The sequence below is a fragment of the Biomphalaria glabrata genome, chromosome 12 (assembly GCF_947242115.1).
Source record: "Biomphalaria glabrata chromosome 12, xgBioGlab47.1, whole genome shotgun sequence".
NCBI classification, from domain to species: domain Eukaryota; kingdom Metazoa; phylum Mollusca; class Gastropoda; family Planorbidae; genus Biomphalaria; species Biomphalaria glabrata.
In genome coordinates this window covers 1,293,475-1,498,694 of record NC_074722.1, presented here as the reverse complement: position 1 = coordinate 1,498,694, position 205,220 = coordinate 1,293,475, and the positions used below count along the sequence as shown (strand labels likewise).

Sequence of the window (205,220 nt, the reverse complement as noted above, 5' to 3'; positions counted from 1 at the left end):
ATTGGTTGGGATGGAGCAGTGTTATAATGTTGGCCGTTTTATTGATGGGTTTAAGAGTGTATATTACCAACTATTTCAACCGTAGTGTAGCGCGGGTAATCAGCTAGTATTAATCTAATTAACTCTTTTTCTCCATAATTATTTATCACATTCTAGTGGAATCAACGTTGGTCTCGTTAGTTAGGAGAGAAAGAGTTAAAATATGAAGTGTTTGTAACGTAATGTATCACTTTGATACCAGACAATAAGCTCTAATTCAATTGAGACTAGTTGCAGGGGCGTAGCTAGGAATTGTTCATCATTTGGGGACCCAGGGGGCTTTACCTCTTTGGGGGCCCCTTCGTTTTGCGTAATATTTAATATTTAATGTGAAAACACTCATTTGGGGGCCCCACCGGGGGGGGGATTTTCAAATTCTCCCCCCACCCTAGCTACGCCACTGACTAGTTACTTTTGGCTTTCACAATTAGAGATAAATAAATAAACACTAATGTTCTTGTTGCAAAGTTAATTAACCCCTTTTGAATTTCTACAAAGCGAATGCCATTTTAGTTTTGATTATTACAAAGCAAATGACGGGCCGCATGAAACTTTTCAGTGGTATAGGCTATATGTTCATGTGGCCAGCACAACGACCAACCGCCTTTACTTTTCCCCAACTAATATCAGGTATCCATTAGAGCTGGGTGGACTCAGGGACGCGATAAAAATCCGGAGTGCTAGAACTCCGAAGCTATAGTGCCCAATCCATCGATCCTTGACTTTGTAAGTACAAATACTCCTTCTTCCCTATTGCTATTAAAGCATGGAATGGGTTGCCTGAGCTAGCCAGGAAAACCAGTGACTTGGCAGAATTTAAGTCATTGGTTAATATGCATGACTGAATGCATGACGCGTAGGATGTAATCATCTTATTTTTTGAAGTAACGTCTATATTATATAAGATAAGAAGATAAGATAAGCGAAGCGCTTTATTAGTAGCCTACTCGGCCACCAAGCCTCAACTTCAATGACGAGTAGTAGTGAAAATAACAATATTGACAGCGTGTTCTTTTACCCTTTCTTGTTTACATTTCAAACTGACCACAAAACTAATTATAGTCAATTTTAATGTAACACACATTTCAACGATATGCGTGTTCTGAGTCAGGGAGTTATTTGCGTACACACACACACAGACACACACAAATACACAGATGAATCACGTGAAGTCCATTATTGTTTTGTTTGAGCCTGAATGGTCATCACGGACGTTCTTATAAAAAGTCACAATTTTATACCACTTTTCAAACGTCCACTTGACCAGACGGTCCAAAATGCCCAACTTCGACTATCGTTCACCGGCTGTAAGTACTCAAGTTTTCACAAATGTAGCCTAGCCTATATACTTTAGTCTTAACGTTAATCTATATTTTGAGACTCAACACGCCCGTAGGCCATAAGTGTACTAAATATCAATGAGTAACGTTACCCTTTCAGACCTTGCAATCTGTAAGGTAGATGATGTAAAGGTCATCTGTTTTTATGGCCTGGGCCCACAGCCTCGCTGACCGTCGGCTCATAGAAAAGATTTGCTCCTTGGATTTAGAAATTAGTAGTGTAGTAATGTACCAATGGACCCGGGTTTAACAACAGGAAGATGGGCCTCCTTCCGTAGACCGAATGTATAAAAACCAAATCGATTCATGTAGGCCTATTGGTAAATCTATTAAAAGTATTAGTAACCTACTAGCCTAGATCTAGTAGATCCACTAAATAATCATATCAATTAGTGAATTTTTGTAGCATAATAGATCTATAGATCTAGACTAGATGTATACTATTTTCATATTCAAATTACAATTAAATCAATGAAATCATAAATGTTAACCTAACACTATCACGTCACATGGAAGAAGTTCATATTACACTTCTAATTAGTAATAGATGATATAAATTTTAGACAACGATTTGATAATTTAAAAAAAAAATTGTTTTTAATATTCGAAACATCGGCATATTTTAGGCCATGTCGTTTAAATTATGACAAAGATTTTATTTTACGGGCTCCTTTGGGTCCCTAATAATCATGGGACATACCCTCATTGATTGCCCCAGATACCAGGATGTCAGGGAGAAAGTTTTTTTAGAACAGACACCTTGAAAACACTATTCGACAATGTCGACCCTGGGAAGGTACTGGGCTTAGTCCGGGAGGTGGGTTGTCTACGAAGATTTGATTTTTGAACTGTGAACATATAATATTTACATAAGATTTTTACCAAATTATTAAATTTTTACTACCTTTACTATTTTAACTGTGAATAGACCTTGTTTTTAATGATTTAACTGTATAGAATTTAGCCCTTGTTATGTAAAGGGAGAGTGATCCTTAAAGGATTACGGGCACGACATGGCCTAAATTGTGCCGATGTGCCTAAACTCAAACTCAATCATGGGACCAGACTCGATGAGCCGCATTGATGATTGCGCCCAAAGTTGCTAAGCTGCTGGTCTGAAAAGGGGAAGCTTTAGTAACGTGATAAGATGGATGCTTCGATTCTCTGGTGATAGGCATATGTGGTCAGTTCTTGGCGATCACGCACTTCCAAACAAAAAGGGAAAATTAACTCTGAACCCTTTTTGTCTGCTAAAACAAAGGGCATAATTATCATAACTTAATAATCTAGTTCTATTTATAGCACGGACGTCGCAACGCTCACGTCTCAAGTTCATCTTATCTTATAAATTAATCCTACACGTAGCAATGTAATGTCATCGAGTTTTAAGTCTTCAACTGCTTGATTAGTTTTCCTAATGGCACTATGGAAGATCGAACTCTTTTATGAATTTGCCATATCGTAAGAGATGCTCATTTATATAAATACAGTGAATGTGATAATTCTAAACACCAAATTTGAAATGGGTCAATTATTGAGGACGTCTATTAATAGGGACAGGGTCAGGGTCATTCTTCAGAGTAGAAGTTAAAAAGTTTACTCGGAACATTTTCGTCTGCTAAAGGGAGTGATCATTAACTAGTTCTCATAACGAATACGGACTTCGCAGATTAATCTAAATACTAGACACATGTGTATAATTCAGTATACATTGATTTATTTTCAAGCCAAACTAGGCTTCATCCCTAATGCTAACCCATAATAAAAGTAGATAGATAATCATAAAAAAAAACAACTCCCAGATATATTCAAATTCAAGTCAACGATCTATTTCTATATCCCAATAGTTGATCAGGACAAAATCAAAAACTGGTGTCATATAAAGGAAAAAAAAACTTGATAGTTTTAGATCTTCGACCTTGTAATGAACGTGAAAGACTGATATATTTTTTTGGCCACTCGCTGGTGCTCCTATATATATATCTGCGACCACTTCTGTGTGTGTATGTGTCCTAGAACTGTTGGACTTTACCAATAAATAAAGACACTGACCTTCAAAACTCTGAAGATCATGCTTTTCGTTTGACATGAAAGCAAAGGAACCGAGGACTATGAACCATTGTGATCAAAGTTCTTACATTTGTTGTTGTGATACCATAAAATTAGTTGTTTTTTTTAATGCAATGTACCTTTTGGAAAGTATATATATTTTTTAAAGATTTATACCAACACACGTTAAACTAAGTATTAGTTAGATTGAAAAGTTACCGGAGATAACTCGTGTTTAAAACGTAATTATCTGTTTGCTTCCCTTAGTTACATTTCTTGATAAGTAAAATCATAGAATGCAAATGTACGCTTTTTCGATTGCAACATATTTAATCATTTAGAGCAAGACTTGTTTTGAGAACAATATTAATTTATTCATCTCACTGGTTTCTACACATTTTTTTACTATATATGATGACAGGAGATAGTTATCAAATGTACCACCTTTCAGCCTGTATATAAAAAATAAATAAAAAGCCCATAGAGGCAAAGAAAAGAGGCCTAAGGCCCAAGGATTTCTATGATGATAAAGCTAAAATTGAATAGGTTTCCTTTAGGAAAAAAAAAACATGGCGTTAGGACTGAGTGATGTATAAGAACATTTTATTGCGTATAGCCCACTTTGTGGTACATAAAAACAGTTACAATAAGAATTCAAGCTTGTCGACTGGTAAACACACCAACAAAACTTGTTTCTTGTGACCTTTGAGCTTCCATAGGAAATAAAGATCCTTCCAAAAGAATCCCAATGTCAAGGACTTCGTTGACGTACATGTCACCAACAGAGGACAATGGACAGTGATCAAGTTCGGACAGTTTTGGAACAATGTTAACCTTTAACCTTAATTGTGTAAACTGGGAACTTGCGTTTTTGTCTTATGTGTTGTTGGCAGTGTAATTGCTTCTAGTGGTTAAAAAAAAGTAGGCCTACCATAAATTTAGCCTGTAATTTTTAATTACGAGACTGATATTCACATACGCTAGATGTTTTTTCCTCATCCAGTTAGGCCACAAGCGAGACGGGTTCTAAGCACTCGTAATAGATAAATAGATCCGTATCTTTTTTCATCCCTATTACACATTATTACAATTTTTTTGAGCAGCTGAAAATATTTTGAGTTATTTTTAAACTGCTAGCACTTTTTTTTTCTGTCCAACAGGCTGCCCCAATTTTGGAGAGGACTCGCAGCATCTCCAGGAGCATGGCTGAGGCGAATGCGATCTTGACCCAACTGGTCAATGACACGAACGAGGCAGACGATGAGCTCAACGACCTCATCAACATCATCGCTAGACAGCAGATGATGTGGTCCATATTGATCAAGGTGACTTGCGGTAAGTGATCCTTCACCCTTAAAACGCGTGTGGTAGTTTAGCCTCTAAACATCAGAATACTAATTCTATTTTGTATGCACTCACTGTAAAAACCCCTCAGCACTTTAAGAGTTAAAGGATGACGGGCATGGCATGGCCTAAATTGTGCCGATGTGCCTAAACTCAAAACTCAAACTCTGACTTGCGGTAAGTTGGAACGAAACGCATTCATCCGCTCTAACATGGCAACGCAAACCCAGTGGCGACCTGCATATTTTTTCCACTTACGATGCAGACAAAGCCGTTGTTAGTCGGGTCTATTTAGGTTTTCTGTACGTTTTGTAAAATGTTTTACATGCTTCGGATGTTCCTTCAGAGATGAAGATAATTTACTTCCTAGTCCAAGCCTCCCACAGGACGACGGGGGATGGGAGTGGGCAGGGTTTGAACCCGGGGCCACCGATAAGTCCGAACGATAGTCCAGCGCGCAAACCGCACAAACAGGCAGCCATGTCTCCTGCGCATGTCCTCTACAAGGAAAAAAAAAGGGGGGGGGGCCGCAACCTTCAGGAAAGCCAGTCTGAGACTGCTGTGGACTATAGTTGGCAGTAGGGAGTTTTCATCTCCTAGACTGGCTGCTGGAGCCTACTCGAGGGGTGCCATGTTTTCCACGAATCAATGTCTCAGATTTATATATTCGCTTAACCAGGATTTTCTTTTTCGGGGACAGTGGAGGGGTGGGGGGTCGGGGCGGTGTAAGTAAAATTTTTTTTGTTTTTTTTGTAATCTTTCATTTTTAATCTTTCATTACTTACAAGTTTGGCCAGCTGAGTAAAAACGGAATTTAATGTTTAAAAAAAAACATTGTTAAAACATATCTAAATGTAATATCAGCCTCTTGCAAGTTTGGCTTACCATACTTGGCTTCTCGGGCCGTCTCGGTATCAATTTAGTTCTCTTCCAGGTTTGTCTCAAGGAAAGTCATGCGTTTCCGATCTGTGTGCAGTATAAACTGTTTTATCTTTATGAAAAACAAGTGCAAAGCAGATGTGCAAGAATCACAAAGCGGCGGTTCTTGACGTGGGAAGCTGTGCTGGAAAGTGCTGGATTAACTACAAAGTCCTTTTGACATTATCGCTGTAAACTTTGGCTGTAACCGCTAAATCTGGGCTACTAAAAATTACATTAGATCGCCTTTTCGTCGTATTTATGATGTCCGTTTCAAAAGAAAAACTGGGAAAAAGTAAATGAAATAAAAAAATATTTTAAACTAAATACTCAAGTACTAGAATTATATATTTTTTTTAAACATTGGCTGATGTTGATTTATATTATTATTATTTATTTTTTTTTTTTTTGCTGACAGACTTCTGCGAGGTTGGAGTATTCGCCGAATCTTTCTGTAAGTTAAAATATCAGTTGTTTGTAAAGTTAGGCTAATATACAAAGTCTGTTAACATACAATAAAGTTAGTTTATAATATAGAAAGGGTGCAGGTCTGTTAAAGCAACCATAAAGCTGTCAAGTTAGTCTAGAACCACTAACATGCATGTAGTACCTAAATATAACAAAGCCGTGTTGACATCTTAAGCTTTATCACTCTAAATGACGAAACGAACTACACACATAGTAAAGGTCAAGACACGGAAGATAGTACACAGTCTCTCAGTTGACACATGTAAACAAACTCTTAAGGGAGACAATCGATATTAGCAAATTCACAATGTCGCGGGTTTAGAACCGCTCACATACCGCGGGTTTAGAACCGCTGACATACCGCGGGTTTAGACCCGCTAGTTACCTCTAGAAAATGTAAAATACTTAAGTACCAACGTTTCAAAATTATTTTTTTTACTAATTATATTAAAAAATCTATGCATACATTTGTTTACCTCTTTCTTTCCAGTGTTTCCCCCTCCCGAATGAGTGAGTACTTTTGTTGCCTTCTAATAGTCATTCTCAGATATGTTTACATTTTATACTTAAAAAAAAAAATTAACTTTCATCTGCCTCGGTTTTTGTTTGTAGTTAAAAAATTTTTTTCAGAAAGGATTTCCTAGCCAAAACGCCCTGCGTAACTGCAGGGAATGGCGACGAGCAGGATTTGAACCCGGGACCACCGTGATAGGGGCGCTGTGGCTGAGTGCTTCCGAACCTGGGGTCCTGGGTTCGAATCTCTGAAGACTGGGATTTTGAATTTCGTGATTTTTTAGGGCGCCCCTGAGTTCCAACTCTAGAGGGTACCTGAATTAAGTTGGAAAGTAAGGGCGGTTGGTCGTTGTGCTGGCCACATGGCACCCTCGTTAACCGCTGGCCAAAGAAACAGATGACCTTAACATCATGTACCATATAGATTGCAAGGCCTGAAAGGGACATAACTTTTTTTTTTGCCTAACCATCGTGATGCCAATCAGAGCGTTTATCTTAAGCATTGCAGACTTTAACTCAAAGTAATTGTTTTTTCTTGTCTGATTCAGGCAACCCGTCTTCTCCTCTCTAATTTTTTGAGATCTTTGGGGCGCTTGAGTCCACCCAGCTGGGTGCCTAACATGAGTTGGGATAAGGTTAAGGCAGTTGGTCGTTGTGCTGGCCACACGACACCCTCGTTAACCGTGGGCTATAGAAACAGATAATTATATCATCTGCCCTAGAGACCTCACGGTCTGCTACTTTCCCACTATTCGTTTTGTAAAAGAAATTTGAAACATAAATATTCGTTTTTTATTAATCTGTTGGAAGGTGTGGTTGTATGAGAATATTAGATATTATTTATTTATTACGTACTCTTAGAGTTATCTCCCCAACATAAAAAGGACTGGATGTAGCAGCACCAGGTCTCAGTATTCCCATTTTCATTCGGTCGCACTTCCGGCTGGCCCTCATAAACCGAAGAGGCGTCACCAGGATTGGTGTCACCCAGTGGGGCTTCCTGAAGGGAGTCATCATCCCCAATCAATCAAAACATTTTCCATAATATTTTGAAAGCCTGCATTACTGAATGCATGACGCGTAGGACGTAATCATCTTCTTTTTTGAAGTAACGTCTGTATTGTATAAGATAAAATATCGCTTCGTCCTGCCATGGTAGCATCGCACTGAAATTGCTTAAACACTCAACAAGTATTTATTTTTTAAAAATTCAAACTGAAATTCTGTCAGAGCATTTTTTTTTCATGCACATGTTTCGGATGTCCCCCATCAACGATGTATGGCGTCGGGCAGGGTTCCTCGAGACGACAGCCCAGAGCGCGTTTCACACGACCAGGCAGCGTTACCCGTGTTTATCCTTATAACTAGCCTCTAAGCCAGGGGTTCTCAACCTGTGGGTCGCGACCCCTTTAGGGGTCGATTGACGATTTGCCAGGGGTTGCCTAAGACCATCGAAAATATGGATTGTTTTTGTCTATTCTTCTATTGCTGTATGGATGGGGGTCGCCGAAGAGTGAAATTGTAAAAAGGTGGTCGCCGAGCTTAAAAGGTTGAGAACCGCTGCTCTAAGCATACGACTGAGAGAACTATAAAATTAAGATAAAATTATTACACATGTATAAAATTGCATAATTTTAGACCATGTTTTATTTCTCAGTAACATCACATAAAAACTCAGTAAATTTTCCAACTTTTGTCCACAGTTTAATATCAAGTCAACATCACTTGTCACATGAGTCTACGTCACTTCGGTGATAGGTCAATGTGTCTGTAATATTGAATAAAGATTTTTATCCCTAGATACGAGTTTTTTTTTTGTTTTTTTTTTTAAATATGTCTTGTTTTACGTCATTGTTGTGGTTAAACCTAAACCTTGTGTTTTTAAAACTTAAATGTGCACCTAATGAAACACTACAATAAGACATGTCTTGATCCTAGGCTTTATTGAAAAAGAAAGCCAAAACAGTTCACAACACAGTACACACACACAAGCTGACCTGGACACCAAGACATTTTGACACATAAGAACAGATCATTTCACAACACGCAACAAGAACATTAGTACACAACATGGACGATTCCAGAAAGCATTTTTAAGAACGCCAAAGATTAAAACAAATCTTTTTTTGGCTTCGAATTTAACATACAAGACAAACCTATTACTAAAACACAAGAGCTCAAGAATGATTTCATCTTGAAATCAAATCTGATGTACATTTACCATGTCGAGGCTAAAAGTTTTGAGTTCAACTGGTTTGAACATTTCGTGGCCTATCGCTGTTTCATTTTCCTCACAAATTGCAAGACAAACCAATGAATCTGTCTTGAATTGAATATTTTTATTCTCGGAGTATATTTATGAAACCATCTTTTTTTTTTTTATAGGAAACCTCAGAATTTGCGCTATTCAATTTTAGCTTTATCATCATAGGAATCCTTGGGCTTTAGGTCTCTTTTCTTTGCCTCTTTTTTTGGGCTTTATATGCCTCTTTTATGGGCCCTCTTGCCTCTTTTGTGGGCTTTTTTTTAATATAGTTTTTTATTTGTAAGTTCTCATAATTCACAAGTATTAAATCATAAACAATTGAAAAGTGATTAACCTAAAAATATAATAGTAATAGAAATACTATTTAATATCAAAGACATACTATCTAACTATTGCAACCACTAAAATTGATACAATGATCCTCTACCCCAGAACAATCAACACAATATCAAATATCCGTGACCCCCCAACACCCCAAACTAGATAATTCTCTACTTTAAAATCAATAATTTTCCTAAATGTCAATTCTAAGTAATTAGGATCACACTTTTTTTTTTAAAGGAAACCTCAGAATTTGCGCTATTCAATTTTAGCTTTATCATCATAGGAATCCTCGGGCTTTAGACCTCTTTTCTTTGTCTCTTTTTTTGGGCTTTATATGCCTCTTTTATGGGCCCTCTTGCCTCTTTTGTGGGCTTTTTTTTAATATAGTTTTTTATTTGTAAGTTCTCATAATTCACAAGTAGGCCTATTAAATCATTAACAATTGAAAAGTGATTAACCTGAAAATATAATAGTAATAGAAATACTATTTAATATGAAAGACATACTATCTAACTATTGCAACCACTAAAATTGATACAATGATCCTCTACCCCAGAACAATCAACACAATATCAAATATCCGTGACACCCCAAACTAGATAATTCTCTACTTTAAAATCAATAATTTTCCTAAATGTCAATTCTAAGTAATTAGGATCACACTTTTTTTTTTAAAGGAAACCTCAGAATTTGCGCTATTCAGTTTTAGCTTTATCATCATAGGAATCCTTGGGCCTTAGGCCTCTTTTCTTTGCCTCTTTTTGGGGCTTTATGTGCCTCTTTTGTGGGCTTTTTTAAAAAAATTGTTTTAATGTTTTTATTAGTAAGTTCTCATAATTCACAAGTATTAAATCATAAACAATTGAAAAGTGATTAACCTAAAAATATTATTATGTAGAGTTTTTTTAGATTTCTTTGAAGACATTGTTAAAATAAAGATTTAAGTCGGCTTTCAAGAAAAACTTTCAAAGGAAGTATGACAGAGAGTTTTCAAAAAATACATAAAATTATACAAAAATACTTTTTAAAAAAATTGGGATGTTGACATAAATTTAAACACAAATCTTCATTTTCTTTTCATGTGCACATTACACTCTTAAACAATAACTAGAGAATAACAAAGAAAATACATTAGAAGAAATAGTGTGTGGGGGGGGGGAGGGGCGTTGTAAGGGAACCTAAAAAAAAAACAAATTCCGAAAGAAAAAACAAAAAAACAAAGAAGGCACATTCCTCGTCCCATATGCTAGGACAAATTTGTACAAATACGTTACTTCAAAAAAGAAGATGATTACGTCCTACGCGTCATGCATTTAGTCATGCATATTAACCATATTAAATTCTGCCAAGTCACTGGTTTTCCTGGCTAGTTCAGGCAACCCATTCCATGCTCTAATAGCACTAGGGAAGAAGGAGTATTTGAATATCTATACAACTATTTCTAAGTCATTTCTAAGTCATATCGTCTGTATCAACAGTCAACCCGACCCCCTCCAGTCATGCATGAACCGCATTTAATCAGTTCATTCATCCAAATAAATCACCTAATTTGTCAATACATATACGCACACTAGTCACTCCAAACATGTACACCTACTAGCACATAAATAATAAAAATAAAATACTCAGAAAGACACAAAGACAGAGGTACATTTCTTATTCCATACTCTAGGACACATTCGTACAAGTGCTCCTTCTTCCCCAGAATGGAATGGGTTGCCTGAATCAGCCAGGAAAGCCAACGACTTAGAGTTTAGATCATTGATTAACACGCACGACTAGGTTGATTCATAAAATGCGTATGACGTAATTATCTTCTTTTTTTTAAAATTAATGTGTGTAATTAATATAAGAACTAGGCTTTGGGCTTGACATTTAATTGTGCAGTTGCTAAGAAACTGAGAACATGAGAAGTTTGAAAATGGAGTTGCAGCATCCTCCCCAAACTCCGTGCGGGCCTGAGTGACCCAAATCATCTTAGAAAAGTTTTGGACAGATACCGACTGTTGTGCATTATGTAGGTATGTCACCATACAGGTCAAGAACTTGTGACTACCCAGAATAATATCGTTCTCCCCCCCCCCCTTTTTTTTTTTCCTCGACGGAGGGAAAGGGGGGGGGGGCAGTCACTAAAAGTTTGGCCTGAGCCGTGCGAAATAAGAACCAACGGGTCAATGACCACTCTGTACTATGCTAATAATAGCTTGATAACTAGTCCGAGCCGTCCCCACCTCGGAGAGGCGCGGTCAGGGTGATTTATAACATAAGATTATTTTTATTGGTCCAAACAAACAAAAATTCATTTTGCCTACAGTTGTCCACCCCAGTGTTACAACTATAACAATATAACTATAACCATAACATTCTAGTTGTAAAACACGAACACCGTTCACATACGCACACATACACACAACCTTTGCTTTATGAATTAGGCTTGTATATACTTCTCTGACACATACACACAACCTTTGCTTTATGAATGAAGCTTGCATGTACTTCTCTGACACATACACACAACCTTTGCTTTATGAATGAAGCTTGCATGTACTTCTCTGACACATACACACAGCCTTTGCTTTATGAATGAAGCTTGCATGTACTTCTCTGACACATACACACAGCCTTTGCTTTATGAATGAAGCTTGTATGTACTTCTCTGACACATACACACAGCCTTTGCTTTATGAATGAAGCTTGCATGTACTTCTCTGACACATACACACAGCCTTTGCTTTATGAATGAAGCTTGTATGTACTTCTCTGACACATACACTCAACCTTTGCTTTATGAATGAAGCTTGCATGTACTTCTCTGACACATACACTCAACCTTTGCTTTATGAATGAAGCTTGTATGTACTTCTCTGACGACAACAAACTTTGAAACGCCCTGACGGAAAGTGAGAAAGTGGATTTCTTAAAACTTTCTGGTTTAGCCTTAATGGAGGGGAGACGACCACTTGGCCAGGGGTTCTCAACCTGTGGTGCAGAGACAACCGATTGACGATTTGCCAGGGGTCGCCTAAGACCATCGAAAATATGGATTGTTATTGTCTGCTCTTCTATTTGCTGCATGTGTGTGTGTGTGTGTGTGGGGGGGGGTCGCGTCAGAGTGGGGGATTGTAAAAAAAGGGGTCGCCGAGCTTAAACGGTTGAGAACCGCTGATCTAGGCGCTTTGTAGGCTTGCATACTTGGGTCCGTCTAAGTGGTTTGATGTATATTTTCAGCTTACGATAAGATTAGGCGATGATCAGTCCAACAGTCCTGTCCGCATAATGCTTTAGTGACTTTGACGTCTTGTCTGTCAACGGACAACGATGAAGTCCATTTGATGCCAGTGCTTGGGTCAGGGATGCATCCAATGATACATCGTGAACCAACTATAAGCTGAGAGAAGTTGCAACTGACCAAAGCTACACATGCCACTTATGCGGCCAACCTTTTAAAGCAAGGATTGGACCAGTCCAGTCATTTTAGCGTTCATAGGAAATGAAAAATGTGCTCATCTTCGACCACAAAAGGGGGGCTATATTTATAACTAGTCGACCCGCGGATTAGCATACGCCGCTATTTGCCGGAAGTATTCATGTAGGCAGACGTATTGTCGAGCAGAGTGTATGACTGTGCTTCCGTGAAATAGAAAAACGAACAGGGCGTCGCCATAGTTATCCCAATGTTCGCAAACAAAGCTTACAACCATTTTGCGAAGTTCGAGAGCAACAGTTTTGTCGATGACATTTTTTTCCCAGAAATATGCGACTGATAGAAATAAACAGTTACCCGATGCAGGAATTTCGACTACATTGAAAGAAATATCTGTGAAGCGGTGGCCATGGTTAGAAAACGAAAGGCAATACGAAGGGGCAAAATCAAAACAAAGCTACAGGAAAAACAAGCGACTAGTTTAATGACACCAGATATTGACGTGTGTAAAAAAATACACACATAAATATTGAATGTAGTCAAGTATAGAATGTATAAAAAGAAAGAATACTTGTTCTCCCCCCTCCCTTTTTTTTTCTTGCTCACTTACGTGGGGTAACTCTAGTCCGACTTGCATAAAGAAAAGAGTTATCTTTCCATGGCTTTATCGTGGTCCAGATCTGATGTAATTATAGTTTACCAGCATCTAGGCCAGGGGTTCTCAAGCTGTGGGTTGCGACCCCCTTGAGGGTCGATTGACGATTTGTCAGGGGTCGCCTAAGACCATCGAAAATAAGGATTGTTATTGTCTACTCTTCTTTTGCTGCATGTGTGTGTGTGTGTGGGGGGGGTCGCGTCAGAGTGGCTTTATCGTGGTCTGCCGCATGGCTGGGCCATATCTAGAGTATGCAGTTGAATGTGTGCAGATTGTCTTTAATTAGACTGCTGATGATTGCTGTATAAAGATTGATGATTGTTATTTCGATTTTAATTTTTGCCTAGCTTCCTGAGATAGAAAAGTCTTTGATGTATTTTGGTGTAAAAGTTTTGTCATTTCTAATTCCATTTCAGCTTGTTGTTGATTGTACCTAAATATTCATATTCTTGCACTTGGTTCTACGGTTTGGTTGTTGATCTGAATTTTCCCCAAATCTACAATCATTTCTTTATTTTTCTGAACATTCAAAACTAGAAAGTTGTCTCTGCACCATTGGTAGAAAGTGCACACAGACTTCGCGGGCTTTTTTTTGAACTTGTTCTCCCCCCCCCTTTTCTGCATTCAAGCCATTTTTTTTCTTTTTTTTTTCGTTTGGACTCCAATGACTGTGCTGAATTCAAAAGAACCAATAATCACGGGAGACTATATTTAGAACATTGACACCAAAAACAGCTGACGTAACAAAGGTCAAGATAACACACGCCAGTGCGAGGCCGTGATGAAGTAGGCCTAATGTCAGTGGCCTGGGCCCGGGTTCAAGATTATGATTGTGCATGGGCGTAGCCAGAATTTGTTTTCGGGGATACCCCCCCCCCCGCAAAAATATATATGTGTGCGTGTGTGTCATCATGACTCTTATTATGCTTAATTCATTTTGTCGGAGAACATGTCCCGCAAACCTCATGCGACACTCTGTCACAACCTTACTAAAGGGTCGACTCCTAGTTCGGCATAGGATTTCCTTGATTTGAGACCCGATCTCAATAACTGACTCCTAAAATCCGTCTAAGCCATTTTTGTTGAGCTACATTTAGTGTTTTTCAATTTTGGCAGATGACTATTCACTGCACTTTATTAATAGAGCCCAGCCACTGGTAGAAATTCGTAACCTCTCTTGGCTACGCTCTTGGGATAGGTGATTGTAGTTTGTTTTAGATTTTATTTCGAAAAGGGAAGTTTTAATGTCAAAATCATCTTTTGGAGGGTTTTAAATTAAAAAAATCACTGGAGTTTTTTTTAAACAGATTCAAAACCCCCTTGGCTTGGCTACGCTCATAGAATTTTGAGTGTGTAATTTGCTTTTTTTTTATATTGAAGAGGTATTTTTTAGCATCAAACCCCGATGAAGGGGGTTTGAACTAAAAACCTCCTTTGACTACGATCATACAATTTTGAGTGTGTTTTTTTATATTGAAAAGGTGGTTTTTAGCTGCAAACCCCGCTGGATGGGGGTTTTAAAGACAAAGCCCCTCTTGGCTACGCTCATAAAATCTGGTGACTGATGTTCCGGAGGATTTCCAGCTACCAGTCGCCTCAGCGTGGCCCTCCGGTGGAAACATCCAGAGGTGGATCTGGACAGGCTAAGAACGAGTAGCGAACCAGGCCTTCTAGCAGGTCTCCCTGGGTGAGCTTTTGTTTTTTTTTATCTCACTCGGGGTGGGGATGGAACAAGTAACCTGCAACCCAGTCCAAAAAGTCCGCCACGCCGTTCCACAAAGGGGGTCGTCATCAGTTCGGGATTGCTGGATTGGCGGCCCTTGCACGGAACAGTGGCGGTTACAGTATAGGAATATGAGACAAGCTCCCCGCAGTTAGCGCTGTCCCTGACACTTATAGCGGGTGACTTAAGACTCGGGGACGGTGCGCTGTGTACGCGGCACGGCCCGGTCTGGCCCAGTCAATCGATATGGCCGTCTACCGCTGGGTACCCTCAGACAGGACAGGGGTGAAGAGCCCCATGTCCAGGCCTGGTGGTTGGATAAAAGCCTTTCTAACCATCAACGGGATAATGGCGCCTCCGGCGCCGATTCCCTACTGGACTTCATCGAAGGTGACTGATGTTTGAATAGTCTTATTTTGAAGAGGGGGTTTATCGTAAATTTTGGAGGGGGTTTTAAAATCAAAATTTTCCTTAGCTATGCTCTTGGAATGTGGGAATTGTCGTTTGCATTTTTTTGGGTTGTTTTATATGCAAAAAATCCTGGTAGGGGCTTTTAAACTTAAAAATCCCCTTGGCTGCGCAGGGGCAAATGTTTAGTATTAAAATATCGCCTAAAATAAACAAAATCAAAACAAAAAATTAGTCACTAAATTTCATTTCGGGGGGGGGGGTGAACCCCAAACCCCCCTCCTGGCTACGCCCATGTGATAGTGGGCCCCAACCCTCTAAGAAACATCATCCTGTATTAGTACACTTACAAAAAGATCTTTCAATGTTCGTGGCATGGTTGCCTCAGGACTTGATTTAGACTTGATAAGGCCCTAGGCTATTCGAGATTGGCTTATTTGAGGAAATATAGTGTCAAGCTCCTTTGTATCTATATCCGACGGTTAACATCGGGTGTCAGCCTAACGCCAAACTACTTTTACTTTCCCCAACTTAAGACAGGTACCTATTTGAATTGTGGGAACTGTTGTCTAAAAATGCCGAATCATATCCAAGTCTTCACTGGGATCGGAACTAGAAACTCCGTGGTTTGAAAACAAAGAGCTTCATCACTCGGCCACCAAGACCCGAGACTTATTAACGCAGAAATTATAAATAGATTCCTGGTCTCAGAAGATCGAGAGACTATCCATGACTATTCCTAATGCTTTGCTGCGTTGACAATATGGTCTTAATACAGAGTAAAAGATCTAGATCTACGCCGTGGATATGTGTGTGTAGTTTACCCTCTTGTTATTTATTCTCTTTGTAACCTACTTAATTTTACACACCTACTGCGTGTCTATATCAGACATGTGTTGATAACTTGATGGCATTTAATGTACTAAAAGATATAGACCTTTGAACCCAACTTATTTATAGAAGAGTGGTTTGTTTTGGTTTGAAGGAATATTTTTATTCAAAGATTCTTCACTCGATTTTAGGACATTTGGAGGTACTGGCCAAAATGGTGTAAGTAGGCTACTATTATGTGTATACAATATAAATGTTACTCTATCATCCCTCGCTTGGGGTTCTGGGTTTAAATACTGCTGGAAACTTTGGTCTTTAATCAGAATATGAAGACCTACATGAATTCATCCTTCTCTGTAGAATAAGTAAAGTTGTTTTTTTCCCGCACTAAAGGTAGGCCTACTTTTTATTTACACGTAGAATATAGTTAAAAGCTTGGTATCTTTCAATCATGGCAGCCTGGACTGTTGTCTCGATGGCCCACGGTTCGAGCCCCAACTGCCGTCATCCTCCGACGTCCTCTGAGAGTTTGAAGTAATTCCTGGTTGACTTTTTCACTACAAAATATGTAAAACACAAGATATAGCCTACATTTACAAACAGGTTATAAAATTGGGTTATATTCACATGAATATAATCTTTAGAAATAGGATATTGGCTATTTACTAATAGGTAAAACTAACAAATGGGTTGTATCTACAAGTAATAAGCATGATATTCTTATAACATTTTTTCTGCTCCTAAAGTAGAATTAACTTATCACTTGTTTTATGGATTTATGCAAAGCGATCTTCACTTGAAATAATATTATTACAGCAATGCTTCCAGAGGCGTATCTTTCTTTTTTCTATACAAGGACACAAAAATAAAGTAACATTTTTCGCTCTATATATGCTGTTCATCTGTCTAAATATTTTATTTGCAACCATAAAAGTTTATTCTCACAACCAGGGGTTGGGAGGGACAGGAGTGCCACTCAGTTACGCCCCTGTATATAAGCCAATAGATATTTTGTTACAATCTAAATATGAACATTTCGCGTATTAAAAACATGTTATCCAATAGGTCCTATGGGTCGCAGAATGTCATGTCTCATGGAAAGTTCACCATCCTGTGAGAGCCAGTAGGAGAGAGAGAGAGAGAGGACCATGTCTCAACGGAATGGGCTCAGCTTGGCCCACAGTGGTCCTCACAAAAGCTACCACTCGGTAGATTCCGAGACGAGCCTGCTTCAAGGACACGCGAAAGAAGCGTCTAGAAGTAAGACGATCATTCCATAAAATTTTATGCTTGGAATTTCAACGTTCAAATAATAATTTTAACACTAGATTATAAAAAAAAGAGTAATCTTCTAACAATAAAAATAAGAAAAGAGTAATGGTCATGTTCCTTTGGTTGAAATGGTGAATCATTTAACCATATCTGACTTTCGAGGCGACGGCTCCTAGAGCCAGCGCCTCTCTCCTTCCTGCCTTGGGCGTGGCGAGGCATGAAGCCGAGCCCCACGAATTATTTTTTCCTTCTTCTACATGGTAGGCCTATAGCCACTAACTGTGAGATTAATTGTGGCAGTGATTTATTTTAGTTTAAGTCGGACCCTTAAGGAGATACATTGGGAGCCGCCTTTGAGTTTGTGTGAAAAATAAACTCTTTTTATAATCTTGTTTTTGTGAACACGTTGTGCGTGTATGTGTGTGTTTGGTGGTTTCACCGCTATTAATTAGTTTAAATATTTCACCGCTATTAATTAGTTTAAATATTTCACCGCTATTAGTTAGTTTAAATATTTCACCACTATTAATTAGTTTAAATATTTCACGCTTTTAATTAGTTTAAATATTTCACCGCTATTAATTAGTTTAAATATTTCACCGCTATTAATTAGTTTAAATATTTCACCGCTATTAATTAGTTTAAATATTTCCTCGCTATTAATTAATTTAAATGTTTCACCGCTATAAATTAGTTTAAATGTTTCAGCGCTATTAATTAGTTTAAATTTTTCACCGCTATTAATTAGTTTAAATATTTCACCGCTATTAATTAGTTTAAATATTTCACCACTATTAATTAGTTTAAATATTTCACCGCTATTAATTAGTTTAAATATTTCACCGCTATTAAATAGTTTAAATATTTCACCGCTATTAATTAGTTTTAATGTTTAACGGTGGTTGTACTGATATTAAACACTATCTAGATGTGTAAATGTAGATTTTATCAATTTACAGTCAATGCTGAATACCCATAGGACTAGTAAGGATAAGATTTCCAACGTGGCAGCAGTGCGTCTCGAAGTATAGATTGCAGCCTAGGTTACCAGGCAAAACAGCAGGGTTTCTTTCCAGGGCTTTGGCATGAGAGGATTTGAACCTCTCGTGCCCTTACTCAAATAGAGTCTTGTGACAATGATGAGGAGGAGGAACTTAGGATGTTAACATGCGAGCATTAAGCCCTTCCTTAAGGCCTTCACGGCCCAACAAATCGTGTAAAATCCTTGCAAAAACTGTACAATGGCTGGATAGCACTGATGTCCAAATTTCGGACAGCGGCCTTTATCCGGATCGAAACTTTTGCCTACACTCCCATTTAAGCCGCAATGACCACTACTGAGAAATGTGTGATGTAAAATGTGTCAGGGTGACATAAAGAGGAACAGAGGCGTAGCTTCGGTGGGGGAGGGAGGAGAAGAATTTTAAAATCCCCCCGGGCCCCAACTTAAAAAAGGGGGGGGGGGCCAAATGAGTAGTTTTTTTTTTTACATAAAATATTAAATATTAAGCAAAATACAGGGGCCCCCAAAGAGGTGAAGCCCCCCCGGCCCCTCAAAATGATGGCAAATTCCTAGCTACGCCACTGATGAGAAATTAGGCTCCACTGAATCTCAAAACATTTCAAATGGTTCGTCACTGGGCACAAAAAAAAAGTCAGTTTAAACGAACAAGTTAAGAGTCATTTTTGTTTTACACGCTCGGTAGTATTATTCACCCACGTCAACAGAGAAGTTATATCTGGCACAGTAGCACTGGCCTAAACAGCCGGTCACTAGGTTAATAGGTCAGTGTATACGCATGTCCTTTATGGATCCAGGTTGAAAAGTCCAGACTGTAAGACTCCATTAATAAATTAGGATAACATTCAAAGATAAATAATGATTGGCTGACAATGTATCCTGTTTGTATGTTGTCTCCAATGTATCCTGTTTGTATGCTGTCTCCAATGTATCCTGTTTGTATGCTGTCTCCAATGTATCCTGTTTGTATGCTGTTTGTATGCTGTTTGTATGATGTCTCCAATGTATCCTGTTTGTATGCTGTGTCCAATGTATCCTGTTTGTATGCTGTCTCCAGTGTATCCTGTTTGTATGCTGTCTCCAATGTATCCTGTTTGCATTGCTGTCTCAAGTGTATCCTGTTTGCATGTTGTCTCCAATGTATCCTGTTTGTATGCTGTCTCCAATGTATCCTGTTTGTATGCTGTCTCTAATGTATCCTGTTTGTATGCTGTCTCCAATGTATCCTGTTTGTATGCTGTCTCCAATGTATCCTGTTTGTATGCTGTCTCCAATGTATCCTGGTTGTATGCTGTCTCCAGTGTATCCTGTTTGTATGTCGTCTCCAATGTATCCTGTTTGTATGCTGTCTCCAATGTATCCTGTTTGCATTGCTGTCTCCAGTGTATTCTGTTTGTATGATGTCTCCAATGTATCCTGTTTGTATGCTGTCTTCAATGTATCCTGTTTGTATGCTGTCTTCCATGTATCCTGTTTGTATGCTGTCTCCAATGTATCCTGTTTGCATGTTGTCTTCAATGTATCCTGTTTGCATGCTGTCTCCAATGTATCCTGTTTGTATGCTGTCTCCAATGTATCCTGTTTGTATGCTGTCTCCAATGTATCCTGTTTGCATTCTGTCTCCAATGTATCCTGTTTGTATGCTGTCTCTAATGTATCCTGTTTGTATGCTGTCTCCAATGTATCCTGTTTGCATTGCTGTCTCCAATGTATCCTGTTTGTATGCTGTTTGTATGCTGTCTCTAATGTATCCTGTTTGCATTGCTGTCTCCAGTGTATCCTGTTTGTATGCTGTCTTCAATGTATCCTGTATGTATGCTGTCTCCAATGTATCAAAACCGAAAGTTCAAGAGTATCCTCAGTCTGGAAATTAATTATCCCCCTTTCATTAGTTTACTCTTCTGTGTAGAGACTGGAACCTACTAGAACGTAAGCTGTCTTTTATTCACGCTTCTCTATAGGCGTAAAACCACGTGACGCTGCTATACATTTCTGTTGGAGTCAAATTATAAATGTGTGAGCTGACCAGGAAAGTGAGAATCTATACGCAAGAAACAACAGTGACCATAATATTTAGACACCGACTTGAACAAGACAGTAAACTGTAATACAATGTTCAATTCATAATGACACTGACCTGTAAACCTTACACTGACCTTCGACTTCCACAAAATGTGTGACGCTGGGAGGTTAGTACATTCAGAAATCGAGCTTGATAGTGGGATAATCAAGCGTAGCAGACGATATTTGAATTGATGAAGAACCGACAAAAATCTTTATTTTAAATATTGAATAATTTATATGTGTGTGGTATAGTGTAAAAAAAAATTCATCCCATATTACAATTAAGAAAACACAACAGAAGCTAAGCCTGCTAGGGTAGAGTAATTTCAATAGCACAGCCTCTAACAATTGATTATTTAAAATTATAGATTGACAGCTGTTAATAAATTATGTAACCCATATTTCTACTTATTGTAACGAAGTTTGTACTAGAAAAGGTTTTTGAAAAAAAAACTCTAGCAACGGAAGCACAATTAAAGTTTGAAATTTAATTATCTCCCCCTAAACTTTTCAGCCCGTGTAAAATCAAATGGTAAAGTAAAGTACCCCTTTTAGACTTTAAGACTTACACGGAAGATGATGGTCATCTGTTTCAATGGCCGATGGTCAACGAGATAGTCAGGAGGCCAGCACAACGACCAACAGCGTTTACTTTACCCAATAATATTAGGTACCCACTAGAGCTGGTTTAGGGGTGCCATAAAAATCCCGAAATTAAAAGTTCCACCGAAATTCCAACACGGAAACCCCCTCAGCTCGGAAGTCAAGGCTTTATCACTCAGCCACCTCATCCCCAGAATCAAATGTGCAGAAAACGAATTGCTGTGAATCTTGACACGTTTTGTCACGTGACACTGGTGCATTGACTAGAACTACTGACAAACTTGTAAATTCACGTCTAAACATTCGAGGCGAGGGAGGGGCGTGATGAGCTCCAGTTCGAATCTCGGTGAAGAAATGGGATTTTGAATTTCGGGGGAAATTTTTACGGCGCCCCTCGGGTCACCCAACTATAATGGGTACCTTACTTTAGTAGGAAAGTAAAGGTGGTTGGTCGTTGTGCTGGCCACTTGACCTTTTCGTTAACCATTGGCCATAGCAACAGATGACCTTCATCTACCCTATATATCGCAAGGTCTGAAAAGAATACTTTATTTATTTATATATTTTCTCTCGTGCAGGCATCAAACCCTACTCAGTGCAGACTGCTCTAGACGCTTTGGGTTTCGGAATATTTCAACTAAAAATATCAGCTCTGGCTGGACTCTGTTACGTAAGTCCTAATTTTTTTTTAAATGGCTTTGGAGTTAAAGACAGAAAAACAGCTATAATTGTGAAGTTATTTCCCTTAGATAAGCTTTGTTTTTTAAGATATATTTTTTACTATTATCTTGTTTGTTTTTGTTTTTAAGTTGGCAACAGTGAACTTTCCATATGACGTCCTTCACATTTTGTATTTTGTCTATTTAGCCTTTTTTTTAAATCTCTCACAATTTTCCACTTTGTATTTTGTTTCATTGTCACCACATTTCCACATATTGCTTTCTTTAATTTGTTTTCTCTCTTATTGAATGTTATAACTTTAAAAAAAACGAAACCGGATCTTTAGCAAAACAAAAATCAAAGTGTAAACAGAGATCTGATTACTCTGATTATCTTTTAATGTGAACATTCCCAACAGCATACATAGTACGATTTGGTTTGGTTTAATCTCTCTTGTGGACCGGGGGGGGGGGAGTATCTAGAAGAAGATTTCGGGGCTGCCTTTAGGCAGTGGCTGAGCGGTAAAGCGGGATCCCGGGTTCGAATCCTGGTGAAGACTGGGATTTTTCGGGCGCCTGAGTCCACAGCTCATTTGGGTACCTGACATTAGTTGGAGAAAGGTAAAGGCCACAGAAACATCTGCCCGATACACCGCAAGGGATTCGATCTCGAACCTTTTCAGGTAGCCAAGTGGCTTATGGTACTCAACCACACACCACACGAGAAAACAGGAAATCAAAATCAAAGTATAGCAAAAACTGAATGCCCAACAGGGGTGACTGATGAAGTGTAATTAGGTTAAAAACATAAATTATGAAAAGAAACAAAATATAAAGTTATTTATGTTGAGCGCTAATGTTTTTTTTTGTAAGAACTTTGAACTTTTATCTTTAAATATCAAATATGATTTCTTTTCCATTTTAAAACCGTATGGTCATCAGATGACCGATGCCATGGAGTTGATGCTGATGTCCATCTTGGCGCCCATCCTGAAGTGTAGTTTTCAGCTGACCAGCGTCCAGGAAGCATTGCTAACCACGGTAGTGTTGTCCATTCAATTCTATGTCCGTTGTTAGACTGAATAGAAGCTAGTGACAGACAATAAGATTAAAGACAATACAACCGGTGTAGATAAACGGACTCACAAAACCGATATAGACAACTTATTGATTGATCAGTTAGATAAATAAATAGATCTAGATCAGGGGTTCTCAATCTGTAGGTCGCGACCCCCTTTGGGATCGACTGACAATTTCTCAGGGGTCGCTTATGTCCATCGAAATTATGGATTGTTTTGTCCATTCCCACATTGTCACATACTACGTATTTTGTTTCAATTGGAATGAAATAACTCTACTGTTATTCGAGGATAGATGCTGCAGACAACTGAATCAGAATTGATTTCGAATATTTCAATTGTCCAGCAGATATATTTGCATACGTTTAAATTAATGAAGATTAATGCATACCGACTCCTTCTTCTGAACTAGCGTCTATTATGTTAGTACTTTTTTTTTTTGTTTTTTGTTTTTTCGAAAGGAAACCTCAGAATTTGCGCTATTCAGTTTTAGCTTTATCATCATAGGAATCCTTGGGCCTTGGGCCTCTTTTCTTTGCCTCTTTTTTTGGGCTTTATGTGCCTCTTTTATGGGCCATCTTGCCTCTTTTGTGGGCTTTTTTTTTTTTTAATATGTTTTTATTTGTAAGTTATCATAATTTACAAGTATTAAATCATAAACAATTGAAAAGTGATTAACCTAAAAATATAATAACAGTCATAGAAATATTATTTAATATCAAAGACATACTACCTAACCAATGAACCCCCTAAAGACAGAAAAATGATACAAGTATACTCTACTCCAGAACAATCAACACAATATCAGATATCCCTGACGCCCAACACCCTATTTCTAAAAAATACATGAGCATTGTACAGGTATATGAAATCAAACCAGATAATTCTCTACCCTAAAGTCCATTATTTTCCTAAATGTTAATTCCAAGTGATTAGGATCAAACACCTTATTATTATGTAGACATTTGAGCCAGCTAGCCCAAACAAGATTCCTGTATTCGGAAACAATAATCAAGTTAAAGTTATGTATCATTTTATTTTTTAGTTTTGGCAGCTTGTTTAAAATAATAGACCAGTTAACATTTACATAATTGCCACTGTTTGCTTCCAATAGGTCCATTACAGTACTTCTAACTTGAAGGAATAATGGACATTCCAAATACATGTGTTTCTCGTTATCCGCATTTTCAAGGTGGCATAATATACATTCACGGTCATTTGCCCGTCTTCTAACCATAGGGGTCATCCCAAAGATATGTCTATAACTAATCTCTCTAGCTTTTGGTGGGATATGTTTACTGTGTAGGTTTATGAATGTGTCCTTGAATTCTGTCACCCCAAGAACTCTCCCCCACTTAATCCTATTCACTAGGCTTTCCTGTAACAGCTTTTTAAGTGTTGTGTATGATTCTTAGGTTTTGTTGTGTATTAAATGTTCATTATGTTAGTATGATATAGAGGCTAATAATTGCATACATAATTTTTAATTATGCTATTAGTTACAAACGCCAGATTCCGTAATATATGAACTAAACAATGTACGTTTTAAAAAAGGTTGAATAAGGCATCCATAAATTTGAATTTTAATAGATAAACTTTGTTTACAAATCAACAACGCATTGGACACCATGAACATTGGATGAACAAATGGTAGTCGGGGAGGAGAGTATGGGCTTCTCGTGGTTCTCTGGAGAGAAACTCTTGCTGAACGAAGTGTCTCATAGCTCCCCCATTGCAGTTCAAGTGACACTTCAGTTGTCTCCCCGCTGCTCTTGTACACTTTTGTCAGACATGCACCACTGTTTTCTGTGCTTTCCCCATTAGTTTGATTTGTAATAGGAGAAGTGGATAGTTCAAGAATATAATGACATTTTGTACTGTGATTCAACATTAAAGCGTTGGCAATGCAAATCAGATATTTACATTAGGCCTCCACTTATAATTCTGTAACAATATACTTAAAACCAAAAATAATTTACTGTTGGGGGGTCACGAATACGTGAGGAATTGTAAAAAAAAAAGGGGGGGGGATGTCGCCGAGCTAAAAAAGGTTGGGAACCGCTGATCTAGATTGATTTCTAGAAAATCTTATCTACAACAGACGTTACTTCAAAATAATAATCATGACAACGTCCTACGTATTCCATGTGTCAATCAAGTCATGCACGTTAATCAGTGACTTAAACCCAGCCAAGTCTTTGGTTTTCCTGGTTGATTCAGGCAGCCACCAATGCCATTCTCTAACAGCACTAGGGAAAAAATTAGCACTTGTATGAATTTGTTCTAGCGTATGGAACAAGAAATGTGCCTTTATCTCTGTGTCTTTCTGAGTATTTTATTAAGTTCTTTTCTTGCTGTTGTTGTTGAATATAGAGCTGTAGAATAGATTTATCTTTTAGATAATTACACAGAGATATATTTATACACTTTGTTTTACTTTATTCGGATGTTCCTTCAGAGTTGAAGATAGTTTACTTCCTAGTCCAAACCTCCCGCAGGACGACGGGGGATGGGAGCGGGCAGGGTTTGAACCCTCGACCGTCGATAAATCCGAACGGCAGTCCAGCGCGCAAACCGCACGACCAGGCAGCCAATGTCATTGTTAATACTAAAATGTTTTATATTTCAGTCAGTATTCGTAGGCATGTGCATTACTTCAAATTTTTGGGGAATTGTTGCGGATAAATATGGACGAAAGCCGGTAAGGGAAATCAAATTTGACTCATAAAACATTTATCATGCCTGTATCATACGACTATAAAACAAAGCCAGTTCTCTTACATTCAGACTTTTGTTTTTACAAAACACACACGCGTTGCTTAGTAGGTCACATCGGCCCTGGTTGTCACTCAGGGGCGTAGCTAGAAATTTCCCATCGTCTGGGGACCCGGGGGGGGGGGGGCTTGACCTGAATTTTTCATAATATTTAATTTTTAATATAAAAATACTCATTTGGGGGCCCCCTTAAAGCGGGGGCCCGGGAAATTTTCAAAATCTTCCCCCTCCTCCCCCCACCCTAGCTACGCCACTGTTGTCACTCGTGAAAGTTTAAAAAACACAGAGATTAAACTTTGCTTTTTAGGTCATTTACTTCGTCCACTGAAAACTTACAAGAGAACTGGTAACAGATCTAGATCTAAATATAGTAACTTTAAACTTGTAATGTTCTCGGATAGAAACATATTGTAATAACTGTAATAATAAGTGGTCGAGAGGCTAAGTTGAACTTGGCTTGGCTTGGCTACCTAGAAGGGGGCTCGAGGTTCGACACCCGACTCGGGCAGAGTTGTGTTTACTGAGCGCCTTAAGGCAGCATGGAAAACCAACTCCTAGATACCCCCTCCCCCCCACTGGTCCACAAATGAGATTGGACCAAAAAGCGCTCTGAGCATGCTATAAGCATGAAAGTAGCGCTATATAAAAGCTATAATATAATATAAGTGAGGCAACTCAACGAGACACAGACGCTTATTTACACGACATATCTATCTCAGGCACAATCTCTCCATATTGGCTCTCGACTTGGGAGGAAATCGTTCTCCTCTTCTAATGTTGACATCCTTTCCAGGGCGCACCTCTGTACTAGCCTGGATGGCAGTGCGCATGGCAGAGTTATAACACTATTTTATCTAGTACATTTCAGGTCCTTCTGATGTTCGCTGCCCTATCTGGCTACTTCGGTATTCTATGCTCTCTGTCTCCGAACTTCTGGTGGATTCTGGGATTGCGTTTTATTGTCGGATGTGGCCTGGGAGCGACACCGCAATCGTAAGTCTTGTTTACATTTGAACTGAAAAGCCAAGTCTCAATTGTTTGGTTGTTACATTCTGTATTACTGCAACGAGAGGCTAGACCAGCGGTTCTCAACTTTTTAAGCTCGGCGACCCCTTTTTACAATTCCTCACTTTGCCGCGACCCCTCCCCCCTCACACACACACAGCAATAGAAGAGTAGACAATAACAATCCATGTTTTCGATGGTCTTAGGCGACCCCTGGCAAATCGTCAATCGCCCTCCAAAGGGGTCGCGACCCACAGGTTGAGAACCCCTGGGCTAGACCAATCAAAACATTTGCCTGGTGTATCGAAGTCTCAATTGTTTGGTTCTTACATTCTGTATTATTGTAACGAGAGGCTAGACCAATCAAAACATTTGCCTAGTATATCGTGTGGTATGAGCTTTAGACTGACATCGCTGAGGTTTTGGGTTCAAATCCTGTCTTGCAGGAAGTTTCGACTAAGACGCAAAGACACCTTTCTTATTCTCAAGCTGGGACAGATTCGTACAAGTTCTTCTTCTTCCTTCGTGTGATTAGAGTATGGAATGGGTTGCGTGAATCAGCCTACGACTTGGCATAGTTGAAGTCTCTCATTAACATGCATGACTAGATTGACTAATTGGCACGCGTAGGACGAAATGATCATATCGTCACTTTTGATATAATCTCTAATCTATAAGATAAGTCATCTTATATTTCTCAAAGCATAATCTAATTCAAGCATAAAGTTGGGCATGTTTCTCAAAGATATATATATTGAATACAATGATGACAGCTGGTCGCTGGTCCTCAAAATCGACTGTATTGTTCAAACTGTGGTGGCGACGTTAGGTAGGGGGTCATGCTGTGTGTTGGTATAATCATCTGACACAGACAACGCTGGCCAGAGGTAGGCGATCGGTCATCCGTGACAAGTATTAGGGACAGAAGATTACGTAGACAAGCCTGTCATCTTTAGTAAAATCACTAAATTTAGAAAGCCTTCAGGACAGAAGACTCAAAAGTAAAGTAGCAATCATACATAAAACACTGAACCATAATCTTCGAATACAAAAACAAAATTTAATAAAATACTTTGAAAGACACAAAGATAAAGGCACATTCCTCGTCCCATATGCTAGGACAAATTTGTACAAATACTCCTTCTTCCCTAGTGCTATTAGAGCATGGAATGGGTTGCCTGAGCTAGCCAGGAAAACCAGTGACTTGGCAGAATTTAAGTCATTGGTTAATATGCATGACTAAATGCATGACGCGTAGGACGTAATCATCTTCTTTTTTTGAAGTAACGTCTGTATTATATAAGATAAGATAAGATCTCTTGGGGACAGACACTTGTTATTGTCTTAGTGTTGGCGTCATTTCATTCGTTTTTGTGCACGATTTCTTTTTAATCGTTAAAACTGTATTTAAAAAAAAATAATTAGAAGATATGACGTCATTCATTTTAATTGTTCTGTTGTTTTAGGATGACGTACTACTCGGAGTTCCTGCCCACCAAGTCACGTGGTACATGCATGATGGCTATAGCGGTAAGATTAAATGTTTTATGTAATTAGGCCTACACCTGAATACATGCTCTCAATTATACCTACATTAGACACATGTCAGATCAATATCTATAAACCAACAATGATGTAGTAGGTTGGTTTTTCAGCGACATCTGTTAGGCCTAGGTCAACTCATAGTGTGAGCAGCTAGGCGAGTTAAGCATGCATGATGGCTATAGCTGTAAGATTAAATATTTATGTATATAGGCCTACACCTGAATACATGCTCTCAATTATATCTACATTAGACACATGTCAGATCAATATCTACAATTGTTTACAATTTTGATAGTAATAATAGGTTCGGTTTTCTGCGACATCTGTTAGGCCTAGGTCGACTCATGGTGTGAGTAGCTAGGCGAGAGTTAAGCTGTCAATGGTACAGGGAGACCACCTCCATTATGTATTTAACAGTAGTTGGGGTGAGCCTGGTTACCTCCTCTCGACCCTCCCGTCCCCAAGCATATCTACCACAAACTAGACAATCCATCTATCTATCTATATATATACAATTCTCTTCTTCCCTCTACAGTTTAAACGAGTAGTAAGGAGTGAAGGAAAGATCACTCTCTTATTTCTGCGGATAGTGCACAAGAAAACAAGAGTAGTATTCAAACTACGGATGACTGGCTGCTCGATGGAGTGTCGTTTAAATGTATCAAACTGTGCTCGCTCCCATCCCCCTTTGTCCAGCGGGAGGTTTGGACTAGGAATTAATCTAAGTAATCTACTATGTATATATATATATGTAAATGGCAGGGCCGGACTTTCCCATTGTGGGGCGCTTTGCGAAACGGATTTCGCGGGGCCAAGTTTGAGTAGGGAAGCGGATAATAAGTGAAATTTAAGAGTTTGTAATAGAAAATAAATTCGTCTTTGCATTTTATTCATTCTTTACTACGTACAGAAATACTTTACGAGCTTTGCGTGTAGCGAAGTCATACAGTATATCATAATAGTTCTGTTTCCTACATAGATCACGCTCAATAGCAAGAATTACCAAATGTTTCAATCTATCTTTGAGAATTGTTAACCTCAAGTAATTCTTCATTAGTTTGAGGCGCGAGAAGTTTCACCAGATTACACAATAACGGCTGATGCATAATGTCGCGCGTAAGATTGGCGTTTTCCATATTGAATGACACCCCAAAATGACAATTTTCGTGTATATATTTCCGTATATTTTAAGAACTTTTTCGTATATTTTGCGATATCGGGAGATTTCCAGGAGTTCCTGGTAAATCACCAGGAGGGCGCGGGAAATCTGTTTTAAGTTATAAAATGGTTTAATTTAATAATTTATACACCTAAAATTAGCGCGGGTGCTATAAAAGTGCTGGGCCCACTGCGGTCGCATAGGTTGCAGTGGCCTAAGGTTGGCCCTGCAAAATAGCGGCGTATGCTACGCCGCCGGTCGACTAGTTTAATTTATAACTACAAGTAACATCATTTTTTTTTTTGCGATAACATGGAAGCCAAAAACGAGGAAAGCGCAAACAGGGACGTCCTCGTATTACTTGGCGACACACCTTCATGGAGGACCTCAGAACAGTGGACACCAGGTGGGAGGAGGCTTCAGACATTGCCAGTGACAGATCATTATGGAGACAGCTTGCCGCCCAATGCGCCGAACGGCGCGGGAGGACCTAAGTCTAAGTCTAATGTAATATTTAGAAAGATAATCATCGCATTATTAATCTACAACCTATTTACCACAAACGAGACAATTTAATTTGGAACTACATGTAGGCCCAACATCGTTATTCTTCGTAGTGAAGTAGCTATAAAATAATTTTAAAAACAATCGCATTGTTAGTCATCTATAGAACAGAACATGTAAAGGTCAACTGTTTCTATGGTGGCCTATTGATAAGATACAATAAGATAAGATAATTTTTATTGGTCCAATCAAATGGAAATTTAGTTTGACTACAACTAACCACCTCAGCGTAACTACTGTAACAATAACAATATAGATGCAAATACGAACAGCATTCACACACGCAACATATACACACTCACAACCAGCGCTTTATAAATTAGACTTCTATGTACTTCTCGACGGCGACAGCAGTGGCGTAGCAAGGTATCGTGGGCCCGGGTTCAAGAATATCTTGGTGGGGCCCCCTTCTCCTTCGACCGTATGTTCATAGAGTCACTCGCCCGTATGCAAATTACTACCCCAGTGGTCAATGGTCATATGCCCCAGCTAGCACTGTAGTGTACACGTAGCCTTTTTTTTTAACAAGTAGACCCAATTATGTCGTTACGTTTGATTCAGTTAAGACTCCAACAAGTTATAGTGTCTTTAAAATCATGTTTGTAACAAGTTATAGTCTCTTTAAAATAATGTTTCTAACAAGTTATAGTGTCTTTAAAATCATGCTTGTAACAAGTTATAGTGTCTTTAAAATTATGCTTGTAACAAGTTATAGTGTCTTTAAAATCATGTTTGTAACAAGTTATAGTGTCTTTAAAATCATGTTTGTAACAAGTTATAGTGTCTTTAAAATAATGTTTCTAACAAGTTATAGTGTCTTTAAAATCATGTTTGTAACAAGTTATAGTGTCTTTAAAATAATGTTTCTAACAAGTTATAGTGTCTTTAAAATCATGCTTGTAACAAGTTATAGTGTCTTTAAAATCATGCTTGTAACAAGTTATAGTGTCTTTAAAATTATGCTTGTAACAAGTTATAGTGTCTTTAAAATCATGTTTGTAACAAGTTATAGTGTCTTTAAAATAATGTTTGTAACAAGTTATAGTGTCTTTAAAATCATGTTTGTAACAAGTTATAGTGTCTTTAAAATAATGTTTCTAACAAGTTATAGTGTCTTTAAAATCATGTTTGTAACAAGTTATAGTGTCTTTAAAATCATGTTGGTAACAAGTTATAGTGTCTTTAAAATCATGTTGGTAACAAGTTATAGTGTCTTTAAAATCATGTTTGTAACAAGTTATAGTGTCTTTAAAATAATGTTTGTAACAAGTTATAGTGTCTTTAAAATCATGTTTGTAACAAGTTATAGTGTCTTTAAAATCATGTTTGTAACAAGTTATAGTGTCTTTAAAATCATGTTGGTAACAAGTTATAGTGTCTTTAAAATCATGTTGGTAACAAGTTATAGTGTCTTTAAAATCATGTTGGTACAATTTCTTAACAATATTAAACGACCTCAAGGCGTTTCGAATGACAAAAGAATTTTTTTTATGAGTTCTATTTCCCATTATACACATTTACATTCCGAAAACATTTCTAGGTGTAAATCTATTAAACATTGATACAAACTATTACCTGATTCTACGTCCATTATTGAACAGTAAATAGATCTAGCATTTATTTACTAACATTTTTTTGTGGCCTTCTAAGTCAGTGGTTCTCAACCTTTTATGCTTGGCGACCCCTTTTTACAATATCCCACTCTGCCGCGACTCCCCTCCCCCGCAAATACACACAGCAATAGAAGAATAGACAAAAACAATCCATTTTTTCGATGATCTTTGGCGACCCCTGGCAAATCGTCAATCGACCCACAAGGGGGTCGCGACCCACAGGCTGGGAACCCCTGTTTTAAGTAGAAAAGTCAGTAACAAGTGCCATCTGTTTCTAAACATGTGCCTTTTTCTCAATGAGAGAACACAAAGTGAAGCCAACTTGCTCTGTATCATAGAAAATTTTAAATAATTTTTGATCAATCGAAATTTCGAAAATGACGTGAACAAACTGATACAAAGTGAGAACTGACATGCATGCTGTGAAACTCTTTAGAAAACTTGATAAAATGCAGTTGAATATGGAAAACAAATTATCCCATGTAGTTGTGTACAAAAAATAAACAGCCACATTTCGTATTAAACACAGACTTGAAATGTCGTTATGAAAGTCTTCCTTTAAGGATTGCATCGCTGAACACTATCCTATAGAGATAACATCTGGCTCAGATGAAACTAGAAGCATGTTGACATCATTTAACTCTTTACCGTCTGCACTTGAAATGAAATCTACAAAACTAGGCTTCAACATGTTGACAATGTTTTTATGCCCATGAAATCTTTCATGTAGGCCTACTTGAGAAACAATGGCATCCATAGTTCGGTCAATTTACGTTGAGTTGAAAAGTCTTCTCTTGAATTTTCTTTTCTTAGTAGGCTCATGGAATTGCCTTTTAACTTTCTGTAATTGTATAGAGCAAACACAAGCAAACAAATAAAGTTGTATCAAGACAAAGGGCGGAGTGGCTATATGGGCATTCGGGAAAATGCCCGGTGGGGCCGGTACCCTTATGGGCCGTTAGGACCACCTGCAGGGTCTCACGAATGCCACTATATAATGCATTAAATTGTAAAAAAAATTTATAATATTCTCCCACTGAGCGTCATGTTTACAAAAGAAACCTTTTACAGACTCTACGGTGTAACGCTAACTTAATCTAACACATTTCCGAAATAATGCAATAGTCTACATCCGTAGACAGTGCTACTAGTAGGCTTCATCCTTTCAGGGCCCACACTTTAAGCGATTAAAAAGCAACATAAGGCCTACAATATTTCTTTTGAAAATTAAAAATATCATTGTATCATGCGTTCAGTTATCAATACATTATCAAACTTAACAGAATGATTTTTGAGGACAGGTAGACCTAGAAATGGATGTCAATCATACGATATACGATTTGTGGGCCGAATGTATAGAAATGGCTGGGCCGATTTTAACACCTAGTCCGCCCCTGATCAAGACCCTGCTACTTCAGCAGCCTCTATTTTTACACTAGGAAAGTCATTCTCGAGTGATTTACTTCATTCTAAATCTTCAGTGCCACGTTCGTAGAATGCCAGTAGGTCTACTTCCACAGGACATCCTGTATGGCGGTCTAATAGAAGGCAGGAGAGCCGCTGGTCACCCACTTCTACGTTATACGGATGTATGCAAACGCGACATGAAGCTCTTCAAAATCGACACTTGGCAACTGAGAAGAGGTGGCACTGGACAGATCCACATGGAGAGAGAGCATAAAGGAAAGGTCACAGATTGCAGATGTCATACACAACAGAAGCAGAAAGAAGGGTGAAAATGTAACGGCGCCTGGTGATTAAATATGCCCAACCTGTGATCGCAGCTGTGTATCAAGGATTGGTCTCTTTAGTCACACAAGAAGTTGCAAAGGGAAAAGATCGTCTCTCGAGACGCAAAATGCCACAGATCTTCAGTTGACTTTCTGCTTGATGTAGATCTGGCTGCTCACATTCCAACATGACAACAATTTAGTACTGGACAATAAGCAGAACAATATTCCCGAATGTTTCTTAGTGTCTCTGTAAGTGTAGCAGCTCGATGAGTAATTACCGCAACATCAAAGTCAGTTCAATCCCCAATTTGTTTTTTCATCGTCTCAAAGAGTATAGGGATTTTATTACTTTGTTTTTTAATATGTAGGATGATGTAGGAGCAGCACATTCACCGACTTTATTTATTTTTTGAATTATTCAGAGAATAAATCCTCCTCCATTTTTTGTTTATTCAGTAGCTCAAAAAGTTTTTATATCGTCAAAAACAAAATTCCAAGTCTCTCACGAAAAAGTAATATTCTACCCCAGACATTGTTCATAGTTCATTTGAGTGTCCTATTTTCCGGCTGCAGACATCTTTTTTTTTTTAAAAAGGAAACCTCAGACTTTGTGCTATTCAATTTTAGCTTTATCATCAGGCCTTAGGCCTCTTTTCTTCGCCTCTTTTTTGAGCTTTATGTGCATCTTTTGTGGGCATTTTATTTTTTTTTTATATATGTTTTTATTTGTAAGTTATCATAATTCACAAGTATTAAATCATAAACAATTGAAAAGTGATTAACCTAAAAATATAATAATGGTAATAGAAATATTATTTAATATCAAAGACATACTACCTAACCATCCTAACCATTGAACCCCCTAAAGACAGAAAAATGATACAAGTATCCTCTACTCCAGAACAATCAACACATTTGAACACAATATCAGATATCCCTGACCCCCAGCACCCTATTTCTGAAAAACTACATGAGCATTGTGCAGGTATATGAAAATCAAACTAGATAATTCTCTACCCTAAAATCCATTATTTTTCTAAATGTCAATACTAAGTGATTAGGATCAAACACCTTATTATTATGTAGACATTTGAGCCAGGTAGCCCAAACAAGATTCCTGTATTCGGAAACAATAATCAAGTTCAAATTATGATTCATTTTATTTTTTAGTTTTGGCAGCTTGTTTAAAACAATAGACAAGTTAACATTTACATAGTTCCCACAGTTGGCTTCTAATAAGTCCCTTACAGTACTTCTAACTTGAAGGAATAATGGGCATTCCGAATACATATGTTTCTCATTATCAGCATTTTCAAGATGACATAATTTACATTTACGGTCATTTGCCCGTTTTCTAACCATAGGGATCATCCCAAAGATAAGTCTATAACTTATCTCTCTAGCTTTTGGTGGGATATGTTTGCTGTGTAGGTTTATGAATGTGTCCTTGAATTCTGTCACCCCAAGAATTCTCCCCCACTTAATCCTATTCACTAGGCTTTCATGTCTATTGCTTTTTTTTTTTAATTATAAACCATTCTAGTAATGAACAACAATGACTTAATTATAATTTTATTTTAAAGAAAAAAAGATACAAAATTTTAAGCTTTGAGAAAATTGAATAAATAGCAGTTGTGTCGAATTTTTTATTCGTGACCATCAGGATTATCCCAGTAGACTTAATTGTTACTAGTCAACCGGCGGCATAGCATACGCCGCTATTTTGCAGTGCCGGTCCTAGGCCACTGCAACCTATGTGACCGAAGGATCTGCACTTTCACTGAACCCGCGCTAATTCAAGGTGTATAAATTATTAAATTAAACCATTTTATAACTTAAAACAGATTTCCCGCGCAATCCTGTAGATTTACCAGGAGCTCCTGGAAATCTCCCGAGATTGCAAAATATACGAAAAAGTGCTTAAAATATACGGAAATACATAGAAAAAAATTGTCATTTTGGGGTGTCATTCAATATGGAAAACGCCGATCCTACGCGCTATTAATAAAAACGGCATTATGCGTTAGCCGTAATTGTGTAATCAGGTGAAAGAAGCTTCTCGCGCCTCAAACTAATGAAGAATTACTTCAGGTAAACTATTCTCAAAGATAGATTGAAACATTTGGTAATTCTTGCTATTGAGCGGGATCTATGTGGGAAACAGAATTATTATGATATACTGTATGACTTTGCTACACGCAAGGCTCGTAAAGTAATTCTGTACGTAGTAAAGAATGAATAAAATGCAAAGACAAATTTATTTTCTAAAACAAACTCTTAAATTTCACTTATTGTCCGCTTCCCTACCCAAACTTGGCCCCGCGAATTCCGTTTCGAATAGGGCCCCACAATGCTTAAGTGCGGCCCTGCTATTTAGTGTTTGTAAAATGTTTTACATGTTTCGGATGTTCCTTCAGAGTTGACGATAGTTTACTTCCTAGTCCAAACCTCCCGCATGGGATGGGAGCGGGCAGGGTTTGACAGTCCAGCGCGCAGCCATCCGTAGCGAGCTGTGAAAACGTGTTCTCCCCCCCCCCCCCCCCCCAACCCCTTGTTTTTTTTTACGTGGGGTGACTATCCGCAGAAATAAGAGAATGATCTTTCCTTTACTTCTTGTTTGACCTGTTTAGGGAAGAAGAGAATTATATATATAGATTGTCACTCCCTCCCCGGTCCCTTTTGTTCTGTTAACCAAACTACCACTTCCTCTCCCACCCCAATTTCTGTAATGCTGTTTAAAAAAAAAAAGAATGGTGCGATCTGGCAACAGTTTTCCGGAGGATTTCCAGCTACCCGTCGCCTCAGCGTGGCCCTCCGGTGGAAACATCCAGAGGTGGATCTGGACAGGCTAAGAACGAGTAGCGAACCAGGCCTTCTAGCAGGTCTCCCTGGGTGAGCTTTTGTTTTTTTTATCTCACTCGGGGTGGGGATGGAACAAGTAACCTGCAACCCAGTCCAAAAAGTCCGCCACGCCGTTCCACAAAGGGGGTCGTCATCAGTTCCGGATTGCTGGATTGGCGGCCCTTGCACGGAACAGTGGCGGTTACAGTATAGGAATATGAGACAAGCTCCCCGCAGTTAGCGCCGTCCCTGACACTTATAGCGGGTGACTTAAGACTCGGGGACGGTGCGCTGTGTACACGGCACGGCCCGGTTTTACCAGTCAGTCAACCAATATGGCCGCCTACCGTTGGGTGCCCTCAGACAGGACAGGGGTGAAGAACCCCATGTCCAGGCCTGGTGGTTGGATAAAAGCCTTTCTAACCATCAACGGGATAATGGCGCCTCCGGCGCCGATTCCCTACTGGACTTCATCGAAGGTAACAGTTTTCAACTTGAATGCACGATCAGTGCTCGTCTGCTAGACACCTTTACCATAAACCCGAAAGTAATCCAATACTGACTCTAGCTTTAAACACGGATAAATGCTTTAACTCTTTCTCTCCGTAATTATTTTCTGCGTTCGAAAGGAAGTATTCATATTTCCAATTAGTATTTCAATAGAATGTTAGGGTTAGGCTTCAATTACGTTTTTGTTTTAACCCTTAAAACGCGTGTGGTACTTTAGCCTCTAATCATTAGAATTGTTATTCCATTTTGTATACACTCATTGTATAACTGCTCAGCACTTTAAGGGTTAACTAGAAAATATTTTAAGCGGTGTAGATAAACGCATGCCCTTTTTATACAGCACAAATGAAAGTTTAGAAACGCAAATATTAAGTTGATTTAATGGGGTCTAATCAACGGCGGTATCGTCACTCAGGAAGTGAAAGAGTTAAAACGAATACAAAGTTTTGGTATAAAGTTTATGACATTTTGAGGGAGTTTATTGGATTCTATATTTTTTTAATCGCTTCTTACACACTTGTTATTATTCTGTTCACCTTGGTATCATACGTTCCTAAGTTATCATGTGGGCCCCAATGGCCATGAGTAATGGGCCCAAGGGAAATGAACCCCGTTGCAGGGCGTTGCACCATTGTTGCTACGCTACAGGCTCTGGGCCCCTAATGGTCGTGGGCCCCGGTTCATTGAACCCCTTCGCGCCATGGATGCTACGCCGCTGGACGACAGCTGATCTTGTAACACTCTGACCGAAAGTGGGATAAAGGAGTTTTTTAAATCTTTCTGTTTTAGTCCCCAATGGAAAGGAGACGACCACTTCGTTCAGATCTGTGTAGGGTTCGAATCCCAATGCATACTTAGATTTTCAATTTTTAGGGCACCTCTAAGTCCACCCAGCTCTAACGGGTACCTGACATTAGTGGGGAAAAGCAATGGCGGTTGGTCGTTGTGCTAGTCACGTGATACCCTCGTTAGCTGTGGATAACATAGACCATGATAGACATCTGCCGCTTAGATAGCAAATTATCAAAAGGCGATTATACTTTCTACACTTAGACTATTGGTTCACAAGCCAATACAAACACAACTAAAAGTCAACTATGATAATCTCACAAAGTCAACTATGATAATCTCACAAAGTCAACTATGATAGTCTTATAAAGTCAACTATGATAGTATTATAAAGTCAACTATGATAGTCTTATAAAGTCAACTATGACAGTGTTATAAAGTCAACTATGATAGCATTATAAAGTCAACTATGACAGTCTTGAAAAGTCAAATATGATAGTCTTGTAAAGTCAACTATGATAGTCTTATAAAGTCAACTATGATAGTATTATAAAGTCAACTATGATAGTCTTATAAAGTCAACTATGACAGTGTTATAAAGTCAAATATGATAGCATTATAAAGTCAACTATGACAGTCTTGTAAAGTCAACTATGATAGTGTTATAAAGTCAACTATCATTGGATGGCTGCCTGATCGTGTGGTTTGCGCGCTGGACTGTCGTTCAGATTTATCGATGGACCCGGGTTCAAGCCCTGCCGCTCCCATCCCCCGTCGTCCTGCGGGAGGTTTGGACTAGGAGGTAATTATCTTCAACTCTGAAGGAACATCCGAAACATGTAAAACATTTTACAAAACATTTTTACAAGATATTTTAACCTGTTTGAACATTGAAGCTATATATATATTGAATATACTTTAAAAGTTTTGATTCGATAAACTCTTGTCCAGGTTATGTGGGCAGTAGGCGCTTCTCTTCAAGCGGCCCTTGCTCTGGTTGTCATGCCAACCCTCGGATGGCGATGGTTGCTAGGGTTGTCCTCCATTCCTCTGTTCTTGTTTATTCTGACGTTTAAGGTAAGGTTGCTCAAAAGCTGCTTCCAACATTTTTTGTTGTTTCAGTTTGTAATTGCTACATATATATTTAAATATATTCAACATAAATAAACAGCAGCCACCAGGGACCAAGTTTTTAAATGAAAGTAGGGAGTTAAAGGCACGAAAATAAGGGACTGCGCCGACCGAGGCTCGAACAGCAGCACTCTGGAAACGACAACACCGTTTAGCGATGATGCACTAAGCGAACTTAACCACTAGACAGGGTTGGACTGGGTATTAAAACCGGCCCTGGCATTTCTAAACCATCCGGCCCATAAATTGTATATTATATGATGGACATCCAGTTCTAGGTCTACCTGTCCTCCAAATCATTCTGTTAAATTTGATAATGTATCGATAGCTGTACACATGCTTACAGTGAACACTAAGTCCTTATAAGAAATAAAGGCTTTATGTTGCTTTTTAATCGCAAAGAGTATAGGCCCTATAAGGATGAAGCTCTACCGATGCAGGCTATTACATTATTTCGGAAAATGTGTTCGATTAAATTAGTAGGCCTTAGTAGAGTCTGTAAAAGATTTCCCCTGAAAAAGGAATACTATGAAAAATTTAACAATTTAATAGTGGCATCCCTGCAACCCTTATCTTATAAAAAATACAGACGTAATTTCAAAAAAAAAGATAGCCTACATACTGTGGTCCTACCGGCCCATTTGAATACCGGCCCACTCGGCATTTGCCCGAATGCCCATATAGCCAGTTCGCCCCTGCCTCTAGACCATCGGAATGTCAAAAAAAAAAATTATTATTCTGGTCCAAAGTCGTTTCGCTCACACCCACTGAAGCTTCTATATGTAATGTATTTTTGTTGTCCACTTGTCATTATGATAGATAGACAATTAGATAGAGCCATTGTTTTGTCTAATACATGCCTAGCGGCCGTCTGTGTCGGCTCTGTTGAAGTTGTTGGTGAGTGGATGTGGCGAGGTGAGGGGGGGGGGCTAGCTGGGACATGTGACCATTGACCACTGGGGTGGTAATTTGCATACGGGCGAAACGACATAGTTTAGTTGCAAAACTTAAACGTTTTGTTTTAAAAGGAAACCTCAGAATTTGCGCTATTCAATTTTAGCTTTATCATCATAGGAATCTTTGGGCCTTAGGCCTCTTTTCTTTGCCTCTTTTTTGGGCTTTATGTGCCTCTTTTTTGGGCCATCTTGCCTCTTTTGTGGGCTTTTTTTGTTTTTATAGTTTTTTATTTGTAAGTTCTCATAATTCACAAGTATTAAATCATAAACAATTGAAAAGTGATTAACCTAAATTATAATAATAGTAATAGAAATACTATTTAATGTCAAAGACATACTACCTAACTATTGAAACCACCAGAGACAGAAGAATGATATAAGGATCCTAGGATCACAGTTACTAACTATTTAACGGACAAATTCTAGAGCAATAACGTGTCGACTTATCAGTCTTCTATATTACCACTAGTTAGTTTTAAAAAAGGTATTTTGTCATAGAATAATTCTTTTATTTTGTACAACGGATGCACCAGAAAGCTTGCCATTTTTTAGTTTTTCCGCCATGTCTGAAAATCTCCAACAGAAATGCATTCAAAGATGAGCGCCAAATGCTGGCTAAGTGTATAAATCTACTCAAGAGTCAAGAGTATATAGAATTATAATGATAATCTTATAGATCTAGACTTAGATTTATTTACTTATTTGTTGATTTCATTCATGAATCGGGACTAGATGCAGAAATACTCAAAGACGTAGCCTCTCCAAGATAAAATTGGTCTAGACCTCTAGCTAAATTTAAAATTTAAAAAATGTACTTTGAAAATTTATGAAAGTCAAACTAGATTGTGACCAAAAAGCTAATAATTCTTTCTCTCGAAGATAAACATCAATTGTCAAATTCCTAGGAAGATCTTTAGAGCCATTTTCAAGAACAGCGTTCCCCACTCCCCCCAGGATTTTGAGCCCATAAATTCTAAGGCTGAATAGAGGAATTTTAAAAAATACTTGTGGCTAAGGTTTGGGCAGTGTATATTAACACATCTTTTCTCAGACATCTAACAAAAAAAAGAAGGGAAACAACTTATATTAAATACATAAAATATTCATCATTGGTTAATGTTCTTGTTACATTATAACTCTTCTACTTTAGTAAGATTAGAAGAAGAACAATAACCCTAATCTATCATTGAGACTCATTGTATTTTCATGGACTTCAGGTGCTCCCAGAGAGTCCCAGGTATTACCTCTTTCGTGGATACCATTCAGAAGCTGAGAAAGTTCTGGCAAAGATTTCGAAAGAAAATGGACGGTCTTTACCTGAAGGTATTTTACAGAGCTCCTCAGAGCAGGTGAGACACGGTGTTGTGTTTATTAAACGCATATTTGTGTTTAGATGACTAATAAATATGTCTGCGTTACGTTAGCGAGTTGCACGAAGAGTTATGGGACTTTTATGTTACTGGAAAAAGTTAACCGAGCGTTGAAGGCTGTTCTAAAATGGAGACATTATTGAGACCAGTGGTTCCCACATTGTTTTGATTGATGGAACCTTTTTATAGTCAAAACTTGCTAACGGAAAAGGGAAAAAAGTTACACAAAAAGTGTAGTATAAAGGTAGCATTAACAAAAGAGAGTTGTTAAAATGTCAATACCGTAACTTTAAAATGTTTATACCGTAACTTTAAAATGTCAATACCGTAACTTTAAAATGTCAATACTGTAACTTTAAAATGTAAATGCCGTAACTTTGAACTGCCAATACCGTAACTTTAAAATGTCAATACCGTAACTTTAAAATGCCAATACCGTAACTTTAAAATGTCAATACCGTAACTTTAAAATGTCAATACTGTAACTTTAAAATGTAAATGCCGTAACTTTGAACTGCCAATACCGTAACTTTAAAATGTTAATACCGTAACTTTAAAATGTAAATGCCGTAACTTTAAAATGTTAATACCGTAACTTTAAAATGTCAATACCGTAACTTTAAAATATCAATACCGTAACTTTAAAATGTTAATACCGTAACTTTAAAATGTAAATGCCGTAACTTTAAAATGTTAATACCGTAACTTTAAAATGTTAATACCGTAACTTTAAAATGTCAATACCGTAACTTCAAAATGTCAATACTGTAACTTTAAAATGTCAATACCGTAACTTTAAAATGTAAATGCCGTAACTTTGAACTGCCAATACCGTAACTTTAAAATGTCAATACCGTAACTTTAAAATGCCAATACCGTAACTTTAAAATGTCAATACCGTAACTTTAAAATGTTAATACCGTAACTTTAAAATGTAAATGCCGTAACTTTAAAATGTTAATACCGTAACTTTAAAATGTCAATACCGTAACTTTAAAATATCAATACCCGTAACTTTAAAATGTCAATACCGTAACTTTAAAATGTAAATGCCGTAACTTTGAACTGCCAATACCGTAACTTTAAAATGTCAATACCGTAACTTTAAAATGCCAATACCGTAACTTTAAAATGTCAATACCGTAACTTTAAAATGTTAATACCGTAACTTTAAAATGTAAATGCCGTAACTTTAAAATGTTAATACCGTAACTTTAAAATGTTAATACCGTAACTTTAAAATGTTAATACCGTAACTTTAAAATGTTAATACCGTAACTTTAAAATATCAATACCGTAACTTTAAAATGTCAATACCGTAACTTTAAAATGTCAATACCGTAACTTTAAAATGTCAATACTGTAACTTTAAAATGTTAATACCGTAACTTTAAAATGTAAATGCCGTAACTTTGAACTGCCAATACCGTAACTTTAAAATGTCAATACCGTAACTTTAAAATGTTAATACCGTAACTTTAAAATGTCAATACCATAACTTTAAACTGTCAATACCGTAACTTTAAACTGTCAATAACGTAACTTTAAACTGTCGATACCGTAACTTTAAACTGTCGATACCTTAACTTTAAAATGCCAATACCGTAACTTTAAAAAAATATTTATAAAAAAGGATTTGGACATTTTATGAGTACGTCATGCTAACATTTTGAGAGAAGAAACTGCAAATTCCCTAAAAAAAACAAATTTCTAGTTGAGTGTGATGGCGTTCACTGAATCCTGGTCCTACCAATGAGGAAGAAAAGAGGAGTGAACATCTTCTGTACAATGCAGGCTATACAATTTGGATCTTTTTTGTAAACACAATTGTGGTCTCCTTGTTTAAACCTTGGTTTTAGATTCTCGTTTGTGGATATTCATCATCATCATCATCACTCCTTTGAGTTCCTCATGGAACATAGGGCCTCGACAAAAACACGCCACTCTTCACGGTCTCTTGCTAGTTTTTTGATGGTGTCCCAGCTCTTCCCGGTCTTCTCTGCTTCTTCAAGTACACAGCGTCGCCATGTTCTTTTTGGTCTTCCTCTGCGTCTTGTTCCCTGGGGGTTCCACTCTAAGACCTGCCTAGCTCTGTTGCTGGTATCTTTTCTAAGGGTGTGACCAATCCATCTCCACTTCCTCTCTAAGATCTGCACTTCTATATTTTTCTGTCCACTCATCTCCCACAGTTTGGTGTTTTCTACTTTGTCACACCAGTGTATTTTTTAGGATATTTCTCAGGCATCTGTTGATGAAGGTCTGTATTTTTTTTTTGTCGCTTCAGTTGTTCTTCATGTTTGTGGAATTGCAATATATAAATAGTTCGTCCATCGTGGTTCGATGATGACCACTTTTGTCATCCAGGGGGCTGAGGGCCTTGCACTGGGGTTTCGTGGCTCCTCATGTGGCTGGTGAGACGTATGTGAGCCCGAAATGTCTTGCTGCACGCTAGGCAGGTTATTCCAGATGGTGCTAGTATCATTAACCTCGGATATTGCAATAAGCTGCTCCTGTAGTAGCACAGATTTATCTGTGTTTTAGGATCTGAGTTTGTCTACGCGCAAAAAGAGTTAAAAGGAAACTCTGATGCTTTTTCAAATTTGAGTTATGGACTTATTTAAATTCTGCGTAAAAAGTTATAGTGGTAAACATTTTACCATTTTTATTTCAATGGTTAGAAACATTTATATTTAATAAAATTAGTCAGTAATTCTTGACAAAAAATAAATACGGGGTTCTTTGAGATTTGTTTTAGGTTCAGAATACGTCACTTCCCTCAACAATACTGAAAGCGAATCTAGATCTAACCAATTGTATCATTTCATTCTTATTGTGTCTGTTAACCTTAGTGACGGCTTAGTCCATAGCTATGTTAATCACTGGTACAGTTATATATATAGATTTAAAAGCATAAGGATAACCAACTCTAGGAAAAAAGTATTTTCATCCACACCTCTCCCTGTCCGAAACTGTAAATTGATTGTATGTCCGACTGATTCTAACAAACTGGTCAGTGTAGGGTTAGCCTAGAACTTGAGTAGGGTACGTGTAGTAGGTCGGTCATGTCAAGACGACCACGTGACAGCGTATGTTGCGTGGTCAGAGTTAATTAACACTGTCAGGGTTAGTCAAGCATTAAGATCTACTCATAAGACGTATTTGTTATCTTGGCTTACAAGATCTACATCTAACTGTATAGACCTAAATCTATTTCTTTTTGCGAGGATGTAAACTTAACTGAATGGGTTTCCGTTATAAAGTAAGTCAATAAAATAAAATACAATAAAATAAAAGGTAGACACTTTTCTGAACATTTTAATTGAAGAGGGCAAAATTAGTAAACAAATGGATAAGTTATATAATTACGTTTAAATCTAAAAATCCATTTTTTAAAGTTTAAAATAACTTATTTTCAAAGGTAATTCTCCCCTTGAATTGTGGTGCATGCATTTGGATGTCATACTGATACAGACATGGATGGCTGCCTGGTCGTGAGGTTTGCGCGCTGGACTGTCGTTCGGATTTATCGATGGTCGAGGGTTCAAATCCTGCCCGCTCCCATCCCCCGTCGTCCTGCGGGAGGTTTGGACTAGGAAGTAAACTATCTTCAACTCTGAAGGAACATCCGAAACATGTAAAACATTTTACAAACCAACATTTTACAGACAGGAGGGCTTTCTTTTTCTTTTTCCGTAACACTCAACATTCTAGTTTTTTAGGGGAAGGGAGGTGTTTTTGAACCCGATTCCACAGCTACCTTGCTACGCTACTGACTAAAGAATGCTAATGTCTTCTCTAAATATATGCTCTGTTTCAAAGTGACTATATTTTCTAAAAGCATGCTCCATATTTTGTTCTAGAACACTGCGTAATTGAATTGTGTCTCTTTTTTGCTTTCTTTCTAGGAATCTGTGGATGGTGCTGCTTGGAATGCTTTGTTCCGCTCTGAATATTTGAGAATCACATTGCTAGCTACCATCATGAGGTAACTGTATTGTCTCCAAGGAGATATATATTTTTATTCAGAGATATCACTTTAATTGATTACCTGTCTAGAACATCTGATAGGAGAGAATCTCTCTGAGTGATTTTAAACCCTGCAGTATTAAGACTCAACGACATAAATTGTCCCTTTTTTAATAGATAATATTAAATCTTATATTATAAATTACAGACGTTCCTTCAAAATATAAGATACTTAAACCCTTCGCGTATCCATGTCAATCCACTCATGTTAATCAGTGACTTAAACTCTGCCAAGTCTTTGGATTTCCTGGCTGATTCAGGCAACCAATTCCATTCTCTAATGGTGAAGAAGGAGCACCTGTATTAATTTGTCCTAGCGTATGAAGTAAGAAATGACAGACACCTCATTTAAAACTATGACGGACTTTATAATAAAGATTTCACACACAGCTTCATACATTGTACTACTTAATGTAGAGCTATTTCAAGAAAGATGCCTTTCCAAAACACTCACGATTCTTAAGGACAACCTGCACCAATTAAACCTCTGTTACAACAGATCTGAACGAATTGGTCGTCTCCTTTCCATTAGGACTAAAACAGAAAGGTTTAAAAACTCCTTTATCCCACTTTCGGTCAGTTACAAGATCAGCTGTCGTCATCGAGAAGTACATAGAAGTCCAATTTACAAAGCGCTGGTTGTGAATGTGTATGTGTTTCGCGTGTGAATGTTGTTCGAATTTTTCATCCATATTGTTTTTGTACAGTAGTTACGCTGATGTTGTCAACTGTAGTCAAACTGAATTTCCATTTGATTGGATCAATAAAATTATCTTATCTTATCTTATATGTGTTTTGACATTTATCCACTGGCCATCACTAACGAGAAACAATGGCAAAGAACAAAGCAGCGGCTCATACATAAGCTACGCCGCCGATGGATTGACCATACTCTTCACAAGCCTGCATGCAACATTAGAAGACGCCCCCAACACCCTCATCTGGAACACCCAGTGAAAGATGAAGAGGCCTGAATTACAGGGCGCCAAAATCGGGAAGCAGACGGACAAGATCTGGGGACAGATGAATTCATCCAGAACCGAGACGCCTGGAGGAAGCTGGTTGGTGTTCTTTGCGGGACCACAGTGTTATGACATGATTAGGAATTAGTTATTTGTTTCGGGAATAGGGTAAAGTTTTACTTAGCGACGATGACGTAAAGTGGGTTAAAAAACAAGAACGCTCTAAGTGACGCTAAAAGAAGACGCATTGTGTAGAGCAGTAGAATAGATATACGGATTTACGGACATAGCTGACATCGGACGATTCCCTTCTTGATTATCAAATATATTTGTAAAACAACATCAGCAATTTGATTGTTTCGGCCTTTCGCCGGTGTTACTGAAGTAGTTCGAGTTCAGTGTTACTTCCAGTCAGACGTAGATCTACACTAGTTATATTTCAAAGAATCAACACCGCGCGGAAGCCTTAACACTGACGAGATGAGATGAATTTTAAAACTAAATTTCAGCATTTTTTAAAATATAACGCACGCTGAAGAGGAGGGCAGAGAAAGCAACAGGAATGGAGAAAAAAGTTCGACAGATCATGTGTGGTGCCCCGACGGTTCAAATAGATTTAAGATATACGTAGTGGTGAAAGTAAAACTCTGCTTTAGTACTTTAAAAAAATATTATGGACAGCAAAAATTTGCCTTACAAGTTTTAGATCCGCTTTTTAAAATGTTTGCTAATTACTGGTGTATACATTGAAGACTTAGTCTGCAATCAAGCCATTTCCTTCAATTAATTTACATCTTTCAGATACTTCTCTAGAGCGTACTTAGGGGACATTACTACGTTCAACTTTACTCAAAGATTTATTTGAATTGTCTAACTTGTCGTTTAAGCGTACCACTCACTTGACCTAATTTAGAGGGTCCACTAATTGTCTGCTTCCATTCTGTCCACTCTCCAGTGTCAGTGGCAACACGGCGTACTACGGTTCCTCCATCTTGACCACAAGTCTGTTTGAGAATGACGACAGTTGCCATGGTGAGTTGCTAAACAAAAACATTGGAGTTGTCCCAAAGTAACATCGTCTGACCTATATATCGTAAGGTCTGAAGGTGGACCTTTACTGTTTTAAATACATGTATTGCAAATAGAAATAGATATAGATCTATCAAATTTTGATACTATTTTCTTTATTTAAAACGCAAATTAAGTGCTACATTTGTCTTTCTTTGTTTCATTCTTATGTTTATATTACAAAGATAATGTTTTAAGACTAAGACTAAGACTGCTTTATTGATCCTTACGGAAATTTGTTGTGATTACAAGGACTCGTTTCTCATATAAAGACAACACAACAGAAACACACACATAAATACAACAGACAACACAAAGAGTTCATTCAGCGAATACACACAGGTATCTTGGTGCATTTCATGTTCCCTGATCAATGAGTGGCGGTGATAGAGTCTGACCGAGAGAGGTACGAACGAGATTTTGTAACGCTCCGTTCTTGTTTTGATTGACAGCAGTCGCCCACTTCGCGACGACCTGGCGTAGTTCTGATGGAGCGGGTGGCCGTTGTCTTCCAAGATTTTTTCGATTTTTCTTAGGTACGTTTGTTCAAAAAGTTCCTTTAAATGTGGTGTAATTACAGTATCTTGGTGCATTTCATGTTCCCTGATCAATGAGTGGCGGTGATAGAGTCTGACCGAGTGAGGTACGAACGAGTTTTTGTACCGCTCCGTTCTTGTTTTGATTGACAGCAGTCGCCCACTTCGCGACGACCTGGCGTAGTTCTAATTTTTGATACTTTTTTAATGATGTTTTCTAGACGTTGCAACAGTTTAGATGAGACGTTGCCTTGCCAACAACTTATTCCGTATGTTAGCAGATTTTGTACAATTGCGCAGTAAAATGTCTCATTTCTGCTTGAAATATTTTAATTACAGACTTAACAGTATAGTAGAGGCTTTCCTCTTTGTAGGTAAAAAAAAAACTATAAATAGCTAGCTTATTTTTGGGCTGTTTTCGGTATACAGAATAGAAATCTTGTTGATAAACTCAATGCTTTTTTGCATTTGCTTGCCAACATTTAGAGTCCTTGACATTGTTCAGTTTGTCGTGAAGATCTTTATAAGGCATACATATTTGCATGCGTAGTTTATTTTGTATCGGAATTTTAGACCTAATAGCAACCATTTAGATCTATGTCAAAGTTACAAAGTTACTTCCCATGCAAGATATTCTATATGATTTGATTGAACTATTGTACGAAGTACCTCTAGTAAAGTTCCCCTTTCAGACCATGTGGTCTATCGGGAAGATGATATAAAGTTCATCTGATTCTGTGGCCTACGGTTTACGAGGGTGTCATGTGGCCAGCACAACGACCAACCGCCTTTACTTTTCCCCAACTAAAGTCAGGTACCAATTAGAGCTGGGTGGACTCAGAGGCGACAAAAGATCCCGAAATAAAAAAAATCCCAGTCTTCTCCAGGATTCGAACCCGGGGTCCCCGGTTCAGAAGCCAAGCGCTTTACCGCTCGTCCACCGCGCGTACCACGAAGTACCTCTAATTAGGATAAAATAAGAGTATAAATATTTTTTTTAAATTAAATTCACATTAAACCGAACCTATAAAGATAACATAAAAAAAGGAAATAAGTTATCGACGACATAGGAGACCAACAACATATACCACACAATGGAAGAAGATCTTCAGAACTCGCAGAGACCTTCCTTCATAGAACAATACCAGGATAAAGAAAATGGGGGAGAGAGAGAAAGCCTTTGGGGAAAACAGCATCAAGGACGGGACTGCCATTGAAAGAGGTTCTATTCAAGGCTAAAGACAGAGTGAATGGACACGGCCGATAAATCTTGTGTGATGCCCCGACAGACTAAAGGCTAGGTGAAGGTGAAGGTGACAGACTCGATTTGGTTTGTTTGAATTTTCTCAAGAAAAGATTCTCACGTCCAAGCCGGAACCTCATGTACGGTAGGCGTTGCAAGAGGGAAGTGTCCGCTAGGCGTTGCAAGAGGGAAGTGTCCGCTAGGCGTTGGAAGAGGGAAGTGTCCGCTAGGTGTTGGAAGAGGGAAGTGTCCGCTAGGCGTTGGAAGAGGGGAGTGTCCGCTAGGCGTTGGAAGAGGGAAGTGTCCGCTAGGCGTTGGAAGAGGGAAGTGTACTCTAGAGGTTGGAAGAGGGAAGTGTCCGCTAGGCGTTGGAAGAGGGAAGTGTCCGCTAGGCGTTGGAAGAGGGAAGTGTCCGCTAGATGTTGGAAGAGGGAAGTGTCCGCTAGGCCTTAAAAGAGGGAAGTGTCCGAACTCAATGCCACCATGATGACTGTTCCAAGAGCAGACCACATGATGACGATGTCGATTTTCGTATAACACCATTTTATCTCGCATCTTTTCAGGGTACACTGACGGTGGCGGCACAAAGGGGGGTGAAACTTGTGAAGCATATTGTCAGACCTTATCCACCAGCGACTATGTCGACTTCATGATTACCTCCTTCAGTGAGTTGCCAGGTAAGCAAGCTAAGCGCTTACCAGTCACCGGGTACGCAAGGTACAAAGCTGAACAGTAATAATTAATTTTTCTGACCAGAAGAATCGACCTAACATTAGATGACAGAGTCTGACAGTGATCAGTCCAACCTAATTTATATCCCGTGTAGCCCGTGTATCAATGATACAAGATAAGTCTCAATTTGTTAAGGCTGTGGTGCCCAAATCTATCTCCACTTTTCGCCCCTAGATTTTTTTTTATAGTCTATTTATTTAAGACACCTAACTCACGGGCGTTAGCACTGAGAGGAACTATCGCTGATTCCAATCGGACAGATCCTTTCTGCCTTAATCAATGAGATTGCAGAAATAACATCACGTGACTTGAATGATCCTGTCAGATATTATTATAAGTAATGGCTTTTAACTCTCTAAGTTAGCGGCATTTTGCGTTGCTCCATAGACCCGACTGAGACCTACATATTTTGCTAGGTATAATGCAGACAAAGCTGTTGTCTGCTAATAAAAAAAGGTTTATGTTCTGTTAGTCGTATTTTGATACATTTTTTAACAGTGAACTTTCTTTGCTTCTCAAGGATATGTGAAACTAACCATTATTTGCAATGACCTCTGTCAATATAATATAGTAATCTCATCATCTTATATCTTATCTTATATCTTATAACATACTCTCTTAAGCGCTTCCTTGAAACACTTAAGCGGCACTTCCTAACTATTCATGCTTACTAAATAAGATTTTTTTTAATCTTATTATCTTTGCCCCTACAAGAAACATTCCTGTGGGTTAAATGTCGGTTGGAGTGTGGGGGATGGGTGGGCGCTCGGCTTCCGAACCTGGGCTTTTTAATTTCGTGATTTTTGGGGCCACCCCTGAGTCCACCCAACTCTAATGGGCTGCCTGAACTTTAGTTGGGTGAAGTAAAGGCGGTTGGTCGTTGTGCTGCCCACGTGACACACTACTCGTTACCGTTGGCCAAAGAAACTGATGACCTTAATATCGTCTGCCCTTTAAATCGCTAGGTCTAAAAGGGGAACTTTTTTTTTTATATAACTTTACTTAAAGTCCGATTACTCCAGCTTTTAAAAACATAACTTTTTGATTTTTCTGCTTCATTCATTTTTGTTAAGGGACATAACTCTCATGAAGATATGACATCTAGATTTATTCCCCCCTTCCTAGGTGTGTTCATCTCAATGTTCCTAATGAAATGTTATGGTAGAAAGTTCGTCCAGACGATCATGCACTTTTCCTTCAGTGTCGCCATACTTCTGTGTAATATCTGTCTGCCCAGGTAAGGTTTGAACATTTGGGTCATCTGGCGCCATCGTAGGACTTTGTAAAAACATAATTACATTGATATGACCATAGACTTGTATATTATATCTGGACTGGAAACCGGAAATAAATTCTTATCCGCGACTGATCGATACACGGACCAATCTATATTTAGATTTTTATGTACGTAAACTTTTTTCAGGCTCTAGGGGGCGTCGCCCCAATCAATCTTTTCTGTCTTAGAAAAGTAATGATCTTTAGTTTTCAAAGTTTAGAAATAATGCAAAATCATTTCTCGGATATTTAGGCAAATATATGAAACAAAGTCATTTCCTGTTTGTTTCCATTGAGATAATGTTTCAAAAATTCTAGATCGAAATAATTCATGTTGATTTAAATCATCTTTATGTACATTTAAATATATTAATTACCTAGATCTTTCTAGATTATGTATTTAAAAAATGCAAAATAATAATTATGAGACGAGAGTACTCTTAATTTTAATCTTCAGTTACTAGATCTAGATCTAAAAATTAAATTATATGTTACATTGGTTAGGGTTGAAAACAATAACAATCATATTTCTTATAACTACTTTACAAAACAACGCCTTGATCCAACTTTCTAGAAAATTTTCACGACATTTTTTGTAGTGTTAAAAAGTTTCTAAGTCCAGTCTAGATAGTATATATGTCTATGGTTATGACCCTCTAATACAGCGGTTCTCAACCTTTTTTGCTCGGCGACCTTAAAAAAATCACCCACTTTGCCGCGACCCCCACCCACACAGCAATAGAAGAAAAGACAATAACAATCCATATTTTCGATGGTCTTAGGCGACCCCTGGCAAATCGTCAATCAACCCTCAAGTGGGTCGCAACCCACAGGTTGAGAACCCCTGATCTAATAACTCTAATGTCTAATTTAAAAAAAAAATGAAGTTGTCTCCCTTGATCATGTACAGTCACCAAACTGTTTCTGATAATATTCATACCGATATAAAAACGAAAGGTGCCCAATACAACAATTGGAAACATCTTGTAAACACCGGAATTAAAAATAATTATCCAAGGCAATTTTTCATCTCAAAATCAAAACTTTTTAACAACCCAATAAATAAATGATCAAGAGACTACGACTGTTAGCTTGTTGTTAAAATAAAAATGAAAAAAAAAGTTAATTCTTTATTTTTCCAGCGACATTAATATCTTATACACAAAACAAAGGGCAATAAAACAATGCGACGAAGACTTCCGAGGTCGCTGTCGTTCTGACTGAATGTCCATAATCTCCACTTCAACGGGGACAAGGGTTGCTTGGTCGAAAATGTCGACATTTCGTTGCCTATTTTTATGTGTGTATATTTTATGATCATTTACACTTCATTGTAATCTACCCGCCGCAGATCATCGGTTATAAGTTCATCGTCGCAAATACAGGCGCATCAGCGAGTAGTGAGAACGAGATCAGTTTTTGCAGTTTATCACCAGGAAATAGGAATCGAGATCTTAGATTTCTGGACTTACATAAATACGAAACTGTGAAAGTTAATAGCTGCACTTGAAATTATTTGGTTACTCTCAAAACCAAAGCTCGGGACCACGCTCCAAGAGTTATTTAGTTTCGAAGATTAATTCTTTGACGTAGAATAATGTGTTCGTAATAACGTGTACTTAATTTATTGCACATGGTCACCATCAAAGTAGTATCTTATCTTATCTTATCTTATATTATATTATATTATATGTATGTATTTGGTAATTTTTGGACTAAGGCTAATGAGAATGTTACATCGTTTGCCTTTACAGGGGCGGACTTGTCGCTTTGCTGTTTATTGCTAGGGCCCTGGGCAATGCAGCAGCTCAGGGCGGATACTTGTACATCGCTGAGGTAGGTAACAACATTATCATGACCTGCACAACACAAAGACCTAGACTACACAAACACCTACACAACAGAATGACACAAACAACAGAAACATATGAAAGATCTAACGCAACACAAAGACCTACAACACATAGACCTACCACACATAGACCTACCACACATAGACGTACAAGACAATGACCTACAACACAAAGACCTACAACACAAAGTCTTACAACACATAGACCTACCACACATAGACCTACAACACATAGACCTACCACACAAAGACCTACAACACAAAGTCTTACAACACATAGACCTACCACACATAGACCTACAACACATAGACCTACAACACAAAGTCCTACAAGACACATAGACCTACCACACATAAACCTACCACACATAGACCTACCACACATAGACGTACAAGACAATGACCTACAACACAAAGACCTACAACACAAAGTCTTACAACACATAGACCTACCACACATAGACCTACCACACATAGACCTACCACACATAGACCTACACGACATAGACTTACAAGACATAGACCTACAACACAAAGACGTACTAGACAAAGACCTACCACACATAGACCTACAAGACATAGACCTACAACACAAAGACCTACAACACATAGACCTACCACACATAGACCTTACATTGTTACGTATGACAGTAATAAGTCACTTTGGGAACGTATGGATATTACGTAACGGCTAAAGGGGTGGAGGGGGTATACACATTTGTTACGATTTGTTACAGGGAGGGGGGGGGTTCGGAAAGACTTGTTACGTAACAACAAATATTCCATCGAAATAACAAATTTTTAAAATCATTTTGTCATCTTAACTCTCGTGTTTAGGTCTGTCATGCCACAACGCCTTCAGCCTACAATATGTCTGTTAACGCGCTTTATAAATTAAATTATACTTTTTTAACAGCTACACTGGTCCCTTGACTTTCGCGGGCCCGACTTTCACTTACCATGGTGTTGTGAACGAATGTCGGTGTGCGTGTGTCTGTAGTGTGCCATTCACAAGTTACGCCCCTGTCCTGTAATTGCACAATGGTTGAATGGGTCAGCCTAGCGTGGGTAACGCCAGCACTGTAGAAAGACAGTGGATCGTCCAGGCCTGTTGGTGTAGTCGTACGATACAAACTGAGCAGTGAATAAGCTGCGGCAGACTGATACTGTATACAGCTAGACACGTGCAGTACTGGGAGGGGACCTACATGTGCAGTACTGGGAGGGGGTCTACATGTGCAGTACTGGGAGGGGGCCTACACGTGCAGTACTGGGAGGGGGCCTACATGTGCAGTACTGGGAGGGGGTCTACATGTGCAGTACTGGGTGGGGGCCTACACGTGCAGTACTTGGAGGGGGCCTACTTGTGCAGTACTGGTAGGGGGCCTACACGTGCAGTACTGGGAGGGGGCCTACACTTGCAGTACTGGGAGGGGGCCTACACGTGCAGTACTGGGAGGGGGCCTACACGTGCAGTACTGGGAGGTGGCCTACACGTGCAGTACTGGGAGGGGGCTTACACGTGCATTACTGGGAGGGGTCCTACATGTGCATTTCTGGGAGGGGGCCTACACGTGCAGTACTGGGAGGGGGCCTACACGTGCAGTACTGGGAGGGGGCCTACACTTGCAGTACTAGGAAGGGGCCTACATGTGCAGTACTTGGAAGGGGCCTACATGTGCAGTACTGGGAGGGGGCCTACATGTGCAGTACTGGGAGGGGGCCTACACGTGCAGTACTGAGAGGGGGCCTACACGTGCAGTACTGGGAGGGGGCCTACATGTGCATTACTGGGAGGGGGCCTACATGTGCAGTACTGGGAGGGGGCCTACACGTGCAGTACTGAGAGGGGACCTACACGTGCAGTACTGGGAGGGGACCTACACGTGCAGTACTGGGAGGGGACCTACACGTGCAGTACTGGGAGGGGACCTACACGTGCAGTACTGAGAGGGGACCTACACGTGCAGTACTGGGAGGGGACCTACACGTGCAGTACTGGGAGGGGACCTACACGTGCAGTACTGGGAGGGGACCTACACGTGCAGTACTGGGAGGGGGCCTACACGTGCAGTACTGGGAGGGGACCTTCATGTGCAGTACTGGGAGGGGACCTACACGTGCAGTACTGGGAGGGGACCTACACGTGCAGTACTGAGAGGGGACCTACACGTGCAGTACTGGGAGGGGACCTACACTGTACTGGGAGGGAAAAAAAAGAATACGTCATCGAAGCGCCGATAGAAGTCCATAATTCTCCCGTCATTGCTATGGATACCATGATGAAAAATGTAATTTGGGAGAAATGTTAATTATAATTAACACATAGTTTTTTTTGTTAAATTTAAATTTTCTTGTTATGTTACTCTACGCCGCAGCGGTTCTCAACCTTGTAAACTCGGCGACCCCTTTTTACAAGCCCCCTCTCTGCCGCGACCCCCCCCCCACGACACACACATACAGCAATAGAATAGTAGACAATAACAATCCATATTTTCGATGGTCTTAAGCGACCCCTGGCAAGAGGGTCGCGACCCACAGGTTGAGAACCCCTGCTCTACGGGGTTTGAGAGGTTTGAGTTTTGTTACGATTTGTTATAAGGAGGTGGGGGGGGGGTAAAAATGTAAATTTATTTTGGTGTTACCTCTGACCCGAACGCTACTTTTGCTTTCCAGCTCTTCCCAACGTCACTTCGAGCTAAAGGCTTGGGATGGTGCAGCGGCGTGTCTCGGGTTGGAATCATTGCAGCCCCATTTATCGCTCAGGTAAACTTTGCTGAACCTTAACTCTTTCTCTCCGTAATTATTTACCACATTCTGGTGGAATCAACGTTTATATTACTAGTTATAGAGTTACGGGTTAAAAACAAGACAACAAAAATACAACTCACGTTTTTTTGAAACAACTCAATATAGGTCTACATAAATTTAATTAAAAAAAAAAACAATAATGTAGATTTTTAATAACCCAAACAGCTGAATGGTCTTCAGTTCTTCAAAACGTAAATCAATTCTCCTGGTACAAAGTTTGTACACGTTTTTTTTCCAACACCCAATCTTGGAGGAAGTTGAAATTTCGCGCTATTATTTCTTGTACCTGACGACACAAAAATCAGTAAAAAAAAAAAGTTACCAATTAGTTAATTACCTAATGGTAATTAATACTTTTGTTTGGTATCGAACAAGGCAAAGAAATTGCACTTGTGGTGGTATAAGATGAATTAGTTCCCTTTGTGCTTTGTGTCGAGAGGCGTCGCTTAACGAAACTAATAATAGATAACTATAAAAGCTTCTAACTTCATGAGCACTTCGGTGGCACAGTGGTTAGTTTATTGGCTTGAAGAAGGTTGAGCTCGCGAGTTCAAATTCAAGTCAAATGCATTTAAAAAGCGATCACGCCAGCATTTACTCATTCTTACCCCCCCCCCCTTTTTTTTTTTTTACTTAGCTCAGCGGTTCTCTACCTTTTGTTCTCGGCGACCCCTTTTTACAATCCTCCAGTCTGCCGCGAGGGGGGTCGCGATCCACAGGTTGAGAACCCCTGTCTAGCTAGTCTAGACAAGTGATAAGATGATAGCGCATTGAGAAAGCTAAAAGCATGATATTGGGCTAAACAAAAACAATTAGTAGAAATGATTTCTAATCACACAGATTTATTATTGTTAGTCTAGATCTATTACAAATTTAGTGACATGACATCCAAACTAATTTATACAATAAATAATGACACCTTCTTAGCTTTATTTTTTTAAAAAAGTATTTTGTAATATTTATCTTGTTAGTTGAAATGTTTAACTGTGTTTCGCCAGGTTCTCATTAAAGAATCCGCCTACTGGTCGATCTCTTGCTTTGGTGTGCTAGGACTTCTGGGAGGTCTGGCGGCCATGTTGATGCCCATAGAAACAGCCAACAGAGAAATGAAATGAAGAAACACACAAAAAAAAAAAACGAAACGAAAACTTGAATTAAAGAGACTTTTTCGTTTTCTTATCTTATCCTATACAATCCAGACGTTACTTAAAAAAAAAAGAAGATGATTACGTCCTACGCGTCATGCATTTAGTCATGCATATTAATGAGTTAAACATGTTCTACGGATCTGTTTTCATTTTTTCATAAAGACTTAACGCAGTACACATTACAGAACAGTTGCCTGCTACTCACTTCACTTTAAAGGACTAACCCACTGCTGACACCATGTAATGGAATGGATTAATCAAATAAAATATAAGCCTTTAAGTGTCTGGAGGACCAACTGAATTTGTGTCACCACTGTTGGTGAAGAGGCAACACTAATACTGTTTAGATTATCAGTACCTGATGGTAACAATAACATATCTATTATACACTTTGACATCTGCTATATGCTAGTAAAGGTGTTTTGTTCATCTGTTACTCTAGTCACAAGTTCTAGTTCAAATTTATACCATCCAGTAAACAACCTTACTCTAGTCACAAGTTCTAGTTCAAATTTATACCATCCAGTAAACAACCCTGAGACCTACAACACTGGTCATTAGCAGAAAGGAGGGCTTCCAAGTCTATCATCGTATAAACTAGAGCTGTGTCAGAGAGTGTTATTTGCTAGAGCTGTGTCAGAGAGTGTTATTTGCTAGAGCTGTGTCAGAGAGTGTTATTTGCTAGAGCTGTGTCAGAGAGTGTTATTTGCTAGAGCTGTGTCAGAGAGTGTTATGTGCTTGTTTCCAATGTAGGGCGGATGTTTTCGGTTGTATAGACTGAACAAAAAAAAGCCGATGACGTAATGGAGGGATCTGTCAGAGGTCAATGGAATAAATAGAAGTGTAAAGGTTTAAAAAGGGGAAGACAAGCCGTGTATTTTTAATGTCATAACTTGTTTAAATTATTATTTCCCTTGTATTTCTACACATATCTTCGCTACAGTTGAATCGATATATATGTAATAAAAATTTTATTGACATTTTTTTTAAAACTAGAGTCTTGTTTCAAGTTTATTTAAATGTTCTACAGCAAAACTATAAAACGCCTGCACCGGTTGGAGTTTACCAAATGTTTGGGGCTACAAGCCAACGACCGGGCAACAATATAGCTGCTACAATACTAGTCAACGGATTCATTCCTAGTCTATGCGTGTCTCCAGGGCCGGCCTTAGATAATTGCAGGCCCTAGGCGAAATGCATTTGGTGGCCCTTAAAAAAAAATAAAAAAGAAACACCCGAAAAAAAGTTTATTTAAAACCTGTCCATCTATATCTAAATCGACTAATAACTGAAATTCATATACCGCAATATCCATAGTAGAGACAGAGTTTGTTTGTTTTGTAAAATGTTTGACATGTTTCGGATGTTCCTTCAGAGTTGAAGATAGTTTACTTCCTAGTCCAAACCTCCCACAGGACGACGGGGGATGGCAGTGGGCAGATTATGAGCTAGGGACCATAGAGAATTCTGAACGACAGTCCCGAGCGCATATCGCACTAGTCAGCCAGCCATCCTTGCCTTGTACTTACACGAATGACAGACCAGCGTGAATACAACCCAACCAGGCCGTAGGACGACGGGGGATGGGAGTGGGCAGGGTTTGAACCCTCGACCGTCGATAAATCCGAACGACAGCCCAGCGCGCAAACCGCACGACCAAACTAGTAAACATCAAGTCATAATGCTCTACTCGGATTGAGAATTGATCCCAAAATTTAGCCATTTATTTTTTCTCTAATTTTTCTTTGAGGTCCCCCCCCTCATCAAATTGGATACTCTAGCCATCAGCGGGTGCCTCTTTTGCCCGTGCCTAAGTCTGGCCCTGGTGTTCCTTATTTCTAGTCCCATATCTATGTCCTCTTGTCCTAGCTGCAAGTGTGTAACCAAATCACGTGGCTATTCCATAACAACTAAAACCTTCGCTCAGTTCCCTTCTAAATTTAGATTCAAATTCTAGCAAGTTTTTTTTTTTTTTTTACCTGATCCGGAACTATCCTGAATGCGAAATATTTTTAGAACAACTTTTCAGTCTACACCGGTGCCAGATTTACCAATAGGCAACGTAAACTATAGCTTAATGTACTTGTGATATCCTCGTGAATAAACATCGTTGCCTCGTTGAGTTGCCTCCCTTAAGTTATTACAATAAATACAAGTTACTAAATATAGATTATACATTCGTCTTGCCCTGTCTATTGCAATATATCTACGGGAGGCAACTCATCGAGAGTAAAACAGCAAAAGATCACGGGTGTATGTTTAGTAACAACGCCAGACACAGTCAAGTTGGTAGGCAAGGGGGAACTCTTTAATTCCAGGAATTCACATTCACTGCCCTACTTCTTTCCTGACGAACAACACCCCCCCCCTCCCGTTTCCTCTCTCACAAAGCCAGCAAAGTGGTCTGGTCGAGTAGCGTCAATAGCTCTCTCCATGCTTTTTCTATCCTATTGCTATAACAGCAGTGCTTCTCAAAACTTTCCCTTAAAGGAGGGGTTCTCAACCTGTGGATCGCGACCCCCTTGGGGGTCGATTGACGATTTGCCAGGGAGTCGCCTAAGACCATTGAAAATATGGATTGTTTTTTGTCTATTCTTCTATTGCTGTCTGGGGGGTGGGGGGGGGTGGGGGGGGGGGGGTCGCAGCAGAGTGGGAGGGAGGGGGGGGGGTTAAAAGGGGTCGTCGAGCTTAAAAGGTTGAGAACCGCTGCCTTAAAGGAACACTTCGCACATTCTGACTATTTATCTGAACACTTCGATTTTTGTTTCTATTGAGGTGAGTTCACGTGGTGGCCTACTAGTTAATTATCCCAGTAGTTCGTGGAACACAGTTTGCAGAACACTGTACTAGAGCGTGGAATGGGTTGCCTGAATCAGCCAGGAAAGACAACAACTTGGCAGAGTTTAACGTCACTAATTAGTATGCATGACTATATTGCAGGGGCGGACTGGCTATATGGGCATTCGGGCCATTGTCAGGTGCAGCGTCCGAGCAAATCTGGTAATTGAGCTTTACAAAACCATTATCTTATCTTATATAATACAGACGTTACTTCAAAAAAGAAGATGATTACGTCCTACGCGTCATGCATTTAGTCATGCATATTAACCAAATCACTGGTTTTCCTGGCTAGCTCAGGTAACACTCCTTTTAAAGCTACCACAAATTACACTAGATGCAATTCTTAACCAATCTTTGTTAATTAGTCAGTCGAGAAGAGACGATGAATCTCATGAGGCTTCCTTTTTCCTGGTACTGTTCCCTGAATGAAGGTCTTTGCGAGCTCTGAGAATCAAAGCGAAAGCCACCATAGCTTGTACTATATGTGGACTGGAGTGTATCTCTAAAATAGGGCTCCATAACCATATGAAAAAGTGCTCTACGAGAAAAAGCCTAATATAGCTGTTTTACGAGGGAAGAAGGCCTGATATTTTAGTGTAGACATTTATTTTAAAAAAGGCAACTCTTTGTTCTTGAGTTAGATGTGTTGAGTTGGTCAGTGGTTACAGAAGGCCTTGTCAGGAGAGAGAATCGTAACAGTATGTTTATGTGTGTGTGTGTGTGTGTGTGTGTGTGTGTGTGAGGCTTACAAAAAGGGGGCATCCCATTCAAACATGCATGACTGGATGCATGACGAGTAGGTCGTAATCTTCCTTTTTTAAAGTAACGTCTGTATTGTATAAGATGAGATAAGATGTATACAAAATGTATATCGGAAAGCCTTTAGATGCGCAGGGGGCATTAAAAAAAAAAGGAAAGAGAGAGAGAGAGAGGGAGAGAAATAGAGAATTATAGAGAAAAAGAGAAAGAGAGAGCGAGAGAAAGAGAGAGCGAGAGAAAAAGAGAGCGAGAGAAAGAGAGATAGAAAGAGAAAGAGAGAGAGAGAAAGAGAGAAAGAGAAATAGAGAGAGAAAGAGAAATAGAGAGAGAGAGAAAGAGAGATAGAGAGAGAAAGAGAGATAGAGAGAGAAAGAGAGAGAGCACGAGAAAGAGAGAGAGAAAGAGAGAGAGAAAGAGAGAGCGAGAGAAAGAGAGATAGATAGAGAAAGAGATATAGAAAGAGAGATAGAAAGAGAGATAGAAAGAGAGAGAGAAAGAGAGAGAGAGAGAAAGAGAGTGAGAAAGAGAGAGAGAAAGAGAGAGAGAGAGAGAGAAAGAGAGAAAGAGAGAGAGAGAAAGAGAGATAGATAGCGAAAGAGATATAGAAAGAGAGAGAAAGAGAGATAGAAAGAGAAAGAGAGAAAGAGAGAGATAGATAGAGAAAGAGAGATAGAGAGAGAAAGAGAGAGAGAGAAAGAAAGATAGAGAAAGGGAAAGAGAGAGAGAGAAAGAGAGAGAGAGAAAGAGAGATAGAGAGAGAAAAAGAAAGAGAGAGAGAAAGAGAGAGAGAGAAAGAGAGATAGAGAGAGAAAAAGAGAGACAAAGAGAGAGAAAAAAAAGAGAGAAAGAGAGAAAAAGAAAGAGAGAAAAAAAGAGAGAGAAAGAGAGAGAAAAAAAGAGAGAAAGAGAGAAAAAGAAAGAGAGAAAAAAAGAGAGAGAAAGAGAGAAAAAGAGGGAGAAAGAGAGAGAAAAAAAAGAGAGAGAGAGAGAGAAAAAGAGAGAGAGAAAAAAAGAGAGAGAGAAAAAGAGAGAGAGAGAGAGAAAAAGAGAGAGAGAGATAAAGAGAGAAAGAGAGAGAGAGAGAAAGGAGAAGGATGGAAGAGAGCACGAAGAAGCCATTTCAATTCAACAGATGCTTCAATTCACGGGGCCAAGAAGTATGCCAGAGTTGGCGACAGATAGCAGGCCGTTAAAAAAAAAAAAAAAGCAATACGTAGCCAAGGAACAAGCCAACGGTTCATGTCAAATGGTATTTCTTTCATTCTAGAAAATAGCATTACAATGTCTTTCTTAGACTTTCAACACGGGGGATTCCCCACATTCCCGTATTGATCCGTTATACTGGCGCATGCGCGGTAATTTTGTGATTCGACAAATCCGGCAGGCGAGACAGTGTTTCTAATCTAACCTTTTTATTCAAACCTAGATCGAGTATTTACAGTTGTGTTTCATTTGCAATCTGCTCGTTGGCGTTATGTAGGAATGTCCGTCTGTCCGTTTTGAAGTCACACTTCAGTTAACTTCATTTTATGCAAGTCCGTATGTACCCTAATTATCGCTAGAATTTGTTGTACATTAATTTTTTTTTTTATTTCATGTATCCTTCACAATAATAATTACCCGCGGCCTGCGGGTCTAAGTTTGTGCTTACTAATCTAGTGGATTGGATTTAGATGTATGTTAAACTTAGCTAATGATCCTTTCACGTTATTTTTCTTTCGCTACGAAAATAAAATTAGTTTTGCGAAAATGGGTTTACCCGAAGCCGATACATTCATATCTATTAAAAACGAAAAGAGCGATAGATTAATAGTACAATTAAATCGGGTTTACCTGATGTATTAAATGAATGGGATTATAAAGTAAACAATTCTGTCTCCCAGGTGGCTGGGTCTATGCTGAACGCCTTCAGAGAAGCTTTGAGAGTGTCCCTGAAGCGCTTTCTTTGACCACCTTGCGAGCGCTTTCTTTCGCTTGGTTGGCCATAGAAGAGTCATTTAGGGATGCGGCAGTCTTCCATTCTGCTGACGTGACCTGCCCATCGCATCTGAGACTGCATCAGGGTTGTGTGAATGCTTTGCAGACCCGCTCTTCGAAGGACTTCAATATCTGGTAAGATACAGTGTTATGTCAACCTAAAAGGTACTGTTACATTTTGAGAAATTTAAAATAGATCCGTAACACATGATTATTCAAATTTGATCAGAGTAACACCATTTAGTAAAATTACTAAATTTAAAGACACTTCAGAACAGAAGACTAAAAAAGTAAACAAACAATGATACATAAATTATTGGGTCATAAAACACTGAACCATAATTTACAAATAGAAAAAACATATACTTATACTTAGGAAAATACTTAGAATGGCACTAAGATAAAGGCACATTTCTTATTCCATATGCAAGGACGAACTTGTACCATATCTTATATAATAGTTAATACAGACGCGACTTAAAAAAGAAGATGATTACGTCCTACGCGTCATACATCTAGTCATGTACAGGTGTTCCTTCTTCCCTAGTGCCTTTAGAGCAGGGATTCTCAGTCTAGTCAGGCTAGTCAGTCTTACTTGTGAACAGGTGACGTCTTCGGGTATTTCCGCATGAAGGCCCTCTTCATTAAAAAAAAAACGTTTAATATAGTTTATGTCAGTGATGCCCAAACCTGTGTGTCGCGACCCCTTTGGGGGGGGGGGGTCGAATGACCATTTGCCGGGGGTCGCCTCCTAATGAAAAATTTGTATTTGGGGTCGCGAGCTAAAAAGGTTGAGAACCGTTGCTTTAGTACATGGAATGGGTTGTCTGAATCAGCCAAGAATAACCAACAACTTAGCAGCGTTTAAGTCACTAGGCTTGTGTGTAATGACTCCCATTGTGCCATGGTTGTTATGCCATTGATAAAAACGTGAATCTCCTTTGGGCTGTACATTGCATATACATTTAAAAAAAAAAAGTTTTACATTCTTATTTTTACTTTTCCAGATAATGCTACAGGCTAGACAACTCTCTCAACATGGCCACAGCAAATCCTCCAGGTACTGGCGTACTGTTTGACATTAGTGAAAAGCTGCAGAAATCACAGCCAGGGCCGAAGTGTGATTATGGCAGGCTTCAGCCCGTGGAACACGACTGCTCCTATTGCGGCAGGAGCGCCTTTGGCATGAAATTCTGCACCAACTGCTTGGTGGCCAAGTACTGTGATACAGAGTGCCAGGTGGGCCACTGGCCAGAACACAAGCATCATTGCCACAAGGAGACCAACATAAATCAGCTGTACAAAGGTATGAATACAAGGAAAACTTAAATAAAATGCATCTACTTTTATAATTCCTCTATTCAGCTTGCACATTCAAAGGCAAAAACAAAATGGAAGCTGGAAACAAAAGGAACCTGAACACAGATCTCGAAAAATTATTATTTATAGCTTTTATATTATTTATAGCTTTTATATAGCGCTACTTTCATGCTTTTAGCATGCTTAGAGCGCTTTGGTCCAATATCATTTGTGGACCAGTGGGAGGGGTAGGGGGTATCTAGGAGTTGGTTTCCGTGCTGCCTTTAGGCAGCTCAGTAAACACAACTCTGCCCAAGTCGGGTGTCGAACCTCGACAGGTAGCCAAGCCAAGCCAAGTTCAAGCGCACTTAGCTTCTAGACCACGCTTCCCACCGGCTCTAACGACTAGGCAGTTGATGTATATCTTTGGGAAAAGAATTGCTAGCTAATTGGCCACACTTGGAAAATTTTAGTTTGACCGTTCTAATAGTACGAAGTATTTAAAAAAAAAGTTTGGCTAGAAGGCTAGTCAGTCTTACTTGTAAACAGGTGACGTCTTCGGGTATTTCCGCATGAAGGCCCTCTTCATTAAAAAAAAAACGTTTAATATAGTTTATGTCAGTGATGCCCAAAATACGGCCCGCGGGCCAGATCCGGCCCGCGACGTGGTTCCATCCGGCCCGCCGAAATGTCGGCACAAAGTGTAGACAATCCCATCGAAAAAAAAAAACAAAGCTGACTTATGTATCTTTACCTACGTTAGGGCCCTCAATTTTTCTTTAATTGATTGGTACCATGACCTTTAACAATTAGTGTGTTTATGACATGAGAATCTACCAGAAAAAAGAGAACGGATCTTTACTTTTTTTTTTTGTGGATCATGATAATAAGCCAACATATGTGATCTATTAAAAAAGTGTGGCTGTTTCCAAAAAAGAACAACATATAAACGTCAGTATGAAACGAATATGACGTCATTCTTGGTTTGAGCCGCGAATAAAAAGATTGTCAGACTAAGCCTAGAGATTGGAGGATTGTTGGAAATATTTACCAAAAAGCGACAAGAAAATGAGTCGACGTCAAAGCTAGCTACAATGTTGTTCTTTTTTTAAGTACAGAAATTAAGCCATTTTCTGAAACAAAAATCACTTCAGATATCCAATTTCTTAATGTAAGTACTAGCTCCACTGGTTTCTAATCTAATAGTTTTAAATTCAGGTAAATGTCATTTCGTTTGTGTGTGTGTGTACATTTTCGTTCATGTGACCCGCGACTCGAGTGTCAGAAATTAAAATGACCCGCAGGTCAAATTAGGTTGAGCATCACTGGTTTATGTCGATGGCTAAGGCAGCACGGGAAGGAAAATCTTTTTCCCAAAATGTATTGCATATTAGTTTGTGCAGTGGCGTGACTTACCAGTTCACAGGGAGCTGTGTTAGATTCCTCACCACCCATCCCACCCATTAGCGTTGTTTTGTTTGTCTGTCACGTATCACGTCACCTTCACATATCCCTTAGTCTGTTGGACCTTTGGGGGCACCTCATAAGATCGGTCGACGGTCTATCTCCATCCCTGTCTCTTGCCTTAGTTAGATCCTCTGTCAAAGGCAGGCCGGTCCATTCCTTGATGTTGTCTTCCCATCGCTTTCTCTGTCCTCCACTTCTTCTTTTTTTCCCTGGTACTGTACCTTGAAGGAATGTCTTTGCAAGTCCTGACCTTGTAGTATAGCCATAGAGTCAGCTTGCTTAGCAGGTCATCGTGGGGTTCAATCGCTATACAACCTTTACTCTCGTCTCTTGTTTTGTGATACGGTCTTTGAATTTGATACCTAGGATCCTTCTGTAGCATCTCAATTCCATTGCTAGGATCCTCCTCTCGAGCTCTGCAGTCAGCGTACAAGACTCGCAAGCATATAACTTTTAGATTTTTAAAAATATTAACAGATATTGAAAAGCTGATTTCTCTTTTTACGAAACAAATAAATGAATTTACTTTTTTTTTCAATAATGCTATCCTTTTATCGACTCTGTTGCGACCAGACATTTTGTGGGCTACGTATATATTGTTTTGTTTGATATAAAAAAAAGGGGACTGACTTCTACATTCTTGAGAGATATAGTTGTACGTGCAGAGTTCTTCCCCGTAGATAAGAATTAAAAAAAAAAATTAAATTGTTTCCTTTCTGTTTCAATGAAATATTTAATTACATATTTTCTGTTGGCTTGAGTTATGCCATTAAAAATGGATCACGTTGCCAAGCGGCCAAGTCAGGGGTTCTCGACCTTGGGGGTCGATTGACGATTTGCCAGGGGTCGCCTAAGACCATCAAAAAATTAGGATTTTTTTTTGTCTATTCTTCTATTGCTGTGTGTTTCTATTGGATTGGCGGGGGGGGGGGGGGTCGCGGTAGAGTGGTATATTGTAAAAAGGGGTCGCCGAGCTTAAAAGGTTGAGAACCGCTGGGACTCTATACACAACTTTCATTTCACTATTCACATTGTTACATACTTAAGTAACTGAAGAAATTTAAATTTAAATTATTTCCACGAAACAATGACTCTGTCCAGATGGTCGTATGGTGGAGATGGAGATAGTCCCAGACACCCAGCTACCGGAAGCGTCTGCCAATGGGGATGCTACTCGATGTACCAAGAATGGTGACCACGACAACTTCATTGCGGTGAAAGACTTCACCCTGGAGCACCTCCCAAAGGAGATCAGGCACAAGTGTGTGGCTGATTACGTACTGGCTGAATCCAAGATAACTGTAAGCATTGGCTTCTCCTCTCTAGAGATTTTACTTCTTAATCGAAGATAATGAAGATAATTATTAAGTCTTACACATATTCATGTGTTGATCTAGTCTTGCGTGTTAATAGAGACTTAAACTCTGCTAAGTCACTGGTTTTCCATGCTGTTTCAGGCAACCCATTCCATTATCATATTTTATAACTAGAAAGGGGGAAATACACATTTACAGTATAGAAAGAGGGTATGAACATTGGTGAAACGAACCCACCCCTGTTTCTTTTAGTAGATTATTTCCCTTCTTTATGCTCTAGTAGTTGGTTATCTCCCATTTCTCATATCTTGCTATGTATCCTGTATCTAAAACTATTCTTTCTTCTGCTGCACATGTCTCGGATGATCCTTTACGAATTGCATCCAGGGGCGGACTGGCTATATGGGTATTAAATTAAATTGTTAAAGGTTTTTATAATATTCTCGTGTAAAGGGGGCCTTCTCAGCGTCGTGTTTAATATAAAAAAATCAACACCTGAACTGGACACCTTACGATCAGGCAGCCACCTTAATTTAAGATTGATTCGTCGTTTTTTAGGTGGGCTTCTAGATGTTTTGGATTCAGGGGTAAGTCAAGTCCCTTTTTGTTTTAGTGTCATTCCACAAACACATCTCAGAATGCCATCGTTCATGGTGTGTTATCGCATTGTACTGTGTACTGTGTTGTTTAGCCCTTTTACTTTTGTTTCTAATGTGTATTCAATCTCAAAATGATTTAACAAAATAATCTAATTATAGAGCAAAGGAAAAGCAACTCTGCAAAATGGAGAGAGAGAGATTTGTACAAGACCATCACTGACCTGTGACGTAGCAACCTATGTTGCTTTGTTGGTGTACATGTTTCAGATGTTTTACATGTTTCAGATGTTTTACATGTTTCAGATGTTTTTACATGTTTCGTGTGTTTTACATGTTTCAGATGTTTTTACATGTTTCAGATGTTTTTACATGTTTCAGATGTTTTTACATGTTTCGTGTGTTTTACATGTTTCAGATGTTTTTACATGTTTCAGATGTTTTTACATGTTTCAGATGTTTTACATGTTTCGGATGTTTTTTACATGTTTCAGATGTTTTCACATGTTTCAGATGTTTTCACATGTTTCAGATGTTTTCACATGTTTCGGATGTTTTCACATGTTTCGGATGTTCCTTCAGAACTGAAGATAATCTACTTCCTACTCCAAACCTCCAGCAGCACGACGGGGGATGGCAGCGGGCAGGGTTTGAACCCCAGGACCATCGAAACGACCGAAAAAGAGTCCAGCGTGCATACCGCACTATCAGGCAGCCACTAGCTTTTAGCCATCCGGGACGTGGCATTAACAAGCTAATGGTCTAAACTTTGCACAGGTTGCGACGTCTCGATTTGTAGAACATTATGCAAATAAATGGCTTCACAGCCATATGAAAAAGTGTTCGAGATGAACCACACAGTCGTTCTACGACTGAAGGAGGCCAATATGCAAATACTTCTTTTCAATTGTTATTTAATGCTGAATAAGTATTTTACTGTCTAAATCTTTAACGACTAGACCTGCATGATTCATTTATAAAAACTGAACTATTTTTTTTAAATTAAAGAGTTAAATAGATAAATTAAAGTTCTAAAACAAAGTCAGTCAGATGCTTAGTTTCGTATATAAATTAAAATTCTAAAACAAAGTCAGTCAGATGCTTAGTTTCGTATATAAATTAAAGTTCTAAAACAAAGTCAGTCAGATGCTTAGTTTCGTATATAAATTAAAGTTCTAAAACAAAGTCAGTCAGATGCTTAGTTTCGTATATAAATTAAAATTCTAAAACAAAGTCAGTCAGATGCTTAGTTTCGTATATAAATTAAAGTTCTAAAACAAAGTCAGTCAGTTGCTTAGTTTCGTATATAAATTAAAGTTCTAAAACAAAGTCAGTCAGATGCTTAGTTTCGTATGTTTGTTCTCACAGGTCAAGGTCTTAGTCAAATGGATTAGCAAGAATCGTCCGGACACAAGTACCTGGGCCGGACTAAGGGGAAAGACAAGTTTAAGGAACGCTTCTGGGAAGTTTGTGCTGGACAATCCTCACTCTTTCCAGGTCAAGGACTGCCCCATACCCCACTGTCACCGCAAAGATGACCTTGGCCCCAATCACAAAATCATCGAAGCAGACTTGAAAATCTTCACCAACAAGCATGTCCTGTACGACGAGGATGAACTTAATCGCACTGAGGTCGACTTCTTCTATGACAGCAAGGACAAAGTTGGGCTGGTCAAAGAATATGCCACACAGCTGTTTTACACTAAACCGTCTTCAGATAAAACATTTTTCAAGGTGACCATACATGATGAAGAACTGCTGCACAGACTAGAGCAGATTGACAATGATAAGAGCGCAGCTTTCTGGAACTTGCCATCCCAGGTTCTTAGAAAAATGTCTGCTTTCGCTATCGTGATTTCCCATCCTCATGGCATGCCCAAGAAAATAAGCATTGGCCATGTTATTCGTGTCAGCGAAGAAAATCTCACAGATGAAACAATAGCCAACGCGAAAGAGGCTGCACTCCTGGAACGGACATGGTTTGAATCCCACAGTGAGGAGGACTATCTTAAGTTTATGGCTGGCCTCGGGCGCCTTAATCTGCCAGTTTATAAAATCTGGTATGACACCCCGACTTGCAAGGGAAGCTCAGGGTCCCCTGTTATCTTTGGTGGAAGAAAATGTAAAGACACATGGGGGCCATACATGGCCTTACATTCTGCCTGCGACATTGACTCCAAGTTAAATTATTTCAAGATAGTCAGATTTATTGATTGAGTCAATTGTGCTTCCATTAGTTACTAATACTCTTAATGTTTTTTGATTTTGAAGAAAAAATGTGCCATACATAAGTCATAAGGTATTTCAGTATTTAGTATACTTTAGTAGAATTGTATTTATAGATTTATTTCTAAAGCATTGCTAACAGACATGTAGAGCCAAACGGCTGTTCGAGAACATGTATACTGGTTGATGTATTTGTTTTTGTCTTTTTTTTCAGTTGACCTCCTTCACCAATCGTAAACAAACAACATTTAGTCACGTGATTCTCTATCTCTTCTATACAAATTACGATCTAATTTTAATACACAGTGGCTGTCACGTGACAGTTTTTTTTTCTCTTTGTTTTATCACTATTATCACGTGACTAAATGTTGTTTGTTTACGAATCGTGAATGAGGTCCATTGGTTTTTGTATAGCCCCTCTTTCACGCATGGGGGAGGGGTTGTATCAGGGAGAGGGTTATGTGCTGCTTTTAGGCGCTCAGCAAACAGAACTCAGCTCGAGTTGGGATTTGAACCTGATTGGGCTGAGGGGGGGGGGGCAATAAGTTTTGCCACTCAGCCATACATCCTACGTGTGACGTATAATGCTGACTCCTTGATGTACCTGTGTGTTTCACAAATCCTAAGTCCGTCACCTTTCTCCAGATCTGTTCCTTGTCAATAATCTCTTGTGCTTGGCGGTGCTAAGATGATATTTTCCTTCCAATACTCAAGGTCTTCTTTTACAAATGTTATCAATGATTGCGCCAACGAGGAATAATGATACGGGTGCACTTTGAATATAATGGTACTGGTGAAATCAGGTTATAATGATACTGGCGCACCTAGACTATAATGGTACTGGTGCACCTAGACTATAATGGTACTGGTGCACCTAGACTATAATGATACTGGTGCACCTAGACTATAATGGTGCACCTAGACTATAATGGTACTGGCGCACATAGGCTATAATGATGCACCTAGACTATAATGGTGCACCTAGACTATAATGATACTGGTGCTGTGAATGTGATTATGTTGTAAACGTGTGTCTTGAGATCACCCATAAGTTATTCCCCCCCCCCCTTTTGAGTACATGTCCAGTGGTATAGCTTAGTGAGTTGGTGTGTTTGTGGATGAGGGTTAGAGACTTAGAAGGAGAGCGAGAGAGACAGGCCGGTTTTGTTATTGCTGCATAGAAACATAATGTGCAATAAAGAAATCCATGTTCAAAGATATTGAGCCTTGTTGTTATTGTTTAGACTCTGAATATCACCATTTTTTTTTGTTGTGGAGCATCATGTTATTGGTGCACATAGAGTGTAATGATACTGGTGCACCTAGACTGTAATGGTACTGGTGCATGTAGAGTGTAATGATACTGGTGCACGTAGAGTGTAATGGTACTGGTGCACGTAGACTGTAATGATACTGGTGCATGTAGAGTGTAATGATACTGGTGCACGTAGAGTGTAATGATACTGGTGCACATAGAGTGTAATGATACTGGTGCACGTAAAGTGTAATGGTACTGGTGCACGTAGAGTGTAATGGTACTGGTGCACGTAGAGTGTAATGGTACTGGTGCATGTAGACTGTAATGGTACTGGTGCATGTAGAGTGTAATGATACTGGTGCACGTAGAGTGTAATGGTACTGGTGCATGTAGACTGTAATGGTACTGGTGCATGTAGAGTATAATGATACTGGTGCACGTAGAGTGTAATGGTACTGGTGCACCTAGACTGTAATGGTACTGGTGAACGTAGAGTGTAATGGTACTGGTGAACGTAGACTGTAATGGTACTGGTGCACGTAGAGTGTAATGGTACTGGTGCATGTAGACTGTAATGGTACTGGTGCATGTAGAGTATAATGATACTGGTGCACGTAGAGTGTAATGATACTGGTGCACGTAGAGTGTAATGATACTGGTGCACATAGAGTGTAATGATACTGGTGCACGTAGTGTAATGATATTGGTGCACGTAGAGTGTAATGGTACTGGTGCACATAGAGTGTAATGATACTGGTGCACGTAGAGTGTAATGATACTGATGCACTTATGATATAACAATACTAGTGCACTTAAGATATATATGATACTGCCGTCCTGCAGCATGTCTGGACTAGGACAAAATAATCTTCATTTCTGCAGGAATGTCCAAAAACAAACAAGCCAAGTCCAAGCCTCCAACACTAGCTTACCCAGCTTCACAGCCCTCTTGTAGTTTTCTGGTGTCTTCTCATCAGTTTCCAGGTTCTGTCTTCTAGGACAGAATTTCCAAATAGAAAACAAAAAAAAAAAGTTCCCCTTTCAGACCTCGGGATCTATGGGTCAGATGATGTTAAGGTCATCTATTTCTATGGCCAACAGTTAACGAGCAGGGTGTCATGTGACCTGCACAACGACCAACCCCCTTTACTTCACCCCAGCTACAGTCAGATAACCATTAGAGTTGGGTGGACTCAGGTACCCTGAAAAATCCCCAAAATTATAAATACCAGTCTTCACAGACATTCGAATCCAGGACACAAGGTTCCGAAGGCAAGCACTTAACCACCCAGCCACCGTGCCCCCTAAATATCAGAATATGTACTAGTCATGTCAGACATTATTAAGTTGTATTTCATAACTCACTAAAAAATGTATTACATTCAGACAGTAAAAAAACAACAACTTTCAGTCATTAGTTAGTAGCGAGTATTTTAATCTTTTTAAAATTCTTTTTCACATTTTATTAAGATAAACAAAAAATTGTGACTTTTTTTCAACATTGAAGGCAAAAACAAATTCCAAATGTTGCACCCACAAACTGTAGGCATAAACAAAAATTGATCAATATTTTAAAAATTTTGATTTACAGTGGAGTAAAGTTGAGTGTGCATTTCATAAGTAATATCAAATACATATATAGTGAAAAAAAACAACCCAAGCATTAGAAATTAAGAAATACCCATGTTAGGAAAAAAACACTAAATGATGTACATTTTGTTTTACACATGGCTTTTAACTGAAGCAGAACATTCAAATAACACAAGTCTCTAGAATCTCTTAAGTCAGTGATGCTCAACCATATTAGGCCGGCGGGCCATTTTAATTTCCGACACTCGTGTCGCGGGCCACATGAATAAAGAGGTTAAAAAAACAATACACAATGAACCATTTTTATTAGAAACCAGTGAATCTCATGCTTCAATCAATTCATCTTTTTCATTAGCCGAACATAGGGGAAAGATTTTTTTTTTCAAACTTTTTTTTGTGTGGAAAGGTGATTTTCTACACTTTATGCCGACGTTTCAGAGGGCCAGATTGAATCACATCGCTGCCCCCCCCCATCACGGGCCGGATGTGGCAGGCTGTATTTTGGGCATCACTGTCTTAGGTTAAAAGACATTAAAACAGAAAAGATACATTGTAACATTAAATATACACCGGTATATCAATATATATAGATATAAGACCAAGAACAGCATTAATAAAAAAAACTGATCTTCCAGAGTTTCCTTTGTTGATCAGCGTGTGCTTCAATAAACGTTGAATAGCACACTGGACTTGTTCATGTGACTAGACAAACATCAAGATGCACAAAGTAGGTCATCATGATAGAAAGACATTCAAGGCATACTGGTCAAAATCATTGGTGGTTACATTTCATGAAGGTGGACCAAAGCAGATGATTTTAAGGTACACGGAAGCATGACAACAGTAGGACATTGTTTCTACGTAACGTCAAGTCAAATATCAAGTCAAATATCAAACGTCAAGTCAAATGTCAAGTCAAATATCAAACGTCAAGTCAAATATCAAATGTCAAGTTAAATATCAAATGTCAAGTCAAATATCAAGTCAAATATCAAATGTCAAGTCAAATATCAAATCAAATGTCAAGTAAAATGTGAAACATCAAGTCAAATATCAAATGTCAAGTCAAATATCAAGTCAAATAGCAAATGTCAAGTCAAATATCAAATCAAATATCAAGTCAAATATCAAATATCCGACTGCTCTTTTTTGTTTTGTTCTACAGTAAGGTCTTGCTGATGTGCAACTTATTCAACTTTCCTTCTTGATCTTAGTATAATCTAGCAATACCGCCATATGACTTTTATGTACATTGTTAGTGAAATGGACAATTTATATATTCCCCATTCAGACAGACCCTGTTCCCACTAAATCCTGATAATTGAGTTTGCACTATAGATGGTTCCAATTATTAGACAATGGCAAAAAGACTAATACTGTTTATCTTTTGTGGTGCCTTATCATTTTTCTGATTATTTCCCTTTCTGAACAGCTGTATTCAATGTTTATGTCAAATTATGGTCCAGTATGTAGAATTTGATTTGCGAGATTGGTAAAACAATAACATAGTTGCATTTAAAAGAGTCTGACCAACTACAAATGTATACAGTCCAAGCTGTGGAACAGTGAAAATATTATTACTTATAATTTACACAATTCAATGCAAGACAAATGGCCAAGGAGGTCAAGTGTTAAGGGAGTGATTTGCAAAAGAATTTCTCCATCTACTTTCAAAATCCAGTCCAATTTATTGGACTAATACAGCGCAAGGCTAAAATCTCAGCGATTCTCAACTCATTTTGGTGTGGGGGGCCATATACTGAAATTTGAGTTTGCTGGGGAGGTGTGGTTGGCAGCCACTTGCTGCCCCGGGGGTTTACAAGAATATGTTCCCTGAAGGGGCATCAGCACAAAGAAATGTTGGGGCCAATGGAAAACAAGCCTCTGTGACTTTCCTATGCACAGTGAGTTCAAGTTTGGACGTGCTGGATATGGCCCCCGTGGGTTGTAGTTTGGTCATCACTGCTCAAGCTGAAAGAGTATTATTGAACTGAAACAATTTCATCTTAATGCTAATTTTTTGTGCATTAACTCTTTCAGTGCGAATTATTTTGATTGAAACAATGGAGTTTTTCTAAATGAACAAAAACCTGCAGGGGGGTTAGAGTTACTAAGACTAACGTAACTTTAACAAATTTTTATTATATAATCTAACATATTTGATTTAATTTAAAAAAAAAATAGGTCACCACCAACAGGGCTAGAGAAGTAACTCACATAGAGTAACCCTGCACTGAAAGAGTTAACAAAGTCTGACCAACTGTTTGAGTTTTCAACGAAGAAATGATTGCCAGAGATGTTTACAGCTGAAGTTTAGTCTTTATCTACTGACATCATAATGTCTTGTGATGTCAAATGGGACATTCCAGCTGTGTGAAAGCTTGTATGAACTTGTCAAGAAACCAAAAACTATCAGAGATCTTATCTTATATAATACAGACGTTACTTCAAAAAAGAAGATGTCAAAAGAGAAGATGAGATTAGAAGAATTGGTAACTGGCAATATGTGAAATGATGACATAGAAGTTGGCAACTGCAAAAAATACTGATAAAAACCCCAAAATGAAAGACTACAATGGTTAACATAAAGAAAAAAAAAATATGGAAATGTAATGACCAGTTCCAGAATGACCAGATCTAGGAAATCATAATTATTTGTAATCTCAAAAAAAAATATATTTACAATACACATTTCTTTCTTCTTTATATTAAAAAAAGACAAGTTGCATCCCTTTAAGCATAGAAATATTTTAGATGGACAGTTGTTTCGACAAAGCCAGCCAATATAAATAACACACAATGATATAATTAATGTAATGGTTAATAATAAAATAAAGTTTGAATAAAGATTAAAGTCTAACAATATATAGATAGAAATTAAAATGGTGAAATAATCTCAAAATGCTTTTGGTAATAACAGTATAAAGTAAAAGAAAATTAACTCTTTAAATTCACATTCGTACATTCTGTGTGCATTAAATACTATCTTATACAGGACAAAGCTACTTTGCCTAAAATGCAATACAAAAACGTAATAATCTCATAAGCATATTGCTTTATTATGTCAAGATAGATACCTGTGCATGTGTGTTGATATGGTGTTTGAAGGTACGGGGCATTCAGCGTAATAAATGTTCAGTCTAGCAACAATAGCAATATTGCAATAGTTCATTTATTGTATTACTCTGATTTTATATCATTAAAGTGGTGGCAGCGAGCAGAATACATAAACAGAGGTAACCATAATAGATAGGAATCAATTTTTTATTGCCATGGCTGCTAGAAATTTCTTATCTAGGTAGAAGAAAAAATGGCGTCCAACATGCCAGATCTGGTGTAGCTATAAGCTGGCCATTATCATTATAGCCAACCTTCAGAAGTAAAATTCCCCTTTCAGACCTTGCGGTCTACAGGGCAGATGATGTAAAGGTCATCTGTTTCTGTGGCCTACGGTTAACAAGGGTGTCATGTGGCCAGCACAACGACAATTGTCTTTACTTTTCCCCAACTAATGTCACGTACCCATTAGAGCTGGGTGGACTCGGAGGTGCCCAAAGATCCCAAAATTAAAAATCACAGTCTTCACCAAGGTTTCAAACATAATTTTTTGACTGAGAACCGGACAAGACAGAATGAGAAAAACTTATGTTCCAGAAGCTTAAAGTCGGGGCAAGCGAATCCTGCCCTTGTGGAGCATCACCAGAGAAAGCTGCACACTATATCAGGAGGCTCGAACAAAACCTTCCTATAGAACAAAAAACTATAATGAGAACTGCCTGACCTGGAAACCACTGCGCAGTTCAACTCAGATATAGGATTACTGATCTGAACCTTCCCACATGTAAAATGAGAACGAAGCTTGAACCCCACTGTCAAGTTTAAATTTCATATGGAACTAAATTGGGATAGCTGTGCAGCAAGGAAACGTTCTCCCACATACCCCCCTCCCCATGCTATTACATGAAAGATGGGCTAAACAAAAACAATTAAAAAAAATATAATAAATACATCAGCCTGTATAAAATGTTCTCCAATAACATTTTGATTCTACAAGTTTGTAAACACCTATAAATACAATTATTATAATGTACTAAATACTGAAACATCTTATGTAGGCCTACTATATAAGGCACATTTTTTCTTCTCCCTCAAAAAACATTTTGGTTGGAGAGTATTTGTAACTAATGGAAGCACAATGACTCAATCAATAAATCTGACTATCTTGAAATAATTTAACTTGGAGTCAATGTCGTAGGCAGAATGAAAGGCCATGTATGGCCCCCATGTGTCTTTACATTTTCTTCCACCAAAGATAACAGGGGACCCTGAGCTTCCCTGGCAAGTCGGGGTGTCATACCAGATTTTATAAACTGGCAGATTAAGGCGCCCGAGGCCAGCCATAAACTTAAGATAGTCCTCCTCACTGTGGGATTCAAACCATGTCCGTTCCAGAAGTGCAGCCTCTTTTGCGTTGGCTATTGTTTCATCTGTAAGATTCTCTTCGGTGACTCGAACAACGTGGCCAATGCTGATTTTCTTGGGCATGCCATGAGGGTGGGAAATCACGATTGCGAAAGCAGACATTTTTCTAAGAACCTGGGATGGCAAGTTCCAGAAAGCTGCGCTTTTATCATTGTCAATCTGCTCTAGTCTGTGCAGCAGTTCTTCATCATGTATGGTCACCTTGAAAAATGTTTTATCCGAAGACGGTTTAGTGTAAAACAGCTGTGTGGCATATTCTTTGACCAGCCCAACTTTGTCCTTGCTGTCATAGAAGAAGTCGACCTCAGTGCGATTAAGTTCATCCTCGTCGTACAGGACATGCTTGTTGGTGAAGATTTTCAAGTCTGCTTCGATGATTTTGTGATTGGGGCCAAGGTTTTTTATGCGGTGACAGTGCGGTATGGGGCAGTCCTTGACCTGGAAAGAGTCAGGATTGTCCAGCACAAACTTCCCTGATGCTGTCCTTGTATTTCTGGTGCCCCGACACCTGGCACAAGCATCTGTGTCTGGACGATTCTTACTAGTCCATTTGACCAGCACCCGGACCTTTGAGACAAATATACAAAAATAAACATATAAAATGATTTTAAATGTTTTTCTGAAGAAATAATTCACTTATGCACATTTCTACAAATTTGTTTATAAAACAAAGTCACTGCAAAATTAAACACATCTTTGGATCAGAAATAGAACACTGAGTTAGCATTGAACAAAACTAATTTGCATAAATGTCTCAAAGCCATTACTTCTTGGTTTTCTATTACTCTATAATGACATTATTTTTTTATCATATATATAAAGAAATAAAATCTTACAAGACACACATTACCAATGATAAAAAAAAAACTGGACAATAGACCTTGGACACCATGGGACAGCAACAAGGAATGCTGATCATATTTCTAAAGACTGGATAATTTATGTAGGAGTGTGGCCCCAACGAAATACTTCTCAAACTCTATAGAGAGCTCTTAATGGCTATAAAAAGAACTGTACACTTCAGATTATTTTGAGAGCCCCTCCATAAAAAGACACACATAAAGATGAGTAATACTAGACTTTCCAACCTGAGACGTGTAATGCTTTTTGAATCATGGGATGCATAGCGTAAACCACTTGGCTTCCTAACATGTCAAATCATGAATTTTTAATTGGTAGAAAAAAATATTAGAAGGCTTCTATATCATCCTTATCCCCTGTCCTTTGTGTTTCTCAGAGAACATAGGGCCTCAGTAAAAACACGCCACTCTCCACAGCTCTTTCCTGTCCTCTCACGGAACATAGGACCTCGGTAAAATCATGTCACTCCCTACGGTATCTTGCTAGTTTTTACATGGCTTCCCAGCTCTTTCCTGTCCTCTCATGGAACATAGGACCTCGGTAAAATCATGTCACTCTCTATGGTATCTTGCTAGTTTTTACATGGCTTCCCAGCTCTTTCCTGTCCTCTCAGCTTCATCTAGTTTGTCCCCATGTTATTTAGTAAGGAAATGTTTCTTTTTTTATCAGTTTAAGTAGAGTGGCTGGCCTTACAAGATTTACTTGACTTTCCCTGCAAAGTTTCATGAGTCTGCTTTGTGTATTTTACTCTCGCATTAGACTCTGTTTGTGTTTGTATTTCGCTATAGTTTCTGTAAAAGCAAGCAATCTTCTGGGAAATATCTGTGGATGAATTCTGGATGATGCCTGCAACCATTTCCCTAGTATTTGGCTGAAGGTTAGGGCTAGGATGTAATCATCTTTATTTCTGAAGAAACATCAGAAATGTATCAAACAAACATCAATCCTGGGCACAAGATTATCCTTACAGATACAACAATAAAAGCAAGCAGTCAGGTGACCAGATAACTGGACAACATGAAGCAGATCTGGCCTGTCGAATGATATGAAATGCTTTTAACTGGAGTGAATGCTGAACTTTTATTTTTTTCCTAACCCTAACCACTATCCTAGCACCCAACTACACAAGTAACCCAACCATTCTTCCCTATTGCCCTTAAATGGCTGAGACAGATTTTTGGAGTCAGTTACACAGGTCGGGTCTCAAACAAGGAAATCCTATGCCGAACTGGGAGTTGAACACTTAGTGAGGTTGTGACAGAGCGTCACATGAGGTTTGCGGAACATGTTCTCTGACAAAATGAACTACGCATAGCATGAGTTGCGATGACAAGGAGGCCAATACGAGGAAAGCGCAAACAGGGATGCCATTGTATAACTTGGCGCCATACCTTCATGGAGGACCTCAGAACAGTGGACACCAGAAGGGATGAGACTTCAGACATTGCCAGTGATGTTTCTTCTGTATGGAGATAGCTTGCTGCCCAATGCGCCGAACGACACGGGAGGCCCTAAGTCTAAGTAAGTCTAAGTGCCCTTAGAGCATGGCAAAGGTTGCCAAATCAGCCAGGAAAACCAGTGACTTAAACCTTTGGTTAATATGTATGACAAGATTAACGAATGCCTAGGACGTACACATCTTCTTTATCTTCTGTTCAGAAGGAACATCTGATGTTTATAAGGTAATCTAAGCTGATACTTACAGTTGTCTTAGATTCAGCCAGTATGTAGTCCGCCACACACTTGTGCCTGATCTCTTTCGGAAGATGCTGCAAAGTAAACTCTTTCACGGCAATAAAGTTGGCGTGGTCGTTGTAGCCGTTCTTGGGACATTTGTCCAGGTCTAAGAACAAAAAGTCCTCGTTGACCGATGCTTCTAGAAACTCAGTGTCTGGCACCATCTCCATCTCCACCATGCGACCACCTGGAAAAGGATTAGAATTCCTTTAGGATTAACTGGAATGAAAAGGCTTTATTCTTAATTCTGTGACTAAATGACTGGTCAAAAAACCTACTTGCCACAGATTAGGGCCCAGAGGCTTATGGTACACAAGCCAGGCACCATCTTGCCCTCACTGGAATAGAGGACAGTAAATGGCAGCAGATGGCCTCTGAAAGAGAAAGTTGGAGAGCTGTTGCAAAGGCTGCGGGACACACTTTTGAGGCCCAAAGAAAAGCCTTTGTAAAAGACAGGCTCACAAGATGTAAAGAAACCTTAAATAGACCCATGGAGGATAACAGCTTTGTCGGCATCAGATGTGCAAGTATGTAGGTCGCAACTGTGTTTGCGTAGTCATGTAAAACAATGTACTCATCTTTTGGAATCAAAGAAATTGCCATTATTTTTTAGTAGGTTTCGTCAAAAAATGTTGTCTTATTTGTAAAAAGAAAGTCTGCCACTATAATGTGTTATCTAAGGGTAGGCAACTCTTTCTTTTTTTGTGAACAAAAGTATGTTGCACATTTATCTCCCTTTGTTCCAGAAATTATTTTTTATAAACAAGATTCAGCTCCCTAGTCAGATGATCTTCTATTCAGCTACCTATTTGAGAGGATCTTCTAGAACTGTTAATATCTAAAATAAAGATCAGATTCTATGCTTTTAATTAAACTTTTTTTTATTCTTCATAAATAAATCAAGAAACAAGCATGGCTAAGATGAACTTCTGTTCCACAAAGGGAGATTGCGCGTTAGTTATGTAAAACCACCAAATGTTTTCTTTCTAGGAAAAACATCATGACCATGCGAGCAAGGTAAATTGTAAGTTTTTATGGAGCAAGGTCAATTGTAAGGTCTTGTATTGTAAGGTGGATTAACAATAGTTTCAGTTGAAACTAAATAAGCACTTCTGATACAGATTAGGAAAAAAAAAAGGAGGATTTGAACCCTGCATACAAATTTACAAGCTAATTGCTCCCCCGCACCCCCTGTTACTAGTTACAGATCACTTTTTTATTTATTAAGCCCATTCAGAAACCTTTACTTAGATGTAAAGGGGGAATTCACTTCCTCTTATGTATTTTTTTACAACCAAATTAAAATCACATTTTGTTTTCTTAAATCTTTTTATTACAGCACAATTTGAACACCCAAATATTCATAAAACTCAGTTGCATCAGACAAAGAATATTGCTGGAAGCTGAATGCAATGTAAGCAGCATGCAATAATGAGCTGACTCCTGAATCTAAAAACAGTTCAAAGGTCAACTGATATGGCAATATGCAATAAATGCATGTCTATTTCCTAGTGTGTGGCCTACTTTTAACCTGTTTGCAGTGCAGTTTCTCTCACAGCAATGGACCCAAAGAATATCAGGTTATCTGCACTAGTGAAAAAACTTAGGCCCAAATAACTGGTGACCTCCTTTTCAAATAATTTAGCCTTGAGAGAATAGGGAGCTATTGAGCTGATCTCAACTATATCTTTACATTGTGTAAATGTAATGATTATTGCACCTGGCTACCCACCACCTTACAAAAATGAACCAACTCTTATGTGAAGTATAAATATGATAGCAAATCATCAAGAGGAAAAACAAAATAAAACCAAATCCAAATTCTTTAACTTAACATATTTAACTATGGGAAGAATGACTAAATGAAAGATAAATCAGTAATTTGATGCCAAGTTTCAAAATTTCTGTCTAAATAAAATTTTATTTAAAAAGATTTATGTTGAGAATAAGAAAAATAGTATAGTTGGCAACATAAATCCCTAGCTAGCATTCAAATATTGCCTCTAGAAGAGGGTTTAAAATTAACTCTTTCTCTCCCTAATTATTTACCACATTCTGGTGGAGTCAACGTTGGGATCGTCAGTTAGGAGAGAAAGAGTTAAAGAATGGATTGATGACACACTTACAACTAGGAAATTTCCAATTTAGTTAACATTCTTGAAACTAAATACAAATAATTTTTGTTTTTGGTGTAATTCTTTCTGGAAGAACAATGACTCAGGTGGATTTAATTTTTTACACTTTTAAACTAATTCTCAATTCTTAAAAATACTTGTATTTAAAACTGACTTAGACGTTATTAACTGAAAACTAACAGAATAATCTTTAAGAAAATATCTCAAAAACTTTCACACATCAGGAAATAAGGCAGAATGTTATAGAACTTGGCTGCAATAATTAAAAAATCTTGAAGATTATGATTTTAAATTTCTGATTTCAAGATGTCCTACGTCCACCCAGCTAACTGTTACTTGTGTTTGTAAAAAGAAAATAAAGTTCCCCTTTCAGACCTTTTGATCTATGGGCAGATGATGTTAAGGTCATCTGTTTTGTGGAAAATGGCTAACAAGGGTGTCGTGTGATCAGCACAACGACTAACCGCCTTTACTTTTCTCAAACTTAAGTCACGTAGATCTGGGTACACTCGGAGGCGCCTTAAAGATCCCAAAAGTACAAATCCCAATCTTCACCAGGACTGGAACCCGGGAGCCCCGGTTCAGAAGCCAAGACCTTAACCACCCAGCCACCGTACCTCTTACTTGACTTTGTGCTGGCAACATAATATTCTCATTAACATCAACAAAAATAAGTGGACCTGACCTTGACATTAGACCACAAGTTAAGAAGGTAAAGTTTCTCAACAAAGTCTCCCTTGGCTAACACATTTTTTGCTGTACAACTTTACAAATATTAATCAGACGTGTTCGTACCTTTGTATAGCTGACGTATGTCGGTCTCCTTGTGGCAATGATGCCTGTGTTCTGGCCAGTGGCTCTTCTGGCACTCTCTGTCGCAGTACTTGGCCACCCAGCAGTTGGTGCAGAACTTCATGCTGAAGGAGCTCTTCCCACAGTAAGAGCAGTCGTGTTCCATCGGCAGAAACCTTTTAGATTCACACTTCAGTCCAGGCTGAGGTGTCTGCCGTTGTTCACTCATATTGAAGAGTACACCAGAGCCAGAATGATTTGTTGATGCTGCAGCCATGCTGAGAGAGTTCTAGGCTGTAGCATCATCTAAAGAAGTCTAGTAGAGGAAATAAGAAACCAATTTAAAACTATTCGTATTTTAGTTTCAATGTCACAATGTAAAGTTGAAGGTACAAGCTGTAAGCAAAAGTATAGTTTCCCTTTTCAGACCTTCCGATCTATGGGGCAGATGATGTTAAGGTCATCTGATTCTTTGGCCAACATTTAATGAGCAGGGTGTAAGGTGGCCTGCACAATGACCAAATGCCTTTACTTTCCCCAATTCATTCATTCATTCAGTCAGGTATTCATTAGAGAAATTCAAAATCACTGTCTTCACCGAGCTTTGAACCCAGGATCTCAGGTTCGGAAGCCAAGCGCTTAACCATTTGACCACCACATACATCTTTATTGTAATTGTTTATGAAATGGTGTATCTGCTTTGTTGGTTGTTTATTATTGAGATGTGCTGAGCTACTCAACTCTAAAGCTCAATCAGAAGCACATAATAAACTCAAGATTAAACAGTTGCTTTCAGTGAGCCTGATTAATTAAAAGATTAGGGGGGGGGGGGTGAATGTTATGGAGTGTGTGAGTGGGAAAATTTATTATTAATTTTGCAGAGAGAGCGCATCAATTGAATGTAAGTCTCGTAGACTGATGCAAGATAAGCGGCGATGTCGTAAGCTGTGTTAAGTAGGTCAGACGACTCCAGAATGCCAGAGTGTAAAGACGCGATTTTATTTTGAGTTAGATCTGTTTGAATATCAGTTTATTTCATTACATCTCAAGTTGATATATATTGAAATAAAACTTATATTTAGTTTTGTTTACAAAGAAGTTTTTCAAGTTTTATAAGTCAAATATAATACGCCTACAGCGGTCTAGTTGTCTATCAGCAGTTTGGTGCAACAAGTTAACAACAACGAAGCTTCAATGTCCTTAAATAATTAGATGTGGCTTATACAACACTAAGCAGTCAACTTATTCCTAGGTAGAATCTACAATGTCTCACCATCAGTAACCCAGTTATGTCATTATTCTAAAACAATGTTTCTCACTATTCCTTTGTAACTCTTGCCCTGCAGTGTAAACAATGGATATGAATAGTGCTAGTTCAGTCCTTTTCTTGGCTATTTTCCTCAAGACAAACTTTCCATTGGTCTGATAAGCGTTTGTATACTGGCAAAGTAAAGTGCAGCAAGGATGATACAAAGGTGGGAGGGGAGAGAATGGTGGATTTTTCTGAAGCTCTAGCATGTATTTATTCAAATGAAGCAGGATAGTACACTCCAACCCAAAATGATTAAACACAAATATCTGCTTATTATAGGGGGTGTGGTGGCTGAGTGGTTAAGCGCTTGCCTTCCAGACGGGGTCCTGGGTTCGAATCTGGGATTTTGAATTTAGCGATTTTTAGGGAGCCCCTGCGTCCAGCCAACTCTAACGGGTACGGTACCTGACTTAAATTGAGGAAAGTAAAAGCGCCCGGTCCTTGTCATTTGGCCACATGACACCCTGCTCGTTCAACGCTGGTCAAAGAAACAGATGGCCTTAACATCATCTGCCCGCCCAATAGATCACAAGGTCTGAAATGAGAACTTTACTTTCCTTTTTTGTTTCATTTGCTAATGTTAGTGGGATTATGGGAACTCTTACATAGGGGAGAAAGCATGAAACTGCTTTGAGTTTATTTAAAGTGCATAAATAAGGTCTATAGTCTTTTTTTTAAATGTAAATTTAGCATTTTGCATGTACTTTTGAATATAAATATAATACTTTCATTATCAGTGTGTTCTACCACAAACAAATTTTAAAAAATTAAAGCATAAATAAAATAATAAAAACAAGAATTAAGAAAAACTCTGAACTGTAATTAAATCATCAATGATGCAATATGTCAGGAGCAAGAAGCCAACATTGATTTCTCTCTATTGTTCATTTACTGCCACAGGTTTTACTTCCATGACATCACAAGTTTTACTTTAATGACATCACAAGTTTTACTTTAATGACATCACAAGTTTTACTTTAATGACATCAAAAGTTTTACTTCCATGACATCACAAGTTTTACTTCCATGACATCACAAGTTTTACTTCCATGACATCACAAGTTTTACGTTCATGACAACACAAGTTTTACTTTCCAAGGAAATATAATAATCTTGAACAATTCACTTACTTAAGTGGTTTAAAAAGATAAGATTTACGAACTTCTAAATTACTAACTGGTTGTAGACATAAAGTCATCTTTAGTCACTGAGTCATAGGTCCTTACATTTTTTTTTGTTGAAAATAGCCTCTTCTGGATACTACTGTACACTTCAATTCAGATATTAGAACTCTTCAATTTGGCAAAACAAAAATGATCTGTCTAAGACACCAAGTGTTCATTCATAGCCGCTAAGTCATCATTACTAGCCATTGAGTTGTCAGTCTTAATTAATATCTCAAGAGTTTTAAACTAAGTTTTATGTAATCAAGTATTGTTTCTTGTTGGCAATATCAGTACTAAAGTAGCTCTAAGAAGCCATCACTTACTAGTAAAGAGTAGGCCGCTGTAAGAATGTGTCCAACTAATATTATTAAATGACGCCAACTTTATTATGCTTTAAGTATTATTTGTGAAGTGGTGACATGATTAACCTACTTCTATGATATGATTGTCAAGGTTACTCGAAGTCATGTGATTCTTAGTTCAATAAATGAATTTTAACAATCAGACCAAAACAGGTCTACACACACTCGCATGACAAGTTTTTAAAAGTCAAACTCAGAAAATTATAGGATATTTGTGTGTGTGTGTTATCCTATTGGTCAATGTGTTTGCTAGATAACATCCTTGGTACCTAAGGCCAAAGATAGAAAAAAATTTTTAGCACTTATTTTATGAATCTTAGAAGCAAGTAATGATATACTAAATTAGAATAAAGTAAATCGTAATCCAAACTGAGGTTGTTTCGAGACCAATCGTCATAAGAGGCCTGAACACTGAACTGCAACATCACAGGTCTGTACGACGTGGTAATGAGCTACTGGTTTCCACTGCCCACCTATTGCTATGCTGGAGGTCAGTGTTAAGGTCTACAAAAACTAAAGACTTTGATTAATTAGTAACTAAATTTGTCCTTCTACTGCCAAGGAAAGACAAAAGACGAAGAACAGAGAACTTAAATCAATGTATGTAATAAGTAGCAAAATAAGTAGGTGACAGCAAGGTCTCTGTACCCACATAAATACTATTAAAAAATGTCAACATGAAATTAAACTGAAAAATATTGTTTAAAAAGATTTTTACAACCATATATATAAAAAAAAAAGTAAAGTTCCTCTTTCAGATGTTGTGATCTATAGGGCAGACAATGTTAAGGTCGTCTGTTTCTGTGGTCCACAGTTAATTAGGGTGTCATGCCCAACAACCTACCGCCTTTACTTTTCCCCAACTAATGTCAGGTACCCATTAGAGCTTGGGTGGACTCAGAGGTGCCCTCAACATCCAGAAATAAATTTAAAAAATCCCAGTCTTCACCATGGATTCGGACAAGGGACCCCCTCGGTTTGGAAGACAAGCTATTTACCACTCAGCCTCTGTGCCCCTTTTACAACTAAAGCTATTGAATAAAATATTTAGAAATAGACAAACCAATAATATAACTCAAACTAACAAGATAAACAAGAGGGTGAAGTAGATCAAATTAGTTACTACCTTTGAAATACAATATTATAACTATTACTCCAGACTACCCTTGGCATTAGAATTAGAACCTTGGATGGCTGCCTGGTCGTGCGGTTTGCGTGCTGGACTGTCATTCAGATTTATCGATGGTCCAGGGTTCAAACCCTGCCCGCTCCCATCCCCCGTCATCCTCCGGGAGGTTTGGACTAGGAAGTAATTATCTTTAACTCTGAAGGAACATCCGAAACATGTAAAACATTTTACAAACAGGCATACTACAAAAACATATCAAATAACATGCCATTGCTTTATTCTACCAGTTAATTCATTTTTTTTAATTCATTTTTTTTTACTGTCTTATCTACATATGATTATGTTTATACCTCCAATGTAGTTCCTGGTTCAGAGGTCAGATTACTATTATCATTAAACTCACTGAAGATCTAATCAGCAATAATCTAGATCAGATTTCGTCTACTTTAGTCTATTTTTTGAGAGAGCATGATTAGAAATTGAAGTCTTCAGAAAAGTTAGGAATTAAGAGACTGACATTTAGATTGTAAAGATTTATTTTTTTAATTGCCCAATAAAACTTGTTGTTCTATTATTTTGGTTTTACAAACACATCTATTTTTTTTTTGTCAATCAATTTAATATTCTCAAAAAATAAAGGAGCATTGTAAAAATTTCTGATGCTACTTTAGATTTGAAGATTATAACAACCTTTCCAAAACCTCCTGCAGGACAATGGGGGATGGAAGCAGGCAGGTTTTATATATGTGGTTGTCTGGCTATGGGATGCAAAGGAATATTATTCTAGATCTATATTCTAGACTAGATCTAAATACAACACTAAGCTTGACTAAACTAAAATTCACAAAAATACAAAAACATGACCTAGTAAGAACTGCTAATAAAGTAATCCGCAAGACACAAAGATATGCTAGGACTAATTCTTACAAGTTCTCATCATTTCCCTCGGTTGATCATCATTCCAGACTAACACGCGTAGGACGTATATATGAATCATCTTTTTTGAAATAACATCTGTAAGGTTAGATAATTAGAGCATGGACTGAATCAGGAACACCAACGACTTAGATCTAGGTATCTTTTCTGAGCATTTAAATAAAAAATGATATAAGTGTTTACAATTGCAACTTTTTATGCAGAATTTAAATATGTCAATAACTAAATAACTAAAATTGTCAAAACCATATAAGTCTCTAACATGGTTGCCTAATTTTGCAGTATGCCCAGTGGATTGACTTCAGTCTCAATTGTCCTGGGCTCATAGTCATACCCTACCCACTAAACCACTGCCATCCCCTATCGTCCTTCGGGAGGTTTGGGCTAGGAAGTAAGTTATCTTCAATTCTTAAGGGAACATCCAAAACATGTTGTTGTTTTTTTTATTAAAAAAAAAAACTATTAACATGCAGACTAAACTGACACAAAATACTTGACATAGCATATATAGTAAAGGTAAAGTGTAGGAAAATAGTCAGTTGAGTCGAGTAGATCAAGATTTATGATTATAATTTTCTATTAATTGATAACCAAAGAAGGAGCATCTGTATTTATAAGTTTATAGTTAATAAGACAAGATATATCCTAGTCTAGATCTAGAGAATTACATTTTTTCCTACTATTTCTAGATTTAGATTCTGACAATGGCCCTGAATGGCTGGACTTAAAATTAATCTATATAATAGTTATAGGGCCTACTTAAAGATTAGAAGTAGTAGAGTCTATAGACTGTATAGACTCTACTAGGACTCTAGAGTTAGAGTCTAGATCTATTGTAAATATAGATCTAGATTCTAGATCTATCACTATAGAGACTATACCTCTAAACTCTAGTAGTAAGTAGTCTCACTCTAGTGACTAGATGAGTAGATCTAGTCAACTCTACTAGTCTAGAAACTGGTAGATCTAGATCTAATTCTAACTAATTTAAACTAAAACTAGACTACTAGATCTAGATCTACTCTACTATTCTTGTATCTACTAATCTAGATCTAGATCTATCTAGTAACCTAGTTAATCTAGTCCTAGATATCTAGATCTACAGTAGTACAATCTAGTAACTGCTAGTAACTCTAGTCTAGACTCAATTCGGACTATTCACTATTCCATTAAGTCACTAAGTCTAAGACACTCAGACTGTGACTGTGACTAAGTAACTTAGTAATAGTAAAAGTTAGTAAGACTCACTAAGAAGTGTGACTAAGACTAAGTCTAGTCTAAGACTAAGACTACTAACTAAGAGTGAGACTAAGTGAGTAAGTCTAGATCTAGATCTAGATCTAGTACAGTAGTACTAGTCTAGATTAGTTTCATCATAAAATTAAAAAGATCTAGATTATTCTAGATCTAGATCTAGTCCTACTCTGGCTACTCCTAGTCAATCTTCACTAGACTAGATCTAAGAAACAAACAAAATTTACATTGAGATTGCTTCTTCAACTTGTTTGTCACAAGGGGAGAGTATCATCTAGATCTATATTCTAATTAACAGCAGTGGATTCCCCGTAACTATTTATAGCCTTGACTCATTTCATCATTTGGTACGCTTAGGTCATAACGGATTTGTGGATCTGTTATAGAAAGTGACTATCTACCCACAAGAAATTGAAGCGTTTTGAGAACTAAATTTTGATCTGCTCCAATACATTCTACAAATCTGTTTTGAATATCCATGTTAGGTAGGTGGGAAGCAGGTGGAATGTTATCTATATCAGTCCTCCTTCAGTAGTAGAATTACTATGATTAATCTCGAACACTTTTTCATATGACTATGACTGCAGTGGCGTAGCTAGTGTGTGTGTGTGTGTGGGGGGGGAGAATCAGTAAATCCCCCCGGGCCCTCACTTGAGTGCCCCCCCCTAAGTGTTTTTTTAAATTTAAAATTAAATATTACGCAAAATGCAGGGTACCCCAAAGAGGTCAATCCCCCCCCCCCGGGGTCCCCAAACGATGGAAAATCCCTAGCTATGCCCCTGTATGACCGGGCAGCCCTATATCTATATTCATCTATATTCTATACTACTCAGGTGAATGCAGGACCAACCTTACAAATTGCGGGGCCCAAGTTAATGGATGCTTGATGGGCCCCTGCTAGGCACATCCCATTAAGTTCGAGCAATCGGTCAAATCGGCCTAAGACCGGACCTGGGCAAGTGGGTATGACGCTAACATCTTACCCAAACTTATGGTCTTTGGAAATCTGGTAAAATGTGTACGAATCTTAAGAAAGGTGTCAACTTCGAGTGAGTGTGTTTCTCGATCAGTATAAGTTGTGCGTAATTTGCGGTGTGTGTTAATATATCCTAGCATAAGTATAAATAATCAAAAAGTGATTGACCTACAATAAACTTAACAAGAAAAACATTAAAAAAAATACATGAAAAAAAAATCAACAATACCTCCATTTTACAACTTATAATAATATAATAAAATATTTAAAAAAAAAATATTTGGTTCAAACCGGGTATCGAACCATGACCTCTATACCGAAGGTGTCGATCGAACCCGTGACTTTGACACCTTCAGATGCGAGAAATTATAAATTGATCAATTTAACAAGCGGGAATTCATACTTCTGTGGTTGTTTATTGATATAAATCATTATATGGACATCTAGACCTAATGCTAGACCTAGACTTCTGATTTACAACTCTTAATATATGGCCTAGATCTAGAATCTAGATGTAATCTTATCTTATCTTATATAATACAGACGTTACTTCAAAAAAAGAAGATGATTACGTTCTACGCCTTATGCATTTAGTCATGCATATTAACCAATGACTTAAATTCTGCCAAGTCACTGGTTTTCCTGGCTAGCTCAGGCAACCCATTCCATGCTCTAATAGCACTAGGGAAGAAGGAGTATTTGTACAAATTTGTCCTAGCATATGGGACGAGGAATGTGCCTTTATCTTTGTGTCTTTCAGAGTATTTTTTTAAATTGTGTTTTTGTATTTGAAGATTATGGTTCAGTGTTTTATGTATAATTGCTACTTTACTTTTGAGTCTTCTGTCTTGAAGGCTTTCTAAATTTAGTGATTTTACTAAATGTGTTACTCTGGTTAAGTGTGAATATTCGTTTGCTATGAATCTCACTGCTCTATTTTGTGTCTGTTCCAGTTTCTTAATTAGATTTACGTAAAAAAAAACTATCAATAAAGCTTAGATGTTCTTTCAATAAAATTGAAGAAATTTAAATTTACTCTGTTATCCCATAATTTCGGAACACTATGGCTGACTGCCACGTTCTTTTCTCTAAGTCAAGCCAAGTTTACATTTTACTTTGAAAACTTGTAACGGTCAAACGATAGAGTTTTCCCCGTGTGGCCAACGAGCTAGTGACTCTTTTCTCAGCGGTATACAACGACTTTTAAATTTCTAGGAAAATCGTTAGAGCCGTTTTTGAGATCAGCTGTGCGCCAACCATCCAGGTTCCCCCATGACTTAAGTAGAGGAATTATAAAAATGGAATTGGGCGACTGAAGTTTGCTTTAGTTTTTCTCAGGATGTGGAATGACTTCTTGCAGGTTTAATGTACTAATGGAGCCCAGCGACTGATTGGAAAAAAGATCGATATGTGAAAGTAGTGGCCGAGTAGAATAAATCACCCGGCAGACTATCATGGGGGCGACTCGGGTTCAAATCTTGACCCGAGCCGAGTTGTTTGCTGAGCGCTTAAATGCAGCACTGAAGCCTTCTCCCAGATTACCCCCCCCCACACACACACACAAAAGAGACTGAACCTAGACCATTCGTTACAGAAAGCCTCGCCGCTGACCTATGACGTTGCAACCTGTGGGCTGTGGAGACCGATAGCTCGTTGCCACGTCATGCAGGCCTGCGACAATGGCAACAAGCATTTGGTCTAAACTACTAACAGGTAGAAACGTTGCAGGTCAGTGTAAAGGCCCTTCTATAAGGAATGGTCTCGGTTGGACCACAGCAGTTTAAGCATTATGACAGCATGAAAGTTGTGCTATACGAAAGTAATCATAACAATTACTTTTGTAAAAAATGATATACCTTTTTTAAAACCAATATCTTGAATCTATAAAGCCAAAGATATATTGATCATGACGATATATATACAAAAAAAAGCCTTGATATTTAAAGTCGTGACACACTTGCACTGCGAATGTTTTTCAATCAAGATAAAAAAAACAAGTCTTATACAAACTTTGATCAATGCAATGACGGGGATTATACAAACCCAATCTAGTCGCATGGTTCTGATACGTTATCTGTGTGCTTCTTTCTCAATAAATCTTTTGTCTTTCTGTAAAACCAGTTTTCAATGACAATATTTAGTGTCTCCGCCTTCCCCCCACTCCCCTATAGATCGCAAGGTCTGAGAAATCTATATTACCCCCCCCCCAAACCAAACATTTGTTTCTTGTTTGGGTTAGATTTATTTGATCTAGTGTCAAGGCGCAGTAATTTAAAAAAGAGTCTTTTGATCCAATCCACATTTTTTTTATTTATTTAGTGACCACGTGACCAAGCTAGCCCTTTTAGGGGTCGTTCGTAAATGACGTCACGCTCTAGAGGGGAAAGGGGGGGGGGGAGAAAATGTGACACTTTTTGACAAGGGAGAAAGGGGGGGGGGTGTAAGCGATTTTGTGACGTCACAAATTTAAAATTCATTCATTAATACTCATTCCAACATGAACCTCTCAGGTAGTTTTATTCTCAAATAAAAAAGCATTGAAACTATAGAGATATTTCAGTCCTGTTTGAGGAGTTCAACTGAAAACATCCTGTTGGCACTGCCGACTGAGAATTTCCACGTTGTTCTTCTCAGAAATACTAAATCTTCAATTTCCGGAAAACTAACGACGTCAGCGTGTTTATTTGACAATTCAAATCTCTAACCTGAAGACATCAAATGGAGAAAAAAGTTCAATTCAATGTATTTATCGAAAGATCAGCCGTGACATCGCGTAAAGGACTTGAATTCACCAACGAACATTCCATCCACACACAGAGGTTAACGAGTGAAACATCCGTAGGAACTTTCAATTAGTTCTCGCGACATTTTCCGATTTGAATTAGTCTGCTCATTTCGCTTCATGTTTGCTGAGATTTTGCTATCGATGAGCATATGAAACCTCTTTGGGGAACAAAAAATGATGAGAAATAAATAATTTGAAATAAATATTTATTTTTTTAAAATTTTGTGGAGTCTGAGAATTTTTTATACTTTGTGACAAGGGGGGGGGGGAGGGGGGGTCATTTTTTGCGTGACGTCATTTACGAACGACCCCTTATATGTTGTGTTATATGGAAACACAAAATGAGCGTGTTTCTCTGTGTGTGTGTGTGTATGTGTGTGTGCTGAATGTGAACAGGATGGCTGCCTGGTCGTGCGGTTTGCTCGCTGGACTGTCGTTCGGATTTATCGATGGTCGAGGGTTCAAATCCTGCCCGCTCCCATCCCCCGTCGTCCTGCGGGAGGTTTGGACTAGGAAGTAAACTATCTTCAACTCTGAAGGAACATCCGAAACATGTCAAACATTTTACAAAACAAACAGAAAAGGGAAGAGAGAATGAAGTGAATCATTTCAGCTTGGATCGATTCGTTACTCGGTAGAATATCAGTAAATGTAGAGCAAAAACAAAAAAAAAAAAGCCTATATTTTATCTTATCTTATATAATACAGACGTTACTTCAAAAAAGAAGATGATTACGTCCTACGCGTCATGACTTAAATTCTGCCAAGTCACTGGTTTTCCTGGCTAGCTCAGGCAACCCATTCCATGCTCTAATAGCACTAGGGAAGAAGGAGTATTTGTACAAATTTGTCCTAGCATATGGGATGAGGAATGTGCCTTTATCTTTGTGTCTTTCAGAGTATTTTATTAAATTTTTTATATTGGCAGCACGTTTATAGATAAATAGACCAAGGTTGGCGAGCACTTTTACTCATATGAAAAGTTGGATTTGTATTTCCCTGTTTTTTTCATAGGCATACGCTTTTTGTGTTTGCTTGCTGGATTAATTCAAAGACAAATTGTGTCAAAGCTATTGGGTTATGTCGAGCCGCCATATCTCCATAGCCCCCACCCCCCCTCTTTTTTTTTTTTTCACTCAGGACACGTTGACACCTCTCTCTTATACTAAACTAGGTCACGATTTTTGTTCTACCCCCCCTCCCCGTTATTTCTCCTTTTTCGTTTTTTTTTTTTGTTATTTTAAGTGCACCGTCTCAATAACATTTCTTGGAGTTGGTCTGGTGTCAGGGTACAACAAGTTTTATCGATCTACGCAATTTTTTTTATTTTTTTTTTGAAAGAAATTTTTTTTTTTTAATGAAATTTTTTTTATTTTTACGAAAGAAAATTTTTTATATTTTGAAAGAAATTTTTTATTATTTTTTTTTATTTTTTTGAAAGAAATTTTTTTTTTAGAAATTTTTTTTTTTTTGAAAGAAATTTTTTTTTGAAAGAAGTTTTTTATTTTTTTGAAATAAATTTTTTTTAATGAAATTTTTTTATTTTTTTGAAATAAATTTTTTTTTTTTTTGAAAGAAATTTTTTTTTGAAAGAAATTTTTTTTTTGAAAGAATTTTTTTTTTTTTTTTTTTAAAGAAAAATTTATTTTTTTTTTTTAATTTTTAAATATTTTTTTGAAAGAATTTTTTTTTTGAAAGAAATTTTTTTTTTTTTTTTTAAAGAAATTTTTTTTTTTTTGAAAGAAATTTTTTTTTTTTTTTTTAAGAATTTTTTTTTTGAAAGAAAAATATTTTTTTTGAAAGAATTTTTTTTTTCTTTAAAGAAATTTTTTTTTTGAAAGAAATTTTTTTTTTGAAAGAATTTTTTTTTTTTTTTTTAAAGAAAATTTTTTTTTTTTTTTTTATTTTTTTATATTTTTTGAAAGAAATTTTTTTTTTTTTTTTTGAAAGAAATATTTTTTTTTTAGAAATTTTTTATATTTTTTTGAAAGAAATTTTTTTTAAATTTTTTTGAAAGAATTTTTTTTTTTTGAAAGAAATTTTTTTTTTTGAAAGAAATTTTTTTTTTTTTGAAAGAAATTTTTTTTTTGGAACATTTTCGAAGCAAACATGTCAAATCTAGAATCTAGAAATTTCCAGAACTTCACGTTTTTCTCTTTTCCCACGCATACACACAGGCACACACACAGAGAGAGAGAGAGAGAGAGAGAGAGAGAGAGAGAGAGAGAGGCGTTCTTGCTTGTTTTATTTGACATGTTTCGGATGTTCCTTCAGAGTTGTAGATAATCTACTTCCTAGTCCAAACCTCCCACAGGACGACAGGGGATGTTAACCCCTCCCCCCCCCCCAGTCCAATTTAGATATCTGTACGAAGAGAAGGTCTACGAGAAACGATCTTTTCCCTTTGCAACTTCTTGTGTGCCGAAAGAGGCCGAACCTTGATACACAGCTGCGTTGGGCATCTGTAATCACCAGGGGGCGGTTGCACTTTCACCCTTCATTCTACTGCTATTGTGTATGGCATCTGCGATCCGGGACACTTCCTTTATGCTCGCTCTCCAGTGCCACTATTTCCCAGCTGTTAGTCTCGATGTTGAAGAGCTTCATGTCGCGTCTGTATACATCAATAAACTTAACAAAAATCTAAATATGCTGCTAGTAAGATCAAACATACTCCACTTGAGCACCTATTCGAGATAAACATTATCAAGAAACTTATACGAATATTCACATTTGACTAGAGTAACACCTTTAGCAAAATCATTAAATTTAGAAAGCTTTCAGGACAGAAGACTCAAAAGTAAAGTAGCAATTATACATAAAACACTGAACCATAATCTTCAAATACAAAAACAAAATGTAATAAAATACTCTGAAAGACACAAAGATAAAGACACATATGCTAGGACAAAATTTGTACAAAAGCTCCTTCTTCGCTAGTGCTATTAAAGCATGGAATGGGTTGCCTGAGCTAGCCAGGAAAACCAGTGACTTGGCAGAATTTAAGTCATTGGTTAATATGCATGACTAAATGCATGACGCGTAGGACGTAATCATCTTCTTTTTTGAAGTAACGTCTGTATTATATAAGATAAGAAGATAAGATAAAGAAACTTAAAAAGATTTATGCATGAAATACAAACACTATTTGGGGTACGATGTTAACACTTTATCATCACATAAGATACAAGACAACGGTTACAAAAAAAAAAAAACAGACAAAAAAACTCATTTATTATAGTCAATTGAATCAATGAATACATTCCATCGTATATATATATATATATATATATATATATATATATATATATATATATATATATATATATATATATATACAATCCCATTTTTTTTTGTCAACTTCATATGAAATTTTTGAGTGAAACTGTGGTATAAAAGTAGATTTCATTTCAAAATTGCAAGCTGTCTTTCCAGTGAGTTAGCACTATAAGGTTACAGTTCAGCTCATGTCAACATAGACCTAGCACAACCTGTTCGTGAACATCTATCTAGTCAACTCTTTCCTGAATACATTGAAACATTTGAGCGGAGTGCGGGAATACCCGAAGAATACCCGTGTTCAAAACAGCCACATTTAATTTCATGATGATTATATATTTACACACAAAAAAAAATAAATTAACCGTCAAACCAGAGTTTTCGATGTGTGATCAATAACGTATTACTTTTTTTTTTTCAAAAGATAAGATAAACCTAAACTGTCGAATTTCTAGCCTTTCTCCTAATACCCATCCATTGTCTAATTTCAGTTCTTTCCGTCCATGAAGAGTCTGCAAGCTAATAAGAGTATTTGTAATGATAAATCCGACTATTCACAATAGCAGATGAAAGAAGATAAAAGACGGGTATAAGGTGTCTTGGATCAAGACCAATCGTAACAGAAGGCCTGAAAACTGACCTGCAACGTCGAAACCTGTGGGCAGTTAGACCAATAGTTAGTTGCCGCGTCACATGTCTGTTCGACGTTGTAGGTCAGTGTTTAGGCCTTCCATTAACGAATGGTCTCGCTTGGACTCAACCGACATAGAATGGACCTCATTCACCAATCGTAAACAAAACAACATTTAGCCACGTGATGATATTGATAAAGCAATGAAAATTACGTATCACGTGACAGCCTTTATGGATTGCGTAATTTGACTATAGTAACACCATTAGTAAAATCACTAAATTTAGAAAGCCTTCAAGACAGAAGACTCAAAAGTAAAGTAGCCATTATACATAAAACACTGAACCATAATCTTCAAATACAAAAACAAAGTTTAATAAAATACTCAGAAAGACACAAAGATAAAGGCACATTCCTCGTCCCATATGCTAGGACAAATTTGTACAAATACTCCTTCTTCCCTAGTGCTATTAGAGCATGGAATGGGTTGCCTGAGCCAGCCAGGAAAACCAGTGACTTGGCAGAATTTAAGTCATTGGTTAATATGCATGACTAAATGCATGACGCGTAGGACGTAATCATCTTCTTTTTTGAAGTAACGTCTGTATTATATAAGATAAGATAAGAATCACGTGGCAAAATGTTGTTTGTTTACGATTGGTGAATGAGGTCCATTACGAAGACTTATTTGGAACAGATGGGTCTGAGTCATGTGGGGGCGAAGTTGTCAAAGAGTCAACAGTGATATCTCCCCCATCACTAATGACCTACACAAGGTTTTACGACTATATAGGTCATGGCTATAAGAACATTTTAATTGGTCTTCTGCATGTCAGTGAATATTTAAATATACATTTTGATATTAATTAACTTTTTTTAAAAAATTATACCTGTATAATAATACTAATATAACATGGCTCTTTAAGTCTTAATCAAGTGGTGTGCACTCTGGACTGTCGCACGGTGGACTCGAAGGTCCCAGGTTCGAATCCTGCAGAATGGACTAGACGTATATCTTCAGAATCTGAATGAAGAGCCGAAACATGTGAAACATTTTACAAACAAAACACAAACATCAAACACACACAAACACATACACTTGATTGAAAGAGTGCTGACGAATTCATGTCATTAGTTACACAGTGAGTCCCAAACAAGTGCCCGCGGGACACATCCAACTTGTAATGGGGTAGGGGCTACCCGGACCCCCGCCCCGAGAATGACGCCCCCCCCCACGCGCGAAACGAGGCGAAGATTCTTGGTTTCAATGTACTCGACGAATTCGGTGTGGGACCAGTGACACGCATATTTGCCCCTGGGATCGAAACAAGTTGGGAACCACTGCATCAGTGCATAACTTTTCACGCACCAATGCCAGACGTAAGCTCCCGAAATAGAGATATCATCAGCAGGCTAGTTCTTGAATTTCTCGCAGTGGTTCTAAGCCTACGGGTCACCACCCCATGTGAAAATAGAAATGGAAAAAAAAAAAAAAGGTTACAAAGATAGTTTGTGTGGAAACTCAAAATCGGCCCCCGGCAGGTTTCAATATTGTCATCATAAATATATGAAGCTATGAACTAGAAAATATCAAGAACCACAACCCTATCTCCTAGACGTGTGGGTTGTCGAACGTGTTGCCTATACTATTGTAATGTTAGGCCTACCCCAGGATTCAGAGATTTATTAATTTTGTTACCATTACATTGTTAATTTTCATATGTATTCAATGAACTGATAGTTATGAAGATATGGTTTAATGTGAACCTGGCCTAACCGATGTTATTGAATGATTATCTAATTGTTTTAATTATTTTGTAAAGTCCCAATGTCTAATTCAAGGCCTCAAAGGAGAAACTTTTCCCTTTGGTTACATGTTTTAGAGCAGTGATGCCCAAAATACGTGGTTCTTTCCGGCCCGCCAAAACGTCGGTGTATAAATTAAGTGGTTGAAAAATGTATCTTTACCTACGCTGGTATAATTACCAATCCTTTTTTTTTTTCTTTTTATTTTAAACTATCAATAGTGAATAGATATAAAAATTGTGTGTTTGTGTTTTTTTTTTAATAAAAAAAACTGCTTGCATAGTTAATATTAAAAATTAAACTTCTCGTCTGCAGAAAAGAAAAAAAATTGCCGTTGCATCTGTACTTTAAAAGATCTAAAATTTTCTAGTTTTTGAGTCCTAAATGGGACGGACGGACGGACAGACAGACAAAACTAATTGTTACGTGCGCATCTTAGTGTGAATGTGAAATGGTGCGATTGCGTGTTGAAAGGAGAGAAGAACCAAAATGGAGGAATATGAACAAGAAAGTGTTTTCAGTATTAATAAAGATTAAAGTATTTATAAACTGTGATTTGTCGTTTTCATGTCTAAAGAGTCTCATCCAACATGAAAACGTAACAAGTGGCGCCCATCGCAAAGGTAAAACCTACGTAGTCCTTGATACACAGTTGATCTCCTGTCAACAGACAGTAGAGATATCATATTATATAGTCTAGATCTAGTGACAGGATACTATTCAATTTGATTAATATTAATAGAAAATGGCGGACAAGGCTGAGGTAGCAGCATTGAAAAGGAGAAGAAAAACGAATTAGTCGCCATTGAAAGAAAAAGATTAGCGTTTGAAAAAGAGACAGCAGAGAAAAAGTTAAAAACAGACCAAGGAAAAGAGAATGATAAAAGAAAGAGTGACTCTACAGGGAATAAACTGGCAAAGTATAAAGGTTTGATATTCAACGAAGACAAAATGGACATAGACATTTTTTTGAAGAAGTTCGAAATAGAAATGAGAGAATTGGAGTACCCTGAAGACAAATGGACATTCTTATTGTCGAGATCATTTACAGCGGAGGTGCCTTCAAAAATATGTATGAACCAGAGTAACTACAGCATTGTGAAAGAACAACTACTTCGAACTTTCGGGAAAACAGAAGCTTTCTATCGCCAACAGTTTGTTAATTGTGAGATAGAACCAGAGGATGACCCGCAGACCTTCTTGGACAAAATGAGCAGCCATTTCGATAACTGGATAGAAACTGCTGAGGTAGAAAAAACCTTTGACAGTCTTAAGACATTTCTCATGCTGGACAAAGTGATGTACGAGTGTCAGGAGGAATTAAAAATATTTCTGTTGGAGAGGAAACCGAAATCCATAGAAGACATAGTAAGACTGATAAGGGCTTATAAAGTGGCTCATCCCGAGAAGAAATTATCTAGAGGCAGTGATATAGAAGAAATAGTTGCCTTTAACAGAACATGTGAGACACAGAATAACTCTCACAGAACAAGGGAAACACAGGATAGACAGTATAGAAGTGGTACATATGAAAGACAAAATGATAGCCGCAACGGAAGATATCAAGGAAACAGACAGGAAAGAAAGGACTGGGAGAAAGGTAGAATAGAGCAAGGCTTATCATTGTCATCTGATACTGGAACATTGGAGATTTTTCAGACATTCGTAGGGAACAAGGCAGCCAAGACAATCAGGGATACTGGGAGCACTATTATTGGAGTGAATAAGAATTTAGTGGAAGACCATGAATATACAGGCGAATCTAGGAAGTGTGTTATGTTTAATGGGAATATTGTACAATTACCGATTGCTAAAGTTAGTATAGACACACCGTATGTTAAGGGGACAGTGGAAGCTTGTGTTGTAGATCAGGGTGAGATAGATTTAATTATTGGGAATATCCATGGGGTGAAAATATGTTCAGTAAGGGAGATTGAGAATTGGAAGAAATATTATGGGATAAAGTCTACGCGAGGTAGAAATGGGGATGTGGAAGAAGACATAAGATCTCATACATCAGATGACATGGGTAGCAGAGAGCACGAGAAGAAAGAATTAACAGATAAGGTAGAAAACAATGCAATAGGAATGGGTCCAAATCAAAGTAAAGTAAGGCAATCAGGGGTACAGGGAAAGCGATTTAAACCCACATATAGACGTACAAATCCATATATCTTATGCTTTAATTGTGGGAGAAGGGGGCATATTAGAAGACAGTGTCAACAGTTAATTAGAATTAAGGAATCAAGGTACAATAGTGGAGAGGCGTATACGAGAAAAGAGAGGGATATTAGCAGCCTAGAAAACAGTACAGCTAGATCATTCGGTAGTAGGATCACAATGGGACATCATTGCAAAGGAGGGAAGCGGAAAGGATGGCATGTCAATAATGTTAGAATTATATAGATATGATTAGAAAAGGTAGGACTGATGGACACTAATTATTGTTCTATTTTACAATGAATAAATATATGTGTAATGAAGTAAATATTGTTGTTACATATACATATAGGTTAAGGATACTACATTATAGAAGTTTGTAAAGGCTACATAGGAAATGTAAAAGAGTATAAATACTGGAAAGTAGATACGTAGATGTTGCACAATGTATTTAATTATGTGTGGTTCTGTTGGATTATAATTATTCTATTAAAATTACATTTGTAAGAAAATTATCGAAATGATGTGGTAGAAATACATAAAAAGAAACGTCAAGACTGGAATTATTATATAGGCCTGATGATACTAAGACGTAAATAGCATTGGATTAAAGCTATGGTAGCCTATGAGGAGTGTTGTTAGTTATAAACTGGGTCATGTTGTTGAGGCTACAATATACATGGAGCAAGATAGACCTTGTTTGTTAACCATTCGATTGCGACTGGAATGATTGTGTTTGTACAGGCATAAAATTATGAGTGGGGAGTTGTATTAATAGAAATATGATTACTTATAGATATATGTTAACAGAAGTGTTTTCAATTGCTCATAATAACAGTTATTATTGCGATGAATATAATTGTTATTCCCATGTTGGAATTGTATTGGTATTAACATGACATTGTGTTTGATTTTGTGTAATTATTACATTATGGTTTTATATGTTACCGATTTGTTTTAACTTGGAATAGTCTGATAATATATTCAGTGATTTGTATTTTAGACGTTCGATGTGCATCGAACTTGTTAAACAGGGGGGGTGTTACGTGCGCATCTTAGTGTGAATGTGAAATGGTGCGATTGCGTGTTGAAAGGAGAGAAGAACCAAAATGGAGGAATATGAACAAGAAAGTGTTTTCAGTATTAATAAAGATTAAAGTATTTATAAACTGTGATTTGTCGTTTTCATGTCTAAAGAGTCTCATCCAACATGAAAACGTAACACTAATAGTGCCTATTCCCCTTTCAGGGGCAGCTAAAATTACTTTTTTTTTTTTTTTTTTAAAGTAAAGTGCTTTGCCGTCTTATTCTACTTTGCTGAAAGTGCACAAACATTATTGTATGGCTATTTAAAATATTTTCGCTTAGCAATATTTCCATATTTTGCAGAAATTTGTTCGTAAAATGTTTTACATGTTTCCAATGTTCCTTCAGAGTGGAAGATAACCTTCTGTCTTGTACTAACCTCCCGCAGGACGACGGGGGATGGCAGCGGACAGGGTATGAACCCGGGACTATTTAGAGAACGACAGTTCAGCGAGCGCTCCGCACGACCAGGCACTGAATGAGAGAAAGAAAATTGTTTGGAAGAAATTTTGACTCAGAAGCGTTAGCAGACGTCAATCTTCTGAAAACATCTACTGTCGTGAATAAGATGGCGGATACTTCTGCTGGTGACGTCTTTAGTAAAAATGGTTCTTCCAAACAAGGGATATCACTCTGATTACCTAGCTTGTTTTATGTAGGTCAAATAGCAGACGGATTAGGATTGAAATCAAAACAGACATACATTCAATATTTCAACTAAATGGAGTGTTCATGTGGAGTACATTTAAATCTATTACATGATTATAAAAAGTGGATGTCTCTCACTCTCTCTCTATATATATTTATATATTGTTACGAATCTCCCTATCCAGGCTCGCTGCAAATGGCACCAAACGACACCACCGACTTAAAGAACTTGACAACTCTGGGCTTCAAAGTAACGTAATAGTTTAATGTCAATAAATAACAGCCAACACTGTACAATTGGCAGCACGTAACACAAGACTGTACAAATATCTCTCCGCCGTATCAACTCTTGCACTGGTCTCTCTCTGTCTCGTCTCGGACTTGTACTGAGCCGTTGTAACGAACAGTAGATCGGGAAGTTGTGACTGACTCGTCTCTGATACCCTCGCTCTTTATATAGGGTCCCTGCTGGCCTTCTAGAACCGGACAGAACGTCGCTCGACCATTCTGGGTGGTCAGATGACTACAATTCTCGTGACGCTCCTGAGCTGTGTTCACGACGCCGATCCTTCCCGAACCGTCATGTTGAAACTCGTCTCGGCTGACCGTCGTTACTCGTCACGCTCGACCGCTCATCTAGCGCTGGCCTGGGGCGATTGGCGTTGGCTGACTACACACACACACACCACCCCCATCTGTGCCACCACCAGGTTTATAACAATATGTATGTCATAGTTGGGGCTGCGTAGCACGGGAAATTCTGCATTCCTCATTATCTTCGGACTCGAAGACAAGCCTTATATATCTCTCTGTTTTGGACCCCTCAACTCTAGAAAACATTAAGAAACTGGAACAGACACAAAATAGAGCAGTGAGATTCATAACAAACGAATATTCACATTTGACTAGAGTAACACCTTTAGTAAAATCACTAAATTTAGAAAGCCTTCAGGATAGAAGACTTAAAAGTAAAGTAACAATTATACATAAAACACTGAACCATAATCTTCAAATACAGAAACAAAATACTCAGAAAGACACAAAGATAAAGGCACATTCCTCATCCCATATGCTAGGACAAATTTGTACAAATACTCCTTCTTCCCTAGTGCTATTAGAGCATGGAATGGGTTGCCTGAGTCAGCCAGGAAAACCAGTGACATGGCAGAATTTAAGTCATTGGTTAATATGCATGACTGAATGCATGACGCGTAGGATGTAATCATCTTCTTTTTTGAAGTAACGTCTGTATCATATAAGATTAGATATATATAGGCATTTTCTTGGATTCATAAGATTAAAGACGAATGTATTATGGAAACAATAAGAGGATTAAGACAAATATATCATAATAACAAAAGACACGCAAGGGAAAACCCAGATAAACACAGCTGTGAACAATATTTGTAGTGACTGTATAAATCCCACACGCTGTTTTTCAGAAATCAATATTGCATGTTGAGGGAAAGGTTTAGAATGACTGATTGAAGTTCATCAAATAGAAGACCCCCCAAAAAAGTTTTGTTCACCCACTTCAGAAGTCCTTCACGACAAAACAATAATGTTATTATTATTACAAGATGAAAGATTACTGTAGGCGTGTCTTGATCGATTTACGTTGACACGTCAGTATTTTAAGATACTATAGTCCGGGACACAAAAAAGTCTACCATCAAAGAGAACTAGAAATATGTTCATACCATAGACATAAATGAAGTGCAGATCTTAGAGAGGAAGTGAAGATGGATTGGTCACACCCTTAGAAAAGATACCAGCAACAGAGCTAGGCAGGCCTTAGAGTGGAACCCCCAGGGAACAAGACGAAGAGGAAGACCAAAAAGAACATGGCGACGCAGTGTACTTGAAGAAGCAGAGAAGACCGGGAAGAGCTGGGACACCATCAAAAAGCTAGCAAGAGACCGTGGAGAGTGGCGTGTTTTTGGTCGAGGCCCTATGTTCCATGAGGAACTCAAAGGAGTGATGATGATGATGATGATGATGATGATGATGATAGACATAAATAAATATAGACTGGCCGATTAATGAGTTTTATGAAACGAAAATGTGTAACTTGCAATATTGTGTACTTCATTATTCAGCATTTATGAGCAGTATAAAAGTTAAGTATTCATATCTATTTCAGCCACACACCTATATATATATTGTAAATAAGGAGGCAGTGTAGTTTTGTCATAGACATAAATAGATATAGACTGGCCGAAGGAAGTAACTTCATGTAACTTGAAAACATGTATATCTATTGTATTCGGATTTCCGAATTATGGAAAATTGTATGATCTTCATTCTTAGAGATTAAACAAAACTACACTGCCTCCTTATTTACAATTTATATAGGTGTGTGGCTGAAATAGATATGAATACTTAACTTTTATACTGCTCATAAATTCTGTATAATAAAGTACACAAAATTGCAAGTCACACATTTTCGTTTCATAAAACTCTTTAATCGGCCAGTCTATATTTATTTTATGTCTATGAGTTTTGTTTAATCTCCAAGAATGAAAATCATGCAATTTTTCATAATTCGGAAATCCGAATACAATCGATATACATGTTTTCAAGTTACATGAAGTTACTTCCTTCGGCCAGTGAATATTTATTTATGTCTATGGCTCATACTTATGAAATGTAGGCTATTTTTCTAAAATGTGTTTCATGTTTCGAATGCCTCTTGTAATGCACTAGTTTAGAGAGTAGGTTAGTTTTGTTAGACAAATGTATTGTGTATAGTTTTAGCGACAATGTAATGTACTAGTTTAGAGAGTAGGTTAGTTTTGTTAGACAAATGTATTGTGTATAGTTTTAGCGACAATGTAATGTACTAGTTTAGAGAGTAGGTTAGTTTTGTTAGACAAATGTATTGTGTATAGTTTTAGCGACAATGTCATGTACTAGTTTAGAGAGTAGGTTAGTTTTGTTAGACAAATGTATTGTGTATAGTTTTAGCGACAATGTAATGCACTAGTTTATAGAGTAGGTTAGTTTTGTTAGACAAATGTATTGTGTATAGTTTTAGCGACAATGTAATGCACTAGTTTAGAGAGTAGGTTAGTTTTGTTAGACAAATGTATTGTGTATAGTTTTAGCGACAATGTAATGTACTAGTTTATAGAGTAGGTTAGTTTTGTTAGACAAATGTATTGTGTATAGTTTTAGCGACAATGTAATGTACTAGTTTAGAGAGTAGGTTAGTTTTGTTAGACAAATATATTGACGTAGAAAGACAGACTAATGACGTAGTAGACTTGGACGACAAGAGACCCCCAACATGGCGTTATGTTAGAAGTAGGTTGTGTTTTAAATAGTAGTTGAATAGTAATTATAAATAGCGACGTTTTAGGAAGACTGGACGGATTTCCAAGTGGTTGATAAAGTCTCATTTTATAGAACTGAATGTTGTTATCAACTATATTCAATTAGTAATGTTCTGTGGCTAATGTTAAGCAATAATTGATACATAGTCGAAGTCAGATTAGATTAGCCCATAACACCCTTCAGAGTTGAAGACAATCTACTCCCTAGGCCAAACCCCCCGCAGGACGACGGGGGATGCCAGCGGGCAGGGTATGAACCAGGGACCACCGAGACACCCGATCGACAGTCCAGAGCGCATACCGCACGGCCAAGCAGCCATCAGATAAAAAGCTACGGCTTACAAAAGTTTGACAAGTAACAACAGATAATTACAAATTAAACATTTTTATAACTTGAAAAATAACAAAACTTTTCCCCCCTCAAGTACCACCAACATTTTAAATTGTTCATTACATGATTGTGGTTGCGACCCAAAGAAAGTTGAGATCCACCGAGTTATTGATTATCAGCTCAGGTCGAGTATTTCTGCCTAGATGTAATGGGGATAGTTTAGCTGTTCTCAGAACCCAATCTATTTATAGACGTGGAAAAATCCTTATATCGACCTTGGCAGCACACTTAACGAGGGATCAGAGTTAATCAGAGCATGGCGGGTTCGCTCAAGGACACCGCAGACTAACACTAACACTATGCTTTTTTTCTTTTCCAGTGAATAGATCAACAAGTTTGATTTAAATTGTCAGGCGAAGTGAAAGGTCATATTATGTTCCTCCCACCGTCACACCCAAAAGTTTTCAGAGCACACTTGGTGCCACATGAAATATTTATACTTCCTAGGGCGCTCCCCCCCTAGGGCTACCCAATTGATGTTTCGGTCAGTAACAAAAAAACTAAAACAAATAAATTCCAGTTATCTTATTCATGGCAAACCAGTAACACAGACTAAAAACACAAAATACCTAGGTGTTATAATAAATGAAAAACTGTCATGGAACCCACATATCGCTGAAACCATAAAAAAAAAAATCATACAAAGCATTAGGGTTTATTAAAAGAAATTTCTATAAATCAAATAAGAAAATAAAACTAAAATATTTATTTAACCTTGCTTAGGCCAATAATAGAATATGTATCCTCCGTTTGTGAACCCTCAACTCAAGAAAACATTAAGAAACTGGAACAGACACAAAATAGAGCAGTGAGATTCATAACAAACGAATATTCACTTTTGACTAGAGTAACACCTTTAGTAAAATCACTAAATTTAGAAAGCCTTCAGGACAGAAGGCTCAAAAGTAAAGTAGCAATCATACATAAAACACTGAACCATAATCTTCAAATACAAAAACAAAATTTAATAAAATACTCTGAAAGACACAAAATATAAGGCACATTCCTCGTCCCATATGCTAGGACAAATTTGTACAAATACTCCTTCTTCCCTAGTGCTATTAGGAGCATGGAATGGGTTGCCTGAGCTAGCCAGGAAAACCAGTGACTTGGCAGAATTTAAGTCATTGGTTAATATGCATGACTGAATGCATGACGCGTAGGACGTAATCATCTTCTTTTTTGAAGTAACATCTCTATCATATACGATAAGATATATATATATATAGGCATTGTCTTGGCAGTAACTTGGCAGAATTGAAGTCATTGGTTAATATGCATGACTAAATGCATGACGCGTAGGACGTAATCATATTCTTTTTTGAAGTAACGTCTGTATTATATAAGAGAAGATAAATCAGGCTTTGTTTGAACTGTGTTATTAAAACTTAATGTCTGCCTGTTACTGCTGTAAATATTACACTTTGACAACAAGTGCTAGGGGAAAAGCTCAACAAGAATGATACGCCACACTCTGTAGTGCCGTACCCTGTTGGATTTGCTGGTTTATGGCACATCTTCTATCCAAGGGAAGCCATTAAAACAGGTGTGGGCAAACTGCGTACCGCATTATGTGTGGCTCGCGTACATTTTGTGTATTTACGTCCAAGTTAATGTTGGTCGTTTAAAATTGTTTTTCCAGATTTGATTAAAATATCAAGTTCCTACACTTTTTTTTTTCACATTTTAAAAACATTTCATGGAGTTTTTCTTGGTTATTTATCTTTGCTTCGTCTATGTTTTTTTTTTTTAAATTGTGAACAACTTTTTAAGGTTCAATAGACTTGAAGTCATTATATGACTTCACATGCATCCGTGAACCTGGATGGCTTCCTGGTTGTGTGGTTTGCGCTCTGAACTGTCGTTAGAACCCTGCCCATCGTACATCCGGAGGTTTGGTCTAGGATGTAATATTCTTTCCAATCAGAAGGAACATACGAAACATGTCAAACTAGCAAGTAACATAAAAAAGTTTTTTTTTTTTAAAGACAGTACAGCTCCTTTACGAAGCTGGTGAGAGAGTGAAGCTGGTGAGAGAGTGAAACTGGTGAGAGAGTGCGATAAAAAAAATAGACATTCAGGAACCTTTTGCGCACCATCTTCTAAGTCTGGATCTCTAGGCCTTTTGCGCACCATCTTCTAAGTCTGGATCTCTAGGCCTTTTGCGCACCATCTTCTAAGTCTGGATCTCTAGGCCTTTTGCGCACCATCTTTTAAGTCTGGATCTCTAGGCCTTTTGCGCACCATCTTCTAAGTCTGGATCTCTAGGCTTTTTGCGCACCATCTTCTAAGTCTGGATCTCTAGGCTTTTTGCGCACCATCTTCTAAGTCTGGATCTCTAGGCCTTTTGCGCACCATCTTCTAAGTCTGGATCTCTAGGCCTATCACCAAACTAGAATCTGTCTTTGAATGCTGGCTTGTTAAGGCTCCACAGTCACATGAAAAAGGGCCAACTATTTAGAGCGAAGTAATCACTCTTACAAAAAGTCATCAGACTGATGCACTCCCTGGTCATGGCCACATTCTTATATGTTTGCGAGTCTTGGACGCTGACTTCAGAGCTAGAGAGGAGGATCCTAGACATGGAATTGAGATGCTACAGAAAGATCCAATGTGTCACGTTCAAAGACCGCATCACAAACGAAGACATTAGAGACAGGGTTACTGCAGCGATTGGACGATGACCTGCTAACTATAGTAAACAAAAAATGCAAGCTTAAAATCTGTGGCCATATTACAAGATCTTCGGGGCTCGCAAAGACCTTCCTTCAGGGAGACAGGGTTACTGCAGCGATTGGACCCCACGATGACCTGCTAACTATCATTAAAAAAACGGAACTAAAATTCTTTGACAAGGTCTTCGGGGCTCGCAAAGACCTTCCTTCAGGGGACAGAGAAAGCGATGGTTCCATCCAAGGCAAAAGACAGAAAGGAATGAAGAAAGACAGTCGACACATCCCCAACAGACTAAAGGAAAGGTAAAGATAAAGACAAGTTATTAAAGTAGTATTATGTAATGCCCACGACAGCTATAACCTTTTTCAATGTGGGCCGCGAGAAAAAAAAGTTTTGACGACCCTCTCTTAAAACACACATCTTGAGCTTGCTATGTACAAACATATTGTCAGCGTAAAAAATTGTTCATACCCTGCCCCGCTCCCACCCCTCGTCTTCCTACGGGAGGTTTGGACTAGGAAGGTATGCAATAAAGCATAGTTCTCTGATCCCTGGGGGAAATGCAGGGAGTCACGTGAACACCAGATCGACTAACTAGCCGTTCTGTTCCACCCGCAGGAACTAAATGCAGTCATCCATGTCCCCCCAAAAAATATTTAAAAACTCAACAAACTTTAAGAATTCATATGCTGTAAACAATTTCTTACAGCTACTTTCTCACTGAACCAGAAATTTAAAAAAAAAAATTATGATTTTTATAGAGAACGAAGAAGAAGATGATTTTATATATTATTAATCTCTAGACGTCTCTCGAGACGTGAAATGCCACAGACCAGACGTTTTCCATAAAGAAATATTTACCACCACTGGATTCTCTCAATATTTTGAATGGCTTCAGCATCAAATGATCTGTGTAGTCTTCGCGCTTTCACTCCCCTCTATCTCAATCTCTCTCTCTCTCTCTCTCACTTCACCCCTCTCCAGCTCCCTTTCTATCCCTTCCTATCTCCCCCTCACGTGTTTCAAACATCTCAGAAATATGCCCTCCCTTGAAAAAACAAGATATTGTAACACCGAGACTTCAAAGTGATAAATATTTATTATAAATTAAACGTACGATGATTAAGGATGGTGACAATCATTCAACACTTTGATCAGTGAATCAATCATGGTGACAATCATTCAACACTTTGATCAGTGAATCAATCATGGTGACAATCATTCAACACTTTGACCAGCGAATCAATCATGGTGACAATCATTCAACACTTTGACCAGCGAATCAATCATGGTGACAATCATTCAACACCTTGACCAGTGAATCAATCATGGTGACAATCATTCAACACTTTGACCAGTGAATCAATCATGGTGACAATCATTCAACACTTTGACCAGTGAATCAATCATGGAGACAAAAAATAAATATTTAATATGAATAGCACTTTATATTAACAATTAATTATAATATATTGCACTTCATTAATACATACATTAAAAACATGATGCTAATATTGATTTCTAATAATCACAATATGTACTCAATTACGAAGCTTACAATATCTAGTAACAACACTACAGCAGCAATATTCCAGTCCGAAGATTATGGATGATTGCAATATTATACGTGACAACGCAGACCCAGCTGCGACCTGTATATTATTACATATCTAACGCAAACAAAGCCGTTGTCCACAAAAAAAGGCGTGTGTGTGTGTGTGTGTGGGGGTATTGATATCCAGTTCAACACCGAAGTAGGAAGACTTTGTCAACCGTATAGCCTCTAGGTCAAGCTACAAAGCGAGGTACTTTGAAATAATTTAGCTTCGCATCGATGTCGTAGGATGCATGCTGCGCCTCGTAGGGCCCCCAGATACCGGACGTCTGCCTGGCCCCGAAGTACACTGGGGCGCCGGCGCTCCCTAAGCAAGTGGCAGCGTCGTACCAGACTTTATAAACAGGGAGAGACAGCTGCCCCATGGCTGCGATCATCTGGGAGTGAGCCAGCTGGCTGCGCGTCTCGAACCACATCTTCTCCATCTCCGACAGCATCTTGGCGTTGGCCTGCGAGTCCGGGGTCAGGTTCTCCTCCGTGATCCGGACGACATTGCCCACGGTGATCTTCTTTTGCGTGCCGTGCGGGTGTGAGATGACTATAGCGTGCGCCGACATGGCTCTCAACGCCTCGTGCGGGATGCTCTTGAAGCAGGCGGACCTGCACCCGTCAGCGCGCTCCAGTCTCTGCAAGAGTTTCAGGTCGTGCACCCCGATGGAGAAGTACCTGACGTCAGAGGTGGACCTGGAAGGGAACAACTGGTAGCCGTACTCTCTCACCAAACCGACGCCGTTTCCAGAGTCGTAAAAGAAGTCTACCGTCGTCCTCCGTAGCTCCTCCTCGTCGAAGATAACTCGACCGTTGGTCGAGACCTTCACATCCACAACGTAGACCGTGTGGTCGGGCCCGAGGTCCCGGTGGCGATGGCAATGGGCTACAGGGCAACGCCTCACTTTGATGTCCTTCGGGTTGCTAAGCAGCACCTTCCCAGACGCCGCGCGGGGATTCTGGGTGCCCCTGAATCTGGCACACACATCGTCGTCTGGTCTTTGTTTGCTTGTCCAGTAAACCATTACACGGACCTGCAGATGACAGAATGAGAACCGTTTATTGGAAATTACATAAGTGTGAAATCAACGTAAAGACATCTATAGAACTCCAGTTCAATGGATTCAAATATAGTGGTTTACCTATTAACATAATGCACGCATCGATCTAAGTAAATTGATATTAAGTCTTATTCTCACTATACCTAACTGGCGATTTTATTTATGCATAAAATGATAAATAAGAATTTTAGTGGTCCAAACAAATGGAAATTCTGTTTGACTCTAATGGACCTCATTCACCAATCGTAAACAAACAACATTTAGCCACGTGATTCTATATATCTTGTCTACAAATTATGTAATTCATAGTGGTTGTCACGCGATACGTATTTTTCATTGTTTTATCAATATTATGACGTGGCTAAATGTGTATATTTACGATTGGTGAATGAGGTCCATTGTCCTACACAGCATTACGACTATAACAATACCGAATAACAGCCCGCACACATGCAGTGTGAAATGTAATGCATTTTTTCTTTTTACAAGTTTCAAACATTTCTATAAAGTGTTAAGCGCTTTCGCGGTTCCCCTTGAAAACGAACTCAAAGGGAGGTAACACTGAACGAAACCGATAGCACCGGCGAAAGGCCGAACAATCAATAGAGGTAGTCGACTCTGGTGTTGAACATCAAACACGTTTAATAATCATGAAGGGAACTGTCGAATGTGACCTACTTCTAGCCGTTGATAAAATGCTTCTTATTGCTACGTCGTTATGAAAGCGTCTCGTTTATGTCGACTACTATTCCGTTCTTACTTTTTAAAAAACTATCGCGTCATCGTTACTAAGTAAAAACTTCCCCCTAATTTCCGAAACAAATAACTAATTCCTAATCGTGCCATAACAAAAGCAGTAACCCCCAAAAACCCTTTCAGGATGTCATCTGACGACGGCAGTGTTGTTACCGGTCGTTGACATGTAGCGCCAAACTTCTGGTAGACAACTAAACCGTTGCTGGCGTAAAATATCTTAACTAATAAACTTAAAAAAAAAAAGAATCAAATAACTCCCTTTTCTGAACAAAACTAAATAGAACTTTAAATATAATATAGACAAAATCCAACTTGTAATAAAATGAAATAAATATAAAAGAATTTCGTAACACTATCTCTTAACAAAATCTAACTCACTAGAATAAACACAACCTTTCAGTCTCACGTTCTGGAGTCGTCTTCTCCTAACTAAAATCAAATGACGACATTGCCACCAGTGTTGCATCATTCACAACCAATCGCTAACCTCTTCTCACCGTCACACACACATAATCCATAACAAGCGGACTAAAAAGTTGGAACTCGGAACGTACTAATCCTATTGTCTGAGGGAACGAACGAATCAAATCAAACAAAAACAAAAGCTTGATCTCTAAATGATGCCAAAACTCAGGTCCGTGGGGCATGTTCGGCCCGTGAAACGGTGCTATGCAGCCATTTGAAACCAGGGGCGGACTGGCTATATGGGCATTTGGGCAAATGCCCGGTGGGCCGGTACCCTAATGGGCCGGTGGGGGCCACCGAAATGGCCGCATCAATGCCACTATGGCACAAATAGTATTGTTACAGTTTGTATAATATTCTCTTATAAAAATGATCTATGTGTGTCGTGTTTAAAAAAAGTATCAGACTCTACAAGTGTAGGCTAATAGGCCTACTATTTTAATCTAACACATTTTCCGAAATAATGTAATAGTCTACTAGTAGACTTCATCCTTTTAGGGCCCACATACTCAGTGATTAAAAGCAACTAAAGGCCTATATTTCTTATAAAGATAGATGTCACCGTATGCATGATTCTAGATACATTATCAAAGTTAACATAATGATTCTGAGGACAGGTAGACTTAGAACTGGATGTCCATCATATGATAGAGAATTTGTAGAGAAATGCCCGGGACGATTTTGATACCCAGTCCGCCCCCTGTTTGAAACATCTTACAAGCACATAGTGAAGTTACAGAGGCTGGGTTCCATATGGACTCTCTCTTTCTCTCTATCCATCAATGCTTTATTACTCTCTATTAGGGAAACTCCGACGGCTTGGACAATGTTTTTCAATATGTGTTTTGATTTACAGAAAATGATTATAGTATTCTTTTTATTTCATTTTCAATAATAACTTAGTGATTGCTGTTTTTCTGACGTAATATTCCTGCGCATCCAAAACGGTCAGATTTTCACCGGGTTTCTATGTGACGTCACACAAACCTATTTATTTAATATATTGACCTACTGTCTAACGAAAACTATACTGTATAAAGTTTACAATCTCGTAAAAGAAATAGATCTAGGTCTGTGCAGTTAGATCAAGATCTTGTTAGCAAAGAAAAAAATACGTGTCATGAGTAGATTTACATGCTTGACTAACCATGGCAGGGTGTCTCACCTGATTACTCAACATACAACAAACACAATCGCTTGGCTGTCTTGTCATAACCGACCACACGTAGTCTCGACTAGCCTTACACTGACCAGTTTGTTCGAATCAGTCAGACACACGATCTATTTACTTTTTGGGACAGGAGGGGTGTAGATAAAAATGTTATTGTATTTTCTGGAGTAGTTATCCTAAAGCTTTTAGATCTATATCTAAAACATCTATATAACTGTATCATAGCTATGGACTAGATTGGTTAGGTCTAGATTCGATTTCAGTATTGTTGAACAAACCTACAAACAAAATCTTAAACCCGTTTTTTTTTTTAGATGTCAAGAATTTACTGTCTAATTTATTAAATATAAATGTTTCTAAGGATTTAACTTTTAAAAATATGTCAAAAACTCAAAGTCATTTCAAGTTTTATAAGTTCAAATATAATACACGAATACGCCTAAAGCAGTTTGGTTGTCTACCTTCAGTGAAGTCCAGTAGGGCGTCGGCGACGTAGGCGCCATTATCCCGTTGGAGGTTAGAAAGGCTTTTATCCAACCACCAGGCCTGGACATGGGGCTCTTCATCCCTGTCCTGTCTGAGGGCTCCCAGCGGTAGGCGGCCATATCGGTTGACTGGGCCGGACCGGACCGTGACGTGTACACAGCGCGCCGTCCCCGTTCCTGGGTCCCACTCGCTATAAGTGGCCGAGAACAGTGCTAACTGCGGGGAGCTTGTCTCATATTCCTATACTGTAACCGCCACTGTTCCGTGCGAGGATCGCCACTCCAGCTAACGGGACACTGGTGTCGGCCCCTTTTGTGGAACGGCGTGGCGGACTTTTTTGGACTGGGTTCCGGGCGTTCTTTCCACCCAAACCCCGAGTGAGAAAAAAAAAAAAAAAGCTCACCCAGGGAAGCCCGGCCGGGCCTGGTTCGCTACTCGTACTTAGCCTATCTAGTTTCCACCCACTAGACGTTTCCACCGGAGGCGCCACGCTGAGGCGACGGGTAGCTGGAATTCCTCCGGGGTTGTCTACCAGCAGTTTGGTGCTCTAAGTCAATGTTACTTCAGATGTTACTTCAGATGTTACTTCTGATTTGAAGGCAATTACTTCTTAACCCAAATTTCCCGCAAACGACGAGGCATCGGGCAAGGTTTGAACCCTGGACCACCGATCGACAGCACACGACCAGGTAGCCATGAAACCTTTGACCATCGAAACCACCCAACGACAGCCCAGAGCGCGTACCACATGGCAAATCTATAACAATCTCTCTCTCCTTACCGTGAACTGTGCTTCTGCCAGGATGTAGTTGACCACTTCGTCCATCCTTAGCTTCAAAGGCAGATGCGACTTGTTAAAATCGTGGATGGCTATGAAGGCCGAGTGGTTATTGTGGCCATGTTTCGGACACTTCATCGTCCCAAGAGACGAAGGATGACTGTCTAAATATGTTCCTTGCTGCTCTAGCGGTGTCATCATGTCAAGCTCTAATATATGACCACCTGTAAAAGATGTGTGATGCTTGATTGGCGCATTCATTTCATATTTAGATAAGAGTGATACCATATTTAAAGTATTTGTTCTCTCGTGCAAAATTATGTGGGTTTTTTTAAATAAATAAACTTAAACAAAGATCAGTACCAAACTAAAAGCCGGAATAATAATCTCTTATATAGATGATACACATACAAAATAGAACATCACCTCCCTTGGTAAGGGGAGTAACTTAAACTTTTGACAACATTTAATATAAACTCAAATAAAATCATTTCACTAAAAAAAATATGGGATTACATAGTAAAAAAAACAACAACAACAACATATAAATAGACTTTTAAAGTCATTAGTTCAACGAGAATATATTCTGTTTATCTATATTATAAAGTAGAATGTGCGGCGTATGTATGTATGTATGTATGTTACTTATAGACATCAAAACCGCTAGACCAATCTTGATAAAACTAGGCAGGAATGTTCCTTGGGTACCAACTTAGACCGTAGTGTATGTATTGTAGCCCTAAAACAAACTTAAGACCCTCAAAAAAAAAATAAAGTTGTCCGACTCTATTACAGCTATAGTATTTTATGGATCTAGGCCATGTCTACAATGTTGACATGAGAAAAGATAGAAAGGATTTAGACCTAGATCTAATTTTAAGAAATACACTTTGCGCATATAGTTTTTTACTTTGACACATGAAAAGACAAAAGAAGATCCATTAATTTCATTATATAATAAAATTAACCTTCAATTTTGTGTTTCAAAAGCATTTTTTACATTAATTAGTTCCTTATATTACAGATTTCCTGACGAACATTCTTTCATTAGACAATTCCGTAATGAATCGCGTACTAAATATTAATTCGTTTAATTGTTTACTTTATAATCCCATCCCTAGATCTAAAACTCTAATTCAACTCTAAGATGATAAAACTTCTCTTCGCACGGATAGTTTTATACTTTAACACATAAACATATTAATTAAAGTCCATTCATTTCATATTTTGATCAAATAAACATTCAAATTTGGTTTTCTAAAGTTACATTCGTCTACGACAGCTGCGAAGCCGAGTTGAGATAGGCCTAGATCTATATTCATTCATGAATCGCGTACTAAAAATTATTTCGTTTAATTGTTCACTTTATAATCCCATTCATTTAACAAAGCTATCGCTCTTTTCGTTTTTAATAGATAAGAATGTATCGACTTCGGGTAAACCCATTTTCGCAAAACTAATTTTATTTTCGTAGCGAAAGAGAAATAACGTGAAAGGATCATTAGCTACGTTTAACATACATCTAAATCCAATCCACTAGATTATTCAAAAGCAAATGTTTTAATTTAAAAAAAAAAAGGATTTTCCCCTATTAGCTATTTTGATCTGATAGCTTCATTCACACTATTTTTACATTGACACATTCGCTTTACTTATTACATTATTATTTCGTTTAATTGTTTACAAACACTCTCAGTGACTATATCGACAGTAATGCGCAAATAAAGACCCGCGGGTCGCGGGTAACATATGTCTAGTATCGTATAATTTTTAAAAATTCATAAATTATATTAGTTTCCAATGTACCTAGATATAAGCTTACAAGGGAATAAGAAAAGAAAGAAGAGGTCAATGTTATATAGTGACACGACATTGTTCTGCCACGGAGAATGACAGGAAACAGTCGATCGTGTATAATCTAGTTCCTTAATTCTATCTAAATGGGGAAATCACATGACTGGAAATATACTATCGATCTCTGATTTAAATATTAGATTTTCAAGGTTAACTAGATTAGCCCCACCCCTCCTCCCTAGGCGTTGACAGTTAACTCTTTCTCTCCTAACTGACGATACCAACGTCGATTCCACCAGAATGTGGTAAACAATTACGGAGAGAAAGAGTTAAGTTTGCTTCATACAGAAGATGGATTTTGATTATAATTCAATCAACTTATGGCAGTAACATCCACTGTAGTACTAAAGGATAAAACTAATTTCGTGTCATATTTTTTTTTTTGAAAGGCATTGTCTTCGATTCCAAAGATTAAGGACGATTGCAGCAAGCCCCAGTTGCGACCAGCTTCTGATGCAGATAAAGCGAGGCCAATCGTCCTAGAAGGCCTGAATACTGACCTGCAGCGTCGCAGCCTGTGGGAAGAAAAGACCAATAGCACGTCGCAGATGTGAATGACGTCGCAACGAGCTATTGGTCTTTTCTTCCCACAGGTGGCGACGTCGAAAGTCAGTGTTGAGTCCTTCTTATAACGATAGGCCTCGGATAAAGCCGTTGTCCGCTTGAGGGGGGGGGGGGTATTTAAGTTTGCTTTCCGTCGTCTCCCCCCCCCCCCTTTCGACAAGGGCTTTTCTTTGGGCCTCGATCGTAAGTCCTGCGACATTTCGCGACAGCTCTCCAACTTGACCACTGCTTACCACTCAGCAGCTGCGCTGGATCGGACACAACTCTCGGCATGACCTCATGACAAAGGCAATTAAAGGAAAATGCATGCTCTTTTTATAAAACACAAAGTCAAGTTTTAAAAAAATTAAACATTAATTTAATTTAATGAGGTCAAAATCAACGATGGTATCGTCGATTAGGAGAATAAGAGTTAACCATTAACTATGCACCATTCAGCCCTCACTGGCATAGAGAAAACTTTGGCTTTAGTTTAATCGAGATCAACTAAGTCTTTAAAACTCCCCTATTCATTACAAGTCAGAAGTGATCATGCTGAATCAAGTGACTCGCCCTCCTGCTCATAATTAGATCCGGCTTTTTTTTGGTTCTAAGAAACTGCGTACTTTTAGTCACCAAGCTTGAAAATAATTTACGCGTTACAGCCTTGACCTGCAAAACTGAATACTTCTGTTGCTTCGCCATCTTGGCTGTTATCCATTCGAACGCTCACTGGTTGAAAATACTACAAGCAGCAGGTAAAAAATAATATTTACCCCCTCACCCCCCACCACACAAACAATTAACCAGTAAAGAGTTACTTCTCTTGATATAAGAACGCTATGGAGTGATCGTCCTTGAAAAAGCTTTCTCTTACAGACCAGGAAGTAGGTCTAGATAGATAGGGAGACGATGGAGACTTGTATTCCAGATGACAATCGAGAAAGTGGAATACAATCGAGTGTCACAAGTGGCAGACGTGACATTCCAATGTCCCACGTGACAAATGACCTAATTAAATAGGCTACGGTCAATGTTAATATTGACACAACGCATGACACGTCTTTATAGACCACGAAAATGTCCTTGACATTCTTGTTTTGGTGGCACTTGGCTTCCGGACCATAGGGTGCCGGGTTCGAATCCTGCTGAAGACTTGATTTTTTTTATTTGTTTAATATCGAGATCTTTAGGGACCTCTGAGTCCACCCAGCTCTAATGGGTATCTGACGTTATGTTTTGTTTGTAAAATGTTTTACACGTTTCGGATGTTCCTTCAGAGTTGAAGATAGTTTACTTCCTAGTCCAAACCTCCCGCAGGACGACGGGGGATGGGAGCGGGCAGGGTTTGAAACCTCGACCGTCGATAAATCCGAACGACAGTCCAGCGCGCAAACCGCACGACCACGCAGTTATCAACTTTACCCCCCCCTTTTTTTTTTTACACACCTTTTCTTTCTCTCTCTCTCTCACACGCACACTTAAGCTAGATCTAGAGGAAATAAGACTTAGACAAGTTTGCTCGAGATTAAAAGAGTAAAGAATTGATAACAGGATAGCGCCGTTTCTTAGTTCCTAATTAATTCTTTCTTCTCGTGCACTAGTTTCTCATACAGTGTATTTATGATTAGATTTAGTTTGAACAGTGCGTCACGTGACTATGCTAACCACTAGCGGATCCAGAACTTTGGACTGGGGGGGGGCGATTTTTTTCCAAACCCTAACCCTAACGCCCAGTAAACCCTAACCCTACGCATAAACGTGCGTACAGCACATACACACACACACACACACACACACACATATATATATATATAAAAAAAGCAGCATTTCTCAACCTTCGGCGAAAAACAAAACAACTGGGGCAGCGCTTTAAGGTTCTCTTGTGGAGTTCGGGGCGAAGACCCGACGCCAAAAGCGTTTTTTTGCATTCTTCACTGCAGAAAAGCATTCTCCTGACCTAAAGCTCATTATTCATACTATTAAAAAAGGACCTTTCGAATAATGTTGTACTTGAAAAATATTCTAATATGAATTTATAGGCCCATAATACATTGCAAATAAAACCGATTTGTTCCTTGAAAAGATAGGATACCCCACGTATTTAGATTTTTGCTTTGAGGATCGCCGCCGAAAAAAAAACTTATTTGATAAATAGTATTCAAGAAAACTGTAGTATGAATTGTGAGTTATAGTTCCAAAATTTTTAGCTAGAAAAATATCTGATTGAGTAAAGGTTGGGAAAAGGCGACTATACAAACATTATTTGAGTTTAGAACTCATCTCAATCATGACTCTTATACTGAAAAATTTCATTTGAATTCTAACTTTTCCAATGCAAATTCTTTCTTAAAAATAATTATGATAAATTCATGTGAAATTACAAAAAACTCTGTCTGGAAATGGGAATGGCGGTAGAGTGAAAACGATTAATCCTCGCTCCTTTAATAATTTCTGCTAAAGATTGCATTTGGCATTAAAGAATAGGGGTGGGGCGACTCGATATAAGAATTTAATTTATAGTATATATAAATTATATTAATGACAGATTTTTTTTAAATTTGTAATTTCTTAACTATAATACAAAAAGAAAAAGTATAGATTTGTTCAATGGGGGAAATGCAATTGCATATATCGCCCCTCCCACCTGGTACAACCCTTTTTCATTTAAATTTACTAATGATACAATTTGAGATTAGAGTGTGGTACGACATAATATACAATGGGTCACATATCAATACGTAGTTTATATTATATAATAATAATAATAATAATAATAATAATCTTTATTATCCGTAGATATTCAATTAATTTTATTCACAAACTTTGATTCTGCACAAAAATAGGACCGCCCCCCCAGCACTCAAAGGGCTAGAGTGGGGAGGGCAGTACATGCAATCGCCCCCCCCCCCCTCCCTCTCACCCCACCGAATCGGCCAAAATACCAGAAAGGGAGCGACATAATATAAAATTTATATATTAATTCAAGTTCAACTAATTTTGTTCACAAACTATGATTTCTCCATAAAAACGGACCGCCCCCCCCCCACTCAAAGGGTTTAGGTGGGAAGGGCAGTAGAGGTATTCGTCCCCCTTCCCCCCCCCCTCCCCCAAATCGGCAAACAGGGAACGACATAATAAAAAGATCGGTTAAAATATCAATAACAAGTTTTAATGATATAGATATTTAATTGATTTTGTTAGCAAGCTGTGATTTCTACAAATAAATTTGACCGCCCCCCCCCACTCGTAAGTGTAAGGGGGGGGCGGGATTGATACCATCGCCCCTCCCGACCCCACCAAATCAGCCAACATACTAGAGGGGGGGGCGAAATAATTTAAAAATAGGTTGAAATATAAATAATTAATATATATTTTTAACATAATTAATAAATTCGTATACAAATCGTGTGAATTTTATACTAAAGTTCGTCCGCCCCCGGGGGGGTCGGCCGAGTGGGGGGGGGGCGATCGCCCCTACCGCCCCCCCCCCTGGATCCGCCAGTGATGCTAACCCAGTCGCGACCTGCATGTTTTTTTCCCCTGCACTTGAGTCTCAATCTTGAAATGTAAGACATTGCCTCTTTGAATAGTAAGACGATTATTTTGATTTCGTGTCTTTTTATAGGCTTCCATTTCTGAAAACCTGTTCTAAGTTGTTAATTTCGTCAGTAAATAAAGTAAAAGATTTATACATCATTCTTTTGATGCTACATCTTCTGTATTTTACTTGGCAATTTTTATAGCATTATTACTTTCGTAATTTTTTTTTCAATTATAAAAAAAAATGATAGTACCTGGATATTTCGTGGCTACCTATGATTCTATCAAGAAGAAGGTAGCAACAGTTACTATTGAATGGAACTACTAAAATTGAGAAGGACTAATTGTGGCTCAGCAAAAATGGCTAAGACGTTTTTTAGGAGTCAGTTATCTGAAAATTAATGAGGAATGCAGTGTTTCACATGGCTATGCAGACCCAGCTGCGACCTACATATTTTGCCACATCCAGCGCAGACCAAAACAAATAACATGGTATTTTTTAATTCTATGGGGGAAAAAAAAAGTAGCTACCTTTTAAAAATTGTCTTCCTTTGGGGTCCTCCACGCAGACCTGAGAATGCTTGTCCCAGTGACGGGTCTGGCAGATGTTGTCGCAGTACTTGGCGCCCCAGCACCTGGAGCACGTCTTGAGGTTGAAGGCCCGCTTCCCGCACGCCTCGCAGCGAAACTCAATGGGCAGGAACATGTCGCCGCTGGAGTCCTTGGAGCTGCCAGAGGAGGAGCTCTCTGGGGGCTGCTTCAGATCGTATATGATGACAGGCTCACTGGTGGGCGCCGGAGCCGCAGATATGTCCGGCGGCGCCTTGTTTTTCATCATAAGGTCGCTACACAGAAGTGGTGAAAGATACTTGAAGGGTTTTCAGAATAAAAAGAAAGTAATTGCAATCATGGCCGCAGCCTACTCTGTGTGTCACGTTTATCTATATATGGCAATCACATGATTAATTGGTTTATCGTTACTACAGCCCTGACGGCAGTAAGGACCGAGCCTCTAAATTTTAAATCCGTCGGGTAGCCACGCCATTGATTGCAATTATATATATATATATAAAAGAAACGACTATGTAACAATCTTTCACACAATAGAAAATACCAAAGATGGATGGGATCTCAGCTCTTTCTCTACCTCTCTCTTCTCTCTGACTTCTCTGCCTCTCTCTTCTCTCTGACTTCTCTACCTCTCTCTTCTCTCTGACTTCTCTACCTCTCTCTCTTCTCTCTGACTTCTCTACCTCTCTCTTCTCTCTGACTTCTCTACCTCTCTTCTCTCTGACTTCTCTACCTGTCTCTTCTCTCTGACTTCTCTACCTGTCTCTTCTTTCTGACTTCTCTACCTGTCTCTTCTCTCTGACTTCTCTACCTCTCTCTTCTCTCTGACTTCTCTACCTCTCTCTTCTCTCTGACTTCTCTACCTCTCTCTTCTCTCTTTCTCTACCTCTCTCTTCTCTCTGACTTCTCTACCTCTCTCTTCTCTCTGACTTCTATACCTCTCTCTTCTCTCTGACTTCTCTACCTCTCTCTTCTCTCTGACTTCTCTACCTCTCTCTTCTCTCTGATTTCTCTACCTCTCTCTTCTCTCTGACTTCTCTACCTCTCTCTTTTCTCTGACTTCTCTACCTCTCTCTTCACTCTGACTTCTCTTATGTCACACACAATCTGGGCACGATCTATCACACACACACACTACATTTTCACAAATTTGACAAACACAGACCAGACTTATTATACACATAAACCAGGCATGTCACTCACACACACAGACTAGATAGTACACACACACAAACCAAGGATGTCATACAAACATACAAACTTGGCATATCACAAAGAATACCACATACACACTAGGCGTGTCACAAACTACACATGTAATTCACATACACACTAGGCGTGTCACAAACTACACATGTAATTCACATACACACTAGGCGTGTCACAAACTACACATGTAATTCACATACACACTAGGCGTGTCACAAACTACACATGTAATTCACATACACACTAGGCGTGTCACAAACTACACATGTGATTCACATACACACTAGGCGTGTCACAAACTACACATGTAATTCACATACACACTAGGCGTGTCACAAACTACACATGTAATACACATACACACTAGGCATGTAATACACATACACACTAGGCATGTAATACACATACACACTAGGCATGTAATACACATACACACTAGGCATGTAATACACATACACACTAGGCATGTAATACACATACACACTAGGCATGTAATACACATACACACTAGGCATGTAATACACATACACACTAGGCATGTAATACACATACACACTAGGCATGTAATACACATACACGCTAGGCATGTAATACACATACACGCTAGGCATGTAATACACATACACACTAGGCACGTAATACACATACACACTAGGCATGTAATACACATACACACTAGGCGTGTCACAAACTACACATGTAATACACATACACACTAGGCATGTAATACACATACACACTAGGCATGTAATACACATACACACTAGGCATGTAATACACATACACACTAGGCATGTAATACACATACACACCAGGCGTGTCCCAAACTACACATGTAATACACATACACACTAGGCACGTAATACACATACACACTAGGCACGTAATACATATACACGCTAGGCATGTAATACACATACACACTAGGCACGTAATACACATACACACTAGGCACGTAATACATATACACGCTAGGCATGTAATACACATACACACTAGGCATGTAATACACATACACACTAGGCATGTAATACACAAACACACTAGGCATGTAATACACATACACACTAGGCATGTAATACACAAACACACTAGGCATGTAATACACATACACACTAGGCATGTAATACACATACCCACTAGGCATGTAATACACATACACACTAGGCATGTAATACACATACACACTAGGCATGTAATACATATACTCACTAGGCATGTAATACCGACCAAAGCGACTAATAAAAACCAAATCAGACTTACTTAACTTTAAATATTCTTGCGTCAGCTCGGTATCCTGCATAAATTACTTCTGGTACATTGTATCTCATAGGTATCTGACAGCAACTTTACTAAGCACTGAACTACAAAACAACGTCTTACTTCTATACAAAGAACTTAGACCAGCCTGTGACACTGTTAATTTCCCACAGAACAACAGATCACATTCAAATGTCCGAGTTAAACAAACCACATTTCATTGTACCGACGCGTAATGACCCAAAGCATAGATTAACAACATTCTGATTATACTTTCAAACAAAATCTTGAGTACATTTCTCAGATCTGACATGACCTCTTTGTTACTGGACATCTAACCCGGCGAAATCCGGATTGATAAACCACTTAGCAGGCGATAACTTGTTGAATAGGAAACGGATTTTAAATGCGAACTTGCCCTGGGGGTTAACCCGCTTGGGTGATAACCAGTTGAATTTTCGACAGGATTAACGAGTTCAGCTAAACAATGTTTCATACTTTACCAAAAATAGTTGGGATGACGTCATAAATTATAAAACATACTCTCGGAACCAGACTGTCAATAAATAATTTTCATCCGTTTTGTCGTTGCGAGTATTTTCAGTTTGTTAGGACGTCATCGCCAAAATGGCAGATTAAATAGCCTCGATGCCAGATTTTTCTATACTCAGAATAAAGGAAAATTCTGTCAAATTTTATTATATTTTTGTATCTTAAATTAAGTTAAAACAATCTTCATAGAAATGTCACCTAAAAGGCAGTTTGTTTTCCTTTTTGTGTAACAATACACAGCAAGACTTATATTCACCTATGGTGATATAGACCAGTGTTTCACAAACTGTGTTCCGCGGAACCCTAGTGTTCCGCGATGCCTGAATAGGTGTCCCACGAACTACTGGAAATAATTACCCTGCAGGCCACCCCATGAATGAATATCTCTAATAAAATAAGCAAATGTTCCGCTAAATACTCAGAATACGCGAAGCGTTCCGATAATGAAAAAGTCTGGGAACCACTGATATTGACACTGCCTCACATTCACCGAGGAAATTTCTGACAACCATGTTTTTACGTAGACATAATCAGAGGACGACTACGCCTTAGAACAATTTTGGAGATAGAGGAAAAGGGAGCTAATAAAATCATTTCAAACAAAAAGGAGGTAAGAAATTTAAAAAGAATTTAAGGGAGGTAAAAAGAACAAATACAAATGGAGATAAAGTTAGATAATTGAAAAAAAAAAGATAACATAAGTGAGTATTGCTAAAAAGGCTTCCTCATCAAGTTTTGAGAGTCAGTCTAGCGGTTATTATAAATCATTATTGTTAGCATTATTCGAATTGTGTCTTCCCCATTCAGACTTCAATGAAAACACATCTAATGTCTTTTACTTTATATGTCTGTGGCGTTCTGCTCCTCGTGGAGCAATTTTCTCCCTTTGCAACTTCTTGTGTGACTAAAGAGGCCAATCCTTAAAAAGGCCAATCCTTGATACACAGCTGCGGTCACAGGTTGGGCATATGTAATCACCAGGCGCCGTTGCATTTTCACCCTTCTTTCTGCTTCTGTTGTGTATGACATCTGCAATCTGTGACCCTTCCTTTATAATCTCTCTCCATGTGGATCTGTCCAGTGCCACCTCTCCCCAGTTGCCAGTGTCGATTTTGAAGAGCTTCATGTCGCGTTTGCATACATCCGAATAACGTAGAAGTGGGCGACCAGCGGCTCTCCTGCCTTCTATTAGATCTCCATACAGGATGTCCTGTGGAAGTCGACCTACTGGCATTCTACGAACATGGCCAAGCCAGCCAAGGCGTCTGCTGCTGATAACAGAGCGGATGTCCTGGCACCCTGCTCTTTGTAGCACTTCCTCATTGGTTATCTTATCTTGCCACCTTATTTTAAAGATCCGCCTTAGGCATCGGAGGTGGAAGACATTCAGCTTTTTTTCCTGCCATGAGTAGGTTGACCATGTTTCACTTCCGTACAGCAAGGTGCTCAACACACAGGTCCGGTAGACTAGGGCTTTAGTACTGCTAAGGAATGCCTCGCCGTTGCGTAATAATACCGAATGGCTTCCAGAATCATGAACCATTTATCTTGTCCAGTAGTTGGACCGACATTACATGTTCTAGTGACCAGTCCGTTACACAACTATCTGCTTTCTCCCATTTAGAAAAAGATGATCACCCAGTCCATTTGTATTCTCAATTTACATTTAATCTTCCCTGTCTGTGTGTTAGTTCCCACTTTCTGTACCAGATGAGTTAGTGTTTTCTTTTTTTCAACAAGGGTCAAGTGGTCATCTTAAGTACTTTCCACCTTTCCATCTTAGCGCTACAATTCCTTCTAGTAATTACTAGCCAACTCTTAACCTACTGACCTAGATCTAGACTAATAAACTAGTGACACATTTATTGTGTAGTCTAAGAATAAAATAGCGCTACAAAGCTATAAACATTGAAAGATTGTTTTCATTTCCCAGTTGGGTTGCCCTATACAGTAAGTGGTGAAAACAGTCCTGACATTATCGTGACTTTATCTATGGACTTGAAAGGATCAAAGACCGGCCAATTCATTCACTCTGTCGTAAAAGGCAGAGTTTAGTCCTGGAAGCCAAAAGTTTTTGAAGCTCGAGAAGGAAGGTCATTTTACATTCTAAATAAGTTTCTAAAGGCAGCAGGCAAACATTTTTCCATCGTTTGGGTTCAGGCCAGTAGTGCTGATGACCGGCTGACCTACCATATTACAAACAATTTTTTAAATCAACACTGATAATCGGACTACAGTGGCTTCAGTTTCCCTGTAAAGACTCTGGGCTCTTTCAGTACCAAAGGAAAATTGTATTTCTGAGATCATCATCATCTTTCCCTTGTGTTCGTCATGGAACATAGAACCTCAGTAAATACACGCCACTCTCCACGGTCTCTTGCTAGTTTTTTTAATGGCTTCCCAGCTCTTTCCTGTCCTCTCGGCTTCCTCTAATATATTGCGTCGCCACGTTCTTTTAGGTCTTCCTCTAGGTCTTGTGCCCTGGGGGGTTCCACTCCAAGGCCTGCCTAGCTCTGTTGTTGATATCTTTTCTAAGGGTGTGACCAATCCATCTCCACTTTCTCTCTAAGATCTGCACTTCTATATTTTTCTGTCCACTCATCTCCCCAGAGCTTCTGTGATAATAATTATTACTGTTTCTCACTATACACAAATAAACCTGTACAAGCCCACTATCGTCTTTATAAATTTGTTACAATAGAATAATAGCTACACGTATCATCCATTGAAAAATATATTGTTCTGGAAAGCTAAATCAGTGTAGCAATGCTTTTTTTTTTGTTTCACGCTGTGATCTATTTATAGAACATGTAATGTTCTTTCGAGTTCAAAGTTTACTTTTTTTTTTTTGACCTACTTTCAAGTATAACGACATTAGACTCGATTACTTTAGACCTACTTTCAAGTATAACGACATTAGACTCGATTTACGACTTAAGATTCAATTTAAAAAAAAATAAATCAAACAGACATAAATTCTTAGTTTAACCGAGTTGGCAGTTTCACTGTTTAAGACTTGGTACCCCACCCTGTTTTTATTGGGGTCCCTGACAATAAATTATGAACCGGCAAGTAATTGTTGATTCAGAAAGTAAGACTCGGTGCAAAGACTAAATTATGCAAGCCAGTGGTGGGCGAATCTCGGTCAATAAAAAGCCTTTGTAAAGGGCGAATAAGAATTTCTACAACCATTCTTACCTATAAAGACTAATACTGCTAGACAGTCCCAAATATACAAAGATAAATAGGAATAGCACCTATTAAAAAAAACAACTAAATTTTTAAAAAATATTTATATAACAAGAAAACATTCCTAATTGGAGCATGTAAAATAAGGAACCGTCATCAGTGCGGCGACTTTACGTACCGTTATAAACAAGTTGACACTCCTAAATGGGGCTCAGCAGAACTGTCTTTGACGGATTTTAGGAATGGCATTCCCGGGTACGCTGCCTCATCGTGGCACCCGGGTGGAAACGGTTACTTGAGGGGGTAACTAGGCTAAATGAATGGCGAAACATAACTCCCGTGGGTAGACGAGAGTCCACCTCTTGCACGGGCGGAGTTGCAAAAGAGTCCCCATAAACCTGTCACACATCCATGCGCTGTTCCTCAAGGGACCGTTACATAAATGGCGAGTCCACCACGGTTAGCTTGGTATAACGAAGGAAAATGGCGGAGGCTCCCGGTGTCCTCGGCCTTTCGGCCATGTGCAGCCAAGCATGCGTCGGGGGGCGAAGGCACTGGAAACAGCAATGCTTTACATAGGCATTGACTCGGGTCTCTCTCAAACAGAACTGTGTTCCCACAGGTTTTTTTTTTTTACCGTTTGACGCTCAAACAGGTTTTTTTTTTCAAACTTAGAGCTCGAAGAGCCTTCGGCTCAGCTCATAAGACGATCAAACGGAATGGCATTTAGAGATCGGGTCATAATTCATGATTAAAGAAATCTTATGCTGACCCTTCAGCGAGGTTGCTACAGAGGTGGGGGAGGCTTCCAGCATTGCTGGAGAGCGCCCAAATCGGCACCCTCGATATGGGTCACGAGTCCTCGGCCCAATGCGCCGAACGGTGCGTAAAGATCTTCGTTTAATTTAAGATTAATGTCTTTCTGGTAGAAAGATGCAAATTAAGAGCGAGAAACAATAAGATTTTAATCTCTGTGTGAGCGTTTGTGTGTATGTGTGTGTGTTACTGCATCGAACCTAAAATCAAGATTTACTGTAACTTCATAGGTCATCACAACAAAAGTTACTCTTCACTTCTTGCGATCTATAGGGCATGATGATGTGACGGTCGTTACAAACGCCGTATTAATAAGAACTGAGGTCTGAAGAAAGAACTTTTTTTTTATTTCTATACGAAGACTTAGTGATGACCTACATATTTTACCGTGACTAACGCATACCAAGCCAATTTCCTCTTCAATCTGCCATTGTCTTAGGCGGTAGCTTTTAGTTCAACCACATTTGTAAGTACGGTGATCTTTGTAGAGATCTCCAGTTGCCTCTTTCGAAATCGCCGATTTATCCAGAGGCGTCGGTATCAACCGATCCGCACACCCCCCCACACCTCGCTAGCGACGCCACTGCATATATCATTCGTTACGACTAACAACAGTAGAGATAAGCCTAATTGAAGACAAATTTAGCCGACATAAAGGATTACCTTATTGCTACAGATAGGCTCCCTGTAGTGTCTAGTGTCCTACAACTGAGATGATCACAGCTCATATCTGCGGTCTGACATTAAAACACTTGATACTAAACTCCGGTTCAGTTATCTCACCACCACCACTCCCCTCACTCCTATACTTAAAGTGTTAAAAGACCTTGCACTTAGGTTTAAACACCCAAACCCCCACTTCCCCGAGCATGTCCGTGTTTCAAGTCAGCAATAGTCTACGATTTCTTTCAGAATGATAAAGTTTGTCTATGTCACTTTGTGTTATAACGCTCAGACTAGCATTAGACGATGGAATGGGTTGCCTGAATCAGCCAGGAAAAACCAACGACTTAAACTTTAAATCACTGATTAACACACACGACTAATATAACGCTCAGACTAGCATTAGACGATGGAATGGGTTGCCTGAATCAGCCGGGAAAAACCAACGACTTAAACTTTAAATCACTGATTAACATACATGACTAGATTGACACATAAATGCGTAGGACGTAATTATCTTCTTTTTAGAAGTAACGTCTGTAATTTATAAGATAAGATTACGTTCTACCTCTTGCGGGACGTCAGTGGACGTATCCAAACCTTGTGCAAGACGTCAAGGGACGTAACCAATATATATATATATATATATATATAACTTGTGGACCATGTAATTTAAATAAAAAGACCACATGATAACCAATGTATTGGACCGATCAGAAGATTGTAAACAAGAAATCATTCTCATCACTCTTGCGGTCAAAGATACAGCCTGTTAGAGAACGCGTGGTCGAGAGGCGAAGTACGCTTGAATTTGGCTTGGCTACATATGAAGGGGGCTCGAGGTTCGACACCCGACTCGAGCAGAGTTTTGTTTACTGAGCGCCTACTGGTCCACAGATGAGATTGGACCAATAGCGCTCTGAGCATGCTATAAGCATGAAAATAACGCTATAAAAAAGCTATAATTGATAATTTATTTAAAGATTACATGATTCGCAAGTTGCCTGTGCGGTATGAGCGCTGGATTGTCGTTCGGTATTTTCGATGGTCCCGGGTTCACACCTTGCCCGCTGCCACCCCCAGTAGACCTGCGAGAGGTTTGGGAGATGATATCAGGGGAAAGGTTTCCGTTCAGTCTTTATGATCTGACTTTTAAAACAAAACAAAGCGAAACGAAAAACACACACACACACACACACACACAAACTTAGATCTATATCAAGTTTTAAGTGCCAGTGGAGTAATGGTCGTCACAAGTGTAAGGGGGTTACCCGGCCATGGGGCCGAAATATAATCTAAAAATGGAAATGCAGCGTCGATTATAGCGTAGTGATATTTGCAAGGAAAACCAAAAAGCGTGTAAGGAAATCGGCGGCAATGTGTTTGAATAATCCCGCAATAAAAAATAACACCAGTCAAAATATATTTATGTGTGTGTGTGTGTGAAAGTGTGACAATGCGCTATGGGATTTGCCCAAGCTTTGACTACGAAGCTATATACATACTATTTTCTTGCATCAGAATACAGCTAGTACTTTTAATTAAACCCAGATCTTGACGAAAAAAAAAAACTTTAAAGAAACAAGAAAAAGTGGGCTTCCTTTATGAAGACGGTGACTTTTTGTTAGAGCGATTGGGGCCGAGACCTAACGTAACAGAAGGCCTTAACACTGACCAGCGACGTAGCAACCTGTGGGGCAGTTTAGACCAATAGCTCCTAGCCACGTCAGAGGTCGGACCTGTGACGTTTTTTTAAAGGGGAGATCACGTACGGATAGTAACTTTTACTAACCTGTCACAACTTTTAAAAGATTGCATTGCGTTTCACAAAGCTTATATGTACTCACACTGTCTGTCTGTCGGTCTGTCTGGGTGGATTCTTTTACACGTTTTTTTTTTCTCCCACTTCCCATTATCGGATCAAGTTTAAATTTCGCACAATGATTCATTAGTTAATCATTTAGTGGTAATTAATCAATTTTCATAAAGCAATAGGAGATAAATGTTGTAATATTGAGAGATATTGTGGTGTTTTTCATAAAATAAGCTTTTTTAAAAAAATATTTCGACTGTTCACTTAAAACAAGATTTTAAAAAATCAAGAAACACACTGGAAACTATGGGGAACAATGGTCTGTGGAACTGTGGTTATTACCTCCTCCCTGTGGCTACACAGTCGCCCGAGAATCGGTTAAACACAAGGAAAGAAACTTTGTGACCTTTCAACTCCTATTAAAATGTTTGGAGAGAAACAAGGGCATTAATAAGACGTTGGACACAATAGAAACTCACTTCACAACTACAACAGACATACTTCCTTCTGTCTCTTAGTCGCAGACGTCAACTGACTGTCACACCATATTTATAATCTTTTTTTTCTTCCCTATAATCTTAATCACGGTTACATCAGAATTCACGCGCCAATCCAAACAGGCGCATGCATACTCCATTACAACTACATTCGAACAGGATGCGACAATACGTCATGGTTGAATGTATCACTCCGCGCGTGGCTTGTTGATATCAAGCAGCGTGCTCCTTGACAAATAACGCCATGAGATTGTCGAGTACAAGTGCAGAATAAACTAGTCCAGTGTTTCCCAAACTTTGTTCCGCGGAACCCTAGTGTTCCTCGAGGCCTGAATAGGTCTTTCACGAACAGCTGAAATAAATGAACTAGTAGGCCACCACGTGAATTAATCTCTCTAAAAAAATAAGCGAAGTGTTCAGCTAAATCAGCGGTTCTCAACCTTTGATGCTCGGCGACCCCTTTTAACAATCCCCCACTCGTCCGCGACCCCCGCACACACACACACATACAGCAATAGAAGAATAGACAATAACAATCCTTATTTTCGATGGTCTTAGGCGACCCCTGGCAAATCGTCAATCGTCGCGACCCACAGGCTGAGAACCCCTGAGCTAAATAGTCAGAGAGTGCTCCATTCAGGTAAAAAGGTTTGGGAAACACTGGACTAGTCAATGAATGCTGATGGAATGAAAGGACATGCCATTCGCTCAAGTGGATAAGCCTGCGTCCAACAATGGATCGTGGCCACTCTCATGCCCCAATACGTTGTAGGTTGAGCTCTCCGTGAAGCAAAGGCTGGTTACGCCTATGTAACCGTTGATTGAGGAGTCAAGGGAGGCGACTCATCCCTTTCGCCTTCCTTCCATGGAAGGTAACTCCTCACTTATGCCTCCATTCAACGGGAGACAACTCATCATTTCTGTCTTAATTCAAAGAAAGATAACTGAACGGCTAAACCGCAACTACAGTGTAGATCTAAAACACTTTTAAAATATTGCCGTCACGGGAGATCAGATTTCTTCAAACTGGCTAACTTATGACACGGCCATATACACAAAGGAATTAGTCTATACTCAAGAAATAATACAACTAAAATGCCAGTGGAATGTTCTGATTTAATTTAATATAGATATATAACGCGTTACATTTACTTACCAAATGATATAAATAGAGATCTTTCATTACTTGCATGGTATGTAAGTATTAAAGATACAGATATGGTATCTTTAGTGTTCTAGATAGTATCGTACTAAACGATAACAGAAAAAAAAAAATACACAACGAGAAACGAATAATTAGCTCTGGAGCACACGTCATGTTTATTTATAGCAACACGTCATGCCAAAAAAGCCCCTACTGGCTAGAAAAGGACTAGCCCGGGTCAAGATGTCATCGTTTGAGTAATATATTGGGAGAGATATTTTTAAATGCTTACACATAAAAATGTGATGACTGTAGCTAATCTGACACTGACTAACCTGGATGGGCGACCAAGTGGATTTGAAACACAAGTGAATTAGGAAGCGTATTATTAGCTCCGATTAAGCTCTTGTCATATTCGTAACGGTTTATATAGTTACGGGGTTTCTAATTAGTTTTTATAGGTTGACTTACGAGATTTTCTTAATTCGGTCCAATCTTTAGATAAGTTTTAGACTTAATTTAAAATGCTTTACATGTTTCGGATGTTCCTCCAGAGCTGAAGATAATTTACTTCCTAGTCCAAACATATCGCAGGACGACGGGGGATGGGAGCGGGCAGGGGTTGAACCCGGGACTATCGATACGTCCGAACGACAGTCCAATTCGCAAACGACCTGGCAGGCATCCTTTAGGTCCAATTTGGACCACTTCATTGATTCCCGAGACTTTATTTGGTCCATACTAAAATGGTCCACTTTTGAGACCTCATGTAGTCTAACATTGAGACTTAATTTGGTCTAATCTTAAATATTTTTAGTCCAATCTTGAAATGTAATTTGGTCTAATCTTAAATATTTTTGGTCTAATCTTGAAATGTAATTTGGTCTAATCTTAAATATTTTTGGTCCAATCTTGAAATGTAATTTGGTCTAATCTTAAATATTTTTGGTCCAATCTTGAAATGTAATTTGGTCTAATCTTAAATATTTTTGGTCCAATCTTGAAATGTAATTTGGTCTACACGTCTTTCATGTTGAGATAAGTAAAAAAAAAAGCAGCACACGGAAGTTGAACATCCACAAGTGGCAGGACACGTGCACACACTGACACACACACACATACACCCAGAGACAAACACGGGTCCTTAAAATAGACTGCAGGAAAGTCCCAGGCGAAACAAATTAGGATCGGGTCTGCACAGCAGCGCCACACCTCTAGCAGAATCTAGGCCAGTGATGAGGTGTTCGTTTGAAACAATAGCAAAACAAAAGGTCGTCTTGACCTAAAAATACAGCGGGAGAAAGTTTTGTGCAGAAGATATTTTTAAAAAAATGATTACAAATTAGTCACGTGGTGGTCACACTAGGACTTGGTCACAATTTAAGGCTAAGTCACAAGCTAATGCTTTAAAACGGAATTAAGCCAAAGTTTTTAGGCGTTAAGATTTGTGACTTGCCTTGAGGATGAGACAAGCCCCGCCTATCTTTATCATTATTTAGTTTTTGATTGACAAGGTACTCTCCGCCCCTCCCCCACGCACAACGTGTTCATGCTGAGACTTTCTGACCTCGCAAGTCACTAAGACCAACTCCCTAATTATTTCAAGCATCACTGACGTCATATCAACAAATGTCTGTGTGGCATCCACATCTATCACTAACAAAGCTTCCATCACAAGCGCAGTCTTCAATCACAAACAAAGCATCACAGATCACCTCTATTATAAGTCTCCAAAGCGTCCATGACAACCACAGTCTTCATGACTGACAACCTCAGTGTTAATGAATTGTGTGCACTTTGTTTAAATAGGCCAACATCTTATTTTATTGTGTTTCAACACACAGCTATAATCTATATTGAAATTGAATTGTGTGTATGCACGGCATGTATGCTCTTCTGACACGCTGGCTCGGACATGTCACTCATATACCAGACGGAGGAATCCTCAAGAAATCCTATACGCTGAGCTTGCGAAGGGAGTCAGACCCAAGGGCCGCCCAAGATTAACCTACAGAGATGTCTGCTAGTGAGATACGAGAACCACGGACATCGATCAAAGTATGTGGGAGGAGATAGCCCAAGACCGGACAGCATGGAGACAGACTGTACGTGCTGGTACGAACTTCGCCGAGTGCAAAAGAAACGAAGCTGCATTAGTCAAGAGAAAGAAAAAGAAAGCTGTCCTATCAGCTAGCCCCAGGGGAAATGCATATACATGCACCAACTGTGGCAAACTGTGCCGTTCCAGAATTGGCTTGATCAGTCACTCCAGATTCAGCCCCGTCTCAAGAAGAAACCAAAGCCAGTGACTCACCTGGGCGCATCCATTGTCTTCCGAGACCAATTAAAGCTAAGTTCATTTTTAAAAAAAAAAAAAAAGATGTTTTTTTTTCAGTTTGATTCAAGATCTACACTAAGAATTAGGCCTCCAAAGGTTTAGTTGGACTAGCTGTCTGAAGCTACAGTCCAGTGATCAACCTAACACTTCTTGGCCTGCACCACAGCCCCAGCCTTCGATATAAGTTCCCCTTTCACACCTTGCGATCTATAGGGCAGATGATGTTAAGGTCATCTGTTTCTTTGGCCAACGGTTAACGAGCAGGGTGTCATGTGGCCAGCAGAACGACCAACCGCCTTTACTTTCCCCAACTTAAGTCAGAGTTGGGTGGACTCAAGGGGCGCCCTTAAAATCCCGAAATTCATAATCCCAGTCTTCGCCGAGACTCGAACCCAGGACCCCAGGATTGGAAGCCAGCGTTTAACCTCTAAGCCATCGCGCCCCATAGCCTTCGCTCTAACTGTTTAAAATCTTTTACTGCTTTAACTCCCCCCTCCTCCCCCCATTGACACTTTATCAAAAACTTGATTGACCACGCCTACAAAATGTATGGCCTATAGAAGAAGAAATCCAAGACTCAAAACCATGTATTGTGTGAAGAGATACGAGCCAGAACAAGCAAACAAAAAGCGAACAAGAATTAAAAAGCATTTCTTTCTTTCATACCTAGCAAAACGAACAGAGCCTTAAATCCTAGTTACTTGGTCCAATACACGTCATTTATTGACATCATCGTATCGAAGCCAACAATGAGTTCTCCCATTCTGAACTTAACAATGAGTTCTCCCAAAGAGAACTAAACAATGAGCTCTCCCGTGAAGTAGTCCAATCCCGTTAATCGGACCAGCCGGTTATTAGATCTGGTACCAACATGATCGCGCCCCGGCCTGTTCTGATTAACCGGATTGACTGTAAATGATTTCTAATCTGACCAAAGCAATTAGAAAAAAAATATATTAAAAGCCACATACACATCAATAAAACAGAAACTAACGCGCACACATAATATCTGGGTATTGGGGAGAAACTTGATGAAAATTTGATTTAATAAGCGATTCACAGCCAACTGTAAACATATTAATGAAACTAATAGGGAAATGTCAAATGAATGGTGAATATGTTTGTTTTTTTTAAATTAATAAAAGCCACAGTGGATAAAAATAAAAAGGAAGACCAAAGCTTATACGGATGCAAATATCACGCAGTGACAACGGCTTAGAAAGACAACAAATAAGAGCCAATTTTTGCAATGAAATTGTTAAACCCTCTTATGCAGTGGCGTAGCTAGGTAGGGGAAAGGAGGAAGGGGGAGTTTAAAAATCCCATGGGCCCCCACCTGAGGGGAGCCCCCATGAGTGTTTTTAACATTAAAAATTAAATATTACGCAAAATGCAGGGGCCCAAAACGAGGTCAATCCCCCCCCCGGCCCCCAAACGATGGAAAATTCCTAGCTACGCCCCTGCTCTTACGACCATTAGGGGCTTTTCACTCATAGAACATATTGTACATATAATATGGGACACAACTTTTTTTCGAAGACGCAATGTATTGTTTCACAAACTGAAAAGTCGGAATGTTCTCAAAAAACACTTAGTACTTTTACTTTCCCTTAAAACGCATTTCCATTTTTTTTTTCAACCTGGGGTGATTAATAGGTAAGGGGGGGGAGGTATATCAGACACTTTTTGACCCTACAACACATCCCCTCCCCTTCTTTAAACCTTACACCCCCCCCCTTCTTTAAGATGAGACCACCTCCTTTTTTTTTTATCTGCATTTTCGTAGGACTCAGTCTCAACAGAGGAACCAGGACGACACTGAACAGCCCAGTCTTTGTAGAAGCCTAACCCAGGTAAGGGACCACTGGTCTAGACAGCATGCTTCAAAATCAAGTAGGCCTAATTAAATTCTTGCAGCTACAGTCAATATTTGACGAGGTCAAATATCTTTTTTTTTTTTAACCTATCACGTCGGATTTTCCATTTTAAAGTTGAGACACAAGAAGCAAAAGCGCAAGCACTTATCCAAAAAAAAAAAAAATCAAATTTATTTTTTTCCCCTTGGAGTAAATTTACGCCCAGTTTTAACTCTTTCTCTCCTCATTGACGATGACAACGTCGATTTGACCTTGTTAAAATTAAATTAATGTTACATTTTAATTGTATAAACTTTATTTTGTGATATATATATATATAAAGATCATGCATTCCCTTTTCATTCTAGACCAAATCAAACATTAGCTGATCACAAACGACAAAGTTATTGAAGCCCAATCCTAACGGTTCCACGACAATTCGTTCACTGACATTTCGTTCACCGACAAATCGTTCACGACTTTTCGTTCACGCGACTATTCGTTCACCAGACATTTCGTTCACCCGACAATTCGTTCACGCGACATATCGCTCACGGACTATTCGCTCACAGACAACTTGTTCACCGACAACTTTGTTCACCGACAGTTGGTTCACGACAAATCGTTCACGCGACAAATCGTTCACTAGTAAAGAGCGAAACGAAGAATTCCGTCACAACGTGGGAAACTAATTACGGAGCGAAAGAGTTAAAAGATAAACGCATTGGTCTAACGTCAACCAAGGAAAGGTAAACTAGGAAGATTTATAATTTGAGGCAAAGAGATCTATACACATTATTACATTTATTTTTTTTTTAACTAAGTAATTGCCAGGAAGGATTTTATTTTATCCTTAAATCGTAAAAAAAAAATAATTTGAAGGCTTTGTTTTCACTTGACAAACTGAAACTTAAACTTAAATTTGAAATAAAAACTTAAACTTCAACCTAAACTACACTGCGCTGGTTTAATAAAGTAATAAAATATATTTGTTTCGTTGCACCATCTTAGTAGACTTTTTCATTTTTTTTTAAATGTTTTAAGATCAGTTCACAATGAGCTCTCCAACTATTAAGATAAGATAATGGGTTGTCTTGAGCCAGCCAGGAAAACCAGTGACTTGGCAGAATTTAGGTCATTGGTTAATATGCATGACTAAATGCATGACGCGTAGGACGTAATCATCTTCTTTTTTTGAAGTAACGTCTGTATTATATAAGATAAGATAAAGTGCTCCCTGTAGCTGGCTGGCCAAAAAAAAATTGTTGAACTAAATGAGACATCAGGAGCCTGTGACACGTAGGTAGCACGCGGCACAGAATGCTACATCCCGGTAGCACCTGTAACACAGCTGAACCCAAACTGTCTCAGGTATCTGCCTTTTCCTTTGAAACATCAATTGCTGAGTGGGCAACATCGTTCTTCAACATCATTCATTGACATCATTCATCGACATCATTCATCGACATCTTTCATTGACATCTTTCATCGACATCATTCATCGACATCTTTCAGCGACATCTTTCATCGACATCTTTCATCGACATCTTTCACCGACATCATTCATCGACATCTTTCATCGACATCATTCATCGACATCATTCATCGACATCATTCATCGACATCATTCAGCGACATCGTTCATAGACATCATTCATCGACATCTTTCATCGACATCATTCATCGACAGCTTTCATCGACATCTTTCATCGACATCTTTCTTCGACATCATGGCTTGGATTGTAATTAGAAGCTAGATAACCATTTCACTGTTTGAGAATCACGTGATCTGATAGTTGTGGTATTTTGTTATTCCTTATATTATTGTCATATTTATAATGTATATTGCCACTTACATTATTACTTTTCATCTTTATTGTCATCCTTGATTATGTGTATTTTGTTACCATTTGTAATGTTGACTGGCTTTGTAGCGCTTGTGCTTTGTGACAGAACAAAATTAAAATTATTAAATTGTTGTTCCGACCTGGTTTTCATCATATTTCTATGTTTTCAGACTAATGAATGTTTTTAAAATACTAAATGTCAAATGGCAAGACAAAATACCAGATACAGAAGTCCTTCAAAGAGTGGGTCTGCAAAGCATCCACACAATCCTGATGCAGTCCCAGCTGCGATGGGCAGGACACGTCTGCAGAATGGAAGACCGCCGAATCTCTAAACGACTCTTGTATGGCCAACTAAGCAAAGAAAAGCGCTCGCAAGGTGGTCAAAGATAGCGCTTCAGGGACACCCTCAAAGCTTCTCTGAAGGTGATCAGCATAGACCCAGCCACCTGGGAGACAGAGGCACATGACAGAGCATCATGGCGTCGCGCTACGAAAACTGGCGCACAGGTTGATGGCAGAATAAAAAAACGCCAGAGAAGAAAAGCAAGGCAAATGACACTAGCTCCAGCTGGAATAACCTGCCCAGTGTACAGCCGAACATTCCGGTCTCACTAGCCCCATGAGGAGGCATAAAACCCCAAGGGCAAAGCCCTCAGCCCCCTGGATGACAAAATGGTCATCATCGAACCACAATGGACGAACTATATGTTTTCAGAGTGTTTCCTTGTACTTAAATACACGTATCGGACAAGTGTAATCAACCTGAATATCCATTTCTTTGGACCAATCAAATTATCTTATCTAATAGTAAAGAGAAATTCCTTTAATCACAAGACTTCGTGATGTCGATTCGTATGTTCGAATTCTCGTACACATTGTATGTCATTGATACAATATTGCATGAATAATGATGGAATGATATCCGTCTATCCAATGTTGCCAAGCCATAATGTTATTAGACTTACCAGCTCATCAAAATGACAACAGTATGTCAGTTTACACGTTGACTATATTCTCGTTGAACACTATATAAATCTTTTCCGTAAGCCTTTAGACGTCATGTACGGGTATAGGGCACTAGTGAAAGCAACGATGAAAAGGCACTTAGGATAAAGCATAAAGCACTTATGAAAAGACATTGGGCACTTATGAAAAGACATAGGGCACTTATGAAAAGGCACTTAGGATAAAGCATAAAGCACTTATGAAAAGACATTGGGCACTTATGAAAAGGCATAGGGCATTTATGGAAAGGCATAGGGCACTTATGAAAAGGCACTTAGGATAAAGCATAAAGCACTTATGAAAAGACATTGGGCACTTATGAAAAGACATAGGGCACTTATGAAAAGGCACTTAGGAAAAAGCATAAAGCACTTATGAAAAGACATTGGGCACTTATGACAAGGCATAGGGCACTTATGGAAAGGCATAGGGCACTTATGAAAAGGCACTTAGGATAAGGCATAAAGCACTTATGAAAAGACATTGGGCACTTATGAAAAGACATAGGGCACTTATGAAAAGGCACTTAGGAAAAAGCATAAAGCACTTATGAAAAGACATTGGGCACTTATGAAAAGGCATAGGGCACTTATGGAAAGGCATAGGGCACTTATGAAAAGGCACTCAGGGTAAAGCATAAAGCACTTATGAAAAGACATTGGGCACTTATGAAAAGACATAGGGCACTTAGGAAAAAGCGTAGGGCACTTAGGAAAAAGCGTAGGGCACTTAGGGAAACGAATAGGGTACGAATCAACAGACACAGACTGGGGACGCTAAAGTATTTTTATGTTTCCGAAAATGATATTCAGAAATGGAGGCAAAGTCCAGGAGTCACTTGTGATGACCAGCGAGTCAAATAAGAAAATGACTTTTATAAATTAACTTAAGCAGCAGCATCTATCAGTCAGAAAAAACAAAACAAGATTACAAAGAGAGTTTGTGTTATCACACAAAACTCAGCTATCAGTCAGAAAAAAACAAAACAACCACACAGGCTGATTAGAGGTAATGTTGGTTCAATCTATTTTCTGTCACCAAATTTTCTTTTTTTTCTTCTTCTTTCTCTCTCTCTCTCTCTTTCCCTGTCTCTCTCTTTCTCTGTCTCTCTCTTTCTTATTTACAGAACAAATTTATTCTCTTATTAAACTGTCACTTTCGTAAGTAGATCACAGAAAAAGACTTTGACCTAAGGTCAACTAGAACAGTTTTCAACAATCTATGATTTACTTTCAGATACCTAATTTATTCCAAACATTCCATTATTCAAACATTTATTTAAGTCATACATTCCTCTGTTTAAAACCTCAAGAACTCATCCATACATTTGTTTATTCATATATATGTAAATTTATTCCCGCATCAATTTACTTCATCCATACGTACTTATTTATCCACACATTTTTTTCGCTCGCACATTAATGCATATTCAACACACCAATTCATTCACACATGATAATTATTTACACACTAATTCATTCACACAGAATAATTATTCACACACTGATTCTTCAAATAAAATAATTATTCACACACTAATTCATTCATATAAAATAATTATTCACACACTAATTCATAAAAACATTCAATAATTCGCACAATATAACTAATTCACCTATTCAATGATTCATATAATATATTCTATATGGATAACTATAATTTCTGAAACGTATTAATTAGTAGGCCAATTACCTCTCTTGCCTTGGGAAGTGTGACTCTTCTAGATCTATGTCACCAACACAACAGCGTCGCCCTGAAAATGATCTGCTACTAAATCTAGGTCGAGTTCTCACAAAGTCAAAAAGTCTGAAACTCTTTCGCAATTAGTCCATAAGAAAAATTCGAAAAGCAGAACCAACCAATCAGATGTCTATTTCACGAAACACAAAAGGTCTACATCCACAATGAAATGAAAAATAAAACTGTTCAAAGAACTATAATATATATCTAGATTTATGAGATTCAAAATAAAAATAAATAAAGCGTATTTAATATTCAAGTATTTCTACACCAAGTTTATATCATGACTAAGTCGTCTGCTTGTTGCGACCACTCACCCTTGACATGTGCTAACTGTACAATGGCAAGTCGTGGCCTGGTGGTGAATCCAGCAAGTGCTATAACCTAATCGACGCGGTTATTTTATTCTTCCGAAACCTCGCTCGCGTGGAGAGTTGTCATTCTTACTTCGCGGCCGGGTGAAACAGCGAAGCGAATTGACACGTAACGTTATCAAGGGGAGGTAAAAGTCAAATCATACAGCTGTTTCTTTTTTTTTTCTTTTGAAGTGCAGTGTTTCTCTCTCTGTGATACACGGACAGTTGGCCACCAAAATGTTAGTTCTCAAACCAGAAGTTAATGTCACAGTATAGTTCTCAAACCAGAAGTTTATGTCACAGTATAGTTCTCAAACCAGAAGTTAATGTCACAGTATAGTTCTCAAACCAGAAGTTAATGTCACAGTTAATGCCTACTTAAAAGTGCGAATGAGACATTGGTTAGGGCTGAGTAGAAAAACAACCACAGCAGAGAGTTTGGCTAGGGATCGAATCCACCCGCTTTCATTGATAGCTAAAATTTACCACAGATAACAATGAATAAATAACAAATAACAATGAGATAAATCTAGGCTACCTGAACTGACCTAAAAGAGATTGCTACAATTCAAACATGAAAATAAAACTAAATGCTTTTTAACCTTAGTTAGGCCAATAATAGAATATGTATCTTCTGTCTGGGATCCATCAACTCAAGAAAACATTAAGAAACTGGAACAAATACAAAATAGAACAGCGAGATTTATAACAAACGCATATTCCAATTTGATTAGACTTAGAGTAACACCATTAGTAAAATCACTAAACTTAGAGATACTTCAGGACAGAAGAATAAAAAGTAAAGTAGCTCTAATACATACAACACTAAACCATAATTTACAAATAGAAAAACAAAACCTAATAAAATACCCAGAAAGACACAAATACAGAGGCTCATTTCTTATTCCATACTCTAGGATAGATTTGTACAAAATACTCCTTCTTCCCTAGAGCTAATAGAGCATGAAATGGGTTGCCTGAATCAGACTGGAAAACCAATGACCTAACAAAGTTTAAGTCACTGATTAACCTGCAGGACTAGATTGATACTTGAAACGCGTAGGACGTAATTTTTGTTTCTCTTCTGAAGCAACGTCTGTAATTTATAAGATAAGATAAACGTCCACTCAAGTTTGAGAGTCCTTGCCCGCGGACACCCCCACGCCCTCTTAGTTTTCTCTAAATGGAACAAATTCTCCACATTCGAATGAAATCAATATTTCGTGGAAGTGGATAGTCGTCCCAAAGCGTGTGCTAGAACTTGTGCTAAAAATAAAAGCAACTGACCTGTTTGTTTTTTTTAAATATGCTTACATAATGCTCTTAAAATAAAGCAATCGCACATCAAAGGTTTTTTTTTTGTTTGGTGATAATTTATTCCAAGTGTTGGCTTAAGCAGGGCCGGCCTTAGGTATAGACAAACTAGTCAGCCGACTAGGGCCTCTAATTGGTGGGGGCTTCGCAATAGTTTCAGAGACGAAATAGCGAAACTTTGTGCCAAGTGTTATTGTTAGACTACACTATGTTTTAATGAATTGCGTAATTTTATTCATTCGCTGATCATTTGTTATTTTTTATATTTCATTTGGGGGCCACCGATTTCACGTCGCCTAGGGCCTCAAATTATCCAAGGCCGGCCCTGACATAATGAACGATAGGCAGTTGTTATGCGAACATCGGTATAATTTTTTGTTTTACTTTTTGAAATTTTGAAAAATTCGTATTTATAATTAAACAATTTAATCCCCCCCCCCTCTTCCCTGATACTCTCTCCCGAAAAAGACATAAATCGCTTGGCTACAATATCATAGCTTATCATGGGGACTTGAGTTCGAATCCGGACTCGGACTGAGTTAGTGTTTTTTGCTGGGCGCCTCGAGGCGGCAAGGGAAATTTTCTCCCACATGCCCCCCTCCCCACATGTACACTAAAGAGCTTGGGCGCTATCGCAATGACCATGCTTTAGCTATAGCATGCAAAGATGCCTATACCAAAAAAAAGTCATTAAAATTTAAGACTTTACTTCAGGGAACAGTACCAGGACAATTTTCCACTATCGCACAGAGAAAGCGACGGGAAGACAACATCAAAGAATGGACCGGCCTGTCATTGAAAGAGATTCTTTCCAAGGCTAAAGACAGAGAGGAATGAAGAAAGACGGTCAACAGATCTTGTGTGGTGCCCCCAAAAGAGTAAGGGATAGGTGAATGCGGTGACTGTGAAGGCATGCACAGGTCTTCCAACAGCTATCAGGCCCACAACAACTAGCAGGCCCACAACAACTAGTAGGCCCACAACAACTAGCAGGCCCACACTAAGAAATGTGTTTCGATCTTTTTACTATACCTCTGTTCACCTCGTACCTTCGTGGGAAAACTTTCTGTGTGGAACCTGGTCAAGGATATCGAAAACGGCTCTAAAGATTTTCCTAGAAATTAAACAGTTGATGTATATCGTTGGGAAAAGAATTACTAGCTCGTTGCACACACTGGGGAAAAACTCTAGTTTGACTGTTATATATTGTTTTAATATACAAGGAAATAAAATTAAATTTGGCCAGAGAACTAGAAAATGTTCATCTTGAACGGATTATACGACTTCGGGTATTTCCGCAAGTAGGCATTTGTTCATTCAAGAGTTTAATAAATTAATGTTCAGGAAAATGTTGCACGCCATCTTCCAGATCTAGATCTAAGGGCCTATCATTGGAAAAGGATAAAGTCTAGTAGAGCTACACATTCGGTTCACCAGGATTCTTTCTCAGGGGTGGGGGAGAGATTGGGGTTTTATGTTTTCTCTTGTTTCCTTACAAGCTAGTGAATTTGTGTCTTGGGAAAGTAAACTTCACTTGACGGCCGCAGTCAACGGGAATGAACTGTTTACATTATTACGGTCACAGAATTATTATGAAAGGGCTTATCTCAAGTTAGAGGCAGCGGTTCTCAACCTTTTATGCTCGGCGACCCCTTTTTACAATGCCCCACTCTGCCGCGACCCCCCCCCCACACACACACATACAGCAATGGAAGAATAGACAATAACAATCCATATTGTTCATTGTTCCCAGGCGACCCCTGGCAAATCGTCAATCGACCCCCATGGGGGTCGCGACCCGCAGGCTGGGAACCCCTGAGTTAGAGCAGTGTGGGTCAACTGGTTTGTAGTCATTGCTTTATGTGACACTGTATGCCATTCGTTTCTTTAAGCCAGATACGAGCGTGCTTTATCGTAAACAGTCACTATAAGCAAAATGTAAATCTTTAGGATAATTATGTCCCGAGGCCCAAGTTCTGCGTGTGGTGCTGTCTGGCCCAAGTTCTGCGTGTGGTGCTGTCTGGCCCACGTCCTGCGTGTGGTGCTATCTGGCCCATGTCCTGCGTGTGGTGCTATCTGGCCCAAGTCCTGAGTGTGGTGTTATCTGGCCCAAGTCCTGAGTGTGGTGCTATCTGGCCCAAGTTCTGCGTGTGGTGCTGTCTGGCCCAAGTTCTGCGTGTGGTGCTGTCTGGCCCACGTCCTGCGTGTGGTGCTATCTGGCCCATGTCCTGCGTGTGGTGCTATCTGGCCCAAGTCCTGAGTGTGGTGCTATCTGGCCCAAGTCCTGAGTGTGGTGCTATCTGGCCCATGTCCTGCGTGTGGTGCTATCTGGCCCAAGTCCTGAGTGTGGTGCTATCTGGCCCAAGTCCTGAGCGTGGTGCTATCTGGTCCAAGTCCTGCGTGTGGTGCTATCTGGCCCAACGTCCTGCGTGTGGTGCTATCTGGCCCATGTCCTGCGTGTGGTGTTATCTGGCTCACGTCCTGCGTGTGGTGCTATCTGGCCCATGTCCTGTGTGTGGTGCTATCTGGCACAACGTCCTGCGTGTGGTGCTATCTGACCCATGTCCTGCGTGTGGTGCTATCTGGCCCATGTCCTGCGTGTGGTGTTATCTAGCACAACGTCCTGCGTGTGGTGCTATCTGGCCCATGTCCTGCTTGTAGTGCTATCTGGCCCAAGTCCTGCGTGTGGTGCTATCTGGTCCAAGTCCTGCGTGTGGTGTTATCTGGCCCAAGTCCTGCGTGTGGTGCTATCTGGCCCATGTCCTGTGTGTGGTGCTATCTGGCACAACGTCCTGCGTGTGGTGCTATCTGGCCCATGTCCTGCGTGTGGTGCTATCTGGCCCAAGTCCTGAGTGTGGTGCTATCTGGCCCAAGTCCTGCGTGTGGTGCTATCTGGCCCATTTCCTGCGTGTGGTGCTATCTGGCCCACATCATACGTGTGGTACTATCTGGCCCATGTCCTGTGTGTGGTGCTATCTGGCCCATGTCCTGCGTGTGGTGTTATCTGGCTCACGTCCTGTGTGTGGTGCTATCTGGCCCACATCCTACGTGTGGTTCTATCTGGCCCACGACCTGCGTGTGGTGCTATCTGGCCCATGTCCTGCGTGTGGTGCTATCTGGCCCATGTCCTGCGTGTGGTTCTATCTGGCCCATGTCCTGTGTGTGGTGTTATCTGGCTCACGTCCTGCGTGTGGTGCTATCTGGCCCACATCCTACGTGTGGTTCTATCTGGCCCATGTCCTGTGTGTGGTGCTATCTGGCTCAAGTCCCATCGTGTGGTGCTATCTGGCCCACATCCTACGTGTGGTTCTATCTGGCCCATGTCCTGCGTGTGGTGCTATCTGGCTCAAGTCCCATCGTGTGGTGCTATCTGGCCCACATCCTACGTGTGGTTCTATCTGGCCCATGTCCTGCGTGTGGTGCTATCTGGCCAAAGTCCAGTGTGTGGTGCTATCTGGCCCATGTCCTGCATGTGGTGCTATCTGGCCCACGTCCTGCGTGTGGTGCTATCTGGCCCATGTCCTGCGTGTGGTGCTATCTGGCCCACATCCTACGTGTGGTGCTATCTGGCCCATGTCCTGCGTGTGGTGCTATCTGGCCCATGTCCTGCGTGTGGTGTTATCTGGCTCACGTCCTGCGTGTGGTGCTATCTGGCCCACATCCTACGTGTGGTTCTATCTGGCCCATGTCCTGTGTTTGGTGCTATCTGGCTCAAGTCCCATCGTGTGGTGCTATCTGGCCCACATCCTACGTGTGGTTCTATCTGGCCCAAGTCCTGCGTGTGGTGCTATCTGGCTCAAGTCCCATCGTGTGGTGCTATCTGGCCCACATCCTACGTGTGGTTCTATCTGGCCCATGTCCTGCGTGTGGTGCTATCTGGCCAAAGTCCAGTGTGTGGTGCTATCTGGCCCATGTCCTGCGTGTGGTGCTATCTGGCCCATGTCCTGCGTGTGGTGTTATCTGGCTCACGTCCTGCGTGTGGTGCTATCTGGCCCACATCCTACGTGTGGTTCTATCTGGCCCATGTCCTGTGTTTGGTGCTATCTGGCTCAAGTCCCATCGTGTGGTGCTATCTGGCCCACATCCTACGTGTGGTTCTATCTGGCCCATGTCCTGTGTGTGGTGCTATCTGGCTCAAGTCCCATCGTGTGGTGCTATCTGGCCCACATCCTACGTATGGTTCTATCTGGCCCATGTCCTGCGTGTGGTGCTATCTGGCCCATGTCCTGCGTGTGGTTCTATCTGGCCCATGTCCTGTGTGTGGTGTTATCTGGCTCACGTCCTGCGTGTGGTGCTATCTGGCCCACATCCTACGTGTGGTTCTATCTGGCCCACGTCCTGCGTGTGGTGCTATCTGGCCCATGTCCTGCGTCTGGTGCTATCTGGCCCATGTCCTGCGTGTGGTGCTAACTGGCCCACATCCTACGTGTGGTGCTATCTGGCCCATGTCCTGCGTGTGGTGCTATCTGGCCCATGTCCTGCGTGTGGTGTTATCTGGCTCACGTCCTGCGTGTGGTGCTATCTGGCCCACATCCTACGTGTGGTTCTATCTGGCCCACGTCCTGCGTGTGGTTTTATCTGGCCCATGTCCTGCGTGTGGTGCTATCTGGCCCATGTCCTGCGTGTGGTTCTATCTGGCCCATGTCCTGTGTGTGGTGTTATCTGGCTCACATCCTGCGTGTGGTGCTATCTGGCCCACATCCTACATGTGGTTCTATCTGGCCCACGTCCTGCGTGTGGTGCTATCTGGCTCACGTCTCGTGTGTGGCACTATCTGACCCACATCCTTGTGGAGTTATATATGACCAACATCCCCTGTGTGCTACTATCCGCACCTTGGAAACATCTTTCTATAGTGCATGAGATCACAGAGACTCTGTTACATTGGACTCGACAACTGTTTGCGTTAAAAATGCGGCCCCTTGACAAGCATGTTTGAAAGGATATGGCCCCTAAGCTAAAATAGAGTTGGGGGGGGGGGGTGGCGCTCCACGGCATTAAGCGCAACAACCGTTAGACCGGGCAATATGGTATTGAATAGGTCACGTGTCTTGCAGTACAATACCACAGTTCATAGTCTGGTGAAAATGGAGAAAAAAAAAAAGGGGGGGAGGAAGTTTACGTAGCTTGGGGAGGGGAGGTCAAAGTGCACAAGAAGTGTTCTTAAGTGGTGCCCAAGTATTTAGATCGGCGTTCTAAGTGCCCCAGGTCACGTGAAGTATGCCAGACGGGCGTGACCCAATAACAAAACCCCCAACTGGCCTTGAATGACACCAGAGCAGACGACAAGGGTATTTCCTAAACAACTTCATTCTACTTCGTATAAGCCCCGAACAATGGTTCTCTCTATTGTGGTCTACTACACAATGGCCAGATCTATTGTACAATATACCAACGTCACAATGTACTCGTCTATATGTTGTCTTTATAACTTATATAGGCAATGATAAACTATACACTGGTCTATATAATTGTAAAGTGTACACAAGTGAGACAATAACCAAAAAAAAATAAATTGTTATATGGAGAAAAATAACAAATACAGACTGCAGTTAAGACATAACAGATGATGTAATAATCACAAGTGTGTGCGTGCGTGCGTGTGTGTTTTTTTGGTGTAACCATGACAACAACTGTGGCGGATAATATCGTTGTATAAGTTGATAAGTAGATAAGATGTAACCACGAGAAGTTCCTTCGCAGTTTTTATATATTACAGAAGTAACTTCAAAACAGAAGACAGATCTGAGCAAAACACATTTCATGTTTCAATCTAGTCATGCATGTTAATCCATGACATAAACGCTGCTAAGTCGTTGGCTTTCCTGGCTGATTCAGGCAACCCATTCCATTCTCGGCACCAGAAAAGAAGGAGCCCTTGTACGAATTGGTTCTAGAGTATGGAATAAGAAAATGTGCCTCTATCTTTGTTTCTTTCACTAGGTTTTGTTTTTCTATTTGTAAATTATTGTTCTGTGTTTTATGTATAACTAGCCGAAAATAACCTGCGGGTTTTCCCGATTTGTAAAAAAGTTTCTCTCTTAAATAGAGACAAAATTAGGTATTTTACTTTTAGGTTCCCAGTTGGGGGGGGGGGGCATATAACTATGGTCTCCGCCATGATGTAAGGAACATTTACAACAATGTTTATCAAGATTGGTCAAACGGTTTAGATTTCAATGCGGGACATACGTACGCCTTACATTCGGCTTTATATATTAGATAGCTACTTTACTTTTTATTATTCTGTCCTGAAGTGTCTCTAAGTTACAGTGATCTAGTTGAGGTTATCTAGAGGGGAGTGAAAGTTGGAAGTGGGTCTAAATACATAGAGACGTCTGACGAGTGTCAAAAAGATAATAATTCACTTGTGTTTTCAAACACGTCTATACATTGGCGTCAAAACTATACATTAATGTTGTCAAAAAAAAAAGTTTATGATCATTTTTTGTTCGTTCAAGTTTTATTCAAAGTTTGACAATAAAAAAAAAAATTAATAACGTTTATAACTAGTGTAGTGTCTAATCATGTCCAATATTGCAATAATACATAAAACACTGAACCATAATCTTCAAATACAAAAACAAAATTTAATAAAATACTCTGAAAGACACAAAGATAAAGGCACATTCCTTGTCCCATATGCTAGGACAAATTTGTACAAATACTCCTTCTTCCCTAGTGCTATTAGAGCATGGAATGGGTTGCCTGAGCTAGCCAGGAAAACCAGTGACTTGGCAGAATTTAAGTCATTGGTTAATATGCATGACTAAATGCATGACGCGTAGGACGTAATCATCTTCTTTTTTGAAGTAACGTCTGTATTTTATAAGATAAGATAAGATAAGACGAATGCTAACCGTCTACTACAGTGATGCCCAACCTAATTCAATCTGAGGGCCAATTTTAATTATCGACACTCGTGTCGCGGGCCACATGACAGTAAAGGTAAAAAAAACAAAAAGAAATTGACCTAAAACAATCTTACTACAAACCTGTGGATCTAGTACTTACAATTTAATGTACTTAATTAATTAATAGTACATCTGAAAGATAACGTTTTTTATGCGTCAGAAAATGGCTTCATTTCTCTACGTAAAATCTGAGCAAAATTATAGCGAGCTAGCTAACTATTTTCTTGTCTCTTTTTTTGGTCGTAAACGTATAAATGTTAAAAGTCAAGGTGCCAAACAATCAGAGGGCCTTAAATAACATTTTTCAAATTTTTGGGGGGAAAAATGGGGGGAGGGAGATTTTCTACTCTTTGTGTCTGCGGGCCGGATGGAACCACGTCGCGGCCGAATCTGGCCCGCGGGCCGTATTTTGGGCATCACTGGTCTACTAGAATATTGTCTAGTCATGTCCAATATTTTAAGGCGAATGCTAACAGTCTACTAGAGTATAGTCTAGTCATGTCCAATTTTGACTTTGATTTTTTTTTTTAAATATGTTTGTGAGTGATAAAAAAAAAGAGTTCGCGATAAATAAAGGGCATTAATTTGTCAGCGTGCTTACGTTAGGGTGAAGTATTTCCGTCGCTTAAAATGTCTAACCATCTCTATTCTCTAGCTATCTAAGATCTATCATTTCTAAACCAATTCTAATAGCCATCTCTGATATTTAGATATCTCTAATTCATCTATCTCTAAAGATTAAAAAGGGTTAGAGACTATATCTCCAGCGACCTCTAGCCTCTAACCATCTCTATCTCCAGCGACCTCTAGCCTCTAACCATCTCTATCTCCAGCGACCTCTAGCCTCTAACCATCTCTATCTCCAGCGACCTCTAGCCCCTTACCATCTCTATCTCCAGCGATCTCTAGCCTCTAACCATCTCTATCTCCAGCGACCTCTAGCCTCTAACCATCTCTATCTCCAGCGACCTCTAGCCTCTAACCATCTTTATCTCCAGCGACCTCTAGCCTCTAACCATCTTTATCTCCAGCGACCTCTAGCCTCTAACCATCTTTATCTCCAGCGACCTCTAGCCTCTAACCATCTTTATCTCCAGCGACCTCTAGCCTCTAACCATCTTTATCTCAAGAGACCTCAAGCCATCTATAATCATGTCTGACGCCTAAACTTAAAACGCCTTTGTCTATTTGGTCCAGTCGCCACGACATCTAGCCTGTGTTGTTTAATGTTAAAACCTGTCGCCCCAGACATAAGTTGTTTTTGGTTTTCAGCACTTGGGCCATCAAACTTCAACTCAGAAAGCAGCTCATTTTCAGCCCCGGAGTCTTGAACCCGAGGGTGTGGTTCAATCCGGACCCACTTGATATGGATGCATGCTCGTGTCCCGCCAAAACATCTTCAGAGCTAGCCGCCATAATGTCCACAGCTCTCATGTCATTGTTACGATCTTCTCAATTAGGCCTTCTGTAAACACTGCTTAAACACAGCACAGCACATCTAAAACATCAACTTGACAACAAGAGCTTCAATAAACAATGTGGCGGTTTAATGACAAATACATCAAAAGCCAATACAACACAATTGGCTACATCAAATTCAAATGCTTTCTTGTACACTAGAACTGCCTACTAAGCATACAAGTCTTTATCTGTCTACTCCTAGACTCGTACAGCTACATTTTCAAGGACTCACTTTGTAGCACACTGTCCTTACGGTCCTGCTGTCCTGGACTCAGCTGTCCTTTCTTACATACTCGACTTTAAAGGCTCTCGGTCACATCACCACAACACAGTTCATACTTGCGTGTACAAGCAGTAATGTCCCTTGTTCAGCAGCCGTTGACCCGTTGACCTGTGTGATTGGCCTGAGTCATGTGTATCTGTAGGCCGCACATACATTAACCCTTTCAGTCCGCCACTGGAGTTACAACATTATGTTTTCTAATTTTACTGTTACGGTATTTCAAAAGTGATTGTTACCTCATTATAAAAGTTACGGAGACATCCTCACTAAGTGATCCCTCTTGATGTAACGTTGTATAATGAAGACCACCCGATCTCATGCTAGAAATCTAAATGCAAAAAATCTCATTGTAACTAATGTAACAGTAACAAGCACAATACAAAAAAATTCTTAAAAATTCTTAAAATAAAACAAAATGAAAACCCAAAGCTCATCTAGGGGAAAGAACTTCACACTTACAACTCTATATCTCAATATTTGATATTCAACAAAAAAAAAAGTATAATTAAAGTTAAGTTCCCCTTTCAGACCTTGTGGTCTATAGATGATGTGTAGGTCATCTGTTTCTGTGGCCTACAGTTTTCGAGGGTGTCATATGGCCAGCACAACGACCAACTTTTACTTTACTTTACTTTTCCCCAACTAATAAATAAATAAATTACGGCTTTTATATAGCGTTACTTTCATGCTTATAGCATGCTCAGAGCGCTTTGGTCCAATCTCAGTTGTCAGGTACCCATTATAGCTGGGTGGACTCAAAGGCGCCCGAAGATCCCAAAATTAAAAATCCCAGTCTTCACCAGAATTAGAACCCCGGACCCTGGTTCGGAACCCAAGCGCTTCACGCTCAGCCACAGAGCCACCAACAAAATAAGTAATTACTTACTAATTACCAATAATTAATTGACTAATTGCTCAACGTTTTAAAAAATAAATGTCAAAAGTTTCAAATTGATCCCAGAACGAGCGGGGGAGAAAAAAACGCGTTAAACGGGGACGAAACACGACATATTGAGCCGTGTTTGTGAAGGATTAATTTTCCTTGTTGGTATAAAAAAACAACAACTAATTACCAGAAATTGACTAATTGATTAATTATTTTTATTGATTCACGTATTGTCCATGCCAATGAATAATTGTGCAAAGTTTCAACTTGATCCAACAATGGGTGTTGAAGAAAAGCGTGTACAAGAGACATAGTCAGACAGAGACAGACAGACAACGTGAGTTGATATACGCTTTGTAACAGATCTAACTATACGACTAATGAACTTGAAACGATTGTCCGCGCTGACTTAAGAATGTTTGAGAGACCCAAGTATAATGTTTTGTTTTCACGGGTGAGAAAGATACAGCCCCGGAGAAAAACAACTACTAAAATGTCCACCCTCAGATTTTAGATTTCAAAATCTATTCCATAATCACCTGCCACGCGAACAAAGGCCCGCCTGGCACGTTTTAAAACGACGAGCTTCACGACAGTACAGCCATGACACACAAGACAGATTGCCAGATTTCCATGAAACTTTGAACTGTTAGTAACTTGGTTTAACGCCATTTTTTTTTAAACCAAGACAACTTCGGATTTGGAGTATCTGGGTTTAACAAAGTTGTGAAAGTTGGACACTAAAGACCGAGGTTGAACGAAGAGTTTAACACACACATACAAAAACAAAACCCGACTTTCCTCCCTTAGTAGGGTTTTATTAAAATGTCCACTGACCAGAAAAAGATTTGATATTGGTTCTTATAACAGACCTGGGATTATATAATGCGTAGTTGTAACTGGCACTACTAGGCTACTGTATAGCGCAAATTCTGAGGTTTCCTTTAAAAAAAAAACGTGTGCTTACAATGTACACTCGAATCCGGTTATTCGGACCACTGGTTAATTGGACCAATCGCTTTTTCAAATCGAATTCTAAGGTTTAGACACTAATTCTTTATGCAGTCAAATCCGGTTTTTCGGATCAGCCGGTTATTAATGTTTAAATAACATGTGCTTCTCTCTATCTCCTAGTGTCAGAGGCAGTGTCAGGCAGTGTCAGAGGCAGAGTAAGAGGCAGTGTCAGGGGCAATGTCAGAGGCAGTGTCAGAGGCAATGTCGGCAGTGTCAGAGACAGTGTCAGGCAGTGTCAGAGGCAGAGTAAGAGGCAGTGTAAGAAGCAGTGTCAGAGACAGTGTCAGAGGCAGTGTCAGAGACAGTGTAAGAGGCAGTGTCAGAGACAGTGTCAGAGTAAGAGGCAGTGTCAGAGGCAGTGTCAGAGGCAATGTCGGCAGTGTCAGAGACAGTGTCAGGCAGAGGCAGAGTATGAGGAAGTGTAAGAGGGAGCGTCAGAGGCAATGTCATGCAGTTTCATAGGAATTTTCGAATGTCCGGCTGTATTCATTCAAAAGTTTAATGAAAACTTTTAGGAAAACTTTGCGCGTCATCTTCTAAGTCTAGATCTAAATGATTATCACTGGAACTTAAAAAGGTGTACTAAATCTATACATTCGCTTAACCAGGATTCTATCTCGGGGAGAATTTAGCGGGGTAAAAAAATGTGATAAAAACAATCTTCAATAACTTGCATTGTATTTTTTAAAAAAAAAGTATTTATAATGTTTTTTTTCTTGTTAATCTTAAAATTCTTTTATGATACAGACGTTACTTCAAAATGATTACGCCCTACGCGTCATGCATTTAGTCATGCATGACCTGAATTCTCCCAAATCACTGGTTTTAATTGTAGTGTGATAATTGGGTCACGACCGTCAAGTGACAATGTTAGGATATGATTTACCTTTCCACTTTCTTACTGCCTGGGGCCTATGCTCCTAGTACATGTATTACGACAATTTCATTATTGTCACATTTCATTCATTTTTTTTTAACTCCTTGGAAAAATCTGTTTACAAAACTCAGAATTATAACGCGTATGTATACGGACCAATATATATATATATATATATATATATATATATATATATATATATATATATATATATATATTTGTAAAATGTTTTACATGTTTCGGATGTTCCTTCAGAGTCCAAACCTCCCGCAGGACGACGGGGGATGGGAGCGGGCGGGGTTTGAACCGGGACCATCGATAAATCTGAACGACAGTCCAGCGTGCAAACCGCACGACCAGCCATACTGGTATATATATTTTAATTACAAAAAAGCCTAAGTCTACATAAGAGAATGAGTCAGGATTGGTGTCTTAGAAAAAAAAGGGAGCCTGGGGACAAGGCTTCTATCAAGACCAATCATCACTGTAGGCCTAAACTCTGACCGTTTTAGCGTCTCCAGTTGTGACCACACCACGATCTTTTTGAACATGTGTGTATGTGTATTTGTGTGTGCGAGTTTTACTTATCTATTTATTCCAACGAACGAATTCTGAAATCTTCGTGGCAATAATTTTAGTGTGTGTGTGAGCACATATACATATATAGTTCTTCAACAACAAGCTGCTCCAGCAAACGAGCCGAACATGTCAATCAATGTGTGCCAATACGTCGCCATTGCAAACCACTTGCTCAAGGTCGAGATCTTGTCAGCAGACGACTTATTAGTCCCTTAGTTGACCTTAGTTTCAGGCCACAGCAAAAAGGTTACAATTACGATGGGCGGCACATGCATGACTGAAAATAGCCTCTTCGGACGGTGTGTGCAGGAAAGCGTTCTTTGGGGGGAGGGGGGGGGGTCATGACACGCGTTAGACGAGACACCCTTAAGAGCGCCCTCAAGGAGTACGGTGTTGATATTCACGGCTGGAAATCTCTGGCTCTCATCGCTCATTAAGGCGTGAAGAATGTCGGTGTTTCAAGCTATAAGGAAAGTAGGCCATGCATCAGAAGATAACACGGACCTAAGAAGAATCAGGCATGTCGGCAGAAGACCAAACCTACCCATGCCATAGATGTGACCAGCTTTTTAAAGCGAGGATTGGACTCCATAGCCATCTCACAGAAAATAGAGAAATCTACTCGTCTTCGACTATGAAGGAGAAGCTATATTGAGCGAGCCATTGGAATCTCGAGCAAAGTATACTTGATAAAGACGACCTTGACATTGCCCCATTATAATATTGAAACACAGTTGCCGAAATCAGTTTAAGATCTTTAACCGAAACGAGTAAATGAAATTTATATTAACTGGTTTTCTTTCATTTGACTATTCCCTATCCTGAAAAAAAAACGCAACATTTTAGCCAATAAGTTTAGCTTTTATTACTAGTTAAAAACCAAAATCACACTTAAAAAAAACAATATGAATATTTTCACATTTCCGCTTCTGTTGTGGATAATTTCTGATAAAAAAATCTACATTTTTGTATCTATTTCATAAGATTTTTTGAAAATCCTAACATTAATGTTTATAAATATCCAAAAACGTCTTTTAAATTTCGGTAATTCCCTGAGCGAACCAAAGGTTCAAATTTCAATGAGTAAATTAGATCAAGGTCAAGGTGTGTCGTCTTGTAAGTATGCTTCTAAGTGGGGGGGGGGGTTTGACTATTTCGGAGGAAGTTGTTGGTAGATGGGCTGATATAAAATAAGATATAAAAAATTTGATAACATAAAAATAAAAGTGGCTTGGGGGGGGGGGGGGACTGCATGGCCGCAGACCGGAATTTTCTGAGTTTCCGGGTGAAGATTTTGACATTTATTTTTAAAGATTTAAAAAACAAAACTAATTAAAAATCAAGAGTTTATGGATTCCATCATTTCGCTGGCCCTTCAACCCTAACATTTACCATTTAATAAAAACGTGAAACAATGATAATAAAAAGTAATAATAATTTGATGTCCAGATATTTTTAAAAAAAGAGCATTACTGATAGAACTAAGATATTTTGATATGATTTAGAATTTTCTTTCAGCAATAAAACTTCTGTTCTTTAATCACAAACATCTTGAAAGTAAAGGGTTAATTTTTTTTATTCAAACCAATAGGGCGTGATATTAATTATTATTTACACTATAAAATAGTGACAACTGACGCAATCATGTTTCCGTAGTTTTATTTTTTATACCTCATGTAAAGACCATGGGTACTCCTTTCAGACCATGCGGTCTCTAGGGCAGGTGATGTAAAGGTCATCTGTTTCTAGCTAACGAGCAGGACGTCACGTGGCCAGCACAACGGCCAACCACCTTCACGTTTCCTCAACTAGTGTCAGGACTCATTGACCTCCTAAAGATTCCGAAATTTAAAATTCTAGTTATCACATGGATTTGAACACGAAATACTCCCGTTTGGTAGTCAAGCCCCTTACCACTCAGCCACCGCGCTATCCCAATTGACCATAGAGGATGCCTTAAGAGTCCATCTTATTTCTGCATGTGTAAATAGCGATTACTTGAAGAAAGGGGTGGTTGCATGTCTGTGTGGTTAGCGCTTCGGACTACGCTGACAATTGGTCTCGAGAAAGAACTGGGTGGTTGAGAGTTGAACCCTGAGAGAGTTGAACCCTGAGAGAGTTGAACCCTGAGATCTAGCGTATAGTAAAGTTCCCTTTACAGGCCTTGCGATCTATAGGGCAGATGTCATCTATTTCTTTGGCCAACGGTTAACAAGCAGGGTGTCATGTGGCCAGCGCAACGACCAACCGCCTTTACTTTCACCAACTTAAGTCGGGTACCCATTAGAGTTGGGTGGACTCAGGAGCGCCCTAAAAATCTCAATCTTTATCGAGATTCGAATTCAGGACCCTAGGTTCGGAAGCCAAGCGCTTAACCACTCAGCCATCATACCCCTATGATAAACTATAATTTTAAAGAAAAGTCTTAAAGTAAAAAAAAAAAAAAGTCTATTCAATATAAAACTGTTCAACTTTAAATACAAGTACACCTATGGCCATTGTCTAATCAGGGCCGGATTTACACTTGATAAGGCCCTTAGCTATTTGAGGTATTGGGGACCCTTGAAATCATCATAAGGCAATTTATTCCCCTGCTTTTTTTTTTTTCAAAACAATTGTTGGGGGCCCCCAGGCAAGTCGTTGGGGCCCTAAGCAATAGCTTATACTGCATGTAGATTGTAGGTCAATCCAGCACTGGTTCTAAATTTTTTTTTTCAGTCTTACACTTGTTGAACTATGAACTTTGTCAGGTCAAGTAGGCCTACTTCTAGGTATGTAAATACTCTTCAAAGGAAAAAAAACAACAACTCCATACTAAAACTGAACTCTATGATGAGATCTACAAGCACGCTGTTGATGTCAACCTTGCAGTAGGTCTTTAAAAAAAAAAAAAAAAAGAGTAGCTATTGGCTGCATACGTCACATGACCTCATGGTTTCACGTGCTGCTAATTATAGATCACCCGAGTCATGGCTGCGGACTTCCCTGTGACGTAGTGTTACTATTAATAATACTCAAGTGAAGGTCACTTTCGCTAACTCAATGAAGTCAGAGCAGGGAAGGTCTTTCGTGGTACATTGTGCACCGGGTGGTGTTGGGAGGCGCTGGGGAGGTGGGGGTGGAGAGGGCGGGTGGCGGTACCATTGGTAAACAAGTATTTTATTTTTTAAAAGGGAAAACAGCATGCCAAGAATAGTGATTCTTTATGTGTGTGGGGGGGGGGGGGAGCACTGATTGTGTAAGTGAGAGAGAGAGAGAGAGAGAGAGAGAGAGAGAACAAGAGAGAAAGAATAAAGAGAGAGAAAAAAAAAGTAAAGTTCCCCCTTTCAGACCTTGTGGTCTATAGGGCAGATGATATAAAGGTCATCTGTTTCTTTGCCTACGGTTAACGAGGGTGTCATGTGGCCAGCACAACGACCAACCGCCTTTACTTTTTCCCCAACCAATGTCAGGTACCCATTAGAGCTGGGTGGACTCAGAGGCGCCCGAAGATCCCGAAATTAGAAATCCCAGTCTTCACAAAGATTCGGACCCCGGTTCGGGAGCAAAGCGCTTCACCGCTCAGCCACCGCGCCTCCTAAAGAGAGAGAGAGAGAGATAGAAAGAGAAAACAGGAAGAAAAGTGAGAGCGAGAAAGAGATAGAAAAAATATAAAATGACAGAAAGAGACAAAAAGAAAGAGAGAGGATTGTTGAAATAGAGAGAAACAACTAGAGAGAGAGACAGAGACAGAAAAAGAGAGACAAAAAGACAGAAAAAGAGAAAGATGGAGAGACAAAAAAGATAGAGACAAAAAGAGAGATAGAGAGAAAAAGAGAGATAGAGAGAGAAAAAAAGAGATAGACAGATAAAGATAGAGACATAAAATGAAAGATAGATAAAAGGGAGATAGAGAGACAAAAAGAGAGATAGAGAGACAGAAAGAGATATAGAGACAAAAAGAGAGATAGAGAAAAAGAGAGAGATAGACAGATAAAGATAGAGATAGAGACACAAAATGATAGAGAGATAAAAGGGAGATAGAGAGACAAAAAGAGAGATAGAGAGACAAAAAGAGAGAGAGAGAGAGAAAAGGAGATAGAGAGACAGACAGAAAGAGAGATAGAGAGACAAAAAGAGAGAGAGAGACAAAAAGAGAGAGAGACAAAGAGAGAGAGAGACAGACAGAAAGAGATATAGAGACAGAAAGAGATAGAGAGACAAAAAGAGAGAGAGAGAGAAAAGGAGAGAGAGAGACAGACAGAAAGAGATAGAGAGACAGAAATAGATAGAGAGACAAAAAGAGAGAGAGAGAGAGACAAAAAGAGAGAGAGAGAGAGAAAAGGAGAGAGAGAGACAGACAGAAAGAGATAGAGAGACAGAAAGAGACAGAGAGACAAAAAGAGAGAGAGAGAGACAAAAAGAGAGAGAGACAAAGAGAGAGAGACAGACAGAAAGAGATAGAGAGACAGAAAGAGATAGAGAGACAGAAAGAGATAGAGAGACAAAAAGAGAGAGAGAGAGAAAAGGAGAGAGAGAGACAGACAGAAAGAGATAGAGAGACAAAGAGAGAGAGAGAGAGACAGACAGAAAGAGATAGAGAGACAGAAAGAGATAGAGAGACAAAGAGAGAGAGAGACAAAGAGAGACAGAAAGAGACGAGGAGCGGCAAGAGAGATGTTGTCATAGAGACCAAAGTAAACGAGAAACAAAAAGATAAGAGACCAGAGAACGTAACGAAGGAAAGAGAAGGTAACTCTTCCCCATACCCTTTCCCCTCATGCCCCAACCATCCTGCCAACAAAAACATTTGTGGAAGTAAATAATTCATTAACAATGGCCCTCACAACAACCGGATCTATCCACGCCGTGTATGTGTTAGCCTGTGTAAGTGGTGTGCGTATGTGTGTGACAGTCTGTGTATATGTGTGCGTGTGCCCATGTGTGTCCAGAGACCTGGCGCGTCGTCTGGTTGGCTGTACTAACCATGTTTCATGTTGACAGGTATAGGTTCTAATTAATGAGATTCCGAGAACAGATTAGAGACTGCAGGAGGGAGGCGAACCTTTTTGTTCCCCCGGGACCTATCTCTTCACTAATTATTCAGATGCCTCACCCTGTTTTTAGTCTTTTAACGTAGACTAATTTGGACATATTGGGCAATATCTGAATTTCTACACATCACTTTCTCACACATATCTGGTCTTAGGCATAGGCAAACTAGACAGCCGCTAAGGGCATCCAATTATCCAAGGCCCGCCCTGCTGACCCTCTGTTTTCTTTTCCATATAGTACTTCGAAGCCATACATCTTCGTTTACTTCATACTTTATAGGACTTTTGGAGACAATGTTTCTGTAGCCTCTTCATTATAAGTGATAAGAACCAAAAGTTTCAATAATTTCTATAGATATTTACAATAATTTATGTTAATATATTTGCATTTTTATATGTGTAATGTCTGGGCACACTTGATTTATTTAGTGTTTCGCGGGCCGCATAAAACATTTCGGCGGGCCGCACGTGGCCCGCGGTCAGTAATTTGCCCACCCCTGCCTTAGTCTGTTGGATCGTTGGGGCACCACGCAAGATTCGTCGACCGTCCTTCTCCATTCCTCTCTGTCTTTTGCCTTAGTTAGAACCTCTTTCAATGGCAGGCCCGTCCATTCTTTTATGTTGTCCTCACATAACTTTCTATGTCTGCCTCTTCTTCTTTTTCCTGGTACTGTTCCCTGACTGAAGGAAGGTCTTTGCAAGCCCAGAAAATCTTGTAATATGGGCATAGATTTTTAGCTTGCGTTTTTTTACGGTAGTTAGCAGGTCATCATGGGGTTCAATCGCTGCAGTAACCCTGTCTCTATTTCTAGTACTAGAAATCCGTATTATTATTATTTAGAAATAATATCGTGTTTATCTTAATTAAGTTCAACTCAAGGGGGGGGGGAGGCTTAGTTCGACAAGTAATTTTTAAATAGGTCACTCACAGGACTAGGATCTAATCTGGACAAAGACGGGATACTCTATGGTCTATGATTGTCTCATGTATAAAAATAGCACTGGACTTCACTAATTGGACCAATCCTGAGTTTTCATAGAGACATTTTAATTTAACACACACACAAACCCACTACAACACACACACACACACTAACACACCAACACACAGGGAGGGGAAAAGGCAAAGAGAGAAGAGTATACGCACATTAGGTTGATGTCTGGTAGTTTGATGTGCGTTCTGAACTGTCGCCTCGGTGGTTACGGGTTCGAACCATGCCCGCCGCCCTCCCCCGTCGTCCTGCGGGAGGTTTGGCTAGGATGTTAGAATCTTCAATTCGGAAAAAGCATGTACAACAAACTTGAATAACTTATTTTGTGAACAACACTAAACACAACTTTTATTACAGTATAGACACATTCAACTTGAGATGAAATAAACTGATATGTAAACAAATCTAACTCCCAACAAAAACGCGTCTTTACACTCTGGCATTCTAGAGTCGTCTGGCGTACTTAACACAGCTTATGACATCGCCGTTTATCTTGTATCATTATACAAAACTTACATTTAATTAATTCTCTCTCTTTCTCTCACTCTCTACGACTAACAATAAATAATCCCTTTCTAGCATTTACCAAAAGCTGCGTCACGTTTGGACAAGCCAAGCTATAGTACTAGAGACCAAAAATCAACCTATTTAACACAGTCGTCATCCCAATAGCAACGTATGGATGCGAGACGTGGATGTCGTCTGCCAAAATTTGAGAAAAAAAAACGAAATGTGTCTCAACAAATATTGCTAAGACGGATTTCTGGAGTCACTAACAAAGATCGGGTCTCAAACCAAGATAGCCTGTGCCGAACTGGGACTCGACCACTTAATGAACTTATGACGGAACACAGCGTAAAGTTTGCTGGACTTTTCATCCCACAGAATGAGAACTACTGCATACCAAGAGTTGCGATGACATGGAGGCCAATACGAGGAAAGCGCAAACATCCTCGTATGACTTGGCGCCACACTTTCATGGAGGACCCTCAGAGCAGTGGACACCAGGTGGGAAGAGGCTCCAGACATTGCCAGTGACAGTTCTTTGTGGAGACAGCTTGCCGTTCAGTGCGCTGAAAGGGAGGATCTAAATCTAAGTAAGTTCTATGTAACCTAGGATACACACTTATACACACACGTCATAACATTAACAAGAACGAATAGATTAACACATGACACGCATAGAACGTAGTTATTTCCCTAATAAGAAGGGAGGTCTGTAAGCTTATAAGATAAGAGAAAGAAGGAGAATAACTCATGTTGTAATGAAACAAAATTTCGAAATGAAATCTGTCAAATGAAAAGGAAATTTAATGTACTCTATTGTTTGTTTTAAATATTATTCAGAAAGTCCAAGACCGTCATTATCAACGGATTGGAAACACTTTAATAGTCATGACTTTTTGACGAGGCAGACTCATTCTATAAAGGTGAAGTATCATGGACCGAAACAAATGGTTAGGTAGTATGCCTTTGATATTAAATAATATTTCTATTACTATTGTTATATTTTTAGGTTAATCACTTTTCAATTGTTTATGATTTAATACTTGTGAATTGTGATAACTTACAAATAAAAACATATAAAAAAAAACACAAAAGAGGCAAGATGGCCCATAAAAGAGGCACATAAAGCCCAAAAAAAGAGGCAAAGAAAAGAGGCCTAAAGCCCAAGGATTCCTATGATGATAAAGCTAAAACTGAATAGCGCAAATTCTGAGGTTTCCTTCCAAAAAAAAGAAACAAATCGTTAAAGCCCGATAACTAACCAGCGACGTCACTATCTCTTCTTTGTCACAGGTTATGACATCAGACACGTGACGTGACAACTGACCCGGTTGCGACAACTGACTGGACAACTTAGATAATGGACCAAACTAGCCTTGATGCCCTTCTTTAGCAGATTGGGAGATTTTGATATAACTGTCGAGGCTCGCGCTCAACAATTCTTTCTCTTTCTCTACTTTTTCTTTTTCCTTCTCTCTCTTTCTCTCTCTTTCTCTTTCTCTCTCTTTATCTTTCTCTCCCTTTCTCTCTCTTTATCTTTCTCTCCCTTTCTTTTTCTTCACTTTTCTACTTTATTCCTGAATGAAAAGATACAATTCCGAATCAAGAGATTGACTGCTGATGACTAGATAGTTGAATGTGTGAGTCGCATGAGCTGATAGACTCAAGGTCGAGGTTGACTCACGGATATCAATGGGTAAGTGACTGCATGTTCGACTAGGCATCGTACACGTATGTGACACGAGCTGAGTATACCCTGTAGGTGTGTGTGCGTGTGTGCTGTGACTGTTTAAACACATCAAACATCACTGCAGTTCCACTGCACTGTTTTCAACATCCGGTTTCTCTTAAACGCGCACTGTATATAACAAAACTCAAAGCTAATGAGAGAGCTAGCCGTGACGTGGTCGTGACAGGATTTGGGCTACTCTCTCTTTCTAATTACCGGTTTCCATGGATTCATCCAAGTCGTACGGAATGGGAAGAGGTTCCAATCCTTTCCAAGTTTTTGCAATAGCAATGTTTATAAGGCCGGGGATGCTAGTTCCCCCCCCCCTTCCTGGTTTCAAAGAGAATTGTGTGGATAAAATATCTTCAAGTGCTCTTCCATTTCATTTGATGTCCATTGCGTAACGTTGTTTCGGTGCCGATGGAGAGTTTCATTAACAGAGAAACTAGCCAACCTTTGTCAACCCCCCCAACGACAGCCTCAAGGGTATTTCTGAAATGTACTTTCATTGTCCTTATACGAGTTTGGACCGTGTCAACCCCACCGCGACAACCCCGCCGCGACAACCCACCGCGACAACCCCGCCGCGACAACCACAGTTAGTAAGTTAACTACCCCACCCTTCCTCGTCATAGCTCAAGGTCCTTGTGAACCATTAGCTTCCGAAAGGTGGGGAGAATGTGGTGAATGGACTTCAGTGTGCGTGTGTTTTGGCGTGGAGTATGTAGTATGACGTCACCCTTAAGTTACGCCCCTGTGCTGTACCTGTCCAGTGAATGAATGGGTCAGCCTAGCGGGGGTTACGTGAGGTCAGGAAAAATCGAGCGACAGTTGAATGTCTAGGTCTAGGCCTGTCTGTGTAGTAAGCTAGAAACTGAGTCGTGAATACATGGCTGCAGATTGATAATTAAATAGACCTATACGGCTTTCTTACTTTTATTAGATGTTTGTGGTTAAATGGTTTAGGCGCAAGTTACTCGCCTTTGCCCCTTCTCATGTCGGTGGTAACGGTTCCGCCAGGCTCTGTATCTGAACCACCAGCTAGGAGTTGGACTGGTAGTCAGAGGCTATTTTAGACGCGTGTCATTGGAGAATTTTATAGGGAATAATGGGCTTAGAACAGGGGTGGGCAAATTACATCCCGCGGGCCACATGCGGCCCGCTGGCGTGTTTTATGCGGCCCGCGGACACCTACGGAAATAAGGTGTGCCCCCACAGTATATACATATTAAAATGCAAATATATTCAAAATAATTCTAAATATCTGTATAAATTATTGAAACTGTCGCATTATAAAAAGTTTCAAGTAGACGAAGCTTAAGCTAATTGACTATATTTCAATACACTCTGACTTCACTCAGTCTAAGACACAATCTCAGGCCAGTATTTATTCAATGCTATAAAGAACCGTGTTGAGTGTTGGGTATGCTTAGAACAAGATGGCAAATGTAACAACTGATGGATCTCGATCTTTGACTGAGAAAAACTTTTTTTTTTTTTTTTTTTTTTTTTTTTTTTAAAGAATTTCCCAACCATTAACTCTAAACAGGAAAGTTTGCACAAAGCTGCAAAAAATATCAGCGTATTATTGACACACACAACATAGCGACCAAAGATATCAGAGCCAGGGGTCATAAACACAGGCAGTTTCGAAAAGTACTTGAAGATTTAGAAACAAATATTTCGATGTATACGCTGGCTTAGCTTGGTCAAGGTAATGAGAAGAATATAAAATCTCAATTAAGAAATTGTTATGTTTCTTGAAGGACATTGACAGTGACTTTGTTACTAATATTTCTAATGAAGAATGGAAGACAGATTTCATGTTTTTTCATAGCAGCCATTGCAATGGGTTGTTTGCACATGAAATGTAAGTGCATGTTAAACCTTTTCAAACAAAACTTTCACATTTCTCCAGGCCAACAAGTGAAAACAGGTTTTGTCATTTTCCTTCGCTGAAAGGTGAAACTATTTCTATTGAAATGGTTAAAAGTACAAGACTTATTTAGATTCCTTAATTATGGAATTTATAAAAGGAAAGTTTAAAGACGCCAAGAACCAGTTTTCAATACCATTAACTCACAATTTAGCGCAGATACTGATTCAGCTCCATGCAAATTATGACCTGAAAGGGAAGTTCCGGTCAGTACTTCCGCGGGAGTTTCATGGTTGCCAGAAGCTGTATTTCCACACTTTAAAAAACTTTGCTACTGAACTTTTTTATTATTTGGGTAAACATCCATTTGTGAAATTTGTCTTTTGTTTCGAAACTAAACAAGTGTAATAACATGTCGATGGTGACTGATTGTAAATTTGACAGCAGTCACAAGTGTAACAGCTAGTAAGATAGTTTCACAGTTACGGAACGAGTGTAAACAGTACAACTGTAACCTTTGTGGTGAAATGTTGTGATGTTAAAAGACAATAGCAAATTTTTAAAATAAAATCGTAAAATTGGTTTCAGAAATTGCTAACTCATGTAAAACCTCAATTGGGAGAATGAAAAAATGAAATATGAATGTATAATACAGTAAAAATATGAATTAAAAGACATTATATACAGTTAGCTAGCGTATTTTTTAAAGTTGTAACTTTAACTCGTGTATTAAAATAAACATGTGAGTTGCAATGAATATAAGGCTTGCGTTCGAGTCCGAAGACAAAGGAGGAATGCAGTATTTTTCGTGACTACGCAGCCCCAGCTGTGACCTACATACTTTGCCACATTCAGCGCAGACATAACCATTGTCCGCCGGTGGTCGATTTAGATTTTTCTTTTCGTCGCCAACGTCTGTCCTCGGCAGCGGATTTTCTTTTGGCCTCAAATGGTGTATCCCGCGGCATTTGTAAGTGACCTCCAGCTGTGTCGCTTGAAATGAGTGTGTATTTAAAAAAAAGAAAAAAAAAAGGTTTCAAACATAATAGTCTTTTATTAAAATGAAGCAAAATAACCCCGTGTGAGTTAGTTGTCCTGAAACAGCTCATTTTGGAGAAGAAGAAGAATGGCAGTCTAAAAACGTTTTGTGCCCAACGGAGTGACCAAAAATAAGTTTGGTTATTATCTTATCTTATATAATACAGACGTTACTTCAAAAAAGAAGATAATTACGTCCTACGCGTCATGCATTTAGTCATGCATATTAACCAATGACTTAAATTCTGCCAAGTCACTGGTTTTCCTGGCTAGCTCAGGCAACCCATTCCATGCTCTAATAGCACTAGGGAAGAAGGAGTATTTGTACAAATTTGTCCTAGCATATGGGACGAGGAATGTGCCTTTATCTTTGTGTCTTTCAGAGTATTTTATTAAATTTTGTTTTTGTATTTGAAGATTATGGTTCAGTGTTTTATGTATGATTGCTACTTTACTTTTGAGCCTTCTGTCCTGAAGGCTTTCTAAATTTAGTGATTTTACTAAAGGTGTTACTCTAGTCAAATGTGAATATTCGTTTGTTATGAATCTCACTGCTCTATTTTGTGTCTGTTCCAGTTTCTTAATGTTTTCTTGAGTTGAGGGGTCCCAAACGGAGGATGCATATTCTATTATTGGCCTAACCAAGGTTAAGTAACATTTTAGTTTTATGTTCTTATTTGATTTATAGAAATTTTTTTTAATAAATCCTAATGCTTTGTTTGATTTTTTTGTAGTTTCATCAATATGTGGATTCCATGATAGTTTTTCATTTATTATAACACCTAGGTATTTTGCGTTTTTAGTCTGTGATACTGGTTTGCCATGAATAAGATAAGTGGAATTAATTGGTTTTAGTTTTTTTGGTACTCTTAACAACTGACATTTTTCTGGGTGGAAAGACATGCTCCAATTTGATTCCCATTTCTGTAATTCATCTAATTCTCTTTGTAAAATATCTGTGTCTTGTGTTGTTTTTATTGTTCTATATATTATGCAATCGTCTGCAAATAATCTGACTTTTGTTCCTGAACTAATGCAATTTGGTAAATCATTTATGTAAATTAAAAATAGTAGTGGACCCAAGACTGTACCTTGAGGTACACCTGAGTTTACTGTTATCGGTGTTGATTTAGAGCCATTTATTATTACAGTTTGTTCTCTCCCTATCAGAAAGTCTTTAATCCACTGATGCAGTGGACCATTAATGCCGAAATATTTTAATTTTTTAAGCAAACTATGGTGGTGAACTTTGTCAAAAGCCTTAGAAAAATCTAGTAAGATAGCATCTATTTGTTCACTATTATTATTATTGAGTTATTGAGTATACGAACTTTCCGAATCATGAAATAATCGAAGCCCTGAAACGGTTATATTATTTTTTAATGATTAAATTGTAACTTGAACATATTAACAAACCAGTGTTCAAATAATAAGAAATAATTACTTTGATAAAACATGAAATACCATTTTTATGTTACTTTATTTTTTGAAACATGAATATGCATAAAATATACACGCTAAAAGTATCCCTAAAACAAAAAAAGGATTTTCGAAAGACCAAAATGTTGTAATACATTTACTCTCACAAAAGAAACTTTTTAAAACATTTATACATTTATAATAACACATTGATTGAACAAATACCAAAAGTTTATTTCCACATAAGACACAATAGTTTGATTATTTCCCTTTCAATTGCAGAGATGCAAAATGGAAATGGGTATTCCCAGACCTGGAAATGTGTATTTTGAGGGGTGAATCTGTATTTTCCTACATATAAAGAAATATATTCAGGAAAGACTAAAAATAATTCAAACACGAAAAAAACACACGAAATGGCAGCAATCCAAAAAAAGTTATCAAAGCCTAGAGTTCAATAAAGACATTCTGTACATTGTGCCCCAACGGAGCGACACAAGTGTGAGTTTTGAGTATACGAGCTTTACCAATCATGGACTAAGCCAAATAAACAAAAAATAAACGACGGTAGAACAAGGAAAATTAATGAGCTCTATACCATCAAAAACTTCAATTTGGATCATTTAAATCAGCGGTTCTCAACCTTTTATGCTCGGCGACCCTTTTTTTTTTATCTCCCACTCTGCCGCGACCCCCATCACACACACACACGCCAATAGAAGAACAGACAAAAACAATCCATGTTTTCGATGGTCTTAGGCGACCCCTGGCAAATCGTCATTCGACCCCCCAAGAGGGTCGCGATCCACAGGTTGAGAACCCCTGATTTAAATTGTATGCTGTAAATTGGAGATGTTATACATAGAAAGAACGCTAATCAGAAATCAGGCAATTCAAACTGAGCTTTCTTTCTCTTTTCTCTTTCTCTCTCTCTCTCTTTCTTTCTCTTTTTCTCTCATTTTTCCTTTCTCTCTCTCTCTCACTCTTTACTTCTCTACTTTATTTCTTAGTGAAGAGAGAAAAACTAAAGACTAAAGTACTCAAGAGAAATCAATTAGTTTCCCTTTACAGATCACTGGTTCCTGTTGTGGGAAAAAATTAGTTTCATTATGTAGTGACTTTTTGTATTGGTAGAAAGTCAACACACACACACACTGCACACATACACACATACACTTTTAGCACAACGAATGCGTGAGGTCCTGAATGGTTTCTTTGTCCCAGATTTTACTGAAGAGTCAAGCCAAATTTTGATTCAGTTTTAATACGCGACACAAGTGTATACAACCTGGGATTTGTAGTAAAAAAAAAAAAAATAATAAATTCGCTGGGGGGGTTCATTAACACGTGATTGAATCATTTTCTAACCAAACAAACCACCCGCGTCTCTCCCACCCCACCCCCCGGTCCCCCTAACGCCCTTGCTTTTTTAAGCAGGGCCCGAAAAAATACGAATTATTCGTCAGTCTCACCTCGTTTACAAACACATACTTACTCACACACACAGTTTCTCTCTCTCTCTCTCTCTCACACACATAGTTTCTCACACACACAAAGTTTCTCTCTCTCTCTCACAAACACACATAGTTTCTCACACAGACACATTTTCTCTCTCTCACTCACACAAAGTTTCTCACACACATACAGAGTTTCTCACACACATACAGAGTTTCTCACACACACATAGAATTTCTCACACACAGCGTTTCTCTCTCACACACACACACATAGTTTCTCACACACATACAGAGTTTCTCACACACACATCGAATTTCTCACACACAGGGTTTCTCACACACACATAGTTTCTCTCTCACACACATACAGAGTTTCTCACACACTCACAGAGTTTCTCACACACACACAGTTTCTCTCTCTCACACACACGCTCTCTTTCTCTCCCAATCTCTTTCTCTTTTACTCTCTTGCTCAAATGTTCTCTCTCTTCATCACCTCCCGTCTCTCTTTACATCGATCTCTATTTTAATCTCTTTCTCTCTCTTTCTCTCATACACACACCAAAATCCATCTCCTAATAAATACATAAGTAAATAAATTAATAAATAAATAAATAAATAAATAAATATATATATATATATATATATATATATATATATATATATATATATATATATATATATATATATATATATATATATATTTATATTACTACTTACCATTCAGACTGTCCTTGCTTCAAGTATGTGCATCATTAGATTCTTCAATATTTCGGTCCGGTCCTGGGTCCTAGAGCTGGAAGTCGAAACCCACCCATAACGCTAATAACATCGATTACAATCAATAGATACCTGCCGTTACGCATAGCCATTGAAGTTATATCGATTTCAATCCTCGATAGAACCAAAATGATGACAAAGAGACAAAAGGGGGCTAAGTACACTAATAATTTTCAATCGGAGAGTTCTTTTTTGCTCCTTCACAAAACTCGCCGATGACGCGGCACTTCTTGCCCTCGCTCTCAGAGAGCTCAGACGACAATGAGTATTTCAGAGAAATAGAACACATTGAAAAATACTGCAAATATTTTTTTTTTCAACTAAATGTCCACACAAAAAAAAATTATAATCGATTCTCGAAGGGAAAAGTTGGAAAATTATTTCTGGAGATGGCAAGATTTGAACCAGGGACCACCGAGACGACAGTCCGGAGCGCATACAACCGAGGCCAATCCTTATGGAAGACCTAAATACTAAACTGCCACGTCGCAACCTGGGCAGGTTTAGACCAATAGCTCGTCGCCACGTCTGACCTGAAGGTCTCTAAATTTAACTTCTATGCTGCCAACTAGACATAAAATATTGAAGAACTAAAGAGCTTAAAGAATTTTATTTTGCACTGCTTAAAGGTACACAAAATGATCATATACAGTTTGAGAGATAAAACAGCATACGTAAAGTAGCAAATCCTTTACTGTGTGCACCGGAGTCACTAAGAGGCTGGCTATTGATTATTCTGTCACAATAAATGTAAATCTTTAGTAGTGACACGATGAATTGAGCAGATTTGTTTTTGTATTATTATTCAATTAAAAAGACAAACCCTAATTACTAAAGAATGAAATATGATGTAAAGGGTTATGATTGTATGTACATTGATATAAGTCTCACTTCTTAGAAACAAATAAGTAATTTTAATCTGTTGTCCTTTGTGATTCTACAGGACCGTTTGTGAATAATGAGCTTCATGCAAAGACAGAGTCTTTCTTTAATCATAATAATCATAATTGGTGCTCTAAGTACTGCATATGACAAAGTAATTTTTTATAAATATTTATAATTTCACAGCGATTAAATCTTTTTTTTTTCATAATATTATACTATCCAATCCAAGCCCACTTAAAAAAAAAACAACTTTTTTTTTTAACTTGTGCCGTCTTAGAAAAGGGAAATGATAACTATTATAGCTTTACTGTGCAAGGAACCGCTTATTCACTCCCTTGTTTCACGCAGGACTGTTGCTTCCGATGTGATAAAATTACTAGAACAGTATTTATGAAATCTATTTTGTATATAGTTCGTCCATAGTGGTTCGATGATGATCACTTTGTCATCCAGGGGGCTGAGGGCTTTTGTAGTAAGACTAGGGGTGGCCAACCCAGTATAAATACAACTTGGTGATTCCGTGAGCCGAACTTGTTCATTTCTAAGACAGATGCTCCATACAAATTTTCAACACCCCCTTTAACTTTACTAGCTGTTTTGACATTTTAACATTTTCATTAATTTTTTATTGCATTACTAGATCTAGATTATATTTTAACTGTGAATAGACCTTGTTTTTAATGATTTAACTGTATAGAAGTTAGCCCTTGTTATGTAAAGGGAGAGTGATCCTTAAAGGATTACGAGCACGACATGGCCTAAATTGTGCCGATGTGCCTAAACTCAAAAGCTCAAACTCTAGACTATATATATATATATATATATATATATATATAATATATATATATATATTCATTATATTGTAATAACCTAAGGGATGCAACTCAATGAGGCAACAATGTTTATTTACAGGCCATCACAAGTACACAAAACTACATCTTCTTTTAGCACAGTCTCTTCCTATTGGCTTTAGACCTGGGCGGAAATCGTTGTTCTCCTAATGTCAACTTCCTTTCCTGTCTAGTTTCTGGCAGTGCGCACCTTCTGCACTATCTTGCGGTGCGCATGGCGGGGTTATAACAATATATATTATATATATATATATATATATATATTAGGGACCTTAGATGATGCCGAAGCATATATTAAATTATAATCTGGTCTATTATTGAGATCTATGTTTAAATCTACAGTTATATAGATCTAAGAGCATTATGATCATAGTACATCAGAGTGCATTATAGTACATCATAGTACATCAGAGTGCATTATAGCACATCATAGTACATCAGAGTGCATTATAGTACATCATAGTACATCAGAGTGCATTATAGCACATCATAGTACATCAGAGTGCATTATAGTGCATTATAGTACATCAAAGTACATCATAGTGGCCACACTTTGTCATCAATGTATCTATAATAAAGTACCTTACTGAACTGATCACTCCATATGTCCCTCAGAGAGCCCTACGCCCCATGGACAACGCTTCTAGTGATGCCACGTATCTCCCTTAAAAGCTATGGTCTGCGAGCTTTTTCAGTACACGGACCAAAGGTTGAGCCTACATCATGTTTGTTGACAGCGCTCTATACCACAGTTTAATATTATAGGAGATTTTCGCGATAAACTAAATGTCAAGGACGCTAAAATCGAACTTCACTGTTGCCAACTAAATTAAAACAAGGTTCCAAAAAAAGTTTGTGTGGAGACACAAACTCAAAATCGTCCCCCCGAAGTGGTCCACCCAGGCAGGTAAAAAGGCAGGTTTTAATATTTTCAGAAAGAACATCAGAATGAAATTCTAACAAAGACAAATGACAGAGAAGAATGGAGAAAGAAGGTTGACGGATCTTGTGTGGTGCGCCAGCGGTCCAGCAGACCAAAGGATAGGTGAAAGTGAATGTGAAGTTAGATGTGAACCTGGCCTAACTAATGTCTTATAATGAATATTTAATTAATTGTTTTGTAAAGGGACAATCTCTTATTCCTCAAAAAAAAAAAAAAACATTTCCGTAAAAAAAAAAAAATCCTTTAGTTGAGTGTTTTATCACCACGGTTCAGCACTGCAGTTCACTCGATAATATGAAAAATTACTTATTAATTGTTGTTTTAAATTAGGTCCAGCTTATATGCATACTAAATAGATTTTTTTCTTTTTTCTCTTTAAAAAAAAGTTAACATTTTTTTTTCATGTTAATGTAGTAGTTAGTATGACAGAACTTACTTAACTTAGCAATACAAATGTAAAAAAAAATATTTTTTTTTGACAAAAAATAAAAAAAACGTTTGCATAAATGTGTTAAAAATATGGCAAATAGTCATCTACATCATGTAGATATCTATCACTGCGCCCAACCCTTTGAAACCGTAAACCATATCCTCTTTGAATGCCCCTCCCTAATCCACCTTAGGCAGACCCTACTTCCACTCCAGCCCAACATAACCAACACCCTGTACGGCAGTGCTGAACAACTGAAGAAAACAGCACACTTTTTTTTTCCTTGGCACAGTCTGCAAAAGAGCTCACAGATCAGCAGCAATAAAGCTGGCTGGAAGAAGAAGAAGAAGAAGTAGATATCTTCTGAAACTCTGTTGTCTTAGAAACAAAACGTATTTGATGTTGTGTACTATCTTCACCTCGCTCGTATCCAAAGAAACTCTCTAAGCACAAAATAAAACAAAGGCTTTTGGGATTCTCTTCCAGTTTTCTGGACACCTAACCATCTTTAATAACCAACCTGTAACAAAAACAATGTTACCAACTAAGATGTAACCTACTGACATATAATAGTTCGAAATTTGTATTTACATTGATGCCTACTAAACATTGCAGTTAGAAAGAATAAACTTAAACTTTATGAAATAAGATCGACACCAAAAAAAAAGAAAAAACGCAATCTGAAATACTTTACATTGGACAGGCAGAAATCTTATATTCTTACTTTATCTAATACAGACGTTACTTCAAAAAAGAAGGTGATTACGTCCTACACGTCATGCATTTAGTCATGCATATTAACCAATGACTTAAATTCTGCCAAGTCACTGGTTTTCCTAGCTAGCTCAGGCAACCCATTCCATGCTCTAATAGCACTAGGGAAGAAGGAGTAATTTGTACAAATTAGCTTCTGGACGCTTGTGTATATAGGAAGCAAGAGAGGGTGGGGAGAATACATTCAATGATGTACAAAAGAGAATGGAAGAAAATAGTTTAATCACAACCTGAATCTTCAGATTTTAAACGCGGCGGAACTGTTACCACTAACAGGAGAAGGGGCAAAGGCGAGCAACTGGCGCCTAAACCAGTAAGCTTCGAGCAGGATGGGGCTTGTAAGCCTTGGTTGGCTACCCACCTAGGAGACCGAAAACTCTGAAACCTCCGCTGCCTTGCGGCCATACCCAAACACGGGAAAGGCTTCGGGAGACAACCCTGAGGAAAAATCAGGAAGTGGTGACCCTCGGTTTGTGGCACGCCGGGCTACAGCCTGGCAGAACATGCGGCGCTATTGATCCCAAACTGAATCGGATATTTCCGTTCTTTTTGGTCGCATTAGCTGCGCGGAAAAAGGGGGGGGGGGAGAAACTGTTGCGTGGGCAACCATAAATAATGCCCAGGCTTTCATCTCGTCTGTTTCACGAAATCAACTAGAGTCATTACGAATGAAGGAGGGTGACACACACTTACACAATCCTGAATTTATTCGCATTCCAAGGCAAATCTTTAAAAAAAAAATATTTAGTCTAGCAAAGATTCGTTGATGTTGATATATACTGTATCTAGCTGTATCTCTTGATTCTGCATTTCTAACGAAAATGTAGCTCTAGTGTAGATCTACCAATAAAACATCCCGAAATTATTGCGACAAGTCATGAAAAGTTAGAAATCTAGATCTAGAATCTGCATCTGGTTAAGCAGATCTAGTTTCGAGATCTAGAATCAAGATAAAAAAAGGCCAAACAGGACATTAGCGTACAAATATTAAATCTTGATCTATTTGCCAAGATCATGGCTAACACTTCATGACAGAAGACTCAAAAGTAAAGTAGCACTAGTACCGAAATATACATATATAAATTTAACATACAAATGCCAAATAAAATACACTTAGAAAGACACAAGGATAAAGGCGATTTTCTTATTCCATATGCTAGGATAAATGTGTACAAGTGCTCCTTCTTCTATAGTGGCAAACAGTGCCAATAGAGCATAGAACGGGTTGCTTAAATCAGTCAGGAAAACCAATGAAGTAGCAGAGTAAAATCTCTAAATAACTTGCACGAATAGATGAACACACTGATAAAGGTATGACGTATATATATATATATATATATATATATATATATATATATATATATATATATATATATATATATGACCAAGAAAGTTATGAACAGTGAAAGTACATGGGTCTCAGCTCAGGAAGAAAAACGTACAATCCGAAAAATGGCCAGCTCCTCTACCACCGAAGCAAAAGCCACCTTAACCTGCGCTATTTGTGGACGGGAGTGTCTCTCTAAAATAGGGCTCCACAGCCACATGAGGAAGTGTGCTCTGAGATGAACCATAGTCGTTCTACGACTGAAGGAGGCCAATGGATGGATGATATATACATATTATATATACATAAATATATCATATATATATATATATATATATCATTATGTCTTATATGATTTTAATTATATATCTTCTGTTATGGTGAACCTGATTTAGACTATAAGTAAGATCTACTAAGATCATTAAAGGAGATACAGAGAAGGAACAATACATGATCTGAAAAGTAGATTTATAGATCTAGATGAAGTCTAGATTAGATAGATCTAGATCTAGGATTAGATAGATCTAGACATTCTAGATCTAGGCCTAGATGAATGTCATGAAAGTATTTAGTCTAATAATTAAGGTGTATATTCTAGATATAGATCTTTATAACTAGAATAGATCTACTGGATATGCATCTAGATCTAGATCCAAATATAGATCCAGAATATAGACTAGATCTATCTAGAATCTATATTCTAAAGCCGCAGACATTTGTCGGCTCTGTGTAAAAAGCCAGAATTAAAACAAAATTGTACTCACGTGCCAATATAAATCCTCCCACAAAGACTGACGAGAATGAATTTAACAAAGAATGATCTCCAATTGCAATGTGTACAGAATTTCTTTACGGGCACTAATCATTTTGGTTGTAATGTGCTCGTAAAAGTTTTTTTGTAAAACTCGAAGCAGAAGAGAAGAGCATGAAACAGGTGATCTACACAACGAACACACACACACATTGACACAGGACATGTCACACAGAAAAGAGAGTAGGATCTTTCTCCGTCGTTACACACGGGGCACACATCCTGCAATGTCAGGCCATAGGTGGAGAATGAATTCAAAATGCAACTAAAAAATAATACATCTAGATCTAGTTGTCATGCAACAATAGTTGTAGATATTCATTTTCGAAGTAACGTCTGTATTATATAAGATAAGATCTGGATCTAGATTTAGACTTAGATTATCTAGATCTAAGAACAATATCAAAATAAGAGACTCCGCTGTTTACCGGGAGATCAAGATGACGGAATATCACGTGATAATATGTCTTCCATCCAAAGTGCCAGAAGAGCATTATGGGTGTCCTGAACTCTGACCTCATTTGGAACGATGAAGGGTTACCTAGCACCCACAATTGACCTACATTCCCAGAAGATGGCAAACCCTTTAAAAAATGTACAAAGTAAACTGTAGAAATTAGGCGTGTACTTGACTTGATGGACTTGTCAGTAAATTTAAAGGCTGTCAAATACTAGAGATTATTTAGTTTTACATGTTTTGAATGTCTATTCAGAATTGAAGATTACTAAATCCTAGCCCTAAAAACTAGCGTATTAAGGCGGGGAATGGCAGCGGGTAGGGTGCGAACTCGTTGCCTTCAATATTACAGCCCAAAGCGCTCCAAGATCAATAGCTTTTCTCAGAGAGATTTTTTTTTTCAGAGCAGATCTTCATTCGTGTGAAAATAAATTACGTGTGTACCTCGAAACACGACATCTTCTGCTCGTAGGCCCCTACTTTGTAAAAAGGAAAAGCTTATCAATGAGTCAATGGACAGTCTATATCTTTCATTATCCAATTGCGTATTTAATTAGCGAAAACACAATTTCTTGGCGTTAGCATTATTCACCAAAATTTCAAAGTAACCATTCAGGAGCTCAGAGTAACAGGTTTCTTTTTGAGCAGGTTGTAAAACTTAAAAGAGTATAATATACTCATATGAATAAGTTTTTTTTTTTTTTTAAACCAAAAGATTTGAAGTATTTATGTCTCATGTACGGACAAGTTCACAATCGAGGATAAAGTCTGCAAGAGAGAGGACACAACCTCAGAAAGCAGTACAAACCCCACGAAAAATCGACAAAAGACAACGCCTGCACACCACCTAGAGGGCAACCAGCAAAATCAATCAATCAATCAATCAAAGCGTTGTCGTCACTGGGCGTTGACTCATTGGGTAACACTGCAGCCCAACCTGTTCCACGCCTATGGTGGTGCAGCAGGTAAATGACTCTGTCTTTGACCTGACATGACCTGCTGACAATGACAAATAGATAGTCCGCACTAAACAAAAAGAAACTCCAAAACAAAGCTTTGCAGGATATCTAATTATAGGTAATAATGACGTTTTTACAGTAGCTGTCACAAAACATATTATCATGTGTCTGTCTCTTAGATAAATGAATATATTAATTTTCAAAAATGTATATTTCAACTATTAATTTCAATATAAGTTATATACCAAATTGTTATATTTTTATCTCCTTTTATCTTCTTAAAAATTGCAGACGTTCCGAAGATAAGATAATTACGTCCTATGTGTATCCATATGTTAATCTATTCCTGTATGCTAATTAGAGACTTAAAATATTCTAAGTCATTGGTTTTCCTGGCTGATTCAGTCAACCCGTTTCATGCTGTAATTGCACTAGGTCAATCTATGACCTCCAGAAAAGAGATGAATGCATGGGCATTAGCTGTGGTCCGGACGATGTCGCCCACACATCAGTTCCCCCTCTCCACACAGCTGATCTATCCTAAGGAGTGGGAAGCGTGGTCGAGAGGCCAAGTGCGCTTGAGCTTGGCTTGGCTTGGCTACCTATGAAGGGAGCTCGAGGTTCGACACCCGACTCGGGCAGAGTTTTGTTTACTGAGCGCCTAAAGGCAGCACGGAAAACAAACTCCTAGATACCCCCTCCTCCCCACCGGTCCACAAATGAGATTGGACCAAAGCGCTCTGAGCATGCTATAAGCATGAAAGTAGCGCTATATAAAAGCTATAATTTATTTTTATTTACAATGGTAAGTGTCCTGACTAGACAGCTCTCCATAAAGTATTTCTTTTTTATAGGGAAGTTTTTGGGTCAGTGTCTTGTTCCATAAGTTAAGGAAGTTTTGTAAGAATGTCTTATAGCATACGGAATTAGAAATGCGCCTTTGTGTCTTTATGTATTTCTGGGTATTTTAAATGGTTGTGTTTTGTGTATTTTTTAAAAGCTTTTTTTCACTCAGTGTTTTTATTACGATTGCAACTTTACTTTTTAAAATTTTATCCTGAAGTGTCTCTAAGATTTTACTAATAATGTTATTCTAATGAAATGTAATTATTTGTTTATTATAAATCTCACGTCTGCTCTGTTTCACGTCCGCTCAAGTTTCTATAATGTTTTCTTACTTAATAAGAACACTTAAAGTATTAAGTCTAAATGAGGAGGGAGGACGTCAGGGGGGGGGGGCGTTAAATGATTTGAAATAGGTCAACTTCGTGACCTTTTCAACACACACGCACACACAGACACACGATGAGTTAGTTTGCCGTTTTATTTATACGCTTTTTATCACAGATTACAATGCCTTTAGTTTTGATCAAGTCTCTAAAGAAATTATAGAGTTGACAGGTGTGTTTACATTGTGTTCCACTGTGAATGTCTTTAATAGCGAGCACGCCCTGGTTCATTGTATCAGTTATAGTTCTAACTAGACTTGTGGGCTGTGAGCGCTGTGACCATGAGAGCAACTAAAGATCTACACTCCTCTTTACTCCAAAGCCGTTTGTCGCAACGCAACTAGACAAAAAAGTTGGTGTACTTTGTACAAAGCTTAGTATCAACTCACTCTGCCTGGCCAAAAGTTTGTACACGTTATTTCTCCGACAAACAAATTCTCAGTGAAGCTGAATTTTGCACAATTGTTTCTTGAAAACACAAGAATCAATACAAAAAAATATTAACCAATAAGTTAATTAACTATTGGTAATAAATTACTTTGTTTAGTATGAAATAGGGAAACAACTAGTACTTGACTAAAGGGGTGATATAAGCTGAGTTAGTTCCCTTTTATACTAGGCTGCCGTCTGAGGCTTAGTGAACACAACTATAACACAATAGATAACTCTACAATCTTCCATGTTCATAGACTCTTCGCTAGCAGAGTGGCTACCGCGTTGGCTTGAGAATCATGATAAGGTTTTAGTCTATAAGTTGGTATTCAGGTGGCTCCCTTTTTTTAAATTTATTTTTATAAATGCTTTTTACGGTTAGTCTAGAGATCTATTACAAATTTAATTACATGACAGATCCAAACTAATGACTATAAGTACGCATGACATAAGCTTTTTTTCTAAAAGTATTTTTTGCTGTGTTTCTCTTGTTCTCTTTACTTTAACTCATTTCTATTTCCTGTACAGTTCAGGTCTTTAGCGTATTTAGCTTATTTTTCTATCCCATCCTTCCGTTTCCAAGGTGGCAGGGTCAAAGTTGAAGGCTTTCATAAACGATTTGAGGATGTCCTTAAAAGCTTTTTCTTTGCCCACCTTATGATCGCGTCCCTTTTTTAAATTGATCATGAGCGAGTAATTTTAGGGACGCTGGAGTCTTCCATTTTGCAGGCGTGGCTTGCCCATCGCAGCAGAGACTGCATCGAAATTGAGTGGATGCTTTGCAGGCCCGCTCTTCGGAGTATTGTGTATTGTGTATTTACAGCTAGATGTAAGTTTAAATTTCCATAAAAACAAGAGACAACGAGAACACCATGTTAATGTTGAAAAAAAAACATCACAATGATTGGGGTAAAAACAGATATCGAAATGATTGGGGTAAAACAGACATCACAATGATTGGGGTAAGAACAGATAACACAATGATTGGGGTAAAACAGTCATCACAATGATTGGGGTAAAAACAGATAACACAATGATTGGGGTAAAACAGACATCACAATGATTGGGGTAAAACAGACATCACAATGATTGGGGTAAGAACAGATAACACAATGATTGGGGTAAAACAGACATCACAATGATTGGGGTAAAACAGATATTACAATGATTGGGGTAAAACAGACATCACAATGATTGGGGTAAAACAGACATCACAATGATTGGGGTAAAACAGACATCACAATGATTGGGGTAAAACAGACATCACAATGATTGGGGTAAAACAGACATCACAATGATTGGGGTAAAACATACATCACAATGATTGGGGTAAAACAGACATCACAATGATTGGGGTAAAACAGATATCACAATGATTGGGGTAAAAACAGACATCACAATGATTGGGGTAAAACAGATATCACAATGATTGGGGTAAAAACAGACATCACAAATGATTGGGGTAAAAACAGATATCACAATGATTGGGGTAAAACAGATATCACAATGATTGGGGTAAAAACAGACATCACAAATGATTGGGTTAAAAACAGATATCACAATGATTGGGGTAAAAACAGACATCACAAATGATTGGGTTAAAACAGATATCACAAATGATTGGGGTAAAAACAGACATCACAATGATTGGGGTAAAACAGATATCACAATGATTGGGGTAAAAACAGACATCACAAATGATTGGGTTAAAAACAGATATCACAATGATTTTGGGGTGAAAACAGACGTCACAATGATTGAGGTGAAAGAAACTTAACAATGATTGAAATTACAGAGGAGGAATTTCGAGTATTAATATCAACTGGATTTATTGGCATAAATATTGATAGTAAAAATAGACTACTGATGACAGTGGTACAAATAGTTACATCATGGTTGGTGGCCGATCTGGTTTCATTCGGTATGAGATGATGATGCAATAAATAGACATGCGCAATGAGTATCTACACGTATGTACATTAGGTCACATTTAGCGTCCAGTTTCTTAGCCTGCTTAATTGGGTGACTTTCCTCCGAGAGAAAGAGAGATTTGATCTCAGGTCAGGAGAAGGAAGAGCCGGTTAAACACATTTTCCGAAATACCCAAGACATGTATTCAATATGACCTCTCTTGGGCGTGTATTAAACATGACCTCACTGAGGAGGGTACGAGACATGACCTCACTGAGGAGGGTACGAGACATGACCTCACTGAGGCGGGTATGACCTCTCTTTTGCTTCTGAAACTGTTGGATTTATCTTGTGCTGAAGATTATGGGACTGGTCAAGTTTGCATAACTCTTGTCAAGCAGACCAGAGTTTTTCAGCGTCGTAGTTTCCTCCCTTTAATAAGTCTTTTTACATTTCTTAAACACATAACATTGATATATTGGCTTTCCACTTCAACCCAAGTTCCGACTAAAAAACACAAGCTGTTAGAAAACAGATAGTAGTTTGCAGCTCCGCAGACGACTAGGCTTTTGTCGCAGACGACTAAGTCTTCATTGTTTCCTTTCGATCCAGACATGTTTGTGTTGCCCTTGTTAAGTTGTTCGTCCAAGTTTAAGTACTGGTGCCTCTCGCTCTCTATTGCCCACTTTGCCTAACGACGCTGAACATGGTGTCGCTCCTGGATTTGCCGCGTCCCGAGCTGTGATCGAGGGTGTATCTGAACTTCAACCTTGACCCTTTCATTGCCTGGCGAATGACCTTGTCAAACCATTTGTTCTGTTCGTACGTGAAGTAGTTGACCCAGTCTCCTACTTGACCTGGAGATGACCAGACCAAAAGACAACCGATTAGAGATAATGTATTCAATGACCTTCGGGTCAAATAATTTGAAAAAACAAAACAAAAAAAAAAAATACGATTAAAGAACTTGCTATCCAAATAAATGAAAAATTTGTTTTGTAACTTATACTCTTATTTTTTATTTTACAGTAGAAAAAAGAAATGGCAAATGGTGGCCCCGGGGGCAGGGGGTATATTTTAAATGTAATGAGATAAATTAGATCAGATCTAGCCCTTTCAGACCTAACGGTCCACGGTGAAGATGATGTAAAGGTCATCTGTTTCTATGGTTGACGCTTAAGAGGATGCAATGTGGCCAGCAAAATGACCGACCGCCTTTACTTTCCCCCTACTAATGCCAGGTACACATCAGAGTTAGGTGGACTCGGGGGCGACCGAAATTCAAACCCAAGTCTTCAACGGTATTCGAACAGGAGACTTAAGCCAAGCGTTCTGCAACTCCGCCACTCGGGTAGCAACTACTTGGTTAAAATATATTAGGCAATAATAAAAATAATAAGGCTTGTCTTTGAGTTCGAATGCAGTTTTTCCAGTAGATACGCAGCCCCAGCTGTGACCTACATATTTTGCCACATCCAGGGCAACCATTGTCCGCCGGTGGTCGATTCAGATTTTTTCTCTATATATTTATATATCTAGAGTCATTTTGGAAAAAAAAGGGGGGGGGGTCGTAGTCATGTGAAACACTGCATTGCATCTTTAATCTTCGGAATCGAAGATATTATTATTATTATTATTATTATTATTATTATTATTATTATTATTATGGAGTCGTGGTGGTTTAGTGGTTAATTGCTTGGCTTCTGATCAGAGAGAGATTTTAAAAATTCGCGATTATTAGGATCTCCACGAGTCCACCCGACTCTGTTGGGTACCTGCCTTCAGGTTAGGGAAAGCCTTACAATTCGACAGACAGTGCCCAGACATTGCTAGAGATAGTGTGGCCAGAGGAAGACTGGACAATAGTTTACTGTAATAAAGACAAATTAGACGTCGTCTATCGGACGAAAATGTTTAAAGTCTCCAAGTCAATGGACAACGCTGAATCATTAATAAGAACTTTCTGGAAAACAATGACATTGTTTTGCGTTTATCTAAATCGAAAACATCCGTGTGTGTGTGTTGGGTGCACACTGGGCGATGTTTTGATTGGGTAAAAGAAAGCAGAAGTCACTATTGAAAATGAAATCAACAAAAAGAAAAACGCTAACAGCAGAAACTTTTCCATATGTCCTTGAACTTGCATATGGAAAAAAAAAAAAAAAAGAAGCTATTTTTTTGTTTTTGTTTTAAATGAATTGTGTTTTGGTCATGTTCTGGAGTTTCCCAGCCAGACAGCCGGAAATCTTTTTTGAGCGTGGAGACATGCACCAATCAAAGTGTCATGGCTGTGTATCATTAAATACTCAAGGTCCTCCTTTTGTTTTTACTTTTTTATTAACTCAGACTAAGACTAAGACTCAGACCTAGACTAAGACTAAGACTAAGACTGCTTTATTGATCCTTACGGAAATTTGTTGTGATTACAAGGACTCTTTCCTACAAAGTCAACTTTTTCTAATGGCCACTGGTACATTGCGTTAATTTAAAAAATAAATGTATTTCTTTTTAAATAAACAAATCTAGTATTTCAATCCAGTCATAAAAACAGAATAAGATTTACATCCCTCCCCCCCCCCCCCAAATTAAAATAATTAAATCAACAAATCACAAAATCATAAGGCGTTGCTTTTATCTATTTCAATGTTATTATTATTATTATTATTATTATAATTATTATTAATTATGTTGTATTATTTTTTTTGTCACTACAACAAATCAACAGTGTAACCGGAAGATTAACGTCATTTTTGACATCTGACCTTTGACCACGGGGTCTAATTATTCATTAAAGAATAGGTAAATTGTTCATAAATAAATAAAACTAATATTGGGATATTATTGGTTTGAAAGTTTTATTTTAAAACGCAATCAACGCCTCAGCAGACGTAACAAGATGATTAGCTGTCTAGAAAGACATTTTCTTATAAACGGATGTCGCTATAATCCGACGTACGCAAGCTGACAAAATAATGTCGATTTGCTTTTTAGGCCTATGTTGCAATAATATGATGTTTGCAAGTAAGCGAAGAAGTATTAATCTGCATAATAAACGAAAGTTGCTATAAGACGGTATACTTCACCGACCGTTGCATAGACAACTATTAGAGCTATTAAAGCATGGGAATGGGTTGCCTGACCCAGCCAGGAAAACTAATGACATGGCAGAATTTAAGTCATTGGTTTAACATGCATGACTAGATGCATGACGCGTAGGACGTAACCATCTTTTTTTTTTTTTTTGAAGTAACGTCTGTATTTTATAAGATAAGATAAACAACAACAAAGTCACAACAGCAGGGCAACAAAATAGCAACCAACCTTTTCTGTACATGATAGGTCTCCCGTTGTCATCCTGGAACGACGCAGGACCTTTCCTCTCTTTCATGCTCTCGAAGGTCGTCATGTGCATGACCTGTCGCAGGAAGTCGTCGCTGTAGTCGTGACCAAGGAATCGGGCGAGCCTCTTTAACTCTGACAAGGGGTTCTGTCAAGGGGAAAGAAATACTCCATGCTTAGTGTGTAACTCTCCCAGTTATGCCTACCATAATGGCATTGCTACCCATATTCATGCAAAGAACTTTATTCTATATTTTGGTGCATGATTTTATGCATACACGCAGTAACCTTAAATACTTCATTGAACTAAACCAATTTAAATAACTTTTTCAAGGCTCTTTTGGTGCTAAGCATTCGTAACAATGACTTTTAAAAAAGAATTTTAAAAAAGTTAAAACGAATAAGAAATTAATAGCTATTCAAATTAAAGCATCTAGTTGTGATTATCATTTTTAAAAACACATTATTTAACTAATTACTAATACACATTTCATCGTCCCCGTGGAAAATCCCTTATTCGAACTGGACAGTATTAACTCTTTCTCTCTCCGTAATTATTTTCCTCGTATCGATTTGTATTTCACTCTCCTGTTATGATCAAACTTCAACAACTCTTTTGTTTGTTATCAGAAAATGTTATACTTGGTATCGAACTATAGGAGAATGCGTGCTCTTTTTAACACAAATTTAAGTTTATAAATCCTAAAATCAATTAAGTTTAATGGGGGGGGGGGGTCAAATCAACGTTGGCATCGTCGATTAGGAGAGAAAGAGTTAAATTCCAATTTACGTCTCACCTGCTGAAACATATTTCATAATCCTGGCCAACTCTTAGGGTAGTGGCGCATCAAAATAAGACCCGTAGGTTACATTCGGCCATTGAAGTGGGGGGGGGGGTGGTTCTCGAAGTCCCCACACCATAGCCCAAGTTTGTTCTATGTATATCCTGTGACGATGTGTGACGCACCCCCCCCCCCACGCCTCTCCCCAGTGGGGCACCAATGACATGGAACATATAAGATTTTTAGTTTTGACTAAATCTACTACTAGAAAATAAAACACAGGTGTGTCAGTCCAAAAAAAAAATGTAAAATGTTTTACATGTTTCGGATGTTCCTTCAGAGTTGAAGATAGTTTACTTCCTAGTCCAAACCTCCCGCAGGACGACGGGGGATGGGAGCGGGCAGGGTTTGAACCCTCGACAGTTCAGCTGTAAATAGATCGAGTTTGACAAGTCCAGCTGAAGTGCGCATGACTGGGGTCTGCCAAAATGGTCAGCCATGTTGGTGACTTACCTCTTTCATATCCTCGTAGCAGCCGACAAAGATCGGTAACTCGGGATGTCTCAAGATGGCGTCCTCCCACTCCCTCAGATAGCGGAACGGGCTGCCGTTGTCAACTGAAACACGCAGGTTGTATTTATTAGCATTACTAATGGAGACACTGGTAATTTAATTCTTTTATTTAATGTCTGACACGGAAAAAGGGAGAGGGGGTGAAAGGTTAAAGTTCAATTTGCTATTCCCTCCCTCCTCCATTTACTACGAACTCCCAACTCCCACCAACCCCCACTGACGTATCAAAAGGAAGTAACGGTGAAATCCAAGTTCTACATTTTTATCTATGCTAATTAAGGAAACCTAAAAAATTACTACGCTAGACTCTAATACTACAATTTACCAGATAACTGTTTCTTGATTTCACAGACATTTAAATAGAGTGTAGTCCCTGCTATCAAATAATTGTAGGCCTACTAAATGAGTTAGTCTATGTTTCAATAGAATAAGAACCGATCTCTCTGATTATTGCTATTTGACGTTTGTTTAACCAGGTCATTCCAGTTGTTTAGTGTTGTTGTTTTTAAAAGAAAACAACAAACAGAACAGGTAAAGTACAAGGCACTTTGTTTCTCTTTCTGGATCAACCATGCCCTTCCCTACTCAGAGCCATTACTGTCACTTTGATTCAGGTCTAGCCATTTATATTAGCATGTAATGAGAGTCACAGAATGTCTTGATGTAAGGGCGGTAACCAATATGACGTCTGCTCTAATAGTTAAGTGCACTTTGATTTTAGAGTAATTTAAAATGAAATTTGTAATTTAGAAAGTGTCAGATTAAAATAATAGACGAAGAACAGCTAAGGTGGCTTTGTTTTTAGGACGAGGCTAGGAAAAATTAGCACTAAAACTCGTTACTAGTTGCCAACTTTTTTTTGACAAAGATCCATAAATCTAGAATATTTCTACAAGCAAATGTATCTGTTTATTTCAAAATAGAACTAGATTTATGCAGACCGCAGACTATTAGTAAGTGTCTAAAGTTAGATCACGAAACTTACTAAGGAGTCTTTTCAAAAATGTTTAAAACAATGAAAACCATATTGATTCGGTATATAAGTAGTCAAATGTTCCTTCAGATTTGAGGATAATTACATCATAGCCTAAATCTCTCACAGAATGGGGCGGTGGGGCAGGGCTGACGGCGGGCGGGGTTTGAACCCGGGACCGTCGACCTCAATTAGTCTGAGATCCAGCTTTAGTTAATGATGAGGTCAGTTTTTCTGTGTTTTTAATAAAACATCTTCTTTGTGTTTGACACAAAAGTCCTTTGTTTAAAAAGCAAGCCTTCTCTATTTTAAACAACTGTATGGGTTTAAACCCTACTTTTAAGGAAAAAAAAACTGCTTTTAAGAAAAAAAAAAGCTTTTAAGAAAAAAAAAACCAAGCTTTTAAGAAAGGGTAAAAATTACCTTTTCCTTGGACCAGACGCTGGAGATAATTGTTGAACGTTCCTTTGTAGTCGTAGTCTTTAAACTTCCGGTGGTGGTTGAAGAACGAGACAGCCACGTCCTTGGGGTTGCGGTAGAAGAAAACCGTCTTGATCTTCTTGTCAACCAGGTCACGTGGTTGCATGTCCCAGTGCATGTGGTTGTTCAGCACCCTGGGGGAGGGCAGGGCGTCGATTTGTTCCACCGTGTTGTACTCCATCATGTGAGACTCCTTGTCCACGACCTCCAGGTCAGTCGTTCCAGCTTGCAGAAGTCTCAGAATTTCCCACATCCAGTGGCAGCCTGAGAATTGTAGGTGTAAGAATAGGTTAAGAAAGTTTCCCTTTCAGATCACGTGGTCTATAGGGCTGGTGTAAAGGTCATCTGTTTTTAGGATTATGTGGCCCACGGTTAACGAGGGTGTCATGTGGCAAGCACAGCGACCAACAACCGTAACTTTTCCCCTACTAACGTCAGGTACTCATTACAGGTGGGTGAACTCAGAGGCGCCCTAAAGATCCTGAAATGTAAGATTCTAGCCTTCACCAGGATTCCAAACCGGTACCCTCCGGCTCGGAAGCCAAGCGCTTTACCACTCAGTCACCGCGCCTCCATAAGAATAGGTAACAGAAGAATATTCTTATTACAAAGGTAGTATAAGAGGGGAAAGGCTACTAAAAAGTAAATACTTTTTAAAAAACTTTTAGACATTCAATTATTTAAATCCTGTTTTTTATTCAACTTTACATAAACTGTTTTATTTTGATAATTGCTGACATAAAATGTTTTTTTTTTTTTGGTTGTTGAATGTAAAAGCATGGACTGCAAACCGATAAAGGTTACCATCTTCGACAAATTAATTAAGCAAAGGTCAAATCAAGAACAAATTTCCGGAGCATTGTAGTTTCCTTCTGCAACTAAGAAACATCAAAGCTGTTTATTACCTGATTTTGAGTAGGAGCACAGCATGATGTCATCTTCCCTGAGTTCCACGTCCCTCATGCTGACCAGAGACTCCTCCACAAAGTCCGAGGCACCGAAGCGGTCGCCGTGATATCTGCACAGGGTCATCCCGTCCCCGTGGTCATCGTAGACGACTTCTACTGGCATCTGGTCAGAGACACGGAGTATAAATATATTATTGAATAAGTAATGTCTATTTTTAGATTCTTTCTCTTTCTTTCTCTCTTTCTCTCTCTCTCTCCTTTTGTTCCTTCTACTTTCTCTCTCTTCCCTCCACCACCTCACATTCTCTTTGTCTCTATCTCTCTCTTTTTTCTCTCTTTTTCTCTTTCCTCTCTGTCTCTCTCTTTCTCTCTCTTTTTTCTCACTCTCTTTATCTCTCCCTCTCTCTTTCTTTCTGTCGTTTTCTTTTCTCCATCTCTCTTTTCTCTCTCTTTCTCCCTTTCTTTCTCTCTTTTCTCTCGCTGTCTCGATTTTTTTTCTCTTTTTTTCTCTCTTTCTGTGTTTAATTAAAAATTTCTAGACAAATAAATGCATATAAAAAAAACAAACTCTTGCATTGCTTTGAACACCCATATAGCGAACTAGTCCATAATAAGTTGTTCACTCTATCCCACTTTAATGTACAAATATCCATTTAAACTTTCGGTTCAATACATCCATTTTTAATCAAATTGGTGGTCAGTTCGATCAATGTAAGTCACGCATGGTCAGCCTTAACATTACTGACATCAATTTTTAATTCAGGGGTTACACTAAAAACATTACAATTTACTGTCAAAACAAAAATTTGAACTTAAATTTAAACGAACTAATTTTAAATTTGCGAATGATGTTGAAACCATTTTCATACACAAAAAATTTCAAAGAAAAAAATAATGGTCGAGTATGTTATTAGGATACCCTCCCTGAATAGACGACTAATTAAAAAAAATTTAAAAAAAATATTATGAAACAAAAAAAGGTATATAGCATTTTGAATAGTAAATATTTGTACAGAAAAAAAAATTGTCAAAATACACAAAAAAAAAAACGTAATTGGTTTCACACTTAGAGATAAAAAAAAAATAATAATTCTATATTTTGAAATTTATATAACTCACTCATGTGTAAACATTTAACTAATTCATGATAAAATGTCACTTACCCTTATAAAATCTTTTACTCTTAAAAGTAGTATCACTAATTTTAAAGTAAATCTTTTATGTAGATCTAGTATGTGTTTGATAACAAACAAAATTATTCGATGAAAAACTAATTTATAAAATAATTGTGAAAATTGTAGTAACTTTTCTTTTCGTTAGCTAAGCTTTAGCAATGTTTAGTCTGGTTCCTCTAGACTGGGTCTGTTTATATACTAAGTTTTGATCACATGGCTCATGTCATAATTTACATTTTTAAAAATATTTATTTTAATTTTTTATAAATAGATAAATGAATAATTTTTTATTCATATTTTTTTTTGTGAGTTTTTTTTTTTTTTTTGTGTTCAATTTCCGCACAGTCCTGTTCTTGACCTTTGAAAGGGTGCGCAGAGAGGCAAAAAAAATGTTCAAGGTCACTGGCCATACCTTCACCGTGTGTCAATCTAGTGTCCTGATTGGTGACCTACTTGTGGCTGGACCTGGTTACTCAAAACTCTGCCCCACCCACGGCGCCACTCACGAGGTCAGTGCTGTAATGTCGTAGATAACAATAAAATATGTAGTCTAGTTCCAGGGGCGTTTACATGCAAGCTCTAAATATTTGTAACGTGGGTACAATTTAGGCTCGCCAAAAATAATGAGTCGACAATATTTCTCAAACATTACAATAAAAATAATATGGGAACCTAGGCTTGGAGATTAAGCGTCTATGGATATTGTCCAAAATAACAATATACGCCAATGTTATATCAACCGAGGGGATAATAACAACTGACCTCACAGACACCTTCAAGGCCCTTAACATTCCTAGGAACATCCTCGTTGCCTGTCAGAGGGCGGTACTGCTGCAGACCTGCCACATCACCAGAAAATTCCTCAGTGGAAACTGTTAAAGGAACTACGATGAATTTTGTTTCTCTTTAGCGAAACTCGACCCTGGCAGCGCCAGAGAATGACTACTCGTTCATTTCTAACATAATAATGATAATAATAATAATAATAATAATAAGGCTTGTATTTGAGTCCGAAGATTAGTGAGGAGTGCAGTATTTCCCGTGGCTGCGCAGCCCCAGCTGTGATCTACATATTTTGCCACATCCAGGGCAAGCAGGTGGTCAAACATTACATTACTTATAAATAGTTCTGCCACTGAATTCCTGATGCTGATTGGTCCATTAAGTCCCTGTGGTGATGCGAGTACCTTTTAAGTGTGTGTGGGCCCCGCACTTCTATAGCCCCAGCGCTAGTTCCAGGTGTCAATTATTAAATTAAACCATTATAACTTATATGTAATAACAGGGTTTTACGGTGGCCTCCTGATTATCCATGGCCTCCTGGAAATCTCATGTAATTGCAAAACATATAAAAAAAAAGTCCTGGAAATCGCCTGAAAACTCATAAAAACCTCCTGAAAAATAGACAAAATTGTCATTTTGGGGTGCCAATCATACGCGCGATTAAAAAAATTCAGCAAAGTATTGCAAAGACGAGTGCATTTTCAAATATAAAATCTTAATTTTGACGTTACGCTTATCTCTACCCAGACTGGGCCCCGCGCAATCAGTTTCGCAGGGGGCCCCGCAATAGCTATACCCTGAGTATACGTTTACGATCAATGTCTCTCTAGTGACACCATATCTTATATCCATATCCTACTCTACACACTGTTCTTTCAATCCAAGCTCCTACAGGCTACTTGTCAACAAGCACACCCACGTGACCAACTGTCCAGTCAACCAACGGGACAGGTTCACTATATAATTTCATCAGCGCACACAGGGGTCACTTCTCTTGACCGCGAGCGTGTCACCACAGTCCCCTTTGCGAAATGAGCTCTTGATATGACAGGGCCGGACTTAGGTTATTGGAGGCCCTAATCTGGATAGGGTGGACCCAAATGAAATAGAAAAGCAAAAATGGACCTCATTCACCAATCGTAAACAAACAACATTTGGTCACGTGATCTTATTGATAAAACAATGAAAACAAAACTGTCACGTGACAACCATCATGAATTAAACATTAGATCGTAAATTATATAGAAGAGATAGAGCACCACGTGGCTAAATGTTGTTTGTTTACGATTGGTGAATCAGGTCCATTAAGACCTAAAAAATACGCAATGAATTAAAAACTTTCATAAAACAACAGTAAAATTCAAATACCGCCGATAGCTTCATGTGCTTCATGGACGATTCATGATCACTAAACTAGAAATAACATTTCGACATTTCACCAAAAGGAAGAAACAAAATGGTTATTTCTAACATCTGTAGTCTAACAAGTAGATCTAAAAATGAGTGAAGAAACATTAAATAGAGTCGAGAGTTCTGCTATGTTTGAGATTTTCCTTTTTTTTTTTCTAAACTTTTTTTTTTTTTTTGAGTCCTGTGCGAGGCGCCCACCAATTTCTTTGCCTATGCCTAAAACCGGCCCTGTTGGAGAGTAATAAATAGTAATACAGACAAGCTCAAGGCATTCAAACGAAATGCTTACGACATATACATGATGTTAGATGGCCGAACAAAATTCTCTTGACTATAGTTTGTGTGAAAACAACCCGGCTAGCACCAATAGATCAAGAAATCAACCAACTTAACGGGGCTGAATTGGACATACTTTTGTGAAGAACAGGATAGAAAGGATTTTTTTTTTATTGGGGGGGGGGGGGCAGAGCAGACATGGAGAAGATAGGGAAACAAGAAGCAAAGATGGCAGGATGGACATGGACCCGAGGCAGGGCCGGTTCTAACAATTGCGGGGCCCTATGCGAAACTGATTGCGCGGGGCCTAGTCTGGGTGGGAATAAGGGGAATAAGTGAAAATTAAGATTTTGTATTAGAAAATAAATCGACTTTGAATTGTATTCATTCTTTACTATGAACAACATTGCGATCAGATTAACTTTACTTTACGAACCTTGCAACCCATGGCATATTTATATGCCAGTGACTATAAAAGTAAATAAAGAAATGTAACTTCCGATTAATGTGAAAATTCGCCCGATTATTACATTTTATTACATAAAAGCTGACAATGCCTTTTTTCTTTTATCGCGCGTAGGATTGGCGTTTCTCGCAGTGAATGACACCCACAAATGACAATTTTGACTATTTTTCAGTAGATTTTAATGAATTCAGGAGATTTCCATGACTTTTTCGTATATATTCCGCAATTTAATAATTACACCCAGAATTAGCGCGGGGCCTATGAAAGCGCGGGACCCACTGCGACCGCATAGGTTGCAGTGGCCTAAGACCGGCCCTGACCCGAGGAGGCATTGATCAGAACAGAGTCCGATGGTCAAGTACCGTCGGGACCCTATGATCTACTGGGAGTCAGGAGAGTTAAGATAAAGAAGAAGAATGGTGTGTGCCTTGTAATGGGCAGAGACAGGAGGAGGGTATCTGGGGCTAATGAGAACCTTCTCAAATACAACAATAAACTGAGAACTGCAAATTGAAGTCAATCCCACACTTCATAACTTAATGAAGAGTTAGCCAGCATTGCAAAACATATTTTTAAAAAAAGTCCAGGAAATCGCCTGAAAAATAGACAAAATGGTCATTTTGGGCTGCCAATCCTAGGCGCGATTAAAAAAAAAAAACGGCCTTGTCAGCTTTCATTTAATACAAATGTATTGCTAGCATGATGGTGTGGTTTGGGCTCTGGACTGTTGTATTTAAGGTGCTTGCTTCGATCGATCTATGACCGCCCCCAACGGTCTCGCTTTTAAACAGGAGATTTAGATTTGGACGTAATAATTTTTATTTCTGAAGGAACGCCCGAAACATGTAAAACAAACAAAATCAAACTCGTAAAACAAACAATTAAAACAAACCAAAACAAACATGTCAACAAACATATATAACAAACTTGTTAAACCAACATGTAAAAAAAACTCGTAAAACAAACATGTAAACAATGTCATAAATGTCCAGATTTTTTCTTAACGCTGAGAACTTCGATTAAGATCGAGGATATATCATGATGTTTCTCTTTGGGAATATGTGCTCTCTGGTTTAACCAAAATTTACTTTGGTTTAATTTTAAAAAAAACCTGGCTAGCATTTCAGGCCAAAGTGCTTAAGATTTTAATAACTTTTATTTACCACCTCCTCTATCAACAAGCAGATCCGCCTCTGAGTCAACCGCTAGGTGTCATTACTCCAGTGAACCAGATTTAGTTCTCTGTAATGTTTATATTTTGAGCAGAGATAAATACAAGGCAAATCCCGGTTAAACCAAACTTCAGATATTATCATAGAACACTTTAAAACAAGATTGCGTAGCGACAGGAACTATACTGGAACTAGTGTGATCAAGCGCTTGATGTATTCGTTTAATTGACTAGTTCTTTTAAAGTCATCGTCGTGATGCAATCGGGATGCCTTCCAACTTTGGTAAGAACTGTACGGAAGTCAAAGGATCTCAAAACTGAAGTTGTAAGCACACAATGGCCGGACTCACGGGGCGCAGAGGCTAGATCTATATGGTACAAAGTTACGTCACGTGGCACAAAGTTACGTCACGTGGTACAAAGTGAAGTCGTATGATACTAGACTAAATGGTGCAAAGGCACGTGGGGAAAAGACGACCTTGTACACAAGTTAAGAAGTTAGTAAGTTCCCCTTTCAGACCTTGTGGTCTACAGGGCAGATGATGTAAAGTTCATCTGTTTTCTGTGGCCTACGGTTAACGAGGGTGTCATGTGGCCAGCACAACGACCAAGCGCCTTTACTTTTCCCCAACTTATGTCAGGTACCCATTAGAGCTGGGTGGACTCAGAGGCGCCCATTAGAGCTGGGTGGACTCAGGGGCGCCCATTAGAGCTGGGTGGACTCAGAGGCGCCCATTAGAGCTGGGTGGACTCAGGGGCGCCCATTAGAGCTGGGTGGACTCAGAGGCGCCCATTAGAGCTGGGTGGACTCAGGGGCGCTCAATGATCACGAAATAAAAATCCCAGTCCTTCACTAGGATTCGATCCCGGGACCCCCGTTTCTGAAGCCAAGCGCTTTACCGCTCAGACGCCGCACCTCTATATTGTACAAAGACTCAACTAAAAGAACTATGTTGTACAAAGAGTCAATTAGAAACATTCTGATAAAACTTTGCTTAGCACATAGAAGTCCAGGGAAACATTCTGATAAATCTTTGCTACGCGAAGTGAAGTCTAGTGAAACATTCTGATAAAACTTTGCTAAGCGCATAGAAGTCTAGGGAAACATTCTGATAAAACTTTGCTAAGCGCATAGAAGTCTAGTAAAACAATGCTTAACAATAAGGAACGAAGGAGAACTTGTACGAATTTGTTCTAGCGTATGGAATAAGAAATGTGCCTCTATCTTTTTGAGTACTTCTTTAGGGTTTTCTTATCATTTGAGACTCCCTGATATTGTATCCCAATGGTATCAAGGACAACTTTGTTTGACTCTTCCACTGCTCTTATAACTATTCTTTGGTCTCGTTCCAAGCGGACTCCAGTGTCTCACTGGTTCTCACTTTTGAAGCCATAGGGTGCTTCTTCAATAAGCAGTTTGGTCTCTTATCTTCTAGAAACATACGCATTTAAAAAGTGGCTTGAGAAAAATAAATTAAAAGTTTATAAAAACATATTTTTTTTTTTGTCTGGTAAAAAAAAAATAAAAAATTCACAATATTTTGTCCTTAAAATTTTGATTTCATTTTTTTTAAATCACATTTCATTTGCACGCTTTCAAAAGTGCCATTGAGCTATTTTAAAGACTCAGTTGAATATGGAAAATCTGTAGATCATATCCTTAACTTGGCAGCCGGGGGTATATTCCAGGCGTAAGCGTAGTATCTCTGTTAGGGAAGACCGATAGTCTAACTGGGCTGGAACACTGCCCGCAGTTGGCTACAACAGCATCTTTTTATCGAACATGCTTTTCATGTGGCGAGGATGTAGGAAAGGCTCCGCTAACCAGTCCCATCCGCCACGCCGTTCCTCAGCAGGGGGGCCTTGGTGGTGATGTCCCTTCCACGGATAAAGGCGGTACGTTATAGGAACATGGGGGGATCCCATCACGAAGCCACGTGAAAGACTGCAGACTTCCTTATATTTGTGATGTGTGGCCCCGAGAGGCTAAGCACGCTTGGGCTTGGCTTGGTTACCTTTCAAGGGAGGCACGAGGTTTGACATCCGAGCAGATTTTACTTAGTGCTTAAAAGCAGCACAGAAAACCTTCTCCCAGAGACCCCCTGCCCCCAGTGGTCCACAAATGAGATTGGAACATAGCGCTGTGAGCATTCTATAAGAATAAAAATTGCGCTATATAAAAGCTATTTTGTTTAAATCCTACTCGAAGACAAGCTTTATAGGTTAGTGTTAAAGTCAGAGTGTAAATAATTTAGTGTAAATCCTTCACTTATCACTAAGTATGTTGAACCTGTGGGGCACCACACATGATCTGTCGTCTTCTCCGTTACTCTTTTTTTTGCCATGAATAAAACATCTTTCAAGGACAGGGCTGTCAATTATTTAATGTTCTATTCCCATTGCTTTAACAGTCTGTCTCCTCTTCTTTTCCTGGTTCTGTTCCCTGGAGGAAGATCTTTGTGAGCACTGAGGAACCTTGTGATGTGGCCATACAGTTTTAGTTTGCGTTTTATTTTGGACAGTGGTCAGAAGGTCATCGTGGGCCCCCTTGCCGTTGTGATTCTTTTTTTAATCTTCTCACTTATCGATAGGGACTTAGTATGTGTGGACATGTGCTGGAGACATCCAGTTTGAGATTCCCTCGAAAGCAAGTCTCAGCTCCGATCTCAAACAAAAACATAAACCAATGACCTGGTAGTGAAAGTGCACCGCTATCAGCGTGACCTACTTAGACAGGAGCCAGGAATAGGAGCACTTGCGATCATGCTCAGATCCACTCTGAACACTGTTGAAACACGATCTGTCACCTGTAACAGACGCACGGCCTGGTCCTGGAGTAGAACTGGCCTACATACGCCCGCCCCCACATAATCGAAATATTTAGGCGCCTTAATATTTACTTTAAAAAAAAACGCAATCTTTCTTTACTTGTAGTATCCGTACAATTTACCCAATTTGCACTAGCTTTCTAGAATTATTATTATTATTTTTATTACTATGTTCTTCTTTTTTTTCTTCTTGAAACTGTCAGGTAGAGTTGAGCCTTCGGCTCTTGGAACTCTATGCCAGCAAAAGTAAACAACAGCTCCCTTTCACCGGCCTGAATGAGAACAGTGTACACTGTATTTCCTTGCCTGTGCATATGTGCCTGTATATGTGCATGTATATATACATTATGATTATGCTTGTTTTAGGTATGCACATACTGTGCTGTTACCATGCATCCTTAGGCCCGAGAATCAGTCTCGCGTGCCTACCCCACTATTTTTTGCTTGTTGGCCGGCACAGTTATGTGCCCTTTTCTATCTCCCCCTTCTTCCTGTCAAGGTCCTCTGGTCACGAGCGACCGTGCACTTGTTTACCTGTGGGTCAATGAGGTCACAGGGGCTACAACCCTGCAATACGGTCCCCCTGTTTCCCTCCTCATTTATGCCCCTGCCTTGTACATTAATATGTGTATTCGTAATATTGTTGTTATATCATTTGTACAGCAATTATTATCAGACCTAGTGAAATGTCAACATGTATCTTAGTTAGTCTGAGGGAGACGCTCCTATCAAGGATGCACCCCTCGCCAACCAGTCTGTATGGTTTAATAATTCAGGCTCCTCTCACAGTCTCATCTCATAGCCTCCTACACCAGGGCTTGCGTGTTTTGTTGTCTGAAGGCAGTTCTCAGCAGCTCTCTACACATTCCCGTTGAGGGTGAGTCACTCATCACCCTCGACCAGAACTGACGGCATTCCAGGCTGAAGTCCCAGGACCGGTCTGCACCTACTACGGGAGTAAGCCCACCGCGTGGCATCCCCATATTCATCACACTTGTGCCTGCCTACCTGCAGGGCACCAGCAACTGGCTGCCAGCACAACGGAGCTTCAACTTACCCCACCCCGAAGGAGAACCTTGAATACAGATAAGTGAGAGACAGCCGAATAAGCAAACCATACACGAATCTTTATGAGCAACATCCCAGTGATGATATTATCTTAAACGTTATCATAAAATCCTAAATCATTCTGTACACCCCCCCCCTTTACTCACTGATTGTATTTCTTCTTAATTAGTCTTTATTAAATATTTGTTCTTCCACAAAATCATTAAGCTTTGCGTTTTGCTTGTGCCTGTCTATATGCCTATATAATACCAACAAAATATTTACCACGTTGTGGCTCTAAGACTTTACCCCCTAGGAGTCTTAGGCCATCGTCCCCATCGGAAAGTGCAAACAGACCGTTCGGCGGACTTATTCCACCACAATTAGTGCTGTTACATCACACGACGTCAAACCACATGAAGCAAGAAAAACATTAAAAAAACCAACTTTATTTAAATTTAAAAAAACTTAGACGAAGTGTAATTGTTTCAATTAGTTTGGATCAGTCTTGTAATAGATCTAGATCTAGGCCAGGGGTTCTCAACCTGTGGTTCGCGACCCCTTGAGGGGGTCGATTGACGATTTGTCAGGGGTCGCCTAAGACCATCGAAAATATGGATTGTATTTAGTGTATTCTTCTATTGCTGTGTATGTTATGGGGGGGGGGGGTCGCGGCAGTGTGGGGGAGAGTAAAAAGGGGTCGCCGAGCTTAAAAGGTTGAGAACCGCTGATCTAGACCAAAAAAAAAACAACAATAAATCTGTGCGATTTGAAATATCTTTACCAATTGTTTTTGTTTAGTTCTATTTCATGCTTTTAGCTTTCTCAATACCCCATGATCCTATCACTTGTCTAGACTAATTGGGAAAATTGTAGGGGGGGGGGTGGAGAAAGAAAAGGATATCTAAGTGAATTTTACCGTAATCAATTTTTTTTTTTAAAAAGGAAACGACCTGAATTCGAACTTAGGGATCGAGACACCTAAAGCTGACGTACTAGCCACTCTGCTAGCTAGGTGCTTATGACTTTAGAAGATAATATTTAGTTATGTATTGTTTGTTTCAAGCTTACTTTCAAGCGGCGACCTAATTCAGTCAAGAACAATTTCTTTCCTTTCTTCGAGATACCAAACTAAGATAATTAGTTAATGAACTAATTGATTAAATGTTTTAATTGATTGTTGTGTTGTCAGGTAAAAGAAATTATTGTGCAAAATTTCAGCTTGATCCGAGATTTTTAATTTTTTTTAAAAAAATAGGAAACCTCAGAATTAATTTTAGCATTATCATCATAAGAATTCTTAGGCCTTAGGCCTCTTTTTTTTGCCTCCTTTTTGGGCTTTATATGCCTCTTTTATGGCACCTCTTGCCTCTTTTGTGGGCTTTTTTTTTTTTAATTTGTAAGTTCTCATAATTCACAAGTATTAAATCATAAACAATTGAAAAGTGATTAACCTAAATATATAATAATAGTAATGGTGTCATGGTAATATTACTTGATAGCAAAGACATACTACCTATTTTTTTTTTCAAGGAAACCTCAGAATTTGCGCTATTCAATTTTACCTTTATATATCATAGGAATCCTTGGGCCTTAGGCCTCTTTTCTTTGCCTCTTTTTGGGGCTCTATGTGCCTCTTTTGTGGGCTTTTTAAAAAATGTTTTTATTTGTAAGTTCTCATAATTCACAAGTATTAAATCATAAACAATTGAAAAGTGATTAACCTAAAAATATATATTTTTTATATTTTTTTAGCAATAATAAGTATAAATTTTAAACATCTAATATATACAATAAAATATTAACAATATCAACTTGATTTGATATGGAAAATAAATGTAATAGACTCTAGTACAAATTTTAAAAGTTCTAATTTTAAACAAAATTGAATTCAATTTTTTTTTAATTTATTTTTTTTTTTAAAGGAAACCTCAGATTTTGCGCTATTCAATTTTAGCTTTATCATCATAGGAATCCTTGGGCCTTAGGCCTCTTTTGTGGGCTTTTTTTTTTTTTTCATTTTGTTGTATGTAAGTTCTCATAATTCAATAACTATTGAAACCACCATGGTTGAACATCAAATCAGGCAGACTGAGTTGACATAAACTTTATAAAATTGTAAGTAAAACTAAATATGGTTAGTTAAGCATGCATATATCCCACTACAAACAATCAGGACTTTGATTTTATGCATTGTTATTAAATCTAAGCAGGGTCGGACTGGCTATATGGGCAAACGGGCAAATGCCCGGTGGGCCGGTACCAAATGGGCCGGTCTGGTCAGGACCAAAGCAAAAAAAATTTCAATGCAAACAACTTAAAAAAAAAAGTGACAGCAACAACACACAAAGGCCCGAACACGTTTTCGTTTTTTTTTTTTTTTTAATTATTATTACAATTAATTTTAATTTGAAATTCAACAAGAATATAACTTTAAGAATTACACTATACACTGTACGTATTATCATTTGTAAAACGTTAGACCGTACTTTCTACTATGCATGAGCGGCATGGCCTTCAACACTACTCTGATGTCTTCGAGACTGTGTTTGGCCTGATCATTTTGCTGGTCGGCATGGGTCTTTGATGGCACTCCTATTTTTGTTTTGTTCCTTCCCTCACCCGTTTTTTTGATGGTTCCATGAAAGTTAACGAAAAAGAGGGATGGGAGAGGATAAGGAAGAAAACATTGATATAACGCGGCAAAACACATACACACAGCCGCGAAATTGCAAACCACCCAACTTATTCATAGCTCAATATGGGTATAAAGTTCTACTTTCTGCGATTTGAAAAGAAAATGTAGGTTTCTTGTTGTTTATTTGTAATAACATAGATCTAAAGATACTACACTTAAAACGTACACAAAAAAAGTAATTATTTAATTAAAACATAAATCTAGATCTAAATCAATTTTATACCGTTGTGATTAACGGCAAACTTATGCTTAGTATAAAGTCATTGATGATGAAAATTATTAAAATAATTACAATAATTTATATAGCGCTGTCACATCCGATATTTAATGAAAGGAGATTTAGAATCATTTATATTTTAAATAATAGATCTATATTCATATACAAATCTCGTTTTTTGAGAATGTACTAGGACGAAGCAAGAGCTTTTCACATTTAGAAGTACCTCTCTAACCGTTCTGCTTTCTCTTATCTTTTAAAGGAATATATATATATAGTTCGTCCATCGTAGTTCGATTATGACCACTTTGTCATCCAGGGGGCTGAGGGCTTTGCACTGGGGTTTTATGTCTCCTCGTGTGGCTGGTGAGACCTATGTGAGCCCGGAATGTTCGGCCGCACACTAGCCAGGTTATTCCAGATGGAGCTAGTGTCATTTGGCCTTGCTTTTCTTCTCTGGCGTTTTTTTCTTCTGCCAGCTTTGTTCTCTTTTCCTCAGCAGCCTGTGCGCCAGTTTTCACAGCGCGACGTCATGATGCTCTGTCATGTGCCTCTGTCTCCCAGGTGGATGGGTCTATGCTGAACGCCTTCAGAGAAGTTTTGAGGGTGTCCCTGAAGCGTTTTCTTTGACCACCTTAAGAGCGCTTTCCTTCACTTAGTTGGCTATACAAGAGTCGTTTAGGGATGCGGTGGTCTTTCATTCTGCATACGTGTCCTGCCGATCGCAGCTGGGACTGCATCAGGATTGTGTGGATGCTTTGCAGACCCGCTCTTTGAAGGACTTCAGTATCTGGTATTTTGTCTTGCCATTTGCCATTCAGTATTTTTTCACAGACATGTCAGGTGGAAGTGATTCAGTTTCTATGCATGTTAACTGTACACTATCCATGTTTCTGAGGCATAGAGCAATGTAGAGGAGGATGACGGCTCGATAGACCCCTAATTTGTATTTGTTGTGATACCACTTTAAAGGAATGGGTTGTCAGGCAGGAAAACCAATGATTTAGCATATTTTAAGTCACAGATCAACATGCATGACTAGATTGACACGTGAAATGCGTAGGACCTAATTATTTTATTTTTTTGAAGAAACGTCTGTAATCTATAAGTAATACCAAAAAGTTTGAAACTCATTAAGGCTGCTATTGTAGTGTTTATAGTTTTCAGACTACATACATGTAGATCTATAAATAGAATACATTATGTAAGCCTACGAAAGCATACATCCAGTTTTCGATGCGTTATCAAACTTTATATGTTTTGAATAGAATTAGGCTTACACCTATGATAAAACACATGGGTGTAGCCGAGATGGGAGAAATTCAAACCATCACTGGCCTCAGATCTCATTGTCTGAAAGGGAAACTTTACCTACTGCCCCAGTACAGCCAACTTTAGCGAACTAGTCACCAAATTTCACGAGCGTAGCCAAAAGTGGTTTTGTGGTTCCCCCCCCCCCCCCTCCAATACAAAATAAAGCATTTTACCATTTTCTACCAGTCGCTGGACTCCAGTGAATAGAAGATTTAGTTTTTGAGTAGTAGGCTAATTGCACTGTAGATACCTCAGAATATGCATTTTTTAAAGCTTAAAAAAAAATGGAAAAAATGACCCCACTGGGGGAAGCTTACGGCGCCCCCCCAGACTTCCTAGCTGTAGCTGTCCCTTGGCGGTGTGTACTACCTTTCACTAATTATAGGAAGAGAGTATTCTAGAGTAGAAAAAAAGTTTAAAAGAATGAAAGATAAGAATGTAATGAAGATTAATTACACACATATACATATAAATTGCGGAGGGGTTTTAACCCCCCCCCCCCCCCATACCGAAAATATATGACATGCCAATTGTGGGCCAGTTTATATGGTAATGCCCGGGCCGATTTTGATACCCAGTCCGCCCCTGGATCTAAGGATTTATTTGGGTCAGGATTTCTTGCATAATTCAAAATTTAAAAAGCGAAAGGCAATACAAATCCAAATGTGTTTGTGCTTGTCTTCCTTGCATGGGAAATATAATTATCCTGGTGTATAGATTTCTGATGCACTAGTTCCGCCGAGCTGTCTGTTCGCTGTCTGTCCGCTGTCTGTTCGCTGTCTGTCCGCTGTCTGTTCGCTGTCTGTCCGCTTACGTTTTTCAATAGATCTTTCCACCAGTGTTGTTACAAGATTAAAATCAAATACTAGGAATTGTGTACTTTACGTTCATGTTTACTGTTCTAAAGAAACTTCACATCTCTTTTCTCTTTCTTTATTTCTGTCTCTCTCTCTCTTTTTTTTTTTTTTTCTCTCTGTCTTTGACTTTATTTTGACTCTGTCTGGACTTTCTCTGTCTCTCTTTCTGTGCATCTCCGCCCGTCTCTCTATCCGTGTCTCTTTCTGCCTCTTCTCTAATGACGCCTTCTCCCTAAACACCTGTCTTTTCACTGGATGCCGTGTACAAAAAAAGTTTCTAAGTTCATTCACCTTCGTACAAAGTCCACAACCCAAACAAAAAAAATGTGGGAACCAAACATTGAAAAACAACAAACCCCTCCCCCTACAAAAATATACTATAATTCCGGCATCTAAACAACACAAATATTTACTCATGTTTATTGTTTTCTTATGGATCTTTTTTTTGGTCCGTTAAAATATGAATATGTGTGTGTTTGTGTTGTAGTATTTATATGTGTGTTGGAAGTTACTTTAGACTTTGACCGACCAAGACGATAAACAGTCAGTACACAGCGGTCAGTAATCTGGGAACTGCCTGTGATGGTTGGTTTTGTTTACCCAGAGCAGACGTTATCAATAGTATAAAGTACTTTTATAGACAGCTTAATTCATAAATATACTTAATAAACATAAATGTGTTGTTGTTTTTTAAAAATTGAAATCAATAACAACACCTTCAAAATCAGACATTACTTTCTTTGGCCAACATGGGACTATCTTGTTGGACCATCAGGATATTGTTTTCTTTGGCCATCATGTGACTATCTTGTTTGACCATCAGGATATTGTTTTCTTTGGCCATCATGTGACTATCTTGTTTGACCATCATGATATTGTTTTCTTTGGCCATCATGTGACTATCTTGTTTGACCATCATGATATTGTTTTCTATGGCCATCATGTGACTATCTTGTTTGACCATCATGATATTGTTTTCTTTGGCCATCATGATATTGTTTTCTTTCGCCATCATGTGACTATCTTGTTTGACCATCATGATATTGTTTTCTTTGGCCAACATGTGACTATCTTTTTTGACCATCATGATATTGTTTTCTTTGGCCATCATGTGGCTATCTTGTTTGACCATCATGATATTGTTTTCTTTGGCCATCATGTACTGCTTTCACTGAACACCATGTGATGGTTGTCTTTGGCTACAATGTGACTATTTTCGTGTACTATCATGTGACTGTCTTTGGTCATCATGTGACAATTTTATTTGGCAAGCGTTTTATTTTGGCCATCTTGTGATTATTTTCCTATCGTAGTTGGCCAATGAGCAGTAGGCTTACTTTAGGAAATGCGGGAGTTTTCCATTTTGAGGCCATCTATTATCATATCATTTTAGATATTACTCACATTTCTCCAGGAATAACTTCTGGCTACTGACTTCTTTTCTTTCGACAGAGTGGCCTGCCTTTATTTTCAACGCTGGCAGAGTTTAGTAAGTAAAGATTCCCCTTTCAGACCTTGCGATCTATGGGGCAGATGATGTTAAGGTCATCTGTTTCTTTCGGCTAACGGTTAAAGAGCAAGGTGTTATGTGGCCAGCACAACGACAAACCGCCTTTACTTTCCCCAACTAAATCAGGTACCCATTAGAGTTGGGTGAACTCAGGGGCGCCCTTAAAATCCCCAAATTCAAAATCGAGATTCGAACCCATGACACCAGGTTTCGAAAGCCAAGAGCTTAACCAATCAGCCATCGCACCCCCGTCGTGTTTAGTAGTTCATCGTGATTGGTCACTTTAAAGTTCGTGCCGGACTTCTGCTCTACATCATCATTTAGCCTTTGACTGACCTTGAGTAAAGGAGCTCCGCGCGTATACACGCACACTTACGAGCATGCGCATTATAAAGGTTTATTTGGTTGGGTTGGGGGGGGGGGCGTGATGATCAAGTGCAACTGTCCAGCCCCGGTTCTTGACCTGAATAATGTCAGACTGATCTCTTGAGACCACGTGGTTCTAGTCTTAAGATAACGTATGGAATATCGAAAATAAATTCAGAGATAAGAAAAGATAAAAAAAAAAGATGCAAAAAGGTTTTAGAACTTTACAATGTAAACAAACTTGAAATTTAAAAAACATCAACAAATAAAATGACATTGCGTTTATTTATGCACGAGAACAGATACCAAGAAAATAACACAAATGAGTTTGCATTCCTCCAAGTCAACACTCTAGGTGACACTGGCCTCAACAGAGTTAAAATGAACTTATCAGGTCATATTGTAAGACAAAATAATATTGTAAGACATGACTCAAGGAGTAAAGTGGGCTAATTCCTCCTTGTCGATGCCGCATTTCTTGTACACAATGTTTACGTGTAAAATATTTCGGTTGTTCCTTCAGAGTTAAAGTTTACATTTTTTTTTTTCCAAACTTTTAAGGACCACCGAGGCAAACGAACGACAGTCCAGCGCGCATACCACAAAACCAGGCAGCTATATCTCATCTTCTCGAGGGAGATAGCCAAATCTTCGGACAATCTTCACATCTCTTGTGCTGACCTCCTTGAGAATGCTTCCCTTGCACATGCTTTCAATAGTAGCCAGGGCCGGATGTAAGTATTTGTAGGCCCCGTTAGAGAATCTTTGTGGAGTTCTCTACATTTTTTTTGAAAGCTTTAACTCTTTCTCTCCTAACTGTCGATACCAACGTTGATTCCACCAGAATGTGGTAAATAATTACGGAGAGAAAGAGTTAATAAAAATCCACTTATTAACTAAAAATACTAAAAGCACGCGCCATATCATAAAAGAAAGAGAGTACTTGTAAATTAAATTTAATGTTCCTTTATGTATAAAATTATATAATATGCCTTTTTAGACACCAAAAACCTCATTTTTTTTTAGGGTGAATCCGAAGTATATTACGAGAATACGGGCACACTATATGTTTGTAAAATGTTTGACATGTTTCGGATGTTCCTTCAGAGTTGAAGATAATTTACTTCCTAGTTCAAACCTCCAACAGGACCACGGGGGATGGCAGCGGGCAGGGTTCGAACCCGGCATCCTCAATAAATCCGATCCAGCGTGCAAACCGCACAACCACCCAGCCATATAAGTGGACACCTTTTTAACCATGACAGCGTTGCCAACTGTAAGATTTGCGAAAAAAATATATATTTGGCAAAAAACGTAAAGTTGCTGACCCTTCGAAATATCGATTGTTTTCTCTATTGTGGGGGCCCCTCTCTTGTGGATACCCTTGGACTGTATCCCCTCATGCCCCCCCCCCATTTAAATCTGGTCTGATAGTAGCCTACGGCGATGACCAATGACAACCTTCTCCAACCACAACCATCCCCTGATCATCATCAAAAAAATAATAATAATAATAAACTAAACAAACACAGATTTGGCTTCTACAGCCTTGCCATAAGATGATCAGTATTTGCAAAGACGTTCCTGCAAAGCACATTACCAGGTAGCAATAGGAGAGAGCTCACCAAGGGGGTGGACAGAGAACAAGAGGAATGGATAAATCACGTGGGTCCAATAGACTTTGCGGCAGGTTAAAGGTCAAGCGTGAAGGCTAAAGGCCAGGGGTGAAGGTGAGCATATTAAACAAAAATTGAACTTTTTATTACTATTATTAATATTGCTGGAGTCTCTGTCTTCGTTTAAGGACGTACTTGTGCGCCATTTAAAGTTTTGTTTAACCAGATAACCG

The 205,220-nt window shown here is 38.7% G+C and overlaps 5 protein-coding genes across 14 annotated transcripts; 2 read left to right on the top strand and 3 right to left on the bottom strand.

Annotated features, from left to right (window-relative positions):
* The first annotated feature begins 16,236 nt into the window (after nt 1-16,236).
* On the top strand, nt 16,237-57,185 carry LOC106060573 (synaptic vesicle 2-related protein-like). 2 transcript variants are annotated; one of them, XM_056006837.1, is made up of 16 exons: nt 16,237-16,521; nt 17,368-17,562; nt 21,841-21,932; nt 22,864-22,962; nt 25,630-25,701; nt 26,644-26,768; nt 28,247-28,310; nt 38,486-38,611; nt 40,839-40,970; nt 44,897-44,976; nt 46,935-47,011; nt 49,390-49,503; nt 50,684-50,795; nt 52,588-52,669; nt 55,362-55,451; nt 56,495-57,185. In XM_056006837.1, exons 2-16 carry the CDS (start codon nt 17,451-17,453, stop codon nt 56,609-56,611), a joined length of 1,494 nt encoding a protein of 497 aa, XP_055862812.1. In that variant the 5' UTR covers nt 16,237-16,521; nt 17,368-17,450; the 3' UTR covers nt 56,612-57,185. The 2 variants fall into 2 exon arrangements, with proteins under 2 accessions (XP_055862812.1, XP_055862813.1); XM_056006838.1 differs by lacking the exon at nt 16,237-16,521 and adding an exon at nt 16,661-16,695.
* Nucleotides 57,186-61,582: 4,397 nt separating this feature from the next.
* LOC129922177 (uncharacterized) lies at nt 61,583-70,341 on the top strand. Of its 2 annotated transcripts, none has more exons than XM_056007133.1 (5): nt 61,583-61,783; nt 62,128-62,356; nt 63,229-63,527; nt 66,089-66,288; nt 68,268-70,341. In XM_056007133.1, exons 3-5 carry the CDS (start codon nt 63,260-63,262, stop codon nt 69,114-69,116), a joined length of 1,317 nt encoding a protein of 438 aa, XP_055863108.1. In that variant the 5' UTR covers nt 61,583-61,783; nt 62,128-62,356; nt 63,229-63,259; the 3' UTR covers nt 69,117-70,341. The 2 variants fall into 2 exon arrangements, with proteins under 2 accessions (XP_055863108.1, XP_055863109.1); XM_056007134.1 differs by having other exon boundaries at nt 61,583-61,814.
* Nucleotides 70,342-71,794: 1,453 nt separating this feature from the next.
* Nucleotides 71,795-175,653, bottom strand: LOC106073839 (uncharacterized). Of its 4 annotated transcripts, none has more exons than XM_056005563.1 (4): nt 175,164-175,653; nt 81,984-82,296; nt 79,020-79,240; nt 71,795-77,022 (listed from the first exon to the last, which is right to left on the bottom strand). In XM_056005563.1, the coding sequence occupies exons 2-4, from the start codon at nt 82,255-82,257 to the stop codon at nt 76,174-76,176; spliced, it is 1,344 nt and encodes a 447-aa protein (XP_055861538.1). In that variant the 5' UTR covers nt 82,258-82,296; nt 175,164-175,653; the 3' UTR covers nt 71,795-76,173. The 4 variants fall into 4 exon arrangements, with proteins under 4 accessions (XP_055861538.1, XP_055861536.1, XP_055861539.1 ...); XM_056005561.1 differs by having other exon boundaries at nt 81,984-82,286; XM_056005564.1 differs by lacking the exon at nt 175,164-175,653 and adding an exon at nt 88,367-88,781.
* LOC106059487 (uncharacterized) lies at nt 108,993-169,504 on the bottom strand. Of its 5 annotated transcripts, none has more exons than XM_056005560.1 (4): nt 169,130-169,504; nt 120,704-121,017; nt 114,236-114,456; nt 108,993-110,549 (listed from the first exon to the last, which is right to left on the bottom strand). In XM_056005560.1, the coding sequence occupies exons 2-4, from the start codon at nt 121,008-121,010 to the stop codon at nt 109,701-109,703; spliced, it is 1,377 nt and encodes a 458-aa protein (XP_055861535.1). In that variant the 5' UTR covers nt 121,011-121,017; nt 169,130-169,504; the 3' UTR covers nt 108,993-109,700. The 5 variants fall into 5 exon arrangements, with proteins under 5 accessions (XP_055861535.1, XP_055861533.1, XP_055861534.1 ...); XM_056005558.1 differs by lacking the exon at nt 169,130-169,504 and adding an exon at nt 140,627-141,168; XM_056005559.1 differs by lacking the exon at nt 169,130-169,504 and adding an exon at nt 131,898-132,034.
* Nucleotides 175,654-180,099: 4,446 nt separating the features above from the next.
* On the bottom strand, nt 180,100-188,598 carry LOC106064415 (sulfotransferase 1A1-like). The gene is made up of 6 exons (XM_056007285.1): nt 188,417-188,598; nt 187,251-187,416; nt 186,289-186,609; nt 184,833-184,936; nt 183,520-183,685; nt 180,100-181,055 (listed from the first exon to the last, which is right to left on the bottom strand). The coding sequence occupies exons 2-6, from the start codon at nt 187,414-187,416 to the stop codon at nt 180,874-180,876; spliced, it is 939 nt and encodes a 312-aa protein (XP_055863260.1). The 5' UTR covers nt 188,417-188,598; the 3' UTR covers nt 180,100-180,873.
* Between the last annotated feature and the right edge of the window lie 16,622 nt (nt 188,599-205,220).

Excerpts from the sequence above, each read along its gene's own strand:
- LOC106060573 (XM_056006837.1), top strand. The coding sequence starts at position 17,451 with ATGTCTCAACGGAATGGGCTCAGCTTGGCCCACAGTGGTCCTCACAAA. Across the intron at positions 38,612-40,838 it reads TGTTTATTCTGACGTTTAAG|GTGCTCCCAGAGAGTCCCAG; the intron begins GTAAGGTTGCTC and ends CATGGACTTCAG. Across the intron at positions 40,971-44,896 it reads TACAGAGCTCCTCAGAGCAG|GAATCTGTGGATGGTGCTGC; the intron begins GTGAGACACGGT and ends CTTTCTTTCTAG.
- LOC129922177 (XM_056007133.1), top strand. The coding sequence starts at position 63,260 with ATGGCCACAGCAAATCCTCCAGGTACTGGCGTACTGTTTGACATTAGT. Across the intron at positions 63,528-66,088 it reads CATAAATCAGCTGTACAAAG|ATGGTCGTATGGTGGAGATG; the intron begins GTATGAATACAA and ends GACTCTGTCCAG. Across the intron at positions 66,289-68,267 it reads TGGCTGAATCCAAGATAACT|GTCAAGGTCTTAGTCAAATG; the intron begins GTAAGCATTGGC and ends TTGTTCTCACAG.
- LOC106073839 (XM_056005563.1), bottom strand. The coding sequence starts at position 82,257 with ATGGCTGCAGCATCAACAAATCATTCTGGCTCTGGTGTACTCTTCAAT. Across the intron at positions 79,241-81,983 it reads CATACGTCAGCTATACAAAG|GTGGTCGCATGGTGGAGATG; the intron begins GTACGAACACGT and ends ATCCTTTTCCAG. Across the intron at positions 77,023-79,019 it reads TGGCTGAATCTAAGACAACT|GTCCGGGTGCTGGTCAAATG; the intron begins GTAAGTATCAGC and ends TTTGTCTCAAAG.
- LOC106059487 (XM_056005556.1), bottom strand. The coding sequence starts at position 123,282 with ATGAGATACAATGTACCAGAAGTAATTTATGCAGGATACCGAGCTGAC. Across the intron at positions 114,457-120,703 it reads AGGAAGACAATTTTTAAAAG|GTGGTCATATATTAGAGCTT; the intron begins GTAGCTACTTTT and ends CATCTTTTACAG. Across the intron at positions 110,550-114,235 it reads TGGCAGAAGCACAGTTCACG|GTCCGTGTAATGGTTTACTG; the intron begins GTAAGGAGAGAG and ends TGTCATCTGCAG.
- LOC106064415 (XM_056007285.1), bottom strand. The coding sequence starts at position 187,416 with ATGCCAGTAGAAGTCGTCTACGATGACCACGGGGACGGGATGACCCTG. Across the intron at positions 184,937-186,288 it reads GCGTCTGGTCCAAGGAAAAG|TTGACAACGGCAGCCCGTTC; the intron begins GTAATTTTTACC and ends TGCGTGTTTCAG. Across the intron at positions 181,056-183,519 it reads ACCTATCATGTACAGAAAAG|GTCAAGTAGGAGACTGGGTC; the intron begins GTTGGTTGCTAT and ends GGTCATCTCCAG.